This window comes from Mytilus galloprovincialis, chromosome 11 (genome assembly GCF_965363235.1).
Source record: "Mytilus galloprovincialis chromosome 11, xbMytGall1.hap1.1, whole genome shotgun sequence".
NCBI classification, from domain to species: domain Eukaryota; kingdom Metazoa; phylum Mollusca; class Bivalvia; order Mytilida; family Mytilidae; genus Mytilus; species Mytilus galloprovincialis.
In genome coordinates, this window is record NC_134848.1 from 29,709,081 (window position 1) to 29,997,438 (window position 288,358).

The 288,358-nt window shown below is 32.4% G+C and overlaps 6 protein-coding genes and 2 long non-coding RNA genes across 9 annotated transcripts; 5 read left to right on the top strand and 3 right to left on the bottom strand.

The window, feature by feature from the left end:
• Positions 1 to 14,866: 14,866 nt before the first annotated feature.
• Positions 14,867 to 231,824, top strand: LOC143051943 (uncharacterized). The gene is made up of 2 exons (XR_012970959.1): positions 14,867 to 15,026; positions 231,488 to 231,824. It is a non-coding gene; the product is annotated as an uncharacterized LOC143051943 (long non-coding RNA).
• On the bottom strand, positions 37,219 to 49,561 carry LOC143051980 (uncharacterized). The gene is made up of 4 exons (XM_076224952.1): positions 48,614 to 49,561; positions 39,530 to 39,962; positions 38,936 to 39,227; positions 37,219 to 37,271 (listed from the first exon to the last, which is right to left on the bottom strand). The coding sequence occupies exons 2-4, from the start codon at positions 39,959 to 39,961 to the stop codon at positions 37,219 to 37,221; spliced, it is 777 nt and encodes a 258-aa protein (XP_076081067.1). The 5' UTR covers position 39,962; positions 48,614 to 49,561.
• On the bottom strand, positions 69,532 to 71,167 carry LOC143051094 (uncharacterized). Its single transcript, XM_076224124.1, has one exon. The coding sequence runs from the start codon at positions 71,104 to 71,106 to the stop codon at positions 69,700 to 69,702; it is 1,407 nt and encodes a 468-aa protein (XP_076080239.1). The 5' UTR covers positions 71,107 to 71,167; the 3' UTR covers positions 69,532 to 69,699.
• On the top strand, positions 103,491 to 204,626 carry LOC143051096 (uncharacterized). Its single transcript, XM_076224125.1, has 15 exons — positions 103,491 to 103,587; positions 105,435 to 105,474; positions 107,908 to 108,000; positions 108,925 to 109,023; positions 113,978 to 114,073; positions 115,720 to 115,800; positions 119,245 to 119,289; positions 119,873 to 119,935; positions 122,011 to 122,091; positions 125,545 to 125,577; positions 126,011 to 126,073; positions 128,779 to 128,803; positions 130,774 to 130,872; positions 132,891 to 133,043; positions 204,147 to 204,626. The coding sequence occupies exons 2-15, from the start codon at positions 105,460 to 105,462 to the stop codon at positions 204,215 to 204,217; spliced, it is 1,017 nt and encodes a 338-aa protein (XP_076080240.1). The 5' UTR covers positions 103,491 to 103,587; positions 105,435 to 105,459; the 3' UTR covers positions 204,218 to 204,626.
• On the top strand, positions 138,232 to 170,359 carry LOC143051942 (uncharacterized). The gene is made up of 5 exons (XM_076224926.1): positions 138,232 to 139,466; positions 166,062 to 166,092; positions 166,466 to 166,755; positions 167,584 to 167,611; positions 168,430 to 170,359. Exons 1-5 carry the CDS (start codon positions 138,243 to 138,245, stop codon positions 168,717 to 168,719), a joined length of 1,863 nt encoding a protein of 620 aa, XP_076081041.1. The 5' UTR covers positions 138,232 to 138,242; the 3' UTR covers positions 168,720 to 170,359.
• LOC143051941 (uncharacterized) lies at positions 145,301 to 165,262 on the bottom strand. 2 transcript variants are annotated; one of them, XM_076224925.1, is made up of 5 exons: positions 164,746 to 165,262; positions 152,020 to 153,707; positions 150,706 to 150,903; positions 147,548 to 147,709; positions 145,301 to 146,820 (listed from the first exon to the last, which is right to left on the bottom strand). In XM_076224925.1, the coding sequence occupies exons 2-5, from the start codon at positions 153,679 to 153,681 to the stop codon at positions 146,227 to 146,229; spliced, it is 2,616 nt and encodes an 871-aa protein (XP_076081040.1). In that variant the 5' UTR covers positions 153,682 to 153,707; positions 164,746 to 165,262; the 3' UTR covers positions 145,301 to 146,226. The 2 variants fall into 2 exon arrangements, with proteins under 2 accessions (XP_076081040.1, XP_076081039.1); XM_076224924.1 differs by lacking the exon at positions 164,746 to 165,262 and adding an exon at positions 159,588 to 159,771.
• LOC143051095 (uncharacterized) lies at positions 160,763 to 162,842 on the top strand. Its single transcript, XR_012970592.1, has 3 exons — positions 160,763 to 161,361; positions 161,799 to 161,957; positions 162,433 to 162,842. It is a non-coding gene; the product is annotated as an uncharacterized LOC143051095 (long non-coding RNA).
• LOC143051981 (uncharacterized) lies at positions 218,554 to 223,573 on the top strand. The gene is made up of 6 exons (XM_076224953.1): positions 218,554 to 218,656; positions 219,380 to 219,415; positions 221,344 to 221,523; positions 222,228 to 222,322; positions 222,555 to 222,654; positions 223,329 to 223,573. The coding sequence occupies exons 1-6, from the start codon at positions 218,593 to 218,595 to the stop codon at positions 223,571 to 223,573; spliced, it is 720 nt and encodes a 239-aa protein (XP_076081068.1). The 5' UTR covers positions 218,554 to 218,592.
• Positions 231,825 to 288,358: the final 56,534 nt, after the last annotated feature.

A 288,358-nucleotide genomic window follows, 5' to 3' on the forward strand; every position in this document is an offset into this window, starting at 1 on the left:
CACACGAAAACTGTCTAAAATTTAACTAAAATGCTAGAATTGTGAAGATTTCAGTAATTTAGCATGACTTAATGGTGCTAGTACCCGATATATGTGCATTGTATTGTCAAAAACAGCCCAAATTTATGTAGCAGAAGCATTCTACTGTCCAATAAATAACTAAAAGTTTACATTTTAACAATTTTGTAAAACTGCTATATTTTGGGGCCAAAAAGGGGTCTTACTGGACCTACTCCTTTGGACTGCCACCGGAAAAGGAGGGTATATTGGATAGGTTTTGAGGAAATGTAGATTGTTGAAATATATTTGGAGTAATAATGCTGTGTTCCTCACGAATAGTTCACAAATCTTTAAACAATGTTGAAGCAAATAACTATGTATAAACAATAGTTAGACAATTTAATGTGAAAATACTTTTCAAAAAACCCTTACAAATCATTTTCGAATGACCTACATTAAGATGCAATGCCAATCAAATAATACTCCACAAAATTCTCAATAATCATTTTATCAGGCTGGAGCTCTACAACTGGGTCAGTAAACAGTGTTCTTCACTTGATAAGATATCAGCATACTCCTGGTCATTAATATTAACTAGTTATTCAGCAGTTTAGAGAGATATAATCAACATCAGAATTTTCTCCTGCCATTTCGCTTGCGACACTACTAATTTAACACTGTAAACGACAATTTTTTTTCCTATTACCTGTGTGACGTAAAAAAATAATTGTCACTTCATGTTTTCTAACTTGCTTTCGGAAAGGTATTTTCCACGATCTACAATTTAGACGATCTATAAGTTTAATAAATAGCTATCTTTGCCGCATTGAATCATATCAACTGGTTTTCTTAAAAAAAAAAAATAACCCGCATCAACATCATGCAGATTATTATCCGGCGCATGTGAAAGTGAGGTTGCTTTTGACAGTTGATTTTTTTCCTGAACGTATTCGTAATCGATGCACTTGGTTACTGACCAATAATTTTCAACGGTAACGGAAAATAAACTTGTTGTTTATAGTATGAATAAATCCAGATACGAGTCATTTTTACATTTGATAAGTATATTCAAAAACAGTCAAATAGAAATTTATTAAAAGAAAACATCATTTGATTGAAATGAAACTCAAACATTTGTAAAAATATAGTACCATAGAACTGTCTCCGGATGTTTCTGGGTCGCAAAATATTAACAGGCCACCCTTCATATTTACTGATGTCTTTCCGTTTGCTCTCCGAGGCAACGCTCTATGGAAATAGCGGTTGGATTACCCGATACTCTAGTGCTTGCACGATCCAGATGAAAATGAGAGTCAAACAGATCAAGCACAATCCTCTTCTGTACACGTGGTTCACTGGAGTGTTCTAGTTTGGATCTTTTTACAGGGCTAACTGGTTCATCTGATGTCCCTCTTTTAAGTTTTACTATTCTGTCGGACTCTACCAGTGGTGTCCTGTTAAATTGTTCCTTTTAAAATTGTTATACGATGATGACTGATGTACCCATACTTTGACTATTTTATTAATTGTGACTGTTTATTTAACGCATCATGTAAATGTAGCGGAATTTGATGAGACTGTTATTAAAGTGAGAGGGTTAGCGCTATAGAACCAGGTTTAATCCACCATTTTCTACATTTGAAAATGCCTGTACCAAGTCAGGAATATGACAGTTCTTGTCCATTCGTTTTTGATGCGTTTTGTTTTTTGATTTTGCCATGTGACTATGGACTTTCCAAATTGATTTTCCTCTGAGTTCAGTATTTTTGTGATTTTACTTTGTACACTTTATTGTCGGTGTTTCTATCTCATTTATCTCTTCACCTATGTCGATATTCCATTCTTCTTTCATGGCAAGCACTCTAGCAATGAGAGAGTATGTCTTAGTATATTCAAGTGGCGATTTTTCCAAGTTTTCAATATTGTTCATGAATTCCAGCCCAAAACACATATATGTTGATATCTCCAGTGCACTAACACACAAGGTGACACTAATGGTCGTAGAGCATACCTGTCTGGTTTGTGCCATTTAAGTTCCTCACAAAGCCCTTCCATCTGGATCCTTGCATTAGAGAGGATCTCACTTCTCTTGGGTATCATTTTGGCAATGTTGTTATTTGCCCATCTTATAAGCTCAGTCATAGAACCGTGTCCAGTCAGGCACTCACTCAGGTACTGTAGCACATTACCCCTTAATTGATGGACCTCTGCTAATCTTTCTTGCCTCACTGGTGGTTGTGGATTGTCCCACATGATGCGCGGCACGTGGATGTGCTGCACACGAAACTTGAGTTTTCTTCCCACAAAATCGCATCCCTCAAATGGACATGGTGAGTTACGAGGATCATCCTACTTTTCTTCAACTTGTAAATGCAAGCTACCTTCTGATATTTCTTCAGTTATTTTGGTATTTTCATCCCCCAAGCTGTCATCCCAGTCGCTATCACTCTCAATCGCATCCAGCTTGAACGTTCTTCTTACTTCAATATTCTCTGTCATCTTTGGAAACCAACGAGGTTCTGTTGTTTCAGATTCTGATGACTCAATATTCTCACACTGAGACAGTAAATTTCTAATATTGTTCAAGTCTTCCTTAACAATGCATGTACGCTCCTTTTGAATGATTTGGTCATACGTCCATGTTGGTAATTTAGATTGTAAATCTGACTTGGGAATCTGTTCGTTCACTACAATGTCCCCAGTGGTTTCATCATAGCCAATATGAGGATTATCCTCAAACTCATCAATATCCGCCACAGAATCTGTCTCGATGCTCTCTGCATCTAACAACGTGTCTTCCGAACTTGAAATGTCCTCAAAAACAATTTCCGCGCCTTATCGCTGTCCATACTTAAAATGACCACTTCCCCCCGAGTGCAGTATTTGACCGTATACACGGTAAAGCACTTATTACGAAATCCAACTATCCGTATATATATATATTTACAACTACGCAAAATCAAAAACGCAAACGCACACAAATATATGAAAAAATGTCAATGTCAACACAGTAAAAACTGGATAAATCCTGAAATATAAAGAATACAATAATTATAACTCCTATATACACCATCACTTTGCACGGCCCACTATATATCATTCGGTGTTTGACACTTCGAACAGTGATACGTCGCGAAAGTTTCGGTCACTTCTGGAGTGACATTTACGCAAGTCCCATGATACCAGTCGTCGCTAAGGTCGCACTGTATCATGGACGCATCTTGATCCCCTTTTCTACAAATGCAATAAAAGAGGGACGAAAGATACCAAAGGGACAGTCAAACTCGTAAATCTAAAACAAACTTACAACGCCATGGCTAAAAATGAAAAAGACAAACAGAAAAACAATAGTACACATGACACAACATAGAAAACTAAAGAATAAACAACACGAACCCCACCAAAAACTAGGGGTGATCTCAGGTGCTCCGGAAGGGTAAGCAGATCCTGCTCCACATGCGGCACCCGTCGTGTTGCTTATGCGATTACAAATCCGGTAAATAGTCTAATTCGGTAGGTCAAATTCATGAAAGGGAAGGGGATTGTAGTTACGACGTAAGGAACATATCCGATATCATTTGTGAAAGGGTTATTCCATAACGGTCAACCAACTCGTGATGGCGTCCGTAAAATTTACGAAGGGATGATTTCAACTTCACCATTTGGAACTCTTGGTTTAATAGCTTCCTTGTGAGCAGTAACCCTCTATCAAGAAAATCATGATAGGAAACGCAAGCACGGGAATATCGTATCAATTGGGAAATATATACCCCGTATGCAGGTGCTGCTGGAATGTTGCTACTTAAATGGAAAGTTCACAATTGGAAATCTGAAATCATCTCTTTTGTCGTAAAGTTTTGTCTTCAACCGACCCTCATTTTTGTCAATTTCTAGATGTAAGTCAAGATATGAAGCCGACTTAACTGTATCTGTAGTATCCTTTATCTCCAATTCGATGGGATAGATGCGATCCACATAGTCACCAAATTTTGAATTGTTTATTGAAAGAACGTCATCTATATAGCGGAAAGTAGAGTTAAAGGATATTGCTAACTTCTTATCCTTCTTCCTAAGAAGTTCCTGCATGAAGTCAGCCTCATAATAATAAAGAAACAAGTCAGCAAGTAGAGGGGCACAGTTTGTTCCCATTGAGATGCCGACAGTCTGTTGAAAAACACGTCCTCCGAACGTAAATGTCTCCATTATCTTCTAAAATATTTTCACTATCCCGTAATTGATTTTTGGAATATTGTGATCATTGCACTTTTTCATTCGGTCATGATTTATCACGAACACTGACTTTTCTAGATTTACCCTATAAACATATGACGTAATTTTCTCAACTACCTGGCCCTTTCCATGGAGGGTCAAGAAATTTCAAGCATTTCAAGAAAAATAATACTGATTTAACTGGTTTGGATATAAGCATTGATTGACTTGCTTTATTTTAAAAGTACAGCTCCTTGTAAAGCCCAGATAGAGTGTGATTAATGACCCCTTTAAAAAAAACATGAAAATGGTCCTCATAAGTGGGAGTAAGGTAAAAAAAAAATCCAAATTTCAAATGATTGCCATGGTAACTGACCGACGAAACAACTGACATTAGTAACCGTCAACAGTTAGTTGTTTGTCTACGATGGATTGACGATCATCTACAGGCACACGAAGACTTGATTGGTCTTTAGAAAGTAGACAACACACCGGCTGCAACTATAGCAGAGTCGATCAAAGATGTGTTAGTAGGACTGAACGTTAACATAGGAAAAGAGGCCAAACATATGATGGTGCCAGCGCAATGACAGGACGAAAACCTGGGGTACAACAGAGAATAAAAGAAATTGAACCAAAAGCTCTTAACAACCATTGTCACGGTCTGTTTAATCTTGCAGATAACATCAAGAAGAATGAATCGCTTTCCAATGCAGTGAATGCTGCTTATGAGATAACAAGACTTGTAAAGAAATCGCCAAATCATTAAGATCCACACAGCTTTATATGTAGATTGTGATGATATATTTAACACACGATCTGTATCTGATTCAGACCAAAGAACATCAGAAATTAAATTGACCCAACATAACGGTTTATATTCATGTATATTTTGAGAAGAACCGGGGTTAGTAGTTAAAGGTCATACACGTTGCTTTCCTTATCGTGAAGAAAAACTAATGTGTCGCTCCAGTATTTCTATAGAACAAAATGTGTTGAGTGTATTGAAGCGAAAAAACAGTATGTGGATTTTTTGGAAGGACTATCATCAAACATCTCCCGTTTATAGATTTCCACGAAAGATGCACAGTTGACTACATGCATGGCTTTTTTACTTGGAATTACAAAAAAAAGTTACTCAATTTATGGACTTCTACGTGAAGTTATCAGAAACCTTACTTCTTTAGACATAATCTTAAAGGTGCCTTTATACTACATGCAATATAATTTGTAATTATTTGAAATATTTAAAGGAGTTCTGGAAGAATAAAGTTCTATATAAATTTGGAAACGTTAAAGCTGTTGGACAAAAACCATCCTGATGTCAAATTAGTTGTCAGTTGGTTTTAGATTTATGAGTTTGACTGTCCCTTTGGTATATTTCGTCCCTTTTATAAGAATAACGAAAGTGATAACAGAAAAGAAAAAGTCAGACAGAAATAAATACAACTTTACCTCGGGGGTTACGTAGATAGCTTCCAGACATTCCATTTAGAGAAGATGATACATCTCTAGATATGCATTCAATTAGCTTTAAAGAGAGCATGAATAACAGACAAAGTCTTGGAAAATGTAAACAAAAAAATCACATTACATTCCCACACAGGCGAAAACAAATAGTGAAAGACAAAATCAGTGTCAGGGATTTGGTTGAGCTTTACCCATGGCGTTCACCAGACATAAGGTTTAGTATTAATTTAATATAAAGATCCGATTTGTTACATCTTGTGATCAATTTTTCGGCAATCGCTAATGGCAGTCAGCAGTGTTAAAGAACATTAGTTGTTCGACCTGTTAGTCTATAGTTTCTATAAAAATCTTGATTTATTTGCCACAAAGTACTCTTTTTCTATCAAATGCAATGAAACAGTAAAAAATTATGCTTTGCATCAAGTTTCCCCTTGGAATATGTACTAAATGTCCTATCTCTATTATTCATTATATCTGTAGTTTTGATACAATTGAGGTTTGAAAAATTCGTACAAAAATGGCTACAGAAGGGTACATAAACCTTGACAACCTGTAAATCCCAAAATACCTCGTGCTGAGTCATTAAAGGCGGGCGCACCCTAAAAGGTGTACTTGATTTGGTCCATATTTTTATTTGTTCTAACCAATAACTACATTAATAAACTTGCAATCATTCTATATCTATCGGTCATCAAATTGCCAAAATGATAGAACAAAGATAAAGGCATTTGATTTTCTATCAAATTTCCATATTTTTAGCATTGAAGCAACACAAGGGTACATTATTCTTAAATATACTTTTCACTTTTTTGGTCCTTTGGAAAATGTTGTTTGTGCTGTTTTTAGACACTAAACCGTTTGCATACAGTTTAAAAACAAAATCTCGTACTGCAATACACACAGGTATCCCCAGTATAGTAACCTCAAGCTAGTCCGGGGTCATGTCAGGTCAAGGGCCGGACTCACCTGTCCAATAATGTTTATTACATGATGGTCATCGTTAATCGCTGATTTATTGTCTTTAATTGATTTTTCCGAGGACATATGAAGAAATAAATGAAGTAGTAGAAAAAACTAAAAAAGTTACAACCCAGCAATTAAATCAGATTATTTCTGTATTGCTGTTTATATAAGTCCGGGGTTATTTCAGGTCAAGGGCCGGACCCACCTTGGTTTTTTCTCTCTCTTATAAACGGCTTTTGTAATTCCATCCGCAACCCCCAACCCAGCCCCCTCCCGTAGAAATAAAATTAGCAAAAGGGTAAATGAATAAACATAAAAAAAACATATATTTGTCAATGTCTGCAATTTTGTTTCATTGTCCTAGATGTGTATTTGCACCTACTCCGGGGTCAATTAAGGTCACCACTCTATTTCGTCATATTTGACCAACATTGAATCATTGCAGTCACAATTTAGTTTTGAGATTATTTTTTCTTTGTCTGGAAGCAGAAAAAGATTATTTTGAAAATATTTTGTTTGTATTTTTCTTGAAGTTTAATATATGAAGCAACTTTGTAACTAAGATTTATTCAATAAATGTCATCAAATAACTGTTATGACAAAACTATTCTTAGGTGGCTTGATACTTAAATGGCTTCAAATTGTCCTATCAAATTTGTACATTTATATCCTGGTACCTTTGATAACTAATTATGCCCTGTGTCCGTTAACTAAAAATTGCAACAAGTCTTTTTTGTTCAAAATCGATTTGACATGTATTCATATTAGTCATTTTTCCCAAAAAAACTTTCGAAACTTACTTGTACGATTGTAGTAATATTCACTCAAAGACGTTCTTTTACAAACTAGATACCCTAAGAAACATTCAGTTAAAGTTTGGAAGTATTTGGCCCAGTAGTTTCAGAGGAGAAGATTTTTGTAAAAGATTACTAAGATTTACGAAAAATGGTTAAAAATTGACTATAAAGGGCAATAACTCCTAAAGGGGTCAACTGACCATTTTCGTCATGTTGACTTATTTGTAAATCTTACTTTGCTGAACATTATTGCTGTTTACAGTTTATCTCTATCTATAATAATATTCAAGATAATAACCAAAAACAGCAAAATTTCCTTAAAATTACCAATTCAGGGGCAGTAACCCAACAACAGGTTGTCTGATTCATCTGAAAATTTCAGGGCAGATAGATCTTGACCTGATAAACAATATTATCCCATGTCAGATTTGCTCTAAATGCTTTGGTTTTTGAGTTATAAGCCAAAAACTGCATTTGACCCCTATGTTCTATTTTTAGCAATGGCGACCATGTTTGTTGATAAATCACAACTTCGGATACAATTTACAAACTAAATACCCTAAGGAACATTCAGTTAAAGTTTGGAAGTATTTGGCCCAGTAGTTTCAGAGGAGAAGATTTTTGTAAAAGATTACCAAGATTTACGAAAAATGGTTAAAAATTGACTATAAAGGGCAATAACTCCTAAAGGGGTCAACTGACCATTTCCGTCATGTTGACTTATTTGTAAATCTTACTTTGCTGAACATTATTCCTGTTTACAGTTTATCTCTATCTATAATAATATTCAAGATAATAACCAAAAACAGCAAAATTTCCTTAAAATTACCAATTCAGGGGCAGCAACCCAACAACAGGTTGTCTGATTCATCTGAAAATTTCAGGGCAGATAGATCTTGACCTGATAAACAATATTACCCCATGTCAGATTTGCTCTAAATGCTTTGGTTTTTGAGTTATAAGCCAAAAACTGCATTTGACCCCTATGTTCTATTTTTAGCAATGGCGACCATGTTTGTTGATAGATCATAACTTCGGATACAATTTACAAACTAGATACCCTAAGGAACATTCAATTAAAGTTTGGAAGTATTTGGCCCAGTAGTTTCAGAGGAGAAGATTTTTGTAAAAGATAACTAAGATTTACGAAAAATGGTTAAAAATTGACTATAAAGGGCAATAACTCCTAAAGGGGTCAACTGACCATTTCCGTCAAGTTGACTTATTTGTAAATCTTACTTTGCTGAACATTATTCCTGTTTACAGTTTATCTCTATCTATAATAATATTCAAGATAATAACCAAAAACAGCAAAATTTCCTTAAAATTACCAATTCAGGGGCAGCAACCCAACAACGGGTTGTCTGATTCATCTGAAAATTTCAGGGCAGATAGATCTTGACCTGATAAACAATATTACCCCATGTCAGATTTGCTCTAAATGCTTTGGTTTTTGAGTTATAAGCCAAAAACTGCATTTGACCCCTATGTTCTATTTTTAGCAATGGCGACCATGTTTGTTGATTGATCAAAACTTCGGATACAATTTATAAATTAGATACCCTAAGGAACATTCAGTTAAAGTTTGAAAGTATTTGGCCCAGTAGTTTCAGAGGAGAAGATTCTTGAAATAGTTTACGACGACAGACGACGACGGACGACAGACGACGGACGACGACGGACGCCAAGTGATGGCATAAGCTCACTTGTCCCTTCGGGACAGGTGAGCTAAAAAATGAAATCACGAGATTTCAAACTTAACAAGGGGGTTATGTTATGAAAGGATTTAGGCCACTTTTAGAAATAATTAGAAATTGATAAAAAAAATAGAGCTTATTAAAACAAAAAATGTTTATTTCAAATTAACTAAGTCATTTAAAAGTAAAGGAGCATATAAATGTCAAATAATTTATTGGCATAAGAAAATATAACAAGAAGAAAATACGAAGAAAAGAGTTCATCATTCATAAGAGTAACATACATTATGTAAGATGTAAGATAAGAAAAATTAGTAAAAGTCAAGAATCTTAATTAATATGATAGGTAGCACGTTTTAGAAGGTTGCTTGGTCGACGGACAGATGCAGAGCAATATCAATATAAAATATCATCAAAGATATCCATACTTCCAACATAACAACTGATACCCATGAGAAGTACACAGCAACCATAATAATTCTATCTCAACAGTTGGAGATGACACGAACCTTCTAGATACAACTAGCTAGTGTATATCCATATAAGGAGATGTGATGACGAACATAACTAAATCAATGATTCCGTTCTTATTAAAATCGTATTTAACTATTTCTCATTTAGAATACGACTTATTCAATAGTGCCTGCAATATCACATGTTTGTGTACTTTTTCGTGTCAAAATATTCCTTATTGTCTGTTGATTTCATCACACAAACGTAACAAAGTGCTCATGATCATAAAATAATGTTGATGCGATCAGTATAGGAGCAATTCCATCATTAAATATGTTTGTTATTTGATGTACATCATATACATTCCTTTGAGAATGTAAAAACTATTGGCGTTTCCTTGCCAACAATAGTAAAGACCCCTGATAACTACAAAAAGCAGGTTCACTACAAACTAGACTCTGCATTTAAAGGCCTTGATATAGTTATCAAAGGTACCAGGATTCTAATTTAGTACGCCAGACGCGCATTTGAAGGCCTTGGTACATTTGCAGACCAGCAGGACGACATTATTAGTTTCAAAAAGGGCTATCCGATTAAACACCAAGTTGCCGATTGTGACAACGATACAACAATCCCTTGCGGAGACGATAGCCTTTTTCTCAGTCTTCGCCTATAAAATCCAATCCGTTCGTTTCATCTTGGACAGGACCGCCAACTCTTCAATCAAGTATCACGCCAGTACGACCATCTATCATACACAGGGCCAATAATTCCTTCCACGCTTTCCAAAATACCGACATATGTTGCAGGAAATTCACGGTTACAGTCACCACAGCATTGTGATGCGTTATATCCCAGTTTGACAACAACTGCAACTGCCACAACAGCTATCGTTACTGCTGAAACAAGTGCCTTAACTACCACATCGTCAGTTACAACAACAGTAACAACAGGAGCAGGACCAGGACAAACAACATTACCATCAATAAGTTCTTCAGGTAGGACAGTACAACTTTCTACAAACATTTTTAATATGTCTTCAATTTTAAAAATTAAAGGTGATAATACTCAAAATCCTGAGAATTGGTTAACTAATTTTAATCAATATTGTAGTTTTTATGATTTGTCACAAGATTAATTGATTGATTGTTGCTTGCTTAACGTCCAGTTGCAAATATTTCATGCATATTCAGGACGAGAACAAGTTCACAATAAATATAATATGTAGGTTGATACGATAGAGGCCATCTGGGATGATGGTCGGGGAAATTTTTACTGCCACTGGAAAATGAGGGTATCTTGGATAGGGACATAAATTTTGCATTGCCACAGGCCACCTACGGACCCCTCAAAAGAGTTGTTGCAAGGGTTCTTAACGTGCAAAGAGCGTGGCACTCTCTTTACACGAGGCATCGGATTTAACGTCCCCCTTCTGATCGGACGTGACTGCGAACTTGATACATCCCGCACAGCCAAACGGACGCCCCACTTCGACAAGCGTTTTACTGCCGGTCGGGAGAAGACCAGGTGACCATATATATGTCCAAGAAAAAGAGTGCAGAATCATTTCCCTTTCATTTGGAAGGTCATGCCAAAATTTGGTATGACACTGTTTCAGATTCATAGAAACAGCATTTTGATTTTTTGATTGCTGCTTTCAAAGATCGTTTTAAAGATAAACAACATCGATTGCTGCTTTCAAAGATCGTTTTAAAGATAAACAACATCTTTTGGACATTACCATCTAACAATTACATCAGGGGAGAAATGAGTCTGGAACCTTGCTCTCCTCTCAAAATGAAGATTATGGTTTAGAAGAAGAGCGAGTAGATCAGCTTGAAAGTTTATTTTGGATCATGTTTGATAATCTACGCGATGAAGGTAAACAGTACCCTACAGCTGCCTACATGATACCAAATACTGAACAACAATCAGAATCTGAAACTTGGAAATCAAATAGATGGTTCAGGATCACCGCCTCAACATCAAAACAAGAAAGCAATCTGGGAAATATCTGAAACTGAAACCCAGTATTGTGATTCTACCAAACGCAACTATTCAACTTTATTTCATATATTTGGGCTTTATATTCATTTTCTACACCAGACACTGTATATGGTATTGAAAGTGAAGAGCAAGCCAGAGCAGGTTTTTCAAAATATATGGCAGGAAAAATACAAGATTTCAGAGTCATAAAAACAGGCTTCTGGATAAATAAACTGTAGCCAGAAATAGGATGTTAACCTGATTGTCTCGTATTTGATCCAGAAGATAAGATGAAATATAGTTTACTTAATATAAAATGTCCAAAACTATTTCGCAAAGTGGTACCTTCTGATTTGTGTATGGCTTCGAAAGATAAAAAAGTATTGCATAGCGAGTTATATTCAGCCTGTTTCTGTCGCCCAACCTATAAGAATGCTACTTTGGAACTTAAAACTCACCATGCCTACTATTATCAAATTCAACTCCAGTTTCCAGTTACAGGACTTGAATGGTGCGACTCTGTGTTATGGTCATCTTTTGGTAAGTCAAATATAGAGAGAATAAAACGAGAGCAGCAGCTTATAACTAATATGATAGGAAATATAACAACCCTTTGACGACGATTGCCCCCTGAGCTGTTTGAAATGAGGGTTCCTAGGAAATTGTTCCTATTGTTTTAAAAGACATTAATACACCAGTTATACTTCAAGTCGATAAATAGATTATATATGTTATATATATTTTATATGGATACAATCATGCACATGTAAAAAGTATTCAATGTATTTTTCTCATTTAACTAAAGGTTCTTGAAAATTAACTAGGCAACTTAAAGCAAATACTAATTGATTGGCAATTGGAGACAATGACAAAGGTATATTTCCACTCAATAACTTAATTCTTTTCACACGTTCTATGACACGTTCAACATGTTCATAAAAAGATCTAGACCATACCCTTTCAGAAAATAGATTGTATCACATGACTGTTTAGTTTTATGGAATTGAAAAGTTTCACATATTAAAACTTGAAATTTATTAAAATGCCTATATCTCATAACAGAAGATAGGCTCATCATTTGAATTTAGAAGAACAAAGAGACCAATTTATACAGGCAGTAAGTAATATTTTAACTTTAAAGGGATAGTAGCTGCGATTTTGACAAAATTTTGGGAAAGTTTTTAAGTGGCCAAGATGAAAGATACATACTTAATAAAAACTATGAGAACACTGAAATGTTTATACAAATCGTAGAAGTGTTAATAATGCCTAATTAATACCAGGTTGTTTGCCTGGCTATCTCATTAATAATGCATCGTGTGTGCGTTTCCGAAGATTGCCGACACAGCGTGTGAAGTGACCCAGATACATCGATATGGATGGAGAGGTAAGCATGTGCATTATATTCTTATAAATATTGTATTATTTCTTCCAATATATGTATTATTTGATGATATTTACGATTTAATGTCCTCAGAATGCAATTCCGTGTACTGATTTCAAAATGCAAACTTGCAATCCCGAAAGTGTTTGTTAAATGAAAAGGGGCATCTCAAAGGGGTACCGATGAACAGAAAAGATAACGACGGAAGAGAATACTTTATATATTTATGTGCTTACCCTTCCGGAGCACCTGAGATCACCCCTAGTTTTTGGTGGGGTTCGTGTTGTTTATTCTTTAGTTTTCTATGTTGTGTCATGTGTACTATTGTTTGTCTGTTTGTCTTTTTCATTTTTAGCCATGGCGTTGTCAGTTTGTTTTTGATTTATGAGTTTGACTGTCCCTTTGGTATCTTTCGTCCCTCTTTTATGTGATTTGTATATGTAAGATAGATTGGTTTTGTTATAAATTAAAATATAAATTGAAATAAAGGTTTTTGAAAATTATATAAGTCTATAATTTAAGGAGATGGGATCGATATTTTTAAGTGGGAGTATACGTGTATAACGCATTTTATAATGATCGTTTTTGTTTTCTTTTTTATATATCAATGTACGTTGAAAATTAATTTTATCTAAACAAATTCATTTATTGCAATGTAGATTTCACGACAGTCAGGAAACAGTAGATCTGAATCTCCATCTTCAAACAACGGCGATGGTCGGGAATCGTCCTCAAGTCCAGAAAGGCCTACCAGAGGCAGGGGACGTGGTCGTGGACGAGGTCCAAGAAATGTTGGTCGTAGAATAAATAGAAGGCCTGTGTATGGACCAGCATTACCAACAAGGGAAGAATTAGTTGTCCAGCGAAGAGAGGAAAGAAATGTCCAAATGAGGGTAAATATAATTTCAATTTATTTTGTCCTCAATCTGAGATATGTGTTATAGTAATAGTATAGTTATAGTAACGATTAATTTTAGATTTGTCTTCCCCTCACAATGATGAGGAACATACAAGATTTAATTGATACAAATGATTGTTCAATGTCTTATGTCAAGATTGATGATGCCATAGATATCATTTTGGGTCTAGGAAGGAACTCGTGGCTTTGTATATACGATATATCCGAGCATTTAAAATTTGTCCTATTTCTCCTAGTCAATGGCCACTTTTCTGTATAAAATGGTGTGAGATGTATTATTTCTTTGTTAGGTTAACTTTTGGTTGTCGTTCCAGTCCAAACAAGGTTGATCATGTGTCACAAGCTGTTTGCCACACTGCAAAACATAACTACAAAGTTTCAAACATATTACATTTGCATTTGCATTGATTCACCACCAGGAGATGGTGAATGAACAATGGCTATAATGATGATGATTTTTAAGAGACTTGATATACAAGTAGCTGGTCACAAAACTTTAGGTCCAGTAAAATGTTTGGAATATCTAGATATTATTTTGGACACCGAAACTAGAGGCTCTAAAGAGCCTGTGTCGCTCACCTTGGTATATGTGAATTAAACAAAGGAAGCAGACAGTTCATGACAAAATTGTGTTTAGGTGATTGTAATGTGCTTGTACATCTTACTTTACTGAAAATTCTTGCTGCTTACAATTATCTCTATCTATAATGAACTTGTCCGTGTAGTTTCAGTGGAAAATATTAGTAAAAATTTACAAATTTTATGAAAATTGTTAAAAATTGATTATAAAGGACAATAACTTCTTAGGGGGTCAATTGACCATTTTGGTCATTTTGACTTATTTTTTAGTCTTAAATTGCTGTACATTATTGCTGTTTACAGTTTATCTCTATCTATAATAATATTCAAGATAATAACCCAGAACAGCAAAATTTCCATAAAATTACCAATTTAGGGGCAGCAACCCAACAATGGGTTGTCTGATTCATCTGAAAATTCCAGGGCAGATAAATCTTGACCTGATGAACAATTTTACCCCATGTCAGATTTGCTCTAAATGCTTTGGTTTTTGAGTTATAAGCCAAAAACTGCATTTTACCCCTATGTTCTATTTTTAGCCATGGTGGCCATCTTGGTTGGTTGGCCGGGTAAAAAAAACACAATTTTTTAAACTAGATACATAAATGATGATTGTGGCCACGTTTGGTTTAATTTAGCCCAGTTGTTTCAGAGGAGAAGATTTTTGTAAAAGTTAACGACGACGGACGCCAAGTGATGGGAAAAGCTCACTTGGCCTTTTAGGCCAGGTGAGCTAAAAATGGAAGCTCGTCTGCCTACTAATAAAGTTGATCGTATTTGTGAGTTTATATCAAAAATGTATAGGAAAAGGAAATGCACAAAAAGGGAACTTTTACAGCTTTTAGGCCATTTAAATTTTGCCTCAAGGATGGTTCTTCCTGGCCGCTCTTTTGTTTGATATCTAATTAATCTGTCCACTACCGAAAATGATCTGCACCATTATGTTTACCTTAGTATGGAGTGCCGAACAGATTTGGACGGTTGCGTTTTCTCAGTAATTGGAATGGAGTAAATATGTTTTACAACTAATATTATATTTCAAGTTTCGACATGGAACTTTATGCATCATCAACTAAAGGTTTTGGAGGTTATCATAAAGGAGACTGGTTTTATTCTTCATGGTCAGGAAATTTGGAATTACCATATGAAAAAAACTAAGCCATGGCTTTCCTAGTTTTATACACACCATGCGATTTGTGTAATAGAGATATACGTACTAAACATGAGATTGAGAGCATGTTAAATTCAATAGACCAGACAGCAAGTCTGGATAAAGACCTTGCTGGAATTTACCAGAACTTAGCACATTCCATTACCCCAAATGGAATAAGACTGCTGTACTGGGTGGATTCAGAAAAGCTTGTGTGTTTATACGAGTTGATGAGATGTCTGGACAAAATTATAAAATTAGTAAACTTCGGACCCAAATTGAAAAATAAAATGTAAAATTTACCAGTCTATATTTATGCTTTTTTTTTTTTTTTTTTTATTTACCCCGGAAGAATAGAAGAACAAATGACTGATGGAGACAGAGAACAGACTACTTAATTTCCGATGCTGGAACAAGACACAGTTGCTATGTATCCATATACAAGTACCTACTTACAATGATGCTAATCTCTAAAGCTTTTAAATTATTTGTTATACAAATAAAACATTTTTATAAGGTGACAGAGTTTCTTTATTGCATATTATTTATTAAAAGATTATCTGTGTCTAATCAAGGATTTGCATAGTGTGACTATTGGTCTGGTGCACACACGTTGCTCCATTTTGTATCATAAAAATTATTATCATACATGTTTTTAAATTCCAGAAAATGAAAAGCAAAGTGACAAAGACAATTGACTGTTTATATGTTTATATAATATTTTAAAATTCAACATAGTTTTAATTTCATATAGCCTTCCAAAGTTTATAATTTATTGTTATTTAAACTTTTAAAAAGGTATATGTTCATAAAAATTGCCATCTGTTCTTGTACATGTTACCATTTTCAAATCGATTATATCTATAATACTATTTGAGAAAAACGGTCACCGAGTGCGAAAAAAAAAAAATTTCGATGCAATTTCAGGCTTACATATTAAAAAAAGATGAGAGTTTGCTGCATACATAATGTGTATAGAATGTTCCTTTCGATTTACATTTTATACATTAAGCTAAAAAATTACCGACCGTCTGTTCACAACTTACAACGAAATAATTCTCAAAGGTATATTTTAGTGGGTACATCTTTTGAAAGGTTACCTAGTATAAACTGCAAAATTATCATTATTATTTTAACTTTCAATTTGAGGACAATATTAAGTCATGATGAAATACAGCAGAAATAAAAATTCGAACTTTGAAGATGGAATTTCTACAATTAATAGACTAAGTTCTAAATGCTATGGAAAATATTAACCAATTCGATATGATTCACTTTCCTTGTGGGTTGTGGGAACATAATGCTGATATTAAGAGTGAGGTAATTGCTCTTTATGAGTGGAACTATCTGAACACTTCCTCTTTCGATAGGGAATTGGTTGCTCTATATCACACATTGCTACATGATGTGTTTACCAGTAAATTAACATTATATTTTAAAGACGCAACTACTGTACTGTACTAGCTTGCTATTTATTAGCAGAAAAGCTAAATTCAGAAAATTCACAACATGGGATACTGATCATTGGTATACTATCAAAATGCATTTTATTATCTATTTACAGACAGAACTTCAACATAAATGTTGGTTCCAACAAACAAATTATATTAAGAATAAGGAAGCAATCCTTGTTTTCAACAGCACACAAGGACAAAGATGTCAACTTTACTTTAGATACACAAAGAAAATGCACCATCAGGATGCAAGCAATGATATAAGACAGAGATTAACTATAGAATTTATATACCAACAATGGCTATAGTAGATGGTTGAGAAGTCCACAATTAAACACAACAGCCATTAAGGAACAAGAGTAGGATATTTCGTTTGCTTCTACATCTGAAGAACAACATTTACTTAACTTAAGAATTAGTATATATATTTTAAAAATGTTATGACCAAAGTTGCAAACGTACATGCTTCTCACATGTTTATCTTTTGCTTCCATTTCAAAATAATTACAAATTGAATACTTTAAAACTAAAATCCTAGTGGACAATAAGAAGGTCATAAAAATTCAGGAGGCTTTTCACACTAAACAAATCGTGAATCACCATTTATCGTTCGACTGCATACCTGGCGGTCTGAAGAATACACAAATTGCCTACGTGCTTTTGATTTTAAGCAGAAGACCACACTTAGCCAACAAGGAAAACGCGAGGTCAACACACGTACAACTGGGTCACCATCAACACGCCCTAGACCTGGAAATGTTATCTACTACAATGACGGGGTCATTTAAAAAAACAACCTTAAAAATGCATTCCGGTACACATCTATTGATGGTTATGCCGTTCCAAGATCCACAGTGTATTTATTTTGCTACTTCAAACAGATAACTTCAGGTCGTAAAATATATTTGACGTAATCTGTAGAGTTACAAGTCGATCAGTTCCTATTTTTAGTCATTTCAGGTACATTCCTCCACGGGATATACCATTTCATCAAAACGCCACGCGTTTTTTGGGGTGCCTAAAACATCTCTCTCTACTACTCAGAATTGTTTTTAGACACAAGTATTTTTTCGACCATGTACGTAAAGGAGCTTCGGAACGGGGGAATAAATACTGTTGTGCCAGCATTGGTTTTTAGACACAAGCAAGTATTTTCGTACATCGTAAAGGAGCTTCACAACGAGGGAATAAATACTGTTGAGCCAGAATTGTTTTTAGACACAAGTATCTTTCCGACCATGTACGTAAAGGAGCTAAGTCAGATACAAGTCTTTTAAAAGTGATGCCAGCTACAACAAAACTGGAGAGAAAAAAAGCCTTCCAAGATTGATTGATTGTTGGTTGCTTAACGTCCAGTGGCAAATGTTTCATGCATATTCAGGACGAGAACAAGTTCAAAGAGTTGTTGCAATGGTTCTTAACGTGCAAAGAGCGTGGCACTCTCTTTACACGAGGCAGGTCCCCCTTCTGAGCGGACGTGACTGCGAAATTGATACATCCCGCAGAGCCAAACGGACGCCCCACTTCGGCAAGCGTTTTACTGCCGGTCGGGGAAAGCCTTCCAAAATCAGAATTCAAACACTAGTACTAAATTATCTCGGAGCAGAATAAATTGCGATAATCTGTCACCATAAGTTTGAGGCCGACGCCTATGGAAAGTAGCAATAGCAAGCTATAGCAAACTTTCCAAAAAAGCAGTAGCCAAACTGAAAACTTTAACAGTAGAACCAGTCGAGGTCTTGGTATTAATTCAAGTAAAGAAAACACATAAAATGAAGTATATGGGATATGGCAGTATGTTTAACAAATTTGTAAGAGGATCAGCACTGACGGATGACCGTCCTCAGGTCTTCCGGAGGTACAAAACCTTAATGCCGGACAATAGAATGTTCCCCCTGAAAACCGACTCCAGACAAGAATGCCTATCCCTCCCTCTAAGGAAAGTCGGAGACAGCGAAGGAGCAGCTGCCGAAACTACAGGAAATTTCAGTTGAGAAAAGGAAACTCAATTAATTGATTGATTGTCGGTTGCTTAACGTCCAGTGGCAAATATTTCATGCATATTAAGGACGAGAACAAGTTCACAATAAATACAATAGGTAGGTTGATACAGGCCATCTGGGATGATGGTCGGGGAAATTTGGACTGCCACTGGAAAATGAGGGTATATTGGATAGGGACAGCAATTTAGCCTTGCAACAGACCACCTACGGACCCCTCAAAGAGTTGTTGCAAGAGTTATTAACGTGCAAAGAGCGTGGCACTCTTTTTACACGAGGCATCGGATTTAACGTCCCCCTTCTGACCGAATGTGACTACAAGCTTGATACATCCCGCACAGCCAAACGGCCGCCCCACTTCTGCAAGCGTTCTACTGCCGGTCGGGCGAAAAACCAAGTGCCCATATTTCTATACCCCAGCCACCCTTAGGAGAACATGATTAGAATTTTTTCATTAGATTAATTTTATTATATGGTAGTTTTTGTACGTTATAAAACATGACAAATTCATTCTTTTATATATTCGTCAAGTGATATGTTGTAAAACGTATGTAATAACAAATCATGACTAAAAAAAAACAAAAAAAAACAAATCTTTCTGTCAAATTAACAAATGCAATTCCTTGATATTTACTGTTAAAATCAAAACTTATATTTACTGTTTAAAACCTTAATTACACACTACATGCGCATCAGTTTGCACGGAAACACGATTCTTATCATAACCTAAGACAAACATAAACTATTGAACCAGGGATGACCATTAAACTATTTATACTTCAGTCTTACAATTGTATAACCATGAACAATTTTAAACTTTTGAACAAGGGATGACCAATAACCTATTTTTACTTTACAGTCTTAAATTACATACAATTTAATTGCAGTGGCGGATCCAGGGGGGGTTCCGGGGGTGCGCACCCCCCCCCTTTATTTTTGCCGATCAATGCATTTGTATCGGGACATATGTTTTGCACCCCCCCTTTGCCCTGGGTTATCACCCCCCCCCCCCCCCCTTTCGAAAATTCCTGCATCCGCCCCTGAATTGTTGCTACTTTGTCATATAAATAAATGTTGCGTATCATGAAAAGTCATCTCATATTTTAATACATTTGAGTACGATCGAATGTGTATGGTGAGATGTACATTATACACAAAGAACTCGAATGGTGCACAGCTTGAAGAGCATGCGGGCATAGTAATACTTTTATATTAAAAACATGTTACGAATTAGCTGCATAACATTAAACAACTATTACAATTAAGTTAAAATTGTCCGACTAATCCTTTCTTTTGCATTATAACAATTGGCTATTGCCTGCAATTGAATTTGATCGTGAACATCTTGAATCCCATGTTTCATACATTTCTACTCTAATTTCAACCCGCAAACAAAGAACTTTTTTCCATAAAATATTTTTGATGTGATCTGTATAGTAGCAATTCAGTCACTAAGTAATATTTTTGTTTTTTAATGTATATCACATTAATTTCTCGCAGGGAACTGCCATGTAAATTCGGATTCCTTTACTGAAATAATATCTATGTATAATTGTGTTTAGAAAGGATAGTATAAACTATTTTCTTTTTAAAATTTTCTTCAGATTAATATCTAAGAATCTATGGGTTCCGAGTCGCGATGATTGCCACAAAATAAATGAGAATCCCCACTTGTGTGGTACAAATTTCGAATGTAGGACAGAAAGTCACAGGACAAAAAGTCACGGACAAAAAGTCACAGACAAAAAGTCACAGGACAAAAAGTCACAATTCAGTTTTGAGATTATTTTTCTTTAACAAGAAAACATTTATTTTGAAAATATTTTTGGGGTATTTTTCTAGAAGTTTTATATATGAAGCAACTTTGTAATTAAAATTTATGCAATACATATCAATAATGATCAACTAATTGTTATAAAAACAAAATGTCAAAGTGGCTTGGCACTTAAATGGCTTCATTTTGCCAATGAATATATCCTTTGCATGATTAAAATTTAATACATTTTCATTTATCAAGGTCTATGAGCAATTTCCTCAACTTAAAAATAAAGAAACGTAGTAAAAACAAAATATTTCAAAATATATTTAAACCATTGTCAAAAAAATATTTGTGACTTTTTGTCCTGTGACTTTTTGTCCTATCAAATTTGTGACTTTATGTCCTGTGACTTTTTGTCCTGTGACTTTCTGTCCGTTTACCCAAATTTCGAGAACTCTATGGCAAATGATTCTGGCAAGACTGTTGGAGACAATTTTGCTCCGTGATGACAAATTGAAGAAAAGCATTAGCGTTATGAATTCCTATACACTGTACAACCTCGACTGCTCCATAAATTCAGGAAATCAGTGTTTGGTATGTTCGGGAGTGTACCTTTAAAAAAGTGTTCAGCTTGAAGAGAATGCTAACAGATAATAATTTTGATGTTCATCTGCATTTCATAAATCGTACTTGCGAAAACATTACGAGATGTTGTAACAATGGTGATTAAATTAAATTCACTTCAAATGTTAACAGAACACTACATCAAACAAAGAAATACAACAACTATCAAAGCGAATTTCCATATAAGGGGTCTCTTTCCTAAAAACACCGCAAAGGAGATTCGGAGACGAAAATAGCCTTTTGCTGTGTTTCGCAATATAATAATTGGCTATTGACTGCAGTTGAATTTGATCGTGAAGATCTTGATCCCATGTTTCATACATTTCTACTCTCATTTCAACCCTCAAACAAAGAACTTTTTGTCATAAAATATTTTTGATGTGATCTGAATAGTAGCAATTCAGTCACTATGTAATATTTTTGTTATTTAATGTATATTACATACATTTCTCGCAGAGAACTGCCATGTAAATTCTGATTCCTTTGCTGAAATAATATCTATGCAAAAACCGTGTTTAGAAAGGATAGTATGAACTATTTTCTTTTTAAAATTTTCTTCAGATTAATATCTTAAAATCGACGGGTTCCAAGTCGCGATGATTGCCACAAAATAAATGAGAATCCCCACTTGTGTGGTACAAATTTCGAGAACTCTATGGCAAATGATTCTGGCAGAAATGCAATGGCAAGACTGTTGGAGACAATTTTGCTCCGTGATGACAAATTGAAGAGAAGCATTAGCGTTATGAATTCGTATACACTGTACAACCTCAACTCGTAGGTAATGTCCATATGAGGAGAATTGATGACGAACATAACTATTAATTAGATAGCTTTCATTTAAAAATCGTTTCCGATTAATTCTTTCCTCTGCATTAAAATAATTGGCTATTGACTGCAGTTGAATTTGATCGTGAACATCTTGAATCCCATGGTTCATACATTTCTACTCTAATTTCAACCCGCAAACAAAGAACTGTTTATCATAAAATATTTTTGATGTGATCTGTATAGTAGCAATTCAGTCACTATGTGATTTTTTTTGTTATTTGATGTATATCACATACATTTCTCGCAGGAACTACCATTTAACTTCTGATCCCTTTAATGAAATACAATAATATGGTGGAGACATATGACGTCAAAATCACGATTTCAATTTCCTATACCATATAATTTTAACTTCTGAAGACGATACGTCGATAGAGTCTAACCAGATGCTCCGCAGGGCGCATCTTTAAACGACCGCAGATGTCGAACCATGAACAGTTTGGGCAAGTATGAACACAACATTTAAGGGGAGCGTCTAAACACCAAGCCGCATTGGTGCACTAAGCTCATGAAACTGCACTAAACCCATGAAAGGATGGTGCTATGAATGAAATAAACATACCATCGGACGTAGTTGTTCATGAAGGTATCCAAAATATAATTCTAAGAGCTCAAATTGTATGCATACATGTACAATGCAAGACCATTTAAAAAATCTGTTGACAAAAATGACTGCACACCTTTTATTGACACTCAACAGCTTCCTCTTTCAATTTTTTAGTGATTATAGGTATGGTCCAAAAGTTATTTAGATAATTTATAAGAATTCAAAAATAGATGATTCCACTACGCGATTGAATGATTTTTACGTTTGTGGTTCAATGTATATAGTACTTCATAGTAGAAATATATCATACTGACTTATAATAGAACAATATCATACTGACGGGATTTCTTAAAGTAGAAAAGTAGAGTTACGTTGTTAGAACAAAATATATACAAAACAAACCACTAAAAAATGAAGCCAATACAAACACATTGACGAGATGTATAAGTACCGAGCCACGTCAAACGGATATCACTTAAAACCATTCAACAGTAAAAGTAATATTAATAATAGAGCAAAGACAAATGAATGAACAATATACTAAATTGTTAAGTTGATAAACAACACCAGTACGCATAATCTATACACCAAAACTAACTGTTCTTTAATTTTTCAATCGATGGTTACAATTCTTGGTAAAATCCCCTTTTCATTTACCAGTAGCTTATTCCTATCCTTATCCCTGACAAGAATTTTCTGTGCATGATTGAATTGACCTTTCTCGTAATCTGATGGAGATCTATTGTGAATCTTCAAATTTATTATCGGCCCTAAATAGAGATTCTGACTATGTGCTTCGATAGTATGTCTTAATGGTGTTATACCACTTGTCTGCAAATTCACCCAAAGGGTGACTGGGGTATAGAAATATGGTCACTTGGTCTTCTCTCGACCGGCAGTAAAACGCTTGCCGAAGTGGGGCGTCCGTTTGGCTGTGCGGAATGTATCAAGTCCGCAGTCACGTCCGATCAGAAGAGGGACGTTAAATCCGATGCCTCGTTTAAAGAGAGTGCCACGCTCTTTGCACGTTAAGAACCCTTGCAACAACTCTTTGAGGGGTTCGTAGGTGGCCTGCTGCAAGGCAAAATTTCTGTCTCTATCCAATATACCCTCATTTTCCAGTGGCAGTTCAAATTTCCCCGACCATCATCCTCTGTTATAACAACCTACCTATTGTGTTTATTGTTAACCTGTTCTCGTCCTGAATATGCATGAAATATTTGCCACTGGACGTTAAGCAACCAACAATCAATCAATCTTGTCTTCAAATTAGTTTCTAATTTGTTTCCCGGATTTGTGAAACACTGAGATTTATCATTTGCTTGTTCCACTTTCTCTGTCATACATCCAAACGGATTTGATAATTTTTCAACTTCATCGTCGGTCATGCATTTCCACGGTGCATTTTGATAGTGTTACAGTCCAATCAATTTCACCCTTGGCTTGTGCGTTAGCAATTTGTTGTCGTGATACTATTGTTTTCAACCGTGAAAAAAAGAAAATTCACAAAAATACGGAACCTAAAGGAAAATCAATTCGGGAAGTCCATAATCACATGGCAAATTCAAATAATAAAACGCATCAAAAACGAATGAACAAGAACTGTAATATTCTTGACTTGGTACATGCATTTTCAAATGTAGAAAAGGGTGGATTAAACCTGGTTCTATAGCGCTAACCCTCTCACTTTATAATGCTAGTCTCATCAAATTCCGTTTATTTATTGATTGATTGTTGGTTGCTTAACGTCCAGTGGCAAATATTTCATGCATATTCAGGACGAGAACAAGTTAACAATAAATACAATAGGTAGGTTGTTATAATAGAGGATGATGGTAGGGGAAAATTGGACTGCCACTGGAAAATGAGGGCATATTGGATAGAGACAGAAATTTTGCCTTGCAACAGGCCACCTACGGACCCTTAAAAGAGTTGTTGCAAGGGTTCTTAACGTGCAAAGAGCGTGGCACACTCTTTACACGAGGCATCGGAGTTAACGTCCCCCTTCTGACCGGACATGACTGCGAACTTGATACATCCCGCACAGCCAAACGGACGCCCCACTTCAGCAAGCGTTTTACTGCCGGTCGGGAGAAGACCAAGTGACCAATTTCTAAACCCCAGTCACCCTTGGGGATCCGTTTATTTACATTGATGCGTTCAACAAACAGACACGATAAACAAAATAGTCAAAACATGAGTACATCAGTCATCATCGTATAACAATTTCAAAAGGAACAATAAAACAGAACACAAACACATCTACTATCTACGAATACATTGATTGATTTGAGTGTCTGACATCAGAAATTTTTATACGTCACATAACTCAATGTGCATACAAACAATATTAAAATTTTATATAGGCAATGTTAGCCTACAGGGTTAAAAAATCAAAAGTATGCAATAATAAGTTTCAGAAAGAGACCGAGATTTAAACAAGTCCAAAAGTTAAATATATAGAATCCAAAAATAGTTGATTCCACTACGCGATTGAATGATATTGACGTTTGTGGTTCAACGTATAAAGTACTTCATAATAGAAAAATATCATAACGACATATAATTGAACAATATCATACTGACGGGATTTTTTAAAGTACAGAGTCACGTCACATACCACCATCTGAATGTACGTGGTATGCTGTTTCTTCAAGGAATTCGTCCACTTCTTTATATACCTTCGCTGTAGCGGAGGTGGAATTGAGTTCTATTTTTGTGATCTGTTCTAACGTATGTGTGTCCAAAGCTTTTTCTGTTCTCTGACTTTAGTTTGCCTACATCAGCGGTTGTGAAGCTTCTACACAATGCGTGTGAATAAACAAGCTTATTTATTGTAAATAATTTTAGAGGGGGGATAGGAGGGTCCTGATCCCGAAATCCCGGGCTTAAAAACACGAAATCCCGAAATCCCGGGCTTTAAAACATGAAATCATGAGGTCCCGAAACTCGAAAAAAAGAATTCCCGGATCCCGAAAGGGTCAATCCCGAAATCCCGAGCTGAAAAATACTCGATCCCGGAGTCCCGATAAAGGTCCTATCCCCCCTCATTTTAATACTTACTTTGGACAAACTTTGCCCAAGATTGACAATTGTAACTTACACAGCATTAGTTGTTATGATCTAAAATATAAAATTATCAACACTGGTTTAGTTGGACGTCAAAGTATAACACAAATCACACGAATGACAATCTAGTTTTACAATAGTGTCCGATGTACCCGCCTGCAAGTCAAGATGGCCGACATGGCTAAAAATAGTACATAGGGTAAAATGCAGTTTTAGCTCATATCTCTGAAACGAAAGCATTTATAGCAAATCTGACGATAAAATTGTACATATGGTCAAGATATATCTGGCCGGAAATTCAAACCATTTAGGCAAAATGTTGTTGGGTTGCTGCCCCTAATTGGTAATTTTAAGATAATTTTGTAGTTTCTGTTTATTATATCAAATATTATTATAAATAAAAATTAGCTGTAAAGATCAATAATGTACAGTAAAGTAAGATCTAAACTTAAGTCGACCTAAATGGTCAATTGATCCCTTAAGGAGTAATTGCCTTTAAAAGTCAATTTCGAACAAATCAGAGAGATTATAAACAAGGGCTCTGTGACGGGCAACTTATAATATCCGTGTTTAAAACATTCTTATAATATCAAGCCAGTACAGATAAAACAATTATCACGTGGTACAATTCACATTTACATTTTATGGATATTAATCAGCCAAAATGTCACTAATTTCTGGCTATGAACTTATAGGTAAAGGCTTTGTTTCACTCCCCGGTACCAATCTATCCCTTTGGTAGAAAACACGATCAAAGTAGGGATCATCTCTGTCATGCTTTTATTTTTTTTTCATGTCAATGAGTGAATAAGAATATTGTCATAATGGTAATTAAGCAAGTTTCTTAATTATAAGGCCATGCTTGAGCTCGGATATTAGGGTGTTGTAGTACCTGATTTATAAGAGGCATTTAAAAGATACTTATAAAACAATTGAAGGCAGTTGATACTTGTCCGGCTAGATTTATTAAATTTTAATCTTAGGAAATGTACGCAATTTTTTTTTTAGACCACAATCATTCTGTGCTAGATGCTAAGTTGAAGGAGTCATTGATGTAGACTGTTGTGTTGGTGTTGCATTTTGTGGCTGAAAATATTGAGTTGGAGATATCCTGTGAGTGTATTGCAAGTTGGACGGACCAGCCAGTAAAGACGTAGACGGACCAGCCAGAGAAGACATAGATGGACCAGCCAGAGGAGACATATTATGTTCAGGGGTTGATGTTAGCTGATTATTTCTTATTTGCTGAGTATGGATTTCAGGAGCATATATTTGAGGATCTGGAAGTTCCATTGAATCACTATCTGAACTTGAAGATGTCTCTTTAGTTGATACACATAGAATAAAATATCTATAGAGTACAAAATGTTAATTCAGAGACAACTGGAGCTACTTTACCTTTGCAACAACAATTTAACTTCCAAGGGAAGTAGGGTAGTCAGGATTATGTCTCACGGAGACAGAATTTCTTTATACACTATCGGGTATGTAGAAAATCTGGATTCAGATTAGTTGTTTTCCCCCTCAGATTTGAGTTGATTTAAGATGTCGCTTAAACAAACAACTTTTGATACAGGCAGAAACAATTGACACAGATCCAATATTTTCCTCTTCTGACTAGCCTCGTATAATATCATAAGGGAAATATCTCACCTATCCATTTAGCCTCTAAAAAGAAATTGGACCACTTACCTGATGCTTTCTGTTATCTACATGATCTATTAATCATGTGTTTCTTTGTCTAATATGCTCTCCTATTTATTTGTATTGTAGTCCTGTAATAATATGTTGTCATTTCAATGTTATATTTAACTTGGCCATTAAAGTGCGAGGTTTGGCATGCCACAAAACCAGGTTCAACCCACCACTTTTATTCCCCTTTAAAAATGTCCTGTACCAAGTCAGGAAGATGGCCATTATTATATTATTGTTCGTTTCTATGTGTGTTACATTTTAACGTTGTGTCGTTTGTTTTCTCTAATTATGAGATATTAAGATAAGACGTGGCACGGTACTTGTCTATCTCAAATTCATGTTTTTGGTTTTGATGTTATATTTGTTATTCTTGTGGTATTTTGTCTGATGCTTGGTCCGTTTCTGTGTGTGTTGAGTTTCGGTGTTGTGTTGTTGTTGTCCTCTTAAAATTAATGCATTTTCTTCGGTTTTAGTTTGTTACCCCGATTTTGTTTTTTGTCCATGGATTTATGAGAAGCGGTATACTACTACAAATAAATATTGCTAATTATTACACACATATTTATATATGCACTAATCTCACACAAAGTTAATATCATTTAATCACTTTCATCTTAAGCACTAACCCCCAAGGGTGACTGGGGTAGAGACATATGGTCACTTGGTCTTCTCCCGACCGGCAGTAAAACGCTTGCCGAAGTGGGGCGTCCGTTTGGCTGTGCGGGATGTATCAAGTTCGCAGTCACGTCTGGTCAGAAGGGGGACGTTCAATCCGATGCCTCGTGTAAAGAGAGGGCCACGCTCTTTGCACGTTAAGAACCCTTGCAACAACTCTTTTGAGGGGTCCGTAGGTGGCCTGTTGCAAGGCAAAATTTCTGTCCCTATCCAAGATATCCTCATTTTCCAGTGGCAGTCCAAATTTCCCCGACCATCATCCCATGTGGCCTCTATCGTATCAACCTACCTCTTGTATTGATTGTGAACTTGTTCTCGTCCTGAATATGCATGAAATATTTGCCACTGGACGTTAAGCAACCAACAATCAATCAATCTTAAGCACTAATCAGATAATCTTCTGATCACTGACATAGTATAACAATTATAATAATAATTGATAGTGATTGACTATACAAAATTACATGTATGTTTATTCCAGAAATAGAATTCTAGAATGCAAATAATATGCGTAATGGGAATTATCTTTTATTCCCCCGACTACATGTAGTAACATTTTCCTACAATTATATACATATTAATATAAACATAATAAAATTGTCAATGTGTCAACTGCTCTCTTGACACAATTACTACGGCGAATATATATCTCTAGGTTTAACTGTTCTCCCTATGCGAGTTGCCATAGATCTAAGAGTAGCTGAAATCCTCTGCAATAGTTTTAAATTTTCACTTGCATAGCATCTTTCCTTTGTTATTTCCAGTAAGTTTCATATCCTTTATCTTTCTTTTTTCAACTGCTGCTTAGTGGGTATAGGCAAGCTAAAACAGAAATTTCTCCCATGTCCCCTTAACTTCCGATGGTGATCTCGACAGTATTATCATCTGTTGTTGAATGATCCGCTTCAGAGTTCAAATGAAAACTTTCCACATCAAAACAAATATATGGACTTTCTCTGTAGACTGATGGTAGAGCATTCCTGTTCTAAAGACTGTTATTAAGTGCTTACATGGCACATGATGTTCCAACCAAGATCCAAAAGATGTTTTTGATTGGTCTATAACTTCAAACATTTAAGAAGTGAAGTTTTTGTTTGTGAAAAAAGAGGATTGCAAGAAAAAGGTCGACAAACTTAATAAACTAAAGCTGAAGCCTATGACTTACAGAAGGGCGAACTTATCACCAAAGAAACATCATGCTACTGTGACACATGTTTGAAAGGGGAATTCTGTGAATCCTGGAATAGACAGGCGTATGAAGGTAACACGAATCATAACAGGCACACAAAACGAATTATACATATGTCTGGATTAATGTATTCTTTTTTTATTCATTTAAATAAACTTTCAATGTTTATTCTCAAAATTTCGGATTAAAATTTCATAAGTTAGATAATTGATTTTTACGTTACCTTTACACAGCTCTATGAAAAGTTTTAAATATCTACCATGCGAATATTTTTTTGGGAAAACCTTTTTTTTCTTATTTCATCGCAATTATTCAAAAATTGTTTATCTAAATTACATTGCAGAGAAAAGAAAAACAAAATCAGAAACGTTCCGCAGTAACAAAAATCTTGGACAGAAAAAATAAAATTTTTCTTTGTACCGATAATGATACAAACCCATTGAACAGAAAATGAAATCACCAAAATCACTACGCACGCGGAAAAGATATTGTACGTCTAAACATAAATAATGATAAAATAAAATAGCTAAATCATCATGAAGAAAAAAAACCGTCAAATATGTACATGCCTTTTACAATTTTTTGGTATATTTTCAGCATAACCGATTGCCAAGTTCAACAAAGAGCCAAAATTATTGACCTACAATTAAACTATAAAAAAACAAACCAAAAATTGTTTTGTTTTTCCTGAATATATGTACATGTCTGTTTCCCTGTTTTCTATTCTCTACAAACCAATGTCTTCTTTTATTTTTCTTCTTGTTGCAATAAAGTATACAAAAAAAAAATAACATAAGAAAATCACATGAAATAAGTTATATTTATTTCTAAAAGAAACATTAGAAACTGCCATACAGGCTTATAGATGCTGTTTTCTGTGGTGCTTGAGGCCGGGCTGATGTGAATCTCTGAACAATCCCAGGTGACTGAGGATTATTAGAGTTAGTCACTTTGCTATTAGTGCAATATATAACCGGATGTACCCCACTGCATTTTAAACAAGTATGTTTGTATGTGCAATATTGTTGGGTGCACGTCCCATTATAATTATATGCATAGCATTTAAGAAAAGTGTTTGTTGGTTTTTGTGCAATATTGAACTTTAATTGACTTGTGAATTTTGTTTCCATTCTTTTCCAATTGCCTGCAAAGTCTGATGGCAATACTTTGCCACCCTGAAATAACAAAACAAGTACATGAGTATAAAAAAAGCAAAAAAATATAAATAAATTAATTAAAAACATGAAATAAAAAGGGGATATTTATAATTATTATACCTTAAATATAATACAATCAATTCTATTGGATAACACCTTATCAGGTGATATGGAATAATTCATATAATTTTTAACCGGATTTTTATATATATAAATAAAATAGACAAATATTGTCCGTGCATTAACTAATGAACCGTTCAACCAAAGCTTTTAGAATTTTAATATGTTGTAACTGATGACAAAATGAAGGTCAAGTTCAATAATGACGATTTTGACTTTTACCGTTCAGGAGTTATGGTTCTTGAAAGATTGAAATATGGAGTTTCCAGTCGTGTCCGTGCATTTACGCATGAACTTACTAAAGCTTCCCAAATTTTAATATGTTGTTACTGATGACAAAATGAAGGTCAAGTTCAATAATGACGATTTTGACTTTTACCGTTCAGGAGTTATAGTTCTTGAAAGATTGAAAAATGGAGTTTCCAGTCGTGTCCGTGCATTTACGCATGAATGGTTCTACCAAAGCTTCCCAAATTTTTATATGATGTTACTGATGACAAAATGAAGGTCAAGTTCAATAATGACGATTTTGACTTTTACCGTTCAGGAGTTAGTTCCGATGCAAAGACCCTACCAAAAATATGCAGTCTTTAATGACTTACAACAGTATCGTAACTGTATCCCTTTACAATAAGTCTATTTAAAGGTTTTGTTAGTTTTTGACGAGAATACTGACATGTTTCTTTTGAATATAGATTACAAGCGAAATTTAAAAATTTAGAATATATGACCTTTGACCTCAATGTCAAGGTCATAGGTCAGTGAAATCTCTTGATCAGGAGGTATGATGCTTAAAATAATTTCGACACATTCGATTTCTTTGAATAAAAGGACCGCATGCTGTTACTTTTTGAAATCTGAGGCTTTTGTAGTTGACTTTGTAATGGGTCAAATGAACAGCAGTAAGATAACGTGATAAAAATTAAAAACGACTTAAATACAATAACATTTTTATCTTCTATAATAAATTTCATTTTTTTTTAAATGCAACAATATTTGTAAATGTCACATTATTGAATAAATAATACATATTATTGACATTGAAATGCTTCTAACGAATATCAGCAAAGTCAATACAATTAATTAAAACATGTTTAATAGTATACATGCAGTTGCAAGGTACACATTGTGGTTCATCTTCATTTTTTAAAAGATACTCGTATGTTATTCTAGTATGAACATTACGACATCTAGTAATAACTAATTTGAATTAGCTCTCGCCGCGATATAGACTTTTTGTGCTAATGCGGCGTAAAGCAACCAACAATCAATCAATCAATTCATGTGATTGTTTGAATTAAATTAGTTCTCATTAAACTTACAACTTCGTGTGTTCGTGATTTGACAAGTATACTCTGTATATAATTATTTTTGAAAGTAAACCAGTCATTGTGGTGTGGTTGGAGGGTTTCAGTTTCTTCTTTAGAGTTACTTATACTAAAGTCTTTAATCTCCACATCAGATGAATCCTGGCTTCCATCAATAGAAATGATACAGCCACCAGAGCTTGAAAACATGACACGATCGTCATTTTGACTGTCATTATATTGAGTGTTTAGGCAAATGTAGAAAAAAAATATTATTAAACCAATGGCAGGTCGGTTTCTTAAATTATCGAAAACGTTATCAAATTTATAGGCAAATGTAGAAAAAACAATTTTGAACCAATGATAGGTCTGTTTTTACTGTCAATATAATTGTCTATAGAATATGATCGATTTCTAAAATTATTAAAAACGTTATCACCTTTTTAGGCAAATGTAGAAAAAATATTATTGAACCAATGACAGGTCTGTTTTTACTGTCAATATAATTATCTATAGAATATGGTCGATTTCTAAAATTATCTAAAACGTTCTCAAATGTATAGGCAAATGTAGAAAAAATATTATTAAACCAATGACAGGTCTGTTTTTACTGTCAATATAATTACCTATAGAATATGGTAGATTTCTAAAATTATCAAAAAAGATATAAAATTTTAGTATCAGTCAGTACCTTGATTAATTTAAATCATCATGATAGCGGTAGCAATACGTCAACAAATGATATCATCATTCATCAAATATGTAATAAATAATATCAACAAAATGTAGACATTTCTGCAATCTTCTCTTTTCATTACTTTTTTTTTTAGCGTGATGATGTGTGTGCTATGTGGAATTAAAATAAAAATTGTTAATAGAACTGACAATAGTGATAAAGAAGAATTTCGTTGTCCATCATGCTACACTAAACGATCAGTACGTAAAGGTTCTATATTTGAGGTAGGTTGTATATACATGTATTGTATTATTTTATTAGAATTTCATCAAATTTTAATTGAATTTTTTTTTTTTAGTTTAGTCTATTCACTTCCGGGCGATTTGGGTTCCCCTCCCGGCTTGTATGCACGCCAAATGTATGTGTGAAAAACACTAGGTGTAGTTTACTTAATCAAAAAAATAACAATGGTGTTGCAACTGTTTTTTTGCAATAATCCAAATCCACCCTTAGAACTGGGCGATTTGTGTACCCCGCGGCGTTAGTCGGCTATATTAAACAGTATGTCACAAAATGGAAGGGATGGCTATCTGGCTACACTGGGCGCTTTGGGTACCCTGAAGTTAAGGGCTATTAATGGTAATTTCAGGTTTAATATCAATTTTTATACTTAGTATTAATAATAATCAAAGCGCGAAGGCGCTGTAAAGGCAGTTAATTAAAGGTTGTGTGTATTTTTATTCCAATTCTATGGTTTCCTTAGATGTTAGTAAACCAGGTTTTTTTTAATGTTATATTCCAAAGATTATATGGAGGCGATTTTTCTTACTTTTATATGAACTTATGCTTTTATAGCTGACTATGCGGTATGGGCTTTGATTATTGTTGAAAGGCGTACGCTGACCTATAGTTGTTAATGTCTGTCATTTTGGTCTTTTGTGGACAGTTGTCTCATTGGCAATCATACTACACCAAATATTCTTTTTTATATAGTACATTGTGTCCAGCTGGTACTTTTTTAAACATACTTATAGTCAAATACTGTTATACTTTAGTATATAGTGTGGTATTTTTTTGATAGTAATAAATACAATTTGTTAACTGCATTTTATTCAAGTTTGCAAATGTGGTTGGTTACTGGTAGTCATGAATTACAGTCGTTTCATTGGCAATCATACTACATCTTTGTATTTATAAGGATCTATATTGGAACGACCTGTGGTTCAAAAATATATGGATATACTTTCAGCTAAACTTTGATAAGTAATATTTGTGTTTGTCTTTTATATTAAGTGTTGATTTGGTACTATAGAACTATGCAAGAATATCCTGTTGCACTTATGTATTTGTCCATCTTTTATGTATGATGGTATTTACCAGTTATCCTTGGATACCCCAGAATATTAGAATATGGTGAGCTATATGCAATGTTTATGCAACACAGGTCACGGTATAGTATTTGAACTAGGAAGTTGGTATTTAATCTTAGTGCACTTTGATGTTTATGATCAATTTGTATGACTGGTTGATATAACTGACTTACACATAGTTTATTGTGTATCTGTTGATTTATATATTGGCTATACTAAGTTTCTACTTTTGCATGGATGATAATTGATATAGTGGCCATATTATAAAATACATTTTGCATTGAGATGTTATATTATATTTATTTGTAAACAATGGCAACATACTGACAATCTCAAATTTATAGCAATGTAAATTTTAACAATGAGGTAGATATAAGCTACACTTTTAACAAAGTATATCTTCATGTAAATATATAATCTTGTAACTATGGCAACATACTGACAATCTCAAATTTATAGCAATGTAAATTTTAACAATGAGGTAGATATGAGCTACACTTTTAACAAAGTATATCTTCATGTAAATATATAATCTTGTATTGCACATCTTAATTGATAAGTAGTATTTCATAAAAACATTAACATTAAATAATAATACTGTAACTTATGATGAGAGATATGTTATTTTAATGGTTTTGTATAAAATAGATGATATCATGAAAAGGACTATTTACATTGCACTATAATTTGTTAGTTAATTGTGGATTTCTTGCTATTTTGATTATATTTTCAACCTGGCAACAAAGATAGAGTGTGTATAAAATAGTAATTAATAGTATTTAGACTTATAATAGTTGCATTCACTTAGCAACTTCTTTTTGGAGTGATTTTTAGTGTAGTATATGGGTATAAAAATTACATTTACTCTGTATATAGGAACATATATAGTAGCATAATTATCCTTATACTTGGTAGTACTGAATGACAACATTTTAGATTTGTTCATACAAATGATTATATTTGTAGTCCTTTAACATTTGTCTGTATAATCTGAACCAAACATTCATTGTAATCAGATATATAACATGTATTACATATTAGGTCTTATTTTGATGTTGCTCTCCACCTGGCAACAAATGTTAGTACATGTATTACATATTAGGTTTTATTTTGAAGTTGCTCTCCACCTGGCAACAAATGTTAGTACATGTATTACATATTAGGTTTTATTTTGAAGTTGCTCTCCACCTGGCAACAAATGTTAGTACATGTATTACATATTAGGTTTTATTTTGAAGTTGCTCTCCACCTGGCAACAAATGTTAGTACATGTATTACATATTAGGTTTTATTTTGAAGTTGCTCTCCACCTTGCAACAAATGTTAGTACATGTATTACATATTAGGTTTTATTTTGTAGTTGCTCTCCACCTGGCAACAAATGTTAGTACATGTATTACATATTAGGTTTTATTTTGTAGTTGCTCTCCACCTGGCAACAAATGTTAGTACATGTATTACATATTAGGTTTTATTTTGTAGTTGCTCTCCACCTGGCAATAGATGTTAGTGAATATATAATACTTTTATTTTCATATATACATGTATGTATTTTGATTTGCTGGACCCAACCTGGGGTATTTATTTTTTCAAATCATATTATTCTAATGTTCTGCTTATATTGGTGTTTATTATATGTGATATATATGTATTGACTGTGTTGGGTTTGAGATCTGTATATCATAATTATTTGGGATATTTTTTGTAACTCTTGGTTTTGTATAATATATGTTTACAGTTATATGACGAAGTTGTGTTATAAATAATTTATATTCCAGGAAGTGAATATTATTGTAGTTGTATACATAGTTTACGATACATATGACATAATAATAATTTATATGGATATATGTTTTTTGTTATAAAGATATATGTAAGTTAAATATTGTCTTTCTGAAGCTTCATGTTTCATAAAATACTTAAGCATTTTATAGTTGCAAAATATAATAGATTGACTTATAACTTAGATTAGTTCAACATATACATACACATGACAACTAAATGTGTGTAAATAAAGTTTAGTATCTAGTCATATCTCATGGTGTCTATAGTAACAATAGTGCATCATTATGATGCATATATGCATCTCACAGTGAAATTCTTCTAAAAACTACATAAATATGTCAACATATATACATATAAGAAAAAGTTAACAATAGTTTATCATACATTTAGAAATATTACTTGCTAAAGCTCTATGTATCTATGTTGCATCCTTTAGATGCACATATGTAGCACCAAATATTATAAATTTCTTAGAACTTTAGTTATTTCAACATATACATACATATGATAACTGTGTGTGTGTAAAGCAATAGGCAAGCATCTAGCCATATCTCTAAATATCTTCAGTAACAACATGAACAATGGACATCATAGTGATGTACATATGCATCACAAAGTAAAAATATCTTCTAAAAACTTCATAAATATGAATCACAAAGTAACAATATCTTCTAAAAACTTCATAAAATGTATCACAAAGTAACAATATCTTCTGAAGACTTCATAAAAATGCATCACAAAGTAAAAATATCTTCTAAAAACTACATAATAATTTCAACATATATACATATAAAAATCAACTATAATATTTGACTTATCCAATAAAGTTACTATCAAGATTGTACCCTTTGGACATGTCTTTAAATCTAATACTGTTGGAAAGTTTAATATTTGCATTATTTTTACATCCCATCCCACATCATCATTGGAAGTTAGTTTAGTGCCTGAGACTGAACATGCAATAAATAATAGTTATCAGTATGATATGTAATATATATAAGCTTGTCATGCTATCGTTTATTTATTTCAGGATAACCTTTTATATAGACTCATAACCTTTGTAAAATTTATAACTTTATGTTAACAGATTATCCATAGATATTTGCACCAAGTAACAATATTCATTCATATAATCATGTATTTGTATACAAGGTATACTATGTCATATCACAACCAAGTTTACATGGGCAGATAATATTTATAATATATGTTGGAAAATATACAAGGTATACTATGTCATATCACAACCAAGTTTGCATGGGCAGATAATATTTATAATATATGTTGGAAAAATAGCTAGTGTTCTCCCCAGAACCTTCATTGATATTTGATGATCTATTGTAAAATGTGATGCTATCTTAAGTACTTTTCTTTACAGATTATTATATGGATGGGATTCTTTAATACTTTAAGAAAAAGATTGTACATTAACCATGATGCTAACAAGGGTGGTAATGATGTTTCTAACGTAAGATGTTGTTTTAGAGACGTCTAATTGTGACATATCGGGAAAAGATGCATTTTTCTACCGATTCTTATCAATTAAACTAATTTAATTTGATTGCAAGTGCATGGACCCCTATTTTTTAAAACAACATTTTGTTTCATTTTGCAGGGGGATTATGTGGACCAAATTTTATGAACTGTATATTGCAAATAGTGCATATTTTTTTTCATATTGATATATAGACAGCAAATGTTGATATTTATTAAAGTTGATATATATTTTTTGTTACATATTTGATTAAATCAGATAAAAAATAAATGCTATTTGAAAACTATATTGTATGCCCTTAATAAATATATCTGGGGAGAACACTGTCAAACAGCAGCTATACTAAATTCTGTAATTTAACATATATTAATTGTCAGTATTTCACTGTCGTTTCCTTTTACCTCTATCATAACAGACAGAGGTAGTAGTGGGGGTAGGACAGTGTCTACCTCTTCTCCATCACCAACAATGGATGACATCAGGTCTTCTTCAATTTTATAATCTTTGTATTCTTCTGTTCCTGGTATATTACATACCAACACTATATGATTGTCTTCCATGTAATAGCCATCTACTATTACATTAATACTTCTTACTCTCTAATCTGAAATATTGTGTTGTTATTAGTATGATTGGTTACATTTGTTTTTAGACTTCTATATGGATTATATTAATTGTGTACTACATACTGGTTCTTTTACATATAACTGGTGATTGTTGTATGCAACTATCAATATCGTCTTACAGTATACACAATGTAGCATGCAATATCGGTATTTTTGGAAGTTTTTGCCTTACAAATTAAAGGTGCTGACCTTGTAATTGATGGCTAAATTTGACAATATGTGACTTGTATTGTTGTCACATTGCAAATCACACCACATTTTCTTATATCTAATTATGAGTTAGATGACATGTGCTCTGTTTTAACAAACCTATTTTAGGAGTTTGTTACATTCTCTATTTTTGCTTATTTTGCTCTTTTTATATATTGTTGTTCTACTGTTATTGTCTTTTTGTCCTCTTTGACTAGTACAACTGTTTTGTAGAATCTGATTATCATTTGTTAAATAATTATTTTTGTGGATTTCATTGTCACGAAGAACCTCATATGCCTTTGTCAAACGTTTGTATATTAGTTGCCTTTGGCAGAACGTAAAACTCCACAGTAAATATAACCCACAATAGTAGATGACAGTAACAATTTATATGTATATATATATATAGGAGTCTAAATTGAAAACTACGTTCAAACCTATGACTGCGTTGGATAAAAACTGCAATTTTTATACGTGTGCATGTCAAACAAATTTCGTTGTAGAAGGGTCTAAAAACAGCACAAACAACATTTTCCAAAAGACCAAAAGAGTGAAAAAGTATATTTAAACAAAACGCATTTGACTAACAGGTCGAACAACTGATGTTCTTTAACCCTGCTGACTGCCATTGACGATTGCCAAATAAAATTGATCACAAGATGTAACAAACTGGATCTTAATATAAATTTAATACGTCACAGAAAAAAAAAAGTTGTTAACTTGTGGACAGGATGTTGTGTCAATATTTCTTTAGTACAACATATCCGGATTTCGACAATAAATGTCTTTTCAGTGATGTTATATATATATATATGTTTCTTACTAACCTCTATTTTAGTGTTGTATGTATTGTTCAGTGACATTTCATTGTTGAACACATGAGTCTTCACATTAGCTATATAGTAAAACTCCCCAACTGAAAGGGCAAGACTGGCATGCTGTCTCCAAAGTGACAGTTTGATTTCACCACTGTCATCTTTAAGGGTAATGGCCTTGTAATCAACCTTTTCCTGAGTTTTGGATAGTGTTTTCTGAGTAGTAGCTTCTTCCTGTAAATATATATAGAATCATTTTACAATTGAACATACATGCTATTAACTTGATATCTAAACAATGTTTTAATATAGTGCTTTAAAGAAAATAATTAATAGTATTTACCAGCATATCAGACTATTTTGAACAATCACTCTGCCATTACTATCTATGTAATCAATTGATGCAATATTAAACTATGATTTCAAGTATATTGTTCAACTTTATGTTTTTTTTAAAAGATTTATCTATTATTTGTTATTTTTCTATTGATGATTATTTTAATCAACATTGGTTCTGTGATCTATATGATTATTACCTTAACCACTTTTGCTATTATAGAAACAGCCTGGCCTAATCCTGCTGTTTTGGCAGCACTTATCATCATAGTTGGACTATCTACGTCCTCTATCAGGGTCTTTGCTGTCGTCAGGTATCCAGTAGGTATACTACCCATTGCCGATGTCCTTGATAGTTTTGTTTGGCTGGTTATAATGATGGTATTGTCCCTGTAAATGTAGTTTCTCATCATTATTTGGTTGCCCTCTTTCATCATGGTAACTTTTCCTTCATCATAACAAAGAGCCAGCATGGCTCCAGTAACATCGGCAAGGCCCATTTTGGTGGTGGATTTGCTTTTACCATCTAGCTGGTAGTTCCTTGTTTGGCCTTGTTTTACAACAGTTGCCTTAAGTGGTACATGGTAGGGTTGGTTCCTTCCATTTGTCTTGAGAGCTTGTATAGTGTTCATTCTGAAAGTAAAATGCAAAGTATTATATATAAGCTTGTTAAATTAGTAAGTCTAATATGGATATTTAAACATATAGGTTATCAAGAAGATAGCTTGGTACTGAATTCAATTATTTCAGACTAATTCAGAGATATATTAATAAACAAATGAAGTAGTTATTACGAGAGTATATTGATGTAGTGTGAATGTTATTTAGATTCCTCTCAGCTAGATATCTTGTGTATAATTCGGAGTTTAGTATGACGTCCATTATCACTGTACTATTATGCATATTTTAGGGGCCAGCTGAAGGACACCTACGGGTGCGGGAATTCTCGCTACATTGAAGACCCATTGGTTGCCTTCGGCTGTTGTTTGCTCTATGGTCGGGTGGTTGTCGCTTTGACATATTCACCATTTCCTTTCTCAATTTTATCAATTACATGTCATGATGTGTACATGTATACAAGTATAGCATTATACTTACTTTTTAGCTTGTCAATACTAACTGCAGGAATGCAGAGGTATTGATTAGTATATATATATATAGTTCAGGTCAATGACCTGAACCTGATGCATATTTTAGTTATTTATAATATGTAGTGTTTAGTGATTAATAGTTGACTGTACAAGTACTTGAACACACATTTTCATACTGTATAACATGAACATAATGTAATTTTCAGAATAAAAACTTATATTTACATATGCCACAATACCAGGCTGTTTAACTTATTTACTCATAATAGTAAGGGAACGACTATTCAACTTCAAGGTGGGGTAATGGTTTTATATATCATAAGTAATATTCTGGTGAAGCTGATGACATAAAATATGTTAAATGCAAATTCTCCTCATACATGTACTGTCAAGTGGTTAATTTTGGAGATCTATTTGATTGATTGAGTAAAGATAACCTATGTATATAGATATCTTTTGCCTCAGGGTATAACCATAGCCATTACAGTTAAATAGTTCTTATCTTACTATATATATATTCATCATTTACTAAACAGGCAGGCACATGTATATAGGTTTGTGATCAGAGTAGTAAGATTCTAATGCACCATACTTTAAATCATCATTTTCAATGTTTGTGAATATTCGATCAAGACTGCTCTGATAGTCTGTTGTTATGTGAATAGGCAGTTCAGTATAATTCAAATTTGAAAATATTTTTTTCAATACATCATCTTTTTGTGAATCTATGTTAAAATCACCAAGTATAACAGTTTTTTCTCCAAGGGGGATAGTACAGGCAAGACTGTCTAATAAAAGTTTGAAGTTATTGCCACTTGCAATTTTAGGTGGACTATATATAAACAATGCTCTTAGCCTGAAGTTATTCTTGCATATTATAACAGATGTTACTTCTATTTGTCTGTATGTTATCTTTTTCTCGAATGTGACACAATTTCTACCATAAACAACAGATCCATGGTATGGTCTTGCTCCTGGTCTTGCCTCACAGTCGTTCCTATAAATTGTAAAATTTGGGAGCCCATAATCCCCATCTTGGTCTGCTAAGTGGAGCCGTGTTTCAGCAATGCCAATTGCATCACTTTGTAATATGTTATTTTCCTTCTTTAATTCGTGTATATGTAGATGCAAGGATCTAATATTGTGGAACACTATGGTAATCATATTTTCACTATATGACAGAGTGGGTATTACCAGAGATAAGTTAGCTGTGGACCTCAGTCTGTCCATTTCTATCATTACATCTGTGGAAACTGATATTTTCTCTTCATATAGATTTAAAATATGCAGACCTGACAAACTACGTACTCGGCTTAGACCAACATAGTGCATATGGCAATTCTTTCTATTACTGAAGTTGACAACTACATTATTTAATGTACTTCCTTGGGATTTGTGTATTGTTTTCGCAGCTGATAAGCGTAATGGGAATTGACGTCTGATTATTTGGTAGCCTGAGTTGTAGCCAACTCTAAATTTACGGGTTATTTCAAAGACAGGTGTCCAAGATGGTTCAACATTGGTGTTTCTAAGATAACTGTATTTTTGTCTTTGTTGCATTCCTATGTTAACATCGTCAAATAGAACCCATATTATGCTACAACGCTTTGAACCTTCTACACGATAATCTAAGAACTTGATACAGCATGAAGCTCCATTGGTCAAGCCATCTTCTATACTTATATTTGTGCAGATATCTGCATTCAGATTTTCAGCTAATTTTAGTATAGTTTGCAAACCCATGGTTTTAGAAGGATCATTTTGTGGTATTTTTTCAAGGATTGTTTTGTGCAAAGTAATGTTTACATCACCAGTTACTATGTCAATGCTTTCTATATATGCATTCTTTGTTGTTGACAACTCAAATATTTTGTTATTGTATTGTTCAACCTCTGCTCTAGTGGTGTATAGATGTTGGTACTCCTGTATTGTGTCACTTTCAAATTCTATAACCCTACTTTGTAAGACTGTGATATCTGATTCAGACTGTAAACCCTCACGTAAGCGATTTAACAGATTTGCAAACTCACCATCTTCCTGTTGACGCATAACAGTTTGGAGTTCATACAGAGTAAAATTATCTTGCCATAAATTGGCAAACCCATATTCATTACAAAATGGTGAAAATATCCAATTATCCATAACTGGTTTTAACTGATACAAGTCGCCTATAGCTATAATGCTAACACCACCAAATATACTTTGAGTTCCCATTATTTCTTGTAACCGACAGTTTATGAAATTAAACATTTTACAACCAACCATAGATATTTCATCTATCAAGACCACTTTCAACTCCTTATATTTAAGGCGATAAACATTTAATTGCTCCATGTCTAGGGGTTTGTATTGAAATCCTTTACTAGCAGGTATGCAGAATGTGGAATGAATAGTATTGCCATTGATATTGTGGGCAGCTTTTCCTGTTGGTGCACATAGCAATACCTTTACTTCATCTGGATTTGCACCTGGATATGCATTTAAACAGCGAATTAAAGCTTGATAGATAGCTTTTGTCACAACTGACTTTCCCACACCTGCACCACCAGACAGAAAATTATACAAGGGGTCAGTTTTAATTTTGAACCAGTGCAATATATGATAAAAAAACACTTTCTGCTCATTATTCAAAGTGCTAACAATCTGTCTATACTGGGACTCTGGTATCTTATTTAACATATAGTCATCATCTTCTATTTGTTTTCTAGTAACACCCATATCTGCACCTACATCATGTGTCAGCTGTTTCCCCGGATCAAAGCAACCATAGCGTTCAGTTAATGTCTGACCCTCATACATGTCTTGTTCATCAGTGTGCAAACATTCAGGCATGAACTGCGTATCTATAGATTCATCATTATCATCTCTGTTTTCTGCATTCATTTCAACTATTTCCAAGACTTTCCTGTTTCTTTCATATGCATTTCTTGTTTCTTTGATCGTATTTTCATGGTGTTTATATAGGGCATATACTTCCTGTAAAGATGTTGGTATATCATTTACTTCTTTTCTCCAATGGTGAAACAACATAATTAGTTCTCGATAATGATTGGTAGGATCATTTTTCTCATTGTATCTGACATATCGCAGAACCTTTTGGAATTGTCTTTTTCTCAATATTCCACCATCAGCCATGTTGTATTCTGTTCTTGATTGGATTGCTTCTGATAGCTCATGTTCATTTGGATCATGTGGATTGTCATCTTCGTTTTCTATATCATTGGTTTCAGGCAAATCAATTTCAGTCACAACTTGTCTTTTCAATTTTTCCTTTTGATAAGATATTTCAAACCACGAGACAAAATCAGCTAAACACCACTTATCTAGAGCTTTTGGTCGTCTTTCATATCTCTTTATCCAATTGTCACTTTCTACATCAGTTGAACTTTTAGACACATCTTCTAAATCAGAATATGATTTTAGGAGAATCAACCGTTCTTGCGGTGGACTGGTATTGATGAATATAACCTTACGAGAAGATTTACGCAATGGCATTTGTAATACCAAATACACTGCTTCTTGTGCTCCTATTTCAACATGAGTCAAGAATTTATTACTGACACAGCGAATTTCTTGTTGGATACTAAAATTATTTTCTCTGCACTCTTTCACTGCCCTATACATTAAATTTGACATTCCTCTTTGACCTTTTGATACATATGATACTATGTATGCAGCACATGAGTAAGCATCTAGTATAAACTGTACATCTATATTAGCAGACCAACATTTTAACATTACAGGATTGTACGAGTTAATCCTAATTTCTGACAGTTCTCTTTTTAGAAACACTCTTGGTCTGGTCATAGACCAACGTATTGCCTTTATATACTCAGACTCTTTTAATTTGAGCTCAATTAGAAAATCTTCATAGCTGATGTCACTACCAGATTTGTATTCATCTAATTTCTTTGTAATTTTACCATATATATTTGCACAATCACTTGCCTCTTCACGCTCTCCTGCAGACATAGGTTGCAATATTCTGGTTTTAGACATAGGAGGTTGCGGAAAATTGAATCTGCAAATTGGCTTCCCCTTCTTTCTACATGTTCTAGCATGACGATGTGTTTGATAAGCTAATAAATTAATGAGATCTGGCTGCTTTAAACATGTAATGTGGTCATCTATGAATTGCTCTATCCTTTCATCTTGATCATTTGATATATCAGGAGCATTCTTCACCCATAGGACCATGTGTATGTGTGGAGACCCACGTTGCTGGAATTCAACCCTATAAAAATAATCAGTCACCTCTCCTAGTGGTTTTACTAATTCGTCCATTAAAATATCTTTAAAGAACTTTTGGACTCTATAATCAAAATAACGGGCACAGGTAACAGGGTCAGACTTGATTAGCCTACACTTTTCTTGCCAGGGCATTAGGTTTATTTGCAGTTCTGAATACTCTGTATGGTCAACTAGTCTACCTAGACATTGTAACAAACTAAGCCAATGTGTTTCTGCAGCAGAAAGCGAGCAAAACCAGGCTGGTATCCCTAACTGTTTTATAAGTGCAAACAAATCTTTTTTAGCAGCTTCCCAATAAGCAGGAGAACCCCTTAGATTTCTCAAAATTTGATACCCTTCCTTATGTCGAACAAAAGTGTCTGCAGCACCAGGAGCCAATACATCCTGAACAGTAATGTTTTTCCCTTGCAATTTACATTTTCTCATTGCTAACTGAATTTTATCCTGCAAGAGCTTTAACTGATTTTTTTTTAATTTGAAGAATATATTTGGTATGGACAAAGCTACTCTTCTATCATAATGTCTCAGTTCCCATTTGGAGATAGTACTGTAATGTAATGGGACAACACGTTTATTGTTTGGCATGCGCGATTGTCCACAATATATTGTAGGAAATGACAGAAACTCACTATTGATGTCTTGGTAGATTCCTAAAGGTGTATTACCTTCACCGGGTGCTAAATTTAGTGTTTTACCAAATTCCCTGAAATCAACTGGCTGTAAAACTGTATCCATATTACCTGTATTTCTCCTGTCAAGATCAGTTTCTTCAGTCCAGTTATCACTATCAGAATCATTATTTGTATCTTCATTATAATTTGGGTCCCTTGGGGGATGTTCTACTACATTATTGTTTCCTACATTTACAGGTGGCATGATATTATTTCTGTCTAACCAGTTCTCATTTAATGATATTCCTTCACTTTTAAAAAGGGCTGTTTTTACTAAATAATTGACTGCATTTACTATTTTGTTTGGTCGAACCATCTCATGAGCAACACAATGTTGATAAGACGTTTTGCGCTTGAACTTAATATTTATAGTTTCATCATCATTTAGCATACGAGGCAGTGACCTCACTGTTTTTTGTATATCAGCAGGAACATTTACTACATTCCCTTTTAGAGATAGCTGCCCTCCCCTTGGCTGCTGTCGAATTACCATAAAAGGTATCCTTGGAGATATTAACCGTTCTTCTAAATCAGTTAAACCTTGCAATTCTGTAGGAATATCTGGAAATTTCATACCATTGCCAACTGAACACTCAGGTACCTTCCCAGTATCCAAATATTTTTTACATGTTCTGCAAACCCATTCTTTATTGTCCACATATACCAACCCTGAGGTACATCTTCTTAACAGGCTTTTATCACATTTAAGAGATGTTGCTAAAGAAACACTCTCTGTAAACCAGGTCTGATTACATGATGTACAAACATAAGAAGGACCCTTGTTCACAGACAGTTGGAAACACTCTTGCAACTTTTCAAGATCATTGACTATAGTACAAGTTTGCCTGCCTACATTGTATGAGGACAGATTTGCATTTTGGTTCTCTATATTTGTACATGTATTATCAGCAACACTTATCTCTGCATTAGATATAATAAATGGTTCTGACACTTGTATTAACTCTATCTCAGGGTTATTATTCCCTGTAGCTGCATTACTTCCCTTATTTTTAACTCTTTGCTTTGAAGTCATATCTGATGGTGTATCATCTTTTAAACTGCAGGACCTTTTACTCATTATCACACCTTCATCAGAAGCTATATTTTTATTTTCTATATTCTTAGGAGTACATGTGCTTACATTTGAAAACATTTTATTTTCTGCTTCACTTTCATGTAATATGTGTAATAACCCAGTATCTGTGCTAATCTTTCTCCGTTTTGTATTAATGTCTGTATAGGTATGTATGGTACTACTTGACAGTGTTCTTTTAACGGATGATCCATTCCCTTTTTCTCTATTTTTCAAATCTGTGTGTACACGGTTTAATTGAACTATGGGAAAATTCATATTGTTCTTGTCTAATGGTTTTTTTTTAGGGGGGAGTTTAATTTTATAAGAGTGGTTTTTCTTTGTTGATGGTTTAGCTTTAGTTAGCTTAATGCACACCATATCATACTGTATTTCTTGCAACTCACTTGTAGTGAGGGTACCACAAAGATTTCTTAAAAAAGAACACAAAGACTGCAAATTATCATGAAAAGAAACCAAACATTTTCCGTCACCAGAACAAAACCCAAACTCATTACGGCTATGTGGATCATACACAGCATACCTATTACCATCTTTTATAATAGCTATAGCACAGTCACAAAATATCACTATACATGCCTGATTATGCACTGCTGAATGGAAAATTAAATTTATGGCAAACTCCAAGCACATTATACTTGTGTCTACATAATACAATTGAGACTTTAAATTTCCGCTATATATTAATTGGTCAATGCCATTGTTTAATTTAAATATACTACCTCCAACTTGTAACAAAGTAGGTAATTCTGACACAGTTAAGAACCTTGGCGAAATATTTAATGTCTGACAAATGTGTTTGTACATAGCATCACCCTCATGTAAAGTACAATTTAGGTCTTCAGTTGTCCAGTTACTCACAGGATTAATTGTAGTAAAAAGAATAAAGGATATACAGTTTGGAACACATTGTCTTCCTATACTTATATCAGAAAATATATCTGAACCTTGATGATAATCACCATATATAAATGATTTTCTAAACCTCGACATGGTACACACTCTTACACCATAGAACTTTTTCTTAACAATATAAATAGACTATTCTGTAACATTGGATGCATAAACTATTTCCATGTACATGTATGTCTCCAAGAAACTTTTTCCTAGATAAATCAAAAAATTATTTCCGAGTACATGTATATCTCCAAGTAACTTATTCCAAGATAGATCATTATATTATTCCCAAGTACATGTATATCTCCAAGAAACTTATTCCAAGATAGATCATTATATTATTCCCAAGTACATGTATATCTCCAAGAAACTTATTCCAAGACTGATCAATAAAATTGTTTCCAAGTATAACTCGAAGGAATGTGTTTCAAGATAGATCATTAACTAGCGATACAAATGGTCAACTGTCACCTTTATATATACCGGGTCCTAACATATTTTATGTGTATACTATAGTTAGTAAGACACAGAGTTATTACTTGCTACTAATTAATACTACAATAGTACGCTTTTCCTTAATTAACTCTCATTGGGAAGCTACATGTAGCAATGTCATAATTGATGCTATCACAGTCATCTTGAAATGTATCTATTTAGGTTAAATTACATGACTTGATGGATAACAAATACTTAATTGAATCTTGTGCACTGATAATATAGTATACCTTCTACTTCTTTTTTGCGGTTAATACAAAACAACTTAACAAGAACTTGAACACACTAGTCACTACATGCTCATCCAAAAGTGGCAAACGCATCAGTTAATTGATGCATATGATGGTAGCAGCAAAATGGCAGAGGTAGAAGTCCTCTTTTCTAGTTAGCACTATTATGTACAGCCCTAGTCTTCAGTCTACATGTATATAATTCAGTCGTTCAAAAATCTAAACATCAACAAATGTTTAAGGCCAAGAAAACACTAGGTCTACATCAAGAGAAAAGAAACGTTCATACAACTCGTGTTTATGTGTATTTGAAAGAGAATATATCTGGTTAAACGATTTATAAAGGAGGATAAATAGGTAGATATTTTCTACCTAATATCACGTGGATATGTTTACATATTTAGACTTGACCCAGTATGACCCGTACAAGCAGTCACTGACCAATTGTTGTAGGTCACCGCCGTCGTTCAAACACTAGACTAGAGTTATAAATGATTAAGCCTATACTATTTGTGAGAAGTGCATCTGTTTGTTCTGTACAATTAAATTGTTTTACCTGATATCTAACTGTTTTCTTCTCAATTCACTTTGACTGTCAAATTCTGCGAGCTTGTTCAAAACATACGTATTACTGCGCCCGGAAGTGAAAAATTATGAGAAATCCTCGTAAAATAATGCTATTTTGTATTTTGTGGAATCCATTTTATTATACTTATCAAAAAAGATAAAAAAAAAATTACGATTAATAATTAAATTGCATATCATTATACGCAACTTTTATGAACTATTTTTTCCATAGCTGTAATTCGGTTATTTTGGCGGGAATTCATGCAATCGTCACAACTCGGCCGATTCCGTACCGATATATAGAGAGAATCGGAGTCACCCGAGGATTGCCGATTGGGAAATCATGTACACACACACACACGTAGATTGACTGGTTCGCTGATCGTAATGGTACACATCAAATAGGTAATGCCCGGAACGTAGTATCGGGAACCAGGATAATACGTAGACAACATACATAACTAATTCCAAAATTGATAACGCCCTACAGGCTTACGGTTTCTCGTTCATAAACGGAATTCCGCTTTGAATAATAGAATATGCAACATTAATCATGTGCAGTCGACCTTTTATTGTTATATCAACGTCTGAACTAATTAAAATATCTTTAGATGTCAGATAACACTCGAAATTGACGCGACCTCTTTACACACGGAATATAAATAATGATCCTGATAGTTTGTAGTCAGGTTGACTGCTTATAATGCAAAATACACATTAATAAACAGTTTTTTAAAACGAACAATACACACTGATTGTTACTTTAAGCCCCAATGTAAATGAAAGAAACAAAAATCATATCATATTATAAAAAGATGAGGAGAAAATTGAACATTTCCGGATCTATTCCTGGCCAAAAGACCCCCTACATAGATTTGATTGACGTTGCGTATGAAAAGATGTACCTCATGACTTAAAAGTCAGGCCTGAAAGCACTGCCTTTAAAAATTGCAGCATTTCCTCGGTAACATTTTTTCAGTAAATATCACTATTTTTTTATATTCATTCATTTTTACCAATATTAAGATATTTTTCAACATTTTACTGTATATTTGACATTTTTTTGGATATTTGTATATGATGTTACCTTAAATCGGTCATTTGATCAAGATGATTTTCTACTATGTATTAAAAAACGTATTAGAAGTAAAATTGAAACACCACAGCTTTAATTAAAAATTGCAACATTTCCTCGGTAACATTTTTTCAGTCAATTTCAATACTTTTAGGATATTTATTAATTTTCACCAATATTGAGATATTTTTTAACATTTTACTGCAAATTTGACAACTTTTTTGATAATTGTAATTGATGTGACCTTAAATCGGTCATTTGATCAGGACAATTTTCTAATATGTATTGGCAAATGTATTAGAAGCAAAATTTTAACAACCACAGCTTTATTTAAAAATGGCACCATTTTCCCAATAATATTTTTTCAGTAAATTTTACTACTTTTTGGATGTTAATTCAGATTTGGCATTTATTGATAATTTTTCATCATTTTACTGTAAATTTGACATTTTGTTAGATAATTGTAATTGATGTTGCCTTTAATCGGTCATTCAATCAAGATAATTTTCTACTATGTATTGAAAAATGTATTAGAAGTAAAATTGAAACACCACAGCTTTATTTAAAAATTGCAGCATTTCCTCGGTAACATTTTTTCAGTAAATATCACTATTTTTTTATATTCATTCATTTTTACCAATATTAAGATATTTTTCAACATGTTAATGTAAATTTGACAATTTTTTTGATAACTTTATTTGATGTTACCTTAAATAGGTAATTTCATCAAGAAAATTTTCTAATATATATAGGCAAATGTATTAGAAGCATAATTGAAACAACCACAGCTTTATTTAAAAATTGCACCATTTTCTCAATAATATGTTTTCATTAAAATTTACTACTTTTTGGATATTCATTCAGATTTGACCTTTATTGAAAATTTTTCAACATTTTACTGTTAGTTTGACAATTTCTTGGATAATTGTATATGATGTTACCTTAAATCGGTCATTTCATCAAGACAATTTTCTTATATGTATTGGCAATTGTGTTAGAAACAAAATTGAAACCACAGCTTTATTTATAAATTGCACCATTTTGTCAATATTTTTTTCTGTAAATTTTACTACTTTTTGGATATTCATTCAGATTTGACCTTTATTGATAATTTTTCAACATTTTACTGTATATTTGACATTTTTTTGGATATTTGTATATGATGTTAACTTAAATCGGTCATTTGATCAAGATGATTTTCTACTATGTATTAAAAAACGTATTAGAAGTAAAATTGAAACACCACAGCTTTTATTAAAAATTGCAACATTTCCTCGGTAACATTTTTTCACTCAATTTCACTACTTTTTGGATATTTATTAATTTTCACCAATATTGAGATATTTTTCAACATTTTACTGCAAATTTGACAACTTTTTTGATAATTGTAATTGATGTGACCTTAAATCGGTCATTTGATCAGGACAATTTTCTAATATGTATTGGCAAATGTATTAGAAGCAAAATTTTAACAACCACAGCTTTATTTAAAAATGGCACCATTTTCCCAATAATATTTTTTCAGTAAATTTTACTACTTTTTGGATGTTAATTCAGATTTGACATTTATTGATAATTTTTCAACATTTTACTGTAAATTTGACATTTTGATAATTGTATATGATGTTGCCTTTAATCGGTCATTTAATCAAGATAATTTTCTAATATGTATTGGCAAATGTATTAAAAGCAAAATTAAAACCACAGCTTTATTTATCAATTGCAGCATTTTCTTAAAAAATATTTTTTTCCAGTAAATTTTACTTAAGAATTGAATGCTTCTTTTTGTAAATTTATTGGGGTGTAAAAGCGTTGACCGAAGTACATTTTGTATGAAGCGAGGAAGCGCTTAATTCTAAAAATGTACGCACGGTCAACGCTTTATCAACCCTTTAAAGTTACAAAAAGAAGCATTCAATACTTATAATTACATTTTTTTAGCTAGGATCATGAAAACACGATTTTATCTAGTTTTATTTAATTCACCTGTGCACTTTTTTTGTGGACCTCGTGTCATCATGCACGATAAATGTTATTGTCTCATGCAATTGTTTACGGAATAACATGTGATGTGCTGTTAGCCAATCAGAATAACGTATTATAATGAAACATACATCTAATGTAATTATTACTTTTTGGATATTCATTCAGATTTGACCTTTATTGATAATTTTTCAACATTTTACAGTAAATTTGACATTTTTTTGGATAATTGTATATGATGTTAACATTTCCTCGGTAACATTTTTTTCATTAAATTTCAACACTTTTTGGATATTCATTCATTTTTAACAATATTGAGATATTTTTCAACATTTTGATGTAAATTTTACGCCTAATTATATATGATGTTACCTTAAATCGATCATTTGATCAAGATAATTTTCTACTATGTATTGAAAAATGTATTAGAATTAAAATTGAACCATCACAGCTTTATTTAAAAATTGCTGCAGCATTTCCATGGTAACATTTTTTTAGTAAATATCACTACTTTTTGGATATTCATTCATTTTTACCAATATTGAGATATTTTTCAACATTTTAATGTAAATTTGACAACATTTTTGATAACTGTATTTGATGTTATCTAAAATCGGTCATTTGATCAAGGCAATTAAGGCTCCTTGGATTCATAAGGTTCCATTTAAGCTCACCTGGCCAAAAGGCCAAGTGAGCTTTTCTCATCACTTGGCGTTCGTCGTCGTCTGTTAACTCTTACAAAAATCTTCTGTAAAACTACTGGGCCAAATTTAACCAAACTTAGCCACAATCATTATTGGGGTATCTTGTTTTAAAAAATGCGTCCAATGACCCCGCCTGCCAACCAAGATGGCGGACACGGCTAAAAATTTAACATAGGGGTAAATTTCAAGTTTTGTCTTTAATCTTGAAAACCGCTATGCATAGAGAAATTCTGACATTTTTTGGAGGTTTTGCTTATTTCCTTATAAAGTGTAAAAGATACACATGTAGATAGAAACTTAAAAAAACAAAAATGATCAGCAGGACAAGATCTACAAATTTGTCAACATGACTGAAATTGTCAGTTAACTCTTTATAGAGTTATTGCCCTTTCATGATGATTTTTATCAAAAAATGGATATTGTTGAAGATGCAGGTGAGCGACACAGGCTCTTTAGAGCCTCTAGTTTATGCTGTTATTTTTAAAAAATATGATATTTAGAGTCATCTTTCAATTGCATGAAATTTCTCTTTAACTCCTTTAATATGTCTTCCATGCATTTAGTTTGTCCCGTCTCTCATTATCATAGAAACCAAACGTTAAGTAATAGAATTATAGAAATTGCAATTATGTATTTTGCAAAAAGCAGGAGCAATACTATTCTTGCTCAGGCAGCATAGATTTTGAACTGTGGCTGACAAAATTTGTGTTTTGTAGGAAATGTCCTGTAATGCGGAAAAAATGATTCCAACTGAAACAGATAAACCTCATAAGGATGTTACGCTGGAAACAGTTGTTCAAAGAGATAAAGAAAAAAAGAAATATTCCTAGAACAACCAAAAGCAACAGAAACAGAACAAAATGTAATCATGTTTGTTATGACTAATAAATAAAGTATCCCTTCCCTTTCAAAACTGGTGACCATAGAAGTAAATCAGCAAGCAATATTATATTTTGTCTCTAATAGCAAATGTTATATTTGTTAAAAATATGTAATAAATTTTATTTGCAACAAATATATGGAAAGTACAAGACTTATCCTACATTATTTGCAAAAAAGTAAGAAAAAACTAATACTAATTTCAATTGTCTGTAAAAAATATAATTGTATCTGCAACAAATATATGGATAGTACAAGAGTTCTCCTTTATTATAAATTTGGTTTAAAAAAAAAAAATAACTTCTGACTTTAACTTTCTTTTAAAAATATGTAATAAATTCTATAAGCAACAAATATATGGATAGTACAAGAGTTATATCCTAATTATTTGTTAAAAAAATATATAACTTATGATTTTAACTTCAATTACTGCACTTGATAGTAAGTGCATCCAGATCAATAACTTGCACATTCTTGTCACAGCATTGGCATTTTGTTTTTTCAGTGCCAAGCACTTGGACAATCGAACCATGTATTGTTGTTAAACTGGCTGTTAACATGATATCTGATACGTCATCAGTGATGTCATCTATTTTGGTGATTTCTGTTGACATGGTTGTACTTAAAAAGAAATTGTCTCTGTACAACCTGGATGACAGATTACGGAAAATGTACCATCTATTTTCTGCAACTTATCTATTAAGTCTTGATATAATACTACAGATACTCTGGAAGATTGGTCTGAAACTAGTGCTTCTCTTTTGATTTTTTTTGGCATCATATACTACAATTTCTTCTTTAACGGATAAAATTCAAATTACTTTGGCTTTAATGGAATACTTGAAAAAATAAAGAAAAAGCCATGATATTTAGGCGAAAATCAAACCAGCGCAGAGTTTAATAAAATCTATTTGCCATCCTTCAACAGTTAAATTTACCAATAAAGCTACTCGGTGGGGTTGTGACCATGAAAAAACTGTCCGACAGAAATATGTTGACCGTAGGAAAGACAACCATGAAATTTTTGAAATGAAGGATAGTGGGTTAGTTCTAAACTCCAGTTTCTTCAAATTTCCATATCTTGGTGCATCTCCAGATGAAACAGCCAATTGTGACTACTGTGGCGATATTTGCATCGAAATCAAATGTCCATACCGCAAGAGGGATGTAAAACTAGACGCAGCACTAGATAAGCGAGATTGTCTTGAAATGCGTGATGGTAAATAAGCATTAAAAAAAACCACCAGTACTATTATCAGGTCAAATCTCAGCTGTTAGTGTGTTAAAAGGAATATTGTGACTTTATTGTTTGGACTGAAGCAGATTTTCATGCCGAAAGTATAGAAATTGATAATGACTTTAGTGACACACTTTTGGTCAAATCAAAATTGTTTTTCTCAAATGCAATTTTACTTGAACTTTACTCAAAACCGTCAGTTGATACGTCGGTAAATACTGAAGTCAGAGATCAAGCTTAAGCAGCCTGAAGTATCGGTCCAATGAGAGATACCTTCGTAAATGTTGATAATTCTATTAATTCATGATACATTGATTGATTGTTGGTTGCTTAACGTCCAGTGGCAAATATTTCATGCATATTCAGGACGAGAACAAGTTCACAATAAATTCAATAGGTAGGTTGATACGATAGAGGACATCTGGGATGATGGTCGGGGAAATTTGGACTGCCACTGGGAAATGAGGGTATCTTGGATAGGAACAGAAATTTTGCCTTGCAACAGGCCACCTACGGACCCCTCACAGAGTTGTTGCAAGGGTTCTTAACGTGCAAAGAGCGTGGCACTCTCTTTACACGAGGCATCGGATTTAACGTCCCCCTTCTGACCGGACGTGACGGCGAACTTGATACATCCCGCACAGCCAAACGGACGCCCCACTTCGGCAAGCGTTTTACTGCCGGTCGGGAGAAGACCAAGTGACCATATTTCTATACCCCAGTCACCCTTGGGGGGAATTCATGATACAAGAACTGGATCAAGTAGATTAATCATTTGCATTTGTCAGAAGGAACATAATCCTGAAAAAAGATGATGTTATTGGCTGCGACAATGAAAATTATCATTACATTTGGTTCCATTTCAAATGTGCAAAAATCAAACGAGTACCTTAAGGAGATTGGATGTGTCCGGCTTGTCGAAAGAATTCTATTAAAAAAAAATCTGTGTCTTGCTATCCCGAGCTTATGAGATGTTAATTCATTTAACTTCAGACAGTATTCACCTTCACCTTACCTCGTACCATATAGTTCGTAGTTCATAGCATCGTTGTCTGTAAGAGCTTCGTCTTTCATTGATGCATCCAATAACTGAAGTTGTAAGCTTTGACGTTGATATGTCCATGGCGAAAATTGCATGTTCCTTCTGTCGACATTTCGTCTGAAAAAAAAAGATATTGATTGGTATTTATACGTATCTAGAACTTTTTATATTGATTTATTCCGGCCACCAAGATAATATTTCAAGGAAAAATTTCTTTCCTTGTTGTTGGCACTCTGCTGTTTTCTGGTCTCAAGTCGGATTGTTGTGTCTTTGACAAATACCTCAGTTCCATTCTCAATTATAAACATGTAGCTAACAAATATTGGATTTGTATTATAATTCACTGTTACATTGCACTGCCATCCACTAATTCTTGAAAACATTGACTGTCATCCACTAATTCTTGAAAACTAAATATTATTTTTTTTCAGAAATACAGTCTACATCCTTCAACAGATAGAAGAGCGGGAGCTTAAAAGTAAATTAAACAAAGTAACTTTACATTACATACAGTTATGGCCCTGAATGTGTTGGACATATATCATCTTACCAGGAGTTTGACTTAAAGCCCGACAGGGTGTATAAGATATACATAAGAAATACGGAATTTTAATTTAACCAAAAATAAAGGTAAAGACTAATGGAAGCAACTGATACTGCGGGCGGCTCAAGGTTTACAAACGTTAATGTGGTATGATTTGACTTTTTTAATTTTGCTATATAAACTCATCATAGATACCAGGACTAAATTTTGTATATACGCCAGACGCGCGTTTCGTCTACAAAAGACTCATCAGTGACGCTCGAATCCAAAAAAGAAAAAAGAAAAAAAAAGCCAAATAAAGTACGAAATTGAAGAAATTTTTTCCGTTGGAAATTTGTAATGTATCTTTTTTTTCATTTTTTTCCTTGGTAGTTGTTTTGAAGATTATCTTTACAATGATGTTTTTTGCAAGTATATGTTTTATTTTTGTTGCATTTGTGTCACTGATGAGTTTTGTAGACGAAACTTACTTTTGACGTAAATACAAAATTTCAATACTGGTCAGGGTACAATCTAATTTATGATTAAAGACTTGTTCGATACCTCAACTAAACTACCCACTCTTTGCGAGTTCAAACAGTATTTATGGTTTCTACATTCTTGACTAGGGAGCTGGATTTGTTACCAATTATGTCATTCCATATCTGCTGACGACTATTTTCCTTGACGGTTAGGAAAGAATCTCCTGTTCGACAATATTCTCTCGTCTATCCTTCTCTGGTTCATAGGGTTCTCCTTTGGGGCTAGCAGGTGTGGCAATCCTTGTTGTCAGTTAAATAATTAAATGTGATTCATCTGACACGATAACCCCTGCTATTATTCATTTCAAGTATGTGAATTTTTGCTTCTGTATCCCTCAAAAAAGGTGTCGTCAACAGTTCAGATAAAATAACGACCAACTCGTGACAGCGTCCGTAAAATTTACGTAGGGATGATATCAACTTCACCATTTGAAACTCTTGGTTTAAAAGCTTCCTTGCGAGCAGCAACCCTGTATCTTAAAAATCATGATAGGAAATGCAAGCACGGGAATATCGTAACAATTTGGATAAATATACCTTGTATGCAGATGGTGCTGGAATGTTGCTACCTAGAAATGGAAAGTCCAAAATTTGAAAGCTGAAATCATCTCTTTTGTCGTAGAGTTTTGTTTTCAATCGACCCTTATGCTAGATCCGATATTCGAAATTCGAGATCCAATATCCGAAATTCGAAATTCGAGATTCAATATCTTGATTTCGAGATTCGAAATTCTATATCCAGTGTAACCAATCAGAAGAGAGCATCTAAGTTTTGAAATTTTTGACCAATGAAATATCTTATCACAGAAAAAACTAACAAAATGCAGCGACTGAATAGATATCCCGCGTATATCAAAATTAACCACACGAAACTCAATCAAGCGATGACATGGCGGCGTTCACTGTTACGAATAAGTACAAAATAACAGTTCGTGGTAAGCATGGAAAATATTCCTTCATCTTTGAGAAAGATTTCACCTACGATGAACTAGGTAAGATATTTTTTATGTATTGGGAATTGGGGGAGGGGAAAAAAGCACTGGGGGATAACCTTCACTCTACTCCAAAACCAAAACCCCACTCCCATCTCACTTCTCTTAATCGATATCCCACAAAAAATTCGGAAATTTCGTCCATATTTTGTCTTTGTTTGACATTCAACGAATCTCAGGTCAGTCCTACATATATACCCGTTCAGAGTGATAATTTTATGTTTTCTCTCAATTATAAAATGTTTAAGTAGAGCTGTAAATCTGTCATTGCATGCTCATATAGTGATATACAATATTAGTTCACAAACAGATGTTTAAAACAAAACAAAAAAACTGAGTATGTAAACATAGCAGGGGTGATTGTGTCCAGTTTCTCATACAACTACTCCAGGACAAAAACAATGAAGCTAACTGAGTTTTTTTTCAAATGCTAAAATCCTCATAACCTAATAGAAACTAAATATTAAAAAGAATGAAGGAAAGTTTGTGATGTTATTTCCCTATACATTAAAAAAAAAAATGGAAATTTTATTATTTTTCCTATAAAAAAACTACACACAATTTGTATTACAGATACACACTTGTACATATGGATTAGTTCTGTGTATTTACTATTAATTCATTCATGCAACAATGTTTATACTTATGTTACTAAATAGTAAAAACAGATAATTGCCAATGTAATACAAAGAATAACTATCAAAGAATTCAAATATTGAAAAGAATATTCAACTGGTGTCTGTTCAACACTGATAATATACCTGATGAAATGAATAATATATATCATCTTTTAGTTTAATTCTTTGTAGGGGCATTTAAAAAGGCAACAAAAAATAGGTTTCAGGCGAAAGAGTATGAGTTTGAGATATCCGAAGTATTAAGAAACGCACCTAATTACCCAGGAGGAGCAAACTTATTGAAGGTATTAAAAATACTTTTTTTTTATTCTTCCTGGAAATTCCCATTTTAATAAATTCTCATTTTTATTAATGGATTTTGTTGGTATATACGTATAAACAAAGTTAAATTAATTCATTTATTTGATTGTTAATTTTTAAATAGGCTTGTATTCAGACATGTACTGAACCATGAAATCAAATATCTGTGTTATGAGCCTAGCAAGTCAATAATATATCTATAAAATATTGGGGATTATTTTGACAAAATTATACTAAACTAACTGCTAATTGCTTTTTGTAGTTTTATTTGTGTTTAGTTCAAATACATGTTGCATATGTATGTGTTGTGAAAACAATAACCATGTATATGTTAAGTTAGCCATTATAAAATAAATGAGTAACAGTATAAATGATTACAGGAAATAACATACATGTTATCAAGCAAAATGATTCAAAGGCATTAAGTTAAAAATGTTATGGATGTCTTTTCACCAGATGTTGGTTTTACTAGATATATTATTATTATTTTATTTTGTGGATTGGTATTAACATCTGTCATCTCCTATAACAGTTCTTTCATTCTATAACCAATTGTAACTGATTACCAGCTATTGATGAAATTTTATGAACGCTGAAAAAAAGATTAAATAAGCTATGACAATCACATGGTGTCTGTCATGAAATTAAGATTAAATAGCAGCAAAATTATCGTCATTTTTTTCTTGCAGGCAGTAGTAAAAGAAATTATGATGGTACAAAAACATCAACAGAATGCATGCAGAAACATTCCTTCTAAAAGTGACCATAGTTCTATACCCCAGTCACCCTTGGGGTAAGGAACGTTGGAAAAAGTACCATTAAAGCAAGAACTATAAGACAAAAAGTATACGAACATTCCCAAAACATCTTAATATGGACAAGAAAGAAACATTTTCCTGCTGTCATTGAATCTCAACTGATGAAAAAGTTTGATATCATTAATCCAGACATAACATTTCCACCTGAATGTTTTGACACACCTCAATCTATTGACACAAACTCAGTTATGCTTATTTTTTCGTGTAAAGAATCTGAAAAATATAAAGAATACACTAAGATTGCCACAAATTTTCTACAGAATAAGCATCACCTTAATGCTAGTCAAATCATCTTTGTATCACCAAAGACAATTGAAAATTACAGACGTCCAAACAACGGAATTGCAAGATTTCATTTAAGGGACGATTTGCTACAGGGGAAACTTTAAAATGACATCATTCAAGTATAAATTCAGCCGGCCAGACAGTCCTTTAATGGAAATGAGTCCAATGAATGTGATGCCTGCTTTAATCATTGTGATTTGGTTAAACCACTATCTTTACATAACTTTGAATTGTTGCAAGAATGGTTTCTAGATATACCACTTGATATACAGATTATCCTGGACAAGTTTATAAATAGAGACTCCTTTTACAGCAGTGGCAACAAAAAAGCATTCTTGCTTTCTAAAATGGAAAGATTGTATGGAGCCTACGACATCAGTGAACATATTTTTGTTCCTATTGCCTTGCTTCATTTGAATTTACAACAACCCCAATGCAAAATAAACCATTCAAATTTAGTTAAGAAAGGGTTGACCTCTTTATCTTGTATATAGGGAAAGGATATGTGAGCCTGATACCTGCACATCAGTAAGAAACTTAAAAATGGAATTTACCGAACTTATCGATGAAGTACTGATTGCCATACAGCACGTGGAATCGCTAGATATGCTCCATGTTCCCTATGGGTTGTGCGAGCAGGACTAAGTCAGTAAAAAGATTGATTGATTGATTGTTGGTTGCTTAACGTCCAGTGGCAAATATTTCATGCATATTCAGGACGAGAACAAGTTCACAATAAATACAATAGGTAGGTTGTTGTAATACAGGCCATCTAGGATGATGGTCTGGGAAATTTGGACTGCCAGTGGAAAATGAGGGTATATTGGATAGGGGCAGAAATTTTGCCTTGCAACAGGCCACCTACGGACCCCTCAAAGAGTTGTTGCAAGGGTTCTTAACGTGCAAAGAGCGTGGCACTCTCTTTACACGAGGCTTCGGATTTAACGTCCCCTTCTGACGGACGTGACTGCGAACTTGATACATCCCGCACAGCCAAACGGACGCCCCACTTCAGCAAGCGTTTTACTGCCGGTCGGGAGAAGACCAAGTGACCATATTTCTATACCCCAGTCACCCTTGGGGTTCGAAAAAGAAGAAGAAATGATATTGTAGAAATAAATAAGTGAAGAGGCAAGGACAATCCACATGCTATAAGTGTTCAAATGGATGGAATGTACAAGAATCCACTATATTCTGGTGTAGGCCGCACTCCATTTTAACCGCAAACACAAACAATTTATACGGCAGCTAAACATGAAACATCAAAACACAATATATAAGCATTAAATATCAAAAACAGCTCTGTTCCACACATTCTAGTCTTGACGTAGACAATGACCCAGGCCAACTTCATGAAAATTGCACAGATGATTGCAATGCAAATATACCCAAGGTATAAAGTATAGGAGATGAGTATACCTGGGCCAGGTAATGCCTCCTTGATTTAGAGGAAGATCAACTTGAAATTGAGCATTCAAAAGTGATGCCAGCTACAACAAAACTAAAAGACAAAAGCTTTTGAATAATTTCTCTGTTGCTCTGACTGAGAGATGTAACAAAGAACTATTACTGGCCTTTACATTTTATGCTGGAGACTTTTACAAAGTGAAAAAGAAAATTTCTCACACTGTGGATGCCATAGCTTACTGCTACATGGGAGAGCATGCCAGATGTAGAAAAGACTCCTTTGCCTGTAAAGGATTTTAGTGATCTTGGTTAAAAGGCCGTCCTTTCTTACCAAATACTTTTAAAATAAGTAGCTGCAATCAGAATTAAGACTCGCTTAGGAAACAAATAAATAAGAACTAGGTTCCAAAGTTCTCGACAAGACTCGGTTAAACATGATAACCAACTGGCGTTTAAAAAGATCATTACCTTCAAATGTTACTTTCAAGAAAAAAATGTCTGGTCGTGCACATGCAGCTGCTCGCAGCGTTAAAAATGGCCCAGGGGAGTCTACATTAGAACTCTGTAGTGCTCTAGACGGTGATATTCCAGAAGACAGTACTGCATACAAGGCTCTTAAAATATTTAAAAAACTGACAATATAACTTTATATTTTACAGGTCCAATGCCAGATATGCCACATTTTTTTTCACAAGAAAAGCCATTGCGTTGGAGATAAATATGCAAACATGTCAAACGCAGAGGAGTTTATTTGTGAATTGACGCCAAAAAATCACTGATATTTGGAATTCACTGATTTTAACCACTTTTTGCTATTAAACATTTTGTCCTCTAACCCCTACTTTTCTTTTCATTATTTGATAACATATAGTTTTAAATACAATCTTTATTATTAAAAAAATATTAAATCCTTGTTATTTTCATACTTTTTGATGGAAAAATAGTGCAAATGTTAAATTTATAAACATTCTAGAGTGAATCTTTCCTCAGCAACTTTTCCATAGCTTATAAACCGAAAACAAGCTTTTATAGTTATTAATTTATAACCGTCTTTTTAAAAGCTCATTATTTTGGAATAGAGGTCGAACATCCTTAAGTATTTTAAATGAAAGGACATACCAGTAATACAAATTATTAAGTGCAGTTTACACAGGAGTATGATAAAAGCTGTTATTTGGCCCCTGAAATTGTGAAAATAGTAAAGAACTTCAATCTGAAAGTCTTATGTCACGAGGCAAGAAATTCAAAAACATCAATGTTAGTGATTGTTAGATTTATGTCTAATAAACATAAAAAAGATGCTATTTTTAGATTTAGGATTTTTTAATTGAAGGGGCAAAAACTGTGGCCTCGTCATACCTTATTCTTTGAATTTTTCAAACTATAACTACTAGTCCAATCATTAAGTTTAGTCTTGACATTTTATGTTTAGTCTTGGTTATTGTTTTTATATTCAAATCAAAAAATTTGTCCAACCTTAATATTATTATTTTTAAATTAACATCTAGATTCTTTTCATTGTCAAGTTTTTTAGACATCAGTTTCTTTTTCAGACCTCCATTAAGTAAACTGCTACTAAAATCCCCCAAAATTTATGCTAACTCATCTTCAGAGAACCTAATGATACTTTGCAGAATATTTTTTTTATGTAGATATAATGTTAAAAGCAAAATTTAAAAAATATTTATTTTTCCAGTAATCTGATACTAGTAATGATTTTGGATATTTTAGGAGTTCAACACCTTAAAGACGGTAGTTAAGAAAAATGACTGGAGATTAATGAAAGGGGAAACAAATAAACATATTATACATTAGGCGTTGCACAGGAAATGTAGATTGGTTGATTGATTGTCAGTTGTTTAACGTCCAGTATCAAACATTTCATGCTAGCTCAGGTCAATAACACGTATACATTACGTAGGTAAAGTAATAATAGAGGGCTTCGGGGATGATTGTCGGGTAAAATTTGACTGCCACTGAAAAATGAGGGTAACATGGACCCCTAAAACAGTTGTTGAGATGGTTCTTAACCTGTTAAGAGCGTGGAAAACTCTAAACACGAGAGATCGGAGTTAAAGCACCATTCAGACCGGACATGGTTCAAACTTGATACATCCCGCGTATCAAAACGACGCCCCATTTCAACAAGCGTTTTATTGCCGATAGGAAGAAGACCAAACGTCATAAATGAAAAGTAAGTTACAATACAATTTATTTTATACTTCAATTTTTAAATTACAATAGTGGATTGCATGGTCATTAGTGTCAAGTACAGCGGTATAAGTTTTATAACCTCCAGATTTGATGTAATAACATATCATATGTGAAATTGGAAAAATAAACACTACATTATATTGTTTTAATAATCAATTGATTGATTGATTGTTGGTTGCTTAACGTCCAGTGGCAATTATTTCATGCATATTCAGGACGAGAACAAGTTCACAATAAATACAATAGGTAGGTTGATACAATAGAGGCCATCTGGGATGATGGTCGGAGAAATTTGGACTGCCACCGGAAAAGGAGGGTATTTTGGATAGGGACAGAAATTTTGCCTTGCAACAGGCCACCTACGGACCCCTCAAAGAGTGGTTGCAACGGTTCTTAACGTGCAAAGAGCGTGACACTCTCTTTACACGAGGCATCGGATTTTACGTCCCCATTCTGACCGGACGTGACTGCGAACTTGATACATCCCGCACAGCCAAAGGGACGCCCCACTTCGGCAAGCGTTTTACTGCCGGTCGGGAGAAGACCAAGTGACCATATTTCTATACCCCAGTCACCCTTGGGGATTTTAATAATCAAAGACGATAACATATCAGTTTGTACAAATATTGCGAATTCCAGCATGTTAGGTGTCGATGAACCATTGCACGTTGACAATATTAATGTGACATTAACGTCTTGTTGAAACTTGATGCTTGAACAAAGAAACAAGAACCAGTAATGACAGGACCAGTATTTAGTCACCATCAGCGATCATTTGACAGTTTCTATGTTTTGTCACCAATTATGATAAGGACAAAACCTACTTTGAACAAGATTTTAGTATATGGAACAGAATGGGAACTCCATATAAAAACTCGGGCCAAAGAATGTATTCTTGATCTAAAGGCAGACAACATTATGGTTGAGCACCTGGTGACAGATCTGTACACAGGGCTGCACAAGACTTGTACGAAGAAGGTACAACGAGTACTCAGCCTGAACATTGCCTGGATACAAGGCATGTGACTGGGAACATACATAAAACGTACCGAGAATGATAAGAACCTATTACAGATCATGCCAGCAAGAACTCAAGTTAAGAGACAAAACCTACTGAATTGTTTTTCAGTGGATTTGACAGAAAGATGTAATGTACAGCTGGTTCAGGCAAGGAAAACTTACAGAGGAAACTTTTTAAAAATCAAATGTAAAATTTCACACGTCGTTGACGCAATCGTTAATTGTTACATAGGAAAACATTTGTTGTGTAAAAAACATTCACTGTTATGTAATGGATTACAGAAAGTATGGCATAGAGGAAGGTCACTACTACCAAACACATTCAAAATTGCACACTCACAGCAAACTATAGACTATATAAGAAAAACAGTCAACCTGCGTCTTAGTCCAAACATGCTAGAGAAAACTAGACTTAATATGAACACTAATTTTGTTGAGGGATTTAACCATAGCCTAAAGCGTTCGTTACCGTCAAATGTACCTTTAAAAGAAATGTTACCGGTTGTGCTCATTCTGCAGCTCACAGTGTCAATTTGGTACAGGAGAATCAGTTTTAGAACTTTGTACTGCTCTCCATTGTGAAGTCCCAGTTGGAGGATCTGCATATAAGGCTTTAAAAGAAATACACAAAGTTGACATTTTACAAAAACAACACAAAAAGACTATGCAGTATAAGCAATTTAAACCAAGCCTTGCTCCGATCTTTCAATAGCGACGAAGATACAAAACAAAGAAGGAAGCAGTGTTTAGAGTATATAAAGATTCTCCCGTATCCGCCACTGTACTGGTTTGATTTCCACATGAGTTAAATAAAAACAAGTCTCCGAAACATCACAACTCTCTTGCTGCCGGAGGGACACACATGCCCAGACCACACCGGCAGTGCTTTAATACGCTATACGCAACTATTGGTGCTGTATTGAATATTTGAACACAGTTTTAGTCGAACTGTAATAAATGTCAATGTTTCATTACGTTGTATGAACTTGATATATGTTTTGTGATACTTTTCATCTGTGAAAAGGAAACTCATAATAAGATTAACTGATATTAATACTGTAGCTGATATTGAAAAATATACAGATTTTAAAACAATTAAACAGTCCAAGGGCAAATGGAATAAACATTGAAACTCATATAAATAGTAACGGAGTCAAAGTGAAATATTTTCCAGATGAAATTAAACAGAATCATGTGCAGAAATGAAATGTACTATGTGAATATTATAATACACAGTTTTGTTAACTTTTAATGGTTGTTAATAGTATGATAAGTACATAGATCCTGCATCGCTTTCGACTAGTACCAGGGGAACAATAGTCCCTCGTATGACATCCATGTGGCAGAGCTCGTCATGGCTCAGTCCACATCCAGTGTTTCAGTCGAGGAGCTTACTGTTCAGGACAGTTCTGAGGTAAATAAGCACTTTTCTAGTATAATTCTCACACTCGAATAATCTGACCGCATGAAGGTATTCTTATCTAAAGAATATACAAGACAACTTTTTCATGATTACACGTCCTTCATCTATGAAACAAGTGTTGAAATGTTTGTAATTGGATTTTTATGTTAAATAATTGCTTTAAAATATTCTAAATTGTTACTTCATTCTCCCAAATGTATACTAATACCACACAACCGTTAACAAGGACAAATTTTGTCACATAGAACAGATACATGTATACCAATACCACCCAACCGTTAACAAGGACAAGTTTTGTCACATAGAACAGATACATGTATACCAATACCACCCAACCGTTAACAAGGACAAATTTTGTCACATAGAACAGATACATGTATACCAATACCACCCAACCGTTAACAAGGACAAATTTTGTCACATAGAACAGATACATGTATACCAATACCACCCAACCGTTAACAAGGACAAATTTTGTCACATAGAACAGATACATGTATACCAATACCACCCAACCGTTACAAGGACAATTTTTGTCACATAGAATATACATGCATACTAATACCACCCAACTGTTTCAATGACAATTTGCTACATATGTTTTTACATTTTACAGAATGTTGCAGAAGAAGCCAACACCATTGAGACAGGTAAGGTAACATATGTTAACAGATGATTTATATGTATATGCCGCCCCTCCCCCTATATGTTGACAGTGGCATTAATCGTTTCCCTTGTCCATACATCATGTACATACAGATGTATTTCTGTTTATCAATTTAGTTTACCGAATGTTTTGAAACTTATATACAATGCTAAGTACCTTAAAACACAGATGAAGTTCGATACACTTTTGAATCAATGTGTGCCTTCATTATGTTCATGTCATATTTATAAGTTGTTATGATTTTTAGGTCTCATGTTATACAGGCAAAGTTGGCTTTAGATGAATTTGGCTATTTATTTTAGGTATTTTTTATATATAGCTCTTCAACGGTTTCGGTATTTTTACATCTTTGGATTTCAAATGTTTGGCTTTGAGCGTTCCTGATGAAGGTAAATCCAGAAAAGCGCTTCCGACGCAATAAATTAATAACGTGTTGTTTTCAATATTTTATGAAACTTCTAAACATTATGAATTGTATGCTTATTTTTATATGTTAAGCTTTATGATCATGTTAAAGTCACATACATGTACTGTAAATTTATAAATGAAAATACAATATATGTTTTGTTTATTTTTTATCTACTTAATATAGGCTATTCATCAAAGGAGCCTGAAGAGGAGAGAAGAGAGACAATAGGAACTTATTGTAAAGAGGGTATACACTTTTTGTCTATAATTTTTAAATATAATATTTCTAATGGACTTTAATATCTGTTACAGGATCGATAAGAAGAGCAACAAAAGATCGCTTTAAAATAAAATAAACCTTGGATACAAAATAGCGGAAGTCTTGAGAAATGCTTCAAACCATCCCTTGGGGGCAAATCATACAAACTAAGTCTAAATGTTGTTCCAAGAGAAAGCATACAGTTAGTACAAATGTAGGCGAACATGCTGGTCCGTACACGGAAAATATCAACATTCAAGACAGTATAGAAAATGAAGAGCGGTGGGCAAGAGAGTGTTTTGAGGTGCTAAAAGAGGATGGATTAGAAATAAATGAAGTTACAACTGACCCATACAGCAGTGCGTACAGGGCGGCAGAGTGTTTATATCAGAAGGGACTAACATCAACAACCCCCATCCATTTTCTTGACACTACTAACCATAAAAATTTTGTAAAAAAAATATCCACAGTTTGTGACATCATGCCAGCTCGGTTAAAGGTGCAAAGAACCCGACTACAAAGTTTGTTTGCTTCTGACATGGCAGCCCGCTGTCATGCAGAATTCGTACAGGCTAATATTAGATATCACAAATCCCCTGATGTAATGAAATCCAAACTTACATATGGTTCAGATGCCATAGTGAGCTGTTACTGTGGAGATCACACAGATTGTTCCTGGTGAGTCAGTTATTGGTTTATAGTAGTGTCCAGAGGACCTCCAAAACGTGATAATGAAATTGAAAGTAGCCACCCCCAAATTATATATTGATACATCCAGATGCAAATGATTTAGAACTGAAAATTTTAAAGAAATCACAATACTTAATCGAGAGAATAAAAATGTTCAATCTTCAGATTGAAGGTTTTTACACCTGACATTAGAATAATATGGTTAGATATTTAACTAAGGCCCTATTAATCTGGAACATTAAGGCAAAAGTAAGTAGAAATAGCAAGAACAGAGTCAACTGTATTATAAGATCGTTCATTAAGTATTTTTTCTAATTTTTTACGTTTCTTTCGTTTACAGTCAATTTCGACGATTTTTCTGCTAAACATTTTCACAAAAATTTGAAGATCATCTTTGAATAGTGCAAGAGAGAGATTCACACAGCTGAAACATCATTCATCCTGTAAATAAGATATTTATATAGATATCTTGAAGTATTCTGACTAAAAATCAACATTACAATGTAGGAATAAAAATGATATATATTTTTTGGACAAATTTTAATATGACTTAAGTCTCACTGATAAGATTCACTGAAAAATACTACCTCTTAGGTTTACTATAAAATAAATATAATTTATCCTGCAATTTTGATGGTACATTTTATTAATGGTCTGAATAGAAATGTGAAAATTAAACTCATCATAGATACCAGGACTAAATTTAGTATATACGCCAGACGCGCGTTTCGTCTACAAAAGACTCATCAGTGACGCTCGAATCCGAAAAAAATTAAAAAGGCCAAATAAATTACGAAGTTGAAGAGCATTGAAAGGTTCATAAATCAATTTACTGTTATTTGTCTGTTGTTTTCAAAACTTAAAATATGTCAATGATAAATGAAATCGTATTTGTCTCCCAGGAAACCATGAAAAAGGAAAGCTGCCTTGCCTTATTGAGGATTTCAGGTGCTGGAAACTGGAATGAATTGGAAGCTTTGTCAGAAGAGTTGAAAGCATTCATTCCAGCTTTTCCAAATTCTTTTGCCAAGGAATGAAAAATGCCAACTCTTTTAAGTACCAATAAATGGTACTATATTGATGCATTGAACCTTGAAGGTAATACATCATCATCAATCACTAGGGGTAAGAATTACTGTCTGTTGTTTAATCTGCATCTTTTCTATGGATGGTTTAATTGTAAGGTTAATTATTTTACATATTTTAAATTCTTTTTTATATCCCTGAATTTACTTTTTTCTTCATAAAAGCAGAGGATGTCTGTGGGTGCTGTAAGGGGGCCTTCACTCGACCACTAGTACATAAATACTCCTTGTTGTTATAACTCTTAATGGATTTCTTTCATTAAATCACAAATGTCATTACCAAAAATTGAGTTTATTAAATACATATAATCAGATTACTGAATTTAATATAATGTGGATGCATTAACATTCATTGGATAACAATTTTCATGGATTACATGGGTACTTGTGAACAACAATATATAAATAACACATAGCTGAGAGGGTGATAGAGCAGATTGTAACCCCGAGAAAACATTGTCAACTGAGGCGAAGCGAGGTTGACAATGTTTTTCAAGGGGTTACAATCTGTCTATCACCCTCTCAGCTATGTGTTATTTAATTTATTATACTGAATGTTCTGTTATTTTTATCTGAAAAAATATTGCAACTTTAAATCATGTTGTATTGGCATTTGTGTATAAGATAATAGAAATAAAGATATTGTCTCATGTGCGCATCTACCCCATTTTTTTTTTATGTCACATAATGGAGAAAATAAAACAAGAAAACAGAAATATTTTCATCAATTCTTTAACAAGAGAAAAAAACAAATGTTATAAACATTTTGTATATAACTATATATGAAACAATTCAACAATAAATAAATTTAACTGTCTGTCGGATCAAATTTAACAGTTACTGAAAATGACTGTTTTGTTGGTGAAACAATTAAATTTGGAAAATCATTTGTAAATGTTGAAATTGACCACACTGTTAGTAATATTAGGACATAAATTCATTGTGTGTGTGTTCCACCATGGCTGCACATTGTTCATCGACAGTTGAACATTTGAAGAAACAGCTGGATGTGGTGAGTTTTCTTTGTTTTGGTTATCAGATACACAAACATTTTGCGGCGCAACCGTAATATCCATAGGCGTGACAGGGATCTCTTCCAATGTGGTTTCATATGAAAATAACGCTTCAATTTCAGCTGCACTGAGCCCAAGTAATGGCTGTGCTTCAGGTGTAGTTACAGTTATATTGTGATCACCTTTAGCATTTTCAGACTGAAGTTCATGATTAATATTGTCACTTTGATTAGTTTGAAGAATACTATTTAAACTGTCAGACATCTCACGTTGGTTGTTTTCGCTTAGTCTCTTAGAATAGCTACGGATAGAGGCTTCACTTCGATGTCCACTGGCTCGCATTATGTGCCTAGCTTCTATGCCGGATTCATCCATTGCAGTAATGGAAGTTGCGCGTATAGAGTGGTTCGTGTACCTTCTAGAAAGTTTAGCCTTTTCAGAAATTTCTGGCATCATTACTGATAAACTGTTTTTCCCCATGGGAGCTTTACAATACCATGTTGTGTCAGTTATATCAAAGGAATCCTTTTTGCGCTGCCAAAAATCATTGAGAGCTGGGTGAAGTTTTTCCAGATACAATTTAAATGATAATACTGGACACAGAGGATCACCTTCTCTTGCGTACATCCTTGCTTCACCGACGGTATCATCAGGGGAAGCTTCATCACGATGATTTTTATCGTATTCATCTATTTGTTGATGCACATACTCTCTTCCACTTGAATCTGTTTTAATAGCAAATGTGTTTTTTGTCATGGATCTCAAGTTTTCTTGGCCTCTCCTGCACAAATAGAACATTATGTCAAACCATACCTTCTTTTGTAATCCATAAGGTGTTGTCGTATTGATTGCAATACTATTAGTGTTATAAAGCTTTTGTAAGTCCTCTTTAGAAATAGGGGGTTTGTGTTCAGTAGAGGCATACCCTTTTTTCTTTAAGTTTACAACGACAGCCTTGAAGACATCCTTTGAACCTGCGAATTGAGCATCCTTTGTAATGTCTATGGAACAATGTTCTTTCAAATATTTTGTTAAGCCATACCTATAATTAGTGAGGGTAGACTTTTTTAAGTGATTCCCGTCAGTTTTTCTTAACGAAGCAAAAAACAGTCTCAGTTTTTCATTCAATTTTGGTTTATCAAACGTTTCAAATTCATTGTCTTCTCCTAGGAAACCACGGAAACTCTTAAGACTATGTGTAATGCATCTTTTTGTTGACTTTGAGTCTTTTAATTCAAGTAAATCGGTTATATCATCCTCTGAAACTTCAGCAAACATGTCGCCTGTTGTTTTTGATTAAAATCGGTGTCATTTAGGATCTTACATGTCTTTGCTTATCTTCGTTACTTTCAAGCGTACATGTGACAGTTATACAATCTGGTAACCAATTGAAGAAACCAGTTGAGGCTCTGCACGAGAGGGTAACATTCAAAAAAATGGTCACCCGCTCAGCTATGTGATAGAGTAAAATGACACACTCATTTAAGCCAATCAAAATCTGGCATTTTTACATGAAGTATAATAAAATTAAATGTTCAACCAATGACACATTTCTGTATGCTTATATGCAAGATTTCCTTAATACATAAGTTGGTATTCATGACAATAAATGATTCCACAGTATTCTACATTTTCCGGAAGGGCAGTTTAGTTATATAAAATGGGTACTACTAGTAATGTTAACACAATCACAGAGACATGATACTGGTCCAGTTTATACATTTGGTGTATTAATTAAGGTCCATTTCATAAATTAAAATTCTTACATATGAAACATTACAAATTTGCGTTAATGTTTGGTTGAAAAATAAAGTTAATAGAAAAAGTAACAGACTATTGACGAGATAAAGCAACTGCTCCAGCTCTTAATACTTCTTTAAAAAAGTCTTTTATCTTCATAATTATGGTTTTTTTTTCCCCTCCAGATTTAAGGATTTCATTCCAGATTCAATCGGAAATAGAACAGTAATTTCAGCATCAACAGATGGAAATTGTAGTTTTAATGCTTTTTCTATAGCCTTATATTGGAATGAAGATGATTTTTCTTCTTCTTTAAGCCTCTGTTGTCACAGTTGCTGACAACAATTTACAGAATTCAAAATATGTCGGGAGATATTGAAATGTTTAAGCTGACTATTGTGTAGTATGAATCAATTGTGCTTTAACACATTGAAGATGCTGTTAGTATAGTTTCCATAGAACTAAAACCTTTCAATACAGTGATTAAAACAATTGTTTTGTCTCATTGACATTATAACCACATTTCCTTCATTTTATAAAATTTTAAAAAGAACAGATATAGTGTGTTGACATGAACACATTACTTACCACTAACGTATAGTGTGATATTTGATACTTTTTGGGCTGTGGTGGTGAAGTGGGTTATGGTAATTTGTTTTATACCACAATTAATTCAAATAATAGCTTAGTATGTTAACTAAGAACAGTTTTATGTGATAAGGTTTGCCAGTAATTTGCGCAATATTTGAGTTTTGTATAATAAAAGTAGAAGTATGTTAAGAGTTTGGGTTGTGTTAAAAAGCGGCACATAATTATCTTTTATTTGCTTTAGATTTTTTGAAGATTTTTCAAAGATGTGATTTGATTGCGACTTAGTTCTTATTTCAGATGGTAGAAGAATTCGGAAAAGATGTCACCCATTTGATAAGTTCGTTGTCTGGTACAGAATACATTCATGAAAAGCATAGGACCCGGGTTTGGACCAACTTGAAAACTGGGCACATGATCGAAAAAACTAAGTAAATGTTCAGATTCAGCATATCAAAGACCCCAAGGATTCATTTTTGTTAAAATCATAGTAAGTTTAATTATTGACTATTTGGACCTTCATGTAGACGAATTTGAATACAGGACGAACAAATTAATACTTAAGTACAATACACCATGTACAAAATCATTATCCACGTTTTTTGAAGTGTAGTTACCCTATGATTTGTGTAAGGATTCCCAAATAAATCCTTAAAGTTGTATGTGGTAGAGGTGGCATGCTACGTACTTTTGTAAACCAATAAGATAGAATCAGAAGGGGTGATGTGTAAAGGAGACATACAAGCAAAGGAATAAAATATATCTTTCGTCTCATATCAATGAATATAATGTATGTCATCAAGATGACACTGAACGGCACAACTTATTGATAGGATGTTATCCTAATGATATGCAATCTATGTATAATAAACTAACAAAAGATCAGACATTGGTATTTTAATACATCAGAACGCAATTTACTCAGAAACAAGAGGCTTTACATGTTTTTATTACTGGAGGAACAGGAGTTGGGAAGTCATTTCAAACATCATTTCTAATACAGTGGATGCGTACCATGGTGGTTCAGACCCAGTATGTGTGTGTGCTCTCACAGGAATAGCATCTTACCATATAACAGGAATGGCTATACATTCTGCTTTGAAATTACCTCTTTAGCATGGTTGAAGACTGTTATTTAAACCATATATTTGTGGAGGATGAAAACTGTTTTTAGTTTTCATATACATGTGTTAACGTATCATAGACATAGAACAAAACGATCGCTGTGGATTTTTAGAGTCTTGCCACCCCAGAAGAGTTTATTACCTCTGTAATATAATCGTGACTTGTGGTTTCTCATTTATCCAGACTGACATTATAACATCTGGCCAAAAGGTTGAGAAAAGATTAACAAACACAAAATTTAAATTGTCAAAAGAAAGGGTAGACAAATTAAAGAAAGTAATTGAAGTGTTTGAGCATGAACATGAACACATTTATAGTATATGCATAAAATGTTATAGACACATTGAGAAAGTGCTAAAACTACAGGAAGACTTAAGTTCATTGCAAAAATAATTAAATGACATTAGAAGGAGTGTAAGAAAGACTTCTTATAAGACAATTTTATTTTGAAAAAAAAATCGCCAAAATGGTAACGGTAATATCACGTAGAAAATATTAGTGACCCAGAACGTGCCGTACTAAATCCTAAAGCATAAAACTCCGGGATTGCCTACGTCTCGGCGTGAGCCTCAGGCAGTACCGCAAATGTGACCAGAATGCGTAATCCAACAGCTGATGAAGTAGTGCGAGGATTATAACTGTCGCGTTTTTTCTTGACTTGATACAGAATTAACCTGCAGAGAAAATACGCTGATATTTCGGACGATGATTTAAATGAAATTGTTAGACGAGTCACGAAATTAACAGTTTTGTTCCTGGTAAGAACCTGTGTCGAATATGACAGCAAGAACACAAGTTAATTTCAGCAATTAAGGAAACAGAAATACTTATTTGTCAAAAGAGCATATTATTTGTTATTATTGAGTATAATTTAAGCATTGTATACTATTTTGATAAAAAAAGAAAAGAAAAAAAGGTATAATTTTCCTATCCTTTGTATATATTCTTTTAAAAATGGTCGCTCGACATATTCCAACCTTGCACTACCGAGCTTTCCCAAGAACATCAAAAGGTATGCTGCAGCATTAGTGGTATTTGTCAATGAACAGTCTGAAGGGTAATTATGATGAGGGCCACTAAGTTCCATCGATTGTTGTTATTTGTCAAATTGACAGGTTGGAGAGTTGTTGGGACGATGGACACTAAATTCCAACTCTACATATGTCATGTCTTCTTTTCATGACGCAATTGATCATCGGTTTTTGTTTACCAAAATTGAGATGGTTTTGAAACAAAAGAGAAGCAAATTTCCAAAATGTCGTTGACTATAGAAAGAGGTTATATATTTAGGAGACATTTGGAAGTTTGGTTAACATTGTTCAGTTACTTTTAATTCTTCATCAGGTGTCTCTCCGATCGTATCAAAGCTTTCTGATTTTCTGCAAGAGAAATGGACAACACAAGCTTCAATTTACAAGAAAACACTTCAGTTCCGTATCCGCCATTATCGAAGTGAAATGACAGTGATACTCCTAGAGTACAGATAAAATCCTAGTGGACAAAAGAGAGGCCATAAAAATTCAGGAGGCTCTTCACACAAAACAAATGTCATCAAAAGAAGAGGACATCGATGATGAATCATCATTTATGGTTCAACCGCATACCTGGCGGTCTGAAGAATAAACCAATTGCCTATGTGCTTTGGAAGTTATGCACAAGACCACACTTAGCCAACAAGGAAAACGCGAAGTCAACAAACGAAACTGGGTCACCATCAACACGCCCTTGACCTGGAAATGTTATCAACTACAATTACGGGGTCATTTGAAGAAAAAACAACTTTACAAAATGCAAACCGGAACACACATATATTGATGGTTATACCGTTCCACAATCCAAAGTGTATTTATTCTGCTGTTTCAAACAGAGAACTTCAGATCGTAAAATATATTTGACGTTATCAGTGGTTAAAAGTCCATCAGTTTCCTTGTTTTAATAGTTTCATGTTTATCACGTACATTCCTCCACGGGATATACCATTTCACCAAAATCTCAAAGCAGACCACTACGAAATGTTGTTACAATGTTAATTAAAGTAAACAGTTGATTTAAAATGTTAACGCAACCCTACATTGAGATAGTACTTGAAACTCATATAGATACACTATTATAAATGTCCATATAAAATACTGATTAATGCATGCAGGTTATAAGGTATAAGTATTCAAAAACGCATATACTGATGGATCCACTGTTACAATGTCCATTTATTCTGTTTCTTCAAACAGAGAAACCATGTGAAATGTTTTAGCCGTGATCAGTACAGTAACAATTTATTCAGTTTTAAATATTTATGTCGTTCAGTGTATATTGCATTTTCATAGAAAATATTATCAGACACATAAAATATATTTATAAAATATTAATTGAAGAAAATTTGATTGAAAAGGCCAACTTCACCCTATATATATTTTGGTGAAAAAAATATTTTGCCGTTCTGTCAATTATCAAACGTCCACAATTTATTCAAACTAATTTTTATGGTTCGATAAATTCAAAATAAATAATAGCCATTCATTAATTAAAGTCGTTTCCAACTTTTCCTTCTCTAGATATATGACTATTGACTATTGCCCAACATTTAAATTGTTCTTGTTCTTTTTAAATGCAATCAGGAACACATATATAAAGAGATGCACTGTTCCAAAATTCAGTGATTTATTTAATCTGCTGCTTACAGCAAAGAACTTAAGTTCGTAAAATAAATTTGATGTACCCGGTACAGTTACAAAACCATCAGTTTAATATTATTGTCATTTAATGTTTCGTAGCGATTTTAGTTTGACTGTATAATTTATTATTATGGTAGATGTCTTTCTTTAAATACATAAGGGTTTAATTACATTTCTACAAGGCAATGCCCAGTATTTTTATTTATTTGTACGGTATTTTTATCGTTTAAATTCACCGCCCGGTATCCCATCTTTGAAACTGTCAGGGTACCCAAATCTTCTGCCAATCTTTAGAACGGCTGAAGTACCGCCCGTTATCCACAGAACAGCCCGGTACCCCATATTTTGAACCGTCGAATAATTTTGTCTTTATGTCAGGGATCTTTCCTGTTATTTTCTTTATGTCTTTATTGACATACTTCTTGACAGGAAGTTCTAGATGCTGGTAATATAGTGGGGCGGCTTAGTACCGAAATTTGACAAAATCATGCAAATTGTGATACAAGCAAGGGATTAGGCATAGACGTTCATTAGGAAGTACTTTATCATATAAGAGGGGTAGCCAACATGTTTTCGATTTTTTTCACGGCGGCCATCTTGAATTCAAAATTGACATCCTTTTGCTCAATCTTCGACTTGAAAAACTGTCCTAACCATTTTCAACGCTATATTTGTCATGAAAACTATTTGAAATACAATAAAATGATATGAAAATATGTCAAACAGACAACAATTGTAATAAAAAAATCCCCACTTCCGGTTTGGGTCGAAAAAGTTCGTACACTCGAGTGAAATACTAGTGGTATAGATATATGATGAAAATATCCGTTTGATATATCGATAATTATGTTAGACATGCTGGAGGATTGATTAGTGTAATAATCTACGATATTTTCCGATGTATTCTGTTTAAACAGCTACATGAACACAATGTTGTACAGGTCAAGCCAGCTTTGTAACACTTTCATCTACCAGAACAGGTTTTTTTTTGTAGCCACATTTGCTACCATCCACCGTCGCAAAGCGGCGGAATCCTCGGTCAGCCCTACAGCACCACCATCACTTTTAACAATATCGTTATTCCGTTCATGAGCCTGGTCTATCGCCATGTTTGGGAAAACACGATTTGATTTTTTAACAGTGAAATGCCCTTTAACAAATTCTCTGTAAATATCTGGGTGTTTTGTTTCTAATGAAGCCATATCGCGAAGATGAATATGAAGCTCTCTAGCATAGTTGATATGATCTAATCCAAAAAAAGTATGGGATCAAGGAAGACAACGTTTGTTTGTAAAGCTCAAAATCCGCTTCTCGTAATGATTGAATGTACCATAAAACCAACAGCTGAATTTCAAGAACCGAATACCAAAACTCAAAATGATGTCTACCTACTTTTCTTTCTTCATACCATTGTATAAAATTGTCAAATTCTATTGATTCATTAGGATCTTCGTTATTAGAAGATTCATAGGCAGACATCAGTAAATCAAACAATACACATGCGGTTACTTGATGTGCTAGTCTAGTTTTAGAAGTATAAGAACTTGACAAGAACGATTCTGAAGTCCTAGAGGATGCAACATCTGCTTCTGATAAAGCCTCTATCCAACTGCTATCCCGCAATAGATCACCCAAAACCTTAAAAAATGCCATCTCAATATGTAATCCACCGAACATAACAACGAAATTGTTTTCACCGTATTTATTTGGCCCTTCCCATTGAATTTGCTTTGCCAAAACAAATAGCGGTTGGTCTGCTGTAATCACTGGAGTTTGGCCAGAATTCAAAAACGACACAACATCCCTGACCTTATCCATCGAATGTGTTATGGTAATAACTGAGTGAGCTTGTTATTGAAATAATGGCATTAAGCAGCTTAGACTCACTTCAACAGTTGGTCCACGTCTCTCTGAAGAATGAAATGAAGACCATTAAATATTTTCGGACGTAATATCTTCACTTGTTAACCTCACCGTATTTAACCACTCATACTCATTTTGCAAACTCATGAATAGATAATCGTTGTTAAGTATATTAGTAATATCGTCAGGCAGAATGAGAGGTTCTGGTTTTGTTTTAAGATATGCAGGTTTTATATTCATATAAGCAGCAGAGTACCTTTTTAGATTTTGGTTTATGTGTAGGTAATATTAACTCATCCCTTCTAACGCCGATATTATCTTTCATTGGAAGTTGAAAAATAGAGATTTCGGTCCCATGAAAAGATGATTTTGATGTTGTTGAGCTTGGGTTGTGATCTATGTTGTCGACTGCAGCTGCTGTAAACACTTTGCCCTATATTTAAGGTGGGCATACCACACTTTCATTTAAATAACGTTCAACAACAGCTTCACCTAGTTGAGTTGAGATTTCCAGTACACGATCGTAAGAGATACATAACCCATAGCTGTCTTTTCCAGGTTTTTCTTAAGAGTAACAGTCCAAGATACACACACAATGGTGATTCACGATCAGATGAATGTCTTTGTTGTACTGTTACCTTTTGGCTGTTTGAGTAATAATTAAACATTAAAATATTGGCCAGAGCTAAGTCAGACTTTGTAGAAACGTTTTCTAACTGCGATTTGATATCAGGTCCATGTTCTATCATTTTCACCAACTGTAACAATGGAGGGGGTATGCTATCATCGATATCTTCAGAGACCAAGGATCCAGAAAATGTTGTCTTCGTTGTAGCTAATTAGCAGCGAATCATTCGGCCGTCTTTGCCATATGCATGGTGTCATTATAATCACAAACAAACGCTATAGCTGGTCCTATATCTTTTTCAAACATCAATAGTACATCTCTGCCCTTTGTGTGTGCTTCTAATTCTGGCAATAGCTTGTCCTTGAGTCGAGTAGAATGTACCTGTGCAGAAGAAGAACCAAGCTGTGCCAATCTTTCCTCGAACAGGTTTGCCAGGTCTGCTAATCGAAACACAACCGACTCTTCAGAGTTTCTTTGAGTTTCAAAAATGTATGTGACCAGCTCAGCTAATGCAGTTCCTTTCATTACAGTTTCCTCCTATGTGCAACTGCTTTCGATCTCTGTTTGTCTCTTCTTTGATCTCTCTCTCTATTATATACAGCTGCGAGACCAGACGGGTGATAATTCATCTCTTGTGCTATAACATCACCACTACTCAGCTTTGACAACAGTTGTTTATCCTGAAGATCTGTTGCACAATCCACTACTAGTCGTTGATTAAGTTTCATTGTCATTGCCTCTCTTTAAGACAGATAAAGGTGACTATTTATCACAAATGAAACATTTATGCACATTTTCAACTGGATTTTGTTGTTGATTTTTAGAACGAGGAGTACACATAAAAAGTTTAGGAGACGTACAATCACTAGAACTTCCAGATGGTATCGGTGACATGTTGCGTTTCTGGGCTCTCTCAAGTTTAGTATTATTGAACTTTATCCTACACAAATTATGGTACTTGGCATTTTTTTCATTGTGCTTTTAATACCCTCTCCGTGTTTTAATCGCCGATTATCAGGAGTGATAGGGAGGGTATTTAGTTCATGAAAGAGAGTGATTTATTTTCCAAACATTGTAACATTGTATATCCTTCGTCTGACGATTTCAGTAGGTCTGTTGTGACCTCCTGACACACACAACTTTTTGTCCAATCAGTTTCCCAACTATCTGCTGAAGAAGCTGATAATCGAATTCTTTTCGCCATTTCAAAACCTAAGTAACTATTATAATATAAACAAAAGTAATCAACAATGAAATTATAAAACAATAAGGCAAATATTATCTGAGCAATAAATAAATGCAACAGCAAACAAGAACCGAGTGAAACTAATCAACTATTAGAGAAGTGCACGAATAGTGTGTGTCTGTAACATGAATAAATTTACGCAACATAGATAAACCTCACAGGTAAAATTCTAGAAATTGTATAAAATTCCAGATTACTTTTCTAATAATGTTATTTGATGTATTAACAACATTATGTGTTCGTAATAGGGATAGAATTCCTTCAAATCAATATCCGATCAAGAATTGCAAATAAAACTTCGTAACTAAAAATATGAACGGTGGATAGACAAGTACCGAGCCTCGTCTTATACATGTATCAATGAGAACACACACTCTGAAAAGGTTAACTAGAATAAAATTGCGCCATCTACTAGCCTATAACCTATCGAACCTTATGTAGCAATCGAATATTAGTCGAAAATTTGTGGAATATAACAACTGACATTATTCGGGTTATAAAACAGTCATATTCGGTATGTTCATGAAACCAGGAGTGGGTTATCGACCGATATTTGACCGAAAGTGATACTTTATCTTATGTAACAATGATTTACTTCATTGTGTAACATTTTGGATACAATACAAGCAAAACGGGCTATATATGTGATGTCTTTTTCCTGTGAAGACGTCATTTCGAAAATCCAAGATGGCCGCCATGATCGGATGATTCTTTTTCGTGGCTACCCCCTAATATGATTATATACACCTAAAGGCATGTGCTTACAAAGTTTTATGCTTGTATCACCATTTGCATGATTTGTGTGGTAAGCTGCTTAACTAATATACATAATTGTCAAGGTTCCACTTCCTGGCATTTGAGAATATTTTACTAAATCAAAATGCCGAGATATACGTGTATGAACATCTCAATCACAGTAATGTAAGATATGTTGGTTGTAACGAGCCAAACTGGTATATTTTTTTCGAAGGGATTATTAACTTATGCACCTCCATGGTCACAAGAATAGAAGAAGCTAAGGAACTGTCCCAAGAAGCTTCCCTGGTTTATACCTCCAGGGAGAACATTGAAACCTGTAGGTCGCAGGAAAAGAAGTTAACGAGAGCTGAAGAAGATAATGTGCCTGTGCCCAACAGTCCATAAGTCCCTGAGGTCCCCGAATCTGTGGATGAGGTGGTTCTGCAGGAGGATGCCTCTGAGTTTGCTATGTAGTCGGCACAGGAAGCAATTCATTTAGCCGGGTGACGTTTAAAGCTCTGATTCAGATACATGTACCACAACCAGTGATCCACAGTCGACAGTGCGGAAATTGTGAACTTATCTCTGATAACAATACGATCAAGCATTGATGTAGTTTCGTCTGTAAGAAGGGAGCATAATGTTGCCACATCCACGTATTACGACCCAAGAAGTTTTAATTGGCGTGGCTTCATACGCCATAAGGAGGAAGAACTTTGTGAACATGCGGAGGCGTTACGCAGAATGCAAGTGGTGGTTGAACCTGTATATTTGCAGATTAGCTAAAGAGTTATTTTGTGTTTTATATATGCATGGATGTTTTCTGTTATGACATCTTTTTTAATGGAATGATCAGTGGATGGCACCTTTAAAAGATGTGGTTGATACCCCGTATGCCATCCAACTTGGCCACCATGTTTAACGTTAAGCTTATTGAGATTTTTATTTTTGTCAACTCCTCTTTAATGGCCAATTTGAACCAAATTTAATGGAATGGTCATTTAATTGTGTTTGGTTTGCCTGGGTGCTATTTATTAATATGGCAGCCATGACACAACTTGGTTTAACCTTATAAGACCCTATAGGAATTTACATTTTTGTCAACTCCTCTGAAACCACTAAACCATTTAATCCAAATTTCACTTGAATGGTCACTTTTAAAATTATTTTCTTCCCAACAGATATCAAATATGGACACCATGGATATTGGAATTTAGTTTTTTGTCACATATTATCACCTATCAGCAAAAATTATCATTATAAGTAAAGAATTTTTGCCTAAAAAAAGAAATACACGGGAAATGGCAAAGATATCAAAGTCCAATCTGGAATTAATCATTTTACAAAGAAAAAAAGGTGGGGGAGTAACGTTAGAGGACGTACCTCTGGATCCGCCTCTGAGAATGTCAATTTGAATGATGACCTTTCATAGCTCACTGAAGTCAGAAAAGGATTTTAAAAGCTAATTTATATATTGATCCATCTACTTCTTCTTTGTGAGTCGTGAACTCATTAGTTTCCAACAATTTTACGGAATTATAAAAACAAGTCCTGTGGTTTTTTTCCAGGAATATGCATTACTATCGCCTTTTCGGAGACCAAATGCTGGGGCTTATCAGTGAGAGTAAACCAACTTCTGACGAAGAATATGTTAACCTTTATTTTAAGATAAAGAGAACTGACATAATTCAGGTATTAATATGAAATTTCAAACACTAGATACAAGAACATACATACACAAAATTATGCAACTGATTTCGTTTTAAGTGAGCTATGAAATGCAGCTTAAATTGGTCTACCTAGTTGTGTTCAGCCTAAACTATTCCACTAGCTTCATTGTTCTTGGACTTTTCAACTAGCTTCTTTTTTCCGGAACTTTTCAACTGCACTCAGAATAAATCAACTAGTTGAAAAGTTCCATCTGTACGAAATAACTAGCTGAAGGTTACCGGAACAAAGTAACTGACGGAACATATTGGCTGTTACATCTTCACACTGTAATCGACAAAAATATTTTCCAATACCTGTGTGACGTAGAAAAAGTAGTTGACACTTTTGGTACAATGATATTAGTTTCTTCCCTCAAGTGTATTAAATGGATAAGGAATAATTTAAGTTGCTATCTGAGTAGCCCCTAACGATGGCTTAATTTTGATTCCGATGAAGAAATCCATCTTATCCTGATGGCTTTGATGTTCGGAATGGTCCGGGAGCAGTGATTCGGGTGACAACTCTTCGGAGAGAGAAATTGGTAGTAGGTGTGGAGGTCGGATGTCATGCCTTAAATCAAGAGGTTATAAGAATAAAGTTATTTCAGAAGCTTTCGGTAAGGCAAAAGAAAAAGACCAAACAAACCAAAATGAATACAAAGAAAAGACGGTCTAGGCAAATTAAATCCCGTTTGTCGTTAGCTTCCATCCTCACCTTACATATCTTTCATCAATGGTCCAAACACTGGGGAATTATTGAAAATGATCCTTCCTTAAAAGAGATTTTTCTATCACCTCCCGTTATGGCTTACCGACCCCCATGGGTGACTGGGGTATAGAAATATGGTCACTTGGTCTTCTCCCGACCGGCAGTAAAACGCTTGCCGAAGTGGGGCGTCCGTTTGGCTGTGCGGGATGTATCAAGTTCGCAGTCACGTCCGGTCAGAAGGGGGACGTTAATTCCGATGCCTCGTGTAAAGAGAGTGCCACGCTCTTTGCACGCTAAGAACCCTTGCAACAACTCTTTGAGGGGTCCGTAGGTGGCCTGTTGCAAGCCAAAATTTCTGTCTCTATCCATTATACCCTCATTTTCCGGTGGCAGTCCAAATTTCCCCGACCATCATCCTCTATTATAACAACCTACCTATAATATTTATTGTTAACTTGTTTTCGTCCTGAATATGCATGAAATATTTGCCACTGGACGTTAAGCAACCAACAATCAATCAATCAATCAATATGGCTTACCGCAGACCCTTAAACCCCAAAGATATTCGACTAACATCCTAAGTATCTAAATAGGAGATATCAACAATCGCAGGTTATAAACAATGCGGAAGGGGCAATTGAAAGTACTACAAAGTCGCCAACATCGAACCCCCATTCGTCTGACCCATTTATAGACAAGCCTCTGTGATTGCATCTGTAGGTGACTATGGTAATAAGATTAATATTGATGTTCTTTTCTTGAATCAAAAGATTCATACATTACTTTCTTTTGATTTCACAGCCCGCTAATGAAGAGCTCAATAACATAATATAATTTTGATGTGACAAGTAGAGGAGCAATCCCACCATTAATTAATATTTTTGTTATTTTATGTATATCGTATACATTCTTTTTAAGGAACGACCATTTCACTTCACAATAGTCCAAAATCATCAAGTGTTAAAACAGATTTATAACAATTCTACAGTTTCATGGTCTTGAATCTAGTGGTATATATCTCAGAATGATATAATTGATATCAAGTCCACACCACAGTGCTGACTACTCGACAGCGTTTGATGTTGATGATTAAATGTGGAGACTGCTTGTGGGCGCAAAAATGCTTTCTTTGATTTGGTGTCTCGCAACTGTGTCCTTGCTGTCTCTGTTTATTGATTAAGATGAAAATAAAAAAAAAACATTCAAAATTACTAAATTATAATAAATAGATATAGGAAGATGTGGTATGAATGTCAATGAGACAACTCTTCATCCAAGAAGCAATTTATTAAAGAAGACCGTAATAGGCCAAGGTAAGGCCAACACCAGAGTCTTAGCTCACAACGATCAGCAAGCTATAAAGGAACCCACAAATGTTGAGCGGATACAGTGGTAGTCTCTAGATAATTTTGTCCAATGGTTTTCGTTCCTGTACCACATATCATAATGTTCATTGTATGATATCTTGGGTTGCATGAAAAGTCTGTTACTGGCATTATTGTGTTTCTTTAACAACATACCCCCCTTTTGTACCCTCTTTCATTTGTAGTTCCTTGATGTTTTTATTAGTTTTGTTTAAGTTTACATTCATTGGCCCTTTTGTAACCGGATTCACGTTTGAAATCATTTAATTTTGCAATGATACTTTGTTTTCACATTTATCTGGGATTTTCTAAAATTGTATCAATCAAGAATTCATATGTAGGCTTATCTATTGCCGGCTTGACTTCGTGCTTGCTTTTCTTCCTTTTATACTATGACCAATCAGATAGTTTTCTGAAAAATTGAACAGGAAAATATCTTTGACACATAACGGAGTCACGTTTGTTGCTTATTATTTTTCTTGACATTTGAACTATTCTTTGTGTTGTAAAGTTCCCCAAGGGTGACTGGGGTATAGAAATATGGTCACTTGGTCTTCTCCCGACCGACAGTAAAACGCTTGCCGAAGTGGGGCGTCCGTTTGGCTGTGCGGGATGTATCAAGTTCGCAGTCACGTCCGAAATCACCATATGCTCCAATCGTTGGAGATGTTGTCATTATTAAAGACAACCTTCCAAGGGGAGTGTGGAAATTAGGAAGACTAGTACAGTTAATTCATAGCAATGATGGTGAGATTAGATCAGCAAAAGTAGTTCTTTCATCAAGAAAAGTTATTAGTCGTCCGTTAAATTTACTATACCCTTTGGAAATTGAAGAAAAAACAAAGGTTGATGAGGAGAATACGTGTCAGAGTGAATCTGCTGAAACAAGACCTGTCAGGAAGTCTGCTGAAAAGGCTAGACGTAAAATTAAAGATTTTTACGGTGAATAATAGTTTGATTACGAGAGACATATATAATTTAACATTGTAAATAATTGTAACAAGAGTGAACTAGAGGAGTTATTTTAGTCTAACGGAGATGTTTAAAATTTACCTGTATGTTTATGTTCTAACGGAGATGTATAAAATTTACCTGTATGTTTATGTTCTAACGGAGATGTTTAAATGACTTAACGGAGTCGTTTATGTAACGAATAATGCACGTGAATTTCATGCGCTTTCTCTCAATATTCCTATTTAAAGAAAATGATTTATAAAAGATATCTCACGCCAATAATATACCAACATGTTTGGATGTAATATGTGTACTCGAGAATACAAATATAAAAGAAATCTGACTAGGCATGTGAAAGAAAACCATTCCAAGACCCTTGAACACTGGAATTGCACAGAAGATGGATGTTTTTCTAAATTCATTCGTAAGGAATACCTTTTTAGACATTTAAGTTCTATTCATCATCTTTCAAAAATGGATGCTAGACGTAAAGCTATAGAGGCTAAAAAAGGAGATATTGAAACTCTGGAAAACCAATACTACGAAGACGTAAGTGATGATGATACAATTCTAGATTTGTTACAAGACCTGAGTGACGTTCAAGATATTGGGGGAGATTTTAATATTGATGAATTCTTATCAAGTGAAAATTTAATTCATGATGAAAATAATAATATGTGTGAAAATTTGAATGATTGTTTCAAGTACTGAAAGTGTAGGCTTAATGGAAACGAAGATGCTTTACGAAGACATTTCATCTCCTGATTCTTTTGAGCACAGTGTCGAAAATAATAATACATATAATGAAGTAATTGTGATAAGTGATGAAGAATACCGTAACAATTCTGAAACTGCTGTAGATATTTCCCATGTGACAACAAAAACACAAACAATCGTACTGACATTTACCAGGACTGTTTCATATATCAATGGAGATGAAGTTTTTTCTGAAGTCGAAACAGAACAACAATATTCTGAACATTATAATTAAAACCCAAATGTTGCGTAAGTCCTTGTCAACACAATCATTGGAATTTATTTAAGACACAACTCATAATCACTGTATAACATTTATTTTTACTCTAATTTCAAATTACAAATCTTTTTCTTTTAAACAAAATACAACTCCGTTTCTCCGTTGAAGATATGCCACGTGAATAAATTACATAAATAATAGACAATTAACGGAGTTATGAATACAATGAACGGATCTGTAAATTACATAATAATAAGTATGGAGCACATTGAAAATGAAAAGAATATAAATCGCGGTTCGCGACACTCCAGACCCAGACATGTTTATGTCATATGCTTTTCCTAGACACATTAATTGCTTTTTTGTAAAACATTTTAAAACTAATGTACCAGAATCACAAATGCAGGATTACAGTTTTAGGTGTGAACTTATTTTATTTTCAGATTTATCATTCAAAATGTATGACATTGAAATTTGTTTACTGGTGTTGTCTCTTTTTGCTGTTTCAACAACCCTTTTTCTAAGAGTTTCAGATTTTTGCATTCCAAAACTTTTAATTAAGTCTTTTCGAAATTGGTTGTCAGATACTCGACAAAATCTCAAAATTAAGTCTGAATATAGTGCTTTTAAACAAGCCATTGCTAAGTCCTCATCCACTCTTACAAAGGTAGCTGTGAGATAAAAATTCTGTAATAATTTCTGAAAATAACTAAAAAGTGTCTTGCTGCTTAATAATTTCTCATGAACAAAATTAAATATATTAGAGCCATGTTTATGAAACATTTTTTCATTCTGATAATTTATTCGGTTTCTATCAATATCAACAAAAAAGTCTAATACATCATCTTTTATGTCAGTTAATCCTTGTGTTAAATTTTGTTTTCTTTTGGTTTCTTCAAGGCTTTCTTTGCATGAACTACTCCAATAAATCAGCATATGTTGTTGTCATATAATCCAATATTTTTACTTTAAGGAAGCAATCAGTCACACAGGACTGTTTGTTTTTCTTATACATGTTATTTTTTCCTATTGTCATGTAATGATACTTGGATTTTGCAATACATCTTCCAGCAATATACCTAAGTTTGCCCAAGCCTGCATCATCATTTGAGTATGCACTTTGTTGAGGTGAGAATTCAGTTGAATCCTTAATGTTACTAGTTTTATTTTCTATAATAAAATGTGAAACAAAGTCAAAACTTCTACTAAAAACTGTGAAGTCATCAGATTCTGCCTTCCTATTGCAACAATTTTCAATGAGAGAAATATATTCATTAGAATGTGAAAACTTATAGAGTTTGCTGAAATAATTTGTCCATGATTTTGAATCTGTCTTTTTTTCAGTAGATTCACTTCCAAAAACCTGTTCATATATATCTGAAATATTTTCAAAAATTGTCTTCAGATATAAATTTAGTTGTAATTTATGCTTTTCTAGCAGTAAATTCAATCGCTCATTTATAAAAACCTGTTCATCAGTCACCAGCATATCAGGTAAACATGACCGTATGTCATCTAAACTTATTGGACAGTCATTTAAATTCACTTGTACATTGTGTATCTCATCTTCAGATGCAACACTATCTATTGGATCACCCATATTTTTATTAACATGTACCATTTTCTCAATTTCATCAATTTCTTCATAAGTGAATTCTGATAATTCTGATTCAGATAAAACATTTTCTTCAAACTCTAAATTAAATTCTGTTGCTAAGGAATATGAAGTATTGCAGCATTCCAAATCACTAAGAAATGGAACAGAATTCAGTTCATAAAATTCAAATATGGATTTCTCAGGTTTTATTACATTTTTAGTATGAAAATCAATCAATCTCAGTCCTTTCTTTTTTCTTACCCTACCAACTGCCACACCCAGTTGTCCTGCTTTAAAAATATTTGAAGAATCAACCTCAACTCTATCCAAAGTAAGCCCTTGTGCCTTATGAATAGTCGCACCATATGACAAGACTAATGGTATTTGTAGTCTACTAGCTACAACTTTGTTATCAATTGAACTATAAACTGTGAACATTTCTCTTTTTATGTCCGTTATCAAACCATTAAAGTTAACAGTGACAGTGTTATTGTCAGTATTTATTTCCTGCACCGTTACTTGTAACCCATTGACAAGATTTTTATTTAAATTTTTCACCAACATTACTGGACAGTTTATTTTTATATGTAAAGATTGACCAACAGACTTTTTCCTTAATTTAGTTGGGTCTCCTTCATCAAGAGAATGAAATGATTTTAAATCTCCTTCTAGATCAAGAAGGCGTGACGCATTATACACTTCTCTGTCAAAATTTCTTGCAAAGAGTCTGATGGGGTCATTGCCAGGAGGGAGTGGCCTTTGGAGACGTTTTAACAAATTATGCGTATCAGTTGGTAGCTCTCCTCTTGAAATATCATGTATGGCCTTCACAAAATCAGGTTCATCTTGACGCATTACTTTATCGAGCACTACTTTATGCCTTAATACATTTTTAAAAACATCAGACTTAAAACAGAATTCTCCAGGGTCTCTGTTAAGTAAATCTGGAACTGGGGGGAGCTGAAAAAAATCTCCTGACCCAATTATTTGTATACCTCCAAAATAAAGATCACTATCTCTGATATTTCTACATATAAATTCAATCTGATTAAACATTTTTGCAGAAAGCATTGATATTTCATCTAGAATTAAAACATCTGTTTGTTTGATGTTCAATTTGTATTTTTGAAAATGTTCATCAATAGTCAACTTTTGTAATAGTTTGTCGTTAGAATAATGACCATCTGCTATACCGGACCAGGAATGGACAGTAATCCCACCTATATTCAAGGAAGCCACTCCTGTTGTTCCTGTGACTGCGACCGTTTTCCCCCCTTTTTAGCTCACCTGTCCCGAAGGGACAAGTGAGCTTATGCCATCACTTGGCGTCCGTCGTCGTCTGTCGTAAACTATTTCAAGAATCTTCTCCTCTGAAACTACTGGGCCAAATACTTTCAAACTTTAACTGAATGTTCCTTAGGGTATCTAATTTATAAATTGTATCCGAAGTTTTGATCTATCAACAAACATGGTCGCCATTGCTAAAAATAGAACATAGGGGTCAAATGCAGTTTTTGGCTTATAACTCAAAAACCAAAGCATTTAGAGCAAATCTGACATGGGGTAATATTGTTTATCAGGTCAAGATCTATCTGCCCTGAAATTTTCAGATGAATCAGACAACCCGTTGTTGGGTTGCTGCCCCTGAATTGGTAATTTTAAGGAAATTTTGCTGTTTTTGGTTATTATCTTGAATATTATTATAGATAGAGATAAACTGTAAACAGGAATAATGTTCAGCAAAGTAAGATTTACAAATAAGTCAACATGACGGAAATGGTCAGTTGACCCCTTTAGGAGTTATTGCCCTTTATAGTCAATTTTTAACCATTTTTCGTAAATCTTAGTAATCTTTTACAAAAATCTTCTCCTCTGAAACTACTGGGCCAAATACTTTCAAACTTTAATTGAATGTTCCTTATGGTATCTAGTTTGTAAATTGTATCCGAAGTTATGATCTATCAACAAACATGGTCGCCATTGCTAAAAATAGAACATAGGGGTCAAATGCAGTTTTTGGCTTATAACTCAAAAACCAAAGCATTTAGAGCAAATCTGACATGGGGTAATATTGTTTATCAGGTCAAGATCTATCTGCCCTGAAATTTTCAAATGAATCAGACAACCTGTTGTTGGGTTGCTGCCCCTGAATTGGTAATTTTAAGGAAATTTTGCTGTTTTTGGTTATTATCTTGAATATTATTATAGATAGAGATAAACTGTAAACAGGAATAATGTTCAGCAAAGTAAGATTTACAAATAAGTCAACATGACGGAAATGGTCAGTTGACCCCTTTAGGAGTTATTGCCCTTTATAGTCAATTTTTAACCATTTTTCGTAAATCTTAGTAATCTTTTACAAAAATCTTCTCCTCTGAAACTACTTGGCCAAATACTTCCAAACATTTTAACTGAATGTTCCTTAGGGTATATAGTTTGTAAATTGTATCCGAAGTTGTGATCTATCAACAAACATGGTCGCCATTGCTAAAAATAGAACATAGGGGTCAAATGCAGTTTTTGGCTTATAACTCAAAAACCAAAGCATTTAGAGCAAATCTGACATGGGATAATATTGTTTTTCAGGTCAAGATCTATCTGCCCTGAAATTTTCGGATGAATCAGACAACCTGTTGTTGGGTTGCTGCCCCTGAATTGATAATTTTAAGGAAATTTTGCTGTTTTTGTTTATTATCTTGAATATAATTATAGATAGAAATAAACTGTAAACAGCAATAATGTTCAGCAAAGTAAGATCTTCAATTAAGTCAAATTGACCAAAATTGTCAATTGACCACTTAAGGAGTTATTGCCCTTTAAAGACTTTTTTCACAATTTGTTCATCATGTTGACTTACTTTAAAAAATCTTCTCCTTTGAAACTGCTGTATCAATTTCAGCCAAACTTAGGCTAAATGAGTTTCAGAGTATCAAGTATAAATTTTATATTTTATTTCCTTGTATGTCAAGAAACATAGCTCCTATGGCTAAAATAGAACATAGGAGAAAATGATTATTTTTTTTGGCTTTTGAAGAAAATAGGACGATCCAAAAAACATTTAAATAAATTGAAAAGCCAAAATAATCATTGATGAGAGATTTAACCAAAAGAATTAAGGTGAGCGATTCAGGCTCTTGAGAGCCTCTTGTTTTAGTTCTTGTTCTATAGTACAGACCAAATGGCTCTTCCCCGTTCCACTTTGCCCCAAAACCAAAAGGTTATGACCATTTTTTACCTCTTTTAATGCTATTAGCTGTTTAACATTCATTTTGTTATGAAACACGCGTGTACACGACTCTGTACACAACGACACTAATGTAGAGTTATAAATTGACCAAAATTTCCAACATTTATTTTTAGCCAGACGATTGACCAATGAGAAACCAGTATAAAATTACATGCGGACTGGGTGTTGCCAAAAAATTAGACGAATGCAAAGAAACATCCCGTTGACCGACTTGTGAGGCCTGCTACTAATGATCCCGACAACAATGATAGCCGTGTCATACACCATTGTGTAGATAAATCAATTTAGATTTACGGCATATTAAGTTTAAGTAGGTTTGACAACCGAGAAATAAAAAAATAACGTGAATTCGGGACTGGGTGTCATTTTTCAAAAAATTTAGTTAAGTACCTTGTGTTATATTAAGGTATATAGGTAAAAAAAAATTCTGAGACAAGTGCCTGTGCGCTGACGCGTCATTTTCCAAAAATCGACCACCAATCACGATCAATGGTACATTAATATTCAGTTTGTTCGTATTGTCATACAGGGAACCAGTATGTCATAATAATCACAGCCAACTCGCCGACTGGTCGAAATATGACCACCCTACCCTAATGACGTTACATGCCAAACAGTGACTTCATACCGACGTTGAGGATAGCTATAGTGTTCTCATTGGCTAACCTACCATGACCAAATCTTCTTATTAATTTTTTGACATACAAAATTGTTGCCTTCACATAAATTAATCAGTTAACCTTTAACTGTTCATAATTTTTTTTCAGATAAATACACATTTATAAATTATATCGTAAAAATTACCATTGTGTTATACAGTGAGCCTCATCTATAACAACTGCCTTCAAATTGTCAAGGAAAACACCCTGTGTAATACATCTCCGCCATGGACCTTTAATCAATACTGCTTCAGGACAGGAAAACACAACGGAAAATTCACCCTCGATAATTCGTTCCGGAATACTTTTGTCTGTTTGCTTTTCCCAAGGAATGTAGCACTAACACTATTGTTTTCAAGTTTGGTAACCTGGTCAATCATTAGGGCTTGGATATGTGATATAACAAGCACGGTCCCTTTGGCGTGAGTTACAAGTTCGTACAATTCTGGCAAATGTGAGTAAATTTTGGACTTGCCGTAACCAGTTGACAGAACAACGAAGTTTCCCTCGGTTTCAGTTTGTTACCCCGATTTTGTTTTCTGTCCATGGATTTATGAGTTTTGAACAGCGGTATACTTCTGTCGCCTTAATTTATCCTGACAGTTAAATATGGATGTAATAGCGAGCTTTTGTTTTTCTTTAAATGTAAAGTCATATTGAGCTTCTAAATCTTGTAAGGCTTCAAAGATATTCATGTTTTTGTTTTGAATTTAACAACCGGAAACTACAATAGAATGTACATAGAACTTGTCATTCGTGTATTAATAATTGTTCGTCTTTTTACTATTAATTTGACAACTTTTTTGATAATTGTATTTGATATTACCTTAAATTGTTTTTTGTTCCAAATTATTTTCTTAAATGTACTGACACTGGTATCAGATATAAACATGAACCAACCACAGCTTTGTTGAAAAAAAAAAAGTAAAATCACAAAAATACTGAACTCAGAGGAAAATCAATTCGGAAAGTCCATAATTACATGGCAAAATCAAATAACAAACACATCAAAAACGAATGGACAAGAACTGTCATATTCCTGACTTGGTACAGTACATCTAAGAAAATGATCTGGAATAAATAAACCTGAACCGACCACAGCTTTGTTGGAAATTTACATTTTTCAGTGAATTTAACAAATTGTTGAATATTTGTACGAGATGAAACCTTAAATCGACCATGTTCTAAAGATAATTGTATACAATGTAACACCGAACCGCCATCGGTTTATTCATAATTTTTCTACATTTCAATGTAAATTTCACCACTTTTTTGATAATTGTATTTGATGATACATTAAATCGGTAATTTGTTCCAGATCATTTTCTAAGATGTACTGACAGTTGTATCAGATGTAAACATGAACCTTTTTTTGAGTCTTACTGATAATGTAATGTTTGGGCTATCTAAAAGTATTGATAACTGTAAATAAACTAAAAGGTAAGCAACATCGACTTTGAATAGCGAATAAAGCTGTTGTTTTTTTACTTTGGTTCAAATGGTGGGGAAAATGAAGTAAGATTTGGGGACCACTTGGAATATCAACGTATGGTAACCAACATATATTCCTATTCGGGCTTCAAAGTGCACAACATAAAAGGTTGATGGAAAGAAATGGGAATGACATCCCCTTGATGGATGTGTCATATATAACCACCTAATATTCTATTCTGTTTGTATTGGTTTGTGTGCCAATTAATATAAGTTTTATCATAGAAACTTAGGATAGGCTCTGTCTATTTTAAACGGGTGGATGCCATTGATTGATTGATTGTTGAGAGCTTCTGTCATATGTTAGTCTTGTATGGTTTTAAAAGCTCCAAAAAATAAGGGGCGAGAGAGCGCAATTTGTTTGATTGTATATATTCCTTGAAATTGAGTTTCGTTGAGGCGGGTGCTCTTCAAGTGGAGCGAGAGCGGTATATATATTTTTTTTTAAATTGTGTGATTGAGAATTTTATGTTCATCTTAAAACTTGGTTACTTCAGAGAGGAATGAGGAGAAAGTTGCTCTTATGCATATAATTTGTTGTATTTGTGCCTGTTGTACAGTCTGTACCATACCCCAACTTTCTAGTTCGCTTGGTGTAGTATAATTTTTATTGAAAGTGTACTTGAAGTTTTTTTTTACATTAATTCAGTTAGTAGAATATCATCAGTATCACTAAAATTTGCAGAACTTTTGTTCTTTTCTGTCTCCAATTTGCAATTTAAACAGGAATTGCTAAGAGTGTTGCACTGGATAGCTCGCCAATTACTAACCAGGCGTTAGATCAAGACAATTTAACCACTGTATAACTGCTGTATAGTTATCCAGTCTTTTGAAAAACCGGACCTAGATTACCTTACAGGCTATATATCCGTTCACATACTATAGATCCGATATATTTAATGTTAAAATTGTTATTGTTTTCATATTAAATCACGGGTCCGATGAAAGTAACACTATAACCAGACACCTTCCTATCATGACGATTACACATTATCCAAAAGGGCAAGGAGTACATTATTTTTTATTGACATCAAATCACAATGTCGTTCACATAATTGCAGAAGACTGTTCACATAAAATATAATATATAGAAGATAGTTGGGACTACGACGACACAGATGATGGACACGACGACACGAAAAATATAAACGTATTCCAGACTTCATTTTACTATCACAATCTATCTGACCTGGAATTTTCAGATGAATCGGATAATCGGTTGTTAGGTTGCTGTCCCTGAATTGGTAAATGTGAGGAAAACACCACTACTAAAAAATTGACAAGCACAAAAATAAGAATTCATTAGAAAAAGGACAGATATATCAGTCTATAATAATATTATTTCCTTATTTTTAAAATATTAACTATTTTGTAGTTTCCTTTAGATGTCATGGAATCTATGGACTGTGTTCCAACATGCAGTGACCTTATGCCTCAGAACATACAAAGCCTTGGATTGAGGAAATCACATAGAAAACATGTGTCTAGCCATGCTTCCTTCACTGGTAATAGTACTAGTCAACCCTACTACCAAACTAGTGAAGAATGTACTATTACTCAAAAAGCAAGAGAGGAATGTTCTGCAACTGAAGACTTAACTTAACTGAAAATTTGTGGACCAGAGAAATATGTCATCTGCATAGGGTTCAGACCATTTAGGTTTCTGGGAGAAAAGGTCATGATTCATGAAAGTAGGGGGTTTATATTATTACATGTATATGCAAACAGAATTTTCTTGTTGTAAACCTGGAGTATTCGAATGTGAATGCAGTTGATTTTGCTAGGATTCCAGTTATAACATTTTTGGTTAAGCATGCACACTTAAAATTTAGACATGTTAGAACAAAACCCATCTATATAAAAAAGATGTGGTATGATTGCCAATGAGACAACTTCAATGTATCCAAAAGAGACCAAAATGGCACAGACATAAACAGCTATAGATCACCGTACGGCCTTCAACAATGAGCAAAGCCCATACCACATATATAGTCAGCAATGAAAGGCCCAGATAGGACAATATATATGATGTACAACAATTCAAACAAGAAAACAAACGGCCTTATTTGTTTAAAAAAAATGAATGAAAAACAAATATGTAACACATAAACAAATGACAACCACTGAATTACAGGCTCCTGACGTGGGACAGACACATACATAAATAATGTGGTGGGGTTAAACAAGTTAGCGGGATCTAGACTGTATAAATTATTTTTAAATATGAATCATTTCACAAAACTACCTTTCTTACCGATGGTCTGGATTGAGGGTCCTTCATTTCATTCCTATCTAATTCTTTATAGCTGGTCCATTCATGACCAAAAGTTACAGTATAATTTCAACTCTTTAAATACTTTCTCTTTATTTAAAGGCATATTTTTTAAAGGTGTATGAAAAAAAGATCAAGTTATGAAATCAATTTTATAAAAATGATTATATAATTGATTTTCATGTGGAACGCATTGTAATGTTCACGCAAGATATAAAAAAGAAGATGTGGTATGATTGCCAATAAGACAACTATCCACAAAAGACCAAAATGACACAAACATTAACAACTATAGGTCACCGAACGGCCTTCACCAATGAGCAAAGCCCAAACCGCATAGTCAGCTATAAAAGGCCCCGGTAAGACAATGTAAAACAATTCAAACGAGAAAACTAAAGTCTTTATTTTGTAAATAAAGATAAAATCAAAGGATAATAAATTAACTATGTTCCTATCTAATAGGATAGTAGGAACTAACTGATCTTAACCAACTTTGTGTGACCAGAGCTTACTAAATTAAAAGCCTACGGACCAAGTTTCATGGCAATTATAAGATATATGTTATAGACAAAATGTTTTTAAAGACTAATTTGATGTACATGTATCAGACATGTAGAATGTATAATAATTATACAAAAGTCAAAATTATAAAAATGTATGAGTATGTGCCTTTTAGCATGTTTAGTAGGTTTTTGAATGAAAAAGGGGGAGGGCTTGTATGAAGAGGTGATATTTTCCTGCAATTTAAAACCTCGTGAATGTTTTTGTTGTATAAATAATCCCAGTGGCAGATCCAGAATTTTTCATAAGTGGGGCTCACTGACTGCCTAAGAGGGGACCCGCTCAGGTCATGCTCCAGTGATTCCCTATATTATTAACCAAATTTTTCCCAGGGCTGCCTCTGAATCCTCCGATATGTTTAAAATGTACTTTAAATAGAAAGGAAATTACAAACGGCATAGTATATTACATGTAATAATTTAATAGTACGTTATGTATTAAAAAGTCTAAGGCCAAAAACACTTGAAATAATTCAGGGTCAATTTAGGCCCCCAGCACATACATTGTATTTACATTTAAAAATGCATACTACTGCTGTAGTTATTAAAATTTGCTTTTTTGGGGGCTGATTTTTATTGCATGTAATTTTAGTCTCAAGAGGCATACATGTATATTTGAACCACTTACTTTTCTTTTCTATCCTACAGTAGAAAAGAAAAATAACATGTTAAATACAGCAGTTACAAAAAATATTGTAAAATGCGAATATACTGAAATCTTTAATTTTATGACAGACTTTATGTACATACAAATCTCATCACATTTTTCTTGCTCCATAAAGTTTGTAAGACAAGGGTCCCGACTATTCATACAACTCATTCTGCAAATTTATCTGTGATAATCTACTTTTCGCTAGATTTAGAGTTCAAAAATAAATAATACAAATTGATAAAACCCCTATGTTGTACCAATTTACACCACTGTACCAGGTTAAGGGGAAGGGTTGTCACCTTCAAACATTAACCCCACAACATTATGTATGTGCCTGTCCCAAGTCATGAACCTGTAATTCAGATAGTGGTTGTCTTTTGTTGTGTCACATATTTATTTTTTGTTCATCATTTTGTACATCAATATGCCTTCAGTTTTCTCATTTGACTTGTTTTTCATTAGTAATTGAAGGGCTATGCAATAACCGCTTTTGATCTATAGCTGTTAACTTCTGTGTCTTTTGGTCTATTGCGGAGAGTTGCCTCATTAACAATCAAGTATCATACCACATCTTCCTTTTATATTGAAACACAAATATTGACACATAAAAACCTTTCAGATAGAAAGTCAGAATGAGACTTATGGATAAAAACTTAGCAGACTGTCAGCTCACACTTTTCATATGTTGTCACAAATATGGTTTATTAAGCACAATAATAACCAGATGCTTCGCAGGACGCAGCTTTATACAACCGCAGAGGTAAACCCCTCGTTGCACAATGAACAACTTCTGTCATTTATTTTGCTAAAAAAATCTCTTGGATGGCGGATGACCCGCAAATTTTATTTCAATTTAATAAAATAGAGACATCAAGCTTTACAGTATGAAATAATGAGCAACTTCTGTCATTTATTTTGCTCTGAAAATTCAGTCAAAGATATTTTATGCCTGTTTTCCCTATATTTAGCCTATTTGCACTCATTTTCAGAGGTAAAACAATCTCTTGGATGGCCGGTGACCCGCAAATTTTATTTCAATTTAATAAAATAGAGACATCAAGCTTTACAGTATGAAAAAATTAGCAACTTCTGTCATTTATTTTACTCTGAAAATTCAATCAAAGATATTTTATGCCTGTTTTCCCTATATTTAGCCTATTTGCACTCATTTTCATAGGTCAAAAAATCTCTTGGATGGCCGGTGACCCCCAAATTTTATTTCAATTTTATAAAATAGAGACATCAAGCTTTACAGTATGAAAAAATTAGCAACTTCTGTCATTTATTTACTCTGAAAATTCAATCAAAGATATTTTTTGCCTGTTTTCCCTATAATTAGCCTATTTGCACCCATTTTCATAGGTCAAAAAATCTTTTGGATGGCCGGTGACCCCTGAATTTTATTTCAATTTTATAAAATAGAGACATCAAGCTTTACAGTATGAAAAATGATCAATTTTTGTCATTTATTTTACTCTGAAAATTCAATCAAAGATATTTTATGCCTGTTTTCCCTATATTTAGCCTATTTTCACTCATTTTCATAGGTCAAAAAATCTCTTGGATGGCCGGTGACCCCTAAATTTTATTTCAATTTTATAAAATAGAGACATCAAGCTTTACAGTATGAAAAAATTAGCAACTTCTGTCATTTATTTTGCTCTGAAAATTCAATCAAAGATATTTTATGCTTGTTTTCCCTATATTTAGCCTATTTGCACTCATTTTCATAGGTCAAAAAATCTCTTGGATGGCCGGTGACCCCCAAATTTTATTTCAATTTTATAAAATAGAGACATCAAGCTTTACTTTATGAAAAAATGAGCAACTTCTGTCATTTATTTTGCTCTGAAAATTCAATCAAAGATATTTTATGCCTGTTTTCCCTATATTTAGCCTATTTGCACTCATTTTCATATGTCAAAAAATCTCTTGGATGGCCGGTGACCCCCAAATTTTATTTCAATTTTATAAAATAGAGACATCAAGCTTTACTTTATGAAAAAATGAGTAACTTCTGTCATTTATTTTGCTTTGAAAATTCAATCAAATTGTTTTTTTGTCCATTTTCCCTATATTTCCATATAACCTATTTGCACTCATTTTCAGAGGTCACAATATCTCTTAGATGGCCGGTGACCCCCATTTGTCTTTGCATTTTTTCATTTACAATACTTCAAAGTTAAATTTCACAAAGTATAAGAAAATTCTGTCATTTTTTTTTTTCTAAACCCCTGAACTACCTTAAAACCAAATTATATAACGACGAGTTCCTGTCTTCTCTTTTTTCGATACAAGCAGTTCACAATGTAAGTGTACAGTTTTTCTATATCTGTTCTATAAAGAATATGTAAGTCATAAACTATATGTTTTCTTTTTTGGCAATAATTGTAGAAAAATACAATTGAATCATTAAACATGAGTATCAAAACTCAATAGACATATGTTTTTTTTTATGTCCGTTGGAAAACAGATTTGACTTCGGCGAAAACCGATATTCATGTCTAAGCATAGGGGAATACAGAGTCATGATGGCACTCACATGTTATTACTATTATTATATTCTACGTTTACATTTGAATGACATATGTATATAGTGTTTGAAAAGATAAAATGACATGATTACTTAACGAGCCGAGTCGACAAAAACACTTCTCGCTATCATGGAATGAGTCGTTTTTCAAACTTTGTTTATATATGTTGAAACACCTGTTTCTCAATCAACGAACACAACTGATAGACCCTTGTATGTTTCGTAAATCCATATACCACCATTCACTGATTTCTAATAGCCTTTTAAATGTGCGGCATTGTGTTTAACGCTACCTGTCTTATTACTACATCACGTGAATGTATTAAATTTTTCCGATCACTTACCTGAAGTAAAATATTATACGTTGAACTTCAAATTCTTATATAAAAAGGTTATGTATGCAATTTGTATGTGTTGTTGAGAAACTATAGATAGTTTCAACCGGTAAATATTCTCGTTTAATATCAACATAATGTCTAGGGCACAAATTCACGGATCAGCTCGCCGAATCCACTACGGATTGAATATCAAGGATGATCCCAGAAATACAGTATTTGTAGTCTGATAGGGATCTGATACGAACGTACAACGGTTTTACTGTGGGTGTTGATGTTACAACCACTGATAATGAAGGTAAAGGGTCACTTATATCGACATGAAATATACAGGCTCTTACTGTAGGACACGGTTTGATACGGGATTGACACGGTTAAGTACGCAACGACACATGACGGGCGTATGTGCAGCGGTTTGCTACGGTGTAAGTAATGGATATTATGAATAAGAACGGTCTGAAATGTAAAAATTAAAATCACAAAAATGCTGAACTCAGAGGAAAATCTAATCGGAAAGTCCATAATCACATGACAAAACACATTAAACACGAATGGACAAGTACTGTCATATTCCTGACTTGGTACAGGCAGTTTCAAATGAAGAACATGGTGGATTACCCTGGTTTTAAAGCGCTAAACCTCTCACTTGTATAACAGTCTCATCAAATTCCGTTATATTTACAATGATGCGTGACCTAAACAGACAAAATAAATCAGCATGTAACAATTTTAAAAGGAACAAGTTAACAGAACACAAAAACATCTTTCTACAAACACATTCATTGATTTGCGTGTATGTAATAGTACGAACCGGCAAATTTTCTAAAATCTGTTAATCTTTTCTATTACTGAGTTTGTGATTTATCATTTCTTTATGGCAGTGAAGTATAGATTTATATTATGTTTTATAAGATAAATGTCTCTCTGTACCATGTTTTGATTTTCGTAATCTTTAAACCATTTCTTGATTATTTGAAACTTTTGTTACAAAATTCTTTAATGTAATCGGATTTTCCGCACAAAAACAATTTTGAGGGCCTCATACTGGCCATAGATATGTATTAAGTCCCTAGTTCACAATCTAATCTGCCTTCAGTCACCTCTACATCTGTAATCAAATAGCTCGACGCCTGCCCTGGCACTTTGCGCCATATCAATTTCCTATTCCAGCCATCATTCGTGTTTGATAATGTTATGTTTACTTCTAAGGCAAGACACATAATACGTTGGACCCTATAAGTATGTAGTGTTTATACAGAATCCTTATGTTTGTTTGTCGTGGACAGTAATATCCCGTAGTTTGTCGTGAGCAGTTATATTATGTATCTTATCGTGTTGTAACGTAGTAAACAGTAACAGATTGTCATAACCCTGGCTGATCCCTATTCCTCTTTATTGCAACACATTGTATTGTATCCTTAACAAATACGTGTTGTAACCGAACTAAAACAAGAATACCACAACTTCTTTTTTTTTATAAATCGTAGTACTCCGGAAATTACCGTACAAACCATTCAGGCCTACGAATACGTACGGATTAAGACGGTTTTGTTAGGTATTAAAACGGATTTGTACGTTCTTATACTATTTAGTAAGGTTTACTACGGTTGTTTAATCCGTGGTCAAATTATGCTCATGTCCAAAAATTGTCAAGGATATGCAAGTACTGCTACGTATGACTACTGCTACAATACGGTAATCTACGGACTAATACAGATTGAAACGAATGATGTCGGATCGTATTTGTAGCTAATCCGGCGTCAAATCTGTGAATGTGTGACCTTGATTTTGTTTAAAAAAGAAACACTTTTGAAATCATTTCTGTTGCAATTTGTGTAAATTTAGCATACATTTGGCGTAGTCTGTGACGCTCATATCAAATTAGTTATAAAGCCAAACAAGAACAAAGTTGAAGATCAGGCGCAGATGCATGTTTAGTAAAACTCAATTCAAAGTATTACAAGACATTTTGCTATATCAGGCATGCTCAAGACAAAGAAGAAAAATGTACGAAGGTGTCTATTTTTCAGTCTAAAAACGAAAGAAAGAAATGTTAAAGAGATTTTAAAGATACAGGTAATAACATATCTGAAGTTGATGAACAAAAACAATTCATTGCAGTATGCGTGCATAAAATAATCAAGAACAGCTGTATTTACATGTTTGAATAAGTGAATACCTACCAGTTTACAATAGTTTATAAAAACGTTCAGATCTTATTTCACAAAAAAATGAAATGTAATACCCATATTTTCTGCATAGTTTGTCACCATAAATATAACTGCATTTTATAGGTTTCAGATTAAATCAAATATTAAACTAGAATAAATTGAGGTAATGCACCTGCTGAGAATAAACGCCCACGTATGTATCTTAATTAATTGATATCCTAAAACACAGCTCGATAGTTAAATTGATACAGCCCTTGGAAGGTGAAAACATTCCGAAAAAACGTGTATAGCGAATGGTGTTGGGCATATGGTGCAATGGTAGAATATGTAGGCTGCTATACTGTATGGTGCAATGGTGTAATGTGCGATCGGGAATGGTGTGAATGGATGGTGAATTGATGGTGTACGACATTGATACTATGCAAACTATTGATAAAAATTGATTTTTAATTTTCCTCATCAATTTACACTATTGTGATCCTTTTTTTTTAAATAAATAATTAAATAACTTTTCAGTGGCACGCTTTCTTTGAAAATACATTGCATTATGGTGTAATGTGTTATGTGTTTGGTACAAAGGTGTAACGTTAATGTTGTAATGGTGTATTGGGAAGTTTTCACCACGCAAGGACTGTACAAAAATTGATAGTATGTCCATTCTGCATAAAAATGCTCAAATTCATAGATATTAAAGTTTTATTCTGCTAGATAAGATATCACTATCAATTTTAAACTTAGAGTATCAATTCTCTGCGTGCCGCCATTTTGTCATATTCTCCGTTTAGAAATCCCGATATGTCTATAAACCACAAAAGACAAAACGACAGTAACCTGTTGTAGTCGTAATTGCGTGTCGATATCTTCGCACGGTTGTTTTATCCGACTAACTAACTTGATACGGAAAATTTTATTATTTTTAGATAACCATGCCGGTCTGTCATGTTTAAACTGTTTATATTGGAATTAGGTAAAAGTTCAAATCATAAAAAAATTTTCCGTGAAAATTGTTTTCAAAAATCTAATTTGTTCATAATTATTTTATGCAATAAACTTAATTTTAATAATTTCGAACCTTCCCATATCTGATCACCAGCATGGCTAAAGGTGTTACTCCTAAAGGTATTGTGAGGTGACACGTCCAGGTATTCAAGCGATTTCATGTCGGGCTTGCAAGTTCGTGCATCGTTTCATTTCTGAGGGTATTGATTAGTGTACATTGTCGATAACGTGTAATTTTCCATTTTTTTCATTTGTATAATATACATCTCTGTCTTGCGTGTCCCTAAGTGATATACTAGTCATTACTAAACTCACAAGCTTTTTTATATATATCTATACATAAAAGCATGTTTATGAACTTTCTGAAGTATCATCAAATTCTTGTTTGACAAAATCAAATGGTCTCAGTTCAATTAATAACCATGATATGATCTTTACATATTTTTGTTTTATCTTAATGAGATTATGGGGATGCTCACACATTGTTATCAATATAATGGAATTAAATGCGACTGTCACACAACACAAGTGAGAGGTTTAGATTCCGTCAATTTATAATGAACTTTCCGTTTTTATTACGTCGTGGAATTCTATATTTTTAGTTAAATCTTACGTTTTACAATGAGGTCATCTTAAATTAAAGTTCAGACACCTAAATTATATGTTTTATTTTGATAAGATGACCCTTGCTGATATAATAATGCCCACATGATTTTGAACATTTAATCAAAACACAGTGGACACCTATATTCTTTAACTGTGAAAATGTACAGTAAATTTGTACGGAATATCGTCAACATCATACCGGTAATCGACTCACGACTAATATAATCCTATCAGGTTCATGTACTACGTTTACAGGAAATACGTTTTTGTTAGATTCATCTTGATCACCAAACATATCATGTGTATTGATCGTCTTAGAACCATAGTAAGTACACATATTTTTAGATGTAATGGTCTGATAACATAATGTATCAAAGCAATCATAGAATAACTGCATGTGGACGTTAAAATAACTGAACTTTGTATTCAAAAATTGCGTTCGAATTGAAATTATTTATTTGGTGAAAATCATACACATAAAAAAACTAAAGTATGTTGAAAAAGAACGTCTTTCAATTATTGACGTTACAGTGTCCATTGTTAAATCCAAATCACATTCGGACAATAACATACACATTTTGTACCTTGTTCGTTTATTTTTGATAAAAGACATAGGTCACTTCGTAGTACGCTTGATAAAACTGTCTAGTCATACACTACATGACAACAACAAAATGTATGTTTGCATCCATAGTATAACAAACATTTGAAAATGAAATTTGGCACGTGTTATTATTCATATTGGATACGTTTGAAATATGTGTGTTACTTGCATTCCATCAGTTTTTTTTTTGTTTGGCACTACAGTTAATTTTATTTGAATTCCCATGATGAGTCTAATGTAGACAGATCGCACATCTGGTTGACATTTATTGGGCTGATATTTTTATATGAAATTCTACATATTAGTAATATATAAGTAGGTCGCTATAAAAGGCAGATTTGATCAAACAGTTTTTACATATATTACAAAAACGTACTACTTTAAATAAATGTGTATCTAAATACAACACAAGAATAGATATTGACTGAGAGAATGAATATTATTCAAAATTCATTGTATATAAATATAATTTCCATTCCTTCTTGTGTGACTGAATGTTAAAAGGGTCGAGACAAAACAGCTATCAGCAAAATCATCAATTGATGAAAAACTTACGTTGCTCGGACAACAAAAGAAGTGAATGAAACTGCATAGAATGCAAAAGAATTTACAAAAGGAACCTTCATAATGATCACAGGTAAACTAAGGTATTCCGGAAAAGTAAACAAATTTAATCTCAGGTACCAATCCACAGTCGAGGAAAAGAAGAAGTGGTTATGGTTACGAACAAATTAACCCTTGACGAGTAATTTCATTTAATGTGAAATATTTGTTTTCCCTTTTTTTTTTTTTTATTCATCAAAAAGATGACATCTAAAGTAGTAGGTTAAACATGTTGATTAGCACAATCAATATTTTCTTTTTTCGGTTGAAATGGTTGTCACACCAACAAAAATTTTGATATAAAAAAATATTTTGTTTACTCTTTTATTTTATGTCTACAAGTACAAAAAATATTGTTTGATGACAAACAGACGATAACAATCGATCCTATGCTCATCCCAACTGACCTAAATATCACAATAAGGTTGACACTATAATTGTTCAGCTGGAGTATGAAAATTTTATAAAATTGGAAGACTTGCCAATTATATTCGACTGAAATCTGATTTCAGTTAATCAATTGTTAGATTAAATCTGATATTGCTCTTTACATTGTGTTTATTTCTGGTGTTCAATCGATAAGAAAACTGATAATCCCAGTCAATTAGGATTGGAGTCGAGTGCACCTGCACCAGCGGGGTTCGAACTCACAACCTCAGTGTTGACTGGCTAGTGATTACAGAAGTAACTACTTAGACAACTCGGTAACCGAAGCATATTGTTCCTAACAGAAAATTCGTGAACTGAAGGTAACGTATGTGCATGTACTGATTTTGTGTCGTTGATGGATGAACCTTACAGTTCCTGCATATGTTCACGTTGTTTAATGGAACATGTTTTGTTCTAACTTCTTAATTGTTTGGTGTTTTGAAATCTCAAACATACTCCTTGTGCTTGTTATGTAAATTACTTGACACAATATAGATTTTATCTGTTTGAAACTATATCGTATCTGTATTTTACAGGACTAATAATGCATAGCATATAAACATGGAACTGAACGATGTAAGTAACTTTAATTAATTCTATCTACTGTTTCGTATGCATTAAATGTGCTGTTATAGTTAAAGTAGAAAGAAAATGTATTTGCGTTAACTGTTGATCTTGATAAAATCATATGAATGACAATTTAGCCTTCCAATATGTTTGAACCTTTACACGAGTTTAAACATTGGTCAAAACCTAATCAGCCACAATGGCAGCATAGTTTTGTTTCAACAACAAGTCCTTCCAATGAGCAAACAAACAAGATACAACAAACAAGAAGAATTTTAGTTGTGGTCTGAATTGTCTTTGTTTTGATTACATTAACTTTTCTTTATAATCAAAAATCAGGTTTGATACTGATCAACATACTGAAGATTGTTGCTACACATATGATGTTGTATTCTAGTCTTAATTCCATGTAATTGACTTTCGATCTCCCAAAACCCCTAGTGGTCATAAAAGCAATATAAACATAAATAAAGATATAAATAGAACGCGAATTCGTGCAATTGGATTTTTTCTAGGTCTCTTAAATTTCATATCATATATCAAAAATGTAAGAATAATTGAATCAGTCATTTAAATGATTTACTTATATCACTGTTGCTTTTTCTTAAGGATTCATCAGTGTTGCTTAGCATAATTTGTCAAAATTGAACCATATTTGCGGCTAAAAGCGAATTATTATTTTACTTTTTCACTTTCATTTTTAAAAAAAGCCTACTTTAGATTATTTTGTATACATGTCGTAGCTAATGTCAATCTATGGGGATGTGGAATTTGAAATATGATTCGCATGTATTACTTTACATTGATAGACTAGCTAAAAAATGTGAATTTTCAAATTTTTTGTTATTTTGAATACGATGAAATTGAAAATGGAAACGGGGAATGTCCTAAAGGACAACAACTCGACAAAAAAGCCGATACAGCCGAAGACCAACTTCATTGCAGTTAGAATTCCTCTCACTTAGGGAAAAAAAATATACTATTTTAGTGGTTATGGACGACATACTTAACTCCGAAATATTTATTAAAGAAATTAAAATTAAAACTCATACAAGACTAACAAAGGCACGAGGTTCGTGACTTGGGACAAGCGCAAGAAAAGCGGCGGGGTTAACCCTCCTCATATACCTCTAGTCAATATAGAAACAACAGACACACAAGAATACGCCAAGTAAAACTCAGTTTAAAAGAAGTCCGAGTCCGATGACAGAATGGGTAACAGAAGAAACTAAACCAAACGACATGCAAGGTCCAGACCTCAATTTAACTGATTGACTATTATCTTCATCATATGAACTCAAGCACAATCCCTCTCGATAGGATGTTTATTATAATGCCATCATAAACTATATGAGAAGAGCATAACCCGTATCATGCCAACAACTGGTTTGAGAATAAATGTGTTTACTTCCGATACAAAGACCTGATAAGTGAATCAATATTAAAGCCAAAATATATTTTTTTTATGACCTGACAACGGTATCGTAACTGTATCCCTTCCTAATACTGTAAACCAATCTATTTTCGCGAGTATAAAAATGATGCAAATATTTATCGTCGCAATTATGTCACACTTATGAAAGTGCATCAAGTAAATGAGTAAAAAGGTTTTGTTAGTTTTTGAGGTGTATGTTTGAGATAAGAGTTCCGTTTTGCCGCAAAATTAGACACCAGTTATCTAATAAGAATATCAGATTTTTACTTTACTTATTGTAATGGAGTTTCTGACCGTTTAAATTTCCCCAATGAAGATACCATCACAAGTTAAAACAATTTAAAGTTCTGTAGTATACCTTCAAATGTATATTTATAAGATATTTAAAAGTATTTACGTCAACATGTTTCAAATTCATAATTAATGTTTTTGGTCAATATTTGAAATCATACTGTACACGAATAGCATTTTAAATTAGTTGTACCTTTTTTTTTGAAATGCTATAAAACACGAATAGCATTTTAAATTAGTTCTACCTTTTTTTTTGAAATGCTATAAAAAATCACGTGAACTTTGTACAGGTATAAACACTGGGCAAATAAATGATTTAAATACAATTTTTACTTTATCATATCTTATAAATGTGCTGACAGACGGACTTATCGTGATTACTATACAGCACGACTTTTATAATGAATATCATTAAAAGACAGGTAGAATGGCATTGAACTGAGTCTATTCAAAAACAAGGTAATGAAAGGGTTGTATTTGGTTTTGTTATTATAATAATAAATGGCGTTACAGTATGACATGATCGCTTTCGTAAAATTTGGCTAAAAACAAATCAGCAACGTCTGTTCTATCATTATCCTTCTCACTATCATCAACAATTGCTTCGTTATGTATAAAACAACACATTTTCTCACTGGTTGTTGTTCGAAACTGCAATAGTGTTCGTTCACGATATACAAGATACATAAGTTGATGATGTATAACTTACATTACAGGGTCTTTATAGCGCAATTCAAAAGAGAGATGCCAAAGAAGTTAAAAATTGGTTGGATAGAGGTGCTGCCATAAATGCGATTTTAAATGATAATGTGAGTTAATGTTTTATCTAAAATATTGAAAAATATTTAAGAACAATTGATATATGGTTCGTTTAATTTTTGTCATATATATATATATATATTCTAGTGTTATTGTTATTTTAATATAGAATACTGGTTTGATATTTCTTACATTCAATGGAACTTTGAAAAACATTCAATGGAACTTTGAAAAGCACCTTTCTGTTTAAAAAAAATGTTCGCTGCCCTATCGATGATTTTGTTTAATTTTATCGATGTGTGACTTTTTAATTGACATACATGTATACTCAACAACTTATTGAAATTATAGAAATTCTTTTTATAAGAAATAAACACCAACCGCAATTAAACTGTTAAAGGTTCTTCCTTTTTGGTTAATTATTTGCTTCGCACAATTTGAGTTAATTTTACTTGTGTTGTTTTCAACTATAGATGACTATTTACCTTCGTACTTGAAATCATTTGAGAATGCTATTTGTATTAGATGTGAATAATTTATAGAATGTTTTGAGTTAACTGTAAGTTAACAATCAGATAATTGGACGAGCTTGCTTTACACACATTTTGCAAAAATAAGATGGATGTTAGGGAAAGCTCATACGTCACCTTTAAATCAACAAAATTTACCAATAGATCTTAGTAATTATATTTTGTAAGTCCTATTACACTCATGGTGAACACATTATCGTTACATTATCGTTTGAAAATAATCAAAAATGAAAGGACTGTGTAATGTTTGCCATGCTCGTCTTTTCAAGAGCTTTATATTATAATGTTCAACAAAATGATTTGTTGTATACATGCAAGCGAGTGCAAAACAAATGCAAAAAAAAATAAGATTTCACACATATTTCTGATTTATTGTAAAGATTGAAGGTGTTCTGTAGGCGGGTATGTACCATTATACCACCAGGCTTTGTTTGTTACTTATAGAAATGGAGTCCACTTCATATTGCAACATATATGAACCAAATTGATGTCATAGAACTACTCCTAGAAAGAAAAGCTGATGTAAACTTAGTTGACGCAGACGTAGGTATTTGTTAAATGGTTGTTTTGGCGGATAATCACTTGATTAGTTAATAATTATCGGAAAAAGTAAAATTACAAAAATACTGAATTTCGAGGAAAATTCAAAACGAAAAGTGCCTAATCAAATGGCAAAATAAAAAGCTCAAACCCATTAGACGAATGGATAACAACTGTCATATTCCTGACTTGGTCCAGACATTTTCTTATGTAGAAAATGGTAGATTATACCTGACTGTATATCTAGCTAAACCTCTCACTTGTATGACAGCGCATCAAGTTTCATTATATTTACATTGATGTGTTAACAAAACAGACAGACATATTAGGTAAACATGTCAAAAATAGGGTTACATCAGTCAATTTTAGGTGTCATACCACCAATTACTCCCTCAAATTTAGAACGTATGTGAAAGTAGGCCTACTCGGACAAAAAAAATGCATTTGATGTCATTGTTTACTTAAACTAACCAACAAATTGGCAGAAATGAAACTTTTGGTGAAAGAGAAATATATTAAGACCATTTTGAGCTAAAATTTACTTGTTTATGAGTTTGCATTCAAAATTGAGGATTAATGCACTCCATAGTATACTAATTTAAGATTTCCAGAAAACCAGGGGTTATTTTTAGTGGTACCTCTATTCGGAAGACCTTTTCTTTTTTATATGATTTTAAACATCTGTTAAAATTGGCATGTAGAAAGCTGATACATGTACGATTCAGGATATACCTGGTTTCTATGAAGTTAAACTTAAGGTAAAATATTTAGAAAGCTGTGAAAATTGTAAAATTTGGTTGAAGAGATAGGGACTTTAATTGATGGTATGACACCTTTATGCTATAATCTCAACCACTGTAAAGGCAAACAAATATGTATCAAAGGAGCACAAAAAGGCACTTATACAAAGCAATTTAGCAAAAATAAAAGACACGTATAGTTTGGGTGTTGATCGCATCCTCTTACTTTTTAATAATTACCAACAGTTTACCTTTATGAACAAGTATTTAGGTTTAAGCTTTAATCCTTTGTGCATTAACAATTTGGTTGAATTTTTTAGATTAGTTTGCCTCAATACCTAGCACTATAAGCTATGTTTTCATTTTAAAATCAATCGGGTCCATGATTAATCCAGTATATCTTATCATAATCCTTCGTTTTTAAATTAATTTCCTATGTGCATACATTTAGAGTAATTAAGAGCTGGTAAACTCAGTGTATGATAAATATTTCCGCTTATGGAATACATTCTTCTGCATTTATTTCCATATTTTTCTGTAATTCACAATTGCATGATTGTAGTAGAATTGTTGTGTGTATACTAAAAAAAGGGTGTTTCGGTTATGGTCATGTAGACCTAGGCTTATCAGGTATCCCGATCCTTTATGTTTCCTACTTTGTAATATGTAGAATAGTTAAAATTTGATTTCTCTTATGGGGATACGACACCTGTTTATACATTCGTTTTTTATCTTTTTCTTCTTTCTATTTTTTTGGTATTGTTTCCTCTTTTTTATCAATATGCTCTGCAGTTAGTTTATTGTTCTTTATATCTTTTTCTTTATTGATTTCGTATTTATATATTTTTTCCTTCTTTGAATTAGTTAAATACTCTTTTAATTTATTATGTCTCTTTGTATGTAAAACGTTTTCTCATTGCTTTTAATACTCTTTTTGAGATATTAAAAATCTTTTTTTTTGTTATTCTATTTGAGAACAATTTAGTTATTAAAGCGATGTCTATTTGAGAGATTACTTTGTATTTGCTATTCTATTAATAGCAGTCTCTATTTGAGAGATTATTATATGTTTATTTTGAGAATAACTTGTATTATCAATCCTCAGAGTATCAATCTATATTTGAGAGATGATTATTACTGTTTTATCAATCTCTATTTGAGGGATGATTATTACTGTTTTATCAATCCCTATTTGAGAGATGATTATTACTGTTTTTTTCAGTTTCTAGTTGAGAGATTACTTTATTTTTGCTATTCTTTTAATATCTCTTTTTGAGAGATTATTATATGTTGCTATTCTATTTGAGAATAACGTGTAGGGGTAAATTCAGTAAAAAATCTCCCATTGACTTTAATGCTAATCTATGTGTGGAAAAAAATTTATACCTGATTTATCTTTAGAAATTAAAAACTTTCATATATCATTCATGAAAGTACAAATGTAGCCCTATCTTTTGCAACAATAAAAACATAGGGTCATGCGGCATTTTTGGGCATTCACATGGCCTTGTTTACAAACAATGTAGATTCGAACTGAATTCCTATACTGACTGACCCCCATTACTTTTCAACCCTGTAGGGAAAGAAAATAGTACATTCAGCATTTTTTTTTTCAACTCTAGTTTTGATCCATCTACCAAAAAATATTTATAACAAACATTATCTACCAATCAGAAGAGCACAGGACTTCACTTTTAGACAGAAAGCTCTCCCCCAAATGGGCAGTCCCTTATGATGTATACCATTTTACTGAATTTACCCCTGTAATATCAAACTCTATTTGAGAGATGATTATTACTGGTTGTTTTAACAAAAATAAGACACAATAGTCCTTTACTTCCGATGTTATAGCATAAACATAGATCCTGTCATGTGTGATAGATAAGTATGTGTATTTTATCAGTCAAATATTTTTATCTAATTGCTTCCACGTGATTACAAAATCTCGTATGCTGATTGGTTGATTATATATACGTCACAGATGCATGCACGTTTGTTTTTGACATCACCTGACCTAAACTGTATCTTAAAATAGTTCCGGAGTGTTCGTAACAGACACACATAATAATGTATTATTTTCTTCTTCTGGATCGATATTACTAATGAAAATAAATAGAAAATCCTTTACATATATTCCATATATATAACTCTTATCTCTATTAAAATAATAGTATTATTTATTGGTCAGCTAAATAATTATAGTTTGATAGTTAAAGTCAATTAGTATTTTTCATTTAGAAAAAAACAAGACCATTATTTGTCAGCGGTTGAACAATTAATTATTGTAATATTCGTATATACAGGTGGTCGAATCCCCATGAGAATCAAATCTGAACTAGTGACTTGTATGTATAAGTCAAGAACGTTATAACATTCTGTTGATGCAATTAATATTCCTTTTCATTTCACTTTAATTGACATATCCTGTTAAGTACTTCCTGTATTCTTTTCATGTGGCACATTTATTTCGGACATAACTATTTGTTACTTCATTGTAAGTTATTGATGCTCCATTTTACTTTTCAAGCTTAATTATTTAATATAGTTGCAATGTCCCTTCCTCTGGCTTAGAGTTGTTCTATATAGTTTTTCAAATCTATATTTCAGTTTTTTGTCCTTTATCATGGTTTTGATAATCAATTCGACAAAGGGTTATAATAAGCGTATATGGAGATTGTCTAAGACAATACTCAGGTTAGACCACGGATAGAGCGAGGCTCCAAATAATATGTTAAAATCAATCGGGTCCAGGATCAATCCAGTATATCTGATCATAATCCTTCGTTTTTAAATCAATGTCCTATGTGCATACATTTAGAGTAATTAAGAGCTGGTAAACTCAGTGTATTATAAATATTTCCGCTTATGGAATACATTCTTCTGCATTTATTTCCATATTTTTCTAGAAATTCACAATTGCATGATTGTAGTAGAATTGTTGTGTGTATACTTAAAAAAAGGGTGTTTCGGTTATGGTCATGTAGACCTAGGTTTATCCTCATCAGGTATCCCGAGTCTTTGTGTTTCCTCCTTTGTAATATGTAGAATAGTTCAAATTTGATTTCTCTTATGGGGATCAACACCTGTTTATACATTCGTTTTTTATCTTTTTCTTCTTTCAATTTTTTTGATATTGTTTCCTCTTTTTTATCAATAAGCTCTGCAGTTAGTTTATTGTTCTTTATATTTATTCTTTATTGATTTCGTGTTTATATATTTTTTCCTTCTTTGAATTAGTTAAATACTCTTTTAGATTATTATGTCTCTTTGTATGTAAAACATTTTCTCATTGCTTTTAATACTCTATTTGAGATATTAAATATCTTTTTTTGTTATTCTATTTGAGAACAATTTAGTTATTAAAGCAGTGTTTGCTATTCTATTAATAGCAGTCCCTATTTGAGAGATTATTAAATGTTCTTTTTGAGAATAAGTTGTATTATCAATCCTCAGAGTATCAATCTATATTTGAGAGATGATTATTACTGTTTTATCAATCTCTATTATAGAGATGATTATTACTGTTTTATCAATCCCTATTTGAGAGATGATTATTACTGTTTTTTCACAAAAACAAAAGCAGTCTCTATTTGAGAGATTCCTTTATTTTTGCTATTCTATTATTAATATCTTTTTTGAGAGATTATTATATGTTGCTATTCTATTTGAGAATAACGTGTAGTATCAAACTCTATTTGAGAGATGATTATTACTGGTTGTTTTAACAAAAAACTGAGTTTACCAGCTCTTAATTACTCTAAATGTATGCACATAGGACATTGGTTTAAAAACGAAGGATTATGATAAGATATACTGGATTGGTCCTGGACCCGATTGATTTTAACAAAATTAGTAAATATTAAAATGTTTTTTTAAAATAAAAAAAGCAAAAAATAAAAATCGGTAAGGAAAGCATAACTGTAAGATAATTTCCCACTAGATGTTAAGCATTCGATACTTACTTTTTAATAATTACCAACAGTTTACCTTTATGAACAAGTATTTAGGTTTAAGCTTTAATCATTTGTGCATTAACAATTTGGTTGAATTTTTTAGATTAGTTTGCCTCAAAACCTAGCACTATAAGCTATGTTTTTATTTTGTTAATAAAAAAAATACATAGCTGACTATTAATCATGATAATTTTTCCTGTCCTTTCTCTATGAGTTTTTTTTTTTTCTTTTCCAGCATTAATTGATGCATATGGTATTTTGTAGGGAAATACACCTTTACATCTTGCATCTTGTGGATCTCTGCCTGTTACTGTAATTTTAGTAGAGCATGGATCGAGGCTTGATGCTAAAAATATTAAGGTAAAAATATCTATTATTTGCACCTTTGCACCAAATAGGAATACCTCCAAACTAGTTACTGTACAGATCATACATTACTTATTAATTTTAATTATGTTTCGGTGATTCACAACATCGGCATCACTCAAAAACTGTAAACGCAAAAGGAACTCTAAAAAACATAACAATACATTCATATTTGGTTCACAAGGCCTGAGGACATAATGAACTTTTCCCACCATCAGCTTCCATTGTCTTTCGTCCCTTAACCTATAAAATTTTAAGCTAAAACTACTTCCTAAGAAGGAAACTAGGCTACAATCGTCATTGGTGTGTTCAATTGTACAATATGTCTTATGATTCTTTTTGCCAGCGAAAACGGCACAAATATGAGGTATTCTATATCATATTATAAAAAACATTGATGGTTAGGTATGTATCAATCATATATTGACAAACGTCTTTATAAGATTGTTTGTCTTAAAATGACATGTCTTTTTGTTTTTGCCGGATATTGTGGGTTCATTTATTTTCGTGGGTACCAATGTTAGTGGATTAAGAAAAACTCACATGTTGGTGGATATCTAATTTCGTGGTTTCACCATAGTCTGCTAACAATCCTATAGAAATTTTGTTTTATGTTGAACATTTTATTTTGTGGTTAACTTGTACCAACGAAATCCACGACATTTGGTATCTAACGAATGATAATAAATCAACAATATTTCAATCACCATAATGAATAGACATATATTTTTAAAGCTGTGCGAAATAATCGTCGTGCCTCTCAACGACGATTTTTACTAATTGTATTGGTTTTTGTCTATCATCATGAAATACTCAACACAGAGATTATCAGTATGACAAGATATTTGATTACGTTTATTCCCCTTGTATGGTGGTTTTCACTTTTAATTTTTTAATTATTTTTTGGGCAGAAAGTATATAAATTCCAAAAAGAAACTGTAAAAGGCTAAACTGGTTTTCTCGATAAACTCAAGCATCCTTGAAAGGATTTGACAACGAACTTGAATACAAAATAAACATAACGAAGCGGATGGCCTACTTTTGCGAAGTTTTCACTGCAGTCGTAAAAGACTAATGTAGCTATATATTTATTAACAAGTATGCTTTTGTAGTGTGTTTCATGGGCGATGGTTGTTACCCATATTTGCCCGAGAAAAAAAAACCCACCTTAACCCTGCAATAAAACAGGAAACACGACTGGCCATAAACAAACAAGCATATTCTCCTTTTGTGTATTTTACAAACCTCAATATTGAGGTTCAAAAGATAAAGTGCAACATTTAGGAGGTCAGCATTTTCTACCCAATGTCCTTTCCAGACTTAACTTACCACTGGAATCAAACTAAAGCATAGTCAGTGGATAAATATTATATGGGTTTGGGGACAGATAGTCTAACAAGGCACATTACAACCCAGTGATAACGAAACCGCAAAAGAGAGACATGTACAAAAAAGACATTCAAACTCATAAATCGATTATTAACTTATAACGCTAAGGATAAAAGAGAAGTATCAAAGACTAATAACAATGTATATAATATTACATAAAAACTAAGCATTATGTTTTAAAAAGGTAAGGTTTAAACCAACCGCTTCGAAAACAAACAATGATGAGACCAAAAGAAATATTTATATTGAAGGGTAATACAGCTATTGCTGAAGCTGAAGCTGAATCTAAAAAGAGACAGAAAAAAATCAGCAGAAGAGGTTTATATTTTAAAGTAAGTTACAACTAAAACTGCATGATAAGTGAAGGTGAAGGTTACATGAATCACTTCAGTGTGTGAGATACGATATTTAAACTTATCAAATATTTGTTACGAATACGATGGGCTTTGCATATGTAATAACCTCAAAATTGCCAGATACAAAACAGAGGTTATTGGTAATTATGCCATGATTCTAAATGAGCTGACTTAATCGTGTCTAAACCATAATGGCTAACACTGACGGTGTATTGACAATTATGATAAGTTTGCTTTAATTGCTTCTTTTTACAAGTTGCATTTAAACTTATATCTCGAATTTGACCTACACAGTCAACTTAGTACCAGAATCTATGACAAACGAGACGATTTGAATTTTGAAATTAAAATTTCCCCCACCTTAGTAGCAATATACCAACTTCACCTGCATATGAAATATAAATTTTTTTTCAACTTTGTAAAACGTCATCAGTGTCTGATAAGAAATTTGATGAGCCAGGGGTATGTCAAAGAACGTCTCGTCCTTTTTTCTAAAAAATTTCATTGGGAGGTACCAAGACCTTGTTGATAAATATTCCGTTTCAACTTCACAAATAATACATGATGGTGTTGATGTATATATTCTACGTACTGATGTTGTTTATCATCTTAACAACGTGTTTTATTGTTCTTTCATTTTTCTTTGTTCTATTATAAATAATACTTTCATTTTTAGCTTGTGTTTTGTATATGCGACTTTTTGTATTTCTTTGGTTCTTATAACGTGACTCTGTACTTTAAAAAGATCCCGTCAGTGTGATAGTGTTCTATGTAATGTCATTATAATATATTTCTATTATGAATTACAAAATATGTTAAACCACAAACGTCAAAATTATTCAATCGCGTAGTGGAATTAACTATTTGTGGATTCTTATGAATTCTATATAACTTTTGGACTATTTTAAATCTTGATTTAATTCTGAAATTGATTCTTACATACTTACATAGATTTTTTGACCCAGCATATTTACATTGCCTATGTGAAATTTTAATATTTATGTGACGTATAAAATTTGCTAACGTCAGACACGCGAATCAATGAATGTGTCTGTAGATAGATGTTTTTGTGTTCTGTTAAATTGTTTCTTTTAAAATTGTTACTCGATGATGACTGCTGTACCCATATTTTGCCTATTTTATTTATTATGTCTGTTTAGTTCACACATCATTGTAATTATAATGGAATTCGACGAGACTGTCATCAAAGTGAGAGGGTTAGCGCTATAAAACCAGCTTTAATCCACCATTTTTTATTTTTGAAAATACCTGTACCAAGTCAGGAATATGACAGTTCATGTCCATTCGTTTTTGATGTGTTTTGTTATTTGATGTTGCCATGTAATTATGGACTTTCCGATTAGATTTTCCTCTAAGTTCAGTATTTTTGTGATTTTACTTCTAACGTTTATTGATGTAGCCTCAGTTATGCCAAATTACTGTATTTTTGTAGTATTGTTATAAAAAGGAACGTTTTTCTCTCTTCTGCTGAACTTAAATATGTGCAAAAGCCTTGTGCCGATATGGTAGTCTCGGGATGATACCAGGGTCAATATGGAAAAGGTCATGTTATAATCTATACTTATATCTTGATAGTCATGACTTGATAGAATATAGAAGACTAAAATCAACATATATTTTTACATGAGACACATATTCTTTTTTCAAGTCATCTTTTAATTTTCTTAAAAAAATAATAACTTTTTAATTAAATGAATGACAAATGTTTATGCAGACAAAGACATTATCCCCTAAACGTTTAATGGTAAATATGATCTATATTTTTACGACAGTTGTGTTTTTTTTTTAGATTTGTTTATTTTTAAAATGAGCTGATCGAAATTAAGTCATCGTACTTTTGACATATTGAAAGCATATTTTTCTATATATGTCGAAGTTATTTTTAGCTTACAAGATCGTCCATTGTACCTTTCTTTGAAACAGAAGATAAGCATGCATACTTAAAGACGCAATTGTATTACACTTTATATCTTATTTAGCCATTGCTATTCAATAACATGCACTTGTGCATTGTTAAAGATCTTTCAAGGCTTACGGTCTTCTGTCTTAACCTTTCTGTCCATGTTACAGTTCTTCGTTGTGCATATTATGATGGAATATTGTTAGTGTTGCCCTTTATAATGTAGTGTTTACTGTATATTCGAATTACTGATCTCCGGGGAGGTCACTTTCTGTTACGATGACATTCAATCTTTTTATTATAACTGAACACGACATTTAGATGCCCCATTTATGGGTATTATGTTTTCTGGTCTGTGCGTCCGTTCGTCCGTCCTTTCGTTCGTTCATCTTTTCGTCCGTGCTTCAGGTTCAAGTTTTTTGTTGAGGTAGTTTTTGATGAAGTTGAAGTCCAATCAACTTGAAACTTAGTACTCATCTTACCTATGATATTATCTTTCCAATTTGAATGCCAAACAAGAGACTTTACCCAATTTTTATGGTCCACTGAACATAGAAAATGATAGTGCGGATGGGACATTCGTTTACTATGGACACATTCTTGTTCAATATACATTAACTACAGAGCGTCCTTATAAAGACAGTATATTTGATTTGGAACATAGTACCGTTACTTGATTTCCTTTAAACGATTTTCATATTTACTGACCAGTCGTTTGTCAAAAAACAATGTTTAATCTTATTTAACCCATTGAAGAAATATATCCATTGATTATTAAAAATGTGGTTTACGTAACTTGCAAAGTAATGAATGAAAGTCATTTTAAAAATAACTTCGCGTGAACATATGTTACATTCCTGCTATTAAGATTATTTTTCAACTGAGTTTAATAACTGTGATTTTTTCAAAGTTTTCGTTTCATTTGTCAAGAGCACATCACTGTTTAGGATACATCATTGTTTTGTCGAAAGTATATAAATGAAAATATGTTATTTACTTTAAGAAAAGTACTACCTCATTTTTCAAAGGCACATCTTAAGTCATTGATTTGATAAAACTCTATTAATGATTTATATGTTATCCATTTTAGTACTTCCGTTTCAACATTTAGTTATCAAATATAAATTGCATACATTGTTTAACTTCTTTAAACGCCATCTAATTGAATATTAGTAAAACATAGACCAATCATAATATACACCATAATTACTGGTAGAATGACTGATTATACATTGAAATACGGAAAGAGTATTGGCGGTATAAACGTTAGTAGATGATACAAAAAACCCAAATGACAAAAAGAAGCAAAAGTAATAAATATATGAAAAAATTAACATTTGCAGGATATTGAAAATTAAATTCTGTGAACAACTTGATTTAGAATATGGGATACTTGACAACATTTCTTGATATAGGACAAAATTATGCAATAGCATGCAATTTGAAAACGTAAAGAGATCACGTACAATAAATAATGGAAACACATACTTATATTACAGGATCAGCATTTAGATACACTCACAGGAGTTGTGGAGTACCTGGAGGTAAACCTGACACTATATAGAGTTAGATAAATCGCTTTGTCACTCATACGTCAAAGATGAAGCTTTATTTTGACAGCATTACTCATGTTAATACATTACAATTCTTACGTTAAAGTATATGTTTCACTTTAAGGATAGTTGGTCACATGCATACTTTTCAAGATTTCTCGAATTTTAGATTTCTTCAAGGCAATTATACTTCTGACTTATTATTCCAATAAGATTCGACATTATGCTTCATCTAACATGTTCGGAGCTAATGTATAGATTGATTTTCAATGGAAAACTGCGAAATATTCATAATAATTGCCTCTAAACATTTTTGTACCTACAAAATATTTTTTGGTTTGGTAAAAGTAAAAAGTCATCTTTTGTAAATCAACTTTCTAGAAATACTTAATGACAACAACAAATAAATACTAGTAAAACAAAACAGATTTCTTAAAACGTCTTTTTTGCTTGAGAATTTGAGAAACTTAGTTATATTTATAGGTAGTTTAAGAAAATTACGCATAAGGCTAACATTAAATACTATGTATAGCAAATATACTCCACACAATGCATCATCATACTTATATTACAGAATGTAACAGATAATCCACAAAACAGGCATAAGGTCCTCACACAGAAAGAAGAGAATCTTCAGGTAAGATGGACACTGATACACAACAAATTATTTTAAAAACGTCATGGGTAAACAATAGCAAGATATATTTTGAACAAAATAATATTGTAATGTATGAAGAAAGATTTTAATATATACGGATGAAGTAGCATGGTCTGATTATTTTACTTCCTAAAAAGATGGTATTTCGAGAAAACAATCTTGTATCTACATGTAGACGTGTTGTAGTATACGGTAATGCTGCCGATAAAGAGGCAGTCCGGCATATTACCGACACCTTTTATGAATATGTTTGTATATTTTTTTATTTGTAAAGAAAAACAAATTGGTAAAAAAGATATATACAATGTGTTACTTTTAGAAAATTGAAAACCTGTGAAAAACATATATTTTAATAATAATCTGAATGAAAAAAGACGAAAATTCCATTTTTATAATTCTATACTAGTAAACAAGACCTCATTTTGTGTGTCGCTTCTCTTCCTTCCACAATAAATTGATCATCATGCCTCTGTGTTCTGTAGGTAACATGCATAGTCGCATCTGTCATCCATTCTTATGATTATTCAGATTGAGTTATTTTGGGAGAAAAACGACAAAATAGGTGTCCGGATATTGTTTTCGTTATCAGACTGACTTTTAGTCATAGATAAGACTTCCGGTTTTAAACATGCACAAGAACAACCAATCGTATGATAGATTACAAAAACGAAAAACAAACAAGCCAATCAGAGCGTTCTCCATATCATGATTTTTAGATCGCAAGAACCACAACTATTATACCTCCTTTAAGACAATTATGTTTTCGCGTTTATCCACCTGTAAACTACGATTATACTACTATAATATACAGAGACTCTCTGTAATTCTGTCTACCTTTTTCTGAAATATTTACTATCTAAGGGGTATACCATGAAAATGTCTTTTTGTTTTTGCCGGATATTGTGGGTTCATTTATTTTCGTGGGTACCAATGTTAGTGGATTAAGAAAAACTCACATGTTGGTGGATATCTAATTTCGTGGTTTCACCATAGTCTGCTAACAATCCTATAGAAATTTTGTTTTATGTTGAACATTTTATTTTGTGGTTAACTTGTACCAACGAAATCCACGACATTTGGTATCTAACGAATGATAATAAATCAACAATATTTCAATCACCATAATGAATAGACATATATTTTTAACACTGTGCGAAATAATCGTCGTGCCTCTCAACGACGATTTTTACTAATTGTATTGGTTTTTGTCTATCATCATGAAATACTCAACACAGAGATTATTAGTATGACAAGATATTTGATTACGTTTATTCCCCTTGTATGGTGGTTTTCACTTTTAATTTTTTAATTATTTTTTGGGCAGAAAGTATATAAATTCCAAAAAGAAACTGTAAAAGGCTAAACTGGTTTTCTCGATAAACTCAAGCATCCTTGAAAGGATTTGACAACGAACTTGAATACAAAATAAACATAACGAAGCGGATGGCCTACTTTTGCGAAGTTTTCACTGCAGTCGTAAAAGACTAATGTAGCTATATATTTATTAACAAGTATGCTTTTGTAGTGTGTTTCATGGGCGATGGTTGTTACCCATATTTGCCCGAAAAAAAAAAAACCCACCTTAACCCTGCAATAAAACAGGAAACACGACTGGGCATAAACAAACAAGCATATTCTCCTTTTGTGTATTTTACAAACCTCAATATTGAGGTTCAAAAGATAAAGTGCAACATTTAGGAGGTCAGCATTTTCTACCCAATGTCCTTTCCAGACTTAACTTACCACTGGAATCAAACTAAAGCATAGTCAGTGGATAAATATTATATGGGTTTGGGGACAGATAGTCTAACAAGGCACATTACAACCCAGTGATAACGAAACCGCAAAAGAGAGACATGTACAAAAAAGACATTCAAACTCATAAATCGATTATTAACTTATAACGCTAAGGATAAAAGAGAAGTATCAAAGACTAATAACAATGTATATAATATTACATAAAAACTAAGCATTATGTTTTAAAAAGGTAAGGTTTAAACCAACCGCTTCGAAAACAAACAATGATGAGACCCAAAGAAATATTTATATTGAAGGGTAATACAGCTATTGCTGAAGCTGAAGCTGAATCTAAAAAGAGACAGAAAAAAATCAGCAGAAGAGGTTTATATTTTAAAGTAAGTTACAACTAAAACTGCATGATAAGTGAAGGTGAAGGTTACATGAATCACTTCAGTGTGTGAGATACGATATTTAAACTTATCAAATATTTGTTACGAATACGATGGGCTTTGCATATGTAATAACCTCAAAATTGCCAGATACAAAACAGAGGTTATTGGTAATTATGCCATGATTCTAAATGAGCTGACTTAATCGTGTCTAAACCATAATGGCTAACACTGACGGTGTATTGACAATTATGAGAAGTTTGCTTTAATTGCTTCTTTTTACAAGTTGAATTTAAACTTATATCTCGAATTTGACCTACACAGTCAACTTAGTACCAGAATCTATGACAAACGAGACGATTTGAATTTTGAAATTAAAATTTCCCCCACCTTAGTAGCAATATACCAACTTCACCTGCATATGAAATATATATTTTTTTTCAACTTTGTAAAACGTCATCAGTGTCTGAGAAGAAATTTGATGAGCCAGGGGTATGTCAAAGAACGTCTCGTCCTTTTTCTAAAAGAGTTCATTGGGAGGTACCAAGACCTTGTTGATAAATATTCCGTTTCAACTTCACAAATAATACATGATGGTGTTGATGTATAGATTCTACGTACTGATGTTGTTTATCATCTTAACAACGTGTTTTATTGTTCTTTCATTTTTCTTTGTTCTATTATAAATAATACTTTCATTTTTAGCTTGTGTGTTTTGTATATGCGACTTTTTGTATTTCTTTGGTTCTTATAACGTGACCCTGTACTTTAAAAAGATCCCGTCAGTATGATAGTGTTCTATGTAATGTCATTATAATATATTTCTATTATGAATTACAAAATATGTTAAACCACAAACGTCAAAATTATTCAATCGCGTAGTGGAATTAACTATTTGTGGATTCTTATGAATTCTATATAACTTTTGGACTATTTTAAATCTTGATTTAATTCTGAAATTGATTCTTACATACTTACATAGATTTTTTGACCCAGCATATTTACATTGCCTATGTGAAATTTTAATATTTATGTGACGTATAAAATTTTCTAACGTCAGACACGCGAATCAATGAATGTGTCTGTAGATAGATGTTTTTGTGTTCTGTTAAATTGTTTCTTTTAAAATTGTTACTCGATGATGACTGCTGTACCCATATTTTGCCTATTTTATTTATTATGTCTGTTTAGGTCACACATCATTGTAATTATAATGGAATTCGACGAGACTGTCATCAAAGTGAGAGGGTTAGCGCTATAAAACCAGGTTTAATCCACCATTTTTTATTTTTGAAAATGCCTGTACCAAGTCAGGAATATGACAGTTCTTGTCCATTCGTTTTTGATGTGTTTTGTTATTTGATGTTGCCATGTAATTATGGACTTTCCGATTAGATTTTCCTCTAAGTTCAGTATTTTTGTGATTTTACTTCTAACATTTATTGATGTTGCCTCAGTTATGCCAAATTACTGTATTTTTGTTTTATTGTTATAAAAAGGAACGTTTTTCTCTCTTCTGCTGAACTTAAATATGTGCAAAAGCCTTGTGCCGATATGGTAGTCTCGGGATGATACCAGGGTCAATATGGAAAAGGTCATGTTATAATCTATACTTATATCTTGATAGTCATGACTTGAAAGAATATAGAAGACTAAAATCAACATATGTTTTTACATGAGACACATATTCTTTTTTTCAAGTCATCTTTAAATTTTCTTAAAAAAATAATAACTTTTTAATTAAATGAATGACAAATGTTTATGCAGACAAAGACATTATCCCCTAAACGTTTAATGGTAAATATGATCTATATTTTTACGACAGTTGTGTTTTTTTTTTTAGATTTGTTTATTTTTAAAATGAGCTGATCGAAATTATGTCATCGTACTTTTGACATATTGAAAGCATATTTTTCTATATATGTCGAAGTTATTTTTAGCTTACAAGATCGTCCATTGTACCTTTCTTTGAAACAGAAGATAAGCATGCATACTTAAAGACGCAATTGTATTACACTTTATATCTTATTTAGCCATTGCTATTCAATAACATGCACTTGTGCATTGTTAAAGATCTTTCAAGGCTTACGGTCTTCTGTCTTAACCTTTCTGTCCATGTTACAGTTCTTCGTTGTGCATATTATGATGGAATATTGTTAGTGTTGCCCTTTATAATGTAGTGTTTACTGTATATTCGAATTACTGATCTCCGGGGAGGTCACTTTCTGTTACGATGACATTCAATCTTTTTATTATAACTGAACACGACATTTGGATGCCCCATTTATGGGCATTATGTTTTCTGGTCTGTGCGTCCGTTCGTCCGTCCTTTCGTTCGTTCATCTTTTCGTCCGTGCGTCCCGCTTCAGGTTCAAGTTTTTTGTTGAGGTAGTTTTTGATGAAGTTGAAGTCCAATCAACTTGAAACTTAGTACTCATCTTACCTATGATATTATCTTTCTAATTTGAATGCCAAACAAGAGACTTTACCCAATTTTCATGGTCCACTGAACATAGAAAATGATAGTGCGGATGGGACATTCGTTTACTATGGACACATTCTTGTTCAATATACATTAACTACAGAGCGTCCTTATAAAGACAGTATATTTGATTTGGAACATAGTACCGTTACTTGATTTCCTTTAAACGATTTTCATATTTACTGACCAGTCGTTTGTAAAAAAACAATGTTTAATCTTATTTAACCCATTGAAAAAAATATATCCATTGATTATTAAAAATGTGGTTTACGTAACTTGCAAAGTAATGAATGAAAGTCATTTTAAAAATAACTTCGCGTGAACATATGTTACATTCCTGCTATTAAGATTACTTTTCAACTGAGTTTAATAACTGTGATTTTTTAAAAGTTTCGTTTCATTTGTCAAGAGCACATCACTGTTTAGGATACATCATTGTTTTGTCGAAAGTATATAAATGAAAATATGTTATTTACTTTAAGAAAAGTACTACCTCATTTTTCAAAAGCACATCTTAAGTCATTGATTTGATAAAACTCTATTAATTATTTATATGTTATCCATTTTAGTACTTACGTTTCAACATTTAGTTATCAAATATAAATTGCATACATTGTTTAACTTCTTTAAACGCCAACTTATTGAATATTAGTAAAACATAGACCAATCATAATATACACCATAATTACTGGTAGAATGACTGATTATACATTGAAATACGGAAAGAGTATTGGCGGTATAAACGTTAGTAGATGATACAAAAACCCAAATGACAAAAAGAAGCAAAAGTAATAAATATATGAAAAAATTAACATTTGCAGGATATTGAAAATTAAATTCTGTGAACAACTTGATTTAGAATATGGGATACTTGTCAACATTTCTTGATATAGGACAAAATTATGCAATAGCATGCAATTTGAAAACGTAAAGAGATCACGTACAATAAATAATGGAAACACATACTTGTATTACAGGATACACTCACAGGAGTTGTGGAGTACCTGGAGGTAAACCTGACACTATATAGAGTTAGATAAATCGCTTAGGCAATTATACTTCTGACTTATTATTCCAATAAGATTCGACATTATGCTTCATCTAACATGTTCGGAGCTAATGTATAGATTGATTTTCAATGGAAAACTGCGAAATGTTCATAATAATTGCCTCTAAACATTTTAGTACCTACAAAATATTTTTTGGTTTGGTAAAAGTAAAAAGTCATCTTTTGTAAATCATCTTTCTAGAAATACTTAATGACAACAACAAATAAATACTAGTAAAACAAAACAGATTTCTTAAAACGTCTTTTTTGCTTGAGAATTTGAGAAACTTAGTTATATTTATAGGTAGTTTAAGAAAATTACGCATAAGGCTAACATTAAATACTATGTATAGCAAATATACTCTACACAATGCATCATCATACTTATATTACAGAATGTAACAGATAATCCACAAAACAGGCATAAGGTCCTCACACAGAAAGAAGAGAATCTTCAGGTAAGATGGATACACAACAAATTATTTTAAAAACGTCATGGGTAAACAATAGCAAGATATATTTTGAACAAAATAATATTGTAATGTATGAAGAAAGATTTTAATATATACGGATGAAGTAGCATGGTCTGATTATTTTACTTCCTAAAAAGATGGTATTTCGAGAAAACAATCTTGTATCTACATGTAGACGTGTTGTAGTATACGGTAATGCTGCCGATAAAGAGGCAGTCCGGCATATTACCGACACCTTTTATGAATATGTTTGTATACTTTTTTATTTGTAAAGAAAAACAAATTGGTAAAAAAGATATATACAATGTGTTACTTTTAGAAAATTAAAAACCTGTGAAAAACATATATTTTAATAATAATCTGAATGAAAAAAGACGAAAATTCCATTTTTATAATTCTATACTATTAAACAAGACCTCATTTTGTGTGTCGCTTCTCTTCCTTCCACAATAAATTGATCATCATGCCTCTGTGTTCTGTAGGTAACATGCATAGTCGCATCTGTCATCCGTTCTTATGATTATTCAGATTGAGTTATTTTGGGAGAAAAACGACAAAATAGGTGTCCGGATATTGTTTCCGTTATCAGTCTGACTTTTAGTCATAGATAAGACTTCCGGTTTTAAACATGCACAAGAACAACCAATCGTATGATAGATTACAAAAATGAAAAACAAACAAGCCAATCAGAGCGTTCTCCATATCATGATTTTTAGATCGCAAGAACCACAACTATAATACCTCCTTTAAGACAATTATGTTTTCGCGTTTATCCACCTGTAAACTACGATTATACTACTATAATATACAGAGACTCTCTGTATTCTGTCTACCTTTTTCTGAAATATTTACTATGTAAGGGGTATACCAGTTGCATATATTTAAAAATAAGTAAAACATGTGGAAACAAAAATGTGTCCGTAGTATACGAATGCCACATCGGCACTATCATTTACTATGTTTAGTGGACCGTGAAATTGGGTAAAATCTCTAATTTGGCATTAAAAAAAGATCATATCATAGGGAACATATTTACTAAGTTTGGAGTTGGTTGGACATAAAAATTTATTGTTGAAAGTGAAAATAGTGATTTGGCCAAAATGAAACAAGGGTAGAGATTAGAGGGAGGCGTCGGGATCGGATAATTATAAGCTCGGGATTCCGGGATTGATCTTTACGGGATGCGGGAATATTTTTTTTTTAATTTCGGGATGTCGAGATATGAATTTCGTTAAAAAACGCACTTCAGGATTTCATGTTTTTAAGCCCGGGATTTCGGGACCAGGGTCACTTAGACCACCCCTGAAATGAGCCTTAGTCATTTATACGAGATTCAAATCCTACCATTGGCATGTTAATAGGGCTCTCAAAAGGAAAAGTACTGATGGATTGCCCTAGAAGCACATTTTATTAGAATAATATTGGTCTATAAGCCGTTTCATTTATTTCAGGTTTGAAGCGGTGCAAAATTTTAATTTAATTTGACTTTTACCAAAAAATGCATTGACGCAAAAGGGAAGAATAATTGTGGTATAAGGCCAGCAACACGAAAAATAATTGAATTTAACAGAAAGGAAACACATAACGGACTTTGGAAAAAAAAGGGAGAGGGCTTTTGATACCTTATATGAAATTCTCCAGTCATAATATCTTTTACAAAAATTCATCCTACAACAGTTTACGATTTCGCGGGTGTGTTCTAGTCAATACTTATAATAAAATTTGGTTAACCCTTCATTAATAAAAATTAAAATAAGCATGATAATGTAATTCACAATGTTTAAATCTGAACATAGAAGGTTAGCATGTTCGGATGTTAATTTCAATGAAGGGCTTATTAGTTTGTACGCCTTAATGCAATGGCAACATATAATTTGTTAACTATTTACATTTAACATGCTTACAAACAAAACTAAAACCAGATTGCTAGGTATATATGTAATTGAGCTTGACCTGCGTTTATTGCAAATGATTACAAAGACATATGATATTTGTCTGAAGACTTTGCCAATAAGTAATTTGTCTTTATTGTAAAAAGTTCGCAAATTTTATTTTTAGACAGTAAAATAAAACTGATTTTTACAATACTTTTTGCAATACTTTATCCTTTACATATTATTGCAATAGTTATCAAAAGTAAATATGTTCAATTTTACAATTTCTAAAACTGCTTGATTAGTATTACCCAGTGTGAGTGAACATTTTTCTCATTTAAACGTGAAAGCAACGAGGTTTAAACAGCAGTATCATTTCAAACATGCCTATATTCAATAAAAAAGTAGCGATATCTTTTAAAATTTAATATTCACTACATTTTGTTCACATTAATTTGAAATAAGAATAAGAATCATCGAATTCATTTTATAATTATCTTTTTAGTGGATTTTTCTCTGCATCACAACTTAGAAAATTAGTTCAATGGCCATTCAATTCTTGTTCATGATGTGTGTCCTGAAATAAATTATTCCGTTAATTAAAACCATAGCATATTTATACAAAATGTTTCACCTCATTTTAAACCTGGTTGCGTTCACGATAAACTCAATTGTTGTGAGAACTATCAGTTGATTTTGACCACTTGAAAGTGTTAATTATTTTTTAAAACTCAATACGTAATGGTGCTTCCAATGAAATATCGGACACCTTCAGATTTAAATCAGATTAATAAAGAATTTTATTTTAAATTTCAGGCAACCAAAAACCCACCTAAAATTGGTAAGTATAAAAGATAAATGATAATGTTGAAAAAACGGATATATCCCAAAATGTTTATAAAAAATTGTAAAGCAACGCACAGCCTATGGTTAATTCAGCATGATAAGTTGAATGGCATTTCCCTCTATACAAAATGTTTACTTCGTTGAAAATATATTTGATCGTAATTAAAGTCGTCAAATACTTTGTTCATGTTTACCCTTGAATATTGAATTGTAACAATTGGACAGTTACATGATCACCAAAATAGTATTCTGCTCGCAATGATACAGTTATTCTTAAAGACCAACACACGTTGAATTCATTGAAGGCTTTTAATAATGAGCAGAATCTAAGAAAAGAACACCGAACTTACATTTTTTAAAGAATTCAAACGTTACGGTGCATTTACATGTAAATAAAGCAACGTTGCACACTTCCGTGACTGTACTATATGATTCAGAATTACAAAGGTTCATTTCTTTGATCGGTCACATATTTGACAAACGATGGTGTGTTAATTCATCAATATTTCCAATATTAATTTGTATTAACCAATCATTAGGTCTTTACACCTTTCCATGGCAAGACTTTTGATTTTGTTCTGATTTTTTTTTCTCAGTGACATCTACTTTTTTTCTTGCACAGTATTATTGTTTGCCAATATGTCGCTTAGATTTTTGGTACATAATTTCAAACAGTTTATCCATTTTTAAAACTGATCCTGTTTATCGGAATACTTAGATATGAATTTCGTTTGAGAGTAATCTCACCAAACACTGTTTTTCTTTTGTTCACTTATCTTTTGCAATCATAAAAAATAACAACAAATTTATTTTATCAAATTGCTCGTTATGTCTTCAAGAGTATCATGACTTTTTGGGCAAAACCTATATGAAGACTCCATATAAGAGTTATTCCCCCTTTTGTATTTGATATAAGTGATGTGCATTTTAAGTGATGTACTAGTAATCCATAAGTGAAAGAGATCTAGGGTCATTGCATTTGAGATTTCTTGATCAATTAAAAAGAAAATAGGTCAAGGTCAAAGGTTGAGGTCATATTCTAAAATTTGAAATTGGCTTATATTCACTTCTTTTAAAAAAAGTATCAGATGTCGATAACATATTTATACTAAATTGTTAGTTACAACATGGCGGAAGTTATTTATTATGGTTGAAAGGGTACGCTGAAATCTAACAAAAGTTTTTGCCCCTCTTATATTTAAAATTATGCGTAAAGTGATATAACTCATTAACCATAAAATTGAGAATGGAAATGGGGAATGTGCCAAAGAGACAACAACCCGACCATAGAAAAAACAATAGCAGAAGGTCACCAACAGGTCTTCAATGTAGCGAGAAATTCCCGCACCCGGAGGCTTCCTTCAGCTGGCCCCTAAACAAATATATACTAGTTTAGTGACAATGAACGCCATACTAATTTCCAAATTGTACACAAGAAACTAAAATTAAAATAATACAAGACTAACAAAGGCCAGAGGCTCCTGACTTGGGACAGGCGCAAAAATGCGGCGGGGTTAAACATGTTTGTGAGATCTCAACCCTCCCCCTATACCTCTAGCCAATGTAGAAAAGTAAACGCATAACAATACGCACATTAAAATTCAGTTTAAGAGAAGTCCGAGTCTGATGTCAGAAGATGTAACCAAATACATATTAAGGACCTAGGGTCTTTTAATTTGAGGTCATTAGTTTATGACCTTAAAATTGAGGTTAAGGTGTCAGATGGGTCAATTTAACAACGTTCTAGATTTTGACATTTGCATTACATACATATGTTTACATGATCAAGCCATAGGACTGTGTGCATCAGGGTATAATTCATTATGACCATGAAAAAGTATGTTTGTAATGAATTGTAACAGCAGTATGGTGTCGCTGATATATTGCGTGTTGTGAAATGTAGAGTTGTTTCATTGGCACTCATACCAAATCTTCCTATATATAATTAAACTATGTGTTTTTCAGAAAAGGATATACAACTCCCGTGGTTGGTTGATGCTATTGAATTTCAACGTATGCTTTCACACGGAGAATATCTGTCATACGAGAATAGGCTAAGTCTAGGTAGCTATCTAATTAAATTTCCGTTTGATGTCACTGAATAATCGTTTGTACACAAAACACTTTTCTGCCGTATAATAATATATGCATGATTTGGAACAACTCCGTCGACAGATCTGTTGATAGACGTTTCGTCCCCTAGTTTTTAATAACCATAACAAAAATCTGCACTTGTCTGTTGACATGGAATAGTATTGATGTGTTCGGATTTTTTTTTTTGGGGGGGGGGGGGGAGGGTTAAATCCTTTCCATTAAATGTCATTACCTTTATAAAAAAAAACACATTTTTATAATACTAATACAATGAATAGTTTGAATTAAATTAGGGACATCCAATATTTCTGTCAAAGAGAGGTAGGGAAATATTTACTATGACGTTAGATTTATAGAAAGACAACTCTTTTCTTATTAACAATGAGAAAACAAAGGTAAAAAAATATTCAAATATTTGTTTAATTTGGAACCAGAGTCTGGATAATTGTTTGAGTAACAGCAAATAGTACTTTCTTTCTTTGTTGTATACAAAAAATGAATGGTATATATTTTTAAAAACAGGAAATTTCTTGTGTATTGCTTTTGTTTTTATTTTGCGAAATGGAAATTATCATTTTTAGCTCACCTGACCTGAAAGGTCAAGTGAGCTTTTTTCATCACTTGGCGTCCGTCGTCCGGCGTCCGTAAACTTTTACTTCTCCTCTGAAACAACTGGGCATAATTTAACCAAACTTGGCCACAATCATCATTGAAGTATCTAGTTTTAAAAATGTGTGGCGTGACCCTGCCAACCTACCAAGATGGCCTCCATGGCTAAAAAAAGGACAGGGGTAAAATGTAGATTTTGGCTTATAACTCTGAAACCAAAGCATAAACCTCTGACAACCGGTTGTTGGGTTGCTGCCCTAAAGTTAGTAATTTTAAGGAAATTTTGAAGTTTTTGGTTATTATCTTGGATATTATTATAGATAGAGATAAACTGTAAATAGCAATAATGTTCAGCAAAGTAAGATCTACAAATAAGTCACAATGATCAAATTGTCAGTTGACCCCTTCAGGAGTTGTTGCCCTTTATAGTATTTTTTTAACAATTTTCATTAATTTTTGTAAATTTTTGTAAATTTTTAAATAATATTTGCAACTGTAATTACTGGGCCAAGTTCATTATAGATAGAGATAATTGTAGCAACAAGAATGTTCAGTAAAGTAAGATCTTCAAACAGATCACGATCACCAAAACACAATTTTTTCATGAATTTATCTGTGTCCATTGTTTAATATGCACAAATATGAGCGACACAGGCTCTTCAGAGCCTTTAGTTTTTAAGAACAAATTATCTCTACATCTATAACTTGTTTTAATGCATCAAAACATAGGCTTGTGTAAACTGATCGTGTAACCAGTTGGTACAAGCACATAAAAATATCTAAATTATTACATATCTCTAAAAAAAAGGACGCGGTTTGTGAAACAGCTTCATTTTCTAAGTTTACAATATACGAACATTTATTTTAAAAAACAACTATTGAAAAAGACAATTTATCGCATCTATGCTTATTTATCAGAATAGTAATCTAAATGTAAAATCACTAAAATACTGAACCCCGGGGAATATTCAAAGCAAAAAGGTCCATCAATTGGCAAAGTCAAAACTTTACACATCAAACGAATGGATAACAACTGTCATATTCCTGGCTTGGTACATGCATACACAAATTCTCTTTGGTCTTATACTAGTACTAATTGAATAACTGTTAATATACATAAAGTTGAAATACATTTATCCTTAACAAAACTTTGCTCTTTTCTTTCGATTGTGACATTATTGAATGTATAATACAACCCGGTTTTATGTGTGGTTCTAGTTGGCAAATCATTTTGTTTATGGTGTTTCTTTGGTGATCTCTTTTTTCGTTACAAGCGAGCTTTCTCTTAAATAATGTTTCACTCAATTAATATTGCAGATGTCGGTTACATTTATACATGAAAATATTATCATCATCAAAAATAAATTGTTTATTAATAGGTGGTCCATGTAGGGCAGGAAAAAGTACCCTTGCAAGCGTGCTTATTGGAGAAAAAATCCCACAAAAGTGGAATTCAACAGACGGACTTGTCATATTTTTTGGAAGGAACGGTATTGACATAGAAAGAAATAAAATGGTTCCGCTTAAAGAGGGTATGTGAAATTAAGTCATTTGAGTCGTGATATATATTAACCTTTTCAAAAAAACACTACATGTGTTGCTTTGAGAAAATAAACCGGTCAGTACTTATCTTCTTATTTAAATTAGAAATAGTAGATTCCCTGTAAAGAATGAATATTTTTTTTTTTGAATTAAAGTAAGAAATTATCTAGAACATATTCCAAGCCCCATTTCAAATTAAATTGATAAGTAAACCGTTGTTAAATAGTCATAAGCAAAAACAAATCTGGGTTACAAATTGAAACTTGAGTAAAAACATCAATTATAAGAGGAAATCAAAGGAACAATAGAAACACTGTACCGACACAAAAGCAAACGCCAACATACATAGAAACGGACTACTTGATAACAAGTACCACATAATTTACATGGAACAGGACATTTTAAAAATGGTTTGTGGAACCTAGTTTTGTGGGTAGCGAAACATCCTGCTGACATGGCAATTTTAAAAATACCGTTAAGAAGACAACATAAACTGACAGGAATACAGTGCAAATAAATGTAAAAACATTCAGAAAAGAAAAATAAATAAACGAATAATTTAATTTTGGATGTAACGTGTCTTCCGATTGGCTGACATTATTTTGTTATCAGCCCATAGACGCAATTTACTCATGTGACCGTGACGTCATCAACGTTTTTTCATGGTTTTCTACGGGTTAAAATGGAATTTAGAATTAATTTCGAAATAACATAAAAAATGTGGTGCACACTGTAAAATAACCAGCGACGCGCGTTATTCAATGTGCACCAAATTTTATATGTTATTTCTTCATGGACAGAAAAAATAGTTCAGTCACTCCTTAAATAATATAAAACATGAAAAACAACAATAGGATAGCCACAGACATCTCCAGTGTTGTTTCGACAGTATACCAGTACAAAGGAACGAAGTATAAAAATTATAAACTCCGCGTCGCACGAATTAATCAAAGTCACAGGTAAATTTCTAAAAACAGAATAGAATTAGTATATGTTTGACACGTACAAGAATTCACAATTTGTATTAAGTTTGTAATTATATTATTGTATGTTTAACGCAACCATGATAAATAAATGAAAATAGAATTATGTTTGTAACGGTTTTAATTTTGAACTTTCGAACCATATTGGTTAGTCTTATAAATCCAAAATTGAATCAACATATGTGCACAAAGTAGCATTAAACTTGAAATAATATAGATGAAATATATGATTCAGTATCCTAATTTTTGCATGCTATAGGAAATAAAAAATTAAATACTTGTAATATAAAGCAAAACGAAGTAGAACCTAACATTAAAAACAGTTCAAAACAAACGACATAACCCAAAAACACTGAAGACGAACTACTCGACTATTCTGACAAATAAGATATCCGTTATATTACCGAAAATACAAAATTTATGCCACAAACGATAAGACATAGCACACTCTCTAACAAGACTTACAAAAGAAACATCATAACTAAATACATGAGCATTTGATGTATGTAAAATGAAACACTTCGTATAGCATTGCGAATTCACAACCCTAATAGTCATATTTGGGAATAGTTCACGTTCGGTATTTAGCAGACAATGACTTAATATATTATAGGTGATCGGGGACATGAGGTTTTGGCAAAAATGCTTCGAGGTAAACCAGAAGAGTTTTCCGATCCAATTACCAGACCGGAAACAACAACCAATAAAAAAAGGGTGAATTCATTCGTTCAAACATCAAATGAAACCTCTGAACCAACTGAAAATATAAAAGAAAAATACAAGACAACCAGACATTCAACAGACAAATATGCGATAAAGACTCATGGTGCAACGGCTAAGGCTTACCAGGAACAGTTAGATCCACAAATTTCGAACACAGATATGCCTTCAACAGCTCACGAGATTCAAACATTAGATTGCCAGAGGCTGCAACTTCAATCAGACATTTTACATGAAGTTAGAAATGGACAATACAAAATTGAAATAGCACCCTCAGATTTAATAGATTTTGGTGGCCAAAAATCATATGATATGACACATCAACTTTTCATACAACACCAGGGATCATTTTTGTTGATGTTTGATGGTAGATTTGGCTTACATAAACAATTAGAAGATTATCCGAAGGGGGTAACTGCTGCATGTAAGTAGTTGAAAAAAGGAAATATAAACAGTCTTATAATATAGGTAAATTATATACCAAAACTAGCCTTTTTTGTTTCACAACTCTTACTTTATACTTATAACAATATAAACTGATTGGTTGTGTGTCATCCAAGACAGCTAATGCTTTTGATTAACGTTGGATTTTACATCTGTTCATCCTACAATTTGAATAATGTGCATCCTAATGATGCAAAATGGCTTGAACAATTTGTTTTTTACATAAGAATTAACGATATAATATAAATAACAGTTTGTATAATACGATAATAAATATTTCACCTGCTGTCTTCTTTGTAATAAATAGACAGCGGAATATTCACAAGATTAAGTTAATCAATCTATTAGCAGATCAGACATTTCAAGGTTTCACAGACATGATTTGAAAACAAAAACATAACTGTCCGTTAATGATTTTATAAGTTTGTAAACTTTTGTTCTCATTTTTTATTGCTTTTGTTTTTATAAAACGGTATTCTAGATTTTCGACCTCGACCTTATACGTGATCATTTTGTTACCTAAATGTAAATTGATTAAGCTTGATCAATTACTACAATCTTAGTTTAAGTCTTCCAAAACAGTTGTTATACTTACCAGAAATCTAGTATCACGATAGTTGCTGTCCTAGATTTAATTAAATTTCTAAATATTTTTAGATGTTTTGAGTTTGTTTATTTTTCTTCTAGGGAGAGGGTTCTTAACGCAGTGAAAAAAAATGTCAATAGCACATGAATATTATTGAAAACAGCATGATGATTGATTATTTGTTTTGTAACATTCGTGTTGCTGCAAGATGGAAATCAAAATTATGATGAAAATTGTAATATCTGAGAAATAGGAGAAACAAGAAATGTAATATCAAGACAATGTGTTTCCTTTTGTGATAACAAATTAGGATCAACTGAACTAACGTTTTGAATTAAATGCAACTGCGAAATACGTGAAATATTTATCTATTGATGTTATCTTGCAATTGGGTGTTTATTTATACAGATACAGCCCTACATATATCGCTATGCTGTATCTGTATGGTATACAGATATCGCCTTAATGCTCCGCCCACTGGCGGACTTTTTTTGTGTTTTGAAGTTGTCGATTGTTGAATGATTTCAGTTTTCCAATTGTGAATTTTCCATTGCTAAGTAGTTACATTCCAGCAGCATTTGCATACGAGATAAATATCTCCCAATTGATACGATATTCCCGTGCTTGCATTTCTTTCCATGATTTTCTTGATAGAGGGTTGCTGCTCACAAGAAAGGCATTAAACCAAGAGTTCCAATTGGTGAAAGTAAAATCATCCCTTCGTTAATTTTACGGACGCCATCACGAGTTGATTGACCGTTATGGAATAACCGTTTCATAAATGATATTGGATATGTTCCTTTCGTCGTAACTACAATCCCCTTCCCTTTTATGATTGTGACCTACCAAATTAGACTATTTACCGGATGTGTTATAACATAAGCAACACGATGGGTGCCACATGTGGAGCAGGATCGGCTTACCCTTCCGGAACTCCTAAAATCACCCCTTGTTTTTTTGTCGGGTTCGTGTTGCTTATTCTTTGGTTTTCTATAAAGTGTGTGCTATTGTTGTCTGTTTGTCTTTTTCATTTTGGCCATGACGTTGTCAGTTTATTTTCGATTTATGAGTTTGAATGTCCCTTTGGTATCTCTCGTCCTTCTGTTGTATGGACCTCCGTGACATCATAACGTGTATTGAAGTTGCATTCCAATGACATTATTTGACCGTATGTGAACTGCGGTCTGTTTTTTTTATATGACAAACATGACAGGCAGGATTAACTTCATTTTCTTAAGCACTAATCATCGAGCGAAAAATTTGATGTGTACATGAGTAACACACATAATTAACCATGTACAATATCAATTTCAGCATAGTCAGTGAAAGTAACCTTCAGTGCACAATTCGAATGCGTAGAACATATCTGACATTTTTGTTTTCTGCATTTTACTGTTGAAATTATGTTATAAAAATATAATAATTTATTCTTACCGATGTAATATTATTGACCAGTCGAGTTTTTTTGTTTGCGAATCCACTGTCTTCCAGAATGTGTTACTACGCTGGCCTTTAAGTACTTTAAATCGATAATACATGCATTAATTGTGAGTTTGTCTGTCTTTCAAAGCAAACACAATATACAAAATCAATTGCAGCATAAACACAATAACTGTGTAGTCTTTTTGTTTTTTAAATATAAGCTGTACTCGGCTCGAAACAGGAGTAATAGCTCGATAAAGCTCGCATTACACCTGTTTGTCAGCCTCATACACATACAATTGATATTCAAAGACACTACACAGTTAATGCCTATTTATGTATTATCATTATATATCATGTCTATGTCTATGTGCAGCATTGTATTAATAGTCTTCCGATTTACATGTATACATTACAAATAGTAATACAAGGACTATAATTATCATTATGACAACCTCGTTGAAACAAATATAGTGAGTGAAAGTCATATTGGGTCAGTCAATGTTTTCATAATTTATTGTAGCCATACTGATACATTGGGTTGATTCAATTTTGACCTATACTGATAATTCCGAAGACATTATGCCAATGATTCTCTTTGCTGCAACACACAGAGACAAGTGTAAGCTAAATAGACATTCTGAGGCACGCAATTTTGTATTCCATGTAATATTGATAAACACCAGATTAATGAACTTAAAGTCATATAAGGTAATATGTCAAACAGTTAGTAAACTTACTTTGTCAAATATGGTTCAGGTTTTAAAAAAACTTTTTTTTCTCTTGTACTACGACACTTTCAAAACTAGATAGTATACTCTCAGAAAAGAAAAATCTGTAAGAAAGCAACATGCCAAACTGTACAACTCGATGAAATAAATATTGATAAGATTATAACTATAAAAAGAGACGTCAGCAGAAAATATTTTACCAATGTGGTGCAAAAACGAATGATAAAAAGAAACGGATAACAATAAAACATTTCCTTAAATTCACAAGCATTTGTTACTACCTTTCAGAAAGACACCACGAAGATGACAGAAACCTTCATCGAGGATATAAAACAGATGTTCTCCAAGCATGAGAAAAAACAACACATTCACCTTGATACAGTATATTTCATAAATGGAACTGATAAACACGACGTGGAAATACAACACATGACAGACCAGGTCGTCATGTTTGCAAAGCAGCAGTCGTCCTGGGGCCAGAGAAGACCTATGCAATGGGTTCCGCTACAGTTACAAATCGCCAACATGAGAATGAAGAATATAAACATCATTACAAAGAAAGATCTCATAAACGTCAACGAGCTGAATGACGATCTTGCTTTAGAAGAAGGTCAGTTGGATGATTTCCTATTGGTCCAACACTCTCTTGGAAAGCTGATGTATTACAACCGAAATGGGTTAGACAACTACATCATTATTCACCCTCCTGCATTAGTAAACATATTGAGATCATTCGTTACAGATAAGAAGTTCTTTCCAGCAAAAAGGGATCTCAAATCTATACTGCAAACATTGACCGACACCGGAAGAATCTACAAAACAGATCTTTTGAAGCTTTGGCAACAAAATCATTTACATGAATATATGCCAGACATTTCCATTCAAGAATTTGTAATAGAGCTTCTAATACATCTGGATGTTCTGATTATTCCAAAGGCGAATACACAAAATTCTGTTCATGATGTTTACCTCGTCCCATGCATGATCAAAGCTTCTAAACCATTTGGTTTTAATTCCTTCGAGAGTCAAATACAAAGAACGATATGTTTAAGATATTCATTGTCTCTACATTCTATTCCTTCTGCATTGGCTTACAAAGTACTTGGAGCAGCACTCAATGCTTGGCCATTGAAAGATAAGAATCGAACACCGTGTCTTTACCACAAGGCTGCAGTGTTGAATGTGAACGAGGCAAATGAAATCAGAATATGTTTGGAAGACAATCGATTTTTGATATCCTTGGCAAATCAGCAATCGTTGCTTGATATATCACCCGATATAGCAGCAAGCATACAAGAATGTCTAACAAAGAATCTCCAGACGTCTCTTTTGTTCTATTATAACAGCTTTGGCAGAAAAATGAGTCAAGGAAATGTGGCAGAGCTATACACAATGGAAGTAGGCATTCCATGCGGCAGATATGTTTGCTTTATATCTTTGCAAGAAAGCATGACAAATGAAAAATGGAAATGTAATAATGGGAAGATACATGAAACAAGATACTTACGATATTGGGTCTTCAACAAGGTAAGGCATATGTTGTCATGTATATCCTTAACACACAAGATTTGTTTTTTTTTAATATTAATTGAAATGCATCTGCTATAATGTCAGTCGAAGATTTGCATTAATATCCTAATTTACAGTAGAAAAGCACGACTAGCTTATCTTTCCAAAAACACGTGAATGATATGTGGCAAAGATTATCAAAACAAAAAAGAAAAGAGCAGCATAGATTTGATACATACGAGTTTAACAAATATAGTTGTCTTTTAATAGCCCTAATACAAAGACGGCACGTTAACTTAACAGTGATATAAAGCTTCACCTATTCCAACAGGTCACATTTGAATCTAACCAGATAATTGCAATATATATTATATAATGTTTTTACAACATATAATGCTTGGAACTAGTATTACAATTTATGAGTGTATAACAATAACTTACTTTCTTATTAAATTAAATGTCTGAAAAAAATTATGTGAAAAAGTGGTTATAGCAACATGATAAAAAATACACTTGTCAGGGATCATAATGTTTTTTACTATCCCTATAATTTTTCAGGGGATATATATCACTACTGGACGAAAAAACAACTGTCCATACCAGTAACAGTTGTTTTACGACTGTTTATGTCTGTTAAAGTTGTAACAGTCGATAAATTCTACTGTGTCAGTTATTTTCTAACTGTCCCAACTCTTAAAGTGTTTGTCTCAAACATAAATCGACTGTTACAACGCTTCAAAAGGTTGACACAGTTGAAAAATAACTGATACAACTATTTTTAGGTTGTAACAGTTATTTTTTAACTGTCCCAACTCTTTACACGTTGCGTCAGTCATAAAGGGACTGTTTAAACCCCGAAAAGGTTGTTACAGCTAAAATAGGACTGCTGCAACCCTTTTAAAGTTGTAACAGTTAATTAACAACTGCCTCAACGCGGACATCGTTGCTACAGTCAATAAGAAACTGTCTCAACGCCAAAAAGGTTGTCACAGTTATAATACGTCTGATACAACTATGAAAGCGTTGTAACAGTCAATTAATAACTGTTAAAACTTTCAAAAACGTTGATACAGTCATTCAAAAAGAGTGTTAAATCTCTTATTAATTTATCTTGAAAGACTGGAATGGTCATAAAACAGGCACAACATTTAAAGGAGTTTATAAACAAAATATATCACAACAAATTTTAATGTTAAGTGCTTGTAAAGATTAACTATATTGAAACATTTGCCACTGGACGTTTGCAATTCAGCATTTTATCAATTAATTTATTTATTTATTTGTGTGTTTCATTTATTTACTAATTTTATAGTACCCATTTAACTAGTGCCTCTCTTTTGAACTATTTCTGAGCGAGAATTAGATAGATGCAATAATTAAATATATTTCAAATTAGTCCCTGTTAGTGCAAAAATGAATCAATAATTCATTCGAAAAAAAAGTCCCACCTATAATTGACATCTTTCCGAAATTTGCGAATAACCAACTTACTGTTATTTAACATTTTCCCCACTTTTGAAAACATTTCAATTAATAGAACCGATTAATCGTAGGTGTAAGAGCGTTGAATCATATTAAACAGCTAAGATACATGTATGCTGTCAATTAAATGTCAAGTTTAAATTTCGAATCTGATAAAATATAGATATTTCATATTTTTTTGATAGTTTTGTGGTACGTGTTTAGTAAATTATACCCGATTGCTTTTTTTCATGAAATGACAGTCATGCAATTATCATACTGTAGACCAGTTTCATGTTAGCATCATATGCCAAGAAATAATAAACATTTTTGAAACAGCAATGAGGGGGGATAGTAGGGGTCCTGATCCCGAAATCCCGAACTCCCGGGCCGGGTTAAAAACACGAAACACCGAGGTCCCGAAATTCGAAAAACAGAATCCCCGGATCTCGAAATACCGAGTTTAAGAACATCCGATCCCGGAGTCCCGATACATGTCCTATCCCCGCTCAGCAATGTTCAAAATTATATAAAATTAAAGAGAAAAAAATAGTTGCTCTTACTTGACTGGGTACCAGGCAATTAAAGTAGGTAACTTGTCTAAACATTTATATACAATCCTGAGTCGGTAATACGAAAATAGTCCTTCAATAATATTTAATTTGCTGAGTAACATTTCATGATTTGTCAAATCCAATTATTTCATTCAAAACAATTTGACCAATATATGCTGTCAAAAAATGAAGATGTAAATCACAGATGTTGTACAGAGTTAAAACGGAGTTTGCCTTTTTTTATTAAAATGATTAAAGTATTTCCTGTCGATGTAAATTTTCTGGTTCTGATGCATGGACTTTAAATATATTTAAATACTCTTCTACTGTCAGCATACTGCTGTCAACCACTGTTATTAATATTACGGGGAATTAAAAGACTGAATTGTTGATATGAAATGACATCGACGATCGATAGGACATCCTCAGAATGCTAGTTTCGAAATCTTTATTTTTACTTGTACAGTTTAACTTTAGAAAAATTCCTTTATATTCCTCCTTAAGAAGGGGAGTACTGTTCCTATGCAGTTATATATTCTCCTGTGTGAATTAGATTGGTACTAAAATACTTTGTTTTTTAAATAGTTGTGTTTGGGGTCGTCTGTGATGTCCGCGTTGTCAATTTCTATGAATGAACATGATAAAACGTGTACAAAGATATTTAATTGGGAAAAAAACTACTTCTTGGAACTACCATGAGCAACACAAGATATGCTTAGCCTTAACCCACTTTCTGTCGAAGGGACACATATGTCAACCAACAGTGCCGGAGGGACACACATGTCCAGGGTTAAATTTGTGCAAGCTTCTCATCAATGCTGTATCTCTTTCAATTTAAAGACCGAAGTTTGAACAGTGTTATGTTTTCTCCCATGGGTCCGAAATGTAACAGTCATTATTTCGTGAAGTCATATATTGAATGACGTCGCTGTTTTGCATGTTACGTCCCAGACGTCAAGCTGTCATATTTTCCGTCATATGAAATGCAACCTTGAAAAACGATCGGCAGCAAGAGGGTTAAGCAGCACCTGAGATCACACGCAGTTATTGATGGGGTTATTCTTTAGTTAATAATGTGTTCTATTGTTAGTTTTTTTTTTCTTTTTAGCCATGGCATTGTCAGTTAATTTAAGAATAATGAGTTTGAAGTCTTTCCCCTTCATGTGCTATGGATTTGAATACAGCAAATCAGAATAAACCTGTTACAAGCCTTATAAAAAGATTTGGTATGATTGCCAACAAGAGACCAAAATGACACAGAATCTAACAATTATAGGTATCTCTAAGGTCTTCAACAATGAACAGACCCATGCTGCATAGTCAGCTATGAAAGGCCCCTAAATGACAATGTTAAACAATTAAACGAGAAAACTAACAGCTTTATTTATATTTTTAACAAGAGTGCACACACTGAAATGTCTCGCTTTCTTTTCTAATCCTTGATACTATCTTGATAGACCTAAATAATAAAGCTTTATAACAACTGTCTCTTAAACTCAACATTAACCAAGAAAATGAAACATTGATGAATGAACAGTTGAAATGAGGTTAAGGTCAGATGAACCATGCCAGGCAGACATGTACAGCTAACAATTATTTAATATTACAAAAATATATGACTTATTGTTTATAAATAAAGAAAAAGAGACCAAAACACAAACACTTAAAACTTAGCAATGGACCGTGAAAATGAGGTCAAGTTCAAATTAAACCTGCGTAACCGACATATAGATCATAAAATATGTCCATACACCAAATATAGTTGACCTAATGCATAAAGTATTAAAAAAAATCCCCAAACTAAAAAACTTAACTTTGACCACTGAACCATGAAAATGAGGTCAAGGTCAGATGACACCTGTCAGCTAGACATGTACACCTTTCAATCATTTCATACACCAATTATAGTAGACCTATTGCATATAGTATGAGAAAAACAGACCAAAACACAAAAACTTAACTATAACCACTGAACCATGAAAATGAGGTCAAGGTCAGATGACACCTGTCAGCTAGACATGTACACCTTTCAATCATTCCATACACCAATTATAGTAGACCTATTGCATATAGTATGAGAAAAACAGACCAAAACACAAAAACTTAACTTTAACCAATGAACCATGAAAATGAGGTCAAGGTCAGATGACACCTGCCAGTTGGACATGTACACCTAACAGTTCTTCCATACACCGAATATACTAGACCTATTGCTTATAGTATCTGAGATATGGACTTGACCACCAAAACTTAACCTTGTTCACTGATCCATGAAATGAGGTCGAGGTCAAGTGAAGACTGTCTGACAGACATGAGGACCTTGCAAGGTACGCACATACCAAATATAGTAATCCAATTACTTATAATACGAGAGAAATTAACATTACAAAAAATCCTAACTTTTTTTTCAAGTAGTCACTGAACCATGAAAATGAGGTCAAGGACATTGGACATGTGACTGACAGAAAGTTCGTAACATGATGCATCTATATACAAAGTATGAAGCATCCAGGTCTTCTACCTTCCAAAATATAAAGCTTTTAAGAAGTGAGCTAACACCGCCGCCAGATCACTATCCCTATGTCGAGCTTTCTGCAACAAAAGTTGCAGGCTCGACAAAAAATAAACCAAAAACATATGTAACACCTAAACAAACAACAACACTACAAGCCTTGTATACAATTTGTTATTTTTTAATAGAGTGAGACATGAGTATACTCTACTAAAACTAATGTGCAACATAAAAAAACCATTGAAGACTAATAACTCTTCTGATGCCTACTAGAAAATGTTAAAATCAAAACAGATTACATTTTCCAAGATTGTATTTCCAAAGAACTGCATATAATTTAATTAGGTTTTGTTTTTGTAATTAAACACAATGACTTCTTCCTAGAATGTTTATTCACTAAATGCCTCGGTTGAGTTATGGATGATGTTTTGTAATGAAAAAAATATTTTTAAATTGATAAATGATTTGAACCTTCCGTACTGTGAGTACTTTCAGATCTGTACTTTGCGTCTCCATACATTTTTTCATATTTTTTTTGTTAGTTGTTTTAAAAGTAAGTTGTATCAATATGGTGAGTTGACCCTTTTTCAATTGTATTTTAAAGTTTGTTCTTAAGTCTTGATTTTACACATAGACACTATCCATATAACGGGAGTGTCAGGTGCGTACAATTCCCCCCTTTTTTCTTTCTGTATATGCAGTAGTTGTTATATCATGATTATTGGTTTAGTTGTGTACGTAAATTTGAATGTTGGTTTTCTAATTTGAATGATTTTACATCTTCAAGTTTTGCTCATTGTGTAAGGCCATCAGGTGTCTCATAGTTGCTACCATAGATCGTTTCAATAGTTATTTCATCGGATATCATACCACATCTCCTTATAAAGGGAACTTTCTTCCATTAAATTAAACCAAGTTTCATACAAGAGGCTGTCAGAGGGACAGCAAACCAGATTTATTAACGGTGAAGGTGAAAATCGTCAATATCAAATTTGACCTCCATTTTTTCATCTGTCAGTAACAACATATTAAAATATAAAAAGCTTTGGTTGAACAGTTCATGAGTAAATGCAACAACATGACTGGAAACACAACTTAACCATCTATTAAGAACCATAACTCCTAAATAGAAAAAGTGAAAATCGCCATTATTGAACTTGACCTCAATTTTATCATCAGTAATAGCAATAAAAAGGCAGCATATTTAAATTTAAACTGAGTAGTGTTCTTATTTTATGTACAAATAAGGGATGTTCATAATTACATAAATTTGGTATTCTTGGCATCGTTGGATTCTGTTCATAAATAATAACATAGACAAAGACTCATTGATGCCATTGTTTATTATACATTATGTTAATGTTGATATAAATATGAAATAGTCATCTTTTTTTTTCTTCTTTCACATATTTTAATTGTTGTCAATTTTACAATCAACTATTCCATGTATAGGTGAAGAATAAATACATATTCAATATAAACATTTTGTACATACAAACACAATCTTGGTAATTATCAACATTAATTACAATGAATAATCCCTGACTATAAACATGATAAATCCGGCATAAGACAGAAAAGAAGGAAAGAAGATAAAAAGCCAAAAGTTCAACTTCAATAATGCACATGCAGCAGTTTTGTTTTTACTTTACAATCTCCAAAATAAACTTTATGCTCCTCAATGCAATATGTTTTTTAAATTTGTTTCACAATAGATAGACACAAAATTAAATTTTGCAAACCTTGACTGTTGGGATTATTTTGAAGGAAATTGAAAATTTATGTTTTATTAACCACCATATTCATGTTATTCACAGACAAATGCAATCTGGATCAATATTTATGGGTAATCTCCCTTTTATCTTTATAAACCTGTTTTAAGGAAAAATAATCCTTTACACATTTTTTTCACAAAAATCTTACAATTTATATAAAAATATATTGTAACAATCTATTCAAGAGCCTACAAAATATACAAATTGAAATCTTTTTTTAATTTTTAAAAAGATTGAAACATATTCTATGAAATATACACATGATCATGATGATATATATATACAAAAAATTAAATTAAGGAAAAAGTCAATGCATTAATTTGATATCACAGTCAACACAATTATAAGTGAGTTCAGTGTTAGTCAACAGACAGGCTATTTGTACTTTTCTATAAAGAGTTTTCACAGTTAATATACAATAAAGAATTCGGCTTGGCACAATGTCATCAAGCAAGTCAAGTATCCATTCTTCAATTTTAGGACTTCAAATTTAGTACATAGATGTATCCATTTAATTCAGATGTAACTAGTGGGTCGCTGAGAGTGTGTAATGGAATAATAAATTCTGAAGCAGTGAATCCTTGACCTTTCCAAAGTCCACTTTCCAATGAACAATTTTGTAAACAATGTACAACTGCCCAATAACGAGTTTGTTCACTAAGGAAATTATGTTCTATTAGGAATGCAATCCTTCCAATGCAAACTTTGTTCTGTTTGTTTAAAAATGACACAAATGATGAGTCCCTCTTGTTCATTTGAGATGAAACGCCATTATATCGCACATTATGGTGTAATGTTGATTTGTTACTAACTACCAGTGAATGAATTTTTTTGGCAAAGGATGGCATTGAGGAACTTATAGTATTGTCGAAATTCTTCATTTGTTCTTGTAAATAACATGGAATCTGAAATTCTTCAACTCTGCCAATGCTTGTAAAAACAGAATCTGTGGATATGGCATTACTCATCTTTTCACGAACAAAACCTGCAGCATTTGAGATAGAATTTGGGTTACTGGTTGCTGGCATCATTTTCTGACTCAGCATCATGTACACACACCAATCATAAATCTGTAAAATATAAAGAAACAGTTTGTACCAGATTGTACTGTAAATTTGATCTACAAACAAAAAGGAGGTTATGAATTAAGTAATATTAAATTCAATAATAAGCAAAAATTAATCCCTGACAAATTTAAAAATATAAACAACAAACAATAAAATTAAAATCTACTGACAGATATATATATTGTGAACTTAATTCAAGGGTCTTTTATTTAAAGTTATTCAGTTATGTTCAATGTCAGTTATAATTGAAATGTATTAAATGTGAAAGCACTTTTTTCCAACAATCATCAGTAGCCCTTTCATCATATATAAATTGTTGTTCCAACATGTATAAAATCTTCATTTTTTTGGCCTGTTTCTGTTAAGGAAGGGAAATTCATACAATGATTCCTTCCTTAAAAGATATACTTTTTAAATGCATTATTAATAAATTCAAAAAACTATACAAAGAAAGACAACTCCTTAAACATATGAGAGACAATTTGTTTACCTACACTAACTTGAAAATATTGAGAAAGTTTAATGATTGCATTAAAAATATTATTGATTTTTTGCTTATATCCACATCTACATCCTTCGAACTCAGGTGTAAAGTTGTCATAAACAATCATACCACATCACTTTATATTTAAACTACAGATACAAGCAATAACCAAGAACTTTTATTTTTACATTTTCAAATAAGAAAAATAATTTTGAAAACTACACAGACGAGAAAAATTGCAATTACCACATATGTTTCCATTATGGTAGCCTCTTCGCCTCCTTTCTTTAATCCTTGTCTCGACATCCAACCATTTGCCCTTTCATATGGAAATAGCCATCTCCCATAAAGTGGTCCATTTTCTGCTATTCCATCCACTATATGATGCAAAAGGTGTGTAACCAGATTCTGAAAGAGTAAATGTTTATTACAGGATTATTATTTTCCCACACCATAATTATGATAATGATTCACATCCACAATATAGTTCCCTCTACCCAAAACTGACTTTCAATACTTATGTAACGGTGTTGCAATAAAAAAATATCATGTGCTTTTGTATTGAAAACCTTACAATATACTAAGGCAGTTAAGTCAATGTTCTGTAACGTTAAATCAGACATACTATTCACAACTAGATACAATATGAAGATATTCATCCGTCAATCATGTATTACATTTCTTTGTAAACGGTAGTAGATTGAATGATAAGAAATATTCAAATATTTATATATTTCTTTATCATGTAAATACATGAAATATGTCATAATGTGTTAAGTATATTCCTTTTGTCATTCTAGCACTAGCCTATAGTTTTTAATTTCTGTGTCATTTTGTCTCTTGTGCAGAATTGTCTCTTTTGCAATCATACCACACCTTCTTTTTTGTATATATATATAGCATGTCTAGATAATCATTTTGAAAAAATGATCACAAAACTAAGTACCTGTCGCCTGTTGCATTATGATAGTGTCCAGTTTGGAAAAGTCAGCTTTTCATTGCTTTTATTTTGGCTTGATATTGGAATATTGTTGAACTGAGTGGTTGATTTTTCTATTTATGAATATTCTTTAAACATAAAACGTGCAAATACAGTAAAAAACAAGAATGTGTCCACAGTACACGGATGCCCCACTCACACTATCATTTTCTATGTTTAAAGGACTGTGAAATTGGAATAAATTCTCTAATTTGGCATTAAAATTAGAATGATCTTATCAAAGGGAACATGTATACTAAGTTTCAAGTTGATTGGACTTCTACTTTATCAAAAACTACCTTGACCAAAAACTTTAACCTGAAATTTGCACTATCATTTTCTATGTTCAGTGAACCGTAAAATTGGGGTCAAAACTCTAATTTGGCATTTAAATTAGAAAGATCATATCATAGGGCACATGCATACTAAGTTTCAAGTTGATTGGACTTCAACTTCATCAAAAACTACCTTGACCAAAAACTTTAACCTGAAGCCAAAAACTTTAACCTGAAATTTGCACTATCATTTTCTATGTTCAGTGAACCGTAAAATTGGGGTCAAAACTCTAATTTGGCATTTAAATTAGAAAGATCATATCATAGGGCACATGTATACTAAGTTTCAAGTTGATTGGACTTCAACTTCATCAAAAACTACCTTGACCAAAAACTTTAACCTGAAATTTGCACTATCATTTTCTATGTTCAGTGAACCGTAAAATTGGGGTCAAAACTCTAATTTGGCATTTAAATTAGAAAGATCATATCATAGGGCACATGTATACTAAGTTTCAAGTTGATTGGACTTCAACTTCATCAAAAACTACCTTGACCAAAAACTTTAACCTGAAGCCAAAAACTTTAACCTGAAATTTGCACTATCATTTTCTATGTTCAGTGAACCGTAAAATTGGGGTCAAAACTCTAATTTGGCATTTAAATTAGACAGATCATATCATAGGGCACATGTATACTAAGTTTCAAGTTGATTGGACTTCAACTTCATCAAAAACTACCTTGACCAAAAACTTTAACCTGAAGCCAAAAACTTTAACCTGAAATTTGCACTATCATTTTCTATCAGTGAACCGTAAAATTGGGGTCAAAACTCTAATTTGGCATTTAAATTAGAAAGATCATATCATAAGGAACATGTGTACTAAGTTTCAAGTTGATTGGACTTCAACTTCATCAAAAACTACCTTGACCAAAAACTTTAACCTGAAGCGGGACAGACGGACGAACGAACAGACGAACGAACGAACGAACAGACGGACGAACGGACGCACAGACCAGAAAACATAATGCCCCTCTACTATCGTAGGTGGGGCATAAAAACTAAATTTGAGGTACTTTTTAGAAATTCCCTATCATAATGACTATGTATGTAAAGTTACAAATGGATGCAACTGTAACTTCATCATAAACTACCTCGACCAAAAACTTTAACCTGGCAAAGAGCTGTTTCACACAATCTCATTTTCATGTTCAATGAACCATGAAATGAGGACCAAAAAACTAAATTTGAGGTACTTTTTAGAAATTCCCTATCATAATGACTATGTATGTAAAGTTACAAATGGATGCAACTATAACTTCATCATAAACTACCTCGACCAAAAACTTTAACCTGGCAAAGAGCTGTTTCACACAATCTCATTTTCATGTTCAATGAACCATGAAATGAGGACCAAAACCTAAATTTGAGGTACTTTTTAGAAATTCCCTATTATAATGACTATGTATGTAAAGTTACAAATGGATGCAACTATAACTTCATCATAAACTACCTCGACCAAAAACTTTAACCTGACATGGGACAGACGGACGAACGGACGAACGAACAGACGAACGAACAGACGGACGAACGGACGCACAGACCAGAAAACATAATGCCCCTACTACTATCGTAGACGGGGCATAAAAACAATGATGGAATATTTATGTATATTAATAACACGAGTATCATTAATTTCACATAATGCCTTATTTTATCATGTTTATTATGTATACAAAACAAGAATGTGTCCTCAGTCCACAGATGGCCGATCGCACTATCATTTTCAATGTTCAGTGGACCGTGAAATTGGGGTAAGAACATGTGCAGAAAGTTTCAAGTTGATTAGACTTCAACTACATCAAAACCTACTTTGACCAAAAAATGTATCCTGAAGCTTGCACTATCATTTGCTATGTTCAGTGGTCCATGAAATTGGGGTCAAAAGTCTAATTTGGCATTGAAATTAGAAAAATCATATCATAAGGAACATGTGTACTAAATTTTGAAGTTGATTGGACTTTAACTTAATAAAAAAATACCTTGACCAAATACTTTAACCTGAAGCGGGTTGAAGGGACGGAGGGACCCACAGATCAGAAAACATTAGGTTTATCTGCTATCGCAGGTGGGGAATAAAAATGCTTACCTGCAGGCTAAGAGGGAAATCTCTTTCTAATAAGGCTAAGGCTGCATGGGTATCATCCTGAAGTTGTTTGATCTCGGATATCTCGAACTCTTGCTGAGTCATTCTGACAATTACTTCCAATACAGTAAATAAGGTTGTTTCCTGTCTCTTAGGCAGAAGTCCCTTTATGCACCATTGCAATGCGCCCGTTTTAACAAACTGCAATTAAAAAATAATAGTGAATACAAATTTGCTTCAAAAATTCTTTACCATGTTAACATGTAATGCATAGTGTCAGGTTGTATTTGAATATACTAGTATTTATATTAGAAGTAGCAACATAAAAATCCAAAATAAGATGCAAATATAAGATACATGTCCCAAGATCAAAAACCTTTTATAATTTACAGCCAATTTCATTGGGTGTGTAGCCAAAGGTAATGTCTTTTGTTTGCTATTTTGTTTTTGTTTTAATTAATAGTTTCATATTTTTCGATTTCATCATGTCTATGTCAAGTATACAGTATTTTGTTTTACTCATTGTTGATGACCATTTGGTTGCCTAAATTTTATTGACATCAACGTTATTTAAACTTTAGAAAATTTGTGTATACATGTAGTTGTCTCATTGGCAATGCTACCATCATGACCATATTTCCATAGTTTCAGAATATGTACAATGTATGATGACACAACTGGTCTATTAAAATATGTTAAATAAATATTTATACAATCAGGGGTACATGTACTACTTGTTAAAGTTATTTTTAATTACTTGAAGAAGCAATATTAATTTACTTATAAATATAAGTAAATTTGTAGGATACTTATACAAGTGAATTTTATTTACTTGTATAGGTAAAACAAATATTGGCTGAGCTATGTCCCTTAGACATTCAGATTTTTTACTTGTGGAAGTAAAAAAGTAATCTTATCTTCTTTTATTGAATTCTTATGATTTCTTTGCTCAAATAGAATTTTAAATTATCTGCCCTCTACAGATGTCTTTACTAATCATTTATGTGTAATTTCATGGACAATGAAAATCCCATTTGTCGGTTATCGTCAGAACACTGCTCATTTACAAGCATTAAAGGCATGATTTTACATCTCAAAACTTGAAGAATTTTGTGGGATTGCAAGAAAAATTTACTTATACTTGTAAGTTTTTGAAAAAAATAAGGGGAGATTATTCAAATATTATTTATTTACTTATGTGTATATATTTTTTTTTTTTACTTCTCCAAGTAAATAAGAATAACTTGTACAAGCAGTACCCATGACTGTTATATGAGATCAAATTTAACATAACATTTATTTTTAATCTGTACATACCTGTAATTTTGAATTCATAGTCCGTAATGTCCATGGTTTGGTAAAATGGAGCCCTGGAGAGATTTCTACACCAGCTGGATATTTGATTGCTGTTGCACGTCTGTCTGCTTCCTTCACAGAATCAGTTGATAGAGTCCAGGGTGCTGGTGGAAGAGTCTCACTACTCATAGTTTTTCTTTTCTTTGGTGGTGGTTCAATTGCAACCTGCTCAGCTGCTGTCTCTTGTGGCCATGTCTGTGGAAACCGCTGGTGATGTTTTTCACAGAGACGCACTTTTTTGGTGTCAGATTTCCCAACCAGCAGGTCCATTACATGGCTTATGAAATCTGCTATGGTATGCATTCCGTCTGGTTGCATCTGCTGGTTTCTGTCATGATAGGGTAACTTCATAATACTGTACTTTCCTTTCAGTCCAGTCGCCTTCTGAAAATTATTCTGTTGATTTCGGTTTGGTTTATTGTCAAATATTTCTCTCAAATGACGTTCTTCTTCATTGGTGTATGTGACTGGCTGCTGTTTCAGTTCCACTGATCCATTTGAGAAGCGGTTACTACTACGCAAAGGATGGTTTTCAGGAAGAAACTGTCTATTTGACAAATGAATAGTCTTACTTAGATGTTTGCAATAAATACCAGTTTCCTTGCAATAGCCACATGATCTCAAACCACTATGCCCACTTATATGTAACAGTTTTGAATACGCAGGAATGTCACATAAAAATTGCAAAAGGGCAACTTTCACTTTTACTGGTGCTTTTCGGTAGCTGTTGTATGTAGGGAATTCTGATAATTTAAGTATTTCATCAACCAGCAAATCTATGTAAGGTTCCAGTGACTTTGGTTCAGAACCATTTCTACCACTTGGTATTATTCCTACTAAAAGCATTGGACCAAGAAGTTGACGGATTTGAACAGGCAAATTTATCCATGTTAACAAGAGTGGCCACATAGACTTTTGTGTTGATAAATGTTTATTTGGGTTCACCCCATCTGTAAAGAGTGCTAGTGGTACAGTTTGTTGTTCCTCATGATCACCAAATACACCTTGGTCTGTATACCAGTTTTTGTAGACATTGCTATCTGTAAAGTCACATAACTTTCCATTTGAATACACTTTATTCGCGTAAAGAAGTTTACACAGATTTGACGTACCAAACCATCTGTTTAGTCTCGGTGCAATTGGCATATAATGAAAAACTTTCTGACTGGAATTTTTTACTTTGCGTGGTTCTTGACAGATAGGACAAGAAGCTAAGTCACTATAATTTCCATTGTCACACGACCTGAACAAAATGCAGTCATTAATGCAGGCATCATACTTTTGTAGCGGCATTAATAATGGCTTTATCAAGCTTTTAGCTTCTTTAAATGTTGGAGGCAAAGAATTGGGTTGTGGCAAATGAGACTTCTCTGTCTGGAGAGCATTTGACATAGCTGACTTCGACATTCCATTGTTTTTTGAAAATACATAAAAATGCTGAAATACTGCCTCTAGTAATGTAACACTGGAACTTGCATATAATTTCTGGCTAAAGTTTTCCTTGAGATGGAGATTTTCATCAAATAATATGTCTGGTATGATCTGGCTTTCATCAAACTTAAAAACCTTCTGCTTGTGTGCGTGGTAAGTCTTTATATTGACATTTGATCCTCTGCATAACATACAAAAGCACTGCTTGTAACATGAACCTGAAAGAAAAACAATATTTATCAGGAATAGTCAACCTAAAAAATATGTGAATATTCATGGTCTGATTATCAGAACAGACGAACATGTTTCATACTTTAAATACATGTTGATTCATTCATTTGTACTAAATAAAATTTATAAATGTATGTCCCATTAGCACATTATCTACACTTGCTATAGTCTTTTTTCCTGTTGGCATATTTGCAAACCCAGTTTTTTTTTAATATGTTGTTGTGTTGTGTTACTGTCTATATTCATTTCAATTGCGACATGATTTCATTTATTCTATGACAAACAACCTGTGCTTTGCTCATTGTTGGAGGACGTACCGTGACCTATAGTTGTTAATGTCTATGTCATTTTGGTCTTTTGTGGATAGTTGTCTCATTGGCAATCATACCACATCTTCTTTTTTATATGTGTATATACATGTACATTAATTATATAACAGATCTAGATGAAAGAAGATTTTTATACATAAAATAGGAAATTATGTAGATGCAATATCATTCATATACATGTGTACATGTATAAAATGTATGTATAGATTGAAAACCCAATTTTATAAAACAAATTCCATTCTTTATTTGTTCTGGACAGTTCTGAGAGTTTGAACACAGGACCTTTAGTCAATTATTTTCCTAGTTACTAGTCATGCTTGTATACCCCTTTGCAGATGTCTTGACTATTTGTTTAAGGTCATATAGATCTCTTTCACTATCTGGGATTAGAAATGACATAGAACCTTATGGTCAAGATTTACATGTGCAATAAAAATGGCAGAATTTGCTGAGGAATTGAGATAAAGAATCTGATTTTTCATTTAAAGGAATGAATTTATAAGATTTTAATATTTTTGATTGATTGTTATAATTTTTTTGTTTATGTATTCATGTCATGAGATGTAACCTTGCATTTAGGGATTGTAATTTTTTTTTACAAATTATAAGCAATTAAGGGGAGATTATTCAAACCTTAAAGAAAAATTTCCCAGATAAAAATTTAACCTAAAAAAATTACTATATATACATGTATATAAGTATATTATTATTTACTTCACCAAGTGAATACAACATTTAAATCACTAGTACAAGTTAAGTACCCTTCACTGCTGGTTGAATTTAGTTTTCTACTTTTCATATAACACTAGTATTTCACAAGTCACAGAACAAAAGTCAGTTTTATGATAAGTTTTAAAATATTTTTTGCTTTTTTTTCTTGACCTCTAATTATTTATATGCCATGCCAGCTTCAATAAATATAAAAAAAATTGTTATGAAAACAAAATATTAAAGAGGCATACGGTATTCCCTAAACATGCTAAATGGCTTCATTGCATGTGCCTAGAAATAAATCATTAACATGATTAAATTTAATAAATTCTCATTTAACAGAATCAGAATAATTTATTATAGTGTCACATACTAATATAAAACACAATGAATACATATAATTACATAATATGCAATTAAAAATTATTAAATATTAAAATTGAGAATGGAAATGGGGAATGTGTCAAAGAGACAACAACCAGACGAAAATAAAAAAACACAACAGCAGAAGGTTAATTACAATTAAAATATTGGTACCCAGCCAAATTACTGACTTATGAGACACTTTAAAAATATCACACATATTATAAAACAATTAAAACTAATGTACTAAAATATTACTATACACAATACCTTTAACATGGCTTATGAAATGTATGAACAATATCTTAAACTTAAAATGGAATTCATGTAAACACAAGAAAATAATTCAAAATCTTTTTTAGAACAACTATTTTATATAAAATTATATTTTATTTTATAGATCCTTATCTTAATATACACATCAAGTTGAATTCTACAGAATGTTTTTATTCTCAGTAATCATAAAGGTTCAGTTCAATAAGTCCCGTTTTCATCTAGTTATAATTTTAATACATTACAGCCCCAAGCTTATACACAGTTAAGATAACATCCTGTTTATTCTTGTTTATATATCAGAGTCCTGTGTATTTCCTTTTCAAATTTCACTGCATGACATGATAATTCATCATGTCCATGTTCAATTGATTACACAAGATAAAAACTTAAAATGTGGATCAAAAGCATCAGGTTTAAAAAAGAAAAAATACTTTCCCATAGATGTCTTTTCTAGAATTTAAAAAAAGGGCAATAGACTTAAAATTCATATAACAAAATGGCTAAACTGGCCAAAGCTAAAAAAATGCTTTCAGAATGATAACAAAGTGTCTTAGCTTTACAGTATTCAAGCATTGTACACAGACTGTACATATGAAGAATCACTGACTTTGTCAAATGATTTTTTTAACAAGACCTGAAGTACATGAACTAATTTGATTCTAGAGTAATATTGAGCTCTGGGAAATTGATAAAAATATATATTTAGGTTACTTTCATAGCAATTACTATTCAAAAGATATATACATGCATTCAGTTATAAAAAAAAGTTTAGCAACACCTATTTCTAAAGCGATATATTTTCAAATAAGGCCACACCAATTTAATTTCTTGTTCTATGGAATTTTGGAGTCCCAAAATTGGGGCGAGCTAGCAATTTGATAATTTAATAAAAAAATATTTAATTTGAAAATTTTTGAGGCAAAGCTTGAAAGTAAATGCGAGCGATTATAATTTTTTTGTAAACATAAAATAGTAGGTTTTGACAATATTACAACTTGATTTATCACTTGCACTTTGACATTTCTTTAAAAAATGAAGTAAATGTACATTTATTTCCCCCTGCTTACCAAGAAATTATTAAATAATTAGAATTGCTATATGTATGTGTGCCAATTAATGAGACAATTCTTCATGCAAGTCATAATCAGGTTAAGAACAATTCTATAAGTATTCCTTTTATCACAAATGTTTATGAGGGGTCAATATAAGTTATAATGTATTTTTTTGTAATTAACACTTTTTAGTACATGAATGTGAAGTACAATAGAGCTCATATTTTCCTAAAGAACTATATATCTATCTGGTATTAAATGGTAAAAACAAGTCCAAGAATTTTGTGATACTCCTGGACCTTAGCCATGTTAACACCATTTATTTAATATTATTTAAAACAAGTGGACCCCTCTAATTGTTTCAAATAGGATGTATTTCTCCTCTTCTTAATCAATAAATTCATTTTTTTCAAATGATTTGTATAAAGATAAAAATGCAGGACAGAGATTAAGGGACCCCAATATTATAAATGTACTCAATTCGAACAGGAATAAAACCAACGATCTAATATATAAATATATACAAACAGGCCAAATTATTAATTTCTACAGTCAGATGGTCAGGCTGATGCAGGAGGGAATTGTTTTCTTATATAATTATAAGGAATCACTGAAACATGACCCTTGGGTCAGTCAGCGTGCCTCTTCTTATGAAGAGTTCTGGAGCCCCCACTGTTCCTAACCATGTTAACATATAACAATTAAATGCATAGCTGACACAATATCATAATTATTCAAGATTCAAATACCTGTACTGTATGGATTTGGATTGAAATTAAATTATTTATGTTTGTGACACACAGTAAATAGGTCAAAGATCTAAAAAATCCAATTGTGCAATTCAAAATATACATACATAAAAAAAACATAAATCAACCAATAAATTGTGCCCCCCTCCCCCTTTTTACTGTTATTACCACCAACCTAAATCCAAGCCTCGATTTCCCATTTGTAGCATGGAATCTTGTACAAATGTACTTACAATTTTATAGAGATCCATACACCGTATTAGGTCACAAGTGATAGATTGTCTGGAAACTACAAAAATGTTTGTTTTGGTCCCTCTTTTGCCCCAAGTATTCCTGCATGTTGGGGACAATTACCCTAAAATCAATCCCAGTCTTCCCTCTGTGATATGAACACTTTTCATGCTTATGGTAAAATTTCAGTGAGAGCCATAATGCTTGTGCTTGTTTTTGATTTTGAACATTCTTGTAAAATTTCATTAGAGATCTTAACATACAGAAACCTAAAAGAGGGTCTATAACAGTTGAAGTGTTATATAGAGAAAAAGAAACATGTTTTTTTATTTGTGTCTTTGCATGGATACTTATCAATCTAAAAACTGTGATACATGAAACAAGGGGCAATATATTATATTTTTTTGGCTAATTTAAATTAGTGTATACAAGTTCTTGTGACATTAATATTATTGTCTTTAAGTACACTAAACTATAGATATGAAACAGTTCATCAGTAGTTTGACAATCATGTGCCTTGTGTCGTATAAATTTATACAATGTATACATGTAGTACACTGTACACCCATGTTTTGATAACAGTTATAACAGAAAACCACTGTGATCAAATCAAGTACTGTAAAATACAAGTACCTAAATATTACATTTAAAGTAAAGAAATAGTACTTAATATAAAAAGTAAATTTCCAGTACTGCATGTTTTTAGTACAGAAATAGTACCTATGCAAAAGTAGCTGTGTAGTCCAAATGAAATTTTACTAATCTGGGGCATCGGACTAGTGGTTATAACCGTGCAGACTAGATACATGTAATTGCCTTCATCCTTCTCATTCCAACTTTGGTGAATAGTTGTCTTATTGGCAATTATGCTGCATCTTCATTTTATCATAATTATAAATTTAACTTAGAAACATGATAAATGGGACTTTGCAATTTTTTGTTTCAAAGTTGTTTCTTTTCTAAACTAAGACATATATTGTTTTACATTTTTAACAGAGTACATGTATATACAAAACGTATAAACCAAATGCTTACAAGTTTATTCTCCCTACATTCAAAGATTTGTATAGTAAATACAAATCTTTGATAGACATACTACATTTAATTTTTGGGATGAATATCAAAAGATTCACTGCACCTCTAAGTTAATGACTTTTGAAAATAAAAGGAATTTTCACAAGAACACTGTACATGAACTGATTTCTTGCTATAAAAAAACATGAAAAATTTCAGTATAAATAATAATATTAAACATCTACTGACGTCAAAAACACATGTCTTAAGAGTCGCCTTTGATGACTGTCCGTACATGTACAAAAAATGTAACAGTACCACTATTGAAGTAATATCTCAATACAGAAGATGTGGTCAACTGGTCTAAAGCCCTTGTTATGAAGCTAAGCAATTGGTGTTGTAGTGTATCAAAGGTGTGAGTTTGAAGTCCACTAAGGGACAGACAAAAATATGTCAGCATTTGTATCTATGACAATTTGTGTATGTCTCATTGTTGTGAACTATTGGGAAATTTAACAATTTTTTTTCACCATAAATTAAATCTGCTTTCCTTTCCCATCAGGACATGCAAAAATTAAAAAAAAAACATAAAGTACATGTACATGCTGCAATAACATGAAAAATGTGAAGTTGCATGAGCCCAGTTTCTCTTGTGGTTGTAATTTATTTCCTGTTTAATTAATCTGTCTTTATAAATTATGCATGTACATGTATCACTGTATAGACTTTATATAAATAAATCTTTGCATGAACATATCACTGATTCAGTTTATACATTTTTTTCTTTTTATTAAGTACACATTTGTTTATAACAGCTACATCACTGACATTTAACTGGGGTTGACTGACTCAGAGTTCTAATTAATTAGACATAAAAATAAGACAAAACTTTTATAAATAATATTGACTTGTCAGCCATCTTGGACATCCCCATCACAACATACACAAATTTTGAAAATGAGGCTTCATCTAGTGATCATACAACCTCATTTAATACCTTATTTCTTTCATTAAAAGTATTAAGGGATTATAAAAGAAATCAAAACAATACAAGATATAATAAGAATGCTTATTATTACCAATGACAGGCATCAATGTAGATGATCTAATTAGCAAATAAAATATCAAAGGAATTTACTCACCACTGTTTTCTTTTTCAAAGTCCATCATCAAAGACAAAATTGATACAACAACACAAATTATAAAGTACTGTCTAAACATCACACTTTTATCATCACATATTGTCTACATCACTTATTATTTCTTTTCAAATTCTTAATTAAACAAAATCAACTCAAATTACACTTTATGGTTTCAATCACACTAATCACATACTAACACTTCAAAATTTAAAACAATACATTTGAAATATATGCATAATTCTGATTGGTTAATGTTGATCTAATTTGATTGGACCACCAATCATATAATTTGTAACTGATCATTAACTTGAATGAGGCTTCCTGATTAAATTTTAATTAATTTACTCAAAATAGTTTCAAAAACAAATTGAAATAAAAATAAAATACTTTAGAAAAATACATATTCAACTACCAAATTTTACTATGAACACCACTTTCACCACCAACATGAGCAATCAGCAGGGTATGTGGACCCCTAACCAGTTTGTGATGCCAAATAGTTATCAACCAGCTTACACCAGACCAAATACCTCAATGGAGTGCCCAGTTAAAGACTGTTCCTGTGAGTGCTGCAAGAACTCACAGAGAGGTACACCTTGTGTTCGTCAAGCAAATACCTTAAAGTCAGATGCATCATCCCAGACAGAAGGTGTGGACTTCCTAACTCAAAAGCCATCAGACAACAAGGTTTACTTCAAAAGAGGAACATTTCACCATACCCTTGTACAAGTAAGACAGATTTTACTTTATAAACAGTATCCCTTCAGAATGTAAAAAAAAAGTTAAAAATTAATTTATTTGTCCTATCTAAATAAACCATCTATAATTTGTTTAAGTGTCATTGAATATATATATATATATATATATAAGAGAAAGAATGTTAGCGTAGTGTCACATTAACTTAAATGGTAATATTCATAAAAGTACAGTTAAGATTTGATGCATTTAATTCTTAATACTTTATAAATTTTTTGGCTTAATGCAAGGAGACATTCTTTCCCCTATATTATTCTATTTCATGTTAATCACTTTAAAAATGAATTCAGCATTAATGGAAACTATATACATTGGTCCCATGTATAGATCTTTACTTTTAACATGTTTAAAAAGTCTATTCTAAGGCTTGATATTTGATCTCTGTTTGTATTATAAGTTGTTGTATATATATATATTGTCTGATCAAATATGTTACACAATAATAAATTAATTATTTATTTTATTTTTATTTATTTTATTTTATTTAATATTTCAATTTACATGCATTATTGACTGTTGTTACCTTACAACCTACCCATTAAATCATGTTAAATTTTTAATTGACAACCAGCTTAAATTTAGTATAATTCACCATCCTCATATATAATTAGTTTGTATATTATAAAAATTTCCATGCATTGAAAGTTTTTAAAAGAACAAATACCATTATTCATGATATTGTTTAAAACTCAAATATTTTTTGAAATGCTATCCCTGAACATGCTAAATGCAAGTTACAATTTGATAATCACAATAAACACTGTATAATCTTGTGATGTTTTCTAATTTATTTTTGTTTGAAATGCAACATTTCATCATTTTTTTTCTTTTGTAGAGAAAAAATCAGTGATGTTATTAGCAAGTATGAGTTAACCAGCAAAAAGAATCTGTTTTTTGGCAAAGCAGTTATTGAGGTCCTGACTTCTTTTCCTGGCCTGGAGTTCTCCACAGAAAACAGAGATAAAGTGTGTCAACGTGTTGCAAAGGCCATTAGATGGAAAAAGTTCTCAGTCAAAAGGTAAGTTTACTTTTTAATGCCATAGTAATGCAAATTTTACTTCTGATGAAAGGGATTGCAAATTTCAAATTTTATTTAAGTTCAAAAGCTGTGGAGTAAACATCAATTTCAGAGACAGCAAGCCAACAACACATGTTTTACATAAGAACATCTTACTTAAATAGTTTTAATTATAACAAACATGTGTTTATATCATATACATATATAATCAACTTAGATTAATATCATCTGTCATTTGTTTGAGAAGTGCTGTATATATCATGTATATTATTGCCTCTTGCACGGCTGTCCACTCAATATTTTGTCTATTTACCATGTTCACAGTGAATTGTTTTAATAATTAAAAATAGTACTGATGGTGAGTTTAAAAACCTTTTTTTATTAAACAATGTCATAAAAAAAGCAGTAAGCAATATATTTCTATCCTTGTTTTTCAGAAAACTCAAAAAGCAGGAAGTACACAATGAAGTAAGACCTGATGTGCCAGTAATAGCAGATATTGTTCCAGAACCCAGAGCTGACAGTCCACAACCAGCAAGTCCAGTGGCAGGCCCTTCTGTGCCACTTATACCTCCAACTGTCCAACCAAGCCAAAGGTATATTTAAGACGGCATCACACTTATGATCACTTATTCTAATACAAATTTAACTAATATCATTAATTGTTTTTATTTAAATGTTTAGCCAAAAAATCCACAAATATTAATACAATGACATCATATTAAATGAGAATGACAGAACTCAATAAAGTGATGAATGGGAATAGTATTTTTTAATATTCATGGTAATTTAAAAATAAACAATTTAAAGATTTTTTTTTAATTTCCAATGACCTTAAGTGCAATGAAAAATATAGTAAACAATACATACCAAATATGATAATGTAACAACAAAAAATGTTCTGATGAGAAGCATCAAGTTTTTTAATCCAAATACACTGTATAAAGAAAATATTTGCAATTCCATGTATGTAGTCAAATATAGACGCATGATACAAGGGTGATTAAACTTTGTAATTCTGTAATTTTATTAATTGTAAATTGTAACTAATTATTTTCAATTTACTTTCAGTGACTTAGATTCAGATGATGACATCCTTCTGATCTGCCTCCAAAAGAACCAGCAAGACAAGGCAACAGTATAAACATTGTTTAAAATAAGTTTTATTTATTGTGTGCTTTTATTTATGATAGAAAAAATATTCATGTATCTTATGGTGAAATTCATCAAATTTGTTTTTCTTTTTATTTATTTATGAACCTGTGGTTAATTTGAAGAAAGTATATATATTATATATTTCATGTCATGTATATTAAGCATGTGATGTCAAATTAAACTATGATCAATGATGACTTTATGATTTTATTATATAATTATAGTGTGGTTCAGGAGTTTTGTTCGCCTTTACAGCATTATACAATCATCTTGTATCTCAATACCCCTGATAGTTTCATTTTCAACCCTCAAGGCAATAAACTGTAGTGTTATAATCCTTTAATACCTAAGGGCGCATATAATAATTCCAGATTATTACCTTTAAAAAATCCTGTACATTACCTATTCAAATTTCGTGTCTGTATGGTGATGAAGGAAGTGATTAACAACCTTGACTGGCTTTTTTTGTCTGTATGTGATGATTTCTTGCTAAGTATTATATTGATTATTTTCTATATCATGTTACAATTTACTTAACTTTTAATACAAATTTATTTATTCTTAACTTCTCACAATACTTTACTATCATTCATAAAGAGTGATGCTTATTGAGATACTTATTTGTGTTTGTTTTTACTCAAATATGCAGAGTTAAAATAAAACATTGACCTGACATGTAAAAAAGGAAAAATGCTGACCTGACAGAAGTGAATGAACATGTTAAATGAAAAATACAGTATATCAATCATGTCAATAATACTTGTACATCATTGTACATCAACCAAACAAAAAAAGTAACCAATAATACATGTAGAAGTATATATAACTATAATAAAATGACCACCACTTACATCTTATAGCTACATTTTGTACATGTATACATATATATAAAAATTCACATATTTCTTGTTGTGGTGGACCATACATGTCAATATTGAAATATGAATAAAAGGAGATGTTAGGTATAAATGCAAAAGACTACAGTCCAAAAACAAAACTAACAAAAAGTCCTTTGAAATTTGACTTAAAGGGAACAATCTACACATGTATGTAAAATATGTTGCACGTGCAAGCACACAAGCATCTTTCTTTCATTATGTATGTCACACAGGATTGTTTACTGGCATAACTACAAACGTTTTGAGGACAAACATTTATTGTTCAGATTTTCACATTTTCAGCGTCTTCCTTTTTTTCATAAATTTTGTCCATTAGTCTCTTTACTTAAGACTTTATAGTGGCGGATCTATAACTTTGCCTTAGGGGGGGCACTCCGGTTATGCTTCAATGATTCCCTATGTAATCAACCAAATTTTCCCACGAAAGAGCTAGCTATAGGGGGTTGGGGCCCCCAGGATTGGCCTATGCTTTATCACACAGTTATTGTCTTTTCTTCAGTTTTTAGCAAATGTTCCTCTTTGTCATTTATTCATTTATTCTGCACTTTTAATTATGTCATATTATTCTCTATCCAGTTAACCCAGCCCAGACCCTCATATGATTGTGATCATTACTTTTGAGCATGTTGAGTGTGCAAGACTTCCTTTAGTTAAAATATGGGGTCAATAATTAATTTGACTGGACATGGAAGTCAGGAGTGCACTTAAACATGATGAAGTGACTAACAGTCATTTCATATTATTTATCACCATATCAGCACATGGGGGGCTAAATAGGTGATTTTCCTATTTTCAATTGTATTGTACATGTATATATATGGTCAAATCATATGTTTTCGTACTTCATATGAATTAGTACTATGCATGTATTTTCAATGGAAATTGTGACGTCATATTGAAAACTTTATAGAAAAAAAAACAATGAGATATATGGATAGTATTTCTTGAAAAACAGAACATAAAAATATTGTGCTGTGTGATGACTAGTCCAAATAATTATGACGTTAGGCAAGGCTATTTTTTTTTTCTGGGACGCGAGAAAAAAAATAAAATCGCCTTGCCAGACGTCATGATTATTTGGACTATGCGCTGACATGAAGGGGGTAAATGGGGGGAGGGGGATAAATAATGCATTTTCCTTAAAGAAGTCCCCTCCATGGGCTGCCTAGTTACATGCTATTATGCAGGAGTGCGCCTTTTAGAACTGTGATTGATGAATACTGTTTTAAGAAATATATGTGCACAAAAACAGTTCAAATCCTGGTTCCGAATAAACTCGTAAATGTAAAATGATAGCCTGTTGGGTATACATATCGTTAATTATACTTACCAAATACAATTCCCGGCTCAGCTTAAATTTTGGTTCTATGATATGTATCTGCCCGCGAACAATGCCACAATTGATCATAATATTATGTGTAGATGCACATGCGGCAGCGGCAAGCCGACCGACCGACAATAGTTAAGTTACTGTAATTAAAGTCAAATAAATCGTTTACGGTGAAGAATTATTTCCGTTTTAGATGTCATCATTTTTTTCAAATATAATAAGTTCTTAATCTCTCCTGCATTGTTGTAAAATTCTATTCCTAATATTTTATCGGAAGCTTCTGGTATGATGAAACAAGAACTTTTACATAGTCTACAGCACAGAATTCGAATAAAACAAAGACGGAATATATTTTTTAAGTTGGATATGTCATGGCAAAAAACGGAAAATAAAATTATAATGCAATAATTCATAATAACATTAATTATGGACCATTTCATAGCTGAACCAAATAGTGTATATAATGAGACTAAATAACTTCAAACGTTTAAAACGCTAAAATATTTGTTTTTACAAGTACGGACTGTGACAACCGATAAAAGGTTTGTTTTAAACATTTCCCGACTGTGACAACCTTTAAAATGTTTGTTTGAAACATTTAACGACTGCGACAACCTTTAACACGCTGTAATAAACATTTTATGACTGTTACAACCTCTAAAAAGTTGTTACAAACATTTTAGAACTGTGCAAACTCTAAAAACGTTGTAACAAACACTTTACAACTGTCAAAACTCTTAAAACGTTGTAACAAACATATATTGACTGAATCAACTTCTGAAAAGTTGAGACAAACAAATTTCAACTGTCCCAACGTTTAAAAGGTTGGGACTAACATTATACAACTGCCACAACTTATGAAAAGAATGTAGCAAATAGTTTTTGTCTGTGACAACCCCGTAAACCACTGCAACAGTTTTAAAATGACTGTGGGTCACAATTTTTGTTTTTCACAACCCCTAAAAGTGTTGGGACAGACATAAATTAACTGTTAAAACGAAAAACGGCAACTGTCACAACCCTGACAGTTATTATCAGTTGATTTGACAGTCATTTATGGTCTTATACAGACACAGACAGGCGTACAACAACTGTTACTGGTATGGACAGTTGTTTTTTCGTCCAGTAGTGTATGATATGATATGATGTAAGTTGTACTGTAGTCCAATAATTTATTGTTTACAAGTTTACTGCAAGGCATTTGAAACAAACATACACACAGGGTTTAACTTACAATCGATCTCACACGTTACGTTTATAAATTAACATACAACAGAAATATGTTTCACTTAACCATCGATTTCAAACAATTTCAGAGCCAGAAAATATGTGGACGTGAATGTACAGGTATATAGAAAATATATTTAGACCGTGATGCATACAAATGAGTTGTATATTTATGATACTCATATAGGAGTAGCCCGTTTAGTTTAAATTACGGAAGAATTTGTTATAGAAAATTCCTGACACTTATCTGTAAAACGGATTTGTATTTTAAAAATTTGAAATGATACTGGATCTTGTTTTACGGCCTTAATGCGTTTCAAGTATGGTGTTAGTTAAAATTTGACCAATTATAATTAAAAGTAGTATCGTTATTGAATGCGGTTTGGTAAAAAAAGTCACAATCCTAGTTTGTTTGTTTTTTACTTTGAACGTATAATATTTAGCGAATATAATTCATGAGTGATAGCTGATGCAAAACATCTATTATTTCAAGGTCTCAATGAAAATGAACTTAAAACAGAACCAAGTGATAAGCATCTTGTTAGGCTGGGATGTCAGATTGGAATCCGGTCATTTGAAGAATTTTTTATTACTTTGGGGATGGAAAAGAACGATTGGGAGAACATTGAATATATGTATGCTGCTCACAGTCCAGAGGGCATCATGTCGATGGCACTGAACAAATGGAAAGTTTCGAAGCATACAAAACTGGAAACTCCTTCTTTGAAAGACCTCTCCGATGCCTTGACAGCAGTGAATCTGAATTACCATCTGATATGCCAGGTACAGAGTGTTTATTTAAGAATTGAATGCTTCTTTTTGTAAATTTATTGGCTTGTAAAAGCGTTTACCGAAGTACATTTTGTATGAAGAGCGGTCAACGCTTTTATAACCCTATAAAGTTACAAAAAGAAGCATTCAATACTTATAATTACATTTTTTAGCTAGGATCATGAAAACACGATTTTTATCAAGTTTTAATTAATTCACCTGTGCACTTTATTGTGGGACCTCGTGTCATCATGAATGATAAATTGTATTGTCTGATGCAATTGCTTACGGAATAACATGTTATGTGCAGTTAACCAATCAGAATAACGTATTATAATGAAACATACATCTAATGTAATTATAAAAAAATATCAATTCATTATATATAAATATAAATACGTCATTTAATTTGAATGTTACTAAAACTGCTGACCTTTAGTAAAGGCTCAATCTTGTAGGCCCTTGCATCTTGCCCCTTCCCCTCTTTCCTCTCTTGATCAGCCTATGTGTCCACAAATGTTTTTTGGTTATTTAAGGTATTTTGGTTTGTAGGTGATTATGTAAGCTAGTTAACTTCTTTTGTTAAGCCGCAATGCAATTTATAACTACTGATAATATATAGAAAAAAAATCAGTTTAATGGTGTGTTGCGAAATGACGGAATGACAGAATGACGAAATGACGGAATTTCGGAATTACGGAATGATGGACAAGGACAAAACTATAAGGCACCGACAACTTCCTTGCAGGGCCATACAAAGTAGCTACATTGTATATGGTATAAATGTTCTCATTTTTGAATGCCGTAAATAATGTCCCTACTTTTTTTTCATTTCAATAGGTTTTCAGAGAAAAAACACAGATGTTTGGTAAGTATCAGGTTAGGACACTTTACTTGCATTGCGATTATTGATAAAAAAAAACCAATATAACATTACATTGAATAAATGATTACCTAAAAACGTTTATTCATTTTACATTTCTTGAATAATTGATTTAAATGTACTCCTGTTTTATGGAACATTATAGCTAGGTTAGTGCAAAAACCGGCCGGTATTGTTGCATCTATGCTTTCTAATTTGCTGTTTCGGAAGTGTACATTACAAATCGTTTTTACAAATTTATGAATATATATTCTTGAATCATCACAAACGCAGAATTTGCAGATATTTTCTATTGCATGATGCTGTTTCCGTTCTTGCTTTTTCGAAATCTGTTAAACAAAGTACGAGTACAAAACTTGAAAGTGTTCTTTAACATTGTTCTTACAATGATATCAATTCATATATATGACGCATTTTTTTCACCTATTAACTGCTCAATTAAGATTCATTTGTGCGTCAACAAGGTACAGCTCCCGAATGATGTAAAGTTTCCACAAACACTACACACCATTACACCATTCACCATACATCAGTACACCATACAAAAAAAAGATTAGGTATTATCACGAATGAGACAACTCTTCATTAGATATAAAAGGACAGAGAAAGTTACAGCTTTAGGTCACCATACGGCCTTTTACAACGAGCAGGACATATACATACATTATGTGGCGTGGTTACACGTGTAATACCTGGGACAGTCGGTACAATAATGGTGTCTATTCTAAGTTACTGTAAGTAGCATATTTCTCAATATTCAATTTTGAAAATTTAATCATATTTTAATATTTTCATTTATTCAGAAATTTCAGATTTCCATCTACAGAACATTCCAAGTGACTTTCATTTGAAGGAACTGTCAAATCATATTGGAAATTGTCCATTGCAATTGGGAATAGAACTAGGATTAAGCTTCACTGATGTACAGCAGAGTTTGGTCAAGTTTCCGAAAGATTTGCCTGGTTTGTTGGGAAACATTTTGGGGAAGTGGAAGAAACAATCGAAAGTCAAGACTATACATAGCCTGATGATGGCGCTAGAGCGAGTCCGAGAAGGTGGAGTCAGATATTTACGTTATATATCTAAGCTATAATAGCAAAGTACTTACAGATGTGCAGTGTCATCCGAAGTCTACTTTGTAATTTGTAAATATCAATCATTATCTGAAATTGTTTGTAATGCATTTAAAAACATTAAATGTGTAATGCTTTCAAACATAAAATGTGTATTGCATTTAAAAACATTAAATGTGTATTGCATTCAAAAACATTAAATGTGTATTGCATTCAAAAACTTTAAATGTGTATTACATTTTGCGTATCTCCTAATGGTTGTCTTATGTTTATCTTTTGAAGTAATTCTTCTTCGATGTCAAACTTATGGATACAGGCATAAAAAAATAAGGCTTTTATAAATACAAGTACATGTGATATTTAAAAAAAGCTTTTAAGACGAACACTTTAACGATGTTCGGTTATTCTTATTGAAATCAGACACTTAACTCAGATACATATAAAAAGAAGGGGGATGAAGTATTAATTCCAATGAGACAAAAATGTCGACTTATTAGCGGCGGAATATTTTTCAGACTCAATGTGTTGTATGCTATTATTCCTTTTACAAAGTTATTCCGATACAGAAGATTTTTGAATGCCTCTACAAATTTTTAAATAAATCAGACATATAGTTGTAGTGTAGTTCGATTGTTATATTGACATTAAAGAAAAGCAATAATGAGTCGATTAAAAAAAGTTAGGACGTAAGGTATCAGTCTATGTAAAACTAGGAGTGAAACTTTGTTAAACGACATTAGATATCAGATAACAACACTGCTTGTCAAAATGTCAACTATACAATCAGAATCAATTTCAAAATATTTTTATGTTTTTTCTGATTGGCGAACAATTTACAGATGAAAACATCATACACGATAATTAAGGCACGTGTACCAGGTTAACACAATCGACATATAAAGGCACCAGTAGTATACCAGTTTCAGCAGTCTTAAAATGATTGAGAGAAACAAACAAATCCGTGTTACAAACCAAAAATATATAACATTTAAAATGTCTGTTCACAGCTTTTGAAGAAATGCAACAAAAGAAAACATCAAAATAATATTTTATTTTGTTTTAAGAAAAAAAAACTACAGGCCTTAAAGTTGACTTATTGACGAACAGCTTACATTTTTTTTTCATTTTGTATGACGTAACACAGTTACTTTTACTTTTGTATTGAATTTGGTAAAACGAATCCTCAAAAATAGGCGAGGCAGCTTCCTCAATTATTTTTGCCACAATTAATTATCACAGACGAGTTAGAATTACTGCCACTTTACATAGGAATGGTAAAATATATGTTTTAATATAAACCGTTTTATTAATGCTATTAAGTAACTTCTTGATTGGTTTGCATGGCTCTTTTTTATTCTATGTACTGGATTGAAAATTTTGTTGTGTACGTCGTTATCTTGTGTAATTATTAACTTTTCTAATCTGGAAAATATTTGTCTTCAAATGGTTCATACTTATATAAAACACTCTGACCATGTGTGATTGTGTGGGGGTAATCATAATACAAGAGTGAATAAAACATGTAAAAGGATTTGTAGAAAAAAAAGGTTAAATAATGGATTTTCTTTTTGGATTTTTATTTTTCAATGTATGCTCACTTCTATATAAGTTGATATTAATTTGAATGCAGTTTAAGCACTAATAAAATATAATAAATGACCTTAGACAGTCTTATTTTATATCAATGTAGTAATTAATACTGCACCATTTTTCAAACAACCGTTAGTTTTCTTTTGTTCTCTTAGTGAATCAAACTATCATCAACCACCAACATTGTGCATATTGGATGTTCAACCCTTCCATGAAGTTTTTGTGTTATGGGCTAAAGCAAGTTGATATTAGTATCTTCAACTGCAAAGATATTTTAAATCTTTTTGACTTTGTCAACAATGATAATTTATAAAAGAGGAAGATCTGAATTGATAAGTAATCGTTCAATCGTATCTTAGATTATTAGCAGATTAGATGTTTCTTATTCCAGTAATGTGTTTTGGGATATCTCTTAGGTATTTTTCATCTTTTATTATTAATAAAGCGTAAACACAGACATTACATCATCGCTTAAAATGTTGTTGTAAATTATCAAGATATGTCTATGAAAAGAAACACATGTCATCAGTTATATCATTCCAACGGTTACAGTTATGTCGAGAGTTCAGAATTTAGATCACTGATAAGGTATTTGTATATTGTTCTATCTAAGTCAGAGAATATACATTGACAGGTGAGTAGAGTGTTAAATTTATGTCATCGCATATTATTTAACTAATAAACACATGTACGGAATAAGCGAACACGTGTAAAGTGAATTAATACTTTTTTTATGAGAAAACCAATATCTTGACTCTACAACCTAATTGTATTAGACATGATAATACAATCTTAAGAGACTGTATCTACATTACTTTCAGGGGTTTGTTATGATCCTATGTTAAGTTTATTCCAGTTTTTTCAAGTTTTATTCTACTTTGGGTCTTAAATTGATTTGGACTTCAATATCTTTACCAGACATTACTTGTACAAGTGCACATCTGATGCGATAGCAACGCAGCATTAAGATTGGTGTAGCTCTGGGTAGTCCGAAATCGGAATACAAAGATCACTAAACAAGAATACAGTTCCAATAATCATTAACTGTACAAACATAGCTACCTTTCAACAAAGGTAATAAATTTTTAAAAACATTGAATTGATGATCGATCAACAGATTTACAAAACAAAACATACAAGCAGGCAATACAATGTATCTAGAGAATTAAATGAATTTGAAAAAATGCAACTTAACATTAGAAAGATAACCAAATATCATCATACCGTTAATCCCGCGACTGCCTTGGAAAATTCAATTTGAATTTCCCATCCAACTAAATCTTCCGTCAGGTTGAATATGAAGTGCCCATTGAATCCCCCATTACCTGTATCCGTCACCTGAATCATAGGTGTGACATCGAGTGCACCCACAATGGCAGGCAGAAGACATAACCAGTGAATCACCATCATCTATCTCTTTGGCATGCAAACTCAAATTGGGAAATTCATAAAATTTAAGTAGATTTAAGTACCTTTCAAAGATCTACAAGAGGGACGAAAGATACAAAAGGGACAGTCAAACTCATAAATATAAAATAAACTGACAACGCCTTGGCTAAAAATGAAAAAAAACCAGACACACAATAGTACACATGACACAACATAGAAAACTAAAGAATAAACAACACGAACCCTCACCCGGTGCAACAAATTTTTTTTTCGCCTGGCTCAGAGATTCATTTAAGTGGTCTCAGGTAGGTTTTCACTATATATTTTGAATATCCAACTAACACTTTGGGCGCTCCGTAAACATGAAAGACAAAAATTGTACCCAAACTCCTTTTAGTCACGTTTGTATCTACCTATTGACTAAATGTCTGCTTAATATTAGGCAGATTGAGAGACCAGGAGGCTATCACCATTGCCCCGTGCCATTTGTCCTAAAGTTTTGTTTATTTTTAGCTAAAAGGTGGCAATATAATGCCTCCATAGATATCGAATGTGACATTATTCTGGTAAATTCCTCTTACACAACCTTTATATATACAGAGTCTATGATTTAGTAAAATGTTAAGGACATTGATTCCAGGGGGGTCTCACCCTCATGTAAGCGGTCTCAGGTATGTTTTCACTATATAAATTTCTTTTTGGGGCTTTCCATAAATATTTATATTTATATTCCTAAATGTTTTCTAGAGTTAGCGGTTTTTCTCTTTGTTTTAAGAAATATCATGTATACATCTTTGAAATTTTTATATTGACAACAATCTATATTACATAAAGACAAATATGCAAGTTAGACAGGGGTTTATATTCGAGAACAACGAGAATTTACGAAAGCTTGAAGAGGTCATGAAACAATTTTCTACGTATCTTATCAGACCTGGACTATGAAAATCATACTGTTTATGTTATTAAGTATTTTTCTTTATGATTTTCAACTTAATTTTGAATATCTAACTGACTGCTAGTAGCCGGTTGAATATCGAATAACGAACCGGCTGCTAACTTCATGTATTCAATTTTATATGTCGACTTTTTGACAAACATACGGATAACGACAAAATAACAAACATAAACAGAAAATGACTGTGATTTAGGAACCATTATGATCTCATCTGCCCTGGAGGTGAAAGCAGATCAAGTTCAACCTGTGATTACACATTCGATATGGAATTGTTTGTTTTTTTATGGTAAATTCGGACCATGAAGTTATCCTTTTGTCATTGTTTAGTAAGTGTTTTTGAGAGTCTATATTTTCATGTAAATCGTTAATACCTTATTAGTCGATTAAGTATGTGGTGTCATATAATTGATACACCACACAAATTTGATTTGCCATTTCATCTGTGGAGGCAACATACATATCGGTAATTGAGATTTTGCTTAGCATTTGTTTGGTTTTTAAAGATCTATCTGACACACAAATGCGATAACCTTTATAACAATTTTGATCCTTAGGCCATAAACACAATAGTAATATTAAGTACATTGTATCTGACAAATATGGCAAAACTCCATTGCAGTAAGCATTTATGTGTTACGTACGTATTAGAGTCCCGACAATAAATCTTGCGTTTGAATGTCCGTTTGCTGACGTTGGCTTTGTATTCAAATGTTATCTCCCAAACTAAGTATTTATTTGTAAAAAGCACAAAAATGGTATGATGGTATGTTCAATTTCGGCACTTAAACAAAATCACATAAACGATCACCCATAAATAAATGTATAACAAATAAAGTTATTTAGAAACATAATGAAAAGTAATTCAACAAACATACGTACACTCCCTAAACAAATATCAAAATCCCAATCACATCAAACGAATGGAAAACAACTGTCATATTCTTGAGTTGGTACAAGCATATTCTTTTTTAGAAAATGATGGCTTTAAAACAAGTTGAACATTTCACTTATAACAGTCAGATAACATTTGCATACAATTCAATTATATTGGCAACGATGTTTGAACAAAACAAACATACATTATAGGTAAAAATGTAGTATATAGGGGAACAGCAGCCAACATTGTGTAATAATTTTTATCACTATATAAAAAAAAAACAATTATATCAACAAAGAAAAGCACAAATGTATATAGACAAAGCAAATAAGCAAAAACGAAAGACAATAAGACAAAAATTACATAGCATTATAACACAATGACAGAACGTATAAGTACCGAGCTACGGCAAAAGGTTTTTCCGAGTAAATCAATAAATCTAGCAGTTCGACGTCGTAGTTTTAGCTGTGTGTACACGTGTATTACATGTAGCTATCTACAAAATGGCCTTCCATCATTTGTTTTCAAAGTGGGGCGTTAGTTTTGATGCGGGGTATACAAATTCGCAACCACTTTCGGTCAGAGCTTGGAGATTCCATTTAATGACTACGAAAGAGACAAATATTATCAACAAACCGCGAAGTATCATGAACCCCTGGAATAAAGTACCAGTACCAAAAATCAAATATATAATACAAATAAAGTTCTAGTTATATGCCTCATATAGACAGTTCACAACAAGACATTTTATTGTATCAAATATAAGATATATGTTTAATCGAGATTCATAACTGATTATTTTGCAGCTGGTGATCATGTCAAGTTTGGACTTCCACAAGCCAGTGCTGTGACTTTGTAAACCTGGGGTCTCCTTCTATACAAAGATGCATACGATGCTAGCGGACAATTGGATGCAATGTAGAACTGAATTCGTTGGTCGCTAGAATGGTTACTCAAATGTCATACGGGAAAAACGAAATTTATATACAGGTATGTTTAATAACATAAACAGGTTATGCAAAGTGATGCATACTGAAACTTGTAAATCCTTGTAATAACCATTGTCCCTGGTACTTTTAAGACGTGTGTCATCGTTTCTGTACTTTAATACAGGATATCATGACAATAACAATATATGGTGCCTCTCTTTCGTTTGTTTGAAACTTAAGTTGCATATTTCAATAAAGAACGTGAGAAATTACAAGGTGCCAATAGAAAAAAATATTTCAGACATCGTTTCAGGAAAACAGAAAACTACATTGCAAAAAAAAAATATATAACGTTTACACAATCCTAAAATGTAAACGACAGTATGTGCAGAATACAGTGTTTACTATTTGTTTTGGAGCTGAAGCGAATTGAGGAAAACTATTTTGAAATCTGCTGATGAATAAACAATTTTCTTATATATAAGACCGATCGTTTTCTGTTTTACATTTGTCATTTCGGGGCCCTATAGCTGACTATACAGCTGAAGGCCGTACTGTGATCTCTAGTTGATATATGTTGCATTTGGTCTTTTGTGCAGAAATGTCTCCTTGGCAAATCACAATTGATGGTCGAATCATTTTTTTTTTCAAATCCTGCACTAACAGATTTCATTCACAATGTTGGTAAATACAAAACATATTCTGATAAAAAGGTAGGATATGGTAACCTTGATCACTCTTTCTGGGGAAGACCAGAGGACATGACGATGGATAGACCATCATTTAAAGTGACATTTGATAAACCAGGAATGACGTAGCTTGGGAATACGCAGCCGCAATGGCTGTTGTATCGATTGTATTTAAAGATAAAGGTTGTACATTCTACATTAATTTATTATTCATAGAAAATTAGATACTCAAACTTAAATACCGTGGCGTTGTTTTCTTAATGAACAATTAATTAAATTAAACAAAGGCCTTCGCTCATATCTTTATATTAATGAAACACAGTCAGAATTAACCTATATTTCCATTTTTATAAAGTATTGCATTGAATCCAAGATTCATTGTGCCCTTACATAATAAGGTAAATCTCAATACAAAAATAGATAGGCTTGTGGACTGCCTAGTAGCATTTTAGTATTGTGTTCGGCCAAGCATTTTGGTTACCTAACACTCATTTGAAATTATAGATAATGGTCATCTCATATTGTAGAAAGTGAGTTTCAACATATTCATGAGTGATCACCTTGTAACATAAAAATGAACAGCAAATCAAATATAAATGAAATACTTATTTCGATATTGTTTTTAGGTAATACATTCTCCTAATATTAATTGACTGCTTCTAGTCCTGTTCACTTGTTTCTATTGTTCACCTATCACGTGATCGGATTTCAAGTCCTATTCACTTGTTTGTATTGTCCACCTATCACGTGATCGAGTTTCTAGTCCTATTCACTTGTTTGTATTGTTCACCTATCACGTGATCGAGTTTGCTAGTTCTTTTCACTTGTTTGTATCGTTTACCTATCACGTGATCGGGTTTCAAGTCATTTTTACTTGTTTGTATTGTTCTCCTATAACGTGATCGGGGTTCAAGTTCTTTTCACTTGTTTGTATCGTTTACCTATCACGTGATCGGGTTTCAAGTCATATTCACTTGTTTGTATTGTTCACCTATCACGTGATCAGTTATTTTATCCAGAATCACACCCCAAGGGTGACTGGGGTATAGAAATATGGTCACTTGGTCTTCTCCCGACCGGCAGTAAAACGCTTGCTGAAGTGGGGCGTCCGTTTGGCTGTGCGGGATGTATCAAGTTCGCAGTCACGTCCGTCAGAAGGGGACGTTAAATCCGATGCCTCGTGTAAAGAGAGTGCCACGCTCTTTGCACGTTAAGAACCCTTGCAACAACTCTTTGAGGGGTCCGTAGGTGGCCTGTTGCAAAGCAAAATTTCTGTCCCTATCCAATATACCCTCATTTTCCAGTGGTAGTCCAAATTTCCCAGACCATCATCCTAGATGGCCTCTATTACAACAACCTACCTGTTGTATTAATTGTGAACTTGTTCTCGTCCTGAATATGCATGAAATATTTGCCACTGGACGTTAAGCAACCAACAATCAATCAATCAATATTCAGAATCAAGAGTGCACTGTTTTGAGAAAAACAGAAAATTACTCGATTCAATATGTTTAATTCAAACTCTAACACGCCACTTGACTATAGATTTAAAGCGTTTATTAACGTATGCATACAGACTGGATATGTTAATACAGATATCATGTGGTTTAAATTGAGATTTTGTGTCGACTTTCTATTTCATTTTTGGTTTTTGATTTGCTTTGATTCAATCGACACTGATGAACGAGTCTTAAATATACGAAACGCGCGTCTGACTTACAAAATTATAATACTTTTTGTTTTCATTTTTTTTTCCACAGAATTATTAAAATATATATAATATTTAGATCGAATGTTTTGACTCAAGTAAAGTTCGCAAAAATGTATGTTTTGTTGTTGTCTTATAGTGTATAGAAGTTCCAACATACATCGTCTAAAGTACTCTTCGATTAACACTAATATTATTTATACAGAAATCAAGTGCTTTTAAAACAAGATTCCCATGTAGTCATCAATTTAACCGTCTAAATTATCATTGAATAAGTTTATGTTATCATTAATCTCAAAAAAACTTTTCACAAAATACACATGAAAAACCATTATTTGATATACTTATATAAGTCATTACAAATATATCCACTTTTTTTCAGATCAAGCGTTTTCTATCAAACTTTTGAATCACTCAAGGGAGATTCATACCTTTGGAAAGACTTATCTAGGATTATTCAAGGATAGTGTTAAAGGAGCCGGTTATGGGTATTACACTTTGATATCACTAAAGAATAATGGTATAATCATGCAACTGAAAATTTCGCCATATCAATACTTTGTGTATCGAGTCCTTTAGCTGTTTTTGCTTTTGATTGGTCTGTTTAGTAATGTCCTCTTTATCTTATTTAAACTGTGTGTCTTTTGTGTACATGTTGACAACTGTCCAACGTTATAAACCTACATGTAACTTGTATTATTTGTTTGTTTTTATTATATATTTCCGAATTTCTCTATACGAATTGCTTCAGGTATATTTGATCAACTCCAAGAAAAATGAAAACAGTAAAATAACCCGTTTGGTCTTACAATTTGATTTCTGTTAATTAAGAAGGCAAACACTAGAAAACGCTAGTTTAGCGATACCATATGCTGATATAGGATGTTCGTTACTCTGCTTTAAAATAACTAGTTTTTTTAAAAGACTGCCATTAACTGATAGTATATACATAAAGGATTTATGAAAGCAAAAAAAGTTAAGGTCCGTATGCTTGTTTTTGAGATATAAGCTATTGAACAGTTGGCGAGAAAATATTTTCTCAAGATTTTTCCTACAGTGGCATCCTTTTTCTTTAAAAAAAATCATTAAAAAATATCAAGGATTTTAATCATTTTCAAATATGCTTTTAAGACTTTGTAAAATTAAATTATGAAAAGAAAAGTAGAGCTTAGTGGATTTTTTTAATGAGCACTCGATTGATAAAACCAGAGGATTTTAAATATCGCACACAAGTTCAAAGACAAGATGAGCAAACATCCTTAACCTTTTTTTGATATCATAAGAAAACAAAAAAAGAAGTGTAATGTATTCATGAGTCACAAAATAAAACGTAAAAGAAGCCATGTTGATAACATAACTTCTTTGTTTCCAGAAGAAGCGATTAAGAAGATGAAATGGCTAAAGGAGCAGGAATGTTATAATTAGCAACAAATAACACCCAGTACTTGACCCACAATCCTTGGAGAACAAGTATACGGCATCAATGGTAGGTATTTACATCTACCGTTACCAATTTTATGTCATCATTAAGTTGATTGATTGATTGCTGCTTGCCTAACACACCTAGCAAATGTGTTTTGTTGAATCAGGACGCGAAGACTTTGTTGTTGATAACAGATCCCTGACAATTCTGCGTAATGCATTCACACATTTTAATGATTTGGGACGATTTACAGCTTGGATCATTGTATTAGACACCTGTATACTGTTGTAGTCTGTGTTGTCTTTGAATGATATTCGGGTATTTGGGTTTTTCAGTTTGATTTGCAGTAACATGTCTAATTGTAACCACCATTGTGCATGTAATGTAATGTATTTTCCGGTAATATATAAAACTTATCAAATACCAACTGGTATAATGTCGATGAAAACAGTTGGTGTACATGTTTAACGCAGTGTTCATTACCTTACTCTGTTATAAGTTCATTTGGGATATACATTAAATTGATAACGACGTTTGGCTCTCCCGACTTTTAAACAATATATATATATATATATATATATATATATATATATATATATATATATATATATATAAATACATACCTTATGTATGTTAAACGCTCATTGGAAATAAGATATAGTTTGTTGCGACCGTGTAATTTGTTTGTTGTTCATAGTAGCATTACAACATTTTCATTGTTATGACTTAATGACTAATGTTATTTCTTCTAAATTTCTACCCTACATTCTTTCGCTCTTTTTGTCAATGTCAGACATGTTTCTTAGTAATTTGAGTTTGACCTATTGACATTGACCACCACTTAGCAGGGGGGATATGTTTGATTTTCATGGTCGGATGACCAAATTGAACTTGCTATAAGACCTAGTCTGATAATAGATCCTTTTTATATTAAGAAAAAAACTTAGCCGTCAGAATTAGAAGTCAAACTTAAAGTTTTAAAGGAATGTGTGTCCGTACACCTGAAACATGTCGACACCAGATAAGTAACTCTTGCTCAAACTGTGTCAGATGTCAGAAAAACAAAGTGAGTTGTTTTGTCGTTTCTAAGGGTTTTACTATACCAGATCACCAAAAAGGATGTTTACAAGCAAGACATTGAAACTACTTTTGGTAATTGGTTACAAGGGTCTACAGGTCCAAGTGCAGTTCCGTACACACCAAAAGGCCTTACATATCGGACTAAATTGGGTTCTCTCAGATATGCAGGTAAATATAAACAAAAAATGGGCCAACCCACAGATTAAAGAATTCAAAAGACTCATAAAAGGCCACACGAATTATGTTGCTAAAGACAGATGGATATTCTATATTTCAAGCTCAATGTCGGACCGAGTCTATGAATTATTCGAAACTTAAGCTTTATTACGAATCTTATTTTCTAGTTGTTACATGGCAGGAGAAGAACGATTGATGCACATAATTTGTTTAACATCATTTTAATTGTTCACATCGAAATTAATATAGAGTCGGAGAATACCAAACTTATAAGTCGAAAATAAACTAACAACACCTTGAAAAAAAACGAGACCAAAATACTGTCAAGAGTATACAAAACACATAATAGTAAACAAAAGATCAAACAACAGGTGCACATTTGTCGATCATGATTTTCAATTGTAAATATACGAATATTTTTTACCCATAACAGTGAAAATTTGACAAGAATCAACTTCTCACCGACGACATTGAATTAACATTTAAAATATTTGTATACATTTCCCAAAAATATTCTCTTCCTTTAAGCAAATCAAACTTTTCTTGCACTTATTGCGGCAGAAGCTGGGATTAACCCCACAAAATACCGCAAATGGGCTCAAAGTCAAATCGGTTATATCTTAGGAGACACTGGAAGGAGCTATGTTGTAGGATTTGGTGTTAACCCACCAACACACGAACATCATAGAGCAGCGTGAGTATATATTGAATTTATTTCAGAGAATGAATCGTCAAGAAACGGAGTTGTCTTGCAACGTGTTATGACCGTCTCTCTTATGTTTTTTTTCTGTATGAGTGCACTATAATTTAACGGTCATTGTTCATTGTTGAAGACCGTACGATTACCTACAGTAGTACATTTCTGTGTCATTTAGTCTCTTGTATATCCCTTCTTAATAAGTCTATTTAAAGGTGTTGTTAGCTTCTGAGGTGAATACGACATTTTTGTGCTTTATAAAAAATATTTCCATAAAAAAATGGATGTGAAATACATGAACGCATAAGAAGTCAGTCTTTATTTTGTTATATTTTTAATTAAACTGGAAATGCGTTTGTTTGGGTTTTGTTTTTTTTTTTTTTTTTTTTTGGCTCCTTATTAATGAATACATTGATAGGTTTTCACATTTTGGGATTTTAAGAATTTCTTTTGACGTAACAACATGACAAAAAAACTTCGGATGCATTTTTTTTTTTGGGGGGGGGGGGTTGAGTACTTAGTATAACAAAATAGAAGGAGCTGTGGTTGTATAGCCAATGAAAAAACTATCCACTAGATGCCAAATATTGTAACTGTTAGCAACTGTAGGTCACTGTACGGACAAATAATAACACTCATACCGCTTAATAAACTTTAAAGGACCCGGATATAACAAAAGGTTAAACAATAAAAAAAAAACCAAAAGCTTGATTTTTGTACAAAACAACAGACGCCAAACAAAAAGAAGTAAGAAACGACATCTACTGAATAACAACCGCTTGCCATGGGAGAGGCACACACATAAATATGCGTTTAAAACATGTGGTCTGACGCTCAATCTTCCCTTACCCTTGGAAAATTTTGTAACAATCAAACAAAACAACAAACTTTTAAAACAAGTTTAAAAGGGGTTTAAAATCGTAATATGGATACAAACGAAAAGAAACAACTAACCTTCTGAATACAAAGTACCGATCTGACAGCAATCGTAGATACCGAAACCTAGCTTCAAGTAATGACAACTTATACAAAAATTTGTCTATTTGAGACAAAATGTTGGTCAGCTCACGTCCAATGAATAAAGTGTCTTTTCCTTGCATTTTCTACCAGTAACCTTATTTTATATTATGTAAGGGAGCAATACGAGAGATAAGATCGATACCAAGAGATCATTCAAAATCATAACCCGTCGATTAACAAACAACAAATTACCCTGAAAGACAGAAAAAAAAACAATCTAAAAAATGCTAGGCAAAACCATATTTGGTCGGGCTGCAGCAACAACACAAAACGAATGTCAAGTCCATTGCTCAAGATGAGCTTTGCAGTTCGTGCTCTTACTATGACAACTAAAACTAGATTCGATATAAAATAATCATGTATTGAAATACTCGATGAAAGGCAAACGAGATTGTGGCTAAAACATATAAAAAGCAAAATGTCCGTTGTCAACTATAAAAGAACAAAACGAAACTATTCATAAGAAAATAAATTAATGTTAAAACGAAAAACTGCTTAATCAACCAAAGGGCAAACATGAACAAAACAACGTCCAAGTTTGTCATGGACTAAAGGTAGAAAATATCAATAACCAAACAAATAATTTCGATGATAAATGTTGAATGTTGAAAACGAATGTTGAATGTTACAAACGAATGTTGAAAGTTGAAAATCGAATTTTGAAAACGAACGTTGATTGTTGAAAATAGAATGATGCAAACGAAAGTTATATGTTTAAATCGAATGTTTAATGTTAAAAATTGAAAATCGATTGTTGTCAACGATTGGTAAATGTTGAAAGTCGAAAACGAAAATTGAATGTGAAAAACGAATGTTTAATGTTGAAAACTGAAAATCGAATGTTGCATGTTAAAAACGAATGTTGACAGTTGAAAATTGAAAGTTGAAAACTAAAGATGATAGTTGAAAACGAATGTTTAGTGTTGAAAACGAATGTTGAAAGTTGAAAATCTAATGTTGTCAACAATTGTTGAAAGTTGAAAACGAATGTTGAAAGTTGAAAAGCAAATGTTGTCAACAATTGTTGAATGTTGAAAACAAATGTTAAAAGTTGAAAACAAATGTTGAAAATTTCAAAAGTTGAAAAAAATGTTGAAAACGAATGTTGAAAATTGAATGTTGTCAACGATTGTGGAATGTTAAAAAACAAATGTTGAAAACGAATATTGAATGTTGAAAACGAATGTTGAAAGTTGAAAACGAATGTTGAAAACGAATGTTGAATGTTGATTGTTGAAAATCGAATGATGCAACCAAAAGTTGAATGTTAAAAACGAATGTTGAAAACGAATGTTGAAAGTTGAAAATCGAATGTTGTCAACGATTGTTGAATGTTTAAACCGATTTGAAAACGATTGAAAACGAATGTTGAAAATGAATGTTGAAAATTAAAAATCGACTGTTGTGAACGATTGTTGAATGTTGAAAACAAATGTTGAATGTTGAAAACGAATGTTGAAAACGAATGTGGAAAACGAATGTTGAAAACGAATGTTGAAAACGAATGTTGAAAACGAATGTTGAATGTTGAATGTTAAAAATCGAATGAAGCAAACGAAAGTTGAATGTTAAAAACGAATGTTGAAAACGAATGTTGAATGTTGAAAATCAAATGTTTAAAGTTAAAAATTGAATGTTTAAAACGAATGTTGAATGTTGAAAACAAATGTTCCATGTTAATATCGAATGTTTAAAGTTAAAAAGTGAATGTTTAAAACGAATGTTGAATGTTGAAAACAAATGTTGAATGTTAATAACGAATGTTTAAATTTAAAAATTGAATGTTTAAAACGAATGTTGAATGTTGAAAACAAATGTTTCATGTTAATAACGAATGTTTAAAACGAATGTTGAATGTTGAAAACAATTGTTGAATGTTCAAACGAATGTTGAATGTTGAAAACGAATGTTGCATTTTGAAAATCAAATGTTGTAAACGAAAGTTGAAAACGAATGTTGAATGTTGAAAACGAATGTTGAAAATAAAAGTTGAACGTTGAAAACGAATGTTGAAAGTTAAAAACGAGTGTTCAAAGTTAAAAATCGAATGCTTAAAACAAATATTCAATGTTGAAAACGAATGTAGAATGTTGACAAACGAATGTTGAATGTTAAAACCGAATGTTGAATGTTGAAAACGAAGGTTAAATGTTGAAAACGAATGTTGAAAGTTGAAAACGAATGTTGAAAATCGAATGTTGCAAACGACAGTTTAATGTTGAAAACGAATGTTGAATGTTGAAAACGAATGTTGAAAGTTGAAAACGAATGTTGAAAATGAATGTTGAAAATTAAAAATAGAATGTTGTCAACCATTGTTAAATGTTGAAAACGAATAATGAATGTTAAAAATCGAATATTGTCAACGATTGTTAAACGTTGAAAACAAATGTTGAAAATCGAATGTTGCAAATAACAGTTTAATGTTGAAAACGAATATTGAATGTTAATAACGAATGTTGAAAGTTAAAAATCGAATGTTTAAAACGAATGTTGAATGTTGAAACGAGTGATAAATATTGAATACGAAAATTGAATGTGAAAACCATATCTAGAAACTTGAAAAAAGAATGTAGAAATATGGAAACTTGAAAACGAATGTTGAAATATTGAACACTGAATAATCTAATGTTGAAAATTGATTAATCGAAAGTTGAAAACGAATGTTGAAAGTTCAAAAAGGATTGTTGAATGTTGAAAACGAATGTTGAAAGTTGAAAACAAATGTTGAAAATCGAATATTGCAAACGACAGTTGAATGTTAATAACGAATGTTGAAAGTTAAAAATCAAATGTTTAAAACAAATGTTGAATGTTGAAAACGAACGTTGAATGTTGAAAAGGAATGTTTAATTTTGAAAATAGAATGTTGCAAACGATAGTTGAATGTTGAAAACGAATGTTGAATGTTGAAAACAAATGTTGAAAACTAATGTTGAGTTTTGAATATCTAATGTTGCAAACGAATGTTGAAAACGAATGTTGAATGTTGAAAACGAGTGTTCAGGGTTAAAAATCAAATGCTTAAAACCAATATTGAATGTTGAAAACGAATGTAGAATGTTGACAAACGAATGTTGAATGTTAAAAACGAATGTTGAATGTTGAAAACGAATGTTGAATGTTGAAAACGAATAGTGAATGTTGAAAATCAAATGTTGAAAACGAAAGTTGAAGGTTGAAAACAACGGTTGAATATTGAAAACGAATGTTTACTGTTGAAAACGAATGTTGAAAGTTGAAAATCGAATATTTAAAAACAAATGTTGAATGTTGAAAATCGAATGATGCAAACGTAAGTTGAATGTTTAAAACGATTGTTGAATGTTTAAATCGAATGTTGAAAGTTGAAAACGAATGTTGAAAGTTGAAAATTGAAACTTTAAAACGATAATTGAATGTTAAAAACGAACGTTTAATGTTGAAAACAAATGTTGAAAACTGAAAATCGAATGTTGAATGTTAAAAACGAATGTTGTCAGTTGAAAACTTAAAGTTGAAAACTAAAGTTGACTGTTGAAAACGAATGTTTAGTGTTGAAAACGAATGTTTAAAGTTGAAAATCGAATGGTGTGAACAATTGTAAAATGTTGAAAACGAATATTGAATGTTAAAAATCGGAAATTGTCAACGATTGTTAAACGTTAAAAACGAATGTTGAAAGTTGTAAATGAATGTTGAAAATCGAATGTTGCAAACGACAGTTTTATGTTGAAAGCGAATGTTGAATGTTGAAAACGAATGTTGAAAGTTGAAAACAAATGTTGAAAATCAATGCTGAAAATTAAAAATTGAATGTTGTCAACCATTGTTAAATGTTGAAAACGAATAATGAATGTTAAAAATCGAATATTGTCAACGATTGTTGAACGTTGAAAACGAATGTTGAAAGTTGAAAATGAATGTTGAAAATCGAATGTTGCAAATGACAGTTTAATGTTGAAAACGAATGTTGAATGTTAATAACGAATGTTGAAAGTTAAAAATCGAATGTTTAAAACGAATGTTGAATGTTGAAAACGAACGTTGAATGTTGAAAAGGAATGTTGAATTTTGAAAATAGAATGTTGCAAACGATAGTTGAATGTTGAAAACGAATTTTGAATGTTGAAAACGACAGTTGAACGTTGAAAACGAATGTTGAAAGTTGAAAACGAGTGTTCAAAGTTAAAAATCGAATGCTGAACACGAATATTGAATGTTGAAAACGAATGTTGAATGTTAACAAACGTATGTTCAATGTTAAAAACGAATGTTCAATGTTGAAAACAAATGTTGAATGTTGAAAACGAATGTTGAATGTTGAAAACGAATGTTGAAAGTTGAAAACGATTTTTGAATGTGTAAAACGATTTTTGAATGTGTAAAACGAATGTTGAATGTTGAAAACGAATGTTGAATGTTGAAAACGAATGTTGAAAGTTGAAAACGAATGTTGAAAATCGAATGTTGCAAACGACAGTTTAATGTTGAAAACGAATGTTGAATGTTGAAAACGAATGTTGAAAGTTGAAAACGAATGTTGAAAATGAATGTTGAAAATTAAAAATAGAATGTTGTTAACCATTGTTAAATGTTGAAAACGAATAATGAATGTTAAAAATCGAATATTGTCAACGATTGTTAAACGTTGAAAATAAATGTTGAAAATCGAATGTTGCAAATAACAGTTTAATGTTGAAAACAAATATTGAATGTTAATAACGAATGTTGAAAGTTAATAATCGAATGTTTAAAACGAATGTTGAATGTTGAAACGAGTGATAAATATTGAATACGAAAATTGAATGTGAAAACCATATCTAGAAACTTGAAAAAAGAATGTTGAAATATGGAAACTTGAAAACGAATGTTGAAATATTGAACACTGAATAATCTAATGTTGAAAATTGATTAATCGAAAGTTGAAAACGAATGTTGAAAGTTCAAAAAGGATTGTTGAATGTTGAAAACGAATGTTGAAAGTTGAAAACAAATGTTGAAAATCGAATATTGCAAACGACAGTTGAATGTTAATAACGAATGTTGAAAGTTAAAAATCAAATGTTTAAAACAAATGTTAAATGTTGAAAACGAACGTTGAATGTTGAAAAGGAATGTTTAATTTTGAAAATACAATGTTGCAAACGATAGTTGAATGTTGAAAACGAATGTTGAATGTTGAAAACAAATGTTGAAAACTAATGTTGAATTTTGAATATCTAATGTTGCAAACGAATGTTGAAAACGAATGTTGAATGTTGAAAACGAGTGTTCAAAGTTAAAAATCAAATGCTTAAAACCAATATTGAATGTTGAAAACGAATGTAGAATGTTGACAAACGAATGTTGAATGTTAAAAACGAATGTTTACTGTTGAAAACGAATGTTGAAAGTTGAAAATCGAATATTTAAAAACGAATGTTGAATGTTGAAAATCGAATGATGCAAACGTAAGTTGAATGTTTAAAACGATTGTTGAATGTTTAAATCGAATGTTGAAAGTTGAAAACGAATGTTGAAAGTTGAAAATTGAAACTTTAAAACGATAATTGAATGTTAAAAACGAACGTTTAATGTTGAAAACAAATGTTGAAAACTGAAAATCGAATGTTGAATGTTAAAAACGAATGTTGTCAGTTGAAAATTTAAAGTTGAAAACTAAAGTTGACTGTTGAAAACGAATGTTTAGTGTTGAAAACGAATGTTTAAAGTTGAAAATCGAATGGTGTGAACAATTGTAAAATGTTGAAAACGAATATTGAATGTTAAAAATCGAAAATTGTCAACGATTGTTAAACGTTGAAAACGAATGTTGAAAGTTGTAAATGAATGTTGAAAATCGAATGTTGCAAACGACAGTTTAATGTTGAAAGCGAATGTTGAATGTTGAAAACGAATGTTGAAAGTTGAAAACAAATGTTGAAAATGAATGTTGAAAATTGAAAATTGAATGTTGTCAACCATTGTTAAATGTTGAAAACGAATAATGAATGTTAAAAATCGAATATTGTCAACGATTGTTGAACGTTGAAAACGAATGTTGAAAGTTGAAAATGAATGTTGAAAATCGAATGTTGCAAATGACAGTTTAATGTTGAAAACGAATGTTGAATGTTAATAACGAATGTTGAAAGTTAAAAATCGAATGTTTAAAACGAATGTTGAATGTTGAAACGAGTGATAAATATTGAATACGAAAATTAAATGTGAAAACCATATCTAGAAACTTGAAAAAGGAATGTTGAAATATGGAAACTTGAAAACGAATGTTGAAATATTGAACACTGAATAATCTAATGTTGAAAATTGATTAATCGAAAGTTGAAAACGAATGTTGAAAGTTCAAAAAGGATTGTTGAATGTTGAAAACGAATGCTGAAAGTTGAAAACAAATGTTGAAAATCGAATATTGCAAACGACAGTTGAATGTTCATAACGAATGTTGAAAGTTAAAAATCGAATGTTCAAAACGAATGTTGAATGTTGAAAACGAACGTTGAATGTTGAAAAGGAATGTTGAATTTTGAAAATAGAATGTTGCAAACGATAGTTGAATGTTGATAACGAATGTTGAATGTTGAAAACGAATGTTGAAAACTAATGTTGAAAACGACAGTTGAACGTTGAAAACGAATGTTGAAAGTTGAAAACGAGTGTTCAAAGTTAAAAATCGAATGCTGAACACGAATATTGAATGTTGAAAACGAATGTTGAATGTGAACAAACGTATGTTCAATGTTAAAAACGAATGTTCAATGTTGAAAACAAATGTTGAATGTTGAAAACGAATGTTGAAAGTTGAAAACGATTTTTGAATGTGTAAAACGAATGTTGAATGTTGAAAACGAATGTTGAAAATTAAATGATGCAAATGACAGTTTAATGTTGAAAACGAATGTTGAATGTTATTGACGAATATTTAAAGTTAAAATTTGAATGTTTAAAACGAATGTTGAATGTTGAAAACAAATGTTGCATGTTATTAACAAATGTTTCAAGTTAAAAATTGAATTTTTAAAACAAATGTTGAATGCTGAAAACGATTGTTGAATGTTGAAAACGAATGTTGAATTTTGAATATCTAATGTTGCAAACGAATGTTGAAAACGAATGTTGAATGTTGAAAACGAGTGTTCAAAGTTAAAAATCAAATGCTTAAAACCAATATTGAATGTTGAAAACGAAGGTACAATGTTGACAAACGAATGTTGAATGTTAAAAACGAATGTTGAATGTTGAAAACGAATGTTGAATGTTGAAAACGAATATTGAATGTTGAAAATCAAATGTTGAAAACGAAAGTTGAAGGTTGAAAACAACTGTTGAATGTTGAAAACGAATGTTTAATGTTGAAAACGAATGTTGAAAGTTGAATATCGAATGTTTAAAAACGAATGTTGAATGTTTAAAAACGAATGTTGAATGTTGAAAATCGAATGATGCAAACGAAAGTTGAATGTTTAAAACGATAATTGAATTTAAAAAACGAACGTTTAATGTTGAAAACAAATGTTGAAAACTGGAAATCGAATATTGAATGTTAAAAACGAATGTTGTCAGTTGAAAATTTAATGTTGAAAACTAAAGTTGACCTAATGAAAACAAATGTTGCATGTTAATAACGAATGTTTAAAGTTAAAAATTGAATTTTTAAAACAAATGTTGAATGTTGAAAAGAAATGTTGAATGTTGAAAAACGAAGGTTGAATGTTGAAAACGAATGTTGAATTTTCAAAATTTAATGATGCAAACGAAAGTTGAAAACGAATGTTGAATGTTGAAAACGAATGTTGAATGTTGAAAACGAATAGCGAATGTTGAAAATCAAATGTTGAAAACGAAATTTGAAGGTTGAAAACAACTGTTGAATGTTGAAAACGAATGTTGAATGTTGAAAACGAATGTTGAAAGTTGAAAATCGAATATTTAAATACGAATGTTGAATGTTGAAAACCGAATGATGCAAACGTAAGTTGAATGTTTAAAACGATTGTTGAATGTTTAAATCGAATGTTGAAAGTTGAAAACGAATGTTGAAAGTTGAAAATTGAAACTTTAAAACGATAATTGAATGTTAGAAACGAATGTTTAATGTTGAAAACAAATGTTGAAAACTGAAAATCGAATGTTGAATGTTAAAAACGAATGTTGTCAGTTGAAAATTTAAAGTTGAAAACTAAAGTTGACTGTTGAAAACGAATGTTTAGTGTTGAAAACGAATGTTTAAAGTTGAAAATCGAATGGTGTGAACAATTGTAAAATGTTGAAAACGAATATTGAATGTTAAAAATCGAAAATTGTCAACGATTGTTAAACGTTGAAAACGAATGTTGAAATATGGAAACTTGAAAACGAATGTTGAAATATTGAACATTGAATAATCTAATGTTGAAAAAATGAAAAGTTTGAAAGTAGAAAACGAATGTTAAATGTTGAAAACGACTGTTGAATGTTGAAAACGAATGTTGAATTTTGAAAATAGAATGTTGCAAACGACAGTTTAATGTTGAAAGCGAATGTTGAATGTTGAAAACGAATGTTGAAAGTTGAAAACAAATGTTGAAAATCAATGCTGAAAATTGAAAATTGAATGTTGTCAACCATTGTTAAATGTTGAAAACGAATAATGAATGTTAAAAATCGAATATTGTCAACGATTGTTGAACGTTGAAAACGAATGTTGAAAGTTGTGAAAATGAATGTTGAAAATCGAATGTTGCAAATGACAGTTTAATGTTGAAAACGAATGTTGAATGTTAATAACGAATGTTGAAAGTTAAAAATCGAATGTTTAAAACGAATGTTGAATGTTGAAACGAGTGATAAATATTGAATACGAAAATTAAATGTGAAAACCATATCTAGAAACTTGAAAAAGGAATGTTGAAATATGGAAACTTGAAAACGAATGTTGAAATATTGAACACTGAATAATCTAATGTTGAAAATTGATTAATCGAAAGTTGAAAACGAATGTTGAAAGTTCAAAAAGGATTGTTGAATGTTGAAAACGAATGCTGAAAGTTGAAAACAAATGTTGAAAATCGAATATTGCAAACGACAGTTGAATGTTAATAACGAATGTTGAAAGTTAAAAATCGAATGTTCAAAACGAATGTTGAATGTTGAAAACGAACGTTGAATGTTGAAAAGGAATGTTGAATTTTGAAAATAGAATGTTGCAAACGATAGTTGAATGTTGATAACGAATGTTGAATGTTGAAAACGAATGTTGAAAACTAATGTTGAAAACGACAGTTGAACGTTGAAAACAAATGTTGAAAGTTGAAAACGAGTGTTCAAAGTTAAAAATCGAATGCTGAACACGAATATTGAATGTTGAAAACGAATGTTGAATGTGAACAAACGTATGTTCAATGTTAAAAACGAATGTTCAATGTTGAAAACAAATGTTGAATGTTGAAAACGAATGTTGAAAGTTGAAAACGATTTTTGAATGTGTAAAACGAATGTTGAATGTTGAAAACGAATGTTGAAAATTAAATGATGCAAATGACAGTTTAATGTTGAAAACGAATGTTGAATGTTATTGACGAATATTTAAAGTTAAAATTTGAATGTTAAAAACGAATGTTGAATGTTGAAAACAAATGTTGCATGTTATTAACAAATGTTTCAAGTTAAAAATTGAATTTTTAAAACAAATGTTGAATGCTGAAAACGATTGTTGAATGTTGAAAACGAATGTTGAATTTTGAATATCTAATGTTGCAAACGAATGTTGAAAACGAATGTTGAATGTTGAAAACGAGTGTTCAAAGTTAAAAATCAAATGCTTAAAACCAATATTGAATGTTGAAAACGAAGGTACAATGTTGACAAACGAATGTTGAATGTTAAAAACGAATGTTGAATGTTGAAAACGAATGTTGAATGTTGAAAACGAATATTGAATGTTGAAAATCAAATGTTGAAAACGAAAGTTGAAGGTTGAAAACAACTGTTGAATGTTGAAAACGAATGTTTAATGTTGAAAACGAATGTTGAAAGTTGAATATCGAATGTTTAAAAACGAATGTTGAATGTTTAAAAACGAATGTTGAATGTTGAAAATCGAATGATGCAAACGAAAGTTGAATGTTTAAAACGATAATTGAATGTTAAAAACGAACGTTTAATGTTGAAAACAAATGTTGAAAACTGGAAATCGAATATTGAATGTTAAAAACGAATGTTGTCAGTTGAAAATTTAATGTTGAAAACTAAAGTTGACCTAATGAAAACAAATGTTGAATGTTAATAACGAATGTTTAAAGTTAAAAATTGAATTTTTAAAACAAATGTTGAATGTTGAAAAGAAATGTTGAATGTTGAAAAACGAATGTTGAATGTTGAAAACGAATGTTGAATTTTCAAAATTTAATGATGCAAACGAAAGTTGAAAACGAATGTTGAATGTTGAAAACGAATGTTGAATGTTGAAAACGAATAGCGAATGTTGAAAATCAAATGTTGAAAACGAAATTTGAAGGTTGAAAACAACTGTTGAATGTTGAAAACGAATGTTGAATGTTGAAAACGAATGTTGAAAGTTGAAAATCGAATATTTAAATACGAATGTTGAATGTTGAAAACCGAATGATGCAAACGTAAGTTGAATGTTTAAAACGATTGTTGAATGTTTAAATCGAATGTTGAAAGTTGAAAACGAATGTTGAAAGTTGAAAATTGAAACTTTAAAACGATAATTGAATGTTAGAAACGAATGTTTAATGTTGAAAACAAATGTTGAAAACTGAAAATCGAATGTTGAATGTTAAAAACGAATGTTGTCAGTTGAAAATTTAAAGTTGAAAACTAAAGTTGACTGTTGAAAACGAATGTTTAGTGTTGAAAACGAATGTTTAAAGTTGAAAATCGAATGGTGTGAACAATTGTAAAATGTTGAAAACGAATATTGAATGTTAAAAATCGAAAATTGTCAACGATTGTTAAACGTTGAAAACGAATGTTGAAATATGGAAACTTGAAAACGAATGTTGAAATATTGAACATTGAATAATCTAATGTTGAAAAAATGAAAAGTTTGAAAGTAGAAAACGAATGTAAAATGTTGAAAACGACTGTTGAATGTTGAAAACGAATGTTGAATTTTGAAAATAGAATGTTGCAAACGACAGTTTAATGTTGAAAGCGAATGTTGAATGTTGAAAACGAATGTTTAAAGTTGAAAACAAATGTTGAAAATCAATGCTGAAAATTGAAAATTGAATGTTGTCAACCATTGTTAAATGTTGAAAACGAATAATGAATGTTAAAAATCGAATATTGTCAACGATTGTTGAACGTTGAAAACGAATGTTGAAAGTTGAAAATGAATGTTGAAAATCGAATGTTGCAAATGACAGTTTAATGTTGAAAACGAATGTTGAATGTTAATAACGAATGTTGAAAGTTAAAAATCGAATGTTTAAAACGAATGTTGAATGTTGAAACGAGTGATAAATATTGAATACGAAAATTAAATGTGAAAACCATATCTAGAAACTTGAAAAAAGAATGTTGAAATATTGAACACTGAATAATCTAATGGCGAAAATTGATTAATCGAAAGTTGAAAACGAATGTTGAAAGTTCAAAAAGGATTGTTGAATGTTGAAAACGAATGCTGAAAATTGAAAACAAATGTTGAAAATCGAATATTGCAAACGACAGTTGAATGTTAATAACGAATGTTGAAAGTTAAAAATCGAATGTTTAAAACGAATGTTGAATGTTCAAAACGAACGTTGAATGTTGAAAAGGAATGTTGAATTTTGAAAATAGAATGTTGCAAACGATAGTTGAATGTTGACAACGAATGTTGAATGTTGAAAACGAATGTTGAAAACTAATGTTGAAAACGACAGTTGAACGTTGAAAACGAATGTTGAAAGTTGAAAACGAGTGTTCAAAGTTAAAAATCGAATGCTGAAAACGAATATTGAATGTTGAAAACGAATGTTGAATGCTAAAAAACGAATGTTCAATGTTGAAAACGAATGTTGAATGTTGAAAACGAATGTTGAATGTTGAAAACAAATGTTGAATGTTGAAAACGAATGTTGAACGTTGAAAACGAATGTTGAAATATGAAAACGATTGTTGAATGTGTAAAACGAATGTTGAAAGTTGAAAACGAATGTTGAAAATTGAATGTTGCAAACGACATTTTAATGTTGAAAAAGAATGTTGAATGTTAATAACGAATATTTAAAGTTTAAAATTGAATGTTGAAAACGAATGTTGAATGTTGAAAACAAATGTTGCATGTTAATAACGAATGTTTAAAGTAAAAAACTGAATGTTTAAAACGAATGCTGAATGTTGAAAACAAATGTTGAATGTTAAAAACGAATGTTGATTGTTGAAAACGCATGTTGAATTTTGAAAATCGAATGTTGCAAACAAAAGTTGAAAACGAATGTTGAAAATAAAAGTTGAACGTTGAAAACGAATGTTGAAAGTTAAAAACGAGTGTTCAAAGTTAAAACTCGAATGCTTAAAACGAATATTGAATATTGAAAACGAATGTATAATGTTGACAAACGAATGTTGAATGTTAAAAACGAATGTTGAATGTTGAAAACGAATGTTGAATGTTGCAAACGAATGTTGAATGTTGAAAAACAAATGTTGAATGTTAAACGAATGTTGAAAGTTGAAAATCGAATATTGAATGTTGAAAATAGAATGTTGAAAACGAATGTTGAAAGTTGAAAACGAATATTGAAAATCGAATGTTGCAAAGGACAGTTTAATGTTGAAAACGAATGCTGAATATTGAAAACGAATGTTTAAAGTTGAAAACGAATGTTGAAAACGAATGTTGAAAATCGAATGTTGCAAATGACAGTTTAATGTTGAAAACGAAGGTTGAATGTTTAAAACGAATGTTGAATGTAAATAACAAATGTTGAAAGTTAAAAATCGAATGTTTAAAACAAATGTTGAATGTTGAAGCGAGTGATAAATATTGAATACAAAAATTGAATGTGAAAACCATATCTATAAACTTGAAAAAAGAATGTTGAAATATGGAAACTTGAAAACGAATGTTGAAATATTGAACATTGAATAATCTAATGTTGAAAAATAAAAAGTTTGAAAGTAAAAAACGACTGTTGAATGTTGAAAACGAATGTTGAAAGTTGAAAACGAATGTTGAAAATCAAACATTGCAAACGACAGTTTAATGTTAATAATGAATGTTTAAAGTTAAAAATCGAATGCATAGAACGAATGTTAAATGTTGAAAACGAACGTTGAATGTTGAAAACGAATGTTGAATTTTGAAAATAGAATGTTGCAAACGAAAGTTGAATTTTATAAACAAATGTTGAATGTTGAAAACGAATGTTGAATGTTGAAAACGAATGTTGAAAACGAATGTTGAAAACGAATGTTGAAAACGAAAGTTGAACGTTGAAAACGAATGTTGAAAGTTGAAATCGAGTGTTCAAAGTTAAAAATCGAATGCTGAAAACGAATATTGAATGTTGAAAACGAATGTTGAATGTTAACAAACGAATGTTTAATGTTGAAAACGAATGTTGAATGTTGAAAACGAATGTTGAAAACAAATGTTGAATGTTGAAAACGAATGTTGAATGTGTAAAACGATTGTTCAATGTGTAAAACGAATGTTGAATGTTGAAAACGAATGTTGAAAATTGAATGTGGCAAACGACATTTTAATGTTGAAAAAGAATGTTGAATGTTAATAACGAATGTTTAAAGTTAAAAATTGAATGTTTAAAACGAATGTTGAATGTTGAAAACAAATGTTGGATGTTAATAACGAATGTTTAAAGTAAAAAATTGAATGTTTAAAACGAATGTTGAATGTTGAAAACGAATGTTGAATGTTGAAAACGAATGTTGAATGTTGAAAACGAATGTTGAATTTTGAAAATCGAATGTTGCAAACGAAAGTTGAAAACGAATGTTGAATGTTGAAAAGGAATGTTGAAAAAAAAAGTTGAACGTCGAAAACGAAAGTTGAATTCTAAAAACAAATGCTGAATGTTGAATACGAATGTTGAATGTTGAAAACGAATATTGAAAGTTGAAAACGATTGTTGAATGTGTAAAACAGATGTTGAATGTTGAAAACGAATGTTGAAAATTAAATGTTGCAAACGACAGTTTAATGTTGAAAAGGAATGTTGAATGTTATTGACAAATGTTTAAAGTTAAAATTTGAATGTTTAAAACGAATGTTGAATGTTGAAAACAAATGTTGCATGTTAATAACGAATGTTTAAAGTTAAACATTGAATTTTTAAAACAAATGTTGAATGTTGAAAACAAATGTTGAATGTTGAAAACAAATGTTGAATGTTGAAAACGAATGTTGAATTTGGAAAATCTAATGTTGCAAACGAAAGTTGAATTTTATAAACAAATGTTGAATGTTGAAAACGAATGTTGAAAACGAATGTTGAAAACGAATGTTGAAAACGAAAGTTGAACGTTGAAAACGAATGTTGAAAGTTGAAATCGAGTGTTCAAAGTTAAAAATCGAATGCTGAAAACGAATATTGAATGTTGAAAACGAATGTTGAATGTTAACAAACGAATGTTTAATGTTGAAAACGAATGTTGAATGTTGAAAACGAATGTTGAAAACAAATGTTGAATGTTGAAAACGAATGTTGAATGTGTAAAACGATTGTTCAATGTGTAAAACGAATGTTGAATGTTGAAAACGAATGTTGAAAATTGAATGTGGCAAACGACATTTTAATGTTGAAAAAGAATGTTGAATGTTAATAACGAATGTTTAAAGTTAAAAATTGAATGTTTAAAACGAATGTTGAATGTTGAAAACAAATGTTGGATGTTAATAACGAATGTTTAAAGTAAAAAATTGAATGTTTAAAACGAATGTTGAATGTTGAAAACGAATGTTGAATGTTGAAAACGAATGTTGAATTTTGAAAATAGAATGTTGCAAACGAAAGTTGAATTTTATAAACAAATGTTGAATGTTGAAAACGAATGTTGAATGTTGAAAACGAATGTTGAAAACGAATGTTGAAAACGAATGTTGAAAACGAAAGTTGAACGTTGAAAACGAATGTTGAAAGTTGAAATCGAGTGTTCAAAGTTAAAAATCGAATGCTGAAAACGAATATTGAATGTTGAAAACGAATGTTGAATGTTAACAAACGAATGTTTAATGTTGAAAACGAATGTTGAATGTTGAAAACGAATGTTGAAAACAAATGTTGAATGTTGAAAACGAATGTTGAATGTGTAAAACGAATGTTGAATGTTGCAAACGAATGTTGAATGTTGAAAAACAAATGTTGAATGTTAAACGAATGTTGAAAGTTGAAAATCGAATATTGAATGTTGAAAATAGAATGTTGAAAACGAATGTTGAAAGTTGAAAACGAATATTGAAAATCGAATGTTGCAAAGGACAGTTTAATGTTGAAAACGAATGCTGAATATTGAAAACGAATGTTTAAAGTTGAAAACGAATGTTGAAAACGAATGTTGAAAATCGAATGTTGCAAATGACAGTTTAATGTTGAAAACGAAGGTTGAATGTTGAAAACGAATGTTGAATGTAAATAACAAATGTTGAAAGTTAAAAATCGAATGTTAAAAACAAATGTTGAATGTTGAAGCGAGTGATAAATATTGAATACAAAAATTGAATGTGAAAACCATATCTATAAACTTGAAAAAAGAATGTTGAAATATGGAAACTTGAAAACGAATGTTGAAATATTGAACATTGAATAATCTAATGTTGAAAAATAAAAAGTTTGAAAGTAAAAAACGACTGTTGAATGTTGAAAACGAATGTTGAAAGTTGAAAACGAATGTTGAAAATCAAACATTGCAAACGACAGTTTAATGTTAATAATGAATGTTTAAAGTTAAAAATCGAATGCATAGAACGAATGTTAAATGTTGAAAACGAACGTTGAATGTTGAAAACGAATGTTGAATTTTGAAAATAGAATGTTGCAAACGAAAGTTGAATTTTATAAACAAATGTTGAATGTTGAAAACGAATGTTGAATGTTGAAAACGAATGTTGAAAACGAATGTTGAAAACGAATGTTGAAAACGAATGTTGAAAACGAAAGTTGAACGTTGAAAACGAATGTTGAAAGTTGAAATCGAGTGTTCAAAGTTAAAAATCGAATGCTGAAAACGAATATTGAATGTTGAAAACGAATGTTGAATGTTAACAAACGAATGTTTAATGTTGAAAACGAATGTTGAATGTTGAAAACGAATGTTGAAAACAAATGTTGAATGTTGAAAACGAATGTTGAATGTGTAAAACGATTGTTCAATGTGTAAAACGAATGTTGAATGTTGAAAACGAATGTTGAAAATTGAATGTGGCAAACGACATTTTAATGTTGAAAAAGAATGTTGAATGTTAATAACGAATGTTTAAAGTTAAAAATTGAATGTTTAAAACGAATGTTGAATGTTGAAAACAAATGTTGGATGTTAATAACGAATGTTTAAAGTAAAAAATTGAATGTTTAAAACGAATGTTGAATGTTGAAAACGAATGTTGAATGTTGAAAACGAATGTTGAATGTTGAAAACGAATGTTGAATTTTAAAAATCGAATGTTGCAAACGAAAGTTGAAAACGAATGTTGAATGTTGAAAAGGAATGTTGAAAAAAAAAGTTGAACGTCGAAAACGAATGTTAAATTCTAAAAACAAATGCTGAATGTTGAATACGAATGTTGAATGTTGAAGAATATTGAAAGTTGAAAACGATTGTTGAATGTGTAAAACGGATGTTGAATGTTGAAAACGAATGTTGAAAATTAAATGTTGCAAACGACAGTTTAATGTTGAAAAGGAATGTTGAATGTTAATAACGAATGTTTAAAGTTAAAAATTGAATGTTTAAAACGAATGTTGAATGTTGAAAACAAATGTTGCATGTTAATAACGAATGTTTAAAGTAAAAAATTGAATGTTTAAAACGAATGTTGAATGTTGAAAACAAATGTTGAATGTTGAAAACGAATGTTGAATGTTGAAAACGAATGTTGAATTTTAAAAATCGAATGTTGCAAACGAAAGTTGAAAACGAATGTTGAATGTCGAAAACGAATGTTGAAAATAAAAGTTGAACGTTGAAAACGAATGTTAAAAGTTAAAATCGAGTGTTCAAAGTTAAAAATCGAATGCTTAAAACGAATATTGAATGTTGAAAACGAATGTTGAATGTTGAAAACGAATGTTGAATGTTAAAAACGAATATTGAATGTTGAAAATCGAATGTTGAAAACGAAAGTTGAAGGTTGAAAACAACTGTTGAAGGTTGAAAACGAATGTTGAATGTTGAAAACGAATGTTGAAAATTGAAAATCGATTGTTTAAAAACGAATGTTGAATGTTGAAAATCGAATGATGCAAACGAAAGTTGACTGTTTAAAACGATCGTTGAATGTTTAAATCGAATGTTGAAAGTTGAAAACGAATGTTGAAAGTTGAAAATTGAAAGTTTAAAACGATAATTGAATGTTGAAAACGAACGTTTAATGTTGAAAACGAATGTTGAAAACTAAAAATCGAATGTTGAATGTTAAAAACGAATGTTGTCAGTTGAAAATGTAAAGTTGAAAACTAAAGTTGACTGTTTAAAACGAATGTTTAGTGTTGAAAACGAATGTTTAAAGTTGAAAATCGAATGTTGTCAACCATTGTTAAATGTTGAAAACAAATAATGAATGAATGTTCAAAATCGAAAATTGTCAACGATTGTTGAACGTTGAAAACGAATGTTGAAAGTTGAAAATGAATGTTGAAAATTGAATGTAGCAAATGACAGTTTAATGTTGAAAACGAATGTTGAATGTTGAAAACGAATATTGAATGTTAATAACGAATGTTGAAAGTTAAAAATCGAATGTTTAAAACAAATGTTGAATGTTGAAACGAGTGATAAATATTGAATACGAAAATTGAATGTGAAAACCATATCTATAAACTTGAGAAAAAGAATGTTGAAATATGGAAACTTGAAAACGAATGTTGAAATATTGAACATTGAATAATATAATGTTAAAAATGAAAAGTTTGAAAGTACAAAACGACTGTTGAATGTTGAAAACGAATGTTAAATGTTGAAAACAAACGTTGAATGTTGCAAACAAATGTTGAATTTTGAAAATAAAATGTTGCAAACGAAAGTTGAATTTTGAAAACGAATGTTGAATGTTGAAAACGAATGTTGAAAACTAATGTTGAAAACTAATGTTGAAAACGAAAGTTGAAAGTTTAAAACGAGTGTTCAAAGTTAAAAATCGAATGCTGAAAACGAATATTGAATGTTGAAAACGAATGTTGAATGTTAACAAACGAATGTTCAAGGTTGAAAACGAATGTTGAATGTTGAAAACGAATGTTGAATGTTGAAAACAAATGTTGAATGTTGAAAACGAATGTTGAATGTTGAAAGCGAATGTTGGAAGTTGAAAACGATTGTTGAATGTGTAAAACGAATGTTGAAAGTTGAAAACGAATGTTGAAAATTGAATGTTGCAAACGAATGTTGAATGTTCAAAACGAATGTTGAATGTTAATAACGAATGTTTAAAGTTAAAAATTGAATGTTCAAAACGAATGTTGAATGTTCAAAACGAATGTTGGATGTTGAAAACAAATGTTGAATGTTGAAAACGAATATTGAATGTTGAAAACGAATGTTGAATTTTGAAAATCGAATGTTGCAAACGAAAGTTGAAAACGAATGGTGAATGTTTAAAACGAATGTTGAAAATAAAAGTTGAACGTTGAAAACGAATGTTGAAAGTTAAAAACGAGTGTTTAAAGTTAAAACTCGACTGCTTAAAACGAATATTGAATGTTGAAAACGAATGTATAATGTTGACAAACGAATGTTGAATGTTAAAAATGAATGTTGAATGTTGAAAACGAATGTTGAATGTTGCAAACGAATGTTGAATGTTAAAAAACGTAGTTGAATGTTGAAAACGAATGTTGAAAGTTTAAAATCGAATATTGAATGTTGAAAATAGAATGTTGAAAACGAATGTTGAAAGTTGAAAACGAATGTTGAAAATCGAATGTTGCAAACGACAGTATAATGTTGAAAATGAATGTTGAAAATTGAAAATCGAATGTTGTCAATTATTGTTGAATGTTGAAAACGAATGTTGAAAGTTGAAACTTGAAAACAAATGTTGAAAGCGAATGTTAAATAATAAAAACGAATGTTGAAAGTTGAAAATCGAATGTTGAATATTGAAAATACAACGTGGAAAATGAATGTTTGATATTGAAAAAAAATGCTGCATGCATAAAATGAATATTTAAAGTTGAAAATCATCTGTTAAAAAACAAAAATTTAAAGTTGAAGACGAATGTTTAATGTTGAAATTGAAAATCGAATGTTGTCAACGATTGTTGAAAATTAAAAACGAATGTTTAAAGTTGAAAATCGAATGTTGCAAACAAAAGTTGATTGTTGAAAACAAATGTTGAATGTTGAAAATGAATGTTGAATAATAAAAATCGCATGTTGTCAACGATTGTTAAATATTGAAAGTTGAAAACGAATGTTGAATGTTAAAAACGAATGTTGAAAGTTGAAAATCGAATGTTGCAAACAAAAGTTGAATGTTGAAAACAAATGTTGAATGTTGAAAATGAATGTTGAAAAATGAAAATCGGATGTTGTCAACGATTGTTGAATGTTAAAAACGAATGTTGAAAGTTGAAAACCAATGTTGTAAGTTGAAAACGATGTTGAATGTTGAAAATTGAAAATCGAATGTTGTCAACGATTGTTGAATGTTGAAAGTTGAAAACGAATGTTGAATGTTGAAAACGAATGTTGAATGTTAAAAACGAATGTCGAAAATTGAAAACGAATGTTGAAAGTTAAAAACGAATGTTGAAAGTTGAAAATCGAATGTTGCCAACGATTGTTGAATGTTGAAAGTTGAAAACGAATGTTGAAAATGAATGTTGAATGTTGAAAACAAATGTTGAATGTTGAAAACGAATGTTTAATGTTGAAAATTAAAAATCGATTGTTATCAACGATTGTTGAATGTTGAAAGTTGAAAACCAATGTTGAAAGTTAAAAACAAATGTTGAATGTTAAAAACAAATGTTCAAAGTTGAAAATGGAATGTTGCAAACAAAAGTTGAATGTTGAAAACAAATGTTGAATGTTGAAAATGAATATTGAAAAATGAAAATCGCATGTTGTCAACGATTGTTGAATGTTGAAAACGAATGTTGAAAGTTGAAAACAAATGTTGACTGTTGAAAACGAATCTTGAATATTGTAAACGAATGTTGAAAGTTGAAAACCAATGTTGAAAGTTGAAAACCAATGTTGAAAACGAAAGTTGAACGTTGATAAGGGTTGTAAGTTAAAAATCGAATGCTGAAAACGAATATTGAATGTTGAAAACGAATGTTGAATGTTTACAAACGAATTTTGAATGTTAAAAACGAATGTTAAATAAGAAAAACTAATGTTGAATAAGAAAAACGAATGATGAATTTTAAAAACGAATGTTGAATGTTAAATACGAATGTTACAAACTGAAAATTGTATGTTGAATGTTGAAAACGAATGTTGACAGTTCAAAACGAATGTTGCTAGTTGAAAATCAAATGTTGAAAACGAATGTTGAATGTTGAAAATCGAAAGTTGAAAACCAATGTTGAAAGTTGAAAACGAATGTTCAAAGTTAAAAATCGTATGTTGAAAACGAATTTTAAATGCTGAAAACGAATGTTGAATGTTGAAAACATATGTTGAAAACGAATGTTGAATGTTGAAAACGAATGTTGAAAGTTGAAAATCGAATGTTGGAAACGAAAGTTGAATGTTGGAAACGAAAGTTGAATGTTGAAAACGAATGTTGAAAGTTGAAAACGAATGTTGAAAGTTGAAAATCGAATGTTGGAAACGAAAGTTGAATGTTGAAAATGAATGTTGAAAGTTAAAAACGAATGTTGAAAGTTGAAAATCGAATGTTGCAAACAAAAGTTGAATGTTAAAAACAAATGTTGAATGTTGAAAATGAATGTTGAAAGTTGAAAATTGAAAATCGAATGTTGTCAACGATTGTTGAATGTTGAAAGTTGAAAACGACTGTTGAATGTTGAAAACAAATGTTGAATGTTAAAAACTAATGTTGAAAGTTGAAAACCAATGTTGAAAGTTGAAAACGATGTTTAATGTTGAAAATTGAAAATCGAATGTTTTCAACGATTGTTGAATGTTGAAAACGAATGTTGAAAATTGAAAACCAATGTTGAAAGTTGAAAACGATGTTTAATGTTGAAAAATTGAAAATCGAATGTTGTCAACGATTGTTGAATGTTGAAAGTTGAAAACGAATGTTGAATGTTGAAAACGAATGTTGAATGTTTAAAACGAATGTTGAAAATTGAAAACGAATGTTGAAAGTTAAAAACGAATGTTGAAAGTTGAAAATCGAATGTTGTCAACGATTGTTGAATGTTGAAAGTTGAAAACGAATGTTGAAAATGAATGTTGAATGTTGAAAACAAATGTTGAAAGTTGAAAACCAATGTTGAATGTTGAAAACGAATGTTGAAAGTTAAAAACGAATGTTGAAAGTTGAAAATCGAATGTTGCAAACAAAAGTTGAATGTTGAAAACAAATGTTGAATATTGAAAATGAATGTTGAAAATTGAAAACGATGTTTAATGTTGAAAATTGAAAATCGAATGTTGTCAACGATTGTTGAATGTTGAAAGTTGAAAACGAATGTTGAATGTTGAAAACGAATGTTGAATGTTAAAAACGAATGTTGAAAGTTGAAAACCAATGTTGAAAGTTGAAAACGATGTTTAATGTTGAAAATTGAAAATCGAATGTTGTCAACGATTGTTGAATGTTGAAAACGAATGTTGAAAGTTGAAAACCAATGTTGAAAGTTGAAAACGATGTTTAATGTTGAAAAATTAAAAATCGAATGTTGTCAACGATTGTTGAATGTTGAAAACGAATGTTGAATGTTGAAAACGAATGTTGAATGTTTAAAACGAATGTTGAAAATTGAAAACGAATGTTGAAAATTGAAAACGAATGTTGAAAGTTAAAAACGAATGTTGAAAGTTGAAAATCGAATGTTGGCAACGATTGTTGAATATTGACAGTTGAAAACGAATGTGAATGTTGAAAATGAATGTTGAATTTTGAAAACAAATGTTGAATGTTGAAAACGAATGTTTAATGTTGAAAATTAAAAATCGATTGTTATCAACGATTATTGAATGTCGAAAGTTGAAAACCAATGTTAAGGTTAAAAACAAATGTTGAATGTTAAAAACAAATGTTCAAAGTTGAAAATGGAATGTTGCAAACAAAAGTTGAATGTTGAAAAAAAATGTTGAATGTTGAAAATGAATGTTGAAAAATTAAAATCGCATGTTGTCAACGATTGTTGAATGTTGAAAACGAATGTTGAAAGTTGAAAACAAATGTTGACTGTTGAAAACGAATCTTGAATATTGTAAACGAATGTTGAAAGACACGTTGTCTTTATTGTTAACTTGTTCTCGTTTTGGAAATGCAAGACATATTTGCCACTGACGTTAAGCAACCAACAACCAATGATTGTGCTTTGTAGTTATCTGATGAATGAAGCCCTTATCGTCTGATTTCTATAGATTGTTGTTATTGTGATGTGTTGTAGTGTTGCAACACTACTGACACAGGTTAGGGGGATTTCAAGCATTTGCAAAGATTATGTATGTGCCTGCCTCACGTCAGAAGCCATTCTTACATTAATTTGGAAAATAATCACATTTGGTTTTTTTTTAGACAAAAGATGTCAAGTGTTGAGGAAAAAAGAAAAAAAGAAGCAATTCTTACATTTATTTGGAAAAATAATCACATGTGTTTTATTTTATAGACAAAAGATATCAATTTCTGATGAAAAAAGAAGAAAGAAGGAAAAATGGACCAAAGCAGACTTTCAATTGAACTAAAAAAAGTGCAATACAATTGTTTATCATCTTAAAGTTTTCTCTTGTATCCTTTTTAATTGTTTGAATGCATAGATGATTAGCATATGATCAGATATTAGTTTTTAATTTAAATTAATTAATTTTAGGTTTAATTGAAATTAGAGGGAAAAAAATACGTTAAGTTTATTTGACATTTAGGTGTTCTTTAGGTGTAATACCACCAAGCCATGGTACGTCACGTCCGGTTATTTACATGCATAGGTCTAAAAAATATTCCCTTTAATTTGACAGTTGTAGAAAATGAACTCTGTATTTCAATGAACTTAAATTTCATGAGTCATAAACATATATGTTGGTTGTCTAAAAGCATCCATTGGCGTCCGTCGTCCGTAAACTTTTACAAAAATATTCTCCTCTGAAACTACTGGGCCAAACTTAACCAAACTGTTCATGATTAACTCTTTCGTTCATAAATGTTAACGTATTTCGTCAAGTTTTTGACTGGCAACATCACATTAGTAGTTGTATTGGTTAACTGTCTCATCTACGACAAATGAACATTTATTAACATAATGATAAAATAATTATCAAAACAATTTATACATCCATTTTTTGTAATGTATACATATTAGATAACAGATATTTAAGTTCGTATCTATTGATTTTTTCATTAAGGATACAACAGAAATGATTTAACACATTATGTTGATATCAAACAGATGCTACACGTGTCTGGAATGTTTGAATATTGACTAATTAAATCAGTAAGAGAGAGTCTTCGTAAAAATCAGAAAAAAATGATACAACATTCAACAAATGGCCGAACAGAAACTTTGACTTGATCTGTCTTTCGTTTCTGTGCAGTAGCAGATCCAGAACTTTTCATGAAATGGGGGGGGGGGGGGGGGGGGAGGAGGGGGTGCGCACTCCAGTCAGGCTTCAGCGATTCCTGATATAATCCACCAATTTTTCCCACGAAAAGGATGAGGCCGGTCTGGGTCCTGTCTGTTTCGAAGGCAGATTGGAACTTACATGTACAAGGGAGTTACTACCTGTTGGTCAGTTGTTCCGCTTATAAATATGAATCCGTTAATACGCACAAATATAAAACAATGTACAATATATTGCCATGAATGCATAACAACTTTATTTTAATTTGTAAAGTTGAATGATTCTCTCCTTTGACACCAGCAATATAAACCTACATTGACGAATATATGACAAAATGATATTGATTCACGTGAATGAATTAGCATATAAAATAGTTGTTTCGTGAAATTAATTAAACGGAAATAAAGTGTTTGCTTTTGGTCGGATCGGGTCGTGGACCTTCTGACACATTCGCGGTCACCATTGTCTTCTCTACATAAGCAATATATATTTATGTATATGCATATCAGACCGTTAACATAGAGGGCCTATACACATTGTGATAGGGCGTGTCACATTTTGCAGCTGATAAATACATATATATGAAAACGTTGGGGAAACTATCAGAAATTTATAATGAGGTCCATTTCTTGTATATGAAAAGCCCTGTCTTTTTTCTCAGTTGGAAATCTCCCGTAAGTTCACTTTATGCACAGAATTTTAGCCATTAATCTTCCATTTTTACAAAACACTACACGAAACTTAATTAATGTGGGAAAAAGTTTACATATTTAAATTATATCACCAGGGAGGGAAAACAGAACACTAGCTACACCCGGAGCAGTGAACATATCACAACATTTTGTTTTAGGCACATACAGTAGAATACAGGATGAGAAGAGTAAGTTGTAGTCATGTATAAAATTGTAGTAGCTCTGTAACTATAAATTAGGTTATCATGTGTTTTCTATGTTCTCTATTGGAAATAAACTCAACATAGATACCAGGACTAAATTTAAAATGGCACTGTTATTACAGGGGACCTCAATATCGTCCAGGACAGAGAGGTTAAAAACTTTTTGAAAAAGGGACCAAAATATCGTCCTCCATCTAAAATAGATTGGAAAGATTGTCGTCAAGTCACCAAAGATGCTCTTTCCTTGTTTTGTAAAAAATGGTGTAAACGTGAAAAATCTGATAAAAAATCTCTTTATTCTTATTTAAATAAATGTATGAATGTGGTAGATAAGAGAATATCACATTTTGAAAATAATTTAGAAGTAAATAATAGAGTACATAATACACCTATTTCCAGAATAAGAAATAAACTTCAAATACTTTCAAAGCGGTTTGTGTTTGTACCGGCCGACAAAGCAGCCAACAATGTCGTGGTGGTATGCCGTAAATACTACACAGACGTTCTTAAGAATGAAATTTTAAATTCATCTACATTCAAGTCCATCCGCTCCACATCGAGTCATACTATTGATTCTGTTAATAGTTTTGATTTTTCTACTCTTTACACTACACTTCCACACTATCTTATTAAACAAAAGTTTTCCTATTTAATTAAATGGTCGTTTGGTAAAGCTGAATGTAGATATATTTGCTGCAACTCATTTAAAACCTTCTTCTCAAATGAGAAAGGTAAATATGCTAGATATACTTACTGGAGATTAATTTTCTCCCTGATAATATTTATGTACGTTTCGGCAACAAAGTTTATCGACAGGTTGTAGGTATCCCCATGGGCACTAAGTGTGCCCCTTAAATAGCAGACTTGTTTGTGTACTGTTACGAATCACAGTTTATGACTAAACTCAGTACAGACCCGTCGAAATTGCATTTAATTGATAAATTCAACAACACTTACCGTTATCTTGATGATATTTTTTCGTTAAATAATCAAGAACTTTCGCAATATAATGCTGACATTTACCCCAAGGAACTTACTTTAAAGAAATCAAATTTATTCGGTAATAACTGTTCTTTCCTTGATTTAAATATTTCGGTTTTAAACGGGAAACTCCACACTAAAATTTACGACAAAAAAGACGATTTTTCGTTCCCTATTGTTAATTTTCTATTTTTAGATGGTGATGCTGGCACCATCTTACGGTGTTTATATTCCACAACTTGTTCGCTATGCCCGTGTCTGTTGTGACGTTTTTGATTTTAACGAACGCAACCTATGTAATACTGGTAAATTATTAAACCAGGGATATCGTTACCATAAATTACTTAAAACCTTTACTAAATGTTTCCATAGATATAAAGATTTGGTTGTACCTGTGGAAAACTTATTTCAAACGGGATAGCACATCCTCATTTTTACGGAAATGTTGTTAACCGTGCCCGGAAATTTAGAAATGATCCATGTAAACTTGTCGCTCCTTTAAATAAACTTATTCTAAAAGGTTACCTATTCAACACTGTAATAAGATCATTGAATATTGTTTTTATTGGTATAAATACTGATTTTGTTATCAGTAAATTAAAAGCTAACTAAATATTACTAGTATGTTATATACCTATACATATTCATGGATCTACAATCTGTCGATACCTGTAACTTGGCATTGCACAAGGTCATGTTTTCCTCTGGTTGTTTAAAACGTCTTTACACTAAATCCATTGGATGTTAGATGTGTACGGATTGATAGTTAAGTCTTAGATACATGATTTTTTTATTAGTTGTTAGTGGCTTTGAACTAACTGTCAGATAACTGCGAGTACTCTCAGATCTGTTCATTGCGTCTTTTTGTGTCGGGATGTATAAATACCCGGCCACGTCCACTTGTATGTTTGTCTATCTGATGAGTTAAGCCTTTTTCAACTGATTTTTATAGTTCGTTCTTATGTTGTGTTATATATTTGTTTTTCGTTCAATTTTGTTTTACATTAATAAGGCCGTTAGTTTTCTCGTTTGAATTTTTTACATTGTCTTATCGGGGCCTATTATAGTTGATTATGCGGTATGGGCTTTGCTCGTTGTTGAAGGCCGTACGGTGACCTATAGTTGTAAATGTCTGTGTCATTTTGGTCTTTTGTGGATAGTTGTCTCATTGGCAATCATACCACATCTTCTTTTTTATATTAGTATATACGCCAGACGCGCGTTTCGTCTACAAAAGACTCATCAGTGACTCTCGAATCCCAAAAAGTTAAAAAAGCCAAATAAAGTACGAAGTTTCCTTTGTAAACTCTTTCGTATATATTTATTGACGTATTCTAGGCGCATTTTTGTAAAGTTTGTATCTTACAACATCCTATAATTGTATACATTATAATTCGAATTGATTAACTGTCTTATCTGTGATAAAAATAAAATGAAATAATGATTAATGACAAGTAATTATCAAACAGTTGTCACAAACGTACTCACAAACGCACATGTAGACAGATTGAAATAATGATTAATGACTAGTAATTATCAAACAGTTGTCACAAACGTACATGTAGACAGATTGAAAGTACAAAGAATTAGGAACCTATTGGTAATGCATTCAATTTATATTTATACATCCATTTATTGTAATGTACGCACATTAGACAATGGATATTTAAGTTCTAATCTATTGATTGTCTAATTAAGGATACAAAGGAAAATGATTTTACACGTTATTTATTACGTCGTTATCAAAGAGATGCTACACGTGTCTGGAATGTTTGAATATTGACTAAATAAATTATTAACAGTTAGTATTTGTTAGTATCAGAAAAAAAAAGTTCAACAAAAGGCCGAAAAAAAACTTTGCTTTGATCTGTCTTTCGTTTCTGTTATATTACAAATATTGTTGCATTTTTAAAAGAAATTGGAATTTATTATAGAATATAAAAATGTTATTATATTTAATCGTTTTTAATTTTTATCACGTTATCTTACTGTTGATTTTTATTTGTTAATAATTAATTTGCTTGAGTCTAGAATTTTAGTATATTGAAGGAATTTTTGTCTTATTTTAAAAATATGCTTTAAATTGTAAAAATATTCGAATTGGCTCTCGCCGCGATATAGCCTTGTTGTGCTTATGCGGCGTAAAGCAACCAACAATCAATCAATCAATCAATCGTTTCTGTACATTGGCAGACCCAAAACATTTCAAGAAATGGGTGGTGGGGTGCACACCAGTCAAGCTTCAGCGATTTTTTATATAATCAACCAATTTTTTCCGAGGAAAGGGGGGCTGGTCTGGGCCCAAAGCCCCTCCTTAAATCCGCATATACTCCACTGTCGGTTTCGTAGGCAGATTGGTACTTACATATAGTTGTATGATTTTCGCCTTTGACATCAGGGATTTCAACCTACCATGAATCGACGGATATATGACAAAACCAAATAGATTCACGTCAATGAATTAGCATACAAAATAGTTGTTTCGTGGACATGAACGCAAATGAAGACTGTTTGCTTTTGGTTGTGTCGTTGAGTTTCTGACACCTTCGCCGTCTCCATTGTCCACTCTACATAAGCAATATATGTTTATGTAGATGCGTATCTAGACCGTGAACCTGCTGGAGGCCTATACACAGTGTGTTAGAGCGTGTCACATTTTGCAGCTTAAACATACATATATGTGAATAAATATTTCTGAAAACTACCAAAAATATATAACGTGGTCCATTATTTGTATATGAAAGCCCTGACTTTTTGCAGTCAAAAATGTCCTGTTCGTAAACTTAATACACAGAATTTTTGCCATAATCCATACACTTTTCAAGCACACTACATGAAACCCTACTAATGTGAAGAAAAGTCTACATATGTACACTATATCAAAAGTTAGGTGTAACATAACAATAGCAACACCAGGATTATTGAACATACCACAACGTATTGTTGCAGGCACAACACGTAGAATACAGGGATGAGCAGAGTAAGCTTTAGTTATCTATCAAACTGTATTAGCTCTGTCATTATACATTAGGTTATCATGTGTTTTCTATGGTCTCAATCGGAATTTGTTTTCACTGCTAACTCTTTCGGTCATAACGGTTGACGTATTTTGCGCAACTTTACAACATTTTATCATTATTTACATTGTAATTCGTATTGATTGATTTTCTCATCTATTTTATAAGTCAAATAAATCAAAATATTGATCAAGTAATTATTTAAAAGTTCTTACAAAAGTATATAACACAGTCTAAAGATTGACACATGAAATCATTTAAAGTACAAAGATTCTTACTTCCTTGGTTTAGAAAAAAGGTAAAAAATCTATAAGTAAGCTAATGGGAGAAAATGGGGAAATAATTTTGGATCAAAATAAACTTTTAAACAAAAACTTGTATAATAAAACTAGAGGCTCTAAAGAGCCTGTGTCGCTCACCTTGGTATATGTGAATATTAAACAAAAGAAACAGATGGATTCATGACAAAATTGTGTTTTGGTGATGGTGATGTGTTTGTACATCTTACTTTACTGAACATTCTTGCTGCTTACAATTATCTCTGTCTATAATGAACTTGGCCCAATGAAAATTGTTAAAAATTGACTATAAAGGGCAATAACTCCTAAAGGGGTCAATTGACCATTTCAGTCACGTTGACTTATTTGTAAATCTTACTTTGCTGAACATTATTGCTTTTTACAGGTTATCTCTATCTATAATAGTATTCAAGATAATAACCAAAAACAGCAAAATTTCCTTAAAACTATCAATTCTGGAGCAGCAACCCAACAACGGGTTGTCCGATTCATCTGAAAATTTACGGCCAGATAGATCTTGACCTAATAAACAATTTTACCCTTCTTAAGATTTGTTCTAAATGCTTTGGTTTTTTAGTTAGAAGCCAAAAACTGCATTTTACCCCTGTGTTCTATTTTTAACTGTGGCAGCCATCTTGGTTAAATGGCCGGGTCATCGGACACATTTTTCAAACTAGATATCCCAATGATGATTGTAGACAAGTTTGGATAAATTTGGCCTAGTAGTTTCAGAGGAGAAGATTTTTGTAAAAGATTACTAAGATTTAAGAAAAATGGTTAAAATTGACTATAAAGGGCAATAACTCCTAAAGGGGTCAACTGACCTTTTCGGTTATGTTGACTTATTTGTAAATCTTACTTTGCTGAACATTTTTTCTGTTTACAGTTTATCTCTATCTATAATTATATTCAAGATAATAACCGAAAACAGTAAAATTTCCATAAAATTACCAGTTCAGGGGCAGCAACCCAACAACGGGTTGCCGATTCATCTGAAAATTTCAGGGCAGATAGATTTTGACCTGATGAACGATTTAACCTCCGTAAGATTTGCTCTAAATGCTTTGGTTTTTGAGTTATAAGCCAAAAACCCCTATCTTCTATTTTTAGCTGTGGCGGCCATCTTGGTTGGTTGGCCAGGTCATCGGACACATTTTTTAAACAAGATATCTCAATGATGATTGTGGACAAGTTTGGATTAATTTGGCCCAGTAGTTTCAGAGGAGAAAATTTTTGTAAAAGAGTACTAAGATTTACGAAAAATGGTTCAAAATTGACTATAAAGGGCAATAACTCCTAAAGGGGTCAACTGACCATTTCGGTCATGATGACTTATTTGTAAATCTGACTTTGCTGAACATTTTTGCTGTTTACAGTTTATCTCTATCTATAATAATATTCAAGATAATAACCAAAAACAGAAAAATTCCTTGAAATTACCAATTCAGGGGCAGCAACCCAACAACAGGTTGTCCGATTCATCTGAAAATTTCAGGGCAGATAGATTTGGACCTGATAATCAATTTTACTTCATGTCAGATTTGCTGTAAATGCTTTGGTTTTTGAGTTAAAAGCCAAAAACCGCATTTTACCCCTATGTTCTATTTTTAGCCCTGGTGGCCATCTTGGTTGGTTGACCGGGTCACCGGACACATTTTTTAAACTAGATACCCCAATGATGATTGTGGCCAAGTTTGGTTAAATTTGGTCCAGTAGTTTCAGAGGAGAAGATTTTTGTAAAAGCTAACGACGGACGACGACGACGGACGACGGACGCCAAGTGATGAGAAAAGCTCACTTGGCCCTTTGGGCCAGGTGAGCTAAAAGTTTAAATAAAGATTTAACAGAAGAATATATCAGCGATACAAAATTAGAAAATACAGTTGCTGAAAATGACGAACTAATATGCGATGGGAAAATTACAGTGGAGGAATGCACACATGGTATCTTTAAAATGAAATTAAATAAATATCCAGATCTTGATTGACTTCCTGTAGAATTTTATAGATTTTTTTAGGAATAAACTTAAATCACTACTGGTCAATGTCTTAAATACAGGATACGATAGAAACAGTCTTTTATATTCAAAACGTACTAGTATATTAACTTTGATATTTAAAAAGGGGAAGGGGAATCCATTACTTTTGGAAATTATCGTCAAATATCACTTCTTAATATAGACTTTTAATTTTTGTCATATGTTCTTGCGCAACGTTTAAAAAAGGTACTTTCAAAAATTATAAATGAGGATCAGCGCAACGTTTAAAATAGGTACTTCCAAAAATTATAAATGAGGATCAAAACATGTTAAAAATAAATTCATTGGGTTTAATCTGAGACAAATCTAAGATGTTAAAGACTACTAAAAAACATACAAAAACAGAGGGAGCAATTGTTTTTTGTGGATTTTACAAAATCATTTGATTCTTTAAAATAGGATTTTATGCTTGGAACTTTGAAACATTTTGGGTGTAATGAATCATTCATTAGGTGGGTTAAAACTATGTATACAGATGTTCAAACATGTGTTACGAACAATGGGTGAGTATCAGAAAATTTCAAAAATTCACGGGGAATCCGACAAGGCTTTATTTATCAGCATTAATGTTTGTTTTGGCTGTTGAAATTATAGCTCTTAAGTTGAGGAATAGCAGTGAAGTAAAATGAATCATTACTAAGTTAGACGAGAAAAGTCACAGCATTAAAATTTCACAACTAGCAGATGACACAACATTATTTTGTAAAAATAAAAACGATGTAATATCTGCAATGAATATAATAGAAATTTTTGGCTCATTTTCAGGACAATTGGTAAATAAAAATAAAACAGAAGAATTATGGATCGGGAAATTGAAAGCATGTAGAGTTAAAATTGCGGGGATTTATTGAGGAGATAAACATATTATAGCATTAGGGGTATTTTTTTAACATGATTAAGATGAATGCAAAAAATTGAATTTGGATTGTAAAATAGAGAAATGATGAAATTGTTCAAGACATGGGAAAAAAAAGGAATATTTCAATTTTAGAGAAAATACTAATTATTAAAGCATTGATTTTGCCGTTATTTACATTCTTGGGAAGTGTTTGCTTAACTCCTGAAAATTATCTTGAAGAAATAGAAACAAGAAGCTTTAAACATATTTGGGATGGGAAGCCAGACAAAGTAAAAAGAAACCTGATAACACTTCCTTATGAAAAACTTGAAGGAGGTTTACAAATGGTCGATTTTAAAAGTTATTTTATATCGCTCAAAGCATCATGGGTATATAGACTAGTTAATGGTAAATTTGCCAACTGGAATCTTACATCTTTTAAATATCTAAAAGTGTCTTATAATATTTAAGTTATATCTAATATGAATTTCAATGATATAAAACATTCAGAATATTTTAAATATGTTCCAGAATTTTATAGAGAAGTAATAAAGTCCCGGATTTTGACTAGGGGTGGGCAAACAAAACAAGCAGTGACATGCTGATATAAGAGAAAAATTTTGGGAAATAAATGTATTGCATTTCATAATAAACCGATTATCTTTGAAAACTGGATTAAAAGTGATATATTATACTTGAATGACATTCTAGATGACACTATGTCACTATCAGAAAATTATATTTTAAACAAATTAAAGTGTAAAGTAAACTGGGTTGCTGAATTTCATAAATTGAAACAATCCATTCCACACAATTGATTGACATAGTTAAACAAGAAAATTTTGTCAAAAGTAAAGTAAATGTCCAGAGAAATAAGATTACATGGAAAGATTGTTATTTTGAGACTACATTTTTTTCAAATGAAATGTTATATGACTCTCTAGTGAATAGTTGAAAGGAAACTTCAGTAGGGATAAACAGGTGGCTCAAAATTCTACCATTGCAAGAAGCTAGAAATATAAATTCATGATATGATTTTCAAATACATAACTGAAAATAAATTAAAAATATACATATCGAAACTACTACAGTTAATTGTACCAACAAAAAAGCATTTATTACAATGGAAAATAGTTAATAACAGTTTGTGTAATTTTTGTAACATAGAAGAAGAATATGCTCATTATTTATTCAATTGTTCTTATTTGACAAGATTTTGGCAACAAATATATGACCTCCTAAAAATGGGTAATTTAGATTTTTCAATAAAATTACAACACATGATATTTGAATACAAAATCAAAGACAACAAGTATAACTCTATATTTTTTTTATTACAATTATTAGTTTTTCAATATATAAGTTGTACTATGTATCTGAGCAGAAAACAAAAAACATAGACGTCTATACATTTTTTGTTAATAAATACAACTAGAGAGTAGATACCAATATTAATGGACATAAGACAATAAGTCCATTGTTACTTTCAATTAAAAGAAACATAATCAATAAATATATTTTTTTTAATATTGTTAATATAGAGTTTGGTAAACAAAATGTATGTCATTAATTTAATCAGCTGATTATACCCTGGGTAGTCAAAGGATTGTAACAGGGTACGTCAAGAGAAGACTTCCCTGTGTTTCCTAACACTCCCTCTGTGTTGGGTTGGGGATTGTCCTGGTGGTGGGTTGTATATAATTTAGTGACACATCTCCATTCATCCTGATAGGGAGTGTACAAGGATTCCACTGTACCCTCGCAGCAATCGAGGGGTGCTCCGTTCACGGAGGGATCTTCGTACATACATACATACAAGCAATATTTGATGAATGAAATTATTATGTAGTTAAATAAAATAAAATTCAAGAACATATTGGTGAGTTATTCAACTATTATATATATATATATATATATATTATAGTGAATTTGTATTTTCAGGAATTATGTAGACACTTCTGACAACAGATATTTAAGTTTTATCAGGGATTATGTAGACACTTCTGACAACAGATATTTAAGTTCTTATCAGGGATTATGTAGACACTTCTGACAACAGATATTTAAGTTCTTATCAGGGATTATGAAGACACTTCTGACAACAGATATTTAAGTTCTTATCAGGGATTATGTAGACACTTCTGACAACATATATTTAAGTTCTGATCAGGGATTATGTAGACACTTCTGACAACAGATATTTAAGTTCTGATCAGGGATTATGTAGACACTTCTGACAACAGATATTTAAGTTCTTATCAGGGATTATGTAGACACTTCTGACAACAGATATTTAAGTTCTGATCAGGGATTATGTAGACACTTCTGACAACAGATATTTAAGTTCTTATCAGGGATTATGTACACTTCTGACTACAGATATTTAAGTTCTTATCAGGGATTATGTAGACACTTCTGACAACAGATATTTAAGTTCTTATCAGGGATTATGTAGACACTTCTGACTACAGATATTTAAGTTCTGATCGGGGATTATGTAGACACTTCTGACAACAGATATTTAAGTTCTTATCAGGGATTATGTAGACACTTCTGACAACAGATATTTAAGTTCTTATCTATTGATTTTCTCATTAAGGATACAAATAACCATGATGTTACACGTCATGCATAATGTTATCAAACAGATGCGACAAGAGTGTGTAATATGTTTGAAGATTTATTAATTAAATCATTAAGTGTTAGTCTTTGTAAGAATCGAGTAAAGTATGAAAAAAAATCAAATTATGGCAGAAAAAAACTTACTTAGCTAATAAAATTGAGAATGGAAGTGGGGTATGTGTCAAAGAGACAACAACCCAACCATATAGCAGATAACCATCCTAATTCAAAGTAACTCTGGTCCTGAGTTAGAATTGATAGGTTTCTGTGCGTCTGGTTACTCGAAAATTCTAAGATCACATTTGGTGACAATGAGAGTAAATTGCCGCGTTACCTCTTCCTTAGGTTTATGGTCCCTTCTGTAGCTATGTGAATTAAGAAATTAAGAAAAACTGCAATAGTATATCCATAGTTATCAAAGGAACCAGGCTTACAATTTGCAAACCAGTAAAGATAATGAATAATATAAATGAGCCATTTTGTACATATACTAAGGGAAACTACATGCAAGGCATAAATATTTATGGTTTCAATCTATTTTGTTATTAAAAAGGGGATTATATGGTAAATAAAACTAATATTTTGGAAAAAATGCACAGACTTTTATGCCGAGATTGTTGCTACAAAATTTTCCACAAAGATTACTTGTTTTTCAATTATTGTTCCAGGTTTATGGTTAACAAGAAGCCCTTAACAATGTTTATGTTAAAAAAAACAACCTCGTGCTGACTCATTAAAGAGAAATATTTACTTTGATTGGTCCATAATTATATTTACTTCAACTAATCTTAATTTATAAATTTGTGTTAAGGAAATCATTGCAATTGGTTGAATTAAGATATGTCCGTTTTTTTTAGATAATTGATTGATAGTTGTTTGCTTTACGCCGCATTAGCACAGAAATGCTACATGTTGGCGAGAGCTAATTCGAATATTACTACAATTAAAGTTATATTTTTTAAATTTATAACTTAAAACATAAAAATGAGACAAAATTTAACAAAAAAGACAATACAAATGTACTGACAAAGGCCAGAAGTTTCTGATTTTGAGCATGCGCAACAATGCAAGTGTTGAATATATTTTTGTGAGACATCAACAGTCCCCTATACCTCTAATGAATGTAGAATAAACATACACAGATCAGTTCTTACAGTGAAACACAATTAACTAGACACCTGAGTCTGACTTTAGACAGAAAGCAATGTCTTCTACAATTACTAACGCCCATAGACTACCCAACTCTTTTCACATATAACTAATAAAACCAAATAAAGTTCAAACTGAATACACACACGACAGTGCAATGTACTGAATATAATTGCACATTATGATACATCATATCAGATCGACAAAATAGACTCAGTTATTTATAAATAATACTGTAATCAAAACATTAACTTTAACATCAAATACATTCACATAAACAAAATCTTAAGTGGGAAACACGTCTTATCGAGTCGGCCCTCTCGTGCTGAATGGTTCACTCCCATCCATGAAGCGCGAGACTACAATTAACGGTTTATGGGCAGACAACTAGAGGAAATTAATTTCAACCTAAGTCAGTTTCTTCAAACGGTTGAAATTGCATATTTTACTGCAAATTAGTCATTAGACATTTTTCAAACTACTGAAAAGAATCACCCTTATATGTTTGTTTCAATTTTAACACAACGAAATCGACATAATGTTCTCACATAAGTTAATGAAAACAAAAAAAATACTATTTGATCAAAAATAGCAATATGCAATGAAAATCATTGCATTGCCATGCGTTCTTTTTCTACCGATGTACTGTTTGCGTTTTATAATGAAGAAACACATAGAAAGAAATGGTAGTGAACATATCCTACAGATGCTCTAACATATGTTATAAATGAACACGTTTTATTTTGGTGTCAAATATACGTTATATTTTTGTTGGCAATACTTGTCAACTCTTAGGTTTTGAGTGCGAATCCCGCATTTGGCAAGTGCTCTCGACTTCAAAATAAATTGACTAAGATTGTATGGTTTCTTACTGAATAAAGTTTGTTCTCTCTTTGCTCTCCAGCATCCGACACCATTACAATCTGACCGTCATGTAATTGCACTGTATTGGTGTGAAATACCATTTAGTCAATAAATACAGTGAAACCTGGCTAAACAGAATCATGCATATACCGAAATCCTGTATAAACCAAACATGTACTAAAGCACTATCATATCAAATTGTATGTTTTGTGAACCTGATAAAACCGAACATCGGCCTAAACTCAACAAAATCTTAAGTCCTGAAGAGGTGCAGTTTAGCCAGCTTTCACTGTATTTGCAGTATGCGAAGTCGAAAGTAAAATACACTGAATAGTTTAATGATTCATTGACAATCACACCATAGTTCTTTCTTTTATATGACGACTCTTAACTGTTTGATTTTAAATTTCCATTCTCATTTTAAGATTTAATTATAATTGTGTTTCTTTCCTATATTTTCAGTTACGTGTTAAGCTGTCGCACAACTTTTAATTCTACTTTGTCTACTCTTGATGTGCAAACATATGTTGCGTTGTTAAAAAGAGTAGTGTTTCACTTGAATAAAGATTAAACAAAATTGTTAAATCGTTTTAAGCTCATCAACAAGTAAGGTTTCAAAGGTTTGTTGACGACATGTGTAACATGTAATTTTCTGATTGGTTATAATGCGATTGCTATAAAATTAGAAAGAAAAAACAATCAATACGTAATAAATTATATGACTATATATACTGTAATTAGTTGGTAGTTCGTACAACTTGTTAATGTTCTGAATTGAATCAGTAAAAGCCTGAACAATGATGTCATTAATTCTCCCCATTACAGTTCTTTTGGGATTATTACTTGTGCCAGCCATTGAAAGTAAGTTTTTTTTAAATCTTTTTCTATTCAATTGAAAACACTTCAAGAATTATTTGCAGTTAACTTTACGTAACACACTTGCAATTAAATCGCCATTACGACGAAAAACACTGTATTAAAAAAAATGTTAAAGATAAAACATGTGAAATTATTAAATAAAATTTGAGACACGAATTATTAATATTTAGTAATTATCAGAATAAGAAATTTTATTTATACCGTTAAGGTAAATGGAAAAATTATTCAATTAATTGCCGCTTCAAATCTATCTCAACTTTTCATGCCTGGAGTAAAAAACGTACATAGTGTATTTCTATACTTATCCAATATTTTTTAAATAATCTACCCGACGATGTTTTAGAGTCAACGAGATGTGATATTACATTTGAATGAATAGCATTAAAAAGAAACACACTATATTTGTTTAATGTAGTTTTCCCAGACAAAATGAACAATTATTCTTTGCGATAACAGACCATACTTGTACTTTTGTATCATAGTCACTTATTTCAAGAATAGACAGAAATGTTTGCAACACAACATGTACATTCTGATTATAAATTTCACAATCCTGAATAAGTGTACATTGTCAAATGTATTTTAACTTGCGTTTATGAAAAAAAAAAGAATTACCATGGTAGAATTTTATAGTCATCTTCAAGTGGAAATTTTGTAAATAAGCTTCAGTTACTTTATAATTGATTAACATAAAAATAATTTCAGTGAAAAGAAAAAGGTGTCACAAAAGACCAACTTTAGGTAAGTAATCGCATATTTGCATTGCTTATCAAACGTTGTAAAAATATCAGAACTATAGGTTGCATTTCTGTAACTATTGACAATGCAATTTCCCATAGGAACTCCTTTTACGGCTAAAACTGTACCACTTTTACTATGAAGTTTTGAAAAAATCTTATCCTAGAATTGAAAGTTCATATGCACCACAATTTTTTCAAAGGTCAAAATATAAACGTCATTACTGTGTTTTCTCTAAAAAATAATTATAGAAAACAGATTTTTTTATACTATATGAAAGTATAGCAAAGATCTACTTTGTTAACTGATTTGAAAACATTTTGTACATGTTATATAATGATTTAAATTGGGTTTATATATAGAGATAATAGCATATCTCCCTTTCAAAATTACATTCAGTATAACCCGAGAAACCATTATAATTCCTAGAGCTTTGCACGGTGGATTAAATTAATTGATCAAGATTATAGCACAATGGTTACAGCTGTACCTATATTTTTGACATTCTTACCTATAATATCTGTGTGTTTTGTTCACACACCTCTCTCAAGATACTGTTTTTGTAATACGATCATACAAGTAACAGGTTAAGCTTTTAATGAAATCAGGATTAACCCACGATTTTCTGAAGTTGTTATCCGTTCGTTTGATTTGTTAGAGCTTTTAATTTTCTCTGTTTTGAATTTTCTTTGGACTATTTTGGTAATTTTACTTTTTAGCTCACATGGCCCGAAGGGCCAAGTGAGCTTATGCCATCATTTGGCGTCCGTCGTCGTCTGTCGTCGTAAACTATTTCAAGAATCTTCTCCTCTGAAACTATTAGGCCAAATACTTTCAAACTTTAATTGAATGTTCCTTAGGGTATCTAGTTTATAAATTGTATCCGAAGTTTTGATCTATCAACAAACATGGTCGACATTGCTAAAAATAGAACATAGGGGTCTAATGCAGTTTTTGGCTTATAACTCAAAAACCGAAGCATTTAGAGAAAATGATTATCAGGTCAAGATTTATCTGCCCTGAAATTTCCAGATGAATCGGACAACCCGTTGTTGGGTTGCTGCCCCTGAATTGGAAATTTTGCTGTTTTTGGTTATTATCATGAATATTATTATAGGTAGAGATAAACTGTAAACAGCAAAAATGTTCAGCAAAGTAAGACCTAAAAATAAGTCAACATGACTGAAATGGTCAGTTGACCCCTTTAGGAGTTATTGCCCTTTATAGTCAATTTTTAACCATTTTTCATAAATCTTAGTTATCTTTTACAAAAATCTTCTCTGAAACTCCTGAGCCAAATTGAACTACACTTGGCCACAAGCATCATTTGGGTATCTAGTTTGAAAATTGTGTCCGGTGACCTGGCCAACCAACCAAAATGGCCACCGTTACTTAAAATAGAACATAGGGGTCAAATGCGGTTTTTGGCTTATATCTCAAAAACTAAAGCATTTAAAGCAAATCTGACATGGGGTAAGAAATGTTCATTAGGTCAAGATCTATCAGCCCTGAAATTTTCAGATGAATCAAACAACCCATTGTTGGGTTGCTGCCACTTAATTGGTAATTTTAAGGAAATTTTGCAGTTTTTGGTCATTATCTTGAATATTATTATAAAGATAAACTATAAACAGCAAAAATTATCAGCAAAGTAAGATCTACAAATAAGTTAATATGACCAAAATTGTCAATTGACCCCTTAAGGGGTTATTGTCCTTTAATGACAATTTTTCACAATTTGTTCATCATATTTGCTAACATTAAAAAATCTTCTCCTCTAAAACTACTCAACCAAATTCAACCAAACTTCATTTGAATGATCAGTAGGGTGTATAAAATAAAGTTTGTGTTTTATTTTCTATTTCGTCAAAAAACATGGCCGAAGGCATTGTTTACCAGGTGAGCGATTCAGGCTCTTGTTATATCTGTAGTTGAATGTCCCGAGCCATTACCAAGAACAACCTGTGATCACTGGAACATGACTGTAACTACAGGGGAACGATATGCTGGAGACACGAGACTATTGAGCTGCTCCGCTGGTTATTCCATTATAGGGAATGTCAGTATCACTTGTTTGGCGTCCGGCGCATGGAGTCCGATAAGTGCTATATGTAATACTTATGTTTTTTTAATACTTTGCTTGATCTTTACTTTAGAGTCTGTTTTTCAGTATCGGCTTACAATACAGATCCGGTACAGAATCTGTGTTTGAAAAGGACATAAAAACGCTCCGTTCTGCTATCTTTTTTAAGGAATTCTTCAGATCATCTGGTTTTGTCGGATCAATATACGCATTCAAAAAGGCTTATATTTCACTGGCTAATATAAAAATAACAAGTATTGCATCAAGCATGGTGTGCAATCAAAATCCAGTTTAAAGTTTTTTAACGTTATGTATAACTGAAAATCTTGCGTAAAGATGGTTTATATATTTTCTGTTTTCCAATTATATTGTCATCTTAACATTGATATCAAATATGAACACAGAACATGGTAAAACAGGTTTTATTCTTAACAAATTTAGCTATTCTTGAAAGGAAGTCAAATCAAAACACAATATTGTATTTTAAGAAATAAGTGGGTAAATATACATAAAATTGAGAATGGAAATAGGGAATGTGTCAAAGAGACAACAATACGACCATAGAACAGATAACAGCAGAAGTGAGGTCACTAACAGGTCTTCAATGTAGCGAGAAATTCCCACACCAGGAGGCGTCCTTCAGCTGTATATATATTTTGATATCTTAAATGATGAACGTCACACCAGTTTTATTAACTATCAATTTGATATGTCTCTATTATTTATATGTAGGTGCTCCCAATGATATCAGCGAAGCTTATTTGCGTTCATTCAGGGATTCCACATACATATTTGTTCACACTCGCAAGAATTATGACGAGGCAAAGGTGAATAGTTATATACATTTTTATTTAATACAACCGGGACATTTCATAGATTTACATTTACAATTGTGACATAAATATTAATTCAAAATATAAGTGTTTTACATGTTTAATTGTTAGATGTGTAAATTCGTTTTTTTTTTTTTTTTATATAAAAAATCATTGAAGTTTATTTACTTATGGTTATATTACGCTTTGTTTTGATCGTGAGTAACTGTTCAATTACTATTTTCAGGAAACTTGTATTTCTATGTGTGGTCAACTGTTGGAAATAAATGACAAAGAAGAAGACACATTCATTGATTCAACTATTCCAGAAGTTGTTCCAGCAGTTGGTTAGCAATTGTATTTTGTTGTCATCCATATTGATCTTTAAATTAGAAATATGTCATTTTTTCAAAATTTCAATTACACAATTGGACAAAAAGTAGTTCACTTCTTTTCCAACTTCTTGTGAAAATATTCAACGACAAAATCGATGAATTAAAATTATAAATTGTAAACCGTCTAGTTAGTTATATGTGATTCTAGCAGCACCTGCATCTGAAGTATATATCTCTAGTGTAAAATCATTCACACCAACTGTCTCCTATATGAAAAGAAATGAGAAACACTTATGAACCACACCAACAAACGATAACCACTGAACAATATCTGCTTTACCCATTTCTTTACTTAAAACAAGTTCTGTCAATCCATCATAAAGTTGAAATTGAAAATAACTAAACTTTGTACAAGGTAGATGCGTCAAACATAATATTGACAGAGGTTATACATCTAAATTGAATGTACTCTAACATATCCTTTAAAAAAAATTAAAAAACATTTAATACTCATCACTACTAAAATGAAAGTTACAATTAACAAAGTAATGCTAAACGTATATATATATATATATATATATATATATATATATATATATATATATATATATATATATATATATATATATATTACTAAACTTTTCAAAATAGGTAAACATATACTTATTTTCAACTATTTGTTGCAGATATAACGGATAATTATTTTCCATGGATTGGATTAGAGATAAAAGTTGGCGGCACTCATGAATGGCAATCTGGAAATACAACAAATTCTAACAATTTTGCGAACTGGTTTAAATCAGAACCGAATTATCTTATTTTGGGAAGTTGTAGTTATCTTACCAATTTGGGTCATGGTTATCAATGGTTTGACGGCCCGAAATCGATCTGCACTACTGAAAAACGACAATTTATATGTGAATCGAGGTAGGATATACATAGCTGAATAAAACCTTTGTTTTATCTACAGATAACTGTGGTATTTAAAATGTGTGAATATTTGGAAATTCTTCTCTTCTATTAAAAAATTAACCATTTCTATACCCTCCATTTTTGAAAAGAGATCTCATAACTGTCAAGAACATTTGGGATTAAGAAATTACGGAATTTATTAGCTATATCGAAATTGATAGAAAGCTCATTGATCGGAGAAATTGTATTTCCGAATTTTCTAAAATTACACAAACAATTCGGTAGATTTCGAAATTTTGCAAAATTCAAAATTAGCAAATTAAAATGAAATTAACAATATCAGATGACCTTGACATTATAAACTCAAAAATATTCGTACGCTATTAAATATAGATGAATCTCCAAAATGCCAAATTAAGTGGGAAAAACAAATATTTGGAATCAATTTACTTTGAGAACACATGTTGTTGGGATAGGAACAGTTGAAATTTAAAAATAAAGTCGAGAAAATTCATGGAAATATATGCCGTTAGTTTTCTCGTTTGAATTGTTTTACATTGTCTTATCGGGGCCTTTTATAGCTGACTGTGCGGTATGGGCTTTGCTCATTGTTGAAGGTCGTACGGTGACCTATAGTTGTTAATGTCTGTGTCATTTTGGTCATTTGTGGATAGTTGTCTCATTGGCAATCATACCACATCTTCTTTTTTATACAATATCTTATATACTGAAGATGATTACAAAAATATGAAGATCTCAAATAGAAAATGCCATATTTGTCAAAATGACAACAACATAGAAACCTTGCAGCATTTTTTCAATTGTAGAACATCACAAATAGTTTTAAACAGCTCGAAGAAATTCTTATCAAATCAAATATAGGAATGAATAATTTCATCATTCAAAATGACATGTTGTTAGGTAAAACTATAGGAATACGTCAAAATAACTATTTTCTGAACGTAATAATCATATATACTAAATGGACTCAATGGAAAATTAAGATTTCAATTAAATATAACAAAACGCATAAAGCGCCAGAAGATATTTGTAATATCTGGAAACATAATCTTAAATGCGTTCTTCAATTGAAAGATGTTGATATCATCGATAATACAAAATTAAATTCGGTAAACTGGAAAATAAAGACAATAAATAAAGTTTTTACTTTTGACAGTTTTTTTCATGGTTTGTAGTATAAGACTGTAATTTTATCAAAAAACACATACAAAAAAGATAATATACAATTTGTTAGGCTATAATGTCTGTTTTAGAAAATAAACATCTTTTGTGTGGGTATCTTATTAATTAATGTTCAAAAGAGGTAAAGAACTGTTAGACGCTTCTAACATTGTGCGGATATATTTTTGAAACAAATTTCTAAGTGGAATTATGTTCGAACCTTCTGTTATACGTTACATTAGACTTCAATAGGCATGGACGACGATGGTAATTTGTGTACACGAAATATTTAGGAATAAATATATATATTTTTAAATAAACAAAATTATTAAACATCCGTCATTTTACCCTTAAAATGGGATTCGGAAATAATGCGAGAAACGTTAGTTTACTTTCCTCGATAATTTTTTGTTTCTGAACACGTGTTCATCAACAAAATGCGCCTAAGTTTAAAAAGGGAAAGACATTAAGGGCAATCTGTGGATCTCTATCCATCTCTATCCGACTTTATTTTAACCATATGCAATACTAGAACATAGTCAAGCACTTTACTACAAAACCTTATTCTTTATGAAAATTCATTGCATGATTATAAAGTATGAAAACTGTATTCCCTCCTACATATAGCTTATATTTTATTTTCTACTTTTCAGGTTTGCCTAACCACCATGACGATCATGAACATATCGTTATAATAAAAAAAAATAAACAAAAGTAAATAATTGTATGTCATCATTGTCTTCCAAGCCTATCTTCCTTCGAATATGTGCCACTTGAATTTTTCAGAATATTAGAATGAGGAGATGGATAGTTTAAGGGAAAACCGTAATGACGGAGAGGAATGTAAGAGTCAATGAAAATTAATGAAACACAATGTTGACTGTTGTTTCCTTAATTTTAACCTATTATGTCTGTTTGTTTTGTTCACACATCGTTGTCAAAATAATGGAATAGGATACAAATGTTAAACAAGTGAGCGGTTTAGCTAGATATAAAACCAGTTTTAATCTACCATTTTCGACATAAAAAATGCTTGTACCAAATCAGGAACATAACAGTTGTTATCCATTCGTTTATTGTGTTTGGTTTTTTTTGGTGATGCCATTTGATTATATACTTTCAATTTAAATTTTCCTCGGAATTCAGATTTGTTTTGTGATTTTTACTTTTCACGGAAGGGCAGCGGGGTCATAGCATTATCAATGAGGCGGTGGATCCCGACATAAATCTCTGAGCTCTTTAAGTGTTTATGATTGTTTATCTGTTTTTTATATAAAAAAATAACGTTTAAAGTACGTCATGCCCTATAATTTTAGTAAAATTCAGCTGAAGATTGGAAAAATCAGATGAAACAAACAGAAATTGGTGACAAGTACCAAAAAAGAGGGACTAAAGGAGTAGGTCCAGTAAGACCTTTTTTTGGCCCCAAAATATAGCAGTTTTACAAAATTATTAAAATGTAAACTTTTAGTTATTCATTGGATAGTAAAATGCTTCTGCTATATAAATATGTGCTGTTTTTTTACAAAACAATGAACATATATTGGGTACTAGCACCATTAAGTTATGCTAAATTAGTGAAATCTTCACAATTCTAGCATTTTAGTTAAATTTTAGACGGTTTCCGTGTAAAACGAAAGTGGCCGCATTCGTGTTCATCCAAAATATTGAAATATAAGTTGTATTTTATGATAATACATAACATATAGAAAGGTTGAGGATGAACACGGATGCGGCCACTTTCATTTTTGACAAAAACCACCTGAAAAGTGAAATTTTTCGGCATATTTGGTAGATTTTTCATATTTGAGCTTGAATTGGATCGTTTTTAATGACTAAATTAGTTAAAATCGTTCACATAAACTAATTGAATCAAATGAAATGGACACTTAAGAATTTAAAAAGTGGTCAAAATCTTTCGTCAGATGAACCTGAAATTTGAGGCCAAAATCGGTCCTTACCGGACCTACTCCTTTATCACAAGAACAGTCAAAATCATCAAGTGAAACATAAAATGACAACGCCATGGCTAACAAAGAATAGTACAAATGATAGTACACAATCTTGATACAAAATGTATATTTATGATGTTATTTAATCACGTCTCCCTTTGTTATTATTTTCACATTGAAAAAAATTTGTTTTCACATAAGCATGAATTAAGTTTATTACCAGAGGTAAATCGGAAATGCAAGACACTAAATCCGAAGAAAACGGCAGAGAAGATCGGCAACCAAGCAAACAACCAAAATAACCTAAATACTGTACTTAAAAGTGGCGTTAAAACACGAAAAATATTTTTTTTTCTTGTTTGGGATGGGGGTAGGGCAGGTTATGTGATTTAAATTTTCTGTACACGAACAAAACATGGGAAAACTGTAATTGTTTTTGCTTAATGACACAGACTACAACCTTTATTATGGCTTGCTATAGTTGTCCTTACTTGATCGAGGACCTCAGTGTTTTAAAAAACGAAACAACCGAGTAGGTCATCTTGTAAACCAGGTGCTCCGCAGGGCGCAGCTTTATACGACCGCAGAGGTCGAACCCTGAACAGTTGGGGCAAGTATGGACAAAACATTCAAGCGTGATACCGCTCTGAATTTGGATTGTGATCAAATTTTTGACATTACATGGGTTTTTTTTTACACAAAACAAATGTCAAGATTTTACAAATCAATTAAAGATTTCTTCTTCAAACTGTTTAAATCTAAAATTAAATAGTTGACACAGCATAGGTTTCTGACACCGAATGAATGTGGTCTAATGAACTTAAAAGTTATTTTTTGCCTTTGAGCAATTCACTATGCTGTTGAATATTAATCCTCTCAAAAAAATGTTTGAAGAAATTTTCTTTTTATTTATGAAATCTGAAATGAGAAAAATTTAAACCCCCCCCCCCTTTTTTTTCACATCCCCGTTTCCCTTTTTCCAAAACTGATATCAATTCAAATTTCTAATGGAGTTTGCAACAATAACTACTCTTTTAAATACATCATAGAATATTAAAATGTAAAATAAAGTGCTTGTTATCACTGAATGGTAAAGATTGGTTGGTAGTAAAAGTGAATATACATTGTTTATTGTATAAAACAATAAAAAAAACTTCATCAGCAACATTTTATATTGGCAAATTTCCAATGAAGTTATTTACATAAAGTTATTGGCAAATAAAAATAGAAAATGACATCATAGTCATGTCTGGCAAATGTCCAACATACATTATCTAAAAACATTTTAGATAAGATAAGGAAAAAAGCTTCATCAGCAACATTTTATATTGGTAAATTTCCAATGAAGTTATTTACATAAAGTTATTGGCAAATAAAAATAGAAAATGACATCATAGTCATGTCTGGCAAATTTCCAACATATATTATCAATTGATTGATTGATTGTTGGTTGCTTAACGTCCAGTGGCAAATATTTCATGCATATTCAGGACGAGAACAAGTTCACAATAAATACAATAGGTAGGTTGTTGTAATAGAGGCCATCTAGGATGATGGTCGGGGAAATTTGGACTGCCACTGGAAAATGAGGGTATATTGGATAGGGACAGGAATTTTGCCTAACAACAGGCCACCTACGGACCCCTCAAAGAGTTGTTGCAAGGGTTCTTAACGTGCAAAGAGCGTGGCACTCTCTTTACACGAGGCATCGGATTTAACGTCCCCTTCTGACGGACGTGACTGCAAACTTGATACATCCCGCACAGCCAAACGGACGCCCCACTTCAGCAAGCGTTTTACTGCCGGTCGGGAGAAGACCAAGTGACCATATTTCTATACCCCAGTCACCCTTGGGGTGCATATATTATCAACTACTATTCTATACAAAGAAAGATAACTCCAATTGAAAATTAATTGCTATTGCACAATATTGTGCAATTAGATATTTCTTGCTATTGTGCAATACTGTGCAATTGAAAATTTCTTGCTATTGCACAATACTTGATATGGAATCCTGATTTGGACCAACTTGAAAACTGGGCCCATAATCAAAAATCAAAGTACATATTTAGATAAAGCATATCAAATAAGCCCAATAATTTAATTTTTGTTAAAATCAAACTTAGTTTAATTTTGGACCCTTTGGACCTTAATGTAGACCAATTTGAAAACTGGACCAAAAATTAAGAATCTACATACACAGTTAGATTTGGCATATCAAAGAACCCATTTATTCAATTTTTGATGAAATCAAACAAAGTTTAATTTTGGACCCCCATTTGGACCAACTTGAAAACTAGGACAATAATTAAAAATCTAAGTACATTTTTAAATTCAGCATATCAAAGAACCCCAAGGATTCAATTTTTGTTAAAATCAAACTAAGTTTAATTTTGGACCCTTAGGACCTTAATGTAGACCAATTTGAAAACGGGACCAAAAATTAAGAATCTACATACATAGTTAGATTCGGCATATCAAAGAACCCCAATTATTCAATTTTTGATGAAATCACACAAAGTTCAATTTTGGACCCTTTGGGCCCCTTATTCCTAAACTGTTAGGACCAAAACTCCCAAAATCAAACCAACCTTCCTTTTATGGTCATAAACCTTGTGTTTAAATTTCATAGATTTCTATTAACTTATACTAAAGTTATGGTGCAAAAACCAAAAATAATGCTTATTTGGGCCCCTTTTTGGCCTCTAATTCATAAACTGTTGTGACCTCAACTCCAAAAATCAATCCCAACCTTCCTTTTGTGGTCATAAACCTTGTGTTAAAATTTCATTGATTTCTATTTACTTATACTAAAGTTATTGTGCGAAAACCAAGAATAATGCTTATTTGGGCCCTTTTTTGGCCCTTAATTTCCTAAACTGTTGGAACCAAAACTCCCAAAATCAATCCCAACCTTCCTTTTGTGGTCATAAACCTTGTGTCAAAATTTCATAGATTTCTATTCACTTAAACTAAAGTTATAGTGCGAAAACCAAGAAAATGCTTATTTGGGCCCTTTTTGGCCCCTAATTCCTAAAATGTTGGGACCAAAACTCCCAAAATCAATCCCAACCTTCCTTTTGTGGTCATAAACCTTGTCTTAAAATTTCATTGATTTCTATTCACTTTTACTAAAGTTAGAGTGCGAAAACTAAAAGTATTCGGACGACGACGACGACGCAGACGACGACGCCAACGTGATAGCAATATACGACCAAAAAATTCAAATTTTTGCGGTCGTATAAAAATGACCAACAGTGTTGAAGCGTAAACAATTAACATGTAGCTTTATTTTTTGTTGTCACAATGCAAAAACTATGTACGTTTAACATGTCAATGTATAAAAAATACTTTTCAAAAATAAAAGAAGTAATTTTTGCGTGAGAAACATTTGTAACATTTTTGGAATTTTTTTTAAAATGGTGCCAATTTTCATATTTTTCTTCATTTTTTCTTAGATATTTTCGTCTAGGAACCCAAATTAATGATGCTCGTATTATTCAAAAGTTCATTACTCGTTTAATAAATATTGTTATCACTGTATTATTCTGGATTTTATACACTTTTACACACTCCCCCTTTTCAATCAAATTTCCGAAATCGTTTTCTCTGTTAGCTTCCCTCAAGTAAACGGACCTAAACGCTTTGAAAAAGAGTATGAATAACCATGAAGGCATTTTTTTTTGGTTCAAATATTGCACAAAGTATTAAAACTAGAGGCTCTAAAGAGCCTGTGTCGCTCACCTTGGTCTATGTGCATATTAAACAAAGGACACAAATGGTTTCATGACAAAATTGTATTTTGGTGATGGTGATGTGTTTGAAGTTCTTACTTTACTGAACGATTTTGCTTCTTACAATTATATCTATAATGAACTTTGCCCATTAGTAACAGAGAACTATATTTGGTAAAAATTTACATATATTTACCAAATTAATGAAAATTGTTAAAAATTGACTATAAAGGGCAATAACTCCTTAAGGGGTCAATTGACCATTTAGGTCATGTTGACTTATTTGTAGATCTTACTTTGCTGAACATTATTGCTGTTTACAGTTTATCGCTATCTATAATAGTATTCAAGATAACCAAAAACGGCAAAATTTCTTTAAAAATTACCAATTGGAGGGCAGCAACCCAACAACCAGTTGTCCAATTCATCTAAAAAATTTAGGGCAGATAGATATTGACTTGATTAACAATTTAACTTCTTGTCAGATTTGCTCTAGATGCTTTGAATTCATAGTTATAAGCCAAAAACTGCATTTTACCCCTATGTTCTATTTTTAGCCGTGGCGGCCATCTTGGTTGAATGGCCAGGTCATCGGACACATTTTTCAAACTAGATACCCCAAAGATGATTGTGGCCTAGTAGTTTCAGTGGAGATTTTGTAAAAGATTACTTAGATTTATGAAAAATGGTTAAAGATTGACTATAAAGGGCAATAACTCCTAAAGGGGTCAACTGACCATTTTGGTCATGTTGACTTATTTGTAGATCTTACTTTGCTGAACATTATTGCTGTTTACAATTTATCTCTATCTATAATAATATTCAAGATAATAACCAAAAACAGCAAAATTTCCTCAAAATTACCAATTCAGGGGCAGCAACCCAACAACCGATTGACCGATTCATCTGAAAATTTCAGGGCAGATAGATCTTGACCTGATAAACATTTTTATCCCATGTCAGATTTCCTCAAAATGCTTTGGTTTTTGAGTTATAAGCCAAAAACTGCATTTTACCCCTATGTTCTATTTTTAGCGGTGGCGGCCATCTTGGTTGGTTGACCAGGTCACGCCACACATTTTTTAAACTAGATACCCCAAAGATGATTGTGGCCAAGTTTGGATTAATTTGGCCCAGTAGTTTCAGAGGAGAAGATTTTTGTAAAAGATTAATTTAATTTATGAAAAATGGTTAAAATTGACTATAAAGGGCAATAACTCCTAAACGGGTCAACTGACCATTTTGGTCATGTTGACTTATTTGTAGATCTTACTTTGATGAACATTATTGCTGTTTACAGTTTATCTCTATCTATAATAATATTCAAGATAATAACCAAAAACAGCAAAATTTCCTCAAAATTACCAATTCAGGGGCAGCAACCCAACAACCGATTGACTGATTCATCTGAAAATTTCAGGGCAGATAGATCTTGACCTGATAAACATTTTTATCCCGTCAGATTTCCTCAAAATGCTTTGGTTTTTGAGTTATAAGCCAAAAACTGCATTTTACCCCTTTGTTCTATTTTTAGCCGTGGCGGCCATCTTGGTTGGTTGACCAGGTCACGCCACACATTTTTTAAACTATATACCCCAAAGATGATTGTGGCCAAGTTTGGATTAATTTGGCCCAGTAGTTTCAGAGGAGAAGATTTTTGTAAAAGATTACTTTAATTAACGAAAAATGGTTAAAAATTGACTATAAAGGGCAATAACTCCTAAACGGGTCAACTGACCATTTTGGTCATGTTGACTTATTTGTAGATCTTACTTTGATGAACATTATTGCTGTTTACAGTTTATCTCTATCTATAATAATATTCAAGATAATAACCAAAAACAGCAAAATTTCCTCAAAATTACCAATTCAGGGGCAGCAACCCAACAACCGATTGACCGATTCATCTGAAAATTTCAGGGCAGATAGATCTTGACCTGATAAACATTTTTACCCCATGCCAGATTTGCTCTAAATGCTTTGGTTTTTGAGTTATAAGCCAAAAACTGCATTTTACCCCTATGTTCTATTTTTAGCCGTGGCGGCCATCTTGGTTGGTTGACCGGGTCACGCCACACATTTTTTAAACTAGATACCCCAATGATGATTGTGGCCAAGTTTGGTTTGATTTGGCCCAGTAGTTTCAGAGGAGAAGATTTTTGTAAAAGTTAACGACGACGGACGACGACGACGACGACGGACGACGGACGACGACGGACGACGGACGCCAAGTCAAAGGACCATAAAAGCTGAGATGTCAACGTTTTTTTAGTCTTGGCAGAAAACCAATATCTTATTATTCTTAGTCAATTTGCACTTACAAAAGGCAGAGATTATGAATAACTATTGAAAAATACTTCTTTCTTAATTGATCAATGCACATTTTAGTTTTGCAACAAAAAGTACGCACAAATTTGTCAAATCTGATATTTTCCTCATGTACTTGAACGTGAGATATTTCCACCTTTTAAATTTCCTACCGTTTTAACCATCACATACGGTAAACTTATTGATGATACAAATTTGGTCAGTATTATAGAGGAAGCATAGTGTATGTGCTAGGGCCACGTCAAGAGCCTGTATGTTGACATGCTATAAATACTTTAATATATGGGGATATCTATTCATTCAGATGACAAATTTTTAATTCTTCGTAGATATTTCAAATACAATAAATGTTCTACCTCAGGCGTATATATTACCTAAGCCGTATTTTAAATATTCTTCGAAGTTTTACTTGTTTCGAGCGTCACCGACGAGTCTTATGTAGACGAAACGCGTGTCTAACGTAAACAGTCGATCATATGCCGGATATCTTTCAAATTGATTTGTTATTCATTATGGTTGTCGTTAGTTGCTTTTTATGATTTTTGCTTTTGTTTGTAGTTTTGAGCATGAATCAAGCTGTTGTGTATCTAATTCAAATTGTTTTAGAACCTTTATAGCATAATTAGTATACAGTGTTGGCTATTGATTCTTGATTTAGGCCATACGATAAGATATAGTTGTGTACCTCAAAGCATTTAGTCTCTGGTATACAAATATCATAGTGTCCTTTTAATCATACTTATACTAGTAATATGATATCTTCAGGCTTCTTATTCTAAATACGGATTAAAATTTAAGAGGACTAATGTCAGAGGGTCAACGATGACCTGACACTTCGTTGTATTCTAGACATGGAACAACTGTGTGCTTGTTACGAGTTCTATAACCAGTGGGAATTATGGTTGGCGATGCACCATGTTAAGTACAGCTCTTTGTAAGAACCAGGCAGGGTGCCATATACATGTGATTTATGAGGGTTTCAGATTTTATCTATAAATGGCCTAGAAGTAGTAGTAACTGAATACTGCTCAAAAAATTAATATGAGTGGGAAAAACGAGTGGTTGCCATGGCAACGGACACTCTATTTTTTGGTTGTGAGGCATAGTAAAATCTTTCAAAAATCAGCTAAATCACTACAATTCAGAGCCTAATTAGGAATAGAATCAAGCATTTTTCATTAATTTTCATATGTAACATTGATACAACTTGGTTTAAGTATCATTTTAGTTAAGATTGCATGTAAATCAAATTTGTAAATTTTTTGAAAAATTTTGCCAAAAAATGCATATTTTCAACTTTTCTGAATTTGGGATTTTTGCGAAATTATCATATTTTCTATGGTGTTTTTCAGAAAAGAGCAACTGTGTATAGAATAGTTAGCACTATAGTTATGAAGTTTGGATACTACTTTACCAAATTAAATAAAAAAATTCTGTTGTGTAGTTTCAGAGGAGTTGCGATGACAAACTGTTGCAGTAGTACAATAAAGTAAATAAGTTCAAAGGGGGGTAACTCCTAGAAGAAAAATTTAATCGTAATTTCCTGTCGATATGCACATCTACATAGTATGTCCTTATTATCTAAAAAGGTTTCGTGAAATTCTGTTGTGTAGTTTCAGAGGAGTTGCGATGACAAACTGTTGTAGTAGTACATTAAGCAAATAAGTTCAAAGGGGCGTAACTCTTATAAAAAAATTGAATCTCAATTTCCTGTCGATATGCACAACTACATAGTATGTCCTTTTCATCTGAAAAGGTTTCATGAAATTCTGTTGTGTGGTTTGAGAGGAGTTGCGATGACAAGAAACAGGACTGACGGACGGACGGGTCAAAAAACATTATACCCAATCAAAACTTCGTTGCGTGGGGTATAAAAATAGAAAAGAAGGTGAAGAATGGTGCAGTGATCACTTCTAAATTATACCAAGAGAACTTTTAAATTCCGATAATATAGAGCAAGAGGTGATGTCTGACGTTAAGTCTCAACGTAAGAATAATGATCGACGAGTCAATTGATCTGGCTATGCAAAAACCTTTAATTTTGTACTTAATAAATTATACAAAACTTTTGAACTTGTCTTATGGTACCATCGTGTCAATTACTGCACATATAATTGCCTATTTAAAGTCATTTGGTGTAGACTTGTCTAAAATATTCGGCATGGGGTCTGACGGTGCGTCGGTTACGATAGGAAAGTACGGAGGTGTATCTCAACTTTTAAAAGACACTTCTCCACACTTAGTAGAGGTTCATTGCGTAGCTCATCGCCTAGCATAAGCCTGTGTCGACACGGCAAAAGAAATTCCGGACATTAAATTTTTAGAAAGCATTGTTAGCACTGTATTCGTATTACAAACGTTCACATACAAACCTTGTTGAACTACGATCATGGCAACTAATTATAGATGATCCGTTGTTAAATAAATCCGCTTGACATTCACAAAGTCCGATGGTTTTCTATGGGAAATGCTTTAGACAATCTCCGCCGTTTTGCGTTTCCATAGTTAACATGTTAGGCGACCAGAGTGACACCGACATCGTGGCGAATTCTCTTCACAACAGTATGACAACATACAAGTTCTTGTTCATGCTCTACTTTTTATCCAACCTGTTTGGTTAATTAATCAGCTCAGCAAATCCCTTCAGAAACGTGACTTGTCTTATGCCACCATGAATCATTTACTTGACCCTTTTCTTATGGCAATAGAGGCCGAGTACTTAACCGAACTTCCTCATTTGGACCATTGTGTGCCGAATTTCTTAACTCAACAGACCAATCTGACACCTTCAAACGTAACCACCGTGACATTCATCTCGAGAAAAGAGCCGTGCAATGTGCCCAATTGATACATGATAACATTCGTGACTGATTTCCAGACAACAAAATTTTTGAAGTATTCTGTTTGAACCGTCGAACTTTCCGAGTTGTTTTGTCGACCTTCCTCGCTATGGTGAACATCAGTTAGAGTGTCTCGGAGACCATTATTATTTAATCAACCAAGAAGAACTACATGTATAATGGGAAATACTTCAGTATTTGATCTTCAACAACTATACGGGACTTTCGTTTGCCGATCTGTTAACCGCAATTATTTAAAGAAAAGACCAGTTCCCTATGAATATGTATGAATATAATAGCTTGCATGTTATTGACCAATTGAGGTAATTGGTATTTCTTTTCAAAGAAAATCATGTCCATGATCTAAAAAACATAAGAGAGTTAGTAAAAGGTACAAATTGCTGAGAACTAATTGTCCAGGTAATTTGGAAGTGCAGCATTTACAATATTTTCTTAATTGTTCATTCCCAAATCAATGTTATGATTTACTATTTTCGCCTTCAAAGAAAACACTTTAAAATTGGAATGGCATTGCTGAATGTCTTTATCGTCCAGTGTAAACGATTCTTCTAAGTTTTTACATCTCCGACCACTTCTCTGTTCCATGTTTATTACAGCGCATGTTTTTTTTTACAGTATTTAACTTCTTCGTCATTGAATGGCACTGTTATAAAAAGTTTATTATTCCAGTCCATGATTACGATGCTTTGTGCCTCCTTAGTTCCCTGAAATAATAATGTAGAAATTGTTCAATTTTTTCAGCATGAAAATAAAAAACAGTTTTCCAAATATTACAAAGACTGTTGATTTTTGTTTTGAATGGTTTCATATATTATACCGTGTGGACTTGTAAAACTTACTTTACGATATAAAGATACTTTCACGGCAGCTATCGCTGTAAGACAGGCAAATATAAATTCAAAAGATTCAACTAAGTGTTCTGATGCAAAGCTTCTTTGTATTGTGCTATCATATTTAGTTTATTTGATTGATGATGCTTAAACTATGTTTGAATTTCAATTGAATGATATCAATTAAGATATTTTGTTATGCTTGAAAATAAATGACAGAAGAGTGTCATATCTATTTTCCTTTTAACGACATTGTCACTTTGCACCAGTAGTCCGTTCTTAAATGCCAATAACCCGTTTAGCTCAATTTGCTCAAAGTGTAATGTTTCTGTTTAGTCAATTAAGTTTAAAAAATAAGTTGTGTTTTTTTGTGTCGAATTCATTTGATTAAGATAGAATCAACAACCTTAGTATTTGACATGGTTTCTTTGGAATCTTTAGATGGCATACTAAATGGGAACCCATTCTGTGTCTGGAATAAAATACATAATGTTGAATTAAAAATAATTAATGAGGGTTTATCTTTCAAACATAAGCTAGACAAAATATCGATATTTGCTACACATAATAAATTCTGGTTAATGTATGCTATGTTTGTTTAATATGCTATGCGTGATGAGGATAAAGTATCCAAAACTTGCATACAATTTTTTTTAAACATTACTTAACAATATACAATTCTGAAAAAAAAACTGTACATATTGATTAAATGCAACGTCTGACAGGTTATATAAAAGAAGATGCGGTATGATTGCCAATGAGACAACTCTCCACAAGAGACAAACATGACAAGGAAATTATCAATTATAGGTCACCGTATGGCCTATTACAATTATCAAAGCCAATACCGCATAGTCGGCAATTAATTGCCCAACATGACAAATGTAACACAATTCAAACGAGAAAAAACTTACGGCCTAATTTTTGTGAAAAAAAAACCAAGTAAACGTAAGACAAATATGTAAGCAATCACCAAACAAACAAACAAACGACAATCACTCAATATAAGTAAAACCAATTTCTGAATCATTGAAATATTATACTAAAACTAACCAGTATATTTTCCCTTAAAAGTTTTGTATTAGTAATACTATCTTTATGACCTTTCATTTGATATGTGACAAGCATACATGTACCGAACATGACATTTCTCGCACATGATTACCCTATCCGCCTACATTATCGAGATTGGAAGTATGCTATTTGTATTGTAAACTTGGTGACCATTAATTTGATACGAGACAACACCTTTTTCTAGGAAGTTATAAAGTTAGATTTTTTTTTACCTTCATGACCCACCAAACTCATTTTTTTTAAGGAAACAGGAATCTGATATTTAAAATATGCTCATTTGACTTTTTATTTGATATTTGACAATCCTACCTTCTAGACATTTTCAATTTTGCAGTCGATGATGACCCACACAACACATTTTTCGGCACATATATTATATATTATTTGTTAAAAAAAAATGAAAGAAAAACAAATATGTAACACATAAACAAACGACAATCACTGAATTACAGGCTCCTGCATAGTAAAGACAGTCATTAAATTTTGGAACTGAGCAAACATAATTCAGTTAAATGCTTCAGGATCTCTCTTGACACTTGTTGAACGGACAGTATTGTTTATAATCTTGCATTTAGCAGAAACAGGTAGAATTTCAAATAACTGTGACAAGATGTCTTGGCGGTCACAAGAAACACTCATTTTAATACCCCTACTTTTGAACAGATCTTGAATTTGTGGCAGGAATATTGCAACTTTTCCTTGAAGATCAGCGCTTTCAAAGAAGATTGTGGCACGCACATAATTATTTGCACATGATGCTGAATTTTGGCCTTTGCGGTTTTTACACTGCATTAGATACTTAGTATTCTCCAAGACAGTTATTAGTTTGCTATTATTGCAACCTTTGTTTGGACAACTTAAATAAGGGTCCACATCAAAGACACTTGTGATCATTCCATTTTCAACATAACTATCCACTGCTTCATCTTCCTTGCTTTCCTCTTCTTCTGACAAACTACTCAAATCATTGTCTTCACCTACGACCTAGAAAAAAGTGAATCATCCAGTATTTAAAATTGGATATCTATACAACATACAATTATTATTCAAAATTCAAACAATGTAAACTTAGGTTTAATGGCAGTATTATTTTGGTGTATACTTGACTGTTATCAATTACAGCTGATTAACCTTTAGAGGACCGTGGCTATAATCTATGCACAACGCAGTGATGTTAAGGCAATTCCATTTCTCTGCTTAGTGTAATGTTTTCAGTAATGATATTTCCTAGCTTTTCAAATGTTAAAACTATTGGTAACTTTAGTTTGGAGTCTAACAGTAGTATGGTATCTTGAACTAGCTCAATGCTCTTCAACTTTGTATTTGTTTGGCTTTTTAACTATTTTGATCTGAGCGTCACTGATGAGTCTTATGTAGACGAAACGCGCGTCTGGCGTATAAAATTATAATCCTGGTACTTTTGATAACTAATTAATAGATAACCAGTGATGATGGTCTAATAATGAGTGAAGTCATTCTAAAGATCTGTGAAAGCTGATTGCGTACACTTATTCCTATTTCTACTGAGGAAAGTGTCTCAAGTGAAGAGGAATGATGTCATACCTCTGATCTTGAAATACCCTCTGCATGACCTCTTTTGAATAAAAGCCTACTTTATCTCTCTTTGGTTCTAAATGAGCTATGAAGCCATAGGATGGATTATCCCCCATTGGAGGCCACAACTGATCAGCGGCCAGGTCCATGTCATCAATTGTAACTATTGGGCCCTCATCTGGTATTCCTATTACATTGTTGAGGCTGCAAAGTCCACAGTAGTTGCTTGAGCATTGGGTCTGAAAATTTCCAAAATTTGTTTATGTTAAAAGAATTTGGTTTCTTCTATGATCTTCAGCCTTCTGAAATAAAACCTGGTTTGTGTATCGTATAGTCCTTAGTATGATGACACTTTCCTCCTCTGTCAGATTAGAACTAGAATCAATTAATGCTGTAAAGGTTTCTTTTAAAATTTTGGTTTCTTCAGTTTGGAATTTGAGGATTTCAACTGAAATATCTGAATTTTCTGTTTGGTTTGAACTAATTTTTTGGCATGCACTGACTGGCTTCTTGTTCTAAAACTGTGGCTTGTTCTAAATCAATGATGTTGTCTATTCTTTCCTCTTCTAAAACTTCCATGCATACATTTTCCTCTGCATTTTCCACAGTGTTGCTTGGTTTGTTTTGGCAAATTTGACCAAGGGTGTTAAATTTAAGACTACATCCTAATGCTTTTTGTACTTTCTTCATATTAATCAAATTATTCTTTGTATTTCTTAGATGATGAATAAATCTAACTTGAAACATGGGGTTAGTTGGAGTAAGGTTGTTTAAAAAGAATAGATCTTTCCTACTTGAGCTAAACAGTTGTTCAAAAGTCTGTGTGTCAATTAATCCAGATATGTCCCTCACGAGTGAACATCTCCGTAACGTAACGTCTCTTCTCTTTTCTTTGTATTATTGTGATGGAACCAGTAATACAGGGAAAGATGATCTGATGAGCCTGTTGTTGGATTATAGTTTGAATCTGATGAAGATGATTCCTGATGAAGATGTGTGTTTAAAAATGATAAACTATACCATATTTTACCTGATTCTGCAGCCTGAATATTTTCCTCAGATATTATGACAAGCCTCCCTTCATTTGGACAATAAAAATCTTCGACTGTTTTGTTTCCATGGGTTGCCAGAAGATGTGCATTATCACAAATAGTAACATTTGGTCTACGTTTTAAGGACCTTTCTAAATCTATATAATCTCGTGGACTTTCTGAGCGCAACACGTTTTATTATCCCATACACTATTCCATGTCTGCAGCAACCAGTCAGAAATTGATGTCTCTTGAACTTACGTGAAGAAAGGATATGGTATTGACAATTATTCATAACTTGTTAATTTATAATTCCAAGAGACACTATATAAGCTTACTTGAAAAATACAATTCAACATGAACAAAAAAATTAAAACATTACAATCTTCTTGAATCTTAAACATGCTATTCAAACTTAAAGTTTGAAAACACATTGTACTTCTTTCACTTCATATAAGAAAAAAAAAATGTACGAGACTGCGACACTCAAAGAAAGCGTTTATATATATATATAAAACAACTACAGGGTGTAAAATAGGATTATACTTATTTTGATGATAGTTTCATTTACGTGAAGTGATTGATTTGATTCCTTATACTTGTAAAAACAGAGATTAATTTATGATATTTGTATACAAACATATTGCTTATTTTATCAACCTTTCAGAACTGCTGGGCATGTTTTTCCAGTCTTTTGTTTTTTAATAAATGTGTTAGTACTTCCAACCGCTTTCCGTTTTTGTCGAGCCTGCAACTTTTGTTGCAGAAAGCTCGACATAGGGATAGTGATCCGGCGGCGGCGGCGGCGGTTTTAGCTAACTTCTTAAAAGCTTTATATTTTAGAAGGTGGAAGACCTGGATGCTTCATACTTTGTATATAGATGCCTCATGTTACGAAGTTTCCGTCAGTCACATGTCCAATGTCCTTGACCTCATTTTCATGGTTCAGTGACCACTTGAAAAAAAAGTTCAGATTTTTTGTAATGTTGAATTCTCTCTTATTATAAGTAATAGGATAACTATATTTGATATGTGCGTACCTTGAAAGGTCCTCATGTCTGTCAGACAGTTTTCACTTGACCTCGACTTCATTTCATGGATCAGTGAACAAGGTTACGTTTTGGTGGTCAAGTCCATATCTCAGATACTACAAGCAATAGGGCTAGTATATTCGGTGTATGGAAGGACTGTAAGGTGTACATGTCCAACTGGCAGGTGTCATCTGACCTTGACCTCATTTTCATGGTTCAGTGGTTATAGTTAAATTTTTGTGTTTTGGTCTGTTTTTCTCATACTATATGCAATAGGTCTACTATATATGTTGTATGGAATGATTGTGAGGTGTACCTACATTTATGTATCTAGCGGGCAGATGTCATGTGACCTTGACCTCATTTTCATGGTTCAGTGGTCAAAGTTAAGTTTTTGAGTTTTGGTCTTTTTATCTAATACTAGATGCCATAGGTCATCTATATTTGGTGTATGGAAATATTTTATGATCTTTATGTCAGTCGCGCAAGTTTTATTTGACCGTGACCTCATTTTCACGGTTCATTGCACAGTGTTAAGTTTTTGTGTTTTGGTCTATTTTTCTTAAACTATAAGTAATAAGTCAACTATATATTTTGTATAGAAGCATTGTTAGCTGTACATGTCTGCCTGGCATGGTTCATCTGACCTTGACCTCATTTTCAAGGTTCATTGGTCTTTGTTTAGTTATCTTGGTTAATGTGACAGTTGTATTAAAGCTTAGCTTTATACTTAGGACTATCAACATAATATCAATGATTAGTATAGAAGGCGAGACATTTCAGCGTGTGCACTCTTGTTGTAACCTAATAATTGTTTAAAATGCAGGGTCTTCATCATACCTCTTGGTTGGTGTTTGAATTTTCTTTTTTCGTACAAGTCAAACACTTTGCATATTTTTACCCAAACCTCTTTTTCTGACCTTGAAATGACAACACGGTTTTATATTTATTATGCAGTTCTCTTTTATTTAACACAGACTGCCTTCTTGTCTCAAATGTCGCAGGGTAGAAAAAATATGCGTGTTATAACTGAAACCTAAGTACCAATATGTATATAATATCTACACTACTTATGATTAAAAAAAGAATGACAAATGATTATAAAAGGAATATTTGTATTATTATATGGGACCGTTATGGTCTCTTTCTCCATGGCAGGTTTCGACTTACACCACCATAGTCATACCTGATTTCATCTCCGAAATATATTTCTCTTCTGGCAAATAAAACTAAATGTGGGCTCCCATCCACAACAATTCTTTTTATTAAAGCATTCTCATCTGCTCCAACTCCATCATTGACAAACCTTCCCATTTGTTTTTGCATCACTGTAGAGACATGTGTTGTCGAAATGCGCATCTGGTGCAGGAAAATTGTTACCGTTAATGTTATTGGGATACATCTACGATGGATAGCTGTATTAAAAGAATTAAGAAAGAGATGGTGGAACTGAAGAACTCGCCAGGGAGTTGATACTTCCCGAAGATTTACTCATACATTTGAGGAGTTTGTTGGCATGACGCTGCAGAAAGGTGACTTGGTGTTCACCAACCAAGTAAACAGTGTTGTGGAGGTCGTGGATCACCACGTTAGAGTTGTTACGATGTTCCCATCATAGATTGAAATTTCACAAAACGTCCCTTTTCAGGAATTTAAGAATAACATTTTTCAGTGGATGCAATAAAGAATACAAACAACGTCAAGCTAATATTTTCTCCCAATGCTTTAACCTTGTATGAATTTTCCAGCAACAAAATTCTGCGGATTCAAAAAAAATCAGATTTTGTATATCTGGAGATGCATCATCCATGACTTTTGAGTAACCCTCTTCTGCCTGAAACTACCTCCCTACTATTTTCAACAATTTTGTTCTCAAAATTAACAAACGTCGGGCGTCTGACTGTTACTGAAGTAGGATCTGTTCTCAAATTTATTTTTAATTCCCATGGCTTTAACCGAGATGCATCCTGAAATGAAATAAGTATGAATTTAACTAACGGAATGGAAGATGTATTTTACTTGTATTAAAATTATGTAAATAATTTAATTTTAACTTGCAGAATTTTGGTTAGCTGGAAATTCCTAACAAAATGACCCGGCTTGTTATATTTAAAACCTGGATTGTCGCTATTAACACGCCCCCTACCGCGACGGGGTGGATCTGGAAAGCGAGGATGCATTACGTAAGAGTGCTTGATCAAAAGAATTTCCCATAAAACCTGGCCCATGCATTTACAAATTATGAGATTGCATATTATAATTGTCATCATCAGTGACCCAAATGTAAGTAACTTCCGTTCTTTGTCAAGTATCGCTTCCTCCTCTTTGTTGCAGACAAGTTTTAACACTAATGCTGCAGCAAAATTTGGTCTACTTTTGTGTACATAAAATCTATTTAGTATTAAGTTTATTTTGTCCTTTAAGTCATGATTTTGCTTTCTCGCCAAATTGTCTAGTAATATCAATCTTTCATGTAAAACATCAATATCCACCTTTCCTTTTGCAGCCTCATATGTATAGGTAGATTAGTATGTGAAATTTAAATAATTTTCGACACAATATTTAAACAGTAATAACATCACATGGGGATCGTCGTATACAGTTTTTGGATATAAGACGTCTTGAGATAAAAAAAAAAATGAAACATATCTCAGGCCATAGTTTTTATATTTTTTGTTTTACGAAATTTTCTTACAAAACCAATGGGTAGGAGGACGAAAAAAAAATCAAAAAAAATCAAGATTTTCTTTTTTCTTTTTTTTTTAATTTTGTTTTACAGACACCTATAAAGAAAAGAATGGGTAGGAGGGAAAAACAATTCCAAACAAAAGACCTTCCAAAACCAAACTGCAGAACATCATAAATGATGACATGCGCTTGTGCTGTGACCATAGATTGATTGAATACTCTTTAATATGTCAGTATATATGTGCTTTATCTGGAATTAAAACAAATTTTAATTCAAGTATAATTTTTTTTTTAAATTTATTTTTACAATACAACAGACATGACAATGACAGTTCAATGTTCATTTTTTTGACTTTTCAACTTTTTTGGCATTCCTGGTCGCAGGTTTCTTTCCTCTACCAATGCATCCTTCACATATGGGCCACACAATACTGAAGTCTTCCTTGAGCTGAACTATTTCAGGATTGCAATGTCTTCAAAGTCCCTGCAAAAAAAAAAAACAAACATCATTGAAAACCTGTGTGATACCTATTTAAAATAAAAGATGAATAAAATCTCAGAAATTGTTTCATTCATGCCAGTGATTCAATCATATCATACCACTTTTTCTGCCTTGTAGTAAGTTATACATTTTTAATATATTTATATATATATAATAGGTATTTTGTTTTAAACTAAAAAATACAATTTAGATTCCAAAATTGTTTGAGACTTCAATAATGTTTGTGTATGAGGGTTTTGATTCCCTCCTCTAGGAGACAATTCAAATGATATATATCCTCGGGCAAAGTTGGACAGACTATCCCAAGTATTGAAACTAAGATTCAATCAGAGTGCACTGTTTGCTTTTGGCCTCTTATATGTTTTTTCACATGTAAGAAAACAATCTCATATAGAAACTACTACAAAATCACAGCTATAAATATTGTTTTCATGCATTTCTCCAACACACAAATGTTGCATACTTTCATATTTAAGAATTTCTTTTCATCTTGATGAAATTCCAATTTTAAACTACATACCTGCATAATAAGTCACCTCCATCAGACTTTCACAGGACAAGGATTCCCTGACAATGACAATGACATAACTCCGACCGGCACATGCGTGTCAAGTTCTGTGGAGGACCTAATCGCACCATGTCCATGGCCCTGTCCAAGCAAATACGATCCACTGCCGTAAGCACTCTTGATTGGCTTCTCACTTAAACCTTAAGTTCATTTGTTATTATTTGGCCAATAAATGTACCAGACTCCCCTTTTACAAATTTGTTCTTGATTACCGCAAGATCAACATCAAAAACAACTATACAGAACCACTGGGACATGGTGGCCAAAAACATTCAAGCCCTTTCTAACATCGATCGCTAAGCGTAAAATCGTATTTTTTCAAGCGCTGTACAGAGTCGGATCGAAAAAATACAACTAAAAACCAAATATTTTTTTTTACAGCAAAGCACCGCGGCGGGCGGAATAAAAATAAAGAAAAAAAATGGTGTTTTCCAATTTTATTTTTTTTCCAATTCGGCAAAAGTTAGGGTCGGCGGATTCGTAAAACTAAAACTAAAATAACTATGGCCTCACAACAACCAAATCCACAAAGATCAACAAAACTGAAGATCTCAATAATGCTGTAGAGTATGAAGCAACAGCTGCTGTAATACCAACAACTATTGTTGGAACTGTAACAGAAATTAAAATAACACAAAGTTATATGTGCAAATCATGTACAAGAAAATTGCCAGAGAGAATAACAGAAGAAAAGTACAATAGATGCACATTCTGCAAAATGTTACAAAAAACAGACAACTTTGTTTCCTGTCTGACTGCTACATTAAACGTAGAATCAGAAGATGAACTTGAAGATAACCAACCCTCTAAACTAACAATCTTCAATAGTCAAATTAATAACTTTTGTACACTACACTTTAAAGAAGAACTGCTTAAAGATCATCTCAAAATGGAAGAATTCTTTCTAGAAGAAACATTCGCTTTTAACCATTTTTGTACCAAATTTCTTAAAAAAGCATGAATATCATTACCTGTTAACCTTTTTTAGAAATATAAATAGACAATCCTTATTCATATATATGTAATGTATTTAAATTTTATTATCTGATAATTACAAAAATACTGGAAGATGCACAGCACAGCTGCATTATACATTTCTTTAAAAACATATTTACACCATCTAAAAAAGACGCCATTCTAAAAACAACTTTGTGCAAGAAACTAATTAAAGTTAATGTGTCCAATAACTTTTACAGTACATTTATATAGTCTTTAGTCATTTGTCAGGAAGACAGATTATTTTTTTATATTGTCATTGTAGTATGGATGTTAGATATCTTAAGTTAGTGATTTTGATGTTCTCAAAGCACATACATGTAAAATTGTTCAACAACTTTGTGCAAGAAACTTATTCAAGTTACCGTGTCCAATGACTTTTACAGTACATTTATATAGTCTTTAGTCATTTGTCAGGAAGACAAAACATTTTTTTATATTGTCATTGTAGTATGGATGTTAGACATCTTAAGTTAGTGATTTTGATTATCTTATAGAGCATATTCATGTTAAATTGTTCAACAACTTTGTGCAAGAATGTCCAATGACTTTTACAGTACATTTATATACTCTTTAGTCATTTGTCAGGAAGACAGATTATTTTTTTATATTGTCATTGTAGTATGGATGTTAGATATCTTAAGTTAGTGATTTTGATGTTCTCAAAGCACATACATGTAAAATTGTTCAACAACTTTATGCAAGAAACTTATTCAAGTTACCGTGTCCAATGACTTTTACAGTACATTTATATAGTCTTTAGTCATTTGTCAGGAAGAAAAAACATTTTTTTATATTGTCATTGTAGTATGGATGTTAGACATCTTAAGGGACAACATCAAAAGTTCAATGTAGGATAAAAAACTTAATTCATATAGTTTTTTTCATTGACCCCCCTACCCCCCTCTTAACTTAATTTGGGAAAAATTGATTGACCAATAAGGATATCTATAAAATCGATGTCAATTAACCCAAACTTGCAGCAATTTTTACCCCCCACCCCCAAACTATTTGAATTAAGTTTTTTATCCTTCATTGATTTTTTGATGTCGTCCCTAAGTTAGTGATTTTGATTATCTTATAGAGCACATTCATGTTAAATTGTTCAACAACTTTGTGCAAGAATGTCCAATGACTTTTACAGTACATTTATATACTCTTTAGTCATTTGTCAGGAAGACAGATTATTTTTTTATATTGTCATTGTAGTATGGATGTTAGATATCTTAAGTTAGTGATTTTGATGTTCTCAAAGCACATACATGTAAAATTGTTCTACAACTTTATGCAAGAAACTTATTCAAGTGAACATGTCCAATGACTTTTACACTACATTTATATAGTCTTTAGTCGTTTGTCAGGAAGACAACATTTTTTTTATTGTCATTGTAGTATGGATGTTAGACATCTTAAGTTAGTGATTTTGATTGTCTTTTAAATCACATTCGTGTTAAATTGTTATACAAAGCTCAAAATACTTAAAAACTGTAAGAAAACAAAACACTGATGACAATTTGAACATATTCAGTCAAAATTTAAACACATCCTAAAATGTGCTTACTTAAATTCATTGTTTACATACTACCAACCATTTTTTTTGACTGTCTTGTTAGAAAATACTTTAATTCTGAATACATATACAATGAACTGTTTTCAAATGTAATAAACAATTGATATATTTTTATCCATTGCTTGAAGATGTAAGCTGCTAAAGTTTTTTAATATTTATCAAATTACAGAATGACCTTTTTCATTTCATATATCATCTACATGTAAAACAATAAGCAATTTGTTAAATAGCTTATGAATCCTTGATTTAAAATTTTTATTACGTTTTAAATAATAAAACTCATCCTTAATAAAAATTCGACATGTCAAAATATATACTTTTCTCACCAAAATTCAATATATTTGTATCTTCAAAAACAAGCACAATCAACTATAATAATTTTGTGTACTTTTAGTCTATTCAATATTTACTAGTTGTTTGAACACTAAACAGTAAGATGGTACATATATTACTACCTACAGGGAGATAACTCTTGTGAAATCAGCTATACGTTTTAATCACGTTGTATTGTTCAGGAAATATTTTAAACTTTTCAATTATCAAAATAAGTACTTGTCAAACTGCTATATTTCCAACCATTTACAGCTCAGTGAACTGGCTATATTGTACGTAGTCCTTATCAATTGTTAAAGAGTGCATGGTAACCTGGTATCTAAACTTTCATGACAATAATGCGCCATTTTTTCATGTGTGTTTAAGAAACATTTTCTCTTTTTGCAATAGGCAACATCATTTAAACCAAAAGGTCACAGAAGGATTCACTACAATAGAAACTAACAACACAAGTCAAAAACAACAAGACGAAACACAATAAGATGGCACATCTGAAGAAGCTGAAGCTGACCCTGTAGAACTTGATTGATTGATTGTTGGTTGCTTAACGTCCAGTGGCAAATATTTCATGCATATTCAGGACGAGAACAAGTTCACAATAAATACAATAGGTAGGTTGTTGTAATAGAGGCCATCTAGGATGATGGTCGGGGAAATTTGGACTGCCACTGGAAAATGAGGGTATATTGGATAGACAGAAATTTTGCCTTGCAACAGGCCACCTACGGACCCCTCAAAGAGTTGTTGCAAGGGTTTTTAACGTGTAAAGAGCGTGGCACTCTCTTTACACGAGGCTTCGGATTTAACGTCCCCTTCTGACGGACGTGACTGCGAACTTGATACATCCCGCACAGCCAAACGGACGCCCCACTTCAGCAAGCGTTTTACTGCCGGTCGGGGGAAGACCCAAGTGACCATATTTCTATACCCCAGTCACCCTTGGGGGGAGAGGGGGGTGTAGAACTTGAAACTGAAGATAGCATCCAAGAAGAAACAATCATTAATTTAATAAACATTGTGTATGGACTGAAGATAGCATCCAAGAAGAAACAATCATTAATTTAATAAACATTGTGTATGGAGATGAGGAGTGTGCAAAGATTTCAGCTATGAAGTGCAGGATGAATCCACGAATTCAAATAAAATACTTGATTATGCCAAAGAGGAATAAATTTAAATAAAGTCTTAAAAAATGAAGTTTTATTCAATGTGATGAAACATGCAAAAGTGTAGTACAGGATAATAGTTTTGGTTACTTCATTTATCATAGTCAAAGCACTCAGAATGCAGGATTTTGCATCTTATTTTTCAGGGGGCATGGCCCCAGACCCCCCTAGCATGTTTGTTGCTGGACCTCATGACCTGTTAAACAGTTTATGTTTGGCTGGGTCTGGATGTATCATCAAATTCAAAGGACGGAAACCACTGCCAATATTTGGCGGTAGCACAACCTTTTCCGCTCAACCAATACCTTCCAAATTTTACCAGTGTGTAGACTATACCTCACAGTGATTAAAAAGTGCTGGGGGTCTGACCCGTTTTGTTAAATTATTAGTACTTGAGAAATTTTTAAGCGATTTTCACAGCTTTACCTTCCTCATATTACAATACGAACGAGAATTCATCTAACCCCCAGCAAGTTTTAGGTTGATCATCGCTGAATTTTAATTTCTAAATTTAAAACCATTTTTATCAGGTTAAAAGGTTGTGCTAGTCAAAAATGTTGAAAATTTAATAACATTCCATCTTTTCGGGTTCATTTTGAAACACAGAAATGAACATGATTTCAAAGTCGGATCAGGAAAAGAGCGTGCATATTATCCGGTTTTAACAAGTAAATGAACGTGTCGTGTACCTTACGTCGTTTAGTGTTTTCAATCTTTTTATTGTGAATAAATAGTTTTATTATTAATATATTTTTATTTTAATTTGTCTACATTGTCCTTCATCTTTTTTTCCCTTTCGTACTGAGCATATGATTTTCCGGATGATAGAAATTTTTTTTTAGAATAGTTTATTGATCTTGAATTTTCTGTAAGAATTTGATTTATTTTTTTTATTTTTTCTTGAGGAGTCTCTCTAGGTGATAGGTTGAGAGATTCGGTCATAGAATCTTCAAATGTTGTCTGAAACTCTCTTGTGAATACAGGATTTAATGGATGTACGACTGATTTGGCAATCTTTGCTGCAGACTCGTGTGTTAGATATTGATTTGATGCTTGAGACCAGTTTAACTACTTTCTTCCGAAAAACTTCATGGGATTTTAATTGCATTTTTGGATATCTGTGCATGAATATATTCGGGTTAGCTTTGAAATACAGTTAAAGTAATTGGATGGTTGTCAGAAAAGTGCATAAAAGCAAAGCATGATAAACTTTTAAACACTATTATATATTAAAACATTGTATAATGTGTTTATCAATGCTTTTCATGTGAATTTAGAAGTACCTCAATATTTTGCATGATCTGCAAGTTCAGGAACCTAAGCATGTGCACAAAGTTACAATTCGTAATGAGGAATGTTAAAGCTTTTCTACCTCAGGCATAGATTACTTAAGCTGTATTTGGAAACACTTTTAGGAATTTTGAATCTCAATGCTCTGCAACTTCAAAATTTATTTGGCTTGTTTTTTTGTTTGTTTTTTTTGTTTTTTTTTTTTTTTAACTTTTTTGGATTCAAGCGTCACTGATGAGTCTTTTTGTAGACGAAACGCGAGTCTGGCGTATATATAAAATTTAGTCCTGGTATCTATGACGAGTTTATTTATCGATGTGGAGAATCTCATGCAACGGATAATGAATGGAAAGACTCAAAGTGTTATGTGTACGATAAGAAGGGACATTTAGCGAAAAAATGCCGAAATTAAAGCAACAAACACAGCAAGGGAAAGTCTACCCTAAGCAGCGTCCGACTAAAACACATTTTGTTGAAGATGATTGTGACGATATTACTCATATCTCACAAAAATGTGTAATAAGCGAGTTCGGAGTTTGGACTACTTCCGGTACATAGATTGATTGATTGTTGGTTGCTTAACGTCCAGTGGCAAATATTTCATGCATATTCAGGACGAGAACAAGTTCACAATAAATACAATAGGTAGGTTGTTGTAATAGTGGCCATCTAGGATGATGGTCGGGGAAATTTGGACTGCCACTGGAAAATGAGGGTATATTGGATAGAGACAGGCCACCTACGGACCCCTCAAAGAGTTGTTGCAAGGGTTCTTAACGTGCAAAGAGCGTGGCACTCTCTTTACACGAGGCATCGGATTTAACGTCCCCTTCTGACGGACGTGACTGCGAAATTGATACATCCCGCACAGCCAAACGGACGCCCCACTTCAGCAAGCGTTTTACTGCCGGTCGGGAGAAGACCAAGTGACCATATTTCTATACCCCAGTCACCCTTGGGGTGTCCGGTACATAGAAGATTTGCCACTTTCATTGAGGGATCGGACGGAAGTTAAACAAAGCATTTTGGCGGTTTTCTATGTTGTGTCATGTGTGCTGTTGTAGATTTACGAGTTTGACTGTCCCTTTGGTATCTTTCGTCCCTCTTTCATGTAAACTGAAAATCTAACAAATAATTCAAATAAAACGTGTGTCCCGGACCGACCATTTTACAGGCATGTTTCTTCCGGAAATAATATATTTGATTCTGAATTTTGAGAAAAACATTTTATCTGGCCAGGTAAGGAAGATAAAAAATCTTATCTTGAATAATTACCACAAATAATAATAAGGATAAACAAATGGGTTCTAGTTTAAATGTTTTACCGAAAATTTGAAAACTTTTTTTTATAATTGTATTTGATGTTACCTTTAATCGGTCATTTGATTAAGATAATTTTCTTTTATGGTCTAACATTTGTGTCAGATAAAAACAAGATCAAACCACAGCTTCGTTCAAAATTTACATTTTTCAGTTAATTTAACCATTTTTAGGAAAATTGTATTAGATAAAACCGAAATCGACCACTTTTTATAAATAATTGTACACAATATGTTTTAAACCTGCCATCGGTATATTAATAATTTTTCACATTATACTGTAAATTTGACAGCTTTTATAATAATTGTATTTCATGTTACCTTAAATCGGTCATTTAAACAAGATAATTTTCTTATACGTATTGACAATTGTATTATAAGTAAAATTAAACCAACTACGTTTATTGAAAATTTGCAACATTTTTCAACAAATTTTACCATTCTTTGGATAATTCAATCAGAATTTGTGGACGCTGACGAAACAGAATGTAGGATCACCATGTCTCGCTTTTTTGTATTCACTCAAAGGCTCAACAAAAATAATTTTTAAATGTATTTTAGTAAATAGTTTGTTATATTTTTTTTTTAGCAAAAGCAGTGGGAAAAAACGATTAGATATGGAAAAATAGTAGTGAATGGTCTCCCCCTTCATGTTCTCCCCCAAACACCTATGTCAGATTATGGGGAGAAAAAAAATCAAAATGATTTTACAAATAAAGGAAATTTAGGTAGAAATGCATGTACAATTAGACATTTTAACTTTTATATCCATCCTGCATCACCGTCAATGGATGCCCTACCTCATGTAGTTGCTCGGGTAAGACTGTTGATTGCAGATACAGATCTCTTACGACAGTTCCGTCTAATATACCGAGCTCAACAACTAGATTGTAAGTATTTATTATCAAAAGTGTTTCTTACACTAAAAACAACAAACGATACGTATTTTAGTGCTCATGAACAATCTTTATTTCGATGTCCACAACAAACGTCAGAAAGTCGTTTCAATCAAATATTGTTGTGAGTCAAATCTGTTGATACTATCTAGAATATCCGTTGCAGTATAACTGAAGGATGTATATTCCCTCACTTTGCAATTATTAGTAACATTTTGGACATTTTAATGTCAATATTTGCAGTATTAACGTTAACAAAAAAGAAAAGAAAAGAACGACTGTATTTTGACGCTTTGTTGCCTTTATTTGTACGTGACATTTTTGTCGTAAAAATAACTGTTCACGCGCAAAATATTCTAAACTTCAAAATATGATACCTGGACTAACAATGTATAAGATTGACGAGGCTATGCAATATGCCTCTTTACATGCACTATGAACGAAAAGGCAAACAATTTCATCGTTCAATAATGGAACCAGAAAAGCTTGAGCATGCCTTAAAGTTTATTTTTTTTTATCCACAGTTCATTAATAATCATTTCGAACCCGTGAACTTAAATTAGAAAATGGTGATAAAATAATGATTCCAAAAGGGAACTACAGACATGACATATAGTTCCAAATAAATGAATTATCCTGCAACTATGCCATGAGATTCCAAGAATTTTATGCGTCTCATGGAATCCCAATTCTTCACATTCATTTGTGTAAACTTAGCATAATGACTTTAATTGCTAAGTCAGTGTTTGTTATATCTATTTTGCGTGACTGTATTTATGCATCCCCTCATACTTTGAACGACAAAATTATTTCATGTCTACCTGTGCGAATTTCAAACGCGCAATTTTACACCAGTACCCATACCCTCCTTCCTTGATGGGTGCATTTTACATAGACAAATATAATCGTATAATATAATCAAAATGCTTTGCATCCCGGATGACGGCTGATTGGCTAAAATAGAAAAGGGATGAAGGGATTTTCCACTATCTATTTTGGAAATGCCAATAATGTTTTGTTACTAGTACGTCGGGCATATTGGGTTAATGTTTTGATTGCCCGAGGCGCAAATGATCTAGTCCCGGACGTCGGGCTAGTGGATTTTTTAACCCCTGGACTCATAAGAGGCAACTTCACTGTTAATACTGAATGCCTGGCCTAGACCCAACTAATTCACTTTACCTCATTTTTTTTCTTTTGAGAGATATGTACCCCCAATGCATGTATCTTTACCTTCTCCTTTGTTGATCTTAATCCCTCATTCCAGGCTTTTTCCATTATAGTTGGGGTTTCGTCGGTGATTATTCTCTACTTTTCATTTAGCATAATAACAAAAATAATTCAAAGTATAAATGAATTTACAGAATAAATATCCTTTTTTTCTAGTTTATAAACATTGAATTATGGCCCTTAGCTGAGTTTAATTAAAAACCGATAAACTTCCATGGATATAACAATCGAAGATGTGGTATAATTGCCAATTGTTATAAAGATTAGGTTCATCCTCTACGATTTCTGGCACAGATGTTTTTTTTTAAGACTAATAGCTCTTCGAACATTTTGTAATTTTGCAATGATATTTTTTCACATTTATCTGGGAATTTTTGCCTAAAATTGTATCATGTATCAAAATTCATATGTAGGCCTATCTAATACTGGCTTGACTTTGCATTGGCTTTTCTTCCTTTTATACTATGATCAATCAGATAGTTTTCTCAAACAGGAAAATATCTTTGACACACGACAGAAAGTCACTTTTGTTGCATTTTATTTTCTTGACATTTGAACTATTTCTTGTGTTATAAAGAATAGGTTCATCCTCTACGATTTCTGGCTCATTGGGTTTCATGGAATGATTTTTTTCTTCAATTTTATAACTTCTTCATCTATCTTTTCAGAATCAGCAAAGGTTTAACTTTGGAGGCCAGTTTTTGCACATTCTGTTCTCGTCCTGAATATGCATGAAATATTTGCCACTGGACGTTAAGCAACCAACAATCAATCAATAAAATCGTGCAACGGAGTTATATTTTATATATAAACAAGAACATTGACAATATTAATGGCGAGCCCAATGTAAAAGCATCTAAATCTGATTGAATATAACTTTCTGTTTTGAGTTGAATGTTCTAAAATAGATGGTTATTTATATAATGTATGCCGGTAAATTATAGTCTATATTTGTTTGTGTTTTTAAATATTTGTTATATAACGTATCAATATTTTATTTCAAAGTAGGTGTTCGATCCTATCAGAGTCCTGACTTGACTGACAACAACATGGTTAGGCATAATGTATAATGCTAGAGTGTGATTAATTACAATACACCTTAGGCCGCAGAACCATAGAAAATGTGTCGTAGTGCCAAGACTGTAAAATGGAGTTTAGTGATGAAGGTGATTTCAAAGACCACATAAAGAAGACAGACATTGTAAAGAATTGAGTGCTAGTGATTGCAGAAAATATAAAAATATTGTTATGATACCTGGTAAATATATATAAAGGGTTCAATTAATTTCAACGTGTCCTCAAAGTATTAGTATTGATTATATTTTTGTTTTGTTGGTATATTTGATATGCATTTATATATAAATAAAATACAACACGTGAATGATATTGAGACACAATTCAGCTAGCGAATCTGAGCTGCGAATGCAAGAAATCAAATATCATCGTACAAATTTCAACAATTATCAGAGCTAATGTATATGTTGATACTGCACGTAACACTAATTGTCAAACTTTATCTTTAAAATACCTTTCTACATATTTAACAAACTCCTATTAGTATGTTTTAGGTCTGGGACATTATAAAATAAATATGGTGAGAGTGTTCATGAAATTGCCATGAACCATTGCTATGTTTGATCTGGCAAAAATGCTAAGTTCACAGCCCAAAGTCCTTGCAGAGCTACTATTGAAAATTCAGGCATTGTTTTATCATTTCTATTGAAAACCGCGCGTATACATTATATCTGATCTTATTGCATATGTATAGATTCGCAATTGTTATTTGTCCACAAATCAACATGTTGAAACTGGTTACGAGGTTTTAGTACATATTCGTACAATCCTTCTTTAAAGTTCTTAAAAGTACGTGTTGACGTTTTGATAACAAGCAGGCATGTTTGGTTTTTTTTTCCATTAAACTCATTTTGATCTTGGTCTGTGATAAGTCCGGTATTATAGCATGAACAATTTTCAAATCAACGTCCGATTTTCGGCTCCTCCAATCGACGTCCATTTTCGCGGAACTGCTGCAATGACATTTTGCAGCAAATGACTTACTTGCAATGGAACAAAAACTATTCCATTCCAATATCTTTTTCAGTTTTGCACTATATTTAGTAAACGAAAACTTCTGAACATTAACTTCTCGTTTTAAGGTAGAGAAAAAGACATTGATGTTCTTTTTCTGTTACTTTCGTCACCTTGCCAGTTAGCCCATTCACAAGTTCGTCCAATAGATTTACGATCAACATCACAGGACATCCTTCCTTCAAATGCAGTTCTTTTTCCCCTGAACATCCTTTCACATCTCCCTCTTCTATTGCTCTTTATACATGCTCTTCACTTGCAAAATGCAAAATGTTGTGACTTCATTATAAGTATTTCAGCATGACAATGATTTCCTTTCGACCAGTTTTGTCCTTCAACAATGAGCAAACCTCATACCACATAGTCGGCTATAAAAAGGCCTCATAATAATGGAAAAAACTAACGACCTATTCAGTGTACAAAAAATAAACAGTCAGAGAAAAATGACATTATGCAATACGAAGATACAGATAACAGTACTGAACTGTTACTTGATCTAAGAGAAGCTTTGGATAATGATTTCTTTGAAGTTTTCTTGTGAGATTTAACAGAAGGTTCTTGGGTTTAGATTTCGGTTGAAATCCTGTTGTGTCAGCAATACTTGATCGGAAGTCCTTCCACCTTGTAGACAAAGTCTTCCCTAAATTTCGTGTGTTCTTCTAGAACACTTATCGCTTCAGCTGTTATCGCATGTGTAAGAAAACTGATATAGTCATCCGACTTTTTAATGTATTTTTCTAAGGATAATTTGAGTAATTCTAATGTATCATGGTCCATTTGTCCAGAAGTAATTTTAACAGTGTTCGTCTATCTTACTTGAAACGCGTTTTAAAGTTGGTATGTGTTTATCCAGTGTTGTGTGAAACAACTCAAGTCCTTTTTCCGTCATTGTATGTTCTCTCTGTTTTGAATCATCAACAGTTTCTGCTGTATCCATGCTGATTAATGGATCTTTTCACTGTGACTGCCTAGACGCAGCCCAGCTAAACCTTTGTGCTAAATCGTTAGGGACTAACAAATCAAAGTCAATACTGTGAGATAAGTATGTATTCCGTTGCATATCTATATGGTGAAAAGCTACAATAAAACAAAGACAATTGATATAAAAGCAACTGATGTAACATTTCAGACAAATCAACAAAAATGGTATCAAATAATAGAAAATGTAATGTACCTCTAATGGAAACATATATTTCAAAATAAGAATTCAGTATACAAACTTCATATATTCAAAGTATCAACTTATTCGCAAAAAAGCAATATTTACTGTCAAGTTTACACACTGTGACATTTCTGACCAAATTCCAACTGAAAACATATTATCGATTCACACTTTTCCACAGTGATTCAAATTCGCATGTGGTTATCAAAAAATGTTTGCATCGTCAAAAACTTATAAAAACAATTGTATACTATCAAAATGAATGTGTTTACACTATATATACATATAAAGGTAAGTATACGTGACTTACATCGTGGCATCAGAAGGATTGTCCAAGAGAAAATTATCGTGACTTGACGGAAGTTTATAAAAATTGTAATACAAAAAATACAGTCTGGTTTCTTTCCGGAAAATAAATGAATGTGAAACCAGTGGCGTAGCCAGGGTTGAAATGGTGTGGATGCCGTCGCCGAGCGGAGCGAGGCGAAAAACTTTTGGGACTATTTTATGCAGCAAAATTATATTTTTTCCTACCTTTTTTCCTGTAGGCACGTGAACTCCCCAGAATCCGACACTGATTTGATTTTTGTTTTATCTCAAAATACCCAACAATTCATGTAATTACATATCTAACAAAACGTTATTGTTTTCTCGAAAATAAATTTAAGTAATAATTATTTGATGTAAAAATTTCCCACCCAATCTCATACTTGACATCTCATAAACGACCCCATCACAGCGGCACTTCTGTATATATATATATAGGACCTGAAGTGAACCCCTTTCCTAGAATTTCTCAAAAATAGTCCCATTACAGCGGCACTATAGGAACTAATGTGACTCGCCCCTTAACACGTCGTAGGGGACATCATGGAAATACCTGGGGTCCGTCCGTCCGGTCTTGTTAGCATTCTCATGTGAATAATTCTTGCCACATTTTCATATCATCAGCAATGCCTTTGACACTTTCAAAAATAAGTCATAATCAAACAACTTTAACTAGCCTTATAAAATATGAATAACTCGAATATCGGAAATTCCGTTGCATTTTCTCTGAAGCTTTTATTTCTCTTAATATTAAAAATAAAAGGAAAAGGAGAACAAGTGTTTTATTTAGTAATTGCCCTTGTTCCTTGGATCTGGGAACAGTATATCTAACGTTGATATATATGTTACTGCTGGATATATAAAATATGTGCAATGCGGGGAACATAGGAACTCTGTTCTTTTATTGTAAATAAAATTGATATGTGAACCTAAATAGAAACTGGAATTTACTGATAAGCCTAGGAATGATCACACTCTATTACGGATTGATTTTTTTTCACGTCGTCTTTTATGTCACAGGAAACGATATCAGTGGTGGTTTACATGGTTTAGTTGTTATTAATGTTGTTAGTCAGATGTAGAAGCCGTCGCTCCGCTAGGCTCAATTTCAGATGAAACATGTCCGAGGGCCCATGCATCATCGATCATCATCCTCTGCGCTTTCCGTAGCCGACGACGTAGACTTTTTACGAAAAAAATCGAGAACACTTTTCTGCTATTTATCCATCTTGTTTTATTACATTAACTAAATTATCGTAAATGAAAGACAAATCATACTGCTTCGGAAATGATTGGACGTTATTCTCGTATACTCACCCTTCATTTCAACCCTGGCTACGCAACTGCCTTGTTACATTTGGGTACATCCGAGTTTAAATGCTACGAACATATATATTTTTATATTTTTGGGGCCAAAATGATGTGGATGCTTGAGCATCTGAGCATACATGCAAGCTACGCCACTGGCAAACATGAGACATGACAACTCGACTCCTCGACGTAGAAAATAAATGAATGTGAAACATGAGACATGACAACTCGACTCCTCGACGTAGACGCAGTCATGGTCATCGTCATTATACATCTACCTCTCTGCATGATGTCTCTAATAATGACTTTTATACAAAGGCGTTAGGTAATCATCACATTCGCACGAAAGTCGGACGTCCGTTTGGTAGTGCGGGATGTTTTAAAGGTAAACGGACAGAAAGAATGTAGGAACAAAATTCACAGGAATGAAAGTCACGGAAATAGGTCATAAAAGGTATATTTTGGAGAATATATTTAAGGCAGTCAAAAATAATTTTACCTGCTTGATTTTTTTGTTTTTCTAAACATTTTTCATTGGACTTTTGCTGTCGTCCTTACTTCTTGGTTTTGCGAAAGCGTCGACCATGTGCATAATACGCTGTCATCATTGCAGAAGTTAAAATACTATGTATTTCCGTTGGTGACCTACATGTAGATGAATGTCCTAATAGTAGCATTACATTTCAATTTAAAAGGAATACATGAGGAAGTAAAATAAAACAAATCAATAAATCTGAAATCAGGTTAACATGTTATTTCTTAAAAATATTGTGCGATTTAGAGAGTGTTATGAACGCCGGGGTTTAATCACTCAACCATCAGAGAAGAAGGAACAAGAGGCTTAAATCATCTAAAATATTAAAGTGAAACCCAGCATATTATTGTGATATGAATTATTCTCTAACCTGCTGTCGAGAATTAACTGTCGCTAATGCTATACCAACACTAGCCTCTGACACGTTGATTCCTTTTGCTTGATGTGATTTATAACTGTTGTGATTTATAGAATTTTTTCCATGATGATATAGGTTGTATACATATGTTTTTTTGGTAAACTGCTGAAATACAAATAAAGGATCATTCTTTTAGCGTTCTAAAAAGAATAATAAGATCAGTTAATTTTCTTTCTATTACTCTTCAAGTATGGATATCTTGAATCACTAACCTGAAGAAGGCGTCGTAAACGTTCTCTTGTTCTGAGGAAATGTTTTATATAAAAATATTATTCAGCAAGTGTTTTGTGTTAGTTCCGTTTATGATTCTAAAATGATCCTTTAACAATGTCCATGTACTTTGAAATATATTTCTGCAACATTTAAATGTCTCCGGTTTCTGCAGCATATAAGTAAATGTGTTAAAAGCTCATCTTACGGCTACCTGAAAAGCGCTTATACCCGACCACGTTAAGCGGAATGTATGGGGCAAAACTGTTTAAACAAATTCGCGTATCCGGCGAAACTTGCTTTGTAATAAGCAACCGAAAGAATCGGATTCCCTTTATCATTCGGTAGTATAATTATTCTATTTGGTAGTCCCAGATAATCAAAATTCAGTTATACTTGATTTTCCGTCCAAATACACTTTTTCCATAACATAACATGGAGCAAGTTTTGTAATAATGCTTCCTTATTATGTACTTGTAGTATTCGGAGGGTTAGTTTTAGGTAATCAGACAAAGCATCTAGAGATGTCCGAAGCACTTCCCAGAAACCATTCTCTTCCGGTTGAACTACTGGCTTAATGCAGACGTCTTTTATAACTGGAAGAGCAAGGAACGACTATCCAAGGTATATATCGGTCTTGAGATATACTCGGGATCACAACATTGACCCTGCTCGCAGTTCACACCAACAAGAGTTGCTAATTTAATTCCAAAATATGCCTTCATTTCATGTAATGTCCATCCATTTTCCTTTGTTCTGCACAGGGTCACTTTCAATTTTGGTAGTTGCGTTTTCTGGGTCCATTCACAAATTTTATTAAACAGTTCATCAGTAAGGAGAACTGAAAATAGTTCAAGGCTGTATTACTTCTATCCAGCACTCGACGTGGACCAGATATGCCAGTATATTACAAGTTTTGAATGTCAAACTGGACATTTTGAAAGTTCAGGGGAGGTTCCCTTATGTAATCCGGCAAAAAACCCATCCAGTGACATTTGGCATGCATATTCAGGACGAGAACGACACAACAAATTCAATGCTCAGGTGGTGTCAAAGATGCAATCCGGGATGATTGTCGACGAATTTTGGACTCCCACTGGAAAATATGGATATGTGGCCTAGCAACAAGCTTCATGTGGACCCTAAAATAATTGTCCGGGCTCTTAACGTGTAAAAAACGTTCCACAAGACATCGAATTTAACGTCCCAACTCTGACCGAACGTTACTCAAAATTGATTCATCCCACACAGGCAAACAGACGCCCCCCCCCCTACTTTAACCAGCGTTTTACTATTGGTCGGATTGACTGATTGATTGTTGGTTGCTTTCAAAATCAACTGCGTAGTCATTATCTGGACCTTGATTTTCCGCCACTGTTAGAGCGGAGCTTGGGATTGCTGAATTGTGTATTTCAACTACAACTTCTAGGTTTGTTGAATCTTTTCTGGGGAAGCAATTGGCGTCACATTTGTGGTCAGTTGAAGAACTGGACTAGAGTTGTTTGGAACACTTTCAAAACGGTGTTCATAATTTTTTGATCGGCCATTGTTGTTCCTGTCAAATGCATCTAAAGAGCTAAAAGTTTCTTTGGGAATGGCTAATGTATTCCAGTGGTGAATTTAAACCCCGCTACTATGGTAACTCTTGTAAAGGCCTTCTCATATGCCTGTCGCACATTTTCTTTAAATTTTGAAACTGATATAACTTGAAAAACAAACAGTATTATTTATTTACTCACATGAAACAAACCGGGGTGTGGTATTCAGTACGTAGGAGAAACTGGACGATATTTATCTAAACGCACTCAAGAACATCTGTATCGTTTTAACCACTGATAAGGTCTTTGCATCGGAACTAAACACATTTATTCTAAAAACAGTTGTTGGCATGACACGGGTTGTGTTCTTCTCATATATGTTATGATGGTATGATACTAAACCCCTAACGGGAAGGATTGTGCCTGATGTTCATATGATGAAATCATAATCTTTTAGTCAGTTTAATTGATGTGTGGAGCTGGTATGTCAGTTAGCTGCTAGTAGTCTGTTGTTATTTATGTATTATTGTCATTTTGTTTATTTTCTTTGGTTACATCTTCTGACATCAGACTCGGACTTCTCTTGAACTGAATTTTAATGTGCGTATTGTTATGCGTTTACTTTTCTACATTGGTTAGAGTTATAGGGGGAGGGTTGAGATCTCACAAACATGTTTAATCCCGCCGCATTTTTGCGCCTGTCCCAAGTCAGGAGCCTCTGGCCTTTGTTAGTCTTGTATTATTTTAATTTTAGTTTCTTGTGTACAATTTGGAAATTAGTATGGCGTTCATTATCACTGGACTAGTACATATTTGTTTAGGGGCCAGCTGAAGGAGGTATTCCTACCAGGAAATGTTTGTAGAGTTACTTGAAGCTAGTAGAATCACTAATCTTACCATGTATTTGCCACTAGGATGACCTAGTTATGTTACTAAAAGGTAGTAAAATTACTTATTCAGACTAGTAAAGTCACCAAGCAGTCTAGCAAAATTACTAGGGGTTCCTAGTGTAATTACTAAGTAGCCTAGTAAATTTACCTTGATGGCCTAGTATAGTTACTAAGTAGGCTAGTAAATATACTTCTGGCCTAGTAATCTCATGGACAGTAAGTTTACTAGTTTACCTAGTAGAGATTACTAGGTATTTTTTTCAGTGGGCTTTCTCCTCTTTAAGGCACGAAATTGCAAATAATTCCATTGATTTCACTCCGTCACAAGAATCTAGCGTTCATGACACAGTGGTGGAACACGTGTCTTTTAAATTTAAAGAAAAGATTTGGGAGGGAAAGTTTATCGAGCTTCTTTCTCTTTTGAGAACGCAAAAAGAAATGGAAGAGGTTGACACAGGCGATTTGAAATTAAAAAGGGGGAACATTTGCATTGAAAAAAGATAGTCGGGGGTTTATTTGTCAATGGACTTCAGCATTCATTATTTATGAGTGTTTACATACAGCACGCGGGCACAGGAATTGTTAAAATATATGCGCGATATAAGATTAGCGGCAAAAAGGTCAGAAAACTGGGCCACCTATGACGATCAATTTAGGCTTAAAATATAAAAGAATCCAAATTTATCTTTGGGGAAATATTCACGATGAATAGTGGCTATTACACGTCACATCTCCAACAGTTCATAACAATGTATCAGTGCAATCACAGGGTAAGAAAACAAATACACAAAATCGTGGTAATTATACTAGTAACTCAAATGCAGCTACACTTTCAAACAATAGAACACATCAACAATCACAGGTAACTAGTGGAAGTGTAAATATGTCATGTAAATACTGTAATAAAGGTTATGACTGTTCCTACCTCCCTTGCTGTAGGTTTAAACACATATGTGAAATATGCAGTGGTAAACACAGAAAGGACCAATGTAATAACCGGGCCCAAGGAAGAAGTAACAAAACGTATTAATTTTTATTCATTAGGAAATACTTCTATAACAGTATCAGTCTTGGAAAATTATTTAGAATTCTACCCACTTAACAAATGTAGCACTTGAAATTATATCTGGTTTCAAATACGGTTTTTCATCAAAATATTTTGGCTCAAGGGAACCAAGGGAGAGTTCCAATTTAAAAAAGTGCATTACAGCTACCCAAAATTTTTAAAGAAAAATTAATGAAGGAAGTTAAACTTGGTCGCATTGCTGGTCCTTTCAGATACCCACCTTTTCCCACACTTCAGGTATCACCAATGGGGCTAGTGCCAAACAAAAAAGGATGGGGATTTCAGACTTATTCAACATTTATCCTATCCTAATTATAATTCAATAAACGGTTTTATTGACAAAGATCATTGTTCAGTGCAGTACAGTTCAGTGGACGAAGCATCATGTTTGATTAATAGACACAAAACATTTGCCCGATTAAGTCAGTGTGACGTAAAAGCGGCTTTTCGTTTGTTGCCAATTGCCCCGCGCGATTTTGACTTGTTGGGGATAGAATTTCAGGGTGAATATTATCTAAATAAAATGCTCCCTGTTGGGGCCTCAATAAGTTGTGCCCTGTGGGAGAAATTTGAGAAAGCTTTGCATTGGATAATACAGCTAAAAAGCGGAAATGATGATATCCTCCATTATTTAGATGATTTTCTTTTTGTCGAGTCGAGCCAAACATCAAAAGTTGACAATACTTTGAAGTTATTCCAAGAGGTATGCAAAAAAATAGGTATTCCTCTTGCTAGTGACAAGACTACTTTGCCGACTACATTACTTATGTTTGATTTCATTCAATTCAGTGGTTCTCTAAAAGAAGACATTTGTATGTATTTCCCATAAGGTCCCATGTTAAACTTAGTCCCCCGCTGGAAATAAGATATGTATTATAGACAAATGAAAAGTTTTATATTCAACATAGCGTGTTAAATTTTGAAGTAAAATTTGAAAAGTGTCAACTCTCAACATTTGAGGCATTATCTCATTTACAATACGTTCTTATCAGGTCATATATATTGTTTTTAAAACATGGGCAACAAGAATGTGTCCAATGTACACGGATGCCCAACCCGCACTATTCTTTTCCATGGACCGTGAAATTGGGTAATAATCTAATTTGGTATTAAAATTAGAAAGATTATACTATAGAGAACATATGTACTAAGTTTAAAGTTGATTGGACTTCAATTTCGTCAAAATCTACCTTGAACAAAAACTTTAACCTGAAACTCCCAACTTTCATTTTCCTTTGTTCAGTGGACCGTGAAATTTTGGTCAAAAGTCTAATTTGGCTTTAACATTAGAAGGATCATATCATAAGCAACGGACGAACGGAGCCACAGACCAGAAAACATAATCCCCCTCTACTATCCAAATTTCCCCGACCATTATCCCACATGGCCTCTATTAAGACAAGACCTATATATTGTATTTATTGTTAACATGGTCTCGTCATGAAATATTTGCCACTGGACGTTAAGCAACCAACAATCAATCAGTCAATTTAAAGTAGACGAAACACGCATCGAGCGTAACAGATTTAAAGCCTGTTACCTATAAAAATTGAATATTTTTAGTCGTTTACCAATAAACATTTGCGTACTACCAACGACACAATTATTTAATATTTACCTGCGTGATTTTGACACTTTCATTGTATCCGACACTTTCCAAGCAGAATATTTGATCCAGCCTTATGAATTCGTAGTTTAGTAGATGTTTAAATTGCAACGATTTTGATCGGGTTGCGCTTATCCAGAAAAAGCAGGATGTGTCGGTGTCAAGGTCAATCAGATAACAATAAGGTTATTTTGTCATTGGTAGTACGCTCAAATTAAATCGAAAACCGACTGATATTTAACCCGTTTGCAGGTGCACGTTTAGTGCCATTTCTTAGCATGAGCACGATAGTGTTGCATGTCTTATATCAGTATACCCACAAATTTATTGTAGTCTATCAGCAACAAAAACTGTTTACTTGTAAAATTAATCTGCTTGAGTACTAGCAACGACAAAATTAAAATTACTTCCTGAGGGCCAAAATATTATAAACATTTAATAACACCCAAAGGTAGAGGTAACACTGTAGAACCTTACACATTGATACATGGTGTCCTTACACGCTCGAAGTCGGGAACTTTTAGGGGACAAAAGTCCTACCCCGAATAGAAATCAGCATTTTTTAATACCAATCCAAGTATATGATTCTTTTTCATGGTACAATTTCTATCAAGGTGGAAACCTAATACGAGTCTTCAGTCATAGTATACATGTTAAAGATCATGATAAATAGGAGACAACATTTACTATGCTGACAAATTATAGGAAGAGAGAAATATTTTTCTACATTAATTTTTGACGTCTACTGTTCATCAAACATTTAATTTCTAAAGAATTCTTGTGCAGTGACTAAAATAATTCACTTCTAAAAGGAAAAGGTGCAGTGAACACAAATTAAGTGGGGTGAGCGTAAATATTTAGCAATCGGGTCAAGGGGGATTTATTGGTACAAATTTTAAATCAAATTTACTAGTATTTTGGAGGAAAAAAACCTAACTGATTTCTAAAATCTTCTCTATTGTTGTGAAAGAGGCATGTTCTGAGTTTTTGTTGGATCATAATAATTCTCAGAAACATATATATATGGATCTGGACTTCTGATTCTAAGTACTGCCCAGACATTCTATTGATTTTTGTTCTTACGACTGTTCATCACACGTCTCAATGACTGTACCAATATCATTCCCCGTTGCTTTAAAGGTCCAATTGTCGTATTACTTAAGATATATCTTTACTTCCACTTAAACAGCAACACTGAACAATGTTACCAAAATTACACCCATAAGGATCTGCAATACAAACAATCAATTATACATTTTAAATACAATGAAGTACATTAAAGACAAACAAGAATGATGTATATATGTTCATACAAAAGCTTGAAAAGCTATTAAGATACAATCACCATTATTATCAATTCCATCGACCTCCTAATAGAAGACCACTGAGAGAACAAAGAGGTGCTTTGATAGATTTCTGATGTGAGGTCCTTCCTTGGTCGATCATTATGAAATAATAATATAAATAATGAGCAACGTTGTACTTCTTCTGATTGGTTTTTAAGTTTCCTGCTATTAGTGGAGTGGCGTTTGTATGTGTGCGATCTACAAGTACACAGTGACGTTTGACAACCAGAGACGATGAAATAAACAAGTTTTATTCGGCTTTTTGTGTGTACTAGCTCTTCTGCAATTTGAATTAAGATGTTATTTGACCTAGTGCTGCCCTAGATTCTTTATTGAATATAATATATTATATCATCTTTAATCACTTTCATTGTCAGAATCTACATTATTTGTTTGGTGGGTATTAGAGTGGCCACTTTAAGCGAAACTATATTTCGAATCATTATTCAATATCAATATGAACTGTTAAAAATCACGCTGAATTAAAAATACTAGTACCCAAAATGTTTATAAATATTCACGAAACAATTAATTTTCATTGCGTGGTGGCAAAAGCAACCTTCCTCCTATGTTGTAAAACTAGAGGCACCATATTTTTTTGTTAACTGCATTTTACCCCCTATTTTTAAATTTTAAACATGTGGGTCATGTGTGTTGATAGTCAGGGTCATCAGACACATTCTTAAACTAAATACCCTATTGATGATAGTGGTCAAGTTTGTTTGCATTTAGACTTTAGAAAACAAAAAAGACAAATCATACGCCGAAATAGAGACCAACAAAATACATCGATTTTGTTGTGACTTGAATGTACTGTAATTTGTGAATTAAGGAAATAGACATTCGATTTCGATAAATTTTTTTTGACAGTTTATTTGGTTAATTAATGTTAAAAGTAATATCTGTTATATTTTTATAATTGATTAAGCTTGGAATATTACAGTAAATTTAATTACACTCGCTTGACAGTTTAAGAAAAGACATTGTTTAATTTTATTAAAGAGAAAGAATGTCACTATGACTCAGAGCTAATATGCTTTTCGTCGTATTCACAACGACAACATTGTTTTTCACTCAATCTGTCATCCTAGTTCTAGTAAGAACATCCTGTCATGTCGATACGTTGCAATTGGATTACCAACCTTGACGATAATTTATGTTACGACAAGACTATATCGAAACGTTAAATAGCTGAAAAGCTAAAGTGAGAATTTTGAGTTAATCAACTAAAAAATGTGTTTTTATTTACCTGGAAACAGTCCAGTGTTTGATTCAATTAAACACTATTTACAAAATCTACCTTTTCATTTATTTTGGTCTTTGATTAATAATTTTGCTCAAGTTGCTTTAGTCATTCAAGGCTTAACATTCCGCACCACTAACGTTAAAATTATTTTTCTTTTACATGATGTGGCAGTCCAAATTTCCCCGACCATCATTCACTATTATAACAACCTACCTATTGTGTTTATTGTTAACTTGTTCTCGTCCTGAATATGCATGAAATATTTGCCACTGGACGTTAAGCAACCAACAATCAATCAATCGTTTACATGATTGAATTAATTTAGCAAGTTAAACCTCTCACTCTATGACAGACGTTTAAAATGCCACTCACTTTAATGACAACACTGTTTGAACAAATCACAAAAAAATAGGTAAACATGTTATAACATTGTGTTACATTAAAAAGGAGAAATTTATGTTGTGATTTGTTTGCATATCACGATCAAAAAAAAGTTCTGGACAATTTCATTTATTTTTTTTTAAAATATGAACTTAAAGTTTTTGAATAATTGTATCTGAAGAGAATTTAAGGAACGGTATGGTATAAGCATTTCAACACCTTAACACTGGTGCTCAAATAATACCGTTTCTTCTTGACTTTTGTTAGAGAAATGTTTTAGTTTCATATTGGTTTCTCCACTATTTTATTCAATATGTACACTTATTACACTTGAATAAAGTCTTGATTCGTGATTTATTTGCAGGAATTGATAAATATTTTGTATTGTCCTTGCTTTATTGATTCTTCGGAATCATATCTTGCACCGCATCACTTGAATTATCAACAGCAATCCGATTTGATTGCCGATATCAAGAAACCTGCCATTTCTAGGTCCTCGACTTCCGCATTTTGTTCATCACTTCCCCTATTTATGGACACATCTAGGCTAATTTTTTGCACTACGGTCAACTTGTCGGTATTTCGGTTTATGTTTGCTCTTCTACATTTTTTATGTGCACAAAAGCAAACGATACTGCAACTGACAATGAGAAAAATGCCAGCTCTAAACGATACAAAAATGAAAATGTTTTTTTTTTTCGTTCATTACATCCACAAAATAAAAAAATAATTTTATAAAGCAATTTGATTGAAATATATAATTTAATTAGCTACGTATATTAATATTGACGGCATCAAAGCCACTACAACGTAAACGCATATTTCATTATGCTTTATTTTACTGTAAAAACATTGATCGTTTTGGCCCATTATCTTAATTTGTTTGTTTAATACGGACAACTGCTATGAAAAGTCAGGACCCAAGGAGGTAAAAATAGCAATCTTAAATTTTATTTTAAATATAACTATTCAGAAAATGAGTCGGAGGGAAGTTTTTAAAAACAAGCTGTACGATACTAAGGGAAATTTTAACTTGATGCAACCCTACCACAACACACTGCCACTCTGTCCTTTTGTATTCATATGGAATTCTTGAACTTTGCCGGAGTCAGAGAAATCTTTAACCTAACAGGGGCTTCGGTTCAACATTTTTGTTTCCCCACGATTCCATTTAGTATTTTCATACGTACATGCTACACATGTCAAATTGTTTCTAATTGCATGTGACCGATTTAAAGTTTATCTACTACAGATATTCAGAAAAGTGGTTGTTTATTGTCAAGTGTAATACATTTATCACTAAAGAAAGGCTCCGATTGAATATTTCATTTGATACAATAGTCTATCAAAAAATTGTCATTTTCAGTGGCAGTCCAAAAATCCCCAACCATTATTCCAGATGGTCTCTTTTATGACAAAACCTACCTATTTTATCTATGTCCTGAACATGCATGGTCTCTTGTGGACAGTTGTCTCATTGGCAATCATACCACATCTTTTTTATATGAAACAGGACATTTTTAAGAAAAAAGGGTGGGTTGAAACCAGGTTTTGTGACATGCCAAACATCCCGCGTTAATAATAATGTTAATTATAACATTAAAATGACAACATTACATGACAGGACTACATTACAAATAAATGGGAGAAAATATAGTTTAGAGTAACACACGAATAACAGTCCACAAAAGGTACCCTTTGAAAGTTAAATATGGTAAGAAATCAATAGAGAAAGTGAAATCTTCTTAAGAAAAATGAATTCAGACTACTTTTGGAAAACAACAATATCCAATCTTTTGATATGGGGAATCAATGACAGATTTTAAACAGGATGAGGGTGCAAAAAACTGCTGTATCCCAAAATATATGCACTTTTCACGACCTTCACTGGGCATCTGATTTGTATAATCTTTTGGTATTTTATTTGTTATTTTGTCACTAACAGTATATTGTTCGGGAAACATTGTTATATGATTTCTCAAAATTGTCAGCCTTCCACATGAAGATACAATGCAACTACTATACGGGCTTTGATTTTCTGGTAGTCATTTATGTACTAATTAAAGCTACAAAGGCAGATCATATTAAATACTTTCCTTCTCCGATTAATTGGACTGGAAACATGAATTGAAAGAAGGTAGTAAATCATATTTTGGAATTAAGTTTAAAGCTTGTCCGTCTGCATTTAGTTTATAGGCGATCATACCAATGATTTTTGTCCACATATAGTGTGTATCCTTCTTGAAGTTAGGAAGTTCACATATTTCTATACATTTCGCCTGTAAATCATTGAGTTATTTTGCTGGTTGGAGATACAGAAAACGATGCGGTAAAGGCCACTACGGTCACAAGGCAAATATGCGGTATCCGTGCTAGGTAATTCATGTACGTCTTGCGCTTTTCATTTCATATTAACACTGGAGGTTGTTTTTTTTTGTTATTGTTTTTTTTTATCAGAAAATCAACCTCCTCGATTAAATCAGAAATAGTATTATCCTAACTGAAATCTTCATAATGTGATGTATTTTTAGTCTTGTCTTATTTTATTTTGGAAGATTTTATCATTTTCGTTTTGTTCCTTTTCATATCTGTTTCCTTTTCTCTATTAACTTCTATGTTATATAAGTTACAGTTACAATGAGATAAGACCACACCATTTATATTATGGTCACGAATTACAAATTAACAATGTATGTGAATTGAAAGATTATTAATGCTCAGACTACTTTACCAAACAAACCATTTATATTTAACAGGAAATATACAAAAACTGTTGTTGATGTAAATTTCATTATGATTACTGATTATCATGGTTTGCTTTACACACATTTATTCTTTATTTCAGTTTAGGATTATTAAGATAAGATTTAGTAATTAAATAATAAGAAAGAGTTAATCATGTTACAGCTTAACTCCTCCATAACAACAACACAAATGACAGCATGGATTCTTTTATGACATTCAAAACTACATATATGTTTGTCACATTTATTACAACCAGAAATAGTCTTTTTCCCATTGATTGTTTCACCATGCTGAGTACAAAATTTACATGTTGATTTTTTTTCTTTTTAATCTAGTATGCCTATGTAAATTAGGATTGCTCATGTTCATTATGTAAACAGCCAAAGCTAGGTTCTCGTTTTAGTGAAAGAGTAGCCATTGATAAAGTGTGCGACCAAATTAATCCTGAAATCGGGGTTGAGTGTATTAGTGAGCAAAATGAACAAAACTTTTCAATTTATTTAGCTCCTTCCAACAGGATATTTTGAGCGAAGTTAACATACACTTATGAATAGTTATAACTAAAAATGTTCATGGGACGGACAGAGGGATAACAGTACTCCCCCTCAATTTTGGGGTATTGGGTATAATAAGTAATTTCAAACATATTATTAATAAAAACGTGAAATCTATGCCTTCCGCCATTCCACTTACAATTACAGTTAGGTAACCATTGAATAGGTCAAGATATAGTACCTGCTCACGCTTTTATGATCTTTAATTGTTAAACAATTAACATTAGTTCATAAACAAATGAAATGGGGAAGTGTGTGAACAAAATATACAAGTTAAACGGGTCATTTTAGAAAAAATTAGAAATTTCGTTATGGTGTTTTTCAAAAAAAAATGACGTTCGAAAAGGATTATAGTTGAAAATTACTCGAATGTAATATATTTAATCTAATTAAAAAGATTTTTGAATTTTTTTTCCCAAGTTAAAATGCAGTCACAGAACAACCAAATTTTTAGTAATAACGTAATTTATGTGAAAACAAGTTGAATAACTTCTGATTCCTTTCTTTGATAGATATAGGAAGATGTTTGCAAATAAAAAGCATTTTTTTCTTCGAAATTGAGTGATATATTCGCAAACTGAGATTTAAGATCACTAGAAAAAACGGTTTTTTTTTATTGTTGTTTTTGTCTTGTGAGTTTTGAAGCTTTGCTAACATTATTGCCAATTTCAATTTTTCCTGTCTGTTCAAACCCACTCAACAAATCTGTTATTTCTGTATTAAAATTGGTTTCACTTTCACTTAAATTTTTGTTAACTTAAGCGATTTCTACCTGTATATTTTCTTATTTGTCCTGACTGGGGAATAGAAATATGGTCACTTGGTCTTCTCCCGACCGGCAGTAAAACGCTTGCCGAAGCGGGGCGTCCGTTTGGCTGTGCGGGATGTATCAAGTCGCAGTCACGTCCGGTTAGAATGGGGACGTTAAATCCAATGTCTCGTGTAGAGAGAGTGCCACGCTCTTTGCACGTTAAGAACCCTTGCAACAACTCTTTGAGGGATCCGTAGGTGGTCTGTTGCAAGGCAAAATTTCTGTCCCTATCCAATATTCCCTTATTTTCCAGTGGCATTCCAAATTTCCCCGACCATCATCCCAGATGGCCTCTATTGTGACCAGACCTACCTATTGTATTTCTTGTAAACTTGTTCTCATCCTGAATATGCATGAAATATTTCACATGGACGTTAAGCAACCAACAATCAATCAATCTTATTTGTCCTCGAGATTTTGAACTATATATTCGACATCTTTTTTGTCATATTCTTCTTTTGTTCCGGTAAGTTTGGACGAATAATCTTCTAACATGGATGTCTGAATTTTTTCTTCCTCTCTATGAACCATGTCCAGAACACCATCAGAAAAGGTAGATTCGATATCATCATAAATGTAAGCGTTTAACTTCTTATTCATTAACGTTATGTCAAGTTCGGCTACAAGAGGGACTTGTAGGTTGTTTGATATCAATGGCATTCCCATTTGTTTGCATTCAGAGGCAGACTTCGTTCAAGGTTTACAATCAATAATGGTGACTATCGTCAACAAAATAATTATCAACACGAAAAACAAAAACTTTCCCGTCACCTTAATTGTAAATGTGTTGTATCCTTTCTTTGAATAGCAACTTTGTGGTGTACGTCCTAATATAAAACAGTTCTGCTGAAAAAAATGGAATAATTTCGCAATTTATATAGAAATTGATTTATGTCCAGATAACGTTATGAAATACTTCCACAATAACATTTATGTTTGCTATATTAACAAAATCATCACAATATGACATGTACGACGCAAGCAGACATTCTTTATACGATATACTAGGTTTTTTTTTACGCGCGCGTGGCACTGTGATGCGAGTATGGTGCTTTGAATATATAACGATATACGCTATTTTAAGACGATTGCTAAGTGTAAATATCGTATGAGATTGCGTCATTGCACTTGTTATTTTGAAATTGTTGCTATAAGAATGCCGAGTCTGTTGAAAAACACGTCCTCCGAACGTAACAAATATGTTATCAATCGAAAAATCAAGCATCGTGATAATGTCAGTTCCAGAGAATTCAAAGGCAGCAACCCAACAACCGGTTGTCCGATTCGTCTAAAAATTTCAGGTCAGATCGATCTCAACTTGATAAACATTTTAATCCAATGTCCGATTTGCTCTAAATGCTTTGGTTTTAGCGTTTTAAGCCAAAATCTAACTAATTCCACTAAAACTGGATAACCATGTCCCTAAATTTTATGCACAAATGCTTGTTAAAACTTTTGGTCAAGGTAGTTTTTTATAGAGTTGATGTCCAATCAACTTGATACTTAGTATACATGTTCCCTATCACTACTTGACGAAAAAAACGACTGTCCATACCAGTAACAGTCGTTGTACGACTGTCTTGGTCTGTAAAAGACTTATACTGACTGTCAAATCTTTCATATTTATGTTCTAGTTCGTTTCACTTAAACGAACATAAAATATTTATCAAATAAATAACTGGAACTCTCACATGGACCATAAACTATGTTTATGTCATAAACAAGAAGGAACGCTTATCGATTCAACACTTAACGGATTAACTACATGGGGCCTAAGTTTAACTTGAGTACACATTTATTATTCAAAAGATCTGATATCGCTTCTGTAACAAAAAGTTCATTGTCTAACGCTGACTTATTGTTTTTATGAACTGTTCTGGGAGGAGTAGAAATGAAAGGAATGAAATATCCATTTTCAAGAATATCTAAAACAAATTCACTAGCACCAATACTTTTCCAATATGAAATATGACTTTTAAGCCTACCTTTTACACTACATCTGTTTTTAAAACTTTTGTTCTCATATTCATAAAGTTTGGAGTCTAAAGTTAAATTACTGTCTTCATTATCTAAACAAAACAGTGGAGAATCTAAATAATACTTATCATTTATGTCTGTTTCACTGCTGACCATGGGCAGCTTTGTTAATTTTGGGACAATTTCTCCTCCAATGTCCTTGCTCCTGACAGCTAAAACAGAAATCTGTTGCACTAGGTCTATGGTTGCTCCTTTGGGCACGAAAATTACCACCGACATTTGCTGAAGTGGCCGTTGCAACAGTTTCTAGTTTATCCTGCACAGTGACGACCACTAAGACGCTTGATAAACGTAAATTGTGCAGGGATACAGGCGACCCCCTCTATCTGGTAAATGACGTCATAAAGGCGCGTATAATTGACGAGTTTTTTCCGGTGACGGATGAACTCGAAAGTGGTCTATTGTACAAGTAAAACAAATATCAGTAATTAAGGAACTGAAGGAAGAAAATGAATTTCTTGAAAATGAAAAAAAATAAAGCAGAAATAGTGAAAGAAAAATATTGTGAAATTTTCATTTACATTTATAGCTACGTTGATCTTACCATCCGTGCAACCTTTTTCACAGAAATAACCAGCTTTGTTTGCATTGGTGTGTCCATTTGTGGCCAATGGAAAACGAGAACGTCTGAAGTCATGAAGTGCCTGGTGCAGGGGAAGTGCTGCCTATTTTTGTTTTGTGAATTCAATAAATAATTAATTTTGAAAAGGAAAAGCTTATTTTCTTCTGTCACCAGTTGCAGATATGGTTTGTTTTATTCCAATGTATTTTTGTTTTGTTTTTCAGTTTCTAAAGCTTGGCAAATGTTGGATAGTCATACATTAGGTTTAGTGAATGCTAATACAATAAACAGTCTGCTATGTGATGAAGACTGCACTGGTTAGTATGCTTTAAACAATATTTGATTTCAAAGATGGGTGATTGCAATGAGACAATGTAGTTTTATAAACATCAGTGAATACAAGAAAATCTATAAAACTTTAAAAAGATTAAACAATAATTCATAAATGAAATTGATAGTGAACTCAGTCTCAAAATATTAACATATTAAAGGATCAACACATGATAAACATTAAAACATTACAACGTTTTTTTGAAGTGCTTAATTACTAGAAAAGTTTTTCAGATATTTTGCGTTTCCTCAATCATCAATGAAATTGATTTTAAATGTAAAACTTTAAAACATTTTATTTTCTATTTGCTCTGTTCGTTAAATTTTTTTTTCCAAACACATGTAACATGTGTAAGCAACATCAATGAACATGTACTACACTGGCTTTTTTAAGATAAATTGTTGGTCCCAAAAGAAACTTAATCTTCTCTCTGAGACTGATGAGTGATGTATAAAATGTACAAAGTGATTGAAGTGCACGTTGCTTTGTGGTCCCTTTTACTTTATAATTCAGAAGATGATGAAACCCCTATGACTATGTAATCATCTGGCCTGATACAACACATCCATCTATGCAACTCATCTTCAATGTTATGTTCTGGACACCAAATAACTTTGGAAGTTAGAATCTCCACTCCAAATATGGAATCATTCCAATCAAGGACTTTCTCATATTGGCAAAAAGACCCCCAGGAACAAGATTTTCTGTGCCCTTAACCAATTAGTACAACAACTAGAATATGATGCACTTGAATGATTTACATAAACATAACTGAAGTCAAGACTACAAAAGTACAATTAAGGATTCAATTTTCTGACACTTTTATTTAAAAAAACAAATAAATGCCATGAAAATTAAAATTTAGTCTGGTTTTCTTCATAATAACAGTTGAGGAAAGTTTGTTTTAGTTTATTTTTACATTTTTTCAGATGATTGGCCACTTGAAAGAATTAAAGATAAAATTTATCAAACAGCAAATTTCAGGATTTGTGCTCTCGATGTTAATGATCGTGATGTTAGTTTAAGTACAAATACAGTATTCTAAATGGCATTGAAAACACGCATCTGCATTGTCCAAATGTCTCCGCATTTGTACGAAAAATAAAAAATATTAAGGAAAAAGCACTGGAAAAGAAAAGCACCGGAAAAGAAAAGCACCGAGTGTCGTAGCACAACAATAATAGATTGTATGAAAGTTCAAAATATAGGCGAAGAATGTAAAAAGCAAGGAATAACAGAGGCATGGTTACTAAAAATGTCAGAAATAACGGTAGATTTTGTAAATCGTAAAATGGCACTCGAGCTCAGATCCTACAAAAAAAAAAGAAATGATATACCCGACAAGACACATGCTCTTTGGTTTTTGTATCTATGAAGCTACAGACCCTGCCTCATTTAGGCAGACTGGATCTACATTAATAGAACATTAAACAAGAAAAATAAATTGAAAAATGAAAAAAAGACGAATATTTGAATGGTTTATTTACTCTACCGAACCCGAAAATAAACTCATTTGCAATGTTTGCAATAGCAGCAAAGTAGAAAATAACATAATTTTCACTAAATTTTTAATTTAATTACATATATAAACTTCCTGTAGCAGATGATGCTTTTTTGAAAGTCAATTAGAACCCTTTTGTTATTCCTCAAAGACGAAAATTCTTTACCTTCTGTTTAGGAATGAATACACATTGTGCTAAAGGACAGCGAAAGCTACACTAACCTAAACAAAAACATATCAATTTGGGTGGAATTAATGAATCGGCCTGTGAAAAAGGGCTGGGGAAAAATGTTAATACAAACAAATAAACCTAATGAACGTAAATTGAGGATTAAGCAATGTGTATGCATTCAATTTTACAGACACTTCGGATTATGAACCTGTTCCAAGGTTAATTTACAACCATTTAAAAAAAAAAAACTCATCATAGATACCAGGATTAAAATTTCATATTTACGCCTGACGCGTGTTTCGTCTACAAAAGACTCACCAGTGAAGCTCGAATCCAAAATGTTGAAAAGGCTAAATATAGTATTAAGTTGAAATGCATTGAGGTCCATAAAACCCTAAACGTTTTGCAAAATACAGCTAAGGTAATCTATTCCTGAGGTAGAAAAGCCTTACTATTTCAAAAATTCTAAATTTTGATAACAGGTAATTTATCATTATGAACACAGAAAAGATATATATATATATTATTGATACAAGCATCATAGTGCGGTGACAAGTGTAAAAAGTCGTCTAGATCGCGAGTTTAATCTCCCCAAATAACACACGGCTAAAAATGATCTTAACTTAAAGACAAATATGTCTTCTGTAGTTTTTGCCCTGTCGTCAGAATTTCGTACGGTGACATTTTTCCAAAAAGCCGTTTTAATGACTAGAAGCATATTGGAGAGTTTCAATCCCCCTTTTTCAAAATAAAAAAATGGTGTATGTTTGCTTGCATTTAATTGAAATAGTTTTTCCTGAAGCTATTTTTATATGTCAAAATATTCTATTCAGTATATCAGGATCATTTAAACATAAATGTCCACCAGTGTTCCATGTGTGGCACTGGTCACACTCAGTCATGGTTTTTCTGTTATTATCATCTGAAGTCTGAATGGGTCCGTTGCATGGCAAAATGTCAATACACCCTCATTCAGTTAAATAGCATCAAAGAAGTTTGTTATTGCTACAAATTTATAGAATAAACTGGAGTTTCTAAACTTCTCTTGTTGCTGCCTGGTTCACTAAATTTTAGTTACAGCATGGTAATTGCACCTTTGAGAGTGTAATATATATTTATTTATGTGATGTAAAATCATGTTAATGCGGGGGAAGACATCATTATACGTGTATTGATTTTCCTGATTTAATAAAAACTTGAAACTTGAATTGATTACCATTGTTAAACTCAAATTTGTTTTAAACAAATGTTACTTTCACATGATATACATGACTAATCATATTTTTCATTACATCACAGAGGGTGGTAAAAGGGTTATTTTTAGCAACATGTTCAGCCATTTTGATATCACTGTATTTCGTGAAATCGATAAAAAGATCAACATGCATGTAATTTTTTATTGTTCTTTCATCGTAAAACAGCAATTTTATTTCTTGTGAAGATACCCCCCTTTACGTCACAGTATTAAATGACGCATTGAATGATTTACGCAACAAGTTAACCAGCGTATTTAAAACAAATTAATGCTGTGTTTGTACACAATTGTTGAAATCACCAAAAAACATAAAGTTTCAAATACAGTTGTTGCATTTTTTAAATTCTTGACATTTTAATAATAAATGCCTTTTATAAATGGAAATTATGTCCAGTTACAACATGCATGCCTGGCAAACAAAATATCCTCTCTTATTCATTATATTTTGTTTAAACAAATTATCTCTTGTAGAAGTCATTCATGCATTCCCAGAAATTAAATGTTGAAGGGAGCGATGAATTGGAGTTCTTTGGTGACTTTTGGGCTAAAGTGGTGGAGTATTATGATGAAGTTACTAAAAAAGATAATGAAAGAAAATGGGACAGATTAAAGATGTTAAATAGCAGAAAAATGACTCAAAGGCAAGCAGCACAGCAACCAGGTATATCTTAATTATGTTTTTAATTCCTTACTAACATTCATTATACAAATATAATGCTTATTTGTGTAATTTTATATGGTGTATTAAGAATAGCTATTAATCTTTGAATGTTTTGTTGATTGTTGTCTGCCAAACTAAATGGTAAGATTCTCATGACATACCTGTACAGGTAATGTGATTATTTGTATTCACATAAAAATAAGAAAGATGGGATAGGAGTGGGAGGATTGTTGATGAGACTGCTGTCCACAAATCAGAAAATGTCATTGATATTATCAGCTTAAAATAAATAAACATCCTTTAAGGTGTAACAAAAGCCATTATTTCATTAATTCAAAGCTGACACCCAGTTTTACATAACCAAATACAGTGGTGTTGCATGCCATATAAATATTGGTTCTAAAATAAGTTATAAAATGATTAATTTGGTAGATTAACTAATGCAGTGTCCTAACGACTGGGTCTGTAGACAGTGCAAACAACCTGGGCATAAACAAGCAGATTGTACAGATGATTTAAGAAGTAGCAATTACGAAGACGCTATTAATGAACAATCAGATGCCAATGACGCAGATACTAAAGACAATGAAGCACCTCAATCCCAATTGATACTTCAGCCATTAACTTCAACGGCATAAATCAAGATCATAAAATAAGATAAAATTCCCAATTACAACATACAGTTGGTGTGCCAGCATGTACAACATAAGATCCACTATTTGCAGCTGGTGGTGATGGAATGATGCACTGGGGGCAGCTGGTGGCTCATGATGTGATAAACTGGAGGCAGTTGGTGGCTCATGAACGGATGAACTGGAGGCAGTTAGATGCTGCTGACATGATGAACTTAAGCCAACTAGTCTCAGAAAACCAAAATTTGGGACTTATGAAGTGAAATGTTGTGGTGACTGACCGCGATTTTGCTGATTCCCCTGTTCAAACAATGGTCCAGTGGTCAACTGCTCATTTTCTGATTCTGGTTATGTTTCCACCAATAATTGAGGAATCTGAAAAGAAATTGAATATCTGTAAGAAGGTTGCATAGTCTATATATGTTTGTAGTATCATATCCCCTGTTGGCAAAGTCATCCCTTTTCTACTCCGAACCTGTGTGGATTAGAATAGCTGAAATGTCTCCATCCAGTGCTGACCCTCAACGTATCTGCTATTTGTTGCTTTGGTGCAGGAGCAGATCCTTGTAAGAAAGATATCGTTAAGTAACAAGAAATTTCAAGAAGCCCAAAAGTTGTTTGGATGTCTAAAACTGATCATCTATTTTGTGCATTTTGCAGACAAAAACATACCATACCAAAAAGTTCAGCATTTCCTGCACCGTATACGGCACCTGTCGTGTTGAAAAACAGTTGAAGTAGTACCTTAAAGTTATAGCAAATAAGTTCAAAGGGGTTTAACGTAAAGTTTCATTAAATTCTGTTATGTAGTTTCAGAGGAGTTGCGATAACAAACTGTTGCAGTAGTACATTGAATCAAATAAGGCCATGTTGGTTTTTTTATTTGTTGGTTGACAGATCCGTCGACCCGATTTTGCCGATTTGTTATATATTTAATATCTTTAGTGTGTATGATCCACCACTATATTGGTGCACCCCAAAATGCAATTAGTTCTGTATATTGTTTGTCTTTTTGAAAGACACAAAAACTCATATTTTTTGCATTTAATTTCCATTTGAAATCCATTGTGGCTCGCGAATTAATATTAAATTCACACATTCGAAAAACTAAGGATTTTCTTATCCCAGGAATAGATAACCTTAGCCGTATTTGGCACAACTTTTTGGAATTTTGGATCCTCAATGCTCTTGAACTTCGTACTTGTTTGGCTTTATAAATATTTTGAAATGCGCGTCACTGATGAGTCTTATGTAGACGAAACGCGCGTCTTGCGTACTAAATTATAATCCTGGTACCTTTGATAACTAACTATTCAGCTGGAGACTGGTTCGCAAAAAATAATCTCGAATGGTCAACAATAATAGATCCTCCAGATAAATAATTATCTATTTTAACATAACTAATTTCAAACGTAAAAACAAATAACAAATATTGTCCAATTTGAAACAGAAGTGTACGAGCTGTCCTACGCTTCAGACTTGACATTTACTAAACATGCATGCTGAAATTGACATGGTTGATTTTGTTACACAATCATACACATTCAAAATTTTAAATCGACAATTGTCATCCTAGATAAGACTTCTCTTTATGTGTGTATGTAACTAGTATTAGAAAATTGCAGTACACATCTGACGTCACACAGGTTCATACAATACTCTTTTCGACAGTGGGCGGAGCTTTAAGCGATAGCATATTTTGTTTGTCTTTCAAAAAGACAAACAATATACAGAACTAATTGCATTTTGGGGTGCACCAATATAGTGGTGGATCATACACACTAAAGATATTAAATATATAACAAATCGGCAAAATCGGGTCGACGGATCTGTCAACCAACAAATAAAAAAACCAACATGGCCTTATTTGATTCAATGTTCAAAAACAACGGCAGACATTATCTGTTAACCAAGCTTTGTTCTTTACCTATAAATAAATTAAATAAAATTTTAGAGGATTGCAACACAATTTCATATTACAGTCCTAAGTATGAAATTGTCCAAATTATAATGGCATATTGTTATTCTAAACTGTTTCCAAAAATTGATCGCCCTGAAGATCATAAAAACATTTTATTAAAATAAAGTATGTCAATAAAGGTTTTGATTTTGTAAATATTGCCGGTATTTTTAACGACCATTCTGTTAAAGACCAAATTCCTGGATATTTTGATAATACTGAACTCCCTCTCATTTGTTATATTTACAAGAAATCTACCCGAAAATATGTGTTTAATTATAGCCAATTGTGTAAAGATGTAAATATCACTGAAAATACACCTATGTCGTGTAATTGCAGTAATTCAGAATACACCTATGGACCAATTTCCCATGTTATAACAGGAGACCTTAACATCGTTCGCGACCGAGAGTTAAAATCATTCCTCAGTAAAGGACCTAAATATCGTCCCCCGTCAACTATTAACTGGAATGAGTGTCGTAATATCATCAACGACTCACTCCGCGCCTACTGTTTGAAATGGGTAAAACGGGAAAAAGCTGACAAAAAATCTTTGGACTCTTTTTTTAATTCAGTAATGAAGATAGTTAATATTCGAATACAACATTTTAAAGAACATTTTACCCTCAACAAAAACTATAAAAACCCTATTTCGCGTATCAAAAATAAACTAACAGAACTAGCCAAGGAATTTGTTTTTGTCCCGGCTGATAAAGCTGCTAATAATATCATTATTGTTTGACGTAAATTTTATATAGAGGTTCTGCAAAAGGAAATCACGAATTCACCAACATTCCAACTGACTTCATTTTCAGAAAACGACATCTGTAACAAACATAAACTTTTAACTACTTCTTTACAAGCAGAACCAAACACAATGAAAGTCCCAACTATGTACTGGCTTCCGAAGCTGCACAAAAAACCTTACAAATATAGATTTATTTCATCTTCCAGCCATTGTTCAACTACTAAATTGTCTGTTTTACTTACTAGTACACTTGGTACAATAAAAAACCTGATAATAAATTGTTCAAATAAGGCCTTTGAAAATAGTGGAATTAATTACTTTTGGAGTGTCAAAAACTCGTTGGAAGTACTTGATAAATTGCATGCATATATTGGTGATTTTGAATCTGTTCAAAGTTTTGATTTTTCTACCCTATATACCACTTTGCCTCATATTCTTATTAAGAAAAAATTCACATCCCTAATTAACTGGGCATTTAAAAAGTCGGAATGCGAGTACATATGTTCAAACTCTTTTAGATCATTTTTTAGTAGCAATAAACAAAAGAACTATGTCAATTGGACATGCTTTGATACTATTTATGCACTTGAATTTTTACTTGATAACATTTTTGTTCGCTTTGGAGATTCCGTATATCGTCAAGTTATTGGAATTCCAATGGGGACTAACTGTGCACCACTTATTGCGGACCTGTTTTTGTATTGTTATGAGTTACAATTTATGACTAAAATTAGCAAAGACCCATCAAAACAACATTTGATACAAAAATTTAACAATACTTTTAGATATTTGGATGATATATTGGCTCTAAATAATGACGACTTCAGTATGTATACTAAAGAAATTTATCCTGTAGAGCTTACTTTAAATAAAGCTAATGATAACAATGACCACTGCCCTTTCCTCGATCTTGATATCTATATCATAAACGGGAAGCTTAATACAAAAATTTATGATAAAAGAGATGATTTTTCATTTCCTATTGTTAATTATCCATTTTTAGATGGTGACGTTCCCTTGTCACCATCTTATGGTGTTTATATATCTCAACTTGTACGATTCGCTCGTGTATGTAACAATGTATTAGATTTTAGCGAGAGAAATTTATGTATTACTGAAAAATTATTACACCAGGGTTTTCGATATCACAAACTGGTCAAAACATTTACTAAATTTTATCACCGGTATAAGGAAATAATTCGTAAATATAACTCAACATGCAGACATCTTATACGTTCAGGTATTTCACATCCAAAATTTTATGGAAATATTCTTTATAAAGCACAAACATGTCAGTATTCTCCTCAGAAACTAACAAAACCTTTAAATAGACTTATTAAAAGGGGATATAGTTACGATACTGTTGTCAGGTCATTAAAGATTGCATATTTTGGCTTTAACATTGATTCACTGATAGGGTCTTTGCATCGGAACTAAACACATTTATTTCTAAAAAAACAGTTGTTGGCATGACACGGGTTATGTTCTTCTCATATATTTTATGATAGTATGATACTAAACCCCTAACGGGAGGGATTGTACCTGATATTCATATGATGAAGACATAATCTTTCAATCAGTTTAATTGAGGTCTGGAGCTGGCATGTCAGTTAACTGCTAGTAGTCTGTTGTTATTTATGTATTATTGTCATTTTATTTATTTTCTTTTGTTACATCTTTTGACATCAGACTCGGACTTCTCTTGAACTGAATTTTAATGTGCGTATTGTGATTCTTTTACTTTTCTACATTGGCTAGAGGTATAGGGGGAGGGTTGAGATCTCATAAACATGTTTAACCCCGCCGCAATTTTGCGCCTGTCCCAAGTCAGGAGCCTCTGGCCTTTGTTAGTCTTGTATGATTTTAAATTTTAGTTTTTTGTGTATAATTCGGAGTTTAGTATGACGTCCATTATCACTGTACTATTATGCATATTTTAGGGGCCAGCTGAAGGACACCTACGGGTGCGGGAATTCTCGCTACATTGAAGACCCATTGGTTGCCTTCGGCTGTTGTTTGCTCTATGGTCGGGTGGTTGTCGCTTTGACATATTCACCATTTCCTTTCTCAATTTTATTTTAGATACAGTATAGCGATATCTGAAGGGCTGTATCTATAGTAGGACACCCAATTGCAGGATAAATGTCTCTGTCCGCTAACCATCTCGCTGTTTAATTAAAATATTAATGATGAGACATCTCGAACTATCAATACAGCTATCTGCACTATGTCAAGCAGTAAATAGATATACATACGTCATGCATATATGATATTTTATTTATCAATGACGTTATTATGCTAAATGAAACATAAACATGAATGCTAATTTGATTTGTCATGTTGTTTTTCTCAAAGATCCCGATTCGCCCGGAATGTACAGCGGATGTAGAAGTCACGCATGTACAGATAGTCAGCCAGTTGCGGACTTGTATAACCACTGTCTGTAGATGTTCTTGCATTTGTGGGATTTCTGTCAGTTCAATTACTACTTTTAATGAGAGTTCAAATGTGCGATCATTTTTCCATACATAAACTTCAAACTTTACACAGTAGGCAGACATTACACCAGTAGCGACCAATAATTTGATTCCGAATTTGTCTGGTTTTTTTATGTATTGTTTCATCCCATAGTGTCCTTTGTAAGGAATCCTAGGCTTACTAACTCCGATTTGTAAATGAACGGACACGGTGATTAATCAACGGAGAGGGAACTGAAGGCACAATAAAAAAGAAAAATGAAAATTATCACTATTTGTGCTGTATCTCAAACTTGTTTTAGCTCTTAAATCATTAATAAAAATACCCTTTATATATTTTTTCCTCAAAAAATAAAACAATTCTATGGATACGCCAAATTGATTGCTTCGATAGTACTCGTATAAAGAAAAAAGTGTTTAAATTGCAAAATAAACAAATGTAGTTATATATAAACACTTGAGTGTGCTTCCCAAGTATGAAGTATGCATACATGAAGCCAAAACAAAACTAAAGAACAGAAAAGTTCTGAAAATTGTATCATAAAGAAATCTGTAAGGACAAGTTGGCAACATACACAACTTTCATTAATTGCGTTGATTCCGACTGGAAAATTGCAAATGTGGTGGTTTAAGTTAAACATGTCATATTTAGCTCAGTTTTCTTTGTTGGATGTACAATTCGCCATAATCTTCGATGTTGAGAACAAACTGCTTGTTTCTTGTTTTCTCCTTAAATAACTGTATTTGAGGGCCCGTAGGTGGCCTATTGTTAGGCAATATTTCTGTCACTATCCAATTTACCCTCATTTTCCAGTTGCAGTAGAAATTTCCCCGACCATCATCCCTTATGGCCTCTTTTATGACAAGACCTACCTATTGTATTTATTGTGAACTTGTTCTCGTCCTGAATAAACAATCAATCAATAAATAACTTTTATTTCCATGCGTTTCCTTTGCATTCCAATTGGTTTGGTCAACAGTGATAAAAGCTATTCCTTGATTTATATGTCATGTTGCATTTGCAACATGGTCTTTCATTGCAACAACTGCCATTGTTTTTCCATCCCGACTCGAACGTATCAATTGTTACGGTTCACAATTTAATTTTGTACATTCACAGATAAACAGTAAAATTATCACATGTGCCCAAGTTCTATTTTTTCATGGATTTCTACAGAAGGCTTAAATAGCGAAAAATTAGTAATCTGCAAAATAAATATGTTTTAAGAACTTAAACTAAATTTGCTCTGTTGTCTTGCCAGTGTTACCACTGACCATTATTTTTTAGGAACAGCTGTTCTTGAAAATTAGTCGAGAGACATGCTTCAAAAAGGGGACAACAGTCCTATTCAGGGCAATGTTTACGAAGGAGGAGTATGTTGGAAGGTCTTTGAAAGGGCAGCCTTCCAACAAAGGGCTTTCAAGGCCTGGTCTTGAGGACCAGGAAAAACTATGTGCTCTTAAAAGTAAATTTTACTTTATTAAACATGTACAGTAACTGAAATACACCAATGCATAATGAAAGAAGTGTTATACTTCCATATATTTTAATGTTTTATTATTATAATTAAACAATGTTCCAGTTGAATAAAAGAAGGCATGGAACAGAAAAAAATATGCACTTTTGATAAAATTTAGTATAAAAAATTAAATCTAACTAAGTGTTCATGGAACTTGATGACATTGCTACTCTTCGGTATACACAAGCTTATACTTAAGGCGCGACATGATAGCTGTCGGAAGGTCACTGTGTGCTCTACGGAGCATGTAAATGTGTGTATATACGTAGAATTTCCTATTCAAGTAATTTTCTTAATAAGGGTACCCAAGACTAGCGGTATAATTTATATCAAACTCTTTTTTGGTTAATTTTAATACACTAGTATATATATATATATACTATTTTTTTTTAGGCATCATACACAAGAAGTGGAAAATTGACGATGCATCGGTACACCAGGTCATCAACCATCTGCTGAAGCCAAGCAGACAAAACAAGCTAAAATAGACAGATAGCAAAGATGAACTTTCAACATTTCAAAATGTTTTACTATTCATTAAAACATTGTTAATTTTATTTTTAATGGTTTTATTATTTTAATCTTTTTTTGCTAGCAATATATGGCAATGGAATTTAAAAGGTGTAGCTTTATTTTGAAAGTTATCAGGTTAATTCAATCTGATGAGAACTCCTGCAGATATTTACTTTCCCGGTGTCCTATTTTGAAAAGAATAAGTAATTTAACTATACAGAACGATACAAGGTAATATTACCTGCATGTCCATTTGTGAGTGAATACCAGGGAAAAGCCCATACTTATTTATAATGAACATTTTTATATTATCATCATGGTCATACATGTAGTTATGGCATATGGCGAGGACAAAATATTTTGCCATTAGCCCACTTATTTAATGCTTTATAGCCGGTTTCAGTTGATGGGTAATGTATCTGTAAACATTTTCAATGAACCCACCAACTGCAACCCTTCCTACTACACTGAACCCAGTGGGACTCAAAGTCTGCCTCTGAATTATACACAATTTTACAAATGGAGCACTGGTTTTTTTCTGGCCGCGTTTCCTTCCCATCCATCTGAACAGAGCTCTCCATGAAGTAATGAACCTTCAGAGATATAGCTGTAGATGTAAATATAAAAGATGCTGATGTAACCAAAGCTGATGTTGTCATAGGTGTTGTATATGTCGTGTACATTTTATTATTTTGTACAGGTTATTACTTGTACAAAATTTTCATACAAGTAATTACTCGTATGATGCCATCATACAGGTTATTACTTGTATCTTTATTGCGTTGTTTTCTCTTCCTTTTACTCGTCCAACTTACAAATATTTCATCATATTTATTTTATTTCGCATGGCACACCATCAAATATAGTAAATATTAACACATTTAAGGTCAAATATTTGTTATTATACGTCGTATTTGTAGAAAGTACCGTTTTACCTATAGCAGAGTGAAAACGTCAAAATGACGTCAATTATCACCAAACCATGAACGATAGGCAACTAAGAATCAGAGAGACGTTATCATAGTATCGTGTAAAGTAAAATTTGAATTAGCTATATTACTAGCTGCTTCAAATAAGACAATAATACTACAAAAGTGTTATTCTTTCAATTTTTTATGAATGACCTTTGACCCCAATTTAAAAAAAAATTGCACCATATTTCACTTTTACGACCGGGAAAAATGGAATCTACACATTTTTTCCTTTCGAATGATATATATATATAATATAGCTGTGTGTAAGATAGGTGCATTAAAAATATTTTTTAAGGTCTGAATGACACTCGCCTATTAGGCAAAGTAATGAATTATATGTTAAAAGGGGAACGATATGTTATGAACTTCAAATAGGCCAAGGTAAAATAATGATTTGTACAAGTTATTATCTTTTTCTCCACAAAATTTGTACAGATTATTACTTGTACAAAAAATTTTGTACAAGTAATAACCTGTACAAAATAATAACATGTACACGACATATATATAGGTGATGCAGTCAAAGCTGAGATATTCATAGATGAGAGCGTACCTGTCAAAAAAATTGATGAGGAGTCCTGTGAGGAACTGAACATCTACAAAATATAAATAAAATATATATTTAACTTATCTTATTTCCAATTGTTTATGAAAAAAAAATAAAAATAATAATATATAGAAGCAGCAAAATGTCACGATTGATACATATATGTGTCAACATTTAATGAAAATACATTCTGAGGGTTCTTGTAATCATTTTTTAAAACTGGATAATATTGTCTATTGACCTTTCACCGAGACAGATTCGACTTCATTACAAACCATATATTTTGTTCATCAGGTGAGAGATTTGCATCTTTATCACAGTGATTAAAGAGCGATTCTGTTTTAGTAGCTGCCAATCATTCACAGGACATTTGTCATATTTGTTTCGTACATCCTTTTGTCGACAGAAGCTTCTGAATTGCCCACCTTGCCTATTTTTTTGACGTGTTTCATGTGATAATGTAACCTACTTCCTGTCATTTTCATCTTTTTGGAATGTGAACGATGCAAGATTCAATTGCTGGTGGAATTCTAGACCCCGTGAGA

Coding starts and splice junctions, on each gene's coding strand:
- LOC143051980 (XM_076224952.1), bottom strand. CDS start 39,961: ATGAACACTATACAAGCTCTCAAGACAAATGGAAGGAACCAACCCTAC. Junction 39,228..39,529: donor TAATAGCAAAAGTGGTTAAG/GTAATAATCATA, acceptor ATATATTTACAG/GAAGAAGCTACTACTCAGAA. Junction 37,272..38,935: donor TGTCGAAATCCGGATATGTT/GTACTAAAGAAA, acceptor TTTTTCTTAAAG/TATTAAAGAATCCCATCCAT.
- LOC143051094 (XM_076224124.1), bottom strand. CDS start 71,106: ATGTTTGCTGAAGTTTCAGAGGATGATATAACCGATTTACTTGAATTA.
- LOC143051096 (XM_076224125.1), top strand. Junction 108,001..108,924: donor ATGCGATTTTAAATGATAAT/GTGAGTTAATGT, acceptor TGTTACTTATAG/AAATGGAGTCCACTTCATAT. Junction 115,801..119,244: donor GAAGAGGTTTATATTTTAAA/GTAAGTTACAAC, acceptor CTTATATTACAG/GATCAGCATTTAGATACACT.
- LOC143051942 (XM_076224926.1), top strand. CDS start 138,243: ATGACAGAAACCTTCATCGAGGATATAAAACAGATGTTCTCCAAGCAT. Junction 139,467..166,061: donor GATATTGGGTCTTCAACAAG/GTAAGGCATATG, acceptor AAACAATTTCAG/AGCCAGAAAATATGTGGACG. Junction 166,756..167,583: donor ATTACCATCTGATATGCCAG/GTACAGAGTGTT, acceptor TCATTTCAATAG/GTTTTCAGAGAAAAAACACA.
- LOC143051941 (XM_076224924.1), bottom strand. CDS start 159,666: ATGTTTAGACAGTACTTTATAATTTGTGTTGTTGTATCAATTTTGTCT. Junction 153,708..159,587: donor CTTTGAAAAAGAAAACAGTG/GTGAGTAAATTC, acceptor TTTTTCTTTCAG/GTTCATGTTACAAGCAGTGC. Junction 150,904..152,019: donor CTATGAATTCAAAATTACAG/GTATGTACAGAT, acceptor TTTTAATTGCAG/TTTGTTAAAACGGGCGCATT.
- LOC143051981 (XM_076224953.1), top strand. CDS start 218,593: ATGATGTCATTAATTCTCCCCATTACAGTTCTTTTGGGATTATTACTT. Junction 221,524..222,227: donor GAGTCCGATAAGTGCTATAT/GTAATACTTATG, acceptor ATTTATATGTAG/GTGCTCCCAATGATATCAGC. Junction 222,655..223,328: donor AGAAGTTGTTCCAGCAGTTG/GTTAGCAATTGT, acceptor TATTTGTTGCAG/ATATAACGGATAATTATTTT.